At 40.4% G+C, this 243,793-nt stretch overlaps 4 protein-coding genes and 2 non-coding genes across 11 annotated transcripts in view; 4 read left to right on the forward strand and 2 right to left on the reverse strand.

Moving 5' to 3' along the window:
- The window catches only part of LRBA (LPS responsive beige-like anchor protein), a 526,673-nt gene extending 484,251 nt beyond the window's left edge, over positions 1-42,422 (reverse strand). The window contains exons 1-2 of the mRNA XM_037141420.2: positions 42,286-42,422; positions 41,524-41,951 (exon numbers count right to left, since the gene is read on the reverse strand). Of these exons, the coding sequence (XP_036997315.2) occupies positions 41,524-41,742 (219 nt within the window). The 5' untranslated portion in view covers positions 41,743-41,951; positions 42,286-42,422. The remainder of the gene's footprint in view (positions 1-41,523; positions 41,952-42,285) is intronic.
- Positions 42,423-87,264: 44,842 nt separating this feature from the next.
- On the forward strand, positions 87,265-91,593 carry RPS3A (ribosomal protein S3A). Its single transcript, XM_037141425.2, has 6 exons — positions 87,265-87,374; positions 88,069-88,172; positions 88,440-88,627; positions 90,449-90,657; positions 91,189-91,298; positions 91,427-91,593. Exons 1-6 carry the CDS (start codon positions 87,313-87,315, stop codon positions 91,546-91,548), a joined length of 795 nt encoding a protein of 264 aa, XP_036997320.1. The 5' UTR covers positions 87,265-87,312; the 3' UTR covers positions 91,549-91,593.
- Positions 89,346-89,418, forward strand: LOC119046378 (small nucleolar RNA SNORD73). Its single transcript, XR_005081972.1, has one exon. It is a non-coding gene; the product is annotated as a small nucleolar RNA SNORD73 (small nucleolar RNA).
- On the forward strand, positions 90,911-90,980 carry LOC119046377 (small nucleolar RNA SNORD73). The gene has a single exon (XR_005081971.1). It is a non-coding gene; the product is annotated as a small nucleolar RNA SNORD73 (small nucleolar RNA).
- A 5,446-nt stretch (positions 91,594-97,039) lies between the features above and the next one.
- On the reverse strand, positions 97,040-242,192 carry SH3D19 (SH3 domain containing 19). Of its 6 annotated transcripts, none has more exons than XM_037141426.2 (22): positions 199,432-199,542; positions 179,436-179,475; positions 145,795-145,835; positions 141,707-141,747; positions 139,975-140,017; positions 138,093-138,231; positions 137,801-137,963; positions 135,516-136,520; positions 126,134-126,241; positions 123,755-123,867; positions 119,328-119,389; positions 118,011-118,275; positions 115,777-115,845; positions 115,478-115,618; positions 111,094-111,166; positions 109,922-110,052; positions 108,087-108,148; positions 106,210-106,412; positions 105,733-105,785; positions 103,214-103,415; positions 102,651-102,751; positions 97,040-99,570 (listed from the first exon to the last, which is right to left on the reverse strand). In XM_037141426.2, exons 4-22 carry the CDS (start codon positions 141,720-141,722, stop codon positions 99,454-99,456), a joined length of 3,066 nt encoding a protein of 1,021 aa, XP_036997321.2. In that variant the 5' UTR covers positions 141,723-141,747; positions 145,795-145,835; positions 179,436-179,475; positions 199,432-199,542; the 3' UTR covers positions 97,040-99,453. The 6 variants fall into 6 exon arrangements, with proteins under 6 accessions (XP_036997321.2, XP_053514186.1, XP_053514185.1 ...); XM_053658211.1 differs by having other exon boundaries at positions 137,810-137,963; positions 199,432-199,541; XM_053658210.1 differs by lacking the exon at positions 199,432-199,542 and adding an exon at positions 184,760-184,869.
- Positions 216,135-224,390, forward strand: PRSS48 (serine protease 48). Its single transcript, XM_037141428.2, is given in 9 exon segments — positions 216,135-216,203; positions 216,927-217,124; positions 217,711-217,909; positions 219,036-219,198; positions 220,757-221,022; positions 221,731-221,900; positions 223,961-224,113; positions 224,116-224,241; positions 224,244-224,390. Coding segments are annotated over 9 exon segments (1,491 nt in total).
- Positions 242,193-243,793: the final 1,601 nt, after the last annotated feature.

Here is a 243,793-nt window from a genome sequence, read left to right on the forward strand (position 1 = left end):
GGCAGCACTGTTCCCTCTCAGACCCCTCCCATACATATGGCACCACAACGCATTGAAGTGCTTTGCCCTGCCTTGACTAACATCTAAGGCTCCACCCCTTACTATGCAACAGCTGTGCCAAGACAAAAAAAATATGGCCCAAATGAAAGAACAGATCAAAGTTCTAGAAAAAGAACAAAGTGACAAGGAGATAACCAACCTATCAGACGACAAGTTCAAAATACTGGTAATCAGGATGCTCACAGAAATGACTGAGTACAGACACAAAATAGAGGAGGAAGTGAAGGCTATGCAAAGTAAAGAAAAATATACAGAGAACCAACAGTAAAGGGAAGGAAACCAGAATTAAAATCAACGATGTGGAACAGAAGGAAGAAATAAACATTCAAACACAACAGAATGAAGAAACAAGAATTCAGAAAATTGAGGAGAGGCTTTGGAACCTCTGAGACAACTTCAAACATTCCAACATCTGAATCACAGAAATGCCAGAAGGAGAGGAGGAAGAGCAAGAAATTGGACATTTCTTTGAAAAAAATAATGAAAGAAAACTCTCCCAATCTGGCAAAAGAAATAAACATGCAATTCCAAAGAAGTTGGACCCAAAGACCAACACTCCAAGACACATCATGATTAAATTACCCAAGATTAAAAATAAAGAAAGAAACTTAAAAGCAAAAAGAGGAAAGGAGAGAGTACAAAGGTGTACTCATAAGACTGTTAGCTGATTTCTCAAAAGAAACCTTACAGGGAAGAAGGGGCTGGAAAGAAGTACTCAAAATCATGAAAGGCAAGGACCTACAGCCAAGATTGCTCTATCCAGCAAAGCTATCATTTAGAATGGAAGGGCAGATAAAGTGCTTCCCAGGTAAGGTTAAGTTAAAGAAGTTCATCATCACCAAGCCTTACTATATGAAATGTTAAAGGAACTTACCTAAGAAAAAGATAAAAAATATGAACAGTAAAAAGACAACAAATGCACATCAACCAACCAACCCTAAAAAAAAAACCTAAGCAAAGAACTACAACAGGAACAGAATCACAGAAATGGAGATCACATGGAGGGTTATCAATGGGGGAGGGGAGGGGAGGGGAGGGGAGGGGAGGGGAGGGGAGGGGAGGGGAGGGGAGGGGAGGGGAGGGGAGGGGAGGGAGGGGAGGGGAGGGGAGGGAGGGGAGGGGAGGGGAGGGGAGGGGAGGGGAGGGAGGGGAGGGGAGGGGAAAGGTACACAGAATAAGCATTAATGGTAGGTACAAAATGGACAGGGGGGTCAAGAATAGTATAGGAAAAGAAGCCAACGTACTTCTATATAGGCCCATGGACATGAACTGAGAGGGGGTAAATGCCAGATGGAATAGGGGTATCAAGAGGAGGGGAATAAAGGGCAGAAATATTCTGACAACTGCAATAGTATAATCGATAAAATACACTTTTTTTTAAAAAGTGGATCTGCCAACAGTAATCAAGGCTCAACTACAAAAGGAGGGTGTACTCAGCCTACATGAAGGGCGCACCTCAAGTACCCAGCTTGAGTGATAGAGGAGGCTGTGACACTGGACCCTACAGGACACCTACTACTTTAGGCCACACTACCAAGACACGGAGTCACAGCAGCTCTACCTAATGCATAGAGACAAACACAGGAAGGCTGCCAAATTGAGGAGTCAAAGAAACATGGCCCAAAGGAAAGAACAGATATAAATGCCAGAAAAGAAGCTAAACGAAATGGAGATAAGCCATCTATCAAATGCAGAGTTCAAAATACTGGTAATAAAGATGCTAAAAGAACTTAGTGAGGACCTCAGCAGCATAAAAAAGACCCAGTCAGAAGCGAAGGTTACACTAACTGTAATAAAGAACAATTCTCAGGGAAACAACAGTAGAGTGGATGAAGCTGAGAATCACATCAATGATTTGGAACATAAGGAAGCAAAAAACAGTAACAACAAACTAAAACAAAAAAAAAAATCAGAAGAAGATAGAAAGAAAGAATCCAAAAAACTGAGAATAGTAAAAGCAGCCTCTGGGACAACTTCAAGAGGTCCAACATTCATATCACAATGGTACCAGAAGAGGAAGAGAAAGAGCAAGAAATCGGAGACCTGTTTGAAAAAACAGTGAAAGAAAAATTCCCTAATGTGGTGAAGGAGAAGGACATGGAAGCCCAGGAAGCACACAGAGTCCCGAAGAAGACGGATGCAGAGGCCCGCTGGAAGACACATCATAATTAAAATGCCTAATGTTACAGAGAAAACCTTACAAGCAATGAGAAAGAAAGTTACCTACAGAGGAGTTCCCATAAGACTGTCAGCTTATTTCTCAAGAGAAACTTTGCAGGCTGGTAAAGATTGGCGAGAAATATTCAACGTCATGAAAAGCAGCACCTACAGCCAAGATTGCTCTACCCAGGAAAGCTACCATTTAGAATCAAAGGACAGCTAAAAAGCTTCCCAGACCAGAAAAAATTAAAGGAGTTCATCATCACGAATCCATTATTATATGACATGTTAAAGGGACTTCTTAAGAAAAAGACCAAAACTATGAACAATAAAATAGGGTGGGGGAAACAACCCACACCAACAATTGAATCTAAAAAATAAATTAAGCATCAAGAACAGAGACAGAACCATAGATATGGAGAGTGTTTTGATGGTTGCCAGATGAGAGGGGGCATCGATGAATGGATGAAGTGGTGAGAGGATTAAGAAGTACAAATACAGGTAGTTACGGAATAGCCCTGGGGATGTAAAGTACAGTATGGGAAACGAAGTAGCCAAAGAATTTACACACATGACTCACAGACATGAATAATGGTGTGGGGATTGCTGAGAAAGTGAGGTTGCTGAGTGGAAGTGGGCAAAGGGGAAAAAATTGAGACTTAAGTAGTCTCAATTCAATCAATCTACTAATCAATCTTAAGTAGATTATACTTAAGTAGTATAATCAATAAAATATAATTTAAAAAATAGTATAAAGACTTGAAAAGATTTATCTCCAAAGAAGATATACAAATGGTCAACAGTTACAGGAAAAGATGATTAAGTCATTAACTATCAGGGAAATGTAAGTGAAAACCACAAAGAGGTATCACCTCACACTTATAAGAACACTACTGTCCAGCCCTGACTGGTGTAGCTCAATGGACTGAGCATGGGCTGCAAACCAAAGGGTTGACAGTTCAATTCCCAGTCAGGGCACACTCCTGGGTTGCGAGCCAGGCCCCCCATGGGGGCCATGTAAGAGGCAACCACACATTGATGTTTCTCTCCCTCTTCCCTTCCCCTCTCTCTGAATAAAAATAAATAGATAAAAACCTTTAAAAATATTTACTTAAAAAAATACTACTGTCCAAAAAAAAAGACAGTAAGTATTGGCAAGGATGGAAAAACTGGAACCCTGTGCTCTGAAGATGGAAATATAAAATTTTGCAGCCACTATGGAAAATGATACAGAAGTTTCCTACAAATACAAATAGCCCTGACCAGTGTGGTCCAGTTAGATGGGCACCATCCTGCAAAGCACAAGGTCTCTGGTTCAATCCCAGTCAGGGTGCATATCCATACCTGGGTTGCAGGTTCAGCCCCTAATCCGGGGCACATGAGAGGCATCCAATCAATGTTTCTCTCTCACATCAATGTTTCTCTCTTTCTTCCTCTCTTCCCTTCCCTCTAAACAATAAATTAAATCTTTAAAATCATTTTGTAATTAAAAATAGAACTACCGTATTATCTCTCAATTGGACTTATGAGTATTTATCCAGAAGAACTGTAATCGGATTCTAGCAAGGCTACAAGTAGGGATTGTAGTAGAGAAGTCCCCCTTCCTCACCGCGTATGTTCCATGACACCCACGGACGCCTGAAGCAACAGACAGCACCGAACCCTGTGTGTTTTTTCCTATACACACTTACGAAAAAGTTTAAGTCACAAATTAGGCACGGCGAGAGATTCACAACCATAACTAGTGATAAAATAAAACAAGTATATCAATACGCTGTAATAAAGTTATGCGAATGTGGTTTCTCTCAAAATATCTTACTGCGCTGTAGTCGCCCTTCTCCGTGCGATGATGTGAGACGATACAAGGCCTACGCGGTGAGATGAAGTGGGTGGACGCCACGCAGCTCTGGGCTACTCTGAGGGCTACTTGCAGACGAGCGCTGGACCACCCCCAGTTAATCTGATGACCAAGATGGCTAATAACAGACAGGCCGCGTATACAACATGGGTTTGCTGGACAAGGGCATGATACACATCCCAGGTGAGAAGGCCACAAGATCTCACAACACTGAGAATGGCATGCAATTTGAAACTTATACGCTGTTTATTTCTAAAACTTTCCATTTAATGTTTTCAGTACCCACTTGCCCACAGGTAACTGAAACTGTGGAAAGCAATACTATGAGTGACAGGAGACTACTGTATTGGCACTCCAATGTTCATGTCAGTTCTACTCAAACAGTCAAGATGTGTGGAAACAATCTAAATGTCCATTAGTAGAAGAAGAGATAAAAAAAAATGTCTTATAGAAGTACAATGGAATATAATTCAGCCATAAAAAAGACAACAATCCTGTAATACCTGACAACATGAAGGACACTTGAAGACACTAGCCTAAGTGAAGTAAGACAGTCACCGAAGACAAACAGTGCGTGATTAAGTCATACAATGGCAGAGAACAGTGGCTGCCAAGGACCAGAGGGAGGGGGAAATGGTGGTTGCTAATGAATGGACTTAAAGCTCAATTATGCAAAGTAAGTTCTGGAGATCTGCTGTATTTTACACTGTATTTTACACTGAAAAAAAAAAAAGAGGCAGGTAGATCTCATATTAAGTGTTCTTATCACAATAAAGTAGATTTTAAAAGAAATAAAAATGAAAAATAACCATACGTGGGTTGAACATTAAAACATTCCTGAGACCACTTTTTCCAATTCTGCACATGTAAACTTGAAAAATATGCATTTAAAAAGAGGTGAAATGTACAAATATTTTATATTTGTTTATAACAACCTAAGGAAAATCCAAAGCTATGGAAGAGGCTAAGAATACTTATTTTCCAGGTTCTCTTTAGCAGTGACTGAGTTAGTTTTGGGTGGGAGGCCATTTGTCAGGGGTACGATGTGCTGAAGGCAGGGGAGGCAGAGCTGGGAGCCTCCTATCATCGTTTCATCCTTATTTTCAAAATGCTAATGTATTACCTATAGAAAATAGTAAACAACTACAAACGAGTCAGACATCTGACAGCCCAGAAAATTCTGAAAAGATACCACCCCACTGATCACTAACACTGGATCAGGTACTGCAGCCAACTAACACGTCAGTAACAGTGAAGATGGTCTTCAATACACGATCCCTCTTAATGTTCTGTTTTGTCTGGGCATCACGCGGAGTGTTTGGCCCCCGAAGACAGAGAAAAGCATTGTTGTAACAGATGGGTAAGGAAAGAGAATTTAATAAACCAGCTCTTACAAAATAAGCACATTAAAGGTAAAATATCCAAATGGTATTTTTGTAGCTTATTCTCAGAAGTACTAATCCTTTCCTTGCTCTTATGTTGACATTTCAGTCTCAACTGTTCAAACTGGCTAACCAGCAAACCAAGTTTCCTCTAGATAGTTTGACATAATTCAGAACCAGGACAGTAAACAGTGCTGGAAGTTGAAGTATTTAGCAGAGGTAAATTCTACATTTTCCCAGAAGAGCACATTAAAGTCCAAGAACCTGTATTTCCCAAAACATTGATTACTGTGAGCTGTCTATCAGCATGAACAAATGGAGGCACAAAAACTAGGGTTAAAATGAGACAGCTTTGGTAAGAATTAATATTAAATGACTCCCTCAGTATCTTGCCATCAGAAATCCCAGGCTGGGGCCAGAGACAAGCTAGTGGCCTTGAAAGCTAAACAACGTAGAAACATAAGCCTTCACCTAGCTCCTATTAGTTATTTGAGATCCAATATTCACTTAGTAAAACTAAAATATCTACTACATAACTATTTTTAATAAAAGCATAATTTAATTTGGATGAATAGAACTTAAAATAGGTAATACACTAAAAACAAAAATTTTTCTCACTGAAAAATAATTCCAATTGGTTAAGAATATCATGTCAATACCACCATATCGAGCTTCCCAAGAGCATTTTAACCATGTGTAACCCCACTACGAAACCCATCACAGCTCCTAGCTACCACAGAGTAAACTCCTGGGCCGACCCCAGCAAAACCCGAAAAGCCTCGCCTCCTGCCTTGTCCCCGGTCCAACCTTTCTTACCTGTCCAATTACACTAGGAAGAAGCTTTAAAATTCTACTTCCTTGTCTTTGTTCTCTTTTCCTAAAATTCAAAGTTTAGCTCAACTCTCCTCCACAAAAAACGTATTTCCACATAAAACCAAAAAGGAAGTAAATGCTCCCCCCACTCTGAATTATTAAAGCTGTGTGTTCTGCATATACAGCTGCCTTGGACTGCGAGCTATCGTTCCCTCACGCTTGTCTCCATCAGACTGTAAACTCATGAGAAAGAAAACTGCAGAAGGAACTACTGTACATATGCACTAGACTTCATTTTCACAGATTCTAACAACCCTCTGAGGTTGGTACTATTAGCCCCATTTTACAAATACGAGAACTAGATCAGAAAGATTATATAGCTTGCCTGAACTCACAACCCTAAGGAGTGACTGAGGAGTCAAAATGAAGGTTACCCGATTCTGATGTCACACAAGATACTCTCAAAACACATACACAAGTGTTTACTATATAAAGCTCTACAACACAGAGCATGTTTTCATCTTTATAGCAACACATAAAAGTGATGTGTTAATTATAGTTATGACCACCTTTCTCAGGGAAGCATCGCTTTCATATTTCCTTCCTCAATTCTTTCGGAGAACTCTCCCCTTACTTCATATAGCCCTTGTAGGAGACTTCGGTCATGGTGCCCCGTTTCACAGAGGGGCACGAGACCCGGGTTGTGCCACCAGAATATCACATACTGTCAGCGACAGTGACTGCTTCTGTGGCAGAGCTGCAACGTAAGTCAGGCCAATCAGAGCACTTCAGGCGTCTGGGCCTCTTAATGATGTTATTGCTGAACAAGTCTTTCTACCTCATCTAGGCTATATGCACTGGTCCCATCTCAATAAAAAACAAACTTATAAAAGTTCAGTAATTACAAAAGGGATAGTTGGCACACGGCGGCAACAATCCAGAAAAACAATAGGTTCCTCATGTTTTACTAGAATCTATATCCAAAAAACAAAAGTCAGAACTAGTAGAATGCTTTCGGTGAGTACCAAGACAACAAAATACCATTCTCTTTCTAATAAGATATACTCTAACCCCAGCAAGTAAAAAATTCAGAGCTCTAAAGTTCATCTATTTTACAAGCATTACTGGCTTGACCCAAAGGAAAGGAAAATTATGAAAAACATTATAAAAAACTGAAATGCAATCTGAGGTTTATCTTAAAGAAGGGCAAAGTTGAGATACGTTTAAGGTACCATTTATTTGAAGACATAGCAAATCAATGACTTTATGTTAGCCACCACCAGATTAGGGAAGAAATACACTGGGTTGGCCAAAAGGTTCGTTTGATTTTTTCCATCGATGGTTCTAGTAGTACTTAGTGGACTTTAACTTCATTGTAAATGAATTTGTTAGACTGTATTGTGACAGCTGTCACATCAGTGTGCATTTAAAAGAAAACATATTTAAACTGGTAAATTTTTGTATAGCCATTTTAATATTGACGATGAATATAAGCAACATTTTTGGTATATTATGCTTTATTATTTCAAGAAAGGTAAAACTACAACTGAAACGCCAAAAAAAAAGATCTGTGCAGTGTATGGAGAAGGTGCCATGACTGATGGAATGTGTCAGAAGTGGTTTACACAGTTTCTTGGTACTACTGACATTTTGGCCAAATAACTCTCTGCTGTGGGGCTGTCTCATGCACTGGAAGATGTTTGGCAGCACCCCTGGCCTCTACCCACCAGAAACCAATAGCAGGAGACAGCCAAAATACTCAAAATACTCAAATCAATCAAGTTATTGGTGAAAATGAAAAACGTGTTTATAGACTTTTTGGCCAACCCAACATAAATGTGATTCGACTAAGATGAAAAACAGATTTACATCATACTGGCATAATGTACCTCCTAACTATTGTAACTACTGAGAAAACAATCGGACATTGACAGCATAACCTATTTCTAGACTCTCTTATGAGCACCTTACAAAACATCAACATTACAAAAGTGATACAGATGAGCGCCACCTCATGGGCATCTAGAGTAATATGTAGAGAAACCATCTTGGTAATAACTTTTTTAATTTTTTAATATTTTTTATTGTTGTTCAAGTACAGGTGTATCCATTTAAAAGCAAGCCTACTCAGTAAAGACTTGATTACAAAACTTGCTTTTAAAATTTCAAATGTATATGTATCCTAAAAAAAAGCTAGCAAATGCTTGAAATAAACATAAATAACATTTAAGTATTCAAATAGTTTCAACAAAAATCAAGGTAAGAGCTAAACAATGATTCGCAATGACAACTATGAACTAAACATTGTAGAAGAGTTAAACAGAAGCAAAGTCTCAAACAGGGCAGGTAGGGAGGGGGAACAAAACCATCCGTCAGTATGATTAAGAAGATGAGCCAGCGCTTAGATTCGGCAACTCTGGAAGCAACATAAGCTGACCCCTTCTTGTAGTCACTTACAGATTTCCTATTTATTAAAAAAAAGTGAAAAAAGAAAAGTTTCACATTTTCTCTAATATTATACATTAAAAAGGAAAAGGCATTTCCTATTCAAAGAAAAGCAAGTGCTTCCAGACTAAAGCAATTTTTTGCTAGCTTCTCTGCCTCCTGTATAAAAGTTCATTTTCTGAAAGCAATCAGGTGGTTTATGCTCACATGACTACCTGATACCCGACAATGCAGTTATTTCCTACCTGAAATTTCATCCAATGGCAATGTGCTCTCACTGAAGCACTTCAGTGTCACAATGTCTCTCAGTTCCGATTACACGGACTCACTGACTGTAAGTTAATAGCTGGATCAAGTGTCTTCTTACAGTGTTAGGAGTGGCAAACTTAGAGGCCAAAAACTGTAATTTTAAAAAATGTATCAGGTCAAAACTTTTTATTCTACATTAGTATCTCAAAAGAACCAAAATGTATAAAATCAATACTTTGTATGATGTAGAGTAAAAATCTCTAATAATTCTATTCTTGGAACTTTGCAGTGAAACATAAGATAAAAAGATGTCTGAATGAAAATTTGTGTAAATTTTGCCAAGCAAGCTATTACTCAATTTCCTTTAGGAAACCAATTCGTTATTATGAAAAATGGAAAACAAGAGCGAGAATCCAGCCTTTACCCTGTGTTTTCCTATAAGTAACCAAATTGTTGATCTTACAAAGTTCTAATAAAAAAATAAATTTTCGCACACAAAAAAGCTCTTCATATGAGAAAATTCCAGTTAATGAATGCAGAGAAGGACAGACTTAAAACCAAAGTTCGAAGCCCCTGGTGATAATGGATTTAAGTAAATGACTGCTTAATGACTGCTAACACCATTTGGTAAAAAGTAAAAGTTTCAAGGCAGCTTAAAAATGCATGGATCAAGCTAACAATGCCTAAAGGTAATGGATTAGTAATCTCACACCCAAGGATCCTACCGCCACAGGAGGAGACACCCTGGTTTCCCTGCTTTCTGATGGGGTGCAAAGCAAGTACACGGCCTGCCTACAAGGGCTCCTCACGACAAAAACTTCAATCGGAATCTAATTAAGCCTTGATCACTTTACAGAAAATAATCCAGACCATGAGAAGGTCTACAGAAAAAAAATGACTCAGTCCTATGTATGGTGGGAGAAGATGATCTGACTTTGGGTGCTGGGCCCCCAGGGCAATATACAGATCTCACATCATAGGCATCTACGCTCGAAACCTGTATGACCCTATTAACCAACATCACCCCAATAAACTTAGTAAGATTTTAAAAATCTCACAGCTCACAGGGCTGGGAAAAGCATGAATTCTATCCCAAGTAGATCTTGAACATTCAAGATTTTGAGGAGAGACACAAAGGATCGAGTCTTAGTAGTCTTATTTAACTAACTTTAAAGGCTACGTTATGTCCACCACAGCAACGTTCAAACGCAAGCTTCGCCCTGGCCAGGTAGCTCAGTGGGTTTGAGCAGCGCTCCCCTACCCTTTAGCACCAGGGACCAGTCTCATGGAAGACAGTTTCTCCTCAGACATGGGGGACGAGGCAGGGGATGGTGGAGACAGGAGGTGGAGGTCAGCTCAGCTCCTGCTGTGTGGCCCAGGCCAGGGACTGGTGTCAGTCCCCCACCCCAGTGGGTTAGGGACCCCTGAGTTAGAGCATAGGCCCAATATGCTAAGGTTGCAGGTTGGGTCCCTGGGTCAGGGCACATACAAGAAGTAACCGACGAATGCATCAGTAAGGGGAACAACAAATCAATGTCTGTCCAGCCATGTCTGTGTCTCTGTCTCTCTGTCTCTCTCTCTCTCCCCTCCCTCGCCCCATCACTCATCTCTCCTTTCCTCTCTCTCTAAAATCACTTGTTTTAAACCAGCAAGCCTGGACTCTGCCTTGAGGGAGCTACACAGCAGGGCAATGAAAGCAGCAGCTAAAACACCAATAGAAACCCCATCCTTTAAGCCAAACGAATCACAACAGGGTACAGACTATTTCAGAGGTCATGGAGAGAACGCTCTCTGTGAACACACAGGAGTCTCAGACTCATCCCTGAACCAGGCACATGCCAGATTCAAACCAGCTAAACTGAAGCTTTGTTTACTGACCAAATCTCGGACTAACCCCTGAACGGCACATGCACAGGACAGAAGGACAGAAGCAGGACAGCCCTGGCCAGGTGGCTCCATTCGTTGGCATATCATCCTGTACATCAAAAGGTTGAGGGTTCAATCCCTGATCAGGGCATATAGTGAGGCTGTGGGTTTGGTCCCTGATCGGGGTACTGGAGGCCACTGATTGATGTTTCTCTCTCACATTGATTGTTTTTCTCTCCCTCTCCCTTCCTCTAAATCAATAAACGTATCCCCAGGTGAGGATCCAAAAATGGAATAGAGCCCTGGCTAGTGTGGCTCAGTGGATTGAGCACAGGCCTGTGAAGCAAAGGGTCGCTGGTTCGATTCCTGGTCAGGGCACATGCCTGGGTTGCGGGCCAGGTCTCCAGTAGGGGACACATGGGAGACAAACACACACTGATGTTTCTCTCCCTCTCTTTCTCCTTCTCTTCCCCTCACTCTGAAGATAAATAAATAAAATGTTTTTAAAAAATGGAATAGAAAACTTCTGCTCCTGTGTTTTTCTAGCGTTATTCAAAATGTAACCATTTCTATAAGTGGCACATTCTTTTCAGCCACAAAATCAGAAAATAATGTAAATGTTTCCAACCATTCATTTCCACAAGACACATTTCATTTAAAAAAAGTTGGTTTCTCACTCACAGCTAGAATGCTACCTTTAACGACAAAGGACAGGCTGGTCATATTTACAAAAATGCCACTGATTGTTATTTAAAAAGATAAGTTTAGACCCTGGCTGGTGTAGCTCAGTGGATTGAGCACAGGCCTGCAAACCAGAAGATCGCGGTTCAATTCCCAGTCAGGGCACATGTCTGGGTTGCAGGCCAGTTCCCTGCAGGCCAGTTCCCAGCAGGGGACACACGAAAGGCAACCATACATTGATGTTTCTCTCCCTCTCTCCTTCTCCTCTAAAGATAGATAAATAAATAAATTTTTTTAAAAAAGATAAGTTTAGATCTCTCTGTAGTAGAAAAAGTGTCCAACTCATCTTTAAATTTAATCTATCATGCCATACATAACTAGTGAACCTTTGATTATTTTAAAAAATGTATGCCCTGGTCATGGTGGCTCAATGGTCAGAGCATCACCCCACAGAGCAGACTAAAAGGTTGGGGGTTTGATTCCCAGTCAGGGCACATAGCTAGGTTTCAGGTTCAATTCCTGGTTAGGGCATATAAGGGAAGCAACCAACCAATCTTTCTCTTTCTCTCCCCACTCCCTCTTCTTAAATTTTATAATCATTCATCTTATCACGAGATAGTGTTAAAAGTTTATTTTAAGTATCTTTAAAGCCACTTCCCCAGGCACAAGTAAACACACTGCTGAGTTTTACCCTCACCGCTCTAGGCTTCCCCAGGACGCCACGGGTACTAATCCAAATGACGAGCTGCCAGAGAATGGGGGCACCACTGGAAAGCTAAACTTTTCCTTAGTTCTTATTGTATTGCTCACTAAGAAAATAAAGACATATTCTAATACTTTCTTTGTGCACTTTAATGAGTCATCTTAAGCATCCCACTTTGGAGACTATGGTTGCTACCGTATTTTATTACAAAATGATTATTTCTGAGTTTGCAGTTACCATCTAAGTTTCACCAAATCTTAGTCTTCCAAGAGAAAATTATACAGATAGCTTGGATACCTTTTTCAAAATCAAGGATAAAGTTAAATTGTATGTTTGTCTATGTAAAAGAAGAATGGCATTTATATGAACTTCTGAATAAACAAACAGTGTGTATCACTTACTGACAGCATTTAAATAAATGTTAACTTACCTGAAAAGTAGACACTAACATCTTTTTTTCATTTTAGAGATAGAAAAAGGACACTTCCTAATTTTATTTGCCCTTTTTTATTTTCAATATTTTGCCTATATGCTTTCTAACAAGAAATGCAGAATTGCCTGGCCTTTTTTTTTTTTAATATTTTATTTATTTATCTTTAGAGGGGATGGGAAGGAGAGAAGGAGAGAAACATCAATGTATGGTTGCCTTTCGTGCATCCCCTGCTGGGAACTGGCCTGCAGGGAACCTGCCTGCAGCCCTGGCATGTGCCCTGACTGGGAATCGAACCACGATTGTCTGGTTCGCAGGCCTGCGCTCAATCCACTGAGCTACACCAGCCAGGGCTTGCCTGGCCTTTTAAAAAAATAACTACATAAGCTCTGGCCAGTGTGGCTCAGTGAATGCTGGCCTGCGGCCCAAAGTGTCACAGGTTCAATTCTGGGTCAGGGCACACGCTGGGTGAAAGGCAACCACATATCCATGTCTCTCTCTCTCCCTCCTGTCCCCTCTCTCTAAAAATAAATAAAATCTTTTAAAAATAAATAACTAAACATAACTTTTCCTTAATGACAGATTCATTCATTAGTCATATCGTTACTGTTCTGTCGGGGTTTTCTTGTTTTTGTTGGTTTTTTATTCTGGATCCTCCGTACCATTACATTCTCAGCTGTTACTTCTGCTACCATTAAATGAGTGCAAATCACTCGCAAGATCTCTCCAGTATATTATCCCACATGCGCTAAGGAAAGAAAAACAGACAACCAAGTTTAAAAATTAAACGTTAAATATGAGTTAATAATAGAGTAGATTACTGGTTGCCAAAGGCTAAAGGAAAGATGGAACAAGAAGTAACTATTAATGGGTACAAATTAAAACTATGCTGAAATACCATTTCTCACCCATCAGACTAGCGAAAGCTTCAAAAGCTTAACAATACACACTGCGAGTAAACAGACACTTTCATATCATGCTAGCAGGAATGTGAAATGGTTCGACCCACACGCGGGTGGGCATCTTCCAATAGCGAACAGAACTACAACAGCATTTCCACTTCCACCTAACTATTCTACTTTTATGAATGTAACCTGGAGAAACACCTCCAGCCATAGAAAAACAAATTTGAATGATGCTGTTTATTACGGAGTTATTTTGAAACATTGGCAACTATCTAAATGTCCAAGTATAACAGATTGGGTGAACAAACGATGGCACATGCACACACCGAAAAAAAAGCTGAGTGAAATAAGCCAGTTGGTGAAAGGCAAAAACCTTATGACCTCACTTATAAGAGGAATCTAATGAACAAGATAAACTAACAAGCAAAACAAAACGAGAGCCCTGGCTGGTGTAGCTCAGTGGATTGAGCACGGGCCTGTGAAGCAAAGGGTTGCCGGTTCGATTCCCAGTCAGGGAACATGCCTGGGTTGCAGGCCAGGTCCCCAGGTAGAGGCACATGATGGGCAACTGCACATCGATGTTTCTCTCCCACTGTATCTCCTTCCCTTCCCCTCTCTCTAAAAATAAATAAATAAAATATTTTTGTAAGAAAAACAGAACCAGAGACATGGAAACATGGAACACACTGACAGCGGCCAGAGGGGAGGAGGGTGGGGAATAATGGTGCAAAGAAGGGGAAGGAACTACTAGTCCAAGAACGTACACAGACGACCCATGGACGCAGACAACACTGTGGGGACTGAGGCGGGAGTGGTGGGTGGGGTGGGTGGAGGCAGGGACAACTGTCATAGAATAACAACAAAGAAATCCTAAAAAAAAAACACCTATGCAGCTGTAGAAAATGAGGAAGATCTCAAAGAAACGATACAATGTGATTTCCATGAGAAACTACTAAATGAAAATAGTAAAGTTCAAAAGAACGCACACTGGTACTGAGACCATTCAAAGGGAAAGGCAGTCTTTTCAACAAATGGTGCTTGGAAAGGTGGATATCCACAGGCAAAAACAAAAAAATGAACATAGTTCCTTACCTTACACCGTATACAAAAATTAACTCAAAATGGATCGAAGATCCACATGGCAGACCGAAAATCGTAAAACTCAGAAGAAAACACAGGGCGGAAGCTTCACGAGACTGGCTTTGGCAATGACTTCTTAACTGTGACACCAAAGACACCAGCAACAAAAGGAAAAATAGACAAACTAGACTTTGAAAATTTTTAAATTGTGTGCATCAAAAGACACTATGAGCAGAGTAAAATACACTATTAAACAGAGCAACCCACAGAATGGGACAAAATATTTGAGAATCATATGTCTAACAGAGAATTAATAGCTAGAATTTATAGAGAACTTTTAAAAGTAAACGACAAACAACCCAATTCAAAAACAGGCAAAGAATGTGAATAAACATTTCTCCAAATAATATACAGATGGCCAACAAGTACATGAACGGTGTTCGACATGACTAATCACTAGGGAAATGCAAATCAAAAGCATTAGGATGTATCAGCTCACACCCAGTAGGATGGCTACTATCCCCCCCAAAAAAGGAAGAGAAGAGAAGAGAAGAGAAGAGAAGAGAAGAGAAGAGGAGAGAAGAGAAGAGAAGAGAAGAGAAGAGAAGAGAAGAGAAGAGAAGAGAAGAGAAGAGAAGAGAAGAGAAAGAAGGGGAGGGGAAGGGAGGGCAGGGCAGGGCAGGGCAGAGCAGGGCAGGGGAGGGCAGGGGAGGAAAAGTGTTGGAGAGAATGTGGAGAAACTGGAACCCCTGTCCCCTGCTGGGGAGAATGGAGAATGGCACAGCTGACTATAGAAACCTGTGTCATAGTTACTCAAAAAACTGAAACTAGAGTTACTACATGATCCAGCAAATCCATTTCTGGGTATGTATCCAAAAGAATTAAAAGCAAGGTCTCAAAGAGATATTTGTACTCCACGTCCATAGCAGCATTACTCACAAGAGCTATAATGTAGAAACAACCTAAGAGTTGTATCAATGGATGAATGGATAAGCAAAATGTATATACATGCCATGCTTATTATTCAGCTTTAAAAAGGAAGAAGCCCTGGCTGGCATGGCTCCATGGATTGAGCACGGGCCTGCGAACTAAGGGATCGCGGTTCGATTCCCAGTCAGGGTACATGCCTGGATTGCAGGCCAGTTCCAAGCAGGGGACACATGAGAGGCAACCATACATTGATATTTCTTTCTCCCTCCTTCCCTTCCCCCCTAAAAATAAATGAATTTTAAAAACTTAAAAAAATCAATAAAAAGGAAGAAAATCCTACGATATAACAATAAGGATGAGCCTTGAGGACATTATGCTGAGTGAAACAAGCCAGTCACAGAAAGGCAAGTACTATGTGATTCAGTGAGGTACTTAGAGCAGCCCAAGTCAGAGAGACAGAAAGTAGGGTGGTGGCTGCCAGGGGCCGCCAGAGGGGAGGGGGTGTGCAGCTCTCCCTCAGTGAGGACAGAGTTTCAGTTCTGCAAAATGAAGACTTCTAGAGATGGAAGGTGGCGATGGTTGCACAATATAAATGTACTTCATAGTCACTGAACTGTACACTTAAAAATACGGCAAATTTTATGTTGTATATATTTCACCAGAATAAAAAAATGATAGGGGAAAATCATACGCTACCTTTTGTGTAAGAAAGAGAAGATTATAAAACATACATGTATCTGCTTTGCTTAACAAAAGTAAACGTGAAAGACAAATCAGAAAACAGCGAGGCAGATTACCTATAACTGAAAAAAAGTTTCAATTATTCAAGAAATCTTATATTAAATCAAGAAAGATAGCAAAGGAGGAAACTAAAATCAAAACTATGAATTAAACTGCAGTTCACGTTAATACCATAATCATACAAACAGAAGAGAAAAGAGCTCATCTGAGTAATCTATGAACACAGAGTTTGACTGGACAGTTGACCCTTGCACAACATGGGTGTGAACCGTGTGGGTCCACTTACAAGCAGATTTTTTCAATAAATATATTAGAAAATATTTCAGAGATTTGCAACAATTTGACAAAGTTCACAGATGAACTGCATAGCCTAGAAATACTAAAAAAATAAAGAATAAGCTAGGTATGTTATCAAAGCATAAAATGTATGTAGTTACTGGTGTATTTTATCATTTACTACCATAAAATATACATAAATCTATTATGAAAAGTTCAAATAATCAAAACAAGTGCACACAAACACAGCACGTGGTGCCATTCATGGTGTTTTGGTTGTACACCAAGGTGGAGAACAATGAGAGCCCTTTTTCTGGATCGGTTCCATCAATGCTGTGTCCCTGAAAATAGGAAGTACCTTGCCAGTAAGGACCACCTTTTACAGTTGTTTTGATACTGGACAATGCACCTGCCCACCCAGAACCCCGTGAGTTCAACAAAGAAGGTGTCGAAGTGGTCGACTTGCCCCCAGACACATCTCTAATTCAGACTCTAGATCAGAGGCGCATCAGAAACTTTAAGGCTCATCACACACAATAATTTAAGGGAAGGCTTGTGACTCTACAAAGAGTTCCCCCACGGAGAGAACATCATGAAAGTCTGGAAGGATCACACTGCTGAAGGTGCCATCGCTGACACAGAAAAAGCCAGGAAAGCCATCAGGCCCGAACAAACACCTGTGGGAGAACACTGTGTGCAGGTGCTGTGTGTGACTTCACAGGATTCACAACAGAAGCAATCAAGGGAATCATAAAAGAGACTGCGGATATGACGATAAAGGTCGGGGGTGAAGGGTTTCAAGATAGGACCATGGGGAAATGTACTAGCTAACAGACCCCTCACCAGAGGGACTAACAGAAGATGAGCTGATGGACACGAGTGCTTCGGGGCCACTGCCAGACCATAAGGAAGAAGACCCCACCTAAGCTGTGCCAGAAAACAAAAGGCAGAGGCGTCTGATTTTTCCAGACGGCTTTTGACTTCTTTTATGACACGGACCCTTCTGTGTTACAAGCACTAAACTAAACAGTGGCATGAGGATTGGTGCCATATAGCAACACTGTCAGAGAAGTGAAAAAACAAAAAGACACATTTCTATGTGTTTTCATCAAGTTACACCAAGTGTGCCTGCCTCTCCCCCAACCCTTTCAATTCCCTCCACCTCCCCCCACTTCTGTTGCCCCTGAGAGACGGGGACCAGCCCCTCTTCTCCCCCTACGCCAACATGGTGATGACAAAGATGAAGACCTTTATGACAACCCACTTCCACTCTATGAACAGTAAATAACCATCACAGTGCGCAGATAATCAATTTAATCTAGTGTGTATGTGTGTGAACCTCTGGATGTGAGAACCTAGTACCTGCACAGCAAGAACTGTGTGAGACGTTTTCATGTCATCGTCACCATCACTGTCGCCTAAGCAGTCATCATGCAGAACGTCCTGTGCAAGGCCGGTGTGGGAGTGGAGAGACTATCCCTACATAGGCCTACCGCGAGTGATACTTAACCTAAGTTTAACAGTTAGTTTCCGTACTGTGTTGTAACTTTGCTTTCAAAGAATTACATGAATGTACAGAATGCCTTTCTCTCATAATTGCAGAAGCTGCCTATCATCACAGGTGGTTTTTTAATGTAACAATGTTTATAATACTACATTATGAATATGACTATATTATTGTATGCCATAAAAATTTTTATAACTATTCATTCCTTAATGTGTAGGCTAGGCTACCATGACGCAACTGTATTGATTACATTGGGCTACCATAAAGCAATCATATTGCTGCTTCTTCCTTATCAATGCATGAATCGTTATACCCATAAAGAAATATAAATTTTTCACGTTACTCTTTCATTTGATGTCTACTGTTAATAGCACATATAACATATGGAGTGTTTTGTATCCTATAAGACAAAATATACTGATGTAGGTACTGACTGACAGAGGATTCATCTTGTAAACAGATGACAAACTTATGGTAATACCATAAGTAAAAACAGTACCGTACTATAAATGTATTTTCTCCTATGGTTTTTCTTTTTTAATATTTTATTTATTTATTTTTAGAGAGAGGGGAAGGAGAAAGAGAGGGTGAGAAACATTGATATGTGGTTGCCTCTAGAGCGCCCCTCACCAGGGACCTGGCCCACAACCCCAGGCATGTGCTCTGACTGGGAATCGAACCAGTGACCCTTTGGTTCACAGCCTGCGCTCAATCTACTGAGCTACACCAGCCAGGGCTCTCCTATAGTTTTCTTAACATTTTCTTTTATCTAGCTTAATAAGAATATATTATATAATACACATAATACAAAATATGTATTGATAGGCTAGCTTAGTGAGAATACATTACGTAACACACGTAACACACAAAATATGCACTGATAGACTTTATGTTATAGGTTAAGTCTTCCTGTCAACAGCAGCCTATTAGTAAATATTTCAAGAGACAAAAGTTTTACATGAATTTTCAACTTCATGGTGAGTCAGCGCCCCAACCCTGGGCTGTTCAAGGGTCAACTGTAAATACATACCTTCATCACTGATGGACTAAGGGGCTGAACTGCAAACAAATTAATTCTTTTTTTTAGATGGGCTTTTCATGTGTGTGGCAGTATGTGTAAAGCAATTCTAAAATTATTTTAGAAGTACTTTAGAACCGAGTACATGAGATAGAGAGATCATTTTAGAAGCAGAGTTCTCGTGGTAGAGAAGACATACAAATAAGGAATACAGGACACAGGCAAGAATCCTATCAGGATGGACCAGATTCGGAGATATCAGTGTGAATTCGTAAATTCTAAAATGTGTATATGTCCATGTGTGCACACATGTAATTTATATATGTAAGTATATATAAAGTTTAATATGAATGTGTACATGTAAGTACACAGAATTATTCCTTTTATACATATAGATACATGTGTTTCTTCCTTTGTCAATTTAAGGACCACAGAAGCAAAGATACTTCTGGAATAATGAGAACATGCAGCACCCAAATCCTGGTCTCTAAGACCATGCCCCACCAAGGAACCTAAGTTCCTCAGAAAACTGGCTCCTTCCAAGATAAGTATAAGATTAGCCCAGAATATTTAATTACATCAGAATGTACACAAGTACATCAAAATTTGAGCATCAAAATAATTAAGGACAATAAGCCCTGGCTGGTGTGGTTCAGTGGTCTGAGCACTGGCCTGCGAACCAAAGGGTTGCTTGTTTGACTCCCAGCCAGCACATGCCTGGGTTTTCGGGCCGGGCCAGGTCAGGTCACCAGTAGGAGGAGCATGAGAGGCAACTACCCACTGATGTTTCTCTCCTCTGCCTCTCCCCCTCCCTTACCCTCTCTAAAAATAATAAGTAAATAAAATCTTTTAAAAAGACACTAAGTAAACACAACAGGTAAATTCCATACCTGACCCTAGATTGGATCCTAGTAGAAAGGGAGGGTAAAACTATAGGATGTTATGAGATCGAATGACAAAATGTGATATATGAGTGGTACATTAAAAAAACTATCAAAGTTAAATCTGTTAAATAATTAAAGCTGGCCCTGGCTGGTGTGCCTCAGTGGACTGAGTGCTGGCCTGTGAACTAAAGGGTTGATGGTTCAATTCCCAGTCAGGGCACATGCCTGGGTTGCAGGCCAAGTCCCCAGTTGGGGGCATACAAGAGGCAACCACACATTGATGTTTCTCTCTCTTGCTTCCTCCCTTCCCCTCTGAAAATAAAATATTTTTTAATAAATAAAAAATAAAACATAATAATTAAAGCTTTGTATTTTGATTATGTAAGAGACATCTCTCTTCTTAAACATACACTGTGGCATTTAGGGGTATGTTCAACTTCCAAATGTGAGGAAAAAAACTGTCAAACTTTACATATATAAAAAGAGAAGCAAACCATGACAAAACAGATGGGACAGACTGTGAATACATGAATCTAAATAAAATGATATGCAGATGTTCTTGAAACTTTTAAGTTTGCAATTATCAATAAAGTTTTCCAAAAGTCTATGAGATACGAAAGCATTGTTTTAGAGTTTAATAAATAATGTTTTCTCTTTCTCAGTGGTGCATAAAATAATGATTCATCTTACCGTTAACAGAACCTTCGTGTCAATGAAAACTGGTAAGTGAATAGGTAATAAACAACTCAGTAAATTCTCTTGATCCAACTAATAAGCTTTTAGTGAAAAACGCAGAAGACCACCCACCATGTACACTAAATTAAGACTGCTTAGAAGTACAGGAAACTTGGTAGTATCAACTTGTTCTTCAACCAATTGGAACTTTGAGTATTAATTGTTCCTTAGGTCTCATTCTATAATGTGTTTAATTACAACTGTAAATGTATATATACATTGCATATATCGTGTGTCTAATCACAATTGTAAAAGTGTACATAAGTTGTATATATACTATATATATTGTAATGTATATGTACATTGTATGTATAAAAGTATATATACACTGTGTGTATGTATATAGTATATGCATACTACATACATTGGAAGGAAACCACAGCTACTTATAATATGTAATATGCTTTAAATGTTCAAAAAATAAAATGCCCCTTGCAAACTACACTTAGAGGGAACTGAAAAATATTACATTGCTTATTAATTAATAGGTGACTGTCCAATACTAAATACTGATAAAGGACAAACTAAAAAGTAGGAAAAAATATACGACTGCAGTAAATCTGGGATTTAAATATAATAATTAGTATAATAATATAATTATTAGTATAGTAATTAGTAATATAATTATTAGTACTATAATTAGTATAATAATATAAAAAGCATAATTCAACTATCAGAGAAATCCCCGTAAAAATACGATAAATGCTAGAAGTACTGGAGATTTTTACTTTAATCTGCATTTCACGATAAACCTGACAAAAAAAAAAAGCCCACAGAACTAAAATAATGGGTTTCTTCTGTAATCTCCCTGCTCTGTACCACTGCATTTCTATTCTGCGAGGAACAAAGGTAAGATCCCACGAAGGGTCAAACAAATGACTATGAGCACAAATACACATGAACACAGAACCGCAGAATGCAGGGCAGGGCTTCTCGGTACCACCAGGTGAATCAGGAAATGCTGAATGCACTAGAAGCAGCTTAAGCAATTCACTGGACTGGGAAAACAATCTGAAAACCCACACTGTGACCTGTGTATTTACACAAGTGACAGGTGCAGAATGGAAAGTGGAAGGAAAATAACTGTGTACTAATTTCAGTTATTATCCGGTCTCATGATTTTTCTACTTTCCTTAAAAATTTTGCATTCCAACCTGCACCCACCAAATGTGAATTCAGTGAAAATCCTTTCTCTGATGTATATATGTTAAACTATCAAACATAGAAAGGGACTCACATAATGTTGTCATATATAGTACCTTCAATTGGTCACAGATCAATCACCATACGCTGGTCTGGCACTATGACATATTTCATCTAAATTTCTTCTAAGAGGTCAAAAACTGAAATCTGTACTAATGTAAAAATATTTTACTCCACTCTGTGATTGTTAGTATAAAAATTACCATTGACGAGGGAATACTACTTGATCATAAATCTTATCCTTTTCAACACACAGATGGACCTCGAGAGCATGATACTAAGTGAAATAAGCCAGAAAAAGACAATTACCATATGAGCTCACTCCTGTGTAATATCTAATGAACGAAGGAAATAACAAAATAGACTTTAGATAGAGATCAGGCTAACAGCTGGGGGCGTGAGAGTATCTGGGTGTGGAGCAATGACATGTTAAAGGGACTTTTTAAGAAAAAAATGATCAAAACTATGAACAATAAAATGGCAAAAAATACACGTCTATCAACTAAAAACAAAAAACAACTAAGCAAACAAGAAGAGAGACAGAATCATGGATATGGAGAGGGCTTCGATGGTTGCCAGATGGGAGGGGTGTAGGGGAATGGGAGACGAGGGGAGGGGATTAAGAAGTACTGACAGGTGGTTACAGAACAGCCATGGGGATGTAAAGTACAGTGTAGGAAATGGAGCAGCCGAAGAACTTATATGCATGACCCACGTACATGAACAAAGGGATGGGGGGATTGCCTGAGGGAGTGGGGGGTACTAGGTGGAGGAGGAGCAAAGGGGGAAAACTGGGACAGCTGTAATAGCATAATCAATAAAATAGAATTTAAAAAATAAGAATCAACCAATGAATGCATAAAGAAGTCACTCGATGAATGTTTCTCTTTCTAAAAAATCATTTTTTAAAAAATCCAATGAGAGATAACTGTTGTGATCTAAATGACATGTTATGACTTACTATTATAGCTAATATTCCACAACAAATATGCAATTTCTTAACTGATATGCCTTCAACTTAAAAACTAAAACTATCACCTGCTACAAATCTTCACCCTAAACGCTAACCTTCCTTCATGTGCATATTTTCTTCTTTATTGTGCCTTGACTTCCCAAAGAAAGTCCAAACTGTGTGTGGGTAAGTGTGAGGGGGAGAGTTGTAACTGAGTGTTTTCATTCGGCATCTTAGCCAAGACAAAATTTTAATGAATACATGTTGAAATTGAGAATTCCACATCATTTTAATAAACACATGTGCACGTTCTTATTGAGTAAGGAAACAAGATACTCTAGAATGACAGCTAAAGTTCAAATGGCTCTTCACTAACTCCTAAACCAACATCAAATTCTTTCCAGTATATTAAATACATAAACGTTATAAGTAACTATATTTTGAATGCATAAAAGTGCACCTGCCCTGGCCAGGAAGCTGGGTTGGTCAGAGCAACATCCCGACCTGCCACAGTTCCGGGCTGGACCTCGGTCAGAGCCCCCACAGGAAGCACCCAGTGAATGTGCACCAGTAAGGGCAGCAACTAATCGATGCTTCTCTCTCTCTCCTGCTGCCTTCCTCCCTCCCCACCCCTTCCTCTCTCTAAAATCGATAGTACGTATTTTTTTAAAAGAAAAGCACACGTTTTACAATCCATAGACATGAGTACCTATTTATGATGTGAAACTCAACATAATCTGTTAATAGCACTTTCAGGTAGCCAGAATCTAAAAGTCATACTTTAAAAAAGAACTATACCAGGTTATATTTAATATGAAAGATATCAAAGAAAATATTCCACTTCTTCAAATTTGCTTCAAAAGTAACTACAAAAGCAGTGAGGAGAAAAACATTTTTTTGGTTTTGTTTTTGTTTATTAACTAGAAAACAAGATGCAGCTCTAAAGGAAATTTCGAAATCATATTTGCAGTTACTCTTAAAAACACCAAATAACACTGCATACTTCGAAAACACCACACCTCCATCTAGACTGAGCCTCAGACTCTAAAGACTACAACTCATTTCATGGACTTGCAACACCATGCAAAAAAGATCAACTTCACCACCTCATGGTTGATTAAATTTTCCTAACACTGCCCCTAACAGGCCAAGAAAAACATAAGAACGTTGGTTTTGCAATCTTTGACTCTTAGTCAAAGACAAGCATTTTCAAAACTGCAAGACCTGGATTAGAAACCGGTAGTTCTCGAATTTTCACTGAAGCTCCTTGAATATAAAAATCAACCTCTCAACGTCAACTTATTAGATACAAATCGAACTAGATAAGAGAAAAATTCTTTCCAAAGCAGTGTTTTTTTCCTAAGTAGCTTGCATGCTATACACTATACATAGAATTACAAATCTAACTCAGTAATTTATTCTTTTTTAATTTTTAAAAAATTTATTGGTTAGGGCCCTGGCTGGTGTAGCTCAGTGGATTGAGCACAGGCCTGCGAACTAAGGGACTGCAGTTCAATTCCCAGTCAGGGCACATGCCTGGGTTGCAGGCCAGTTCCCAACAGGGGACGCACAAGTGGCAACCATACATTGATATTTCTCTCCCTCTCTTTCCATTCCCCTCTAAAGATAAATAAAATCTTTAAAAATTAGTAATAATAAAATAAAATAAAATTTATTGATTAGAGAGAGAGAAACTTGTTGTTCCACTTACTTATGCATTCATTGCTTGAATCTTGTACATGCCCTGACTAGGGATCAAACCACAACTTTGACATAGAGGGACGATGCTCTAATCAACTGAGCTACCCAGCCAAGGGCCCAGTAATTTATTCTTTTATTTTCTAACCTATGACATTTTCCATGACTAAGACCAAGACTAACATGTACATTGACCTGAGGTATTGTAGACATGTTAAAGGACATGTAGACTTTTTAAGAAAGAAAAAGCTTCCTTCTTAACCAGCGAAGAATGCTCAGACATGATCTACAACAGAAGGTGAGGAGACCTGGTAAATCAGTAGGATGATTAAAACAGGGGAGGGTAGGCCAGCATAGCAATTGTTTCCCGACCAATTGGTGAAAGTCGCCAATGTCATCATGCTACTTTTTTTACTCCACTGAGGATACCAAACATATTTTTTAAAAAAATAGAAATCTACTCACCTTGTAGTGACAAAAAAAGATTTTTACAAGCTTTTTACTTAAGCTAGAATGTTTTTTTTTTTGCTTTTAAATTTTTTTATTTATTGATTTTATTTTTTTTAATTTATTTTTTTAAATTGATTATGCAGTTACAGTTGTTCTATTCCCCCCTTCATTCCCCTCCACCCTGCTCCCCCATCCCCACCATTACCCCCCTTTAGTTTATGACCATGTGTCTCAAGTCCTTTAGGTTCTATATTTCCCATGCTATTCTTGCTCCCCCCATCTATTTTCTATCTACTGTCTATGCTACTTATTTTCTGTACCTTCTCCCCCCTTCTCCTCCTCCCACTCCCCTGTTGCTAACCCTCCTTGAGATCTTCATTTCTATGTTTCCACTCCTGATCTAGCTGTTCTTTTAGTTTGCTTTCGTTTTAGGTGTGGTTGTTAATAACTGTGAGCTTGTTGTTCTTTCACTGTTCATGTTTCTTTAACTTCTTTTTCTTAGATAAGTCCCTTTAACATTTCATATAATAAGGGCTTGGTGATGATGAACTCCTTGAATTTGATCTTATCTGAGAAGCACCTTATCTGTCCTTCCATTCTAAATGAAAGTTTTGCTGGATAGAGTAATCTTGGTTGTAGGTCTTTAGATTTCATGACTTGGAATATTTCTTTCCAGCCCCTTCTTGCCTGTAAGGTCTCTTTTGAGAAATCTGCTGACAGTCTGATGGGGACTCCTTTGTAGGTGATTGTCCCCTTAGCTCTTGCTGCTTCTAGGATTCTCTCCTTCATTTTAATCTTGGCTAATGTAATTATGATGTGCCTTGGTGTGTTTCTTCTTGGGTCCCACTTTTTTGGTACTCTCTGAGCTTCTTGGATTTCCTGGAAGTCTATTTCCTTTGCCAGATTGGGGAAATTTTCTTTTATTATTTGTTCAAATAGTTTTTCCACTGGTGGTTGTGTCTTTCCCCTCTGGTACCCCTATAATTCGGATATTGGAGCGTTTAAAGATGTCCTGGAGGTTCCTAAGACTCTCCTCATTTCTCTGAATTCTTGCTCCTTGACTCTTTTCTGTTTGGCCATTATTTGCTTTCTTCTGGTCCACTCCATTGATTTGAGTCCCAGTTTCCTTTTCATCTCTATGGGTTTCCTGTGGAATTCCATTCATTTCCCTTAATTTAGCCTTCATATGTTTCTCTAATTTGTGGCTATAATCAACCAGATCTGTGAGGATCCTGATGACCAGTGTTTTAAACTGTGCGTCTGAGAGTTTTGCTATTTCTTCGTCGCTTAGATTTATCTCTGGGGCTTTGAGGTCTTCCTGCGACATTTTTGGTCTGTTCTGGCCCTTTAAATGTGAGAAGCGGCGCCTTGGACTCCCAGGTCGCTGGGTTGTGACGCTGTATGTGGGGGCGTGGTCAGAGCGGGGAAATGGCGGTGCCCTCTATCGCCGCTGCGGCCGGTCCAACCGCCCACTCCCTCGCTCGCCCGCAATTAGGCAACCGCAGTCAACTCGCTGCAACGCCTCCCCACTGTCTCCTCTGCAGTCGCTCACCCGGTGGGTTGCTTGGTCGCTCACTAGGTCCAATCCTGGGTTTGGAACCCGTGCGTCTGGGTTCCGCGCCCGGGTCCGACCCAGTCCTCCTGTGCAACCCCTCACGAGACGCCGGTTTCGCCCCTTACCAGTCGGGCTGAAGAATTTGTTGTTAATGGACTTCCGAAAAGTTCAATTTTCCTTGTTCTGGTTGTGTTTTCTGATGCTAATATTTAGTTGTCCCTAAACTTGGTTGTGTGAGAAGGCACGGCACATCCACCTATACCTCCATCTTGGCGGAAGTCCTGTTCATAGGGAAAAGCAATCGGGGCTTAGTGACCACTTCACTAAGCCAGAATGTTAAGGAAACTTTCAATTTAAAAAGAACAAAATACAGATTTCAAGAACAAAAAAGAGGCAGTCCAAGAGAGGTGAGGAGAGACAGATAATTCTACTCGCCACAGGTAGAAGGAGAGAAAACGTACCTTTGTGGAAATTTCCACCTTCCTCTAAAGGACAGAAAAAAATAATAGATGTACCAATCAATTAACAATATACCCTGTGGGGCCAGAGAGCAGAGAAGCTGGCTAAAAACATTCCCTCTGCCTCAGGCAAAAATATTCTTTTTTTTCCTTCTATTTCTTTTTTTAAATTTTATGGATTATGCCATTACATTTGTTCTATTTCCCTCCTCCATTCCCCTCCCCCACCATTCCCCCCCTTTAGTTCATGAACACGTGTCTCAAGTTCTTTAGAGTCTGTATTTCCCCTACTATTCTCACCCTCCCCCTATCTATTTTCTACCTACCATCTATGCTACTTATTCTCTGTACCTTCTCCCCCCTTCTCCTTCTCCCACTCCCCTGTTGCTAACCCTCCATGTGGTCTTCATTTCTATGGTTCCACTCCTGATCTAGCTATCCTCTTAGTTTGCTTTTGTTTTAGGTGTGGTTGTTGATAACTGAGTTTGCTGTCCTTTTACTGTTCATCTTTTTTATCTTCTTTTTCTTAGGTAAGTCCCTTTAACATTTCATATAATAAGGGCTTGATGATGATGAACTCCTTGAATTTGACCTTATCTGAGAAGCACTTTATCTGCCCTTCCATTCTAAATGAAAGTTTTGCTGAATAGAGCAATCTTGGTTGTAGGTCTTTGGTTTTCATGACTTGGAATACCTCTTTCCAGCCCCTTCTTGCCTGTAAGGTGTCTTTTGAGAAATCCGCTGACAGTCTAATGGGAACTCCTTTGTAGGTGACAGTCCCCTTATCTCTTGCTGCTTCTAGGATTCTCTCCTTCATTTTAATCTTGGCTAATGTAATGATGATGTGCCTTGGTGTGTTCCTTCTTGGGTCCAACTTCTTTGGGACTCTGAGCTTTCTGGACTTCCTGGAAGTCTATTTCCTTTGCCAGAATGGGGAAATTCTCTTTTATTATTTGTTCAAATAAGGTTTCCACTGGTGGCTGTTCCTCTTCCCCTTCTGATACCTCTGTAATTTGGATGTTGGAGCGTTCAAAGATGTCCTGGAGGTTCCTAAGCCTCTCCTCATTTTTTTGAATCCTTGTTTCTTCATCCTTTACTATTTGGTCATTTTTTCCTTCCTTCTGGTCTGCTCCCTTGATTTGAGTCCCAGTTTCCTTTCCATTACTATTGGTTTCCTCTGCATTTCCCTTCATTTCAATTAGTTTAGCTTCCATATGTTCCTCTAATTTGTGACTAAAATCAACCAGTTCTGTGAGCACCCTGATCACCAGTGTTTTGAACTGTGCATCTGAAAGTTTGGCTATTTCTTCATCGCTTAGATTTATCGGCTCTGGGGCTCTGAGTTATTCTTGAGCCAAGTTTTGATCTGTTCGTGCCTGTTACGTACGAGGAGGTGTTCACCAGGATGGGGCCACCCAGGTCGCTGGCTTGTGATGCTGTATGTGGGGGTGGGGTCAGAGAGGGAGCAATGGCGGTCCTCTCCGCTTGCCCAGTCCGCCTCACCGCTCACCCCCACCAGTTTATCTGAGCGCAAATGTGTGAGCCTGCCTCCCTGCACCACAGTCTCAGTGCTCACCTCTTCACTGGTTTATCTGTGCGCAAATACCGCCCGCAGACAGCCAGCTGAGCCTCTTCCCTGTGTCCACCCGTTGCTAGCTGGCACCTGGGATCCGTGCCTTCAGCTGCCTGTGCACTGCCCAGGTCGGGATCTTTTTTGCCTAACCCGCTCCGCTGCTGGCTTCACCCCTCTCACCAGTTTAGCTGAGCGGTTCGTTGTTTTCGGACTCTGTATTGTCAATTTTCTGTGTGGTTTGGTTGTGTTTATAATTGTTAAAACTTTGATGTTTTTAGATTTGGTTGTGCAAGGAAGCAAAGTGTTTCCACCTACGCCTCCATCTTGGCGGAAGTCAGCAAAAATATTCTTAAAATTTCATTCCGCCACAAGTTTTCCCATCTTCAGATTAATACAGAAATGACCCATTCCATGCCAATGAACTGACATTTCTAGATAGTAATAAATGATGCAACCGTCCCAATAATTAGGGTCTCCTTCAACTACAATTTTTACCCCATTCCAATAATAACAACAGCCAAAAGAGAAATGCACCAGCACAGGCATCAGAGAAACTGTGCTGCTGTGTCTGTCAGGTGACTGAAGGTGGGCACTTGCAGGAGTGTGCATGTCAACCTCTATCATCAGGATGAAAGCCAATTCAACATGGTCACTCACCTTATTGAAAACTGTCCCAATTGTATCAAACCCAAATCAGTATATTATCTTACATTAGATTAGACTTCTATTTCCAATACTAAAGAAAATATATAGTCAGACCCTATGTATAAACACAATTTAAATTCAAGATCATTAGAAGACACAGATGAAGCAAAACGCCACTGCTCTCAAACAGAACAGTTGTACAGCACACACTGGACCCTGTTACTGAGCTTAGCACTGCTACATTCAACACACACCGCAGACATGACCTCGTCAATCCCACACAAACTTTGACAGCGGACTTCAAGTTCCTAGAAAATTGCTCCCCAAATGTTAGTAATCTTAAAGTATATAGTTCTAAGAAACAAATCAGACAGCTAAAGAAAACAAACATATAGAAGGCACATGACATTAGTTAAAATGACATATAAAGAACAAAAGAATGTTGATAATAAAGTCGATTGATGGGAATGTAAGAGTTCTCTCATGCTTTTGTGTATGTTTGAAATTTTCCATAACAAACTATTTTTTAAATTAATTTATTTTTACTGACTAATAATAGGTCAAATTTTGCATTCCAGAAATTGAGTTTTTGTTAAATATTTATAAACTGTGGGGAGAAAAAACAAAGTAACTAGCAATAAGTGCCTATTAGGTATTTTAATATATAACCCTTAGGGAATAGACAGAATCAACCCTATTTTACATTCTAAAAAATTAAACATCTAAAGGGTTAACTTTCCCAAGATGATAAAGGAGCTTAAGTGAAATTCACAACCAAGGAAGGGAGGGGAAAAAAAGAGAGAGGAGGAAACAAGGAAGGCAAGCAACAGAGGATGGTTAACAACAACCAGAACAACAAAAAACCACACCGTTACCCTAATACACAACAGATAAAATTGGACAAATACACTTCCTAGGAAACTCCCCAAGTTAAAACTCTTGTAAAGTTACTCAATGACAAATATTCAAGAAAGAAGAATACAAAAATATAATTATATTTAAAAACCTGTAATTATTCCATTTCTGTGCCTACTTTACTATCAACATACCAAATCCTAAAGAGATCCCATTTCTTAACCAGTTAAATACATGCTATTAACCAGTTAAATACATACACACCAAAATTACCCCAAACTTTAATATAGTTATCTAACCACAAGTTTGAACAAATTAAGAAAAGACTTTGAAAAAGTGTCATAACATACTGACAGTGATACTTGATATTTGTAATCCAGCAGACGTTAGTAGATCCTCCTTACACAAGGTGGGCAAAAGTATACAGTTGTGAGTACGTGAAACACAGAGTTTATTCTTTATTTACTAATGTGTTATTTTCCATACAAACAACTGTAAACCTACTTTTGGCAACCCCTGTATTTCAATTTACTGTGCAAATGCATTGCTCCCATACTCCAGTGTTTCTATACATGTGAGAATTCTTTTATATACATGCACCTTGCCCTGACTGGTGTGGGTCAGTGGGTTGGGGGTCATCCTGCAGACAGAGAAGTCGTGGGTTTGATTCCCAGTCTCGACACATGCCTGGGTGGAGGGCTGGTCCCTGGTTGGGGAAATACGAGAGGCAACCGATCCTGTCTCTCTCGCACATCTTATGTTTCTCTCCCACTCTTTCTTGCTCCCTTACCCTCTAAAAATAATAAAATCTTTTCAAAAATAATATTTTATTTTTAGTAAAGCAAAAAGAATGCTGCTCTCCTTCCTTATATCGTAACTCACAAAATCCTAGTTCCACAATTTGTCTATATAAAGTTAGAGTAGAAAAACACGAACTGTAGTATGACCACTGATCATCAAGAAAAAAAATCAACTGAAAACTATACATAGACAATAATATATGTTAGGTTTGTGCAGTAAATCTATCACAGAAGCAAATCAATTTCAATGACAGGCCACTTGCATACCAGAGGTCCAGTGCCACGCCTTGGAAAATACTAAAGGCGACATCTGTTCTCTTGCCTCTTCCACAACTGTTTAATAAAAGCATCACCCTTTCCTGTTGATGTGCTCAATGAGGTCACTAAATAAAGGTCACAAAAGAGATTATTAAATTCCACTTCCTTACAGGTTCAACAGACAAGGTCATTTTAGTCTTGGAAGGTAGGCCAACTAAATCTTGACTGTGAGAGTAAAGAAGCAAACTCCAGCACCCTGCATAATGATTAACTATGTCATTAACTCCATTCAAGTTGAATATCACATTCATGAAAGTTTCCCTCCTCCTGGTACACATTTTAGGTTGTGTAATGTGGGAGAAAATCCATCTTTCATAAGGCAAATCTTGATTATGTTTATGCAAGTTGAAAACACTCCAGATACCTTCCCATCGTCAATGACATGGCTGAAAGATGCCATCAGCCGCTACAGTCGACCCTTAAACAACATGGGTGTGAACTGCATGAGTCCACTTATACCTTGATTTTCTTTCAATAAATATGGTAAATGTATATTATCTTCCTTATGATTTTCTTAACATTTTCTCTCTCTAGCTTATTGTAAGAATACAGTATATAATATATATAGCATACAAAATATGTGTTAATCAACACATATTTATGTGTCGATAACTGTCTATATTATCAGGAAGACTTCGGGTCAACAGCAGGGTATTAGTTAAGTTTTGGGGTGTCAAAAGTTATACATGGATTTTCAACTACAAGGGGGTTTTGGCATCTTGTTCAAGGGTTGACTGTATTTCACACTTAAGGTTCTCTGCAATTATATACCATATATGGCTCAGTGGTTAAGAGCTTAAGCTGAAAAATAAAAAAGAAGCTTAGGCTGCATGATCCCTAATTTAAATCTCAGCAATATTACTTGTTATCCTGTGTGTCAGCTTCATCATTTACAAAGTGAATATTATACTAGTAAAGTCTGTTCTGCTATAACTTATCTTTGCCTTCAATTACCTCCTACAGAATTATTCAAGAGGAGAATAATGTAGGAAAATAGCGTGGAAATTATGTTGGTTCAAATGTAATTTATTCCAACAGAATTAAAGAGAAATACTTAGCAACAGATAAAGATCTTTTAAAAAACCTAAATATTTACAGAAATGTTTTCCTTAAATGCAAATAGTGCCTGGTCTAATGGGTACAAGAACTACGCTTTCCCACGATGTCAAGTGTCTGACAGTCTGCGAGGACAGATGAAGGAACTGCAAAGACATTTCCCCTGTATGAACACAATGACGTAATGAAGAAAGCCACACCTGGATCAGATTTTTAGTACTGAGACAAATGTCTGCCTCCATCCAACGAAGGAAGAAGCAGAAGCTCCAGGGTTAGTATCACAAAAGTGACTGATGCTAATGTGAAAATAATAATAGACATTTGACATTGCTGGTATTTTCATTATGGTTATTACTGACTCATTTAGTATTCTGGTTATAAAATTCCACAGGTTTTGAATGGCCCACCCCAATCGTATTTTTTCCCAGTAAGCCCTGTTATTTTTAGCCCTATTATTTTTTTGCAAAACAGAGGGCATTTTGGCAGAAGACCTATACCTACCTAGTAATTGTTAAGAATTGTGAGAGTTAAATTGGCTTAATATACACATCAAACAGAATCTGGCTATTGCTAGCAATCTTAGCTATTGCTAGTATATATTGTAACTCAAAATAATGAATTAATTTCAATTCAAACGCATATAAATAATCGATCTATTTTCCCCACCTCAAGAGCCATAGATATCACCATCACTGAATATAAAAACTAATCCCCCACAAAAAAAGAGCCTGAAAATAGATTAGGAACCTGTTCCCTGCAGCTCCTAGGCTACAAACCAGCATAGCATGTTACTGTAAGGCATATGGCACTCAACTCTAAGAAAAGGAAAGCATTTGTATAACGCATTGTTCTACGACTTTAAGACGGCTATGAGGTCACTAGAGGGGACAGTAATTTTTCAGCTCCACTGTAATCTTATGAGACCGCCATCTTATATATGGTCCACTGTCAACCAAAACATTATGTAGCATATGCCTGTACTATAGTTTATAAATAAAAATATCACTCCAATGAAGTCATTATTCATTGAACAAAAATCTTATTAGGCCAGGAGAAAACCTTTTTTGGTTCTCAAGCAATAGATTTGTCTCTAACAAATGTAGCTAATCAAAATTTCAACAGTTTTTCATCTTTCTATAAGAATATATATAGAAAAGTCATCCACACATCTCTCTCTAAAACTGCGATTTTTACAGAATATAAGTTACTAAAAGACTAATGGGATAAGTAATGAATAGAACTCTGAGAAACAAATACGAAGACCCAGGAGCAATAGAGACAATAAAACTTAGAGCAGGGACATCGGATGGTTAGATAATCCTTTATTAATAATAAAATAATAACAATAATAATAATAATGTCATATGGTGTCCAATTTCCTACCCAAAGTAAAAATTCACTCTATAAAATCCCCAATACGCAAGCCTCTAAAATCTCCAGCAATTCTCTACTTCACAAAGCACATTTCAATCACATATATTAATCCTGGATAACCTAATTAAATCTTTGAGAAACCAAAAAGGACACGCAAGCCCTGGCTGGTGCGGCTCAGTAGACAGAAAGGTAGATAGTTCGATTCCTGGTAAGGACACAGGCCCGGGTTGCGGGCCACATGGCAATCAATCAACGTACCTCTTGCTTGCGCACTGATGTTTCTCTTGCTCTTTTTCTCCCTCCCCCTATCTAAAAATAATTTTTAAAGACACATAACTACACACAAAAGTCTTTAAAAAAATCAAAAACCAATGTTTTATAAAAACCAATCAATTAGAATGAATCTGTATACTCTTAACAACTTAAAAAAATTTTTTTACTGTTTGCTTTTTTACTTTGTATTTTGTCCCCACAGCTTTTAAACCAAAGATGAACTAGGAATCTACTACACTTGGGTTTCTGAATACATATTCCGTTACATAAGTACCAATGAAGTAATATTATTGGGTTGGCCAAAAATTTTTCCAGACAATGGCTCTAGTAGTACTTGTCTTTAACTTCATTCTAAACAATTTTGTTAGATTGTATTGTGATGTATGTCACATCTGCATGCATTTTTTTAAAAAACAGCAAAATTGGTGAATTTTTGTGCAGCCCTTTTAATATTTAAGATGGAAGAAAATACATAACAATATTTTCAGCATATTTTACTTTATTATTACAAGAAAGGTAAAAACACCACTGAAACTCAAGAAAAGACTTGTGCTGTGTAGGGAAGAGGTTCTGTGACTGATGGAATGTGTCAAGAGTGGTTTCCAAGCTTCTTGGTACTATTGACACTTTGGCCAAATAACTTTGCTGTGAGACTGTCTTGTGCACTGGAAGATGTTTAGCAGCAGCCCTGGCCTCTGCCCACTGGCGGCCTATAGCAGGAGACAGCCGACGTACTCAAAATATCCAAATCAAAAACTAAAATGAAAAATGTGTCTTATTTTACGGAAAAAAAACTAAATGGGCTTTTTGGCCAACCAAATAAATGCGGGGAGAAAAACGACTTTAAGAAACTTAAGCCATGGCTGGTGTAGCTCGGTGGACTGAGCGCAGGCCTGGGAACCAAAGGGTTGCCAGTTCCATTCCCAGTCAGGGCACATGCCTGGGTTGCAGGCCAGGTCTCCAGTTAGAGGCGTGTGAGAGACAACCAATCAATGTTTCTCTCGCACATCAATGTACACATCAGTGTTTCTCTTCCATTCTCCCTTCCCCGCTCTCAAAAAATAAATAAATCTTAAAATAAATAAACAAAAACAAAAATGTGTCCTAGACTTTTCAAGTACACAAAAACTATTTAAAATATTGTAAGAAGTGTATTAAAAAGAAATAGTTCATAATATAAAAATACACTACTATATTAGTTCAGATAGGTCAGTATAAGAAACAAAAAGCTTAGTTTACTTGTGTAGTCATTCACAGACAGAAAAAATTTGTTTTTTCAACTCCCAAATGATTTCTCTGTTTAAAATTAACCAATTCAAATGGAAACAAGACTGTATATCCACAGGAGCCTAAACGATCAATTCTATTCTAAGAAATTATAAGTGGTGGTTAAAATTTGGTGGTTTCCAAAATTAAAATTTGGTGGTTTCCAAAATCCACCAATTCACCCAAATTTCTTCTAATTATCAACATTAATAAATAATCCTATAATATCTACTCACAATCTATATAAATATTCATATACTTTGAAATATGCATTCCTCTTCTGGAAATTTTAATGTACAAAATGCCAAAGAAGCACTTTAACAGAAAAAAATTACTCAAAAATAATCATCTCATACACTGAAAACTACAGAACTGTGATGAAAGATATTAAGGAACACCTCCCCATTAAAATCCCAGCCTGTTGGGATTTTTTTGACAGAAATTGACAAACTAATCCTACAATTCACATGGAAATGCAAAGCCCCTAGAATAGAAAAGACAACTTTGAAAAAGAACATGGAGTACATAAATCCCTATTTCGAAACTTACTACAAAGCTACAGTAATCAAGGCAGCTTGGTAGTGGTGTAAGAATAGACAAGACATATAGATCAACAGAAAAGAAGAAAGAGTCCAGATAAAGCCCTACACTTATGGTCAAATGATTTGAGACAAAGGTGCCAAGGAAAGAACCCTTGGTAACACACAGCAGCCAGACAACCAGAGATACCTACACACAAAGGTGATGAATTCAGACCCTTAACCGAGCATTCACTCACGGCATATAAAAATTAACTCAAAATGGACCATAGGTTTAAATGTAAGAGCTGAAACTGTAAAAAAATCTTTAACACAGGATGTAAATGTTCTAAAATTAGATTGTGGTAATGCCTGCATAACTCTATTAACTTATGAAAAATCACTGAATTGTAAACTTAAAATAAGTTATGCTATGTTTTAACTCCATAAAGATGTTTAAAAACAAGTCACTTGTAAAAAATCACAATGGCTGTTAAATAAATTCCAAAAACCACACACTATATTGCAGAGCCAATAAGGCTAGTAATACCTATATAGAAACAAACAAAAAAATCACAAGGTTGAAATATAATGAATCCACTACCTAAAACAGCCAATAGTTATAACAGCATTTAATGTCCCACACTTTTTAATTGATAAGGAGGAGGGTAGAAAGGGGAAAAAGAGAAAGAAAGCGACAGGCAGACATCAATTTGTTGTCCCACTTATTTACACATTCACTGGTTGATTCTTGTATGTGCCCTGACCAGGAATCCAACCCACAACCTTAGCACGTAGGGACAACACTCTAACCATCCAGGCTGTCTGGCCAGGGCCTGCCACACATTGCTTTAAGTGCTTTACAAGTATTTATTCCTTTAATCCTCGCTAAGATGTGGTTTCCCCCATTGTACAGATGGGGAAACTAAGACACAAAGAAGTTTAAAAAAAAAAGTGTTCAATATCACAAGAGTTTTGAGGTAATGAATCTTTTTTCCTCTTTACACAAATACCATTAGCCTATTACATTGTTATGCAACTGAAAAGAAAACTAGTGGACATCCTGGTTGCCTATCCAGAATCCACTCACCCCTTCCATGTCTCGCCCAGGTTTTCATCAATGTCTCCACCCCTCCCCACAGAGCCCGGGTACTTCAGAGGAAACTGACCCTTCCTTAGGTATAGCAGCTGGCTCAGGTTTGCTTAAGCCAATGAGCACATTTCAATGGCCACAGTCTTGTCCCAAGGTACAGTCAGGACTCTGGTTTGGAATGTTCAGACAGAGAGGCTCTCTCGCCCAACTGTCACTGGCAGCCATTCTGCAACCACGAGAGGAACGTTAACAGATCGAAGCTGACATCAAAGAAAGCAGAACAGAATGGAAAGAAACTGGTCTTTAATATTATTTGTTTCTGTAAGTCTTGCCCTACCTTGGACGCCTAGATAAATAAGCCTATAAATCTTTTTTACTGTGCTTAAAACCAGTTTCAAGTTTTCTACTACTTACAACATGAAGTACAAATTGATTTGGGGGAACTCATGAAGTATATTTCTAGAAGGGATTCATTGTAACCCCTGATGGCACACATCAGAATAAAAACATGTTCAATGATTATTTTTTAAATTAAGGTTCATATAAAAGCCTGAAAAGTCGTTACATGTGATTTTATGGCCCACATAATTAATATTATTTTAACATGACATTTAAAAATTTTTTAATCTAGATTTCTCATTCCTGAGAAATCAAAAGGCATCACACCATCAGGTCCTGTTACTACAGGATAGCAATCAGCTGGACTGGAATAGCAGCTGCCCCTTTAAGTTGACAAGACACCCGCTGCACAGGCAACACTAGCAGAGGCCTTGTGTGATGGGCTCCACACCTACAGGTATTAAGATGCTGCACCATTGATATTTAGCAGGACCTATCTCAAATGCCACACAATGAGTACGCTGTTCCCCTTTATCCACCGGGGAGTATGTTCCAAGGCCTCCAAGAGATGAATGAAACCAGTAATAGCACTGAACTCTATATATACTATGGTTTTTCCTATACTGCTTTTTCTCTTAAAACTATTTGTGCACTTTAGGACCATTATTAAGTAAAAGAAGGGTTACTTGAACACAAGCACTGCCGTACTGCGACATAACTGAGACAGCTAGTAAGTGACTAATGGGTAGGAGGTTGAAGCTTATGAATTGTTTATTTCTGGAATTTTCCATTTATTATTTTCAGGCCATGACTGACTGCAGTTAAGTAAAACTACAAAAAGTGAAAATGAATAAGGAGGGGACTACTGTAATGAAAAAATTATATTCTATCTTCTAAGCTTCAACATTTTAATTAAAATCTTATACTCTTCAAACAAAAAAACCCCACAAAAACATGTATTTGTCACCAGACCATAGAAATTACTATTCTTGAATTAAATAGAATAGAGTAATACTCTTCAATACCTGAGGGAAGACTTAAACTCAGCATCAAGTTCCTGAAAATGTCACTACATTAATTATTCTGGGTCCTAAAAGTTTGACATACAGATATGTATGTCAAGTTTGATAACTTGAGCGTACAGATGAAGACAAAACTAAAGTGGTTTTGAAGTGCAACCAGCAAAATGTAAAAGTTGACCAGAAGTTTGAAATACTTGAACACACAGGTGTACTATTAATCAAAATTTATCTGTAAAAGACTTGCAAAAGAAATTATTACAGGAAGCGTAGTAAATTTCAAAGGAATTTATGGCACAGTAAATTTAAGCCACATTAACAAAACTGGGAGGCAGAACTCTATAAAAGAGAAAGAACTCTCAAGTTATATGTCTCTACCACTAAATTAGACAATTTTGGGGAATGGGAAGTTGCTTAATTTCAACAGTACAACTTTATTGTTTCAAGTAGCTAATATGTAATCAGGAAAAGACAATCAGTAAAACATCTATTTTAATAAAAATGCCTAAAAATAGAAAAGAGTTGTGACAGCTATAAATAATAGTGTGAATTCACCAGTGAAAATCCCAGGGAAGAGAGGATAACAGAGAAGCACAGAGGCAGACTCGACGATATCAGCAATGCACTGTTAGGTCAGGTGGACGGTCCACAGGCTTATATTTTTGAAGCACTTCATTACTTAGCCATGTGACATATTCTTTTGTCTGTACCTTATTATCCCTAATTTTAGAAATTTTTATCCAATGTACTGACTGTAAAAAGTTAATGACTACCTTTCTGCATCCACATTGAGTGAAAACAAATGACCAAATGGTTTCTTACTTTGAAAGTCTTCTTAAAGCTTTTTTCCAAAGCCGTTTGAACATTAAATAAGAAATTAAATGTATTGATGGATGTTTCACTATTAATAGTTAGCAGAACTAATGATTTTTGTGTCCTTACACTGGGGGAAGGCTACACCTAAACTATAAATACCTGCTTAGAGGAGCCAACAATTCTCCATCAACTCAAGAGACAGATGTGTTCCTAGAAAGGCTGCCATTCTCAGAACCATCAAATTGTAGGCAATCTACTTAACCTTCCAGTGTCTCAGTTGTATCTGTAACATGAGACACGGGCATACCTGGGTAACATCACAAAATCCAGACCACCACAATAAAGCCACCATCACAACAGACCCTCCAGAGCATTTTGCTGGTGGAGGGTCTTGCCTTCAATTTGTTTAAAAAAAAAACAGCGCAACACCTGTGAGGCACAATATAGCAAAGCACAATTAACACGAGGTACGCCTGTGTATGTTGGGGGAAGAATTAAAAATCATGTAAAGCACCTGGCCCACTGCCTGGTAAATAGTAACTTTTTAAAAAATTACTGTTACTTCATGCATTCTCTTCCTTGAGTAGAATTAAGGCCAAGGCTGGCAACTATCAATTAGGAAATATTTAGGTGCACCTGTATTAACAACACTGTAATGAACTACGTGGCCAGATTCCCAGCGGTTCCGCTCCCCACATTTTCTAAAGACTAGCCAAGACCCTATATATCCACGAAGGAGCATGAAAAGTACAAGGGAGAATGGAAAGGAACTAAGCTAATTCTCTCAACTTTCTCTACACAAGAGAATGATGGTGATGAGTGAGTTAAACGGAACAGATTTTCCCTCTCCCTCTACTGGGACATCTATTGTCCTGCAACATATAGATGTGAAAAGACTTAACCAATAACTTTCAAATCTCTACCAGGCCTACAGTGGTGGACAGCATATAAGCAAACTATTGCTACAGAATTTGGATTTTCCTTAATGATAAAATGCAAGAGACTCGAAGTCCATGAGGACTTCAAAACCTCCTTCTGCCAGGGAATGTTGCATTTCACACACAAACAACTAATTATGGACTGTGTCACTACCACAGATTTGTATTTATCATTCAAGTGACAAGATGTTTAGAAGAAAAAAGTTTTCAAGTGTCTCTATTTTGAAGTAGAAGAATACATTAATCTACCATTTACCTTCTTGAGACTCACAAACTTAAGTACCCACGTACACAAGATCCAAAAACATACTGGTAATTGAAGCAGAATGACAGATAACAGGGTTCTTTATATTATTCTATTTTGTGTGTATCTGAACATTTCTGCAATGTACAGTTAAAAATATATGGGTGTACATTGTGTGTCTTATAGGTGCTTATATACAAGCTCCCAGTACAACAAGCTGAACAATAGGACATTTCTCTAGCAAAGTTTTCTTATTCCAAAAGTAAGTGGATTTCATCAAGCTACTTACAAATTCAAGAAGTTGTATTGCAGGTGACCGGACTATTAGTAGAGGTCTAATGAAGGAAATAATTAACTGCCCTGGAATAAAAGGAGTCTAACCTTGAAAACATGCAGGCAACAAGGTGCTAAGCAATCGTTAACAACCACTGCACATTCATTTTGTTCCCATGTGTTATGTCCTAACACAGGTGAGTATGTGGAAGAGGAGGAAGTACTTAAAAAATAAAAAGTAAGTTTGGCCTTAAAGTTGATGGGCAACAGAGTTTGGAATAAGGAAATCTAAAAAGCCCCCATTAGAAATAACCATTTCTAAGAACAGAAAAGAGCTAAAGGAAAATACTGCATTTCCATCTTTTAAAAATAACATTCATAGCTCATAGTAGTATAACCAGCAAATTCCGATGACCACATATGTTTAACTGCTAGACATGAATTTACAAAAGAAACAAAGATTATGCTATACCTGCCAAAACCCTCTCTTCAAACTGCCATTTTTCACAACATAACCTTAAATTCAGTGCAAAATTTAATATTTGTTAGTTATGCCTAAAATAACACTAGTCAAAATTTAAAATGCTAACTTTTCAGTAATCTTCAGCCTTATGAACAAAAGTTATGTTCAAAACTTATATAGCAAGCTATAACTTAGGCAGACTCAAGAGAGTAGTTTAGGCAGCCTTCGGTCTACATTATCTCTCAAGTGCAAAAAAAAGGTCACAAGAACTTAATTAAAATGTCAAAGAGAAATACAAACTTACACATTCCTCCCCCCCAAAATTTACAGAATAAAAGTCCTCCACTGGAACCCCGCGAAATATTTCCATTAGTAACATTTATTTTCTTAGCACAAAAGTGATCCGTTCATTTTCACAAAAGCTGGAGCATCTTAGTTTTACATAATTTCCCTGAAACTAACAAACACAGAAAATTGTTTCACGTAAGTAAGTAGAATTTTGCGTTTCTACCCGTGGAAAAAGCCATCATCAATCTACTAAGGCACATGGCTCCTCCTTTAACGTCTTGTTCCTCAACCCACTGAAAAGAATATATGCTTTTAAAATAGGCATTTACTTACCAGGTTAAAGACAGTTTCCACAATATCCCTATTGGATACTTCTCCAACTTCAACCAGTCCCGTCAAAACGGCAAATTTCATTCTGATGCCCCTGATGGGAAGCCCTGGTTTCAGGGACAATGCTCCCTCTTCAGCTGAGGGTTCTTCTCCTTTCCCTCCACCTCCCCCGTCATCACCTGTTGGTGGCGGGGAAGGGACATTACTGTCCTCACTAGCCATTTCTAGTTCACGGAAAACTCGAGTCACTATGGGACACCAATCGCTGCACTAGTAATAAGCACACGCAACGCAAAAGGAAAAAGGTCACTCTTCCAAGTTGTGGAGAACCCCCAAAAGCAGTTGAAGTGGAAAGTCCTTGGCGTCGCCCTCCTCCTCTTGGAGAATACTTGTCCAATCTCTCTGCCCGAGGCTGACAACAACGCCAAACCCTATTGGAAGATTAGATAAACGTTAAATAGGCTAGGTTTTGTTTTAGGGTGCTTTAGGGAGAGAGGGGTAATAGTTACGGTGCGTCGACTAAGTTACTGAAGGGACCCCACCACCAGCCCCCGCTCCTCCCCACCTCCAGGAGCTAGGTTCAGAGTGAAGGTGGGCGCAAGAGGCTCCAGAGCAGGTTCACTCCTCCCCCACTCTCGCAGGTTCTTGGCGCAGGGCAACCTCTCCTCACAGGTGCACGGAAAGAGAAACTGTCGCTGGGAGAGGAGGGGTCGCAGGGAAGGAGGGGGCCCCAAGCTGCCATAGAGATAGAAAGTTACTCCTCACCCAGATATGCCGGATCGTCCTCACCCCGCGCCAGGGAGCCGCGAGACGGAGGTAGCTGCGAAGATCCGGGGCAGGAAAAGGCGGGGGAAGGGGGCGGTGATTATTCTCAGCGCTCGGCCCAGGGGGAGGAGTGGAGCACCTCGCGGGCACCTGAGGTTCATCAGGGAGAGGAGGGCAGGTGTGTTGTGGCCCGAAGGGCGGTGAGGCCTGGAGGAGACGGCTAGGAGAGAAGGGGATTGAGAGGTCAGTGCACCTGGTCGCAGCCTCCAAGTTTCCCTAGTCTGCTCCCCGGGAGTCCGCGGCTGCACAGAACTCCATGGCTTCCTGGTCCGCCCCACCCCTGCGATCAGCCCTTGCAAAAACAACCGCGGCTGGGGCTACGGACGCCTGGGCTGAGGCTGCTGGTGGGGGTGAGGATGCTACTGGCCCAGCTCGCCCCGCCAGGGTTCCCGCGGTTGTCCCGGTGCCCACTGAGGGTGCTCCGCGCCGCCATGACAGCGCCGAAAGCTGCCCGGCGCGGCGTGCGCGTGCGCAAGCGAAGGCGGAGGCAACCGCGCGGCGAGGTGGGGACGCGCGGGCGGCCCGGGGGTCCGGCTGGGGCGGGGACGCTGAGCTGGGACTACCTGGCCAGACCTCCTGAGAGGCACCAGAGTGGGCGCGGTGCTCAAGTAGTACCAGGTGTGTTCCCCGCCCGGCGAGGAAACACCTTTCCCTACTAAAGCCGGCTCCTCCCCCAACCTGGGAAGGTGCTTCGCCTGTGTAGAGCCGGTGATTCTGACGCTCAGAACACACGTTGTCACCGTAGGGTCTCCAGGCGCCGAGGGAACCCGCCCCACGTTGCCATGGTGTTTGTTAGACTTGGAGAAGGACACCTGAGGGACCACTAGGAGCCACAGAGGTGGCAGCCCTGGAACCAGCTAGGCTGCTGCCTTCGCCTAAGGGGAACGGAGTCCCCACCGTTGACTGCTTTCAGCTGTTGCCCGCCCGCTGCGTTCGGCGAAGGCTTGGAAAGAGATTTCCACTGTGATGTCCAGCAGCTGCCACCATTTGGGAGGGGGTGGGCGGGGGTCGCGTCCACGAGCAATGGGACAGATTCCTTGCTTTGCAGCTGCTTTCCCCACCAAACCTTTCCCACATTCTAAGGACCGGAGGATTCCTGAGACAGCTGCTCCGAACTGCGTGGAGGGAGGGTTAATTTTGCCTGCATCTCTCCAAAGGGTTATTGGGTTTTTTACCCCCCTGTCGTGATTTTCCAGTGTTAAATTTAGGTTCACCTCCTCGGTTTAGTTTAAAAGATAAATTATGTTAGGAATGAAACCAGCTCAGATCATTATCTGTGACCTTCCCCTCCACCCCCACAATTCACAGTAAAGCATTCTTCCTGATGCGTTAGTGAAAACCAAACAAATACCATGGTGGTTTTTCACCCGTATGACTCTTTGAAATCATAAGGCCTTTAAAAAAATAATATTTAAAATACTGGTAATTCCCTAATATGAAAGAGAAGCAAGTGGGAGTCAAAAGTTATGAAGTACTATGGAGGAGTTAGAAGAAAAATAAATTACCATATATTGGTTTTAAACCATATACTGGTGTTAAGGATGAATAGTTTCCTAGAGAAAAGATTATTTGGGATGGGTTTGAAAATTAAACTGAATTTTAACTATCACATGGACCTTTGGGACGAAGACAACATGAAAAAAAAGACAAGCACGAAGTATCTTTAGAAAAGTGTTACCTTTTTAAAATACTAAAATGAATTCAGCTGCACCAAAACTCATGTGATTGTAAATGTGTGTTAAAGATTTGGTTCCCATACGTGGGTTTAAATACTCCAAAGATGAGGCAAACATTTTTCTCATGACTTGAGTTAGTGATTGGCCCATTGCCAGGGTAAGAGGCAACATCAGTAACTTACCATTCTTAAATCGCTGGAAAAAACTAAACACCTCAGGTTTATAGTTCAAATGGTTAAATGGCTTAAGTCTGGAATAGGGAGTGTGGCGTGCCTGCAGGGGAGAGGCAATTTTCACTTGATTTTTAACACATCTGTAGAGAGGGAGGAAAAGAAGCATTAAACAAAGGGAGTCTTCTTTTAAACCAAAAAAAAAAAAAGATTTTGTTTACTTATTTTTAGAGATAGGGAAGGGAGGTAGAAAGAGGGAGAGATACATGTATTGGTTGCCTTCTGCACGCCCCCACTGGGGACCTGGGCTGCAACCCAGGCATGTGCCCTGACTGGGAATCAAATTGGTGACCTTTAGTCTATGGGATGATGCCCAGCCCTCTGAGCCACACCAGTCAGGGCAATGGGAGGCTTCTAACAGCATTTTGCTCTCTCAGATTTGAGTAAATAGTCTAATCTTGAGTATGTTAATATACCTGCCATGTAAGTGCTAATAAAGTATTTGTTAAATAAATAAACGCCCTCCATTAAGAAGGAGCAGATGACAGTGAGAATGCCTTAAACACAGTGTAGTCACAACTACTCAGTCCAAATGATCTAGGGCCAAGGCTTGTGTCTCTCATGGATTTGCCAACTCACTATTAACAATGTCCTAGTGAAACAAAAGGGGACAGAAGACAGTTACACAAAAAACACTGTCAACCGTATTTTACAATTTTTCAGAATTATTCAGCATCATGCTTTACTTTGCCCTTGGTTACAGTAAGATAGTGGGCAAAAATCAAAGGTTCACTGCAGAAGGAAGCATAAAGTGGTGGGGAAATTTTACTTGTAGCCACGACACAGTTAAAATGTAATGGTTGTATATTCCTGTTTAAGTGTAAAGAATAGGACCATGAAAGTGCTTCAAGATCAACAGTCTTAACAAATACTAAGCTCCTTCATGGAACAATACTTTTAACATTGTACATACTCGATACATATTGAGTATGGATTGAGTTAAAATTCTAAAGATAACTTGCTTTTATTTTTCTGGCCTGAAAACCTTTATTGAGTCTATACAATTACTATCAGTTAGAGGAAGATCTTGGTATATATGGCAATCTTAAAGTGGATATATATATCACATATAATAGAAACACACACTTGAAACCTATATGATCTTATTAAGCAATGTTACCCCAATAAATTTAATTTTAAAATTTGTTTATGTTTCTTGGTACTACAATGGAAGTTTTCTAGTCAAAGGCCTTCATATGAACTATCAGTAGATGTGTTTATAAGGCTGCCTTATTTGTATCTATCATACACTCAAGTATGTTTTTAGAGAGAGGGGAAGGGAGGAATAAAGAGATGGGAGAGAAACAGATCAGTTGCTGAACCTGCAACCCAGGCATGTGCCTTGATGGGAAATTGAACTGGTGCCCTTTTGCTTTGCAGGATGACACCCAAACAACTGAGCCACACTGGTCAGGGCCAGGCTCAAGTCTTTTATCACTGTCTAATTTGTATCTTTCTAATATTACCATCTTCACAGAATTAAGGACTAGACAGCTTTTAAAATGCTAGGACTTGACTTCAGCATACATTGAAACCACAGAAGGAAAAAAAATTGGATTCAGAACAAGAAGACTTAAGCATAACTCAGAGGAACTCAAGCAAAGAGAATGTAATTTCATGATGAAATCAAGATTATTGATCTACAAACCCTTACCTATACACAACGAAAAGAAAATTTTTTTAAATTTTTATTTAGTTATTTTTCAAGTACATTTTTTGTCTATTTCTCCCATCCCAGCCTCCCCCCCGCCCGGTCTCCCCCATCCCTCCCATTCCCCCCCCCCCAGTCCTCATCCCTGTGTCTTTCATACTTGTTCCTCAAAATCCCTCCCCATTTTTCCCCTTAAATTCCCTTCTCCCCTCTGGTTGCTGCCCACTTGTTCTCTATTTCAGTGTCTTTGTTTTTATTCTGTTTGCTTGTTTGTTTTATTGTTTAGCTTCCTGTCAAAGGTGAGATCTCACCTTTGACAAGAAAATTTTGATAACAAAGCTGGGACAGGCACTCTGACTGGTATGACTCAGTGGGGTGGGTGTCATCCCCCCAAAAGAGTTCACTGGTTCTCATTCTTGGTTAGGGCCCATGCGTGGGCTGTGGGCCAGGTCCCCAGTTGGGGGCATGCAAGAGGCAACTAATCGATGTTTTTCTTCCTCTCTTCCTCCCTTTGCTTCTCTCTAAAAATAAATGAAATATTTAAACAAAGGTGGGCTAGGATTTTCTACTAGAAGGAACACCCAACACATTGAATTATAACTTCTTGACATTCTGCCCAGGTATAAGTTAAATGATTACACCTACACAATTTGCTATGCATCTAGATATATATCCCTGAATGGGGAGTTTTCTTCAAGTTGTCACCATAATTTGCCATGTGTAATGCACACAGTTTTGCCCAGATTTTGAAGGGAAAAATAAGGGTGTGCATTATACATGGGTAGTACTAATCCCATAGTTTTAATTACTTTATGATTATGCATTAAACATATAACTCCAGAAAGCAATAAAAATATCCATATGTTCAAAAGCACATGCCAAAATTCCTTTGTAATACAAAAAACAAGTATCCTTTGTAACAAGAAAAACAAGTATCTAAAAACAAAGTATCTAAATATAAATAAATTAAAAATTGAATTAAAAAATTAAAATGAAATATTTTTTCCCGAAAGTTTGAGCCAAAAACGTGGATATGCATCATACATGGCAAAATACATTACTCAGCAGAGCTTATGATATCACAGGCTGGAAAGCTGTGGCCTTGGCTAGCAGCACCCTCCTTGTTAGGAAGTCAAACATTGTATTTACTACCCATTAAAGTTTAGTAATGTTAAATGAAATTGCAAATGTTAGTAACTTTTATTAATAACATTTTATTGGGCATTAGACTCAGAATAATTAGAATTTAAGAGGAAAAGACATTGCCTACTCTTTCAGTTGGAAACTCAAAAGTTTAAGATTAAAAGTTCATGTGATTGTTCAATATGTAGACATTCAAAATGATCCTTATTAATTTTATTACATTTTAGGCACTTCTAAATTCTTTTTTTTTTTTTATGTCACACAAGGTGTAGAGACTGAAAAGGGCAGTCTCTCCACTTTCAGCAATATGCTAGCTAGCCACGGCATACCTTTGAAGACCTAAAATGTTAATGCAGTATTTCCTGTAGTCGACATAGATACAGACTAGCCTCGTTGATTTGTCTTTTCTGTTTTCCCATCTCTATTTTGTTCTTAAGTGGTATGTAAATAGGTGGCCCATATGCAGCATCCTCTTATGAGAGTAAAATAATAACTATCATGAGACTTTGATGAAATGTACCACCACCTCATCCCACCTTTGCAATCTATATAATATGTGCATATTCCCACAATGACTGTAAATATAGTCAGCTAAATTCTGAATTATTTGGCCAGGTGTGGCCTATGAAAAGTCAGAGTGTCCCCCGAAAATGGTACTTATCGAGAGAGTAGTGGGACTTCACATGAGAAATGAGATTGCAGGGAGTGAATGGAAGATGGTGAAGGGATCAACCACAGAACATTTATGTGCAACCCATGGACACCGTTAACAATATGGGGATTGACTTGGGAGGGGGAGATGGTGGGACTGGGTGGAGGTGGGGAAAGGGAGAAAAAGTGGGAACAACTGTAACAGCATAAACACAGAAAATAAATATAAATTTTTAGAAATTTTTCCAAAAAAATGAGACACCAGGAGATTGACTTCAAGTAGGAGAAGAAATTACTTTTTATAGCCCTCATTTTCTGGGGTCTGAACTTTGCATTGTTTTCTAGCACTCCGAGCAGAGAAAGAAAGATGACTTGTGTAATGTCGGGGCTGGGACGCGGGGGTGGAAGAATTGAGGAGTTGTGGCGTAAGGGTCCAAACTTGCAACTAGCAGATAAACAAATCCTGGAGAGCTAATGCACAGCATAGTAATTACAATTGACAATACTGTATTATAAACTTCAAAGTTCTAACCACAAAAAAAGAATGATAATTATGTGACTTGATAGAGGTGGTAATCATATTGCAATATGTAAATGCATCAGATTAACAGTTTGTACACCTTAAACTTACACAATGTTCTATGTCAATTATATCTCAATATTTTTAAAAAGAAAAAATACTTCATGGAGAAAGGAGTGCCTTCAATCTGAAAGGACAAGGAACACAGTATGGCTTGAAAAAAGGAGAAAAGAGTAGTGTTTAAGCCAAGATATCAGTGTGCAGAGACCTAAAGGTGAACAACATGGGTTCCAGAGCCTGTGGGACCTCAAAGGGGAAACGTGCCATGAACAGTCACAGCTGGAATTAGAGATACAAATGTGGTGTCACCCACCATAATGAGAAAGATCACCAGGGCAAGGGGCGAGTTAGGAGAGGGAAAGAACTATAGACTGCGGGGCTTGTGGTAGGAAACAGCACCCCACCCTCCCCGGCCCCAGAGATATCCACATCCTGATTCCTGGAACCTATGGCTGTATGACCTCACATGGAAAAACGACTTTGCAGATGATAAATTGAAGATTTTGAGATTGGAGACTACCCTGGATTACCTAGGAAGTCCCAATATAAGTAATCGCAGGAGCCTTATAAATGAAAGAAAAAAGCAGAAAGGTTAGAGTCAAAGAGAGATTTGAAGGTGCCACACTGATGACTTTGAAGATAAAGGAAGAGGCCGCAGGCCAAGGAGTTCACACGGCCTCTAAAAAGTGGAATAGGTAGAAAAACAGATGCTCAGCTATAGCTCCGGAAAGAGCGTAGCCCTGCCAACACCTTCATTTTAGCCCAGTGGAACCCATTTTGGACTTCTGACCCCAGAACTGTGAGAGGATACATATGTGTTTTAAACACACACAAACACACACACAGGAAAATATATTGCCACCTTTTCATACATGCAGCTAATCTCAAATATAGAAAATGACATCTTGATGGTGCAATTGCCTAATTCTGTGGATCCTAGCTTTGGCCTTGCTTTAAAATAACTTGGAACCTTTTATAAATCTCAAAGCCCAGGCCAATTAAATCAGAATCTTGAGTAGGACTCAGGCATCAGTATTTTTTTACAGCTTCCCAGGTAATTCCAATGTAGGGGCAGGATTCATAACCACTGAACTAACTTATTTCCCTTTAATTCCAGAATACTCCTTTGATGACACATATATAACAGTAAGTTAATGTTAATAAAAATAACTTGTATAAAGATTGTAGTGTCAGTCATTTAGATTATTGGAAACAACCTGGAGTGTCCCTGCATGTTGACAATCTGGACTATATTTCTATTCCAAACACAACAGTCTTCTAAATCAGAGAGAGAGAAATGGGAGCTCCTCGTAAAGAAAAGAAAATAACAGACAGTTGCTAGATTTCATGTAAAGGTAACACAGAAATAGTGTCAACTTCAAAATGGCTTATTTCTAAGGTAAAATGTGGTTAGTAAACAAGAAATTACCATCTAGAAAAGTGTACTCTGATTTCCAAGATCTAAATGAGATTACTGGAAGTTCTATAATAAGCAACTAAGAGAGAAATAATGGAAAAATTATTTTATGCTATACAGTGAAATTAGAAAAGCTTTACTCTTCTGCTAAATCCAATTTCTCTTAATGGGAAATTGTTAGACAGTTTAACTTTGTGTTTAAGCTTCAGAAAAACAAAATGTCTTTTGCTAATGTCATTTTAACCCGTTGAGAAAAACCCAATATAGAAAGTAACACATGGCAGAACTGATCTAGTTCTAGTCCTGTGAGTCATAATCGTACAAGCTTCGAAGACAAAGAAAAAAAGAGAATGAAAGAAAAACGTACTGAATTGAAGTCCTGGAAAAACGAGGTAAGACTAACTTAGGTGGAAAGAAGTATAGTAAGCCACCCCCAACAGTATAATGCACATTTATTTCAGTCTTTCTGTTTTGTTCTTTACAGGTAGATGAGAATTAAGAATAGAATATAGTTTTCTTTTTCATCAATTCTCCATCCACCATTATTAACCAAGGTGGTAGTGTACAAAGTGAACAGAACAAATAAGCAAACAAACTTTGTTTGTTTGTTTTTTTAAGTTCTCAAATATTTGATAGGAAACCAAAGTGAATTCACTTTTTTTTTAGTACTACTCAATTAATTCTGAATTGTGACAATTCAGACAAGGCAGGTAAATTTTACCTTTGCACAACAGGAGGAATGGAAAAAGACAAGAGCCATATCTAGGTTTTTCATTCCAAATCCAAAGACTCATACAACTGGCTGTGTGAAGAATGAATGAAAGCAAAGAGACCATTTAGGGTAAACCTGAAATAACCTAGGCAGGATGAAGGCTGAAAGGGAAAAGAAGGATTTTGTTTTAAATGCATGTGTGTAGATATTTTGTTAAGATATATTTTTAAATTAGAACCAGCAGGACTTGATGCTGTATTTATTAGATGTGAAGAGGTCAAGATGAGGAAAAGGGAGCAATAAAAGGTGGCTTCTAGGTTTTTGATTTGGGCAGGCGGTAGATATGCTGTCTACTCAGGTGGAGATGACTAGCAGGGAGCTGGAGGAACCGTGGACTCACGGGATTGCTTCACTAGCTTGTTCATGGCCTGGCTCCTAAAGGCATTTTAATTTTTTTTCAATCTGAGGTAGATGGTGAGAAGACTCAAGACCAAGACTGGGGCTCTTTGAAATGTAAAAGGAGGTGAGGGGAGCAGAAGGAACTATCAAAGGAGATTAAGAAAGGGGAGGCCAATAACTTGACTTGGATGGAAAATAGTAGGGAGTCACAGAAGCCAAGGGAGGAAAGAGACTCAAGAAGGAGGAAAATGATCCGGATATGACTGTGCTTACTCATAACCCTGGTTAATAAGATATCAGCTAATGGAAAATTATGAGGCATATCTGCACTGGTGGCTGCACCTGTGAAAGAAACTGCATTTGTGTCACAGTGACATTCACATGCTCAGTTCTCCCTACCCTGTTTTCCCACAGAATTTTCGTCATCTGTCACAAAGTTAATGATGATACATTTGTTATTCCTTACTGCATTTCTTTCTTCTACTTTAAATAACACCGAAAGGTCTTACATAATTAGAAATGGAATGCAGATAAATTGTAGGAAGTTTGGAAAATATGGAAAGTTCAAAAATGAAAAAATAACTAATACATCCATAATTGCAACACCCAGAGACACCATCGCTAACATTAGGTGTATATACCCATGTATTCCCACTAAGTAAATGTGTACTACAAAATGGAGAGCATGCTCAACAAACTGCTTGTAGCCTGCTTTTTTTGCTTAGAAATAATGCATTAACATTTTCCATGTCAATAAATAGGCTTCTTTAAATTACATTTATTGGGATAGCACTGGTGAATAAAATGATATAGGTTTCACGTGTACAATTCTATGATACCCCTTCTGTATATTGCATGTATGTCCACCGCCCACCATCAAATCTCCTTCTGCCACCATATATCTGACGCCCTTTACCCTTTACTTACCCACCCACTCCCTTTCCCTCTGGTAACCACCATACTTTTGGTCTGTCTCAATAGGCTTTTAAACGTGGCCTTAATGACTGTATGTGATCACAGTACTGACTAGACTATCATTTATCCAATCTTTTCTTGTTTCCAACGTTTTGCTATTATAAACATAATGAAATTGTGTACTAGTTAAGGGCAAAGGCTTTGACACATAACACATATGGCTTAAATTCTATATTCATGACTTACTGGCCATGTACCCTTGAGAAATTATCAATTTCTTGACAATTTCTTGAAGTTTCAGTTTCCTTATCCATAAAATGACTATAATAGTACTTTGTAAGGATTACAGATGAAGCACTTAGCATGGCATCCAAAAGCACTTAGTGCTTAAATTTTTAAAGTCATTATTGCAATAATTAAAGCATATGTTATTAAACGACTATATTTTAATTTTTGAAAAAAAATTATAAAAGCTTTTCTGATCAACTTAGTTATTTACTGTTCTCTTTACCAGCTAAGCCTGGTCAGCATTTGGGACATCCATATAATCTTTGATCCAGTCACAAATTTCATTAGTTTCTTGGACTAAAAAGGCAATTCTTTGACAACGAGTTCCTTGCTCACTCAAACCAACAGGAATCCATCAAGCAAAACAATTCAACTGCATATTTCAGAGTCAGAATCTCAGATGCAATTCTTCCAGATCACATACAAAAGTACTAATCTGTTAAAATATATCCGAAAGAATCTAAAACTCAACACTACAGACTGGTACAAACGCCTGCTCTGCCTGCTCTGCTCCTCTCTGCCCCTTTTCTATAGGTGGTGAAAGGAGAGAAGGCTAAACAAAGTTCATTGGGCACCTAGGAAGCTGAAGAATTGAGTTACTACATTCCATCTTGCCTAACACATGTCCTAGACCTCCTCTGGCCCACCCCAGCTGCTCACAGACTGCACTCGGTTTCCAACCCTGCCAAATCCTCTTCCTCCTGTGTCAACAAAGAATTATTCTGACTTTCTTTGTAATAAGATGAGTTCTCACTTATGTCTTGGTTACCTTTTTATCGCTGAAAATTCCTTCGGTGTTCCTACCTGTAAGCTATTTGAATCAAAAGTTTTGGCCAGAAGTAGTTCTGGACAAAAGCCGAAGCAGCCAGACACACTCTCCCCTCTATCTCCACTCCCCAGAAAACCTCTATTTTATGGATTGTGGGTTTCTACTGTAATCTTTCTGCTGGGTTTCTAGCGTGCAATGTAAAGTAGAGAAAGTGGAGGTACTGTGTTTACACAGCCCTTATTTCTATTTACAAAATTTCTTAGTGCCGTTTGCAAAGTTGTCTTTTCTTTCTTTTTTCCTTCACCGCTGCACCTGCTGACCCAACTCTAAGTAAGCATCAGCCAAAGAGCAATAAGGAGTGGAGCCAGTTTCTGATGGGGGAAGTGGGAGGGGTACCCATCAAACTGGTTTGACTGCCTGAAGATGACTGAATGACTGATTACCCCAGTTTTAGGGAAGAAAAAGGAACATACAAAATGACATCAATCTCTGGGTTTCCAAACACTGAAATGGAACTTGAAGGCTTGCAAACAACTACAAATACACTCTCCACTTTTTAACCATTTTAGGATTACCAGGGAGACGCAGCTTTAGGGAGCTGCATCGTTCTCACCAACATCACAGAGTCTATCGTACCCTCTTGGATTGAAAAAATTATTATGTCTCCAAACACCTAAACCAATTGCTGGGTCATTGTGACAAGGAAGAAAATGAGTCTCCTGGGTTAAATAAAAGGTACTGAATCTGGGGCCTGTGCGTCTATACAATTTAAGTGCTGGCATTTTGCTTCCCAATTTAGTAAAAACCAGAACAAAAAGGCATACTTAAATAAACATTATTCCTGCAGTTTCCTAAAGAAGTCATTTTCAATAATGAAAAAAGGGAGAGAGTTTAATCCTATTTGAGATCAGTTTCCTATACTCATTTAATGCTTCTAAGTTTCAATTTCATCATAAAACAGAGCTAATAATACCTACCACATAGGCTTGTTCTAAGGATCAAGTGAGAAAAGGATTACACTAGATTTGATCATCACTTTAAAAAGAAACTTATAATATTTATAATGAACCTATAATAGAAGAGAAAAATAATAATTTTTCTTTAAGAATCACACAAACTTAGTGTTTTTCTTAACCATTGGAGCATTAGAAATAAATGCCCTCATACTCTGGAAAGATACAAATGATTCCTATCTTCAGAGTCACTTTAAACTGTCCCTCCTTTTCACATCCAAATGTTCTCTGTAAATGAAAAGGAGATCGGAGCAGGGAGTATAGATAGGTGCACCATCAGAATGAGCTGGAGAGGAAAGGGTCCTAAAAAGGAAGAAGCTGACATTGTTGAATGCCAAAGGTAGCTTGGGAAGGATGAGGACTGATCAAAGCCTACTGGTTTTTCCACTGGTTCAGGGGAAACTTCAACAGAACTGCCTCAATTAAGTGATAAGGAAAGCCAGATTCCTGTAGGTTTGGAAATGAGTGGGTAATGACAAATAGCTGGAAGAGGATAGACCCTATTTCTGGGAAACGCATTCCTTCAGGGTTGACCTCCAGCCCAGCAGGACACGTCAGTGTCTTCCAGTCAGTGCTCCTGCCGAGACTTACACCAGTGATTTCCCATTTGCAGGACATTGTTCTTGGTCTTCCCATTATGACCTGAGAGTACAATGTCGATTACTCTGTAATCCCACTGTTTCTTCCCATTTGCTCCAGCTTAATGTGTTCTGTGTTGCCTCGAAGCCAGTAGCATGTAAGCTGTAATTTTCTGGCAGCACTTACCACGTTTAGCCCACTATTAAAGTTAGGTAGATGTAGGATTTCCTTTATGAGTTTGTAAGGAATAAAGCAACTTTAACAAATACTAAAGGCTACTTTTCATATTAAGATACTACCTATTCAAATGGGTAATAGGTGTGTAGATACAGACAAGAAATTTTAAGTCAAGAAAATCAATCAAGAGACTTTAGAGTTTCAATTTAATCCAAAAAAACATGGTGGGAGAACAAAGGGGGGAATTTAAGGCCTCAAGGAATTGTGAGCATCTGCAAAGTACGCTCACAAGGAGACCTAACCATACACTCCTAGCTGGGCAGCCATGGCGGGTAGCCATGCCCCAGGCCCAAAGGAAGCCCTGCCCATTGCTGCTGTGCATTGAGGTTAACACACCTTTAGAACATCCCCTTTCAGGGGACCACCCTGAAGACAGCACGTAATCTTAACTATAACGTAGTCTGATCCCTGCCTTGCTTTCTCCCACCTTTGTGTCAACTTTCTTACTTTCATAAAGGAAACTGCAAAACTGTTATTCTGCAGAACATCTGAGATCTTGCTCCACAGGATATATTGCCAGTCTGGCTCAAATAAACTCATAAAAATTCTCTACAGGTTTGCATGTTTCCTACCTGGATAGCACTTACTGAAAGCCTTCTATGTGCAAAACACTGTGCCCTCAAGGAATTTCAGGCCTAATGTGGGGAGTTAGCAAATGTTTTCTATAAATAATCAGATAGCAAATATTTCTGACTTTTGCCCTGGCCAGCGTGGCTCCGTTGGTTTAGCGTCATGCCACATGTATATGTCACCAACCTCTGTTGGCGAAGGGTCGCCAACTCGATTCCCAGTCAGGGCATGTGCCAAGGTTACAGGTTCAGACCTTGGTCAGGGTGCATGAGAGAGGAAACCAATGGATGCTTTTCTCCCTTGCTCCCTCCTTTCCCCTCTCTCTAAAAAATAAATAAACAAATATTTTTTTAAATACATTTTTGCCCTGGCTGGTGCAGCTCAGTGGATTGAGCATCGGCCTGAGAACCAAAGGGTAGCAGCTTCGATTCCCCACACATGCCTGGGTTGTAGGCCAGGTTCCCAGTAAGGGGTGCACAAGAGGAAACCACACACCAATGTTTCTCTCCCTCTCTCTTTCTCCCTTCCCCTCTCTCTAAAAATAAATAAAGAAAACCTTTTAACAAATTTAAAACTCCATGTATTTTTGACTTTTTGGCCCATGTCACACTACTAAACTGCCATTACAGCAGGAAAGTAGCATGGACACACCTAAACCAATCAGGGTGGTTGTTTTCCAATAAAACATTACCTATGAACACTGAAATTTGAATTGCACATAATTTTCACATGTCATAAAACATTTTTCTTCTTTTGGTTATTTTTCAAAAATGTAGATAAACCTTTAACCCTCCGTATGTGTAGGTTTTACATCTGCAGATTTAACCAACCTCAGATCAAAAACATTTTTTGAAACAACAAAAACGCCCTGGCTGGGGTGGCTCAGTGGACTGGGGGCCGGCCTGCGAGTGGAAGGGTCACGGGACTGACTCCGGTCAGGGCGACGCCTGGGTTGTGGGCCTCTCTTCTGTAACAAGAGAGGCAACCAGACAGTGTTTCTCTCTTCTCCCTCCCTTCCCCTCTCCCTGAAATAAATAAATAAAAATCTTTAAAAATACGTGTAAAAAGTTTGTTTTGTTGACATATACTACGTAGTTAGGCCTAATGTGGCCATGTCTATACTGAACATACAAAGACTTTTTTCCTTGTCATTATTTCCTAAACAACACAGCATAACTATTTACATAGCATTTACATAGTGCTAGGTATTATAAGTAATCTAGAGATGATTTAAAGTAGACAGGAGGATGTCCATAGGTTTAGAATGATTTATAACACTACATAACACCATTTTACATGAGGGACTTGAGAATCCTCAGATTTTGACATTTGAGGGGGTTCTGGAACTAATCCTGCACGGATACTGAGGGCCAACTGTACATACATGAAGAGAGAAGCTAAGCAAATGTGATAAACGATTAACAACTGAAGACTAGGTGAAGGGTATATGGATGTTCACTATACTATTTTTTTAACTGTTCTGTAGGTTTGAAATTTTTCAATATAAATTTTGGAAAAATTTTAAAGTAAGGAGACTTAAAACAAACAAAACCCACGCATCAGTGATAACCATACATTCTGTAAATTTTATACAATTTACATTTTTGGAGTCATGAAATCAGTGTCCCAATATATGGGGTAGGTAAAAAGTAGGTTAATAATAATAATAAATAATACAAGAATAAACTGTTTTGTGTACTTGCAACTGCAAATCTATTTTTGCCCACCCCTCTATATTCAATAAGGTTTATAATCAATTCTAAATATCATTGATCTAAAATACTCCAAGATAGTTCCACCCAATCAGGGAATTGTTTGTGGGTGACTTTAATTTTATTTTGGTATACCTTGCCGTATTTTTTAACTTTGCTGTAAATTAACTGTATTACTTCTATAATCAGAGCAAGTGGCTCTTTTAAGTCCTTGAAATATCCATCTCTTCTATACTATAAGTAAAAATGAAGAAAAGCAATTAAGATCATTAACTTTTAAATTTTTTTATTTATTTATTTTTAGAGAGAGGGGAAGGGAAGGAGAAAGAGTGGGAGAGAAACATCAATGTGTGGTTGCCTCTCATGTGCCCCCACTGGGGACCTGGCTTGCAACCCAGGCATGTGCGAGAATCAAACTGGTGACCCTTTGGTTCACAGTCCGAGCTCAATCCACTGAGCTACACCAGCCAGGGCAAGAGCATTAAGTTTTAAAAAATGAGTACACATAATCCAAGAATGATTACTGCCCAAATTTCATTCTCTGCAAAGCACTCTTGCTCACCCAACTGAGCCAGTCACTCATTCATTTGTTTATTCATCAGTAAAACACTATCAGGCCTGAGCTGCTATTTACACAATTCCAGTGACTGCCATTCACACAGAGTGTTCACATAGACCAGCCATCCCTGGAGTGTGCGAGGCAGGCAATAAGCAGGTATCAGTCCAGGCACTTTGTAAGCCCAGAGGTTAAAAAACAAGTTCTTACACTGTATTCTAATTGCACATTTCATTATTTCTCTCAGTCCAATGTAACCCCGTGAGGCCAGGAACCACATTCAGGGGTGTCCAACCCCCTGGCCTGCAGGCCTCATGCGGCCCAGATGGCTATGAATACGGCCCAACACAAAATCATAAATTTTCTTAAAGCCTTTTTTTTTGTTTTCATTAGTGTTTGTGTATTTAATGTATGGCCCAAAACAATTCTTCTTCCAGTGTGACCCAGAGATGCCAAAAGGTTGGACACCCCAATAGATGGTAAGTTCGATTTCCAAAGGAGGTGATAACTAATGAGTTTACCAAGTAGAATCAGAGAGGATTTTGCCAGAAAAATAAAAATAAGTGGGAAGGCAAAAGAGGTCTGTGTATGAATGAAAAGTTCTGTTTGTCTGGGAAAGAGAATAAGAGTAAAGGAATGGAGACAGACCCATCTTAAAGGGATTTGTGAGTCACAATAAAGAATTTTTTTTAATTTTTATTGTATTTTTTGCCATTACCTTTTAGTCCCCTTACACTCCCTCTCCCCAGCAATCACCACACTGTCATCCAAGTCCATGAGTCCTTTTTTCCTTTTTGCTCAGTCCCTCCACCCCATAGCCTCTTCCCACGCCTAACCAGCTGTCATCCTGGTCTCCATCTCAGTCTGTCCAGAAAAAGAGTTTTAAGGATAGGAATGGCCTGATCAGATTTCGTATTCCCAAACCCAGGACACTGGCCAAAAGGCAAGATCTTACTGAAGACAGGGAACCTTGTTTACAAGCTAAAGGCTAAAATCAAGGGTATATAACTTGACTCTGTAGTAGACTAAATTTAGATGGGAGGACAAATCTTCATTTTTTCTAATCTAATTGAAATTTAGGAATTCCTCCAGCTATAAAAGAGGGCAATAAACCACAGTACTGCTAACAATATCTGTGACTTTACAACCAACAGAAATCAGGTATTTTCATAATACCTTCCAGTTATTGTAGACATCTCAAATATTATTTTCATCACAGTGAAATAATAGTAGTTATCACACCTGCTGCTAGACCTTATTATTAACAGATTAATAAAGAAATACCTAAACTGCAGTCGTATTGTAAATATCCTAATAACTGCCCTGCAATTACTGTTTCCTGCTTTATACAGGTGAAAACATCCCTCCCTGGAAGGGTTCATTGGTGTCACCGGTGGACAGACAGGTCTGTGGCGCAGCAAAGGCTTCAGACCCCCGCACAGGCTCAAGTTCTGCTGGAATACCTGACTCCTCTAAAGCACCAGGCTCCTCTCACTGACCCCCACCTACTTTCTCAGTCTCTTCTGCTTCAAATGCCAGTTCTTTTCTCCACCCCCAGCCCAGCAACTTCAGGCTTCACCTCAGGATTCCCTGCACCCGCCCCACTCCCCACGCAGGGTGTCCTTTCTCTGTACTGTCATGACAACCTGCTTTTACCCCCAACGTAGTATTTACCACATGGACCTGCATCCCACAATTTAGCATTGGAAGTCTTAAATGTCACAAGTGGCCTTGAAACTCCAGGACATGTGGTAGTTTGTCAGTTCGCTCAGGCATGAAGAAGGATTGTTTCTGCTGAGAGGGAGTCACTGACCCAGTCAGGAGATTGACCACCCAGGGTCCACATTGCTACATGATGTTATTGACCACCCAAAACAATGCTATAAATAAGGTTATATGATCCCCATTTTACAGAGGGAGAATTTGATGAAATCACAGATTAGAGTAGAATTTGAGGATCTGGAGATGCTTAAAGGTCTTTAGTCACATCTGTGACTGTTTCTAAATCAACCATAAGGAAGTGAGCCCCCTGAAGGTAAGAACTAATCCCTCATCAAAGGCACACACCGGGCCTGACAATAAGTGTGTGCTCACTGAATGGTCTCTGATCCAGGAGAGGAGGAGTCCTAAGCATTCAGTCTTCCCGCACTGAAAGGGGATTTCCTGCCGGCCATAGTCTCTAACTTGATCCCCACGAATTCCCAGCTCCTGGAAAAGTACCTGGCTCATAAAAAGTGAGAGTATTTATTAATTCACTGTCTGACTGTACTGACTTGTGCTTGACACTTAACACACATTTTCTTTTATTAAGGGCTGTCTATAAATGTCTTTGAACAGTAATGTACAAAAGTATAAATAAGACCAATTTTATAGATAATGAATAATTATTTTCAGTTTTAAAATTTTCTATCCTTTGGAATAACTTGAACATCACTTTTGTTGATTATTAGAGGAAGTTTTTCCTTAAAAATGAGGGGAAAGAAATCTACATTTTGATTTGGCTCTTAATCATTTATAAAAATACAACTGGCACATAGAGGTAAGTGTGCTTTCCTATAATCATATTTTTCCTTAGGTCCAAATATAATAAAAATAAAATAATATTTTATTTATTCATTTCTCAGGCTAATACATTACCTTACAGAATAAAAACAACTGGGGCAGAAATAAATATAATCAAGGGAAACTCTTCATGAAAACTTTTATTAAACTATAGAATTGACTTAGCCTTAAAATTTGATTTTGAGAGGGATGAAATTTTATGGTAGTATTACATCAAAGAAAGAAGAGTACATCTTTTTTTCATGTCTAAAGTGCGTTAAGTATAAAAAGTGTCCTATCTCAAACTGCTTTCCTTCCTGAAGGCTCCAGAAATAGGCACTTGAGATTCAAACAGGAAATGTACAAATTTCCACTTTAAAGCCCCTTGCCCTTTTCCCTCATTAGCTTCAGTTGAACTGAGCTGCTCAGAGAGTCACTAATAACTATGTGTCCCATGTATATTTAGAAGCCACCTTGCAGAGGCATTTGTCTTTGTCACTAAGTGTGGAGTTTCGATAGCATTTTAGCATTTCAGTTACTGTGTCTGACTTCTGGGCTTTACAGAAGCCCAGCTTTGTGAAATTAATCACTTTCACTTTTCAAAAATAATGAATTTTCATGTTATTACAGACAACAAAAGCATTTGGCACTATTTCTTTTTATATGCTATGCAATGAAAAGAAATTTACTAATGCTTTTTAAAACAAATTTTATAAATGTATAGATAAAATGTAATAAAAGAAAAGCAGCTTCAGTTCTTTGTAAATTTGGTGATACGTTGACACACAGGACCACTTTATTGAACCCTAACACACACTGAGCCTACATATAAGTGGGGTGATATAAGGCATCACAATAATCTCCTGTCAATGTTCTACCACACCTAAAGAGTCAACAATGAGAACAGCCATTAAAAATTTTCTTTTTCTCACTTTTTTATTTATTCCTGTATTTTTATTTTTAAGGAAAGGGAGGGAGAAAGAGAGGAAGAGAAATATCAATGTGTGAGACATGTATTAATGATTTCCTGTTGTACACCCCCAGCCAGGGACCCAACCCACAACCCAGGCATGTGCCCAGACTGGGAACTGACCTTTTAGTTCACAGGCCAGCACTCAATCCACTGAGTCACACCAGCCAGGGCTAAAAAATTTTCTTAGCATACGAACATTTTCACTGTGGTAAGTCACTCTGTTAATTTCATCTAGGACTTCACTACTACCTGTCATCTAGAGGAAACCATGGCCCTGAAGAAATGGCACACAAGACAGGTAAGTTTTTATGGAGAAAAAGTTCTGCTACAGAAAAAGGCCCACATCTTGATGTCCCAAAGTAGGGACCCAGCATAACCAGGGATGACTGCCTCATCATCTCTCTCTACAACAAGTTCCAATCTCAAGGAACTTCCCTTGAGTTGGGAAAGAGGTAAAGAAATTTAGCAGTGTTAGTCAAACCTCATACATATGTCTTGCTAAGTGATGACTCTAAAAGACAAATTCCCAAAATTTCTACCCACAGCACAACAGAGGCAAAGATTTTGTTCACATCTAAAGAATATCATGATCTTACGACTAAACGGCATGAAGTAAATAAAGAAAACATTTCCTACGTGTTTCAGTTAGGATGACATGAAACAGAGACATTCATTTGACTCTCCCTCCAACACCACAAAAACTAAAGAAGCACAGGGATAACAGACAGCAGCGTCAGAACTGGGGAAGCTGAAAACAAATGAGACCAATGGTAACTGACCTAGTTCCAAAAAACCTGAATGCCCAGACAATTGAAAAACTAAAAACCAACTCAATTTATTATGCAGGATCTTCAAGAGACATTGCAAGTGGCAGCAGCAGGAACTTCTGGAACTTGCAGTTAGAGAGACTAGGACAAAAGCAGTTTGATCTCCCTGTTCAAATGGGGAGCAACCGCTCTTTCCCGAGGCTGGTGATAGAGCAGACATTCGTGCTCAGAAGAAAGTAAAACTTAGGTCACTAGACTATGAAAGTGCATGGCACGGTTGAGGGGGACAGGTGTTGTACCCCAAACAGTGAATTTATCACCTTTATAAATAGTGAATACTTATTGCAGAGAACCCCAGCTCCCTTGCCTCACTGAGTGCTGAGAAAGCTGGCAACCGGGCTCTTACCCACCCGGCAGGAGATTAGTTGTCTCTTTCCTGGTGAATCTAACTCAGCAGCTAAACTTGCCCACCCAACTTCCCCCACAATGAAGTATAAGTCACTAAGCACCATATTCAGTACATTCTATGAGTTTTTTAGTCCATCATGCTTAATCATGGGGTTAAGTCTTCATGCTTAATTGTAGGGTTACAGAATCAAGAATTACCAGTTATCGAGGGAATCTTCTAAAGTGAAAGATACAGACAAATACAAACAGGAAAAAAAAAGCAACTTAGAAGAATCAAAGACTATCCAGGGAGAAAAAAATGCTTTAAAAAGAAAAAATGTCATTAGTATCTTTAGAGTTAATTTTTTTTAAAGCATCCATGAAACAAGAACAGGATGCCATAAAACAGTAATTCTCAGAAAACACTCTTTCTCTCTCTCCTCCACTCGACCCCTCCAGAGCGTGCCTGCTTGAATCTTTTTTTCTTTTGCCTCTGTGACTTGTTTCCTTAGCCCAGGCTTTTATGGCTCACTCTTAGTACCTCTGTAACTCTCTAAATAAACTTTCTCTTATAATTTTAGAAAAAAAAAAAGAACCCACCAAGAGCTGGGGAAAGCCAGTGAAGATGGATTCTTAATAAGTGACCCATTGTGAAGCTTCAGAACACAGAGAAGTCACTCTACTAGCTTTCATGGGGAAAGTCAACAGGCTGGTTGCGCCCAAAGGACAAAGGAACAACGGTTTCTGGCTTCCCAACTGCAGCACTACAAGTAAGAAGATAGGCTTTCAAGAAGCAAGAGAAATTCATTAAAAATTCTGAACAAAATGCTCTCCAACATAGAACACTCTCCCCAGAAATTATCAATCACAAAAGGACTGAGCCCTGACCAGTGTGGCTCAGTTGCTTGGCCGTCATCCTGCAGAGCTAAAGGGTACCAGTTTGATTTCCTATGGAGGCACACGCCCAGGTTTCACGTCCAGTTCCCCAGTTGGGGGGTGTATAAGAGGCAACCAACCAATGTGATGTTACTCTCTCACATGGATGATTTCTCTTCCTCTCTTCCTCCCTTCCCTTCTCTCTAAAAAATAATAAATTTTTTAAAAAATACTGCACTTACTAGCAAAAGAAACTTTTTTAAAAAATGAGGATCGAACAAAGATTTTTTCAGACTTCCAAGGTCTCAATTTATTTTCCTTGTATCTTTTCTTAAGAAGTGACTAGAGGATGTGCTTCACCAGTAAGAGAGATTAAACCAAGAAAGAGAAAGATCTGCAGCACAGGGAGGTAGAGCTCCAACAGAGAGGGAGGGAAACCCCACATGTCGACTGTGCCCCACACATTAGGGCAACAGTCCAGACGGGGCAGTAGGACTGGAGAATCAGGCATGGACAGGACTGTCATCACCAAGATCCTCTCTGCATTACACCGTCGTTTAGCCTGAAGACAGAGTGCCTGGGTGAGCCTGACCCAGGTACTCATGTGTGTGTGGCCTGTCTTGACCACGCTTTGAAGTTCTGCTCTCCTCTTCATCTGACGACAGTCATTTCACCCAAAATATTCTGGCCTGACTTACTTCTAAAACCTAGAGATGGGCCATAGGAGATAAAACCAGAAACTAAATAGCTGCACTCTCTGGCTAATGAAACTGCAGCTGTGTAACCGGTACCTGAGCCACACTACACCCATGTCAGATGCGTGGATTCTAATGAGCTCTCTGCTTCCCAGGAATGACTATAGACAGAGAAAACCTCTTGTAAACGCTCAGAGGTGCTGAAGCCAGACTCTGTTCAGCATATGTTTTCCTGGTGGCCTTCAACAATGACAATATTGCCTTTTCCTTAGACAACCAGGTTTGTGATTGCTACGCTAGTGTTCAAAACTAAGTAATATATTCTTTAGGGATATGTGCACAGATAGTGGGGTTTGGGGGAAAGCAAATGAATGGAGGACACAAAACCGAAACAGATGCCTCTTGGGAGAAAGGATGTGACGGAGAGGGCACAGAGCACCAGCACCAGTGAGGATGCGATTCCCTCACCCAGGTGGTGGGGACACGAGTCTATTGTGAGCACTTAAAACTATAGATACGTGGTTTATGCACTTCATTTAAATTATTTAACTGCATCTTATTAAAAGACACTTCTATCTTACAACCAACTTTGATTTCAGATCTTAATCAAATCTGAAGTGCTTATTAAAATTCATCTCTCCTGGTGTAACTATTTATTTCAAATAAAAGAAACTAAAAGAGAAAGAAAAACCTATTTCTCCTATACTCATGGAACATTCCATCCAAAAGGAAATCAAATGATACAATATTCCTGCTATGTAGGAGACAGAAAACAATTTTCTCCCAAATAAGTACAATGAAACATGAGTTGCACTAAGTTTTCCTTTGACTGGCAATATACTCAGTTACACTGCAAACATAACAATTTAGGAGTATTTGCTCAGTATTTGTGATAAATCTATAAGCAGCTCTATAATCTATTCCAATAAATTAACATTATTTAATTATGTAATTTAATAATAGTATATTAAAATTAGAAGATTTTAATGTTGCCACTAACTTACTGATCTCAGAATGATTTACCCTTTTTGAAATACTGAAGTATGTACTCAGAGTTACTTTTTAAATTGATTGGGGCAATCTTAAGTGAGCCTGCTTACCTTTAGTTTTGAGACTAGCTGATGAAATAGAGATATTTTTGATATCCCTGTTTGGGATTTTGGTTTGTTTTATTCTTAATTCCCAAATTATTGCCGAGGTCAAGTGAAGGACTTTTACAAAGGTTCAAAATAACATGCAGATATTTTTCTAGCATGACTAAATATAAGCTATAGTTAAGAAAATTTTAATATTCCTCTGAACACATTGCTTCAGGCAAATATCTACTTTTACCTATGTCCAGGGTAAAAGGGTTTCTGATTCAGCACTCATGAAAACTGCAATTTGCCTTATACCTGAAAAATTATAATTATATCTACTTTTTCTAACATGTACTACAACTGCAAAGCAAATGTCCATCGAAAACTAAAAATAACTTGATTGTTCTAGTTATCAATAGCCTAGGTGCTTTCCATATAAAATTCCCTATTGTAAGAAGTGAGGTCTTGCCCTGGCTGGGTGCAGCTAGTTAAAGCATCATCCCTTGTATCAAAAGGTTGTAGATTTGATTATCAGTCAGGGCACATACTTAAACTGAGGGTTCAATCCCTGGTTGGGACATGTATGGGAAGCAACAGACTGATGTTTCTCTCCCCCCCCCAACTCGTTCTCATCAATAAACATATCCTCAGGTGAGGATTAAAAAATAATAATAAAAGTGAGTTCTTCCTAATTAACTAATTAAACAGAAGTTTATTGAGTACCCATATGTGCCAAGCACTGTACAAAATAGTATTGATAGTGCATAAAACAGACAAAATGCCTGACCTCACAGAGCTTATATTCTAATGGGGAACAGATAATAAAAATACAGGTACATTATATAGCAAGTAAGACAGTAAGAGGAAATGTTAAGGAAAATGTAGTAGGCAAAAAACGTGTATGTCATGAAAGTTGGAATCTTAACAGAGGAAGGCGTCACTGAGAAAGTGGTATTTGAGCAAAGAGTTAGGTAATAAGGACCTGAGACTCCACAACATCTGGGAGAAGAGCATTTTCGGTCCAGGAACCAGCAGGCACAGAGGCCCTGAGATGGGAGTGTGCCTGGTGTGTTTGTGAAGAGGACCAGCGTTGACTGGAATGGAAGGAGCGAAGGTAGCTGTAGATGAGATCAGAAAATTAAGGGGCCAGATCGTGGCTGGCTTTGTAGGCCAGTGTGAGGCGTGCGATGGAAAGCCATTGAAGGGTCTTGAGCAGAGGGACAGACATAGTTGGCACCAATGTTTAAAGAGTCTCTCTGGCACTGGATGGAGAACAGGCTGAAGGCAGGGTGAAAGCCCAAGTTAAGAGACGATGACAGCTTTGACCATGGTGGTGGCAGTGGTGCTGAGAAGCGCTCAGATTCTGAATGTAGTAGATTTTGAAGACAGAACTGCTGGGTTTTAGGTGTGGAACAAAAAAAGAGAGAGGGGTTGAGGATACTTCTAAAGTGAGCTACTGGAAGAATTCACTTGCTATTACTGAAAAGGGGAAGGTCCTGGGTTTATAAATGTTGTGAATTTATTTCTAAATACTGTTCCTCTTACTTATCAAGTAAGGGAAACAGTGAAAATTTTATGGTGAAAAATAATTATTTATAACTGAAAAGCAACTTAATTTGGGTGACTTTTTTATTGCAGAGTATCTGGCAAATGAAAAAAAATTCACAATTATTCTTTTAAAAAGCACTTCTATAATATTGATAAATGTGACTTGCAATCTTTGCTCTGAGCTGCTTAAGTCCTTGTTTCTCATTGTGGTTGTTAAAGTGCTGGTGATACACGCTGGTATTGTCTCTACAGCACTTTAATTGTAGGTATTGCCTCTTAGCCTCTCCATCTTCTGACTTTTAATTATACTTATAGAGAATCATACATAACATTTCCACAGTGACTACTCATGGCCCTATACTGGTAACTCCTCAACCTGTTTATTACGATGTAGACAGGGCAACAATATGTACCTCTACTTCACAGGGTATATCTCACTATAGTGTCTTTTTCCATTATACAAATAATCAAAATCTAAAAATATATGCTCTTCTCTTCCTTTTTTTTTTCTTGAAAAGTAAAATTCTTTGTTTTGAGGGCTTTGCTCTTATTTCAACAATGGTTACTGTGCCTGCATTTTATTCTGGTATTTTTTAATATAAATATATTGTTTATTTCTATTAACTGGTTCTTGTTTTTAAGATTCTAGAATTCTGTGTTTACTGCCATGGTGCGTACTGGTCTGTTTTATATTTTTTTAACCTTAAAATTAATACAGAATCACATGTTAGAGCTGGTTGAAAGCTTGGAGTGATCTGATTGGACTTAAGGTCTAAATAAGCAGGCACGCAGGCCATTTATTTTAGCCATTTCCAGTATCAGGGAGCCTACTACACCACGTAGCTGTCCATGTATTTTTGAAGAGCTCTAATTGCTGAAGTTCTTTCTCACAAATAATTAAAGCTGGCCTTACTATAGCTTCTATCAATAAATCCTGGGAGCTACAAAATGCACAACTGCCTTTAATTCCGATATCCAGAGTTATATTCACAGATCAACCAGTCAGTAACTAGTTATGTGATGTTAGGTTAGAATCATAAACACTATTGCAGAGTTCCTACAATAATTGTAGGAGGCAATTAAGGCAATGAAGCCTAAGCCTCATTTTTTTGATCTATAAAATGAGGATGTTGGACCCCTGAATGCACCTTCTATCTCTTAGGTTCCAGGTTTCTTGTGACTCTTCCATAGGATTTTATGATACGTGCGAGGAGATATCAAATTTCTCCCTAAATTTACCTTTTCCCTACCCTAATGCCCTGAATTCCCTCAATGATTCCTTGTGTAACAGTTGCTAGCTCCTCCACAATCCTTATCACCCTTCCCCAGATATACTCTAGACAGTCAATATGCATAAAGACAGCACCCAGAACTGATGAAAATAAATGATCTAGATGTAGTCTGGGTACTGAGTTCCATGCTACTAGTACTCCATTGTCCTTGTATTAGTTATCTATCATGCATAACAAATTACTCCTAAGTTTAACAGTTTAAAACAGCATCAAATACTTATGAACTCACAATTCCATGAGTCAAGAATTCAGAAAAGATTTCGCTGAATGATTCTGGCTTGGGGTCTTTTGTGAAGTTGCAATAAAGTCATCAACCAGGGCTGTAGTCATCTCGAGATTCAGCTGGGGCTGAAGAATCTCTTTTAAACTAATTCATGTGGTTGCTGGCAGGCTTAACTTTCTCGTGGGATATTGAATAGGGCCTTAGTTCCTCATCACACCACGTGGGCCTCCCCACATAAGACTGTTTCCATCATGATGCATCGTGACAGCTTGCTCACTCTAGAGGAAGTAATCTCAGGGAGGGAGGGAGGGAAGCCACAATTTTTTTAATGATATTGTACAGTCTCAAAAGAAGTATCCCATCACTTCTGCCATGTTCTGTTTGCTAGAATTGAGTTACCAGGTTTAGCCCACAGGATTACACATAGACACTAAACATCACAAGGCAGGAGGCATTGGGGGGCTACCTTAGAAGCTGCCTACTTCAGTTGTGAACCCCATCTTTCTATAAATGCAGCCTAAGATTGAGTGATGGTTTTATGCCAATGGTTCATGTTGAGCTTCTAGTCAGCTAAAACACAAAAAGTTTGTTTTACAAGACCATTGTTTTTATATTTAATCATTTGAACCCTGGGGCAGAAATTATCTCAGATATTTTCTTTCACTTGCCTCTAATCCATTTTTTAAAAATTACCTCCTTTATCTTATAATTTAAACACCTATTGAGATAATGAGTCTGTTAAAATGTTTCAGATATTGACCAATTTACTTTCAGTAACTTCCTCTATATCTCCTAAGAACTTAGGGGGTTGAAAGCAGTACCATGAGTACATGCAAGACCTTGTTAAGCCTTAGAGATCTCCTATAAAACTTGATAAACGTTCTTTATTAAATTAATTGATGATAACCGTAAATGAACTTGTATTTGTGTTGGTCTCTTAAGGGCTTTTTTCTTTTTTAAAACATTGCTTATTGATAGAGAGAGAGAAGAAGGGAGAGACAGAGAGACATTGATTTGTTGTTCCAGTTGTTTACCCATTCAGTGGTTGATAACTATGTCCCTGAACAGGAATGGAACTCACAACCTTGGTGCATCAGGATGATGTTCTAACCAACTGAGCTACCCGGCCTGGGCTTTAACGGCCCTTTCAATCTGAGTACCCAAGTTTTGCAGTTAACATCCTTAAATTTATGTATATAAATTCTATTTATTTTTAGAGAGCGAGAAGGGAGGGAAAAGGAAAGAGAGAGAAACACTGATGAGCAAGAGAAACATAGACTGGTTGCCTCTTGCACACCTCCAACCAGGGAACTGGCCCAAGACCCAGGCATGTGCCCTGACTGGGAATTGAACTGGCAACCTTTCACTTTGCTGGACACCCAACCCACTGAGCCATACCAGTCAGGGCTACTTTCTATTCATTTGAGTTACTTAAAGACACTGTTATTTGTGACCAAAAAAATCTCATTTTTCTAATCCAGATGAAATAAAGTTACTGTATTTTTCAGACTGTAAGATGCATCTAGGGTTTAAAGGAGGAAAATGAGGAGCCCTGGCTGGCATAGCTTGGTGAATTGAGCGCGGGCCTGCGAACTAGAGTATCCTGGTTCGATTCCCAGTCAGGGCACAGGCCTGGGTTGCAGGCCAGTTCCCAACAGGGGATGCATGAGAGGCAACCATACATTGATATTTCTCTCCCACTCTTTTTCCTTCCCTTCCCCTCTCTCAAAAAATAAATTAAATTTAAAAAAAAAAAGGAGGAAAATGGGGGGGGGAATTCTAAGCAAAAAATGTGGTAAAAATATTTAATAACATAAATAACATAATATTTCACCAATGTAAATGCAAACAACTCAACAGCAGCATTAATGACCCTTATTCCTCCCAAACTTGGGGGGTGGGGTACCTTATAGTCTGAAAACTATGGTAATATTAGATACAGTCTTCACTTAGAGATTTATCCCACACTTGGCTGCTCTCTAATTAAAGTGTCAGTACACAAAGAGAATATACAAATTTCGAAAAATGACACAATCAATAATTTTTAGGCTAAAGAGAGACAGACAATTCATTATATTTTAAAAACCAACGATATAAAATTGTATTTAGTGCTATAAATTTTGTCTATTTTAGTTTCTAAATAATTTCTTTTCCTTTTATGGAGAAAAGAAAATCTAAAAAAATAAATATGAATAAAATGCCATTTTTAAATGTTGTAGCTGTGCTGTACTTGGTTTTGCAAAATATGAAATGAATATCTTTTGAATGATATCTTTAGCAGCATAGATGTGTACTACAAATTAAGGAAGTGTATTTCAAGTTAGGAACCAGTGAGTTGACTCGATGTATTCAAAATAAAATTGTATAGGTTTTTGATAAGTGGGAGAGAAAGCGGTTTCACATTCTTCTTGCCCCTTTCAACAGGAAGAATCATTTTATGCAGAGTGAAAAGACCTGGGCTCTGGCACTGCCTGGATGGTGTGACCTAGAGGAGTCGTTGATTCCTCCGTACCTTGGTTACCGGTCTGCAAAAGGAAGTGCTTGAACCAGGGATTCTTTCAGACATCACTCTCTTCCCCGATAATTTCAGTCCAACATTCTAAGGAATTGCAGAGAAGGAAAACATAGGCCAAACTAGACGTGCATCTGGGTCCTGGCCCATTGCTATACTTGGGGATCTTCAGTTCTCTTTTTCCTCAAAGAATTTATTTTTTAGAACAGTTTTAGATTTATAATAAAATTGAAAGGAAAGTACAGAGACTTCTATATACCCCCTTCCCTCACAATACATAGCCTCCCCCATTATAAACATCACTCACCAAAATAGTACTTTTTAAAAACTAAGTATTAATGTACATTTATACAGCATAATAATCCAAAGTCCATAGATTACTCTAGTCTTCATATTGTATATTCTATGATTTTGAACAAAAGTATAATGACATATGTCCACCATATAGTATATTTTTACTACCCTAAGATCATTAATCTTTCTAGAAAGAACAAATATTTTTAAATTATGAAATGCATACTTTTTATAAGAATCTCAAATATTTCAGAATAATACAATTTAGAAAAGCAAAGTCTAGCATAACCATTCTCAGAAGTAATCTCTGATAGTTTTTTGCATAAAACTCTAAATTTTAAATGTGCATTTAAACTTTTTAAAATTTATTTTTAAAGGGGGGGGGAGAAGAAAGAGAGTGTGAGAGAAACATCAATGTGTGGTTGTCTCCCGTGCTCCCTACTGGGGACCTGGCCCGCAACCCAGGCATGTGTCCTGATTGGAAATCAAACCGGTGACCCTTTGTTTCACAGGCCAGCACTCAATTCGCTGAGCTACACCAGCCAGGGCTAAATGTGCATTTTAACTTATGTGTTTAGATATAACCTAACCTAAATATTTAAGGAGTACCTATTATGCACCTAGATTACATAAAATCACATGAGTATTAATTTGACAAAAGTGTAACCATATCATTTATCCAATACATCCTAATGAAACCACTTTCTTTTCTCATTTAATGAGGAATGTTGGAATGCTTCATGGCATTCTCTTGCTCCATTACTGGACTATTCATTTGTTTCCAATTTTCATTATAAATACACCTTCAGTGGCTATTCTTGTGCTTTTATCTTCACACACTTGTGAAAATTTTTCTCAAAAATCAATTTTTTGAAATGAACTTGATGAATCAAAGGATACACATATTTAAAATGAATCAACAATGAAAATTACTATCCAAACCAGTACGATGTGAGTGCTTATTTCTAAACACTCTTTTCCACACTGGATATTATCTATCTTTTAAATTTTTCCTAATCTGGAAGGAGTAAAATGTTCTCTTGTTGTTATATTAATGCACATTTCCTTGCTGGTGAGGCTAAGCATCTTTTCACAGATTCGTTTGTACTTCTTCCATGACTCACCATCTGTGGAATTCTCATCTACACTTACTAAGGAATGGTGACAAATTTTGTAATTTATTTAATTGGAATGAAAGCTCCTAAAATCTCACCCTTTTTAAAGTCTTAAGAGACAGAGACTGTAGTCTTTGGTTGATAAGTTACACTTGGTTTCATTTTGAAATCTTTTTGATGGTCTGGAAACATATCGGTTGCAGCAATAAAGATGAGTGCTAATTTTGACTCTGCCCCCAGTCGGTGGCAAGAGATGAGCTATTACTTTAATTGTTTCCTTCACTTCCTCAAGACATTTAAAGAGCTCTCTGGAGGTAGTTGTTATGTCCATACAGAGAACAGTACTTTGGGGGGAAAATATGTGCATAAATCACAGGGTAAATATTTGAAAAAGTAAAATGTGCATTTGGATATGATTCATCATTGTTAACCATTGACATTTTCCTATGTACTTCTACCTTGATTCTGAATATATTTGTAGAATTAAGAGTTTTGTGAAATAACAGGACCTAAGTAGATAGAAAATTAAATTGCTTTCATATTGAGATACTATATAATTTACATAGTATTCAATTTACCCTTTAAAGCATAAGTTCAGTAATTTTTAATATGGTTAGAGTTATATACCATTATCTAATTTTAATACATTTTGACCACCCCAGAAAGAAATCCTACACTTATTTGTAGTCATTCCTCATTCTTCTGTCTTCCCCCAGCCCCTGGCAAGATCAAGGTGCTGGCAGATTTGGTTCTTGGTGAGGGCCTTCTTCCTGGCTTACAGCTTTCCACCTTCTCACTGTGTTCTTCCATGGCAGAGAGAGGAAGCTCTGGTGTCCCTTCCTTTTCTTGTAAGGGCACTAATCCCATCATGGGGGCTCCACTCTCATGTCCTCACCTAAACCTGTCTACCTCTCAAAGGCCCCACCTTCTAATATCATCACACTAGAAGCAAGGGCTTCAACACATAACTTTTAGGGAACGTTCAGTCCATAACAGGACCCAATAGTAACATTCCATTACATGGATATACCATGTTTTGTTTATCCATTCATTAGTTGACAAGTATTTTGGCTGTTTCCACTTTTTTTCACTATTATAAACACTGGTGTACAAGTTTTGTGTGGACACGTTTTCCATTCCCCTGGGGTTGCAATTAGGAATGGCATTATTAGCTCATACAACAACTCTCTGTGTAACTACTCGACAAACTGTCAATCTGATTTTTCACGTGGCTGCACCATTTTACAATCCTACCAGTAATACATGAGTGTTTCAGTTTCTCCAAATCCTCACCTACACTTGTTACTGTCTGTCTTTTCCATTATAATCATCCATGCTAGTGGATATCTCACTGTGGTTTTAGTCTGTATTTCTTTAATGACTAATGATACCGAGGATCTTTTTGTATGCTTATTGGTTGTTTGTATATCTTCTTTGGAGAAATGTCTCTTTAAGTCTTTTGCCCACTTTTACTTGGGTTATCTGTCTTTTTACTATTGAAAGTAAGACCTCTTTATAAATTCTGGATACAAGTCCCTCATCAGACATATGATTTACACCTATTTTCCCATTCTTTTGAGTTGCCTTTTTACTTTCTTAATAGTGTCACTTAAAGCACAAAGGATTTAAATTTTTGATGATAAATTGCTTTTTGAACAAGCCTTTGGAGATCTGTATCAAGAATACTATTTTTCTGAACACAAAATGAATACTTTCATAGAATTTTATAGCAGATAGAAAAGTAATTCAGGAATATATTAAAATATGAACAAGAGAAACTAATTGATAATTAAAAGAAAAATATTTTGATGGGCAGGAAATTAAATTTCACATAGTTAATATATAAGAATAAAGGTGCTCTAATGTATATTGACTTTTTTCATATGTGTAAATGCATAAAAAGCAGATTGCAAGAAACTATTTTATAAACACAAGCCATAGAAAAATCTGTAGTTACCCTTAAACCTGACTAAATAAAACTGAAGGGAAACAGAGTTGATTGTGCAGGTTAGTAGGGTGGTGTCTATAAATGACAAATGGCTGTATTAAAGAAGTTATTACCTTTATATACTGAACTACTGCTAATGATATTTTAATTAAATAAAAGTTGCTCTTGAAATAAATCTTTCTGGTAAATTTCTCCTCTCTCTTTGGAATCTTCGGTAGTTAAACAAAAAACTAAATTCAATATGCATCTGAAACTTTTACAGCAGTTCATGCAGAGCAAACAAAGGTAACAGCTTATAAATTCTCCTTACCTCTGGAAAGAAAACAGGCATATGAAATATGAACCACTGTTGTGGTCACTCCTGTTAAAATACTTCTCCAGTGTACTCTGGGCTAGTCACTTCCTTCTTGGAAATACTTTTTATCATGCTGTAAATAAAGATGAAGACAGGAAAAGTCAGAGAAGGGAAGGACCAAGAATTCAGGCAGGTAGGTGAGGATGAAACAATGAAAGAGCTCTTGAAAGGAGGATTGGAAGTAGTCCCTTCAGTTTGTCAGTAACACAAGCGAGGAGAGGGCAATATGGAGTCAGAAACCTGCCCATGCACTTCAGTCGGGAGAGTGCAGAACTGAAGCAGAGCTTAAGTAACAGATATAAGCACCAGTGGCAAGTGGGATCTTCACACCTTGGAATGTTTTATGCTTCTTGTTAAGAAAAGAATTAGAATTTCTGACCTGGCCTGAATCTGCAATGGGGGGATCAGTGGCTAAAAGGAACAGAGTGGCAGCTTTTGACATAAACTAGTCCTGACAAGATATTGAGGGCTGGGTATGTGGGAGAGTTTTTTAAATTTTGGATCCATGTATATTCTCCAGAGGGTTCTCTAATTACACTGGAAAATACAGGAGTTACAGAGGCATTTTAGCGGCATCTGGGGAAAATCAGTGTTACCAAGTGGCACTAACATTCAGTAGATCAGTTTGAATGATTTGGCTGTAAACAATTAATATAACAATAATACTCAAACAATAAGGAAATTTATTAAGTCATGTGACAAGGAAGTTCAGAGGCAGGGCAGGATGGATAGATGCATTTGCATTATAATGTCACGCAGGGTCCAGAGTTCTGCCATCTCATCACTCTGTCATTCTACACCCTTCAGGTAACAACTTCATCCTCAGGCAACAGAAGGATGACAGCGGAAATTCCTGATGTCATAACTCACACATGTCAACATCCAGAGATGAAGACCACTCTCAGGAGTGAGGAAGCACTTCTAAGAACCCTGGCACAACTGGTCACATGACTAATTTGGAACCAATTACTGGCAATCGTAATAGAATAATCATGACTAGTCATCAAAAGTGGATTAAATGTCAGTCAATTTTTTATACCCAGAAGGATTTTGCTTTTGCTGGGATTTCCTGAAATTATCCCTTAAAGTACCTATAAATTATTGTGTTGTAATTATCAACTGATATCACTAAAGGGACATCCCTAAAGAGGTATCAGTTAATCTTCTGGCCAATCTGTTTTGGTGAAGAACTTCCCCACCCTCCTCCCCCAAGCCATGAATCCCTAACTGAGGTGGTATTATCCATTTATGATAAGTGGGTATATCTGAGTACCTGCCTTGTAAACCGAACTTACAAAGCGATGCAAAGTGTCTGGGAGATAAATTCATATTAACTATGGCACACATGTATGAAGCAGTTTAATTACATATAATTCATAGGATCGAGGTTCAGAATTAACGATACAGAAACTTATGCTTGAACTCAGGGGAGCAGGGAGTGTGAGAGGAAGCACTGCGACACTGACACTGTGCGATGACACCGGAGCTGATCTAGCGTTGCAACGAAGACTGCAGGGACGGAGCAGTAAGGGGTGATGAGCAGCAGGGCACTGCCCCCAGAGCCCACACGTAGTCTTTCGGGTGCACAGCCATGTGTGCCATCAGCAGGAGCGGGTGGGTCCTGACCTGACCGTGACAGGGAAGGCCTAAACCTCTCACTTCTGGACGAAGAGGTTAAACAAGTCCCACCTAAGATCACTATTTCCAGGTACCTAAACTCACCAGCAGGTTCGTCTTCATTCCCAGCCGGCCTAATAAAGGTGCTGACAGAGCTGAGAACTACTAAGTAGTGCAAAATTCCTGAATGAAAACACCCAGAAGAACTTTTTTAAAGGGATGTTATTTTTCATGTGTTAAAGGGAAAAAATCCCTGAGTATACAAGTTATAAGTGAAACCCACAAACACACACAAGCACACACACCAGGAACTGTAAGGATTTTTCCCCTTGATAACTCTGATTTCATTAGATATATACAGTAACAGTGGTTTTTGAACTTTCTGATCATAACCCACAGTAAGAAATGCATTCACATGGAGACCCAACACACACACCGTCTTTAAAATGTTCATAAAAGAAACTCGCTAGGTACATGATAGTTTCTGTTCCACTTCATTTAAAAACACATGCTCATTGACACCCACTAAATTGATTTCATGACCTCCCATTGGGTCTGACCTGCACATTGCAAAACATTGTTCTGAGGGAAATGGGTAAGGGGGCCCTGGCTCCCTTAACATAAATCACCCTTCTGTTCCTCTTCAACAGGCAGCGGATGGAAGACCTTCCCATGGTGGACAATGGTGCAAAGCGGCTGGGCTGCTTAAGCCCAACTTTAATGTCCCGAGTTCCACCTTCCTTCTGGAAGCTCACAATTAGTGCCGCCACCACTGAGCTGGGCTCAAGGGGACCTACTCCCATCTTTTAGCCTCTGGTGTAAGTTGGATACAGCCCCCGCCCCCACCTTTTTTTCTTTTAACTGTGGCCTAGTTAAATCCATCTGAAGCATTTAAATAAGACTTTACCAAAGGCCTAGGGATAACAACAAGAGGGAAATGAACAAAAAGAGTAACATGAACCTAGATAATCTTTTGTTAAGCAAGATAAGGCTCATTCATCTTCATCTTTGGTACCACAGACTGCAGAGGTCAGCTTTTTTTTTTCCTCTAGGAGGGCCTTAAAATGAATTCTCAAGAAAACAAAAGTGACTCCCAGCCAAACACCTGCAGTTCCCTCTCCTGGCCCTGTAGTTCGTGGTTTCTTGTTTCAGTTCCCACCTCTTCTCTGATAGTAGCACAATAAACGTTCAAGTCCTTGGCGAAGGCCCTCCCCCTCCCCCTCAAGAGCACGGCCTTGCTCAGTGGCTTTATCCTTCTCAGGCTATATTGTAACAACTCTTAGAAGGGATGTACACAAAGAAGTCTTTTTGTGAGTCCCAAAGGACTGATTAAAATAAGTATGTTCAAACTTCCAGAATACATTTACCATAGCCCTTCTGAAAGGAAACTATGATAAGCTCAACTGGAATAGAGACATGATTAGAGCAGCAAAAAATCATGCTTCTCAATTTTAACGTTTTTTTCCCTCCTTTTTCCTTAAGAGCACAGGCTGTGGAATCAGGTGTGAAGTCCAACTCTCCTTCCCTTAAAGGGCAAGTTTATCCTCTCTGAACCCGTTTACTCATCCATAGACGGACCTAAGTAGTACTCAACTCACAGGGTAGTAAAAAAGGATTAAGTGAGCTCCTCACAAAATATGGGTAATCTATTTAGCAAATGATACCTGCTACTTATTAGTCAGCTGGATATAGAATAAGAAAGCAAATATAAATTTCTTCCTTAGCAAAAAGTGTTTTAGGCTGCCCAGTATTTCCTGGTCTGATGTTTTCCCTGGGGAAGCTCTAGATACTACCATACCTAGAAGGATACTGCTATATGTCTTCTAGTCTGCTAACTCCTGCTACAACAGAAAACCGCAGGTGCAGTGGACAGAAAAAGCAAAAGGGCAAATAAAGTTCTTCATGTTTCTTTCTATTCCTACTAATTTAGGGTCTTCAAGGGCTTAGAATATTATAAAAGGTCTTGGCCTCCAGTTCATCTCCCTCTAAGTAAATTTGTGATGCCAGATGGATTTCCTAAAGCGGAGTTTTAGGAAATCCTGACATCCAACACTTCCCTGCTCAACACATCACCATGGCTCCCTACCACCTACCAAAATAACTGTGAATTGTGTATTTTGGTATCTGGCATACCATATGAAATAAGAGATTCTAACCTGCTTTTTAAAAAAAAATTTAATCCACTTTTATTGTTGAAATCAGTTTGCTTTTTGTATTTGAAAAATTTTATTTCTTAAACTGGATAATAGGTACATGGGGCTTTTGTTGTTGCTGTTATTATGGTAAAATACAAATAACATTTACCATTGGCGTCACTTAGTACACTCACAATGTTGTGCGACCATCACCACTTTCTAGTCCTTGAACATACTCGTCACCCCAGCAGGAAATCCTGCCATTACAGTTTCTCCTCTTTTCCCTCTCCCCTCAGCTGTGGGGTACCACTGACCTGGCTCCTGTCATTAAGGATCTGGCAACTCTGATTTTTCAGTAAGTAAAATCACACAATATATGGTCTTTTACGTCTGGATTTTTTTGCTTAGCATCATGTCTACAAGGTTTGCCTATGTTGTATCCTGCCACTCTTTTTTATGGCTGAATAATATTATGCTTATTTATGATTCGTTCATTCATTCCTGTGCATGTCCTGACCATGGATCGGACCCACGGTCTTGGTGTGTCAGACGATGCTCTAACCCACTGAGCACCCGGCCAGAGCCCGCACTTCCCATTTTAATTTTTGTTTTCTATGCCTTATGTGTTTTTGTTCCTTTAATTTTTTTATCCTTACCTAAGGATATGTTTATTGATTTTAGAGAGAGAAGGGTGAGAGAAAGAGATATTGATATGAGAGAGAAACACTGATTGGTTGCTTCACATATGCGCCCCAGCTGGGGATCAATCCCACAACCTAGAAATGCGTCCAGAATGGGAATCCAACCCACAGCCTTCTGGTGCACAGGATGATGCTCCAACCAAGTGAGCCATTTGGCCAGCACTAATTTATTTTTTTAGTGCACAAAAAGGAGTATGTATGTGTCAAGAGTGGTAACCTGAATTGTTCCCTAGCCAATATATTCTGGGCTTCCAACCTGATGTTTAATACACTATTACAGACACCAGATGACAAATACAGCAGAGTCTTGCCCAGTGGTTCTTAAAACGTGGATCCCAGACCAGCAGAATCAACATCACCTGGGAATTTTAGGAAAAAAGTCAATCTGTGCAATCAAACTTGGACTTGAATTCCAGCTCTACACTTACTGCTGTGTGATCTGGCACAAACCGCTGCACCACGGAGTCTTGTTGCTTCATTAGCTTATCCAAGCCTGCAGCTCTGTTGTGAGGACTAAAGGAGACTCAGTGAAATAATGTAAGTAATTCTACTCCTGGGTCAGGACTTCCGTAACATTACTTTTCTTTCCCACTGCCATAGCATAATAAACACTTCTACATTTTTTCCTCAGTATTTTCAGTGTAACTTCCAGGGGTTTAAACACTTAAACCACTTCTCATTTCAACAATTACTAGGAAGAAAAAATGCAGAAACAGGCACAGAAATAGAAAAGCATAAGGTTGTTTGGTAGTTTAGCAGAGAAAGACAGAAATTCAGTCCGAGCTCATCTTTCAAGGTGCTCAGAAAAATTAGGTGGCAATTTAAATGTTATCCTGGATGCTGGTGGATGCTCTATATTTAATTTTCATAAAAACCTCACAATTAAGGCAGACAGAGAGTAGTTTTTCCTAAACACCCATTCTTCCATTCTTGGAAAGCAACAGAAATTTTGGTGGGAACACAGCTGTACAACTAAGGTTTACATTCCCCAGTCTCTCTTACAGCTAGAGACAACAAGGTGGTATGAACAGAATGGAGGGGTGGAATTTGTGGCTGATGCTCCGCAAGGCAAGAAACACGCCCTCCTCTTTGCTTTCCCTCTCTCTGTTGGATTAAATGTTGACGTTTCATCTTGGACCCCATGGATATGAGAAACACATCATAGATGGTAATGACTGGTGAAATCATTAAAATCTAACTCTCTAACACCAAGGTGCCTATACACCAGCCCTGGACTGTATACACTTAGTCACATAAGTAAATAATTTCTACCTTGTTTATGCCACTATTATTTAGGTCTTTGTTACCATTTCTGAGCAAAGTTATTTAACTCCCTGGGCTGTCTGTGTGTCCTCCCTAGATTTGGGCAACATGTCAACCTTGAACTGAACTTCCAACTAGTAAAGGAGAAACAAATTCAGGAAGATTCAAAACATTTCTTAAGTCTAACTACTCTATAATAAGGTGAAACTGCACCAATCTACACGATACCAAGAGTGACAACAGCAGATTGTAGCCCTCCACGTTCACTCTGAGATGTCGTTGATTAAAAGGAAAGTTCCATAACTTGTACTTTTATAGTATAAGGAACGTGGTTTCAATTCCCACCTCAAAACAGCAACAAAGGCAACAACAAAGAAAGCATCTCCCGAGCGTGTGCCGTTCTCAGTGACAGCAATGGTAACAGGGAATCTCATTTGACTGCACCACTGCGCTGCTGTAACGGCACTAATATCACTGTGCACGGATTCAGTCTCAGTGTTCCTTCTCAGTTCCCTGGCTCTGCCTCCTGGAACAAGTTCCTTCTTCCTATCTGCTATCCACAACAAACCAGTCAGGGAGGGTAGGCGGGGGAAATGGCTCCAATAAGAGCAACACTCGACATTTTATAAGGTTATGAATAGAGAGATGGCAACCTGAGTGTAAGTGAGAAGCTGATATTTATTTTGGAGAGAGAGAGAAAAGGAAAGTAAATAGTTACCTCGTGCCTTCTAAAATGTTACACCCTGTTCTAGGTTTCTAACATATACTATTGTCAATTAAACCTTAAAATAACCACAAGGAATAGGTATTAAAAAAGGAGACAACAGACCCAAAATGGAGTAACTTGTGCTAGGTCCTGCTTCAGCAAACCAAGATTTAAAACTTAAGTGCAGTTTCAGTTTCCCAGGAATGCAGACTTTCAACAGTCAACATGGATCACCTGGTCCGCCCTGATGAGACAGTCTGCCCGATGGACCCCTTCAGTTCCCCTCAGAAGGATGACCTTCCTTGAAACAATGCCTTTGTTGCTAACATTTTCCTTTTTATACACCCCTCTTTGCACCTTTAAAAACTTTTTCTTCGCTATAGCTCTGCAGAAGTCCTTTCTATTTGCCAGATGGGATGCTGCCTGATTCATGAATTGCTCAATAAAGATAATTGGATCTTTAAAATGTATTTGGTTGAATTTTTGTTATTTAACAGTCTTATTCTCACTTACTGGTGAGGGGAAAAAAGACAATATAAAGTCACATAGCAGGTGACAGAGCAGTGATTTGAAACTAAGTCTGACTACAAAGTCCTTGTTCTTCTTACTTCACCTTATTGCCTTTAAACTTTTTCAAAAACTTCATTTTCTCATTTTCAAATGCATCATCTCCTCTATATAACTCTGAGGATTATCTTGGAACTTTAAGATATTTACTAGGCCTTTAATGTGTTTGGCAGTCCCAATAAAATATTTGGCAGCCCTGACTGGCATGGCTCAGTGGGTTGGGCATGGGCCCCACAAACCAAAAGGCTGCTGGTTCGATCCCCGATTAGGGTCAGGGCACATGCCTGGGTTGGGGGCCAGGTCCCCCGGTTGGGGGTGTGCAAGAGGCAACCAAGCGATGCTTCTCTCACACATTTATGTTTCTCTCCCTCTCTTACCCTCTTTCTAAAAATAAACAAATAAATGAATTAAATCTTCTTAAAATTTTTTTAAAAACATTCAGCAGCAGTTAGGGAACCCAGCTGATCCCTGGTTCTACAAAAAAAGGTGCAACTTGGAAAGAAAAGAAGGAGCTTATGCCAAAACGCAAACGGGTGTACTGTTTCCTTGACAGCCAAAGTTTTACTATAAAGGAAAAAGTCAGCTGAACTGAACATGTTTAGTGACACAGTTGGTTTCATTCTGTCAAAAGCTCCTTAGCTCACTGCCCACTGATGATACCGTATTTTGCCACGTATAATGCACTCCCATGTACTAAGCACACTGACATTTTTGGCCCAAACTTTCAGGAAAAACATTTTGCATTTTACTTTTTTAACTCAATTATTTATTTATTTATATTTAGAAACAAAATCAATGATCATATTCCAGGGTATTATTTTGCATACAATATCATTATTGCTTTCTAAAGAGTTACTTTTTTAAAAGTTACTCTTTTTAAAAGAGTTACTTTTAATACATATGCATAAATAATTGGAAACATTTACATAGATATGGAATTAGTGCTCTCCATGTATAATGTGCATCCTTATTTTCCTCGCAAAAATTTGGGCAAAAAAGTGCCCCCTACTCATGGCTGAACATTGTTGACCTGTAACTACAGTGACAACTGTGCTTGGGAAGTGCCCATGCAGGGCTCCTTTCAGTGACCCCATATGTAACACCTCTGCAATGAGAACTCATTATTACACACTATTTTCACTTTGTAAACAGAAAAGCAAGGAGGGAAGCTATATTCCCAAAGGAAATGGGCAATTTGCTATACGGTAATAATATTAATCAGGATTCACCCTTTAATTGATTGAGTCATACATCAAGAGTAGTGTACAAAGAAAGATATTTTGGACAGAGTCTGCCTTCTACCCAGAGGGTATCTTCCCTTACCCCCAAATCATTGGAAACAATGTGATTAACCTTGATTCCTCTACTTCCTTTCCACATAAGAATTCATCAGCCCTGGCTGGTGTAGCTCAGTGGATTGAGTGTGGGCCTGCGAACCAGAGAATCGTGGTTCGATTCCCAGTCAGGGCACATGCCTGGGTTGCAGGCCAGTTCCTGGCAGAAGATGCACAAGAGGCAACCATACATTGATATTTCTCTCCCTCTCTCCTTCCCTTCCCCTCTAAAGATAAATAAATAAATAATTTCAAAATATTTTTAAAAAGAATTCATCAGCACATTCTATTGGTTCGTATCTTCAAAATGTAACCAGAATTTTCACTGCATCCCTTCACCCAGGGCAACTGCATTTCACAGCTCCAGAGAATGTCATCTGCGTCTTAGTCTCCATGAATGGTGTCCTGTTTCCACCATGCTCCACCCTTAGCTCTTCCTCCTCTACCTCCCTAACCAAGCTCCCACATCTCTTCTTGATTCGACCCTCGCTTTACCACATTGTTTTCCCCACATAGCAGGTGCAGGGTCACTCTGATGCTCAAAATCCTCCAATGGCTTCTCATTCCACACAGAGAAATGTCAACTCTACTGTAGCCTGCAAGCCTCCACATTATTTGAAGGAGTCAACAAGGTCACTTTCTAAACATGATAGGGGATAGGACTGAGGTGGGGACAGGAGGAACATGTGAGGGATTGGAATAGCCAGACACTGAGAGGCAGAGGAAGGGTACCTGACAGGGAAAAGGACTGATAAGGACCCCAAAGACCCAACTGTGAGATATGATACCATTAATTTCTGATAGTTCAAGTCTGAAATGTGTAGTGATCATGCCATGAGGGTAAGATAAACAGAGAAAAATGTTATGTTTTTTGCTGCAAAACAATTCCTTCCAACACTTAATGACTTGAAGCAATAAGCATTATTTCTCTGCATGTCAGCTGGGTAGTTCTGTTCTGGGCTGATTAAGTTGGATTAAATGGTCTAGGATGGGTTTATTCACATCCCCAATGGTTGGTAGACTGGTTGTTCTGGAGAGACCTCAGCTGGGTTACTTATTCAGCTTCAAATGATCTCTCATTCTCCAGCAGGCTAGCTCAGGTTTCTTAAATTAGTGAGCTCAAGTGTTCTGAAGAGCAGAAAGACAGCAAGCCCTGTACATGCCAGCATTTTTTCTAAGCCATTGCCCAAGTCACAGTTGTTAATGTCCCTTGACCAAAGCAATTTTCATGAATGAGCCCAGAGTCAGTGTGGGAGGCAACTGCACACGGTCACAGACACAAAGGGGAATGAAATAACTGGGGGCAACAGTACCATGGAAGGTAGACTGCATACTGATCAAGGTTGGGGTTTTCAGGGCAGGGCCTGAGAAGGATACGGCTGCAAGTAAATACAGAGTTTTGGTGAGAAAACCCTGGGCTGCAGCGGGGAAGGAAAAGAAATAAGACCAGGCAGTATTTACACACTGGGACAAAATGATGTTATTTTGAAACCCATGATAATTGTATAGAAGGAGTTCCCAAACCAACAAGCAATCCGGACACTATGTACCAGCAAGTCATGTCAGTTCCCACAGGTTAAGGGCTCAGTTCTAGGAGACTGCTGCTCGCCTTCAGATGCCAGTCTCAAGTCCTGGTTAGCACCTGTGCTTCTGGTGGACCAACTTTAGGTCAGAGGTCCCAACAACTCCCCTCTCCTTGGGTTCATCTAATTTACTAGAGCCATTCACAGAACTCAGAGAAACATTTCACTTACCAGGTTACTGGCTTATTATAAAAGGACAGGATTCAGGAATAGCCAGACGGAAGAGACACACAGCAGCTGATACAGAAGGGGCATGGAGCTTCTGAGCTCCGAGAGCACTGCTCTCCCCACACCTCCATGTGTCCACCAACCCAGAATTACAGCACATTGGGCCTCCTGGGCTGTCCAGGAAGGCTAAAGCCAGAAGCTCAATTAAAAAAAAAATCAAATTAAAAAAAAAGAAAGAAACCACACACAAAAGAAACAAAAGCTCAATTAAAGCCTGCAGGACTCTGGCAGTATGTGCAAATTCTTTCTAGAAGAGGATATCTTCATCCATACTCCAATTCAATGACCAGTATACAAATATAACTAGGAACTCAAGGAAACTAATCTTTCATGCGGGAGAACCAGCACAAAAATGGACAATAGACGCAGTCTGGCAGAGACTTCAGACACTGGAACTACCACACAGTGATTGTAAAACAATTACACTTACTGGGTTTAAATCTATATTGAATATGCCTGCCAAGAATAAGAAGCAACAGTAATATAAATGGGAAAAAACTAAACAGAACTTTTAGAAATAAAAAACTCAGTAATAAAATTTTTTAAAACGTTGGTGGGTGTAATAGATGACTCACAAATGAAAAAGAAAATTAATGAAATACTGACACCTTACTAGGTTTGATATATTCTGACATTTTTCTACACCATGGCATTCTATCTTAATTTTGAAATCCTCAGATGGTTGAGACCCAATAAACTGATTTTACATCCCCATGCTGTCTTTTTTTCAATATAATTTAAACCGATGGCTGCTCCATTTAATGGAACAGTGTCACAGACATGTATTTTTCGAAGCTTTTATTACAAAACAAAGCTGAGGATTGCCATACACACCACTGACAAATTCCTTATGTGCTAGTGTTGCTAGAACAAACTAAACGGAGCTGACTTCATTAATCCCTCCCCTGCGGCTCTTTCACTTTTGGGCAGAAAGAGGAATCAGATGGGGAAGAAGGTGACTTTGGTTTTTATTCTGGGGCATGTAACCTTGGGGCCTATAACATTTTCCATTGGGGAAGTTTTCAACTAGTGAACTGCCACCTATAACACAAACTTAGTCAAGGTTACTGTGAGTACAGAATAGAGTTTATCGGACTCAATATTATATTTGGAAGAACTTACTGATTTCTACTGGTTACTAGTTTTCACCAGACTGCAATTAGACAAGAAAAATAATGTCTATGGGGTTTTTCACAAAGCTGATTTATTTAAAAGGATTGACCCTTTTGCGGCACAGAAAAATAAAAAATAAAAGGGTCGACCTTTTAGAAGATATGTTCTACATTTTTATTCTGGGGGTCAAAATAATTTAAAAAGGAAATAATGCTGATAGTAAATGGCAGCTGTATTTTGGTTTTTTTTTAATAATCTGGTTAAATTTTAAAATTATAGTCCTATTGGTTCCCATAATTATTTTGAAAATCTGGATTGATCCATAAAGTTCAAAAACTAGGACCAGCACTGATATCATCTACCTCTTATTTGTTCATCCAAGAAATATTCTGAGGACCTACTACGTGCTCAAAAATGGCGCACAAATAGGAAGACTGCCCTGTGTGCCTTTCCACTCACAGTGAGCAACAGACACCTTTAATCAAGTTACTAAGAAGTTAAGCAGTGCTGGGTTTCCTAGAAGCCTATTTGGGAGAATCAATCACTTACTGAAAGAAGAAATAAAGCTGAGTTGTCTTGACAATGCACAGGTATCTGCCTGCTGCTGAGGGAAAAGGAATGAGGGCAAGAGAAAACCGTTTTGTTCAGAGAATCTGAAACAGTTCTAGGTGACTGGAGTTGGAGCACCTGGTGAATGCTAAGATGTGGTGAGGGTGAAAAGAGATTAAGTGATTGATTGGGGCTTGATAACGGTTTCGGTAGGCTTGGCTAAGGACTTTGATATTTTTTTTTAATTGTGGTATAAAAAGAAAACAAAACCACCTAACAGAAAAATGTGCCATCTTAACCACTTTAAGTGTACAGTTCAGGATTAAGAAAATTCATATTGTTGTAAAATAAGGACCTGGACACTATCCTATAAGCAACTGAGATTAATGGAATTATTGGAAGATTTTAGGATAGGACTGGAGATTTAGAAAGATTGTTTTAGAAGGTGGGGGTGGTAGGAGGTAGGGGATGGAGGCTAGAAGGGGCCACGGGACGCTTCGAGGGGAGTGTAGCTTGGTCACAGGGTTTTTTGCACAGGGGAAGTTAGAGAAGGAACTCGGCATACCCATGGCTGAGGTCCAAGCCTACATGGGCCAGCTTTCCAGAAGCTGGTGGGCCACATCCAGCCAGGATATATTTTATTAAACCCCTACAAGTAAAGAAAAAATGGGGGGGGGTGAGTTGCAAAAATTGAACAATTTGATCTCATACAAAATAATTTCCAGCTTTTCTTGAAAAAAAAATCCAAGTATCTGGGAACACTGGACCCATAGTACCTCAAGGGAACAATGAGCAGAGTTCGCTTAACAAAAAAACCCCACTATATACGAATGTACGAGAAATATGTAAGAGTACACAAATCAGTGTACAGCTTGATGGATGTTCACGAAGCTAACATACCCCACTAACCAGCACCCATATCAACAAGCAGAATATTACCAGCACCTCCGATGCCATATTTATTTAATCTTACTAACAATCTTATAAGATAGGTTATATATTACTATTGCCACTTTAAGCACGGAGACACTGAAGCATAGACAGGTCACAAGGCTTAATATCGTTGACAGTAGCTTTTGAACCTGGATCTGCTGATTCCAAATCCTGGAGAAGAAATAGGTTTCCAGGTGAGTCAGTGACTTCAGCTTTGAAAGACGTTGAGTAGGCACCTCCTTCCACGGAAACTTGCTTCCGTGTCTCAGAGCTTGGAAACCACAGGTAACCCGAAGCTTGCACCTCAAGTCCGCACCGCTCGCGCGGGCGGGGAGCACAGTTTCTCAGCGACAAGTCCCCCTACACTTGAGGGCGCTGTCGCTGCAGCAGCTGGGGGAGTGCCTTCCTGTTGTCGCGACATTCTGGAGGAGGGAGAAACGCAGGTCAAAGGTCACGTCGCTGGCGAGTTCCGCCCCGTACGCCTAAGTTCTCGCGCGAGTTCCACTTCCGCCCTTTTGGCTCCCTGAGCAGCACCATGGCGGTGGGCAAGAATAAGCGCCTGACGAAAGGTGGCAAAAAGGGAGCAAAGAAGAAAGTGTAAGTGGCGATTTTCCTGGCTCTCTGCTTTTCGGGGTCCTGTTAGGATCGGCGGGATGGTCGTGGGTCTTGGTGTGGGCCGGATGGCGAGGATGCCAGTTGGATGGAGCTGGCCGTGCCGGATTGGTAAACCTCCAACTGCGCTCTGCCGGATCTGGGTGCTGCGTCGCAGCGGGCCGGCTGTCTTCCCTTTGGCTGTCTGGGCCTGTGCGCACCGCTTTGAGCTGGATTGCTGCCTCGGAGTCGGCGTTGGCGTGTTGCGTATTGTGGGCTCACGGGCTTTTTAAATGCCGCAGATAATGTAATGGATGCTTCAAAGCTGGAGTTGAGGAAGGCACTCTCGTCCATTCGGGACCCCGCACCGCTCCTCTACTTGGGCCGGGTGGAACTGGGGAGCTCCAAGTAGGCTCGTGTGAAGAAGCCCTGTAAAAGCCTGGGTTCCCAGGACGTGCCCTCCTGTACCAGGAAATTCAAGAGACCTGCATGTTATTGGGAGGCAGTGCTGCCTGCGTGCTGGGGAGTCCGCACGTTTGTGGCTTAACTGTGAGACGGACGGACACTGGGAAGAGCTCGAGCTACATACGTGCCCTTGAGAGGTCTGCTTGCTAGTTAGCCTTGTAAAGTCATTAGAAGAGGCAAGTAAAAACATGTGATCTGCGGTAAAAGTGAAGCTTTTTTTTTGTTTTTAATCCAGGGTTGATCCATTTTCTAAGAAAGATTGGTATGATGTGAAAGCACCAGCTATGTTCAACATAAGAAATATTGGAAAAACACTAGTCACGAGAACTCAAGGAACCAGTGAGTATCCTATTCTTGGTTTGTATATATTTTAAATTGAGACTGTATGTATCTTGGTCTGCTGTTGTTCCTGTGGCAGGAGAAAGGAAATGTCAGCTCTTGGTTGCAGCTCTGGCCCCTGTGGTGCGTATTTTGAGGACACTGGTGGAAGCAAGGTGGCACTTTAACATTCTAAGGTCAACTTCATGCATGAACAGTTACCTTCATTGGCTTGACTCTGCTCATGTGGTTCCTAATGTTAATAAGACAACTGATCTTGTTTTATAGAAATCGCGTCGGATGGTCTGAAGGGCCGTGTATTTGAAGTGAGCCTAGCTGATCTGCAGAATGATGAAGTTGCATTTAGAAAGTTCAAGCTAATTACTGAGGATGTTCAAGGCAAAAACTGCCTGACTAATTTCCACGGCATGGATCTTACCCGTGACAAAATGTGCTCCATGGTCAAAAAATGGCAGGTGAGAATGAAAGCTCTTAGCGTCACGGTGCTATGGCGTGCATGGTCAGAGTGATGTCACATCAGGGTGTAATGTCAGCAAGGGGCATGTCATACAGTTCAGGTTTAGGTGATCATTTTAAAACCTTGATGTTTTCTTGATAACTATTGAGTGCTTACGCTGGAATTGACCATTGAACTTGAGCAACAACATGGAGCAGACCATGATCCTCCTTTTTACTTAAATAGAGTTCAAAATTTATTACTGGGTTAGTTGGTGTTGCATAGATCAGTGGCTGATTGAGAAACATCTAGGTTCAGGTTTGTAATTTTGCTTGTCTTCAGACTCTTTGGACCTCAAAAGCTAATGGATTTTATTTTATTATATTTTTGCTAATGGATTTTAAACTGAACAGGTGGTTTGGGCTGGTCTTAATTACTTCTGGCAATATAGAGTATTATATAGAACACAGTAAAGTTCTGGTGTAAAGTGGAAGTCTTGACTTCTGTTTCCCAATTGTATTCTCTTTGGCAAGAAACTTCAAATTTGCTAAGCCATGATTTCTTTGTCTTTAAAACGTGGGGAAGAGTGTCATTTTATGGAGTTAGGATGAAATACATGTTTAGCACAGAGCTTGACACAGAAAGCATCTAGTAAACATTAGTACGAGGTAGGAAATAATTGTCTTGGTTCAGATATGTCTGGGTAACCATCCAGTCTACGATACTTTGTATGTGGGAGTGAATGATGGCAGAACATTACAGTTCCAGATGATACATACTGAGTATATAATTTTGTTTATTTCTGACATTCCCCTAAGGTTCTGTGGTTGCATTTCTGGGAATATTTTAAGGTCCTTTTGCTATAATTATATTCATTTTTTGAACCGAGATATGAAACTTATAAAATGCATAGGAAGAAATTCAGTTTTTATTGCTACCTGAGAGTTTTTTGTGTGTTTTGGCTGTGAAATTGAATATTTGTCAGCATGGCCTTAGTTGGAACATAAATGACACTTAAAAGCATATGTATTCAGTGATAATAACATTTCACCTATCCAGAACACTTTTTTTAAAGATTTTATTTATTTATCTTTAGAGGGGAAGGGAAGGAGAGAGGGGGAGAATATCAGTGTATGGTTGCCTCTCATGGGTCCCCTGCTGGGAACTGGCCTGCAACCCAGGCACATTCCCAACTAGGAATCAAACCGCGATCCTTTGGTGCGCAGGCCCGCGCTCCAATCCACTGAGCTATACCAGCCAGGGCCAGAACACTTTTTATTAAAAGATGAAATAAGTGTTGACATCCATATTGTAGTCTCATAGAATCTATTTTCTTGTGTTGCTGATTGAGGGGAAGAATGTTAAAGGGTTGTCGTGTATTTGTAAAAAGTTGGGGGGTGGGCGCTATTGCCAGTGATGGTGGGGATAGAGGGGAGGAGGGAGGATCGTTGAGAGGACCTCTTTAATTGGATGTGAAGGATAGTAAGAATTTGGTAAGTTCATTTCAAGGAAGTTAATTCTGGAAATTTGATAATGTAATTTGTTATACTTTATGCATGATGAATACTTGACCTTTCCCTTTTTTATATTACAATTTGAGGGATAAAAATTGATAGTATTAAAACCTGTTATATCTGCCCTGGCTCAGTTGGTTGCTTCTGTACACCAAAAGGTTGCAGGTTCGATTCCTGGTCAGGTCATGTACAGATTAGATGCCTGTCAGTCTCTCCCTCTCCCTCAAATCAGTCAAAAAAAAAAAGAAAAATCCTTGGATAAGGATTTTTTAAAAAAACACCCTGGTATAACTGACAGTATCTTTTTTTTTTACCCCACCCCCCAGACCATGATCGAAGCTCATGTTGATGTCAAGACTACCGATGGGTATTTGCTTCGTTTATTCTGTGTTGGTTTTACTAAAAAACGCAACAATCAGATTCGGAAGACCTCGTACGCTCAGCATCAACAGGTCCGCCAAATCCGGAAGAAAATGATGGAAATCATGACCCGAGAGGTGCAGACAAATGACTTGAAAGAAGTGGTCAATAAATTGTAAGCATTTCTTTTCTCTATCACCACAAAACCCTGAATCTGATTAACCCTCAGGTGAGGGAAAGCATCTGAGATAAGGTGGAATCAGACCTGTGTTTAAATTCTGTCGTGAAACCATCTAGCTACCTTTCTTGAAATGAAAGCATGCTAATGGCTCAGTAAATCAGATTTGGTTCTTGTCCTTGTTTGGCTGAAATTATCTCATGGCAGTGAGGTTGAATAGAAAAACCCTCCACAATCAGTAATGCATGGGAATAAGTGATGACAAAATGTTTCGGTCCCAAATGATGTCCAGTGATAAAATTTAACATTTTTCTGATGTTCCCATGCAGCCAGCTGACTAAGGGGGTGTAATGGAATAGCCAGAAGGCTCGGATGCTAACTCTGCTCTATAGCAGCTGTACAGTTCAAATCATTTCACCTTCACCTGTAAAGGGGCAGTAGTAGGCTAAGGCACTTAAGGAGTCAGTGGATTAAAGGTAGGGGAGTTTCCGTGTATATTTACTCCAATTTATTGTTACTGGTTTGCAGGATCCCAGATAGCATTGGGAAAGACATAGAAAAGGCTTGCCAATCTATTTATCCACTTCATGATGTCTTTGTCAGAAAAGTCAAAATGCTGAAGAAGCCCAAGTTTGAATGTAAGTAAAAAAATCACTGGATTCCGGTGGCAGAGGGTGTGTGTTTCCTGTCAAGCTTACACAGTATTGAAGGACCATTGTTCAAGATATGGTACACCGTAACTAACAGAATTTTATTCTTCTTTCAGTGGGAAAACTCATGGAGCTTCATGGTGAAGGTAGCAGTTCTGGAAAAGCAACTGGGGATGAGACAGGTGCTAAAGTTGAACGAGCTGATGGATATGAGCCCCCAGTCCAAGAATCTGTTTAAATACAGACATTTAATGGCAGCAAATAAAAGGGCCTATTTGTGATATTTTCTCTAATCATTCTTTTAAAACAATCTTATAGGTTGGTGAATGACATGCTCTGAATTGACAGCAACATGAACTTTTCTGGATTTTATCTCTTGTTCTATATAGCTGAGAGAGGGTAGTGATTATTTTAAGCTGTAGTGATCTGGAGGTGTTAAGAGGTGGCTAATAAAAGGAAATCCTTTTTTAACATGGCTTAAAGTTTTGCTGGTTTTTAAGCCATTTGGAAGGCTTGTTGCAATGTTGCAGGCAGTATCCCCGGAGTTTCTGAAGTTGAATGTGATGCCGATGCCCAGGGACCTAGTCTGAGAACTACTGTGGTAGACTGACCAGTGGGAAGGACCCATTGCCTTTTAGTTTTTTGTTTTTAAATACAAGTGCTCTTTCCTGTAGTTGTAAAATGCCCCGCTGTGCATCTGAACTTGGTTAAAGAAACTGGTTTCTCGTCTTAATAGACGGGCATTTAATGCAGCCCGATACCCAGTATTTACTCTTCCACCCAGTCTGTTCTGCGCCCTTCCCCTCTTCAACCCTTTCTTACTCACACTCTGCTGATTCCCATTCCTTTCGCCCTGCCATCTGTGCAGGGGTTCACATTTTCTGCCTTGTCATTGGGTGATAGGACATCTTTGAACCCAGGACTAACTTCCTTATGCCTAATCCAGGAGTGGCTCTGGCATTTCTTACCTACCTCAAACCCCTTGCGGCAAAGTTGAGCGTTAACTACACTATATTTACTTTGTCGAATCTGCTGCAGTTGTGGCTCCCGTCTCCCATGTCCACAGCCCTCTAAGGAGGCTGTTGCTGTCAGGATTACAGTTGGCCTTTGTTGCTAAATCCAATGGTTCTGTTCTTGGCCTTCATTTTACTTGACCTGTATTCGTGACATTTGACTGTTGATATCCTCCTGTTCTTAACTGTCCTTCAAAGTCCCACAGATGTTTCCTCCCACATCACTTGTTATTCCTTTCCTAGTTTATCCTGAGACCTTGGTTTTGGAGAGCCCTAGGCTCAGTCCTTGGCCATTACCAGTACTCCCCAGAAAGTGACCTGTGCCCTTTTGAGGTAATATGTCTGTATGTGGGGGAAAATGGGTCATGAGATGCCTCCATTTCAAACAGGTTTTGGGTCCATCTATTGTGACAGTAACACCAAGGATTAGAAGATCAGTTTAAACACAGGCTGTGATGACTAATGGTTTGCTCTTAGAATATATCAGGGTGGTGCAGAGCTAGTGCTCCCCCCACCCCTTGGCTTACTCAGTGCTGGAACCTGGAGAGGATGAGTGAGGTCAACACCACAGGTTGGCCTCATCTACTGAGCCCTATGGATAACAGTCTTCATTATGAGGTTCTAACCTTCTGTGTTAATCAGTGCCTGAGGGAGGACCATATTCACGGTCCAATTCCAATTTTTACATATTCATGCAAAAATTCTAGCTTGTCCAAGAACGTGTCGTGCAGAGTGAATTGAGGCAATTGGCTGTGGATTCTGAGTGTTCCTGCCTGCTTTTGGGTGTGCCATGAATATGATTCTCTGCTCTTTATCTGGGCCATTTCTCAGGGTTGTATTTGTGTCGTGGGAAACCTTGAGGGATGAGGTAATGTATCCCCCAGAAAAAGAGCAGGCTTGCTTCCACTTAGGTGTCCTATGTAATACAACCCACTGCATAATGGGCCTTTTGCATCACCTTATGGGACTGGGGGAGGAGGGATGGGAAACAAATGAGCAGGAAGCTCTGACCATTAGCTTTTGCAGTAAGAGTCCTTTGACCCAGCAGTCTCATGTCCTGCCTGTGTCCAATGAAACAAGCAGGCTAACTTTGGTAAAATGTCTATAGACCGCAGATTCTGGCATTCCCTTTCCAGTTGTTTTGAGGCAATATTTCAACATGTATCTCTAAAATGACTTCTTTAAACAATCATTAACACCTCTAAACTTCTTATAATTCATATAATTCCAGTCACACCACTTACTGGGTAATTCTTAATTGGATATAATGTAATAGGCAGACCACTTACTCGGTAATTCTTAATTGGATACAATGTAATAGGCAATAGATGTGTGGAAACTAGGAAGGGTAGTTAATATTCACTAAGACTGTGAAGTGAATTTTAGAAATAACTAGGTGTAATTAGCTTAGTCTGCAGTACTGTAATTGTTTTGTGTCAAAATACAACCTCAGTGACTGAAACTGATAATACAAATAGAAAACTGTTCATAGGCTGTGGAGTAACTAAGACTCAACAGTGGAGAGTAAAATGGTACAACTATTTTGGAAGATGGGTGGCTTTTTTTTTTTAATCACATATTTATCTCAATTCTAGGATTTCTATATATGAAATTCTGTATGCACAAAGACTTGTCTAAGAATGTTCATACCAGTCAATAATAGTAAAAGTGGGAAAAAATTGTTCACACTGGCTTTATTCATAATGGTTAAAAACTGGATAAGACCCCAAAAGACAACAGATAAATTAGTCCTGACCCAAGGAGCTCAGTTACAGCATCGTCCTGATAGGCCAAGGTTGGTCGACCCACATACAAGCAGCAACCAATGAATGCATAAAATAAATGAAACAACAAATCAATGATTTTTTTCTCCCTCTAAAATCAAATACAGTGAACAAATTGTGGTATTTTTCTATGATGAAGTACCACTGAGTAATAAAGGGAATGAACTGCTGCACACATATTGGATAAATCTCAAATTATATTTGAGCAAGGAAAGAGCAGATGCTACATTGTTTCTAATAAGTTCCTAAACAGGTAAAATGAATCTGGTGCTAGAAATCAAAACAGTGATTGCTCTGTAGGAGGTGGGGTAGGAGAGGAGGATGTAACTGCAGAGATGAGCAGCTTTCTAGGGTGATGAAAATGTTTTATATATTACATAACTACAGACTATTCTCAAAACTCAGAATTGTGTACTTAGTTATCGGCATTTTATGCAAGTCATTCCTCAATTTTTAAAAAAATGTGGATCTGACCAGCTAGGGTATTGACTTGCTGCATTGTTGTTTCTCTCCTAATCAGGGATATGCTTTCCACATGATGAACTTGCCCATTCATACCTATCCAAATTTGGACCAAACCTAGATACACTTTTTCTGTTGTGGGCTTCCTCATTTTCATGGTATTCAGGACCTGGGCTCTGCAGATAGTTTTGCATGGTGGTCTGGGCATCACCTGCAGGAATTACATGGCCAAATCTGAATATGATGTCCAGTAATAGAGGTCAGGGTCTCTATTACTGCCATTTAAGGTCTGATGATAGTGATCCTCATTGCCAAATCCTAAAGAAGAAAATCTCACTTTCTGAAGGTTGAGTGATTTGGCTGCTGACTCTGTGGGGAACATCAGTGTGCAGCCCTCTGCTCAGCAGGGATCCGGATTCTCATCTTCCCTGAGGTACTCAGCTATGGCTACATCATTACCCTTACTCTCTTCATAAAGCAGTCCCTCCCTGTGTCCATCAGATACAGGGTCCAGCACAAGTAACACCCCTTTTATTACAACATTATAAGTAAGCATGTAATTCTGTAGCATAACAATGTCATACTCAAGCACTCTGTGTGACACTTTAGGTTAAATGTTCAAATTAAAACTAAATTTTTACCCGCATATTATTACCCTACCAACCACACTCAAGCAGGCCTTACTTCTGCCGGACCCTGTAGCCCATGATGCAGAGGCCAGCCATTCCCATGCACCAGGAACAGCCCAACAAACCTGGTAATTAGTCTTACAGACGCAGTGTCTTCGTGTCCTATTTTCTTTTTCTCTCCGACCTTGACTCCAACTTCCTCATTGCAGTGGACAACTACAGGTTTTCTCATAGCCCAACAAGGCCCCTCGGACCAACAAAGATGCAGACCTCTGCCTGCTCCCCCACGTTCATCCCCCCTCTGTATATACAGGTGAATTGGATAATAGTTTCAATCGATTTGATATTTTGTATGTTTAAAGAGAAGACAACACTGTCTCCCTAGAACAGTCTCAGGTATAGTCCTGCGCTGGAGGGTTAGCCACAGGCTCTGAGGAAGTAACAACTCTGCTCCAGCTGTTGGCCAATTGGGGGCCTGGGGAACAATGTGGTGGGCATGAGTGATCCCTTGAATCAGGGCTCTATCCAATAAAAAACTTGGATATGATTGGGGAAATAAATGTAGTTGTTTCATTTTAATTATAAAGAAGAACTAAATATGGGCCAATATTTTGGTATGAAGATTGTCAGTTAATTTCTGTTAAGACAGGATAGACAACTGGTAGATAATTGTCCTTTCTGAATTATGAATTTGAACATTTATCCTGACAAAATTTTCACTGAGTTATTGCCTAGTTCGCAGAATTTAAAGATAAACAGTCTATGGTGTGCATGTAATTATGGTTCATTTTTTAAAACCCAGAATGTGTCCCAGACTCGAATAAAAATTCATTAGCTTAACAGTGCTTGAGCTGATGTATTACACTCCAAAATGCTAGCAGTGTTTTGTGCTGCAGGTGTATCCAAACCTAGGTTTAGGATTGCTCTGCCATTACTAAGAGCGGAGCCCTACAAGACACACCTCCTCAAGATCTGATGTTCCAAGAATTCAAATGTTCCCTATTAAACAGAAAAAGAAATCCCTATTAATAGATCACTTCATATTTGAGTTTCTAGGTAACATCAATATAAACTGTCTACATAAAACTGAGAAGCTGAATAGGCTTGTTCTTGGAAGAAATTCAAGGCTTTAATTTATTCATTGTAACTTGTTCTATTTCTATCATATGTAAGAAGTTACAACTTATACAGGCCAATAAAACAGATCAAGTATATTTGTTTAACTGCTAGAGCAATGTACCACTTCAGCACAACAGATGGAAAAACTGCTGAATTGGGAATCAGTAGAACTAGGTTTTGCTTTAGGTTCTGCCATACCTGTATGGCCTTAGGCAAATCATTTAACTTCTGCAGGTCAAGCTGTGGTCTGCAGACTCCTCTGTGGCTGTAACAGGATGAACTTGCCATTAGGTGAGAGGCCCCTAGATGGTGCTGTTGTTCTGAGATAGGCTTTGTATTTTTTTTTTCTCCCCTCTATGATAACAGTGAAGTAAAAAAGCTTAGGTTAGAAAATGATTTCCTGTTAGTTCTGGAAAATTTCACTGTTAAGAGTTCATTCAGTGGCATTCGAAATGGCATTGAATTATGAGTCATATGTATGGCCCATATGCATTTGACATTAATTAAAAGGAATAAACCATTAATGATTATAACAAATATCTTCTTATAATACATCCATATATTATTCATCAGTATTTCCCTAGGTATATTTACCTAAACTTAAGAAACTGAATAAAAACTAAGCAATTATTGTTAAGAATATCTGTATTAAAAACCCTTTGAAAAAGGATGTATATATTATAAATATCAGTTTTAACAACACATTTTGAGAAATGCACTGATATATCATTTGGAATGTTTCAGACTGTATTCAAAACCTGTGTTTTCCATGAGCACAATGAAAAATATATTGTTATCCCTCCAACCATGTAAACATGATCATCTTTTAATGAAATCTTGCTGTTTTTTAGTGTTCAAAGGGGGTAATCAAAAGGGTAAGAATAATATACTGACTTAATCTAGTTTCAGTTAAAACAAAGAAAAAAAGGATTAGGAGATTCTACTTTGAGGAGGTTTGGCTGAACAATCCAGGCTTTCTCCTAAAACTCCTGAAAAGATACATTCCAATTTTTACCCTATAAAATTCACAGACTCTAAAAAGTATGCTCAGTCAACACACAAAACAGGAAAGTCCCTATGAAAACCCATACTGAGCTACATTTTGTCTTATCAGTGAGTAGGTAATAAATGACAACCAAAAAATGTAGCATGATAAAGTGAAATGACATAAAAACTTCAAATTCTGTTTCAATAAAGACTTCTGTCAACAAATTAAAGAAGAAAGCTACTAGATCTCAGTGGACCCAAGACATATATGTAAGTCATCCATCCATCCATGCAACCAACCTTTACTGAGGCTATACGGAGCAAAGGGCTGGAGTTAAAAGATACCATTTCCATCCTCAAAAAATTCAGTCTGGTATGAGAAGAGGACTGAGAAGTTCAGTTCAGTTTATTATAATGTCAAATAGATGTACAAGTATTGCACTTATCATTCTGCTGACAGAAGGCTAAAATTTAAGAGGATATTTTTCTCCAATAAAGCTAAGTTTTCATGATCTTTAATATGTTAAGATTACACAGGCAAAGAAATATACATCATGTCCTATTCCAGACACACACCCTACTTCCTATTATACGACTTGCTGCAAATGGGAATTTAATTGGGATAGGGCTTTAAGTCATCCATTTCTTATGAAATTGAGTAAAATTTGACAAGAGTTTTCTTTATATTGTCTTCTTTACCGAAAACCTATAGGGAAAACAGCCCTGTTATCAATTATAACCATATAGCTGGGAGATGACTTTCAACCAAAGATAAATTTAAAAAAAAAAAAAAGATGAAGTAAATAACTCCCCGCACTCGTATTCACATAATGGTTTGACCGTTGTCTGCCTACCTCTTGGACAACGAGAAACAGTAACAAATACTAAAAAGTGGCCCCGTTTATGAAACTCTTCTGAAAAATAGAAGAAAGCCATGAACATTGTTGGGAAAAAGTTGTACATTTCCAGTGAAATTCTGTTTGGAAGATTGTCTTCAACCTATTTGGCTTTAGCCCATAAACTGTAATTGATTTAGTCCTAAAAGAACCACTTTTTTCTTATGCCTGGTATGCATAACAATGGATACAGCAGGGACGTGTGTTTTTTTATTTAATATAGGGATGAGCTGGGAAAAATCAAAAGAATATTAGCCTTTAGTCTTCTCAAATTGTTTTTCATTCTGATTATATTGGGAAGAAATGAGCTGTGGGGGCTTGGCACTGTTTTCCATCTTGACAGTTGCTCTGTGTTCTGAGATGTATGTGATTCATAATGTACCACTATAACAAGACACAGCTTTTCTGTATTACTGGGGTAACACAAAGAAAATGAATTTTTCTTTGGGTACCAGTAATTGTCAAAAGAATGATTGCAGAATCAGAAAATGTGCTTTATAACAACTCTGTTAACATAAAGTATAAATGGAGGAAAGAAGTAAGTAGGGCAGGTACGTAGAAGGGTTAGTCATATTAGCAAGGTATCTCGGGACGGTTTTGGTTCTTTTGACTAAGATGCATCGAATTTTAACCCCCTTGAAATCCTTGGACAAAGGGGGAAACACTTACTAACACAAGTAGCATTTGGTGACTATGAGCTGACTCACCACATTCTTACAAAGGCTCCAACTAGTGAATAAACTACCTGCTTCTCAAACAAGGATTTGCCCTGGTAAATAAGGAGAATGCACTCAAGCTGTTAGAACCAATTTGAATATCAGAAATGAAATGTATCAAATGTCCTGTTTTTAAACGAAAGTAAAAAAATAAAGAAGCATGGTTAATTGACTCTTGCTGATGAAAACAGATGTCCAAACGCAACTTTTGCTTGTAAGCCTCCCTGTGCAGTATGTCACCGGGCACTTTCCTGGGGGAAGTGTTCGTCTGCCTTGCTAATCTTGCTTACAAGCAAGATGTTTTCCTCGGTAGAACGCTTTCTCGTGGGTTTTCACATGCATGTTTCTACTCTGAGTGAAAGCTAACTACAAAATCTCTGCTTTCAGAAAATTCTACTGTACCATATACAGCATAGATACTTCTTTCAGTTTAAAAAAATAGTGCAAAAACAAAAACAGACAACAAAACACCGCATCTGATAGTCAAAGTGATAGTTCAAGTGAGTTCTTGTGCTAAGGAACAGTCAAGCTTCACCTTCAGCTGACTTGTAAAACCTGAACATAGTTTTTGGGAAATATTCCAGATTTTCCCATTAGTTCTCCACTCATCCAGTCATCATCTACAGATTCCAGCTCTGTTATTATATCTCCAGCCTGTAAGAAGCCAGAATTGGAAATAACTGTTAGTTTCTGTCGAGTATAAACATGGTGGGCAGCCCGTCTGGAGAGGCCTGAATAGTCTTCTCTTAGTTTAACTTGTTTCTCATGCTCTGTGGAGAGGATCACATGATACACCCCAAAGATAACCTGCACCCAACGATGCCATTTGTGCACCTTTCCCCTCAGAGCCATTTTGTTGCCAGTGTCACCCCTGTTGCACTTTCATTTTCCTGCTTGTGTTTTGTGCCCCCCAATTCATTTCTAATGTAAATTCTTCTTAAATAAATAATGACGGCTACCATGTATGTGTGTGTATATATACATAAATAATGCCATCTATCATATATATGTATGTATATGTATACACACACACACACACACACACTCCCCCCACCCCATCTCACAACAATTTCTTGAGCACCTGCTACGTCCCAGACGCTGTTGTTCTGAACAGCAATGACTGAAGGGCCCATTCTGGGGTGGGGAGACAAACAAACAAACCGGCAGAGGAGGAAGGTGTGGGCTTGGTGGCCACCTCACTAGGGCAGCCGGGGAAGGCCCCACTGGAAGGGACATTTAAGCAAAGAGCTGGCAATGAGTGAGCCGCGTGCTTACTGTATGCCTTGTCCCATTTTATGGACCTTTAGGTCTTAACTCATGTAAACAACACTGCAGTCCTAAAAGTAGATGCTATTATGATCCCCACTTTAGAGAGATATTTGTACAGATTTCCTTACTTTAAAGAAAAGGAAATTTAAGCTCAGAGAGACCAAAAAATCTGCTCAGTGTTGCATGTGTAGCAGTGTGCAGAGACAGGATCCCAACCCAGTGTGATTTCTGGGCCCATGTGGCTAACCATTGGAACACACGGCCATCACGTGTTCTAGCAGACCTCTTCAGTGAGAAAGGCTTTTACTGTAACTGCCTTCTCGAATTACCTTGAGCATTTTGTACTGCACATTTATTCTTCCACATAATGGTATTCTCTACCATTTGCTTTATTCCATCCTCCCTGGCCTCATCAAATCTGCATTCTGTCTGAAAGAGCTTCACCCTGACTCAGAACACACTGGTTTGTCCTCATCCAGACAGTTCAAGGGACTGTGTATCTATTTATGTGTGAATTATAACTGCCTAACAGATGATATGACTTTTGAAATTATCTCCTGAAACTATTTTGTTCTTTATTGTTTCTAACTATTTCTCAGAATCTGGGTTTAAGATCCTATAATGGTCCAAAACTACCCTGGCTACTTTAAAAAATATCTTTATCAGGCTGAATGAATTTATTTCAGCCCTGGTACACAGCCTTTTGGAAAAATGATTTGATTTAAGGCCTTTCTTTATGGAAAATGAGCAAGAAAAATGCTTACTATCGAATGTCATGGATTTACTTTGCTAAAGTCTGTAAAACTTCTGGCTATTCAAAGTTTCTGTTATAAATAAGTTCCGTCTGGTTCCTAAATTATAGCGTAATGGCTGACTGAACTATTTCCCTTAGCTCTGTTCCACACGTACATGGTATGTCAGTTTTCTGACAGCTAGAACAATAAAAAAGTTTTATCTACTAATATTCTGTGCGTATTTAATAAAATATTAGTGATCAGCGACACTGAAGGCAGTAAAGAACCCATTACCTAAAAGCTCTAGAACTATATCTTGCTCACAGTTAGCCATTTGTAAAATGATGACCACCTAATTTTCTAAAAGATAATGTGAGTTGTTACTTATAAGCAAACACTCTATATAAAAATAAAAAGAATAAATTATGAGCTACTGACTGTAAAGACTAAAAAGGACTGGGGCAACAGTTTCCAAATACCTGGATTTTAAGAACCAAGAAATTTTAGAAAAAAAGGAAGGAAGGAAGGAAGGAAGGAAGGAAGGAAGGAAGGAAGGGAGGGAGGGAGGGAGGGAGGGAGGGAGGGAGGGAGGGAGGGAGGGAGGGAGGGAGGGAGGGAGGGAGGAAGGGGTAGGAAAGAGATACAGGATTACCAATTTATAATTTTGCATAGGAAAATCTATCATTTACTAACAGCATTTTGTAATAGAAATTACACTTTAATATGAAAAAGATAAAAGAAATTCTTGGAAGAAAGGAAAAGCCCATCACAAAGGAGGAAAGCTGGCAGCCTTGTAATGGACATTACTTCAGCACGCCCCTCTGACCCTGGCACTGCCCAGCCTGCACACACCCAGGACTGCCCCGGCTTCCTTATTTTGTTGTAGACGGGCAGGTTGTAGAAACCTTGTTTGGGCTCCCACTGTTTTAAGACTCATCTTGTCCTGTCATTCCTTGATGCTTTCATTCTTATGGCATCTTGGCTCTGACTGAGCATGTCCAATGATGGAGAATTTACCGCTGTCTGACACAGGCTCTTCTGAGAGCAATGATGACCTAACCTACCTTCCTTGCTCTGGCCCAGTCCCAAAGTACTACCAAGGGGGCTTTCCTCTGACTACGGTCCAACTATAGACTGGGGAAACAGGATCATGAAAATATTTTGTTTTTACTGAAAAAAAAAAAAAAAAAAAGGGGGGGGGGGGGGGCACTTTTTGATGAAGACAGATTAAGTAGCTTAAACTTTTGGGATGACTTCCCAGTCAGTGTTTTTCTGAAGAAGACTTCAGCGTCTTATGAGGCCTACAGTTGGTACCTACAGCGTCTGCAGTAGGTACCAACTGATTTCTCCATTGATTTCGCAGACATGACAACAGCAGGCTACAAGGACCATGTGGAAAATCATCCTTTACTAGGGCTACAAGTGAAAACTCCAATATTACTGAGATCTGATGTTACAAGACCTAGGCATCAGGAATTGGTTTGGGGATTGTGGCGCTATCGAGCCAATGAGGTTTTCTTTGTGTACCTGAACACCTTGCTGATAATTTATACCTGCCCTACTGTCTCTAATCCTGTTCTTTAGATTTAGGGTATGGGACCTGTTCATTCCTAGCAAATGGTCAATAAGCCACCTACATGTTTCACCTCTCAGTGAAAAACATTTCATAATTTATAGCTGCTAAATACAGGTACCAAACCAAACCAAACCAAACCAAAGCCACGTTCTTACCTTGAAGGAAAGCTCATCTTCATTCTCCCCATGGAAATCATACAAGGCTTTGGCCTTCCTCCCGGCCTTCAGTGCTAAAGGAGACATGCTTTTTGTCTCAGCTGTGAAAACACACGAAAAAATAGAAAGACACAGGACTGAAACACAAACATCTTATGAAGCCCTCCTGTCATTCCCAGGACAGAATATTTCTTTCTTTTCTTTGTTATTTTTTCCATTTAGTTCCTTTATATCCTCCTTATCCCCTCCCAGGACAGAATACTTTCAATTAATTTTGAATTTATTTAACTTGCAAAAATGTTAAGGATGTTTTTTAAGCAGGAAAAAAAATTAGAGAAAATATATTTAGTAGACAAAATTGGCCATTACCAAGTGAAGACACTTTTATCTTTCTTTCCTGTAACTCTTAACAAAGTATACGAGTATAAAGAAGAGAGTCTACAAAACTTGATGTATCCACCCTTTGAAATGTAGGCGAACAATTTAAACCAAGCATGGACAGAGGGAAAAGAAGTATGCATCGGTGTGGAAGCTCGGGGCTCCCGTCAGAGGGCAGGAGTCACCTGCTGTCGTGGCACTGGGGCAGGGCCGCACGAAGACTGCTGGGAAGATCCCCTCCCTGTCACGCAGCCTGCCCTTGTACCAGTCGCGGTCCAGATGCTCGAGGATCAGGATCCGGTCTCCCCGCCTGAAGGGTAAGTCGTCACTGGTCTCCGCCGTGAAACTGTAAAGAGCTTCACACCATTCTCCAGAAAGACCGTTACCCTGTCACAAGTCAGAAGTTCGATAAGAAATGTGAGATTTTATTTGAAATTCATTTCTACAAAGCTTAAAAAATGGTGGGAAAAAAGCTAAATAAGGGGTCGTAAGATTTCACAGCCCAAAGCCTTCTTAAAATCATCCAACAATTTATATTGCTATCAATATTCAGAAGTAAAAATTTCCAATAACTTTTTATCATCAAATATGATAATTTTTTATGATGTAAAACAATGTGTAGGTTTTCTGCTCTTAAGGATATATGATACTTAAGCAAAAACTTTTTTTCTAGCCCTGACCTGTGTGGCTCAGTGGGTTGGGCATCAGTCTGCAAACTGAAAGGTCACCAATTCGATTCCCAGTCAGGGCACATGCCTGGGTTGCTCATCAGGTCACTGGCTGGGGACATTTGAGAGGCAACCGATCAGTGTTTCTCTCACACACTGCTTCCTTCCCTGTCCTCTTCCCTCCCTTCCCATCTCTTTAATAAATAAATAAGTCTTAAAAAAATATATATGTTAAAAAAAACTTTTTTCTAATTAGGAACAATGACATTAGTTATATGTTAACAATTAGGTAAAAGCATACAATATTTATGTATAGTATTTATGACACTATGAAAAATTCTAGTAAGGCATATCATTTCCAGTGAAATTCTTCTAAATTGTGAAGGATCAGAATGGGCAGTTGGTCTTTACTTGATTCAGAAGCTACCAGATTCCATGACGTTGGACTTCATTCACTCACACTTCGGATTTTACGAGGCACAGTGAGCCCCCGGGCTGGCAGAATAACCACCTGAGCGTTCTGGGCTAGCCGACGGATTGCGCCGACAAGAGGGAGCATTAGAGGGAGGCTGTGCATTACCCCAAATGCACTAGAGGGAGGCTCTGCCCGTGAAGGGGCATCTCTGTCGGGAGGGGAGCCCTCTGTTAAGAAGCCCAAGCAGGGAGAAGAGAAGGCCTGAGCTCCAGACCCCGCTCCGCCTCTTCTGAGCGACACCGGGCAGGATGCTTCCTTTCTCTGGGCTTCAGCTTCGCCTTAGTGTTGCCGTGGGGATTAAATCAGGACTCACGTAGAACACTGAGCACAGTGCCGGGCACAACTAAGTTCTCGACAACTGATGGCTTATAAAACAAAGGAAAAAACATGCAAACAAACCCCCTAACCTGGGCCCTCTCGCTCCTGCAGTACCACAGCCAACCCTACATCTCTTGGCACTCGTCACTCCCCCAAAATGTAGGCAACCAGGTGCGCATTCCCTTCAGGAGACTTCTGTCACTTTCTCTCCTCTTTGACCTCATCCGTAGGTGGGGACGAAAGAACTGAGAGACACACAGTCCAATTACCAGTGACACTCTGGCAAACAATGATCCCATCAGGCCTCACACTTAACACATCACAAAAAACACTGGAAGTCACCCACATTCTTGTAATTGGTTTTATTTGTGCATTCACTGGTTGATTCTTGTATGTGCCCTTATGGGGATTGAACCCACAATCCTGACGTGTTAGGATGACACTCTAACTGAGCTTACAAACTGAATATTAACAATTTAAATACATTTACTTCTAGTCTTTTAATGCTGTATATTCAATTTCCTATAACATTTTATTCCCATTACATTTATTTTATAAGTCTAGTTTTTCACGGCCTCAGAAGTTTCTACCAATAGTGATCATATTTAGGTGTTTTCCATTTTTCCCTATTATATAATAACATGACTATGTCTGTGGCTTAAACCTTTTTTTCTACCCTACTTGTAGGGTTAAAAAAAAATCATTTGTACTTTCTAGTTTTTAACACTCATATAATTACTTGTTTAGTGTTGAGTTGCACTGAATATTTGTTAATTAGATTAGGTTAAACGACATTTTATTGTTGCTTTACAAGGCATTTTGATGACTACTAAGGTTAAATATTTTTTTAATATCAGCCACTTACACTATCTCTTTATCTCTTTTATTTTGCAGTCACGTCTCTTTCCTTGTTTTCTATCAGGGTTTGTTTGTCTTTCTAATCTAATTATATGAGCTCTAGATGCAATAAAGTTATTAACCCTCTAAGTACAGGGATATACTTAGGTTTACAGTTGTAATACAAGTAAATAATACACTAATTAATAAATAATACAAGAATAAACTGTTTTCACGTACTCACAACTGTAAACCTATATTTGCTCACCCCTGTATTCATTTCCAACATTTACTATATGAATTGAAAAATGACTTCATAACAGTGTCTCTTGATAATTACGATTTTAATATTCCTCCCAGAGTTGAAACCTGGCTTTCCTTACAGTTGACTATTTAAGCAGCCTACCTGACAATCTGCTCCAGAATCTTCTTTTCTGATCTTCTGTGGTACCTTTGTGCCTGCATTTAAAAAAAAGTCAAAACTTCAGATCGAAAGACCGTATAGCATCGGAGAAAAACTGCAGGAGAGACTGAAGAGTCTGCCCCTCTAACTCTGACCCAGCACCGCCCTCTCTGGGCCCTTTTCCTTCACCGTAAAGTGGAGGAGGACACAGTTAATTGTACTGTACAGCCCATCTCTGTTCAAAGTCTATGATTCTTCATCGGCCATTTCTGATATCAAGCTATTGCTAACTACCTAAAACACCCACACCAGGTCTCTGAGAGATTACCACAGTAGTAACTATGCCACACAAGTGACCGTTCAAAAATACCTTTTATAATAAGGCGATATGGATTACTATGCAGTTTAAGTGTTATATTATTATTTGGTTTATCTGAATTAGGACAGAACACAATCAAAAACAATGTTCTCTGCACTTACTGAGAACATCTGTACCAGAGGTGGGGCGGTCCTCAAGGAGTTCCACGAAGTTCAGGGGGAAGATCCCGGTTCTGTCTCGAAGCTCTCCTCTGGCCCATTCTTCACTCACATACTCTTTAAGAATAATAATTTCTCCCTCCGAGAAACTTAACTCATCCTTCTGGTCTCCAATATACTCAAACCGAGCAACACATCTTGGACCTCTGAATAGAGATTACATTTATGGGTTAAACAAGAGAGTACTGATTTCTAAAATGCTTTAAAGCCTTCTTTCATTCTGTCTTTCAATAAATAGTCTGTGTTTATTATGAGACAAGGTATACTAGGCATAATTTAAACTTTTCCATGAGAAAAAAGAAGCTACATTTCTAAATGACAGGCCTTACTTTTTAGATATGAACCTGTGTTCGCTCAGGAAGGCTAAAGGCAATGTTGCAGAGACAACATCGAAGTCCCTAAGCTGGTGGTCAGGTTACACTGCCATGGCTCGTGATCACTTTTGCTGCATCATGGAGTCTCCCCAGTCATCATGTCTTTGTATTCTTGGACCATGGCAAATCCATGGCTCTGCCTGAACCCTGAGTTTAGGAGGGCTAACCCTGAGAACCTCAGGGCAAGACATCAGACTTTTGTGACAGAATGCAATGGCCATCAGCTGGGCAGAGTCGATGCTCTGTATATTTTGAATCAATCATCTCACTACAGATGAATGGTCTTCAGAACTAGAAGGTTTGAAGAAAACAGAAACTTATCACACTTAATCTCATGCCTAACACTGTTGTTTTTAAAATAATCTTTTTACTAGCTTTAAAAAGCCTTCATTTCTGAGCATTACAATTGAACAATCCTTAAATGAGCTGTAATTTTGATTTAAAAGAAGATAAAGGCAGACATAAAACTGTGTCTCTGGAAGGCATGATTTAATACCAAACCTTCCATTTGAGGCTTTAGAAAGGAAATTTCAATGGCAACAGGCCAAGGAGATGTAACCACCTAAGGAGGAAAGGTTGGTACCGGCTCCAGTGAAATAGTGATTTAGGTCGGAATCTAAGACAGATTTAAGAATGGACGCACGGCTATGAAAGCCCACTTCAACTTCAACCCGCTGACACATTAAACACAGCTTAGAAACAGGAGAAAAACTGAAGCTGAAATAGAATTGACTACTGTGGCATCAGAAGTTTTCTTGTTTGTGGTAACCTTTGCATTTATTTCCTAAAGTCCTCAGGGAGCATCTCCTTATGTCTGACCTATTCAAAGACAGGTTTACAGTCTTCAGCAGGTAGTGAATTCTATTACGTTGCTTATTTCACTGGAAGATAAAGTTGCACTGTGGTTGTGTTTTAATCACAGAGGAGTTACAATGATGCATAAAAGGATAGATAAATGCATGAAAAGGTCTTCAGACATAAAGGGAGACCCCTCCAACTTAACTCTTCCTTCGTTTTCTTCTCGTTTCTCTTAAGAACAAAACAATACAAAATGTCCAGCAGTTTTTGTAGCGTTCATATTTTCAGACAAAAGTTTTGAACCTTCGAAAAATGCGTTGACAGATAAATACCAGAAGCCCCAAATACAATACACAGGATGCCAACATGGGCTTTGCTGAAACTGAGGCCAGGCAGCGGGGAGCAGCGAGGCCGCCTCGCCGCCTCCGTTCTGCGTCGACAGAGGACTGGCTTAGCTCAGCCTGTGCCTGCACATCCAACTTTCAAGGGCATTTTAATCCACTACGACTTTCAAATGAGTTTTCCTCATAATTAAAAAGAAACGCTGGGAATCAATAATCATGCATCTGAAGTACTTAGGCTCAGTATTATGATAGAAATGCTCACTTCCTTTGCAGTTTTGTACCAAAGAATGCAAACAAAACTTACTTATTAACACAATGAGATGAAACTGATTCTCTTTTCCTATTTCCTCCTTCTGGAACATCAACCTAGTGAAGACGAAGCAAGACAACACTTGCATTTTTTTTTCAGATTTTAGTAAGGTGAATATAAGGCTAGGTAATTAGGAAATAATGATCAAAATTAACAAGTTTAGATAGGTGTTTAACTGATTAAGTAGTACCATAGGTGCTAAAGGTAAGAAATTCAGAATTTGGGTTTTGAAAACTATATATATATCTCCTATGATGCAGCCTTCTTTGAATAGCCAGTCAATCATTTTCTTATTTGCTTGAATAAGCACATTAATATCCCTACGGCTGACTGAGTTTTCTCTTTCCCGTGTCCTCCAAGTTAAGAACGTCAGATGGGGAGGACTGGAGAAGGGACTAGGCATCAGCCGTCTGCGCACCCCTGCCACACCTACTCAAAGAGTAGGCAGAGTTCTGCAATACTTTCCTGAGCCCAAAATAAAACATCTTAACCAAACTTGTGGATTCTCTCCATTTTCATAACTCTGGAATATTTTCCCCCCATCAGTGCCAACAGGGAAGGGAAAAAGGAATTGGTACTCAGTGAGCACCTACTAAGTGGCCAACACTTTACTTAGTACCTCATTTACCAGGCTGGGTGACGCTAGGCTGTAACAAAATATTTGACTGTAATGTATTCAGTCTGAAAACTACTGAAGGCTTTGAGGTCTCTATTAAATAAGTCAGTGCCCTTCTGGATGAATTTTAGAAGCTCAAAGTTTCACAATAAATTTTTTAACTCACAGGCTTAGAAATAATACTTAAACCAATAATGTGGCAGATTCGGGGTAATTGATTTCAGTGAGGTAATTGTGCTTTTAAAGTACTGCTACAGTGGGCAGAAAAAAAATGAGGAAACGTGCTAAAACTAACATTATCCTTAATATTAATTTGGGGAATGTGGTTGGATTTTTCCCAAGAATTGGGGAATGTATATACTAGACAATGTTTAAGGCCCACAGTTTTAATTCAAGAGACTCAAACTCATTTATATTGGAAAAATACAGGTTGTGTGTTATATTTGTTTTCTAAGTCTCTGTAATGAAATATTAGTTGCTTCCCCCGCCCCAAGAGCTATTAATGCTCAACCACTTAAATAAGCTACTTTTATCGGTAGTTCCCAACACCAATAAGCTACGTCTGAGACTGAGTCACACTCGTCCTGTTGTCACACAGTCTGAGTTTATCCCCACGTTTCACAGCCACTGGGTTCAGCCATACAGGTCAGGCTGCGAAGGTGCATAAAAATCTGACAATTAAATATAACTTTTCCCAATCAGACTTTAAATTATCATGTAAAAAACCATTAACGAACCACCAGCTCCAACAAAAGTACTTTAGTATCCACAAATCTCATTTTCTAAGAGGTGGAAATATAATCCATGGAACAGAAAGAATGAAAGAAACCAAAAGTAAAATGTACTTAAAAGAATAGGAAAGTGGTTATTCTTCCAAGACAATTTTGTACTTCTCCAGTATTGTCTACTAAATTTTTCAAAGAATTAACATATGTTCCTAAGTGCTTACCAACCCTCCAAGATTAGCTGACTCACCAGTTGACTTGAAGAGTTTTTTCACTTTAGGATTTCAGATAGCATTTAGGAATTAGGTTCTATACCCCATAATATATTACCAATTAACCATTAACCAAGTTGAACAAACCTTCATTTATCAAATTTTTTAAACACCAAATGAATCAATGGAAGACCGAAAACTACATCTCAAGAATCTAGGCATCTGGTTACTTTTTTCAGAACATAAGACCAATTAAACCAAGCACGATCCACTTACGATTACTTTGACATAGTTGGCAGGAAATACCCCAGTCTGGTTTCTACACGTCCCTCTGTACCAATCTGTATCTATTTTTTCCAGAAGATAAACAATTTCTCCAGAAGTGAGATTCAAATCATCAACTTGCTCTGCAAAATAGAATTATAATTATGTATGATAAATTATTCTGGTTGCAGATTTGATTAAAGCAGAGCACGAAGTATTATTTAGTCTGTCCACCGAGGCAGTATGTTGTACAGATTCTGTGAACAAATTATACTAATCAAATCAACGTAAAATGTATTTTTTAAAAAACATTGCTGTTATGAGCTTCCTATTTTTAAAATTTATTTGTTTGTTTGTTTGTTTGTTTGTTTTTTAGAGAGAGGGGAAAGGAGGGACAAAGAGTGGGAGAGAAACATCATTGTGTGAGAAAGACATCAATTGGTCACCTCTCACATGCTCCCAACTGGGAGCCTGGCCTGCAACCTAGGCATATGCCCTGACTGGGAATTGAACCGGCAATCTTCTGGTTCCCAGGCCAGCACACAACCCATTGAGCCATACCAGCCAGGGAATGAGGTTCAGATCAAATTAGATACATTTAGCCCTGACTAGTGTGGCTGAGTGAGCTGGGTGTGGTCCCACAAAGTGAAAGATCATAGGTTTGGTTACTGGTCAGAGCACAAGCCTGGGTTGTAGGCCCAGTCCCCAGTTGGGGGCATGAGAGAGGCAAGGGATCAATGTTTCTCTCCCTCTTTCTCCCTCCCTTCCCCTTTCTCTAAAAATAAATAAATAAAGTTATAAATAAATCAAAAGTTTATCTGTAGCTTCGGATATAAAAAGTATTTAAAACTTGATTTTAAAAATCTGTATTTTCATCTCACAGTTGGTACTCACTGTTTTGAAAGCATTAAAATGTTTGTGACTGCTAGGTTTGTTCTTATATATGGGAAATACCCGCTTTCTCTCTCATGGGGAGTTTCAAAAGAAAGGGTATACGGCTAAGCTCTCTAGAACTCCTGGGAGCAATCGATGACTGCTGAAGGCAGGTGACTGATAAGACGACCTCTCCAGTCTAGGACTCTGCTGCACAGACACTGAAGAAAGACATCCTCAGAGATTAACCGAAGGAGGCCATCTGCTCCTGGATCCTGGGGGCTCCTCCACTTCACTACTTCTGCACTCACCTGCTGGGAAGTCATGAAGAACGACAGCATGAGGAGCGCTGCTGTTAATAGGCTTCTGAGGGTGGCTCGCATCCTTAGGGGGAAAACAGGGCTGTGAATGATGTGCAGGATGGATGCGCGATTTACATTCACGCTTGGGCCCATTTTTTCCCCCTCACTACAGTCCTCTTGACATTATGGGTACAAGATGCAAAACACAGAGTTGAGCCAAATAAAAAAATCAACATCAAGTTGAAAAGGCATGTGTCCTCGCCAAGGGAGGCTAAAAATAACTCTCAATTATAATATCCTCCAGCATTTTTTAACAGAGTAAAACAAAAGGGAATTACTGAAATTTCTTTTTTCCACCAGAATCTATTTTATCCCCGAGCGGTGGTTTTTGACCTCTTTACCCATCAAGAGTAGCTTTCTCCTATAACTGTGAGGAGGAATAAATCTTAAGAACAGAGCCTTAAAAGTCGCATCTTCATTAAGACGGGAAAAGAAGAAAGTTCTATAATTGATGCTCTTGCCTTTCATAATGAAATGAGCTAATGACTTCCACAAAAGTATAATTCACAAAAGTAAAATCCATTTCATTTATTACCACTTAACTGAATATTTTCTCTAATTGAAAAGCCAACACTACCTCCTATGCCCGGCCTGAATTTTCTATTTAATCTGACTGGTTTATTCAATGGCAATTCTAAGTAAATTAGCAAAGAGAATTCAATATTCTCTAACCATCTAGCCAACTGCCATACATCGACTGGAGAGATGGGACACTTGAAGAGTGACCTTTTCTTATTAACAAGCAGCTGCTATTCTTAGTTTCTTTACATAAACAGAGGCTAAGATTCCATATCATCATCACCATCATCATCAAATCTGACTGAAGGATATCATTTGGAGTTACAATGTTAAAACTCTTCAGCACTGGCAAACCAGTGAAGTAAAGGCAGGCGGATTTCTGTGTGCCATCTCATCTCCCCACCTCTTTCAATGACTCTGTCCCCTCAGGGGTGTCCCCACCTTCTGTTCCTCTGCCCCTGGTCACGATGTGCTGGGTTGATCAGATGGCACTGTGGACAATGGCCCACGGTCTCCATTCCTATTCTGTGGCTTCTCTGCTCAGACTTTTTCTGGATCTGAACAGCTTTTTCAACCAAAATGCACCTGTGGAGGCGTGCTGCCCTCTCTCAAGTTAGGGAAACTGAAATACCAATTTAGGTCAGGAGAGTAATGGCTAATGGCAGTTTATTAAATGAGCTTACCAAAGTAACACTGACGTTGTCTTAGGGACTGCTCAGCACTTTCCCCAAATGCATGAACATCATGGGAATTTCAGGGATTGTAGAAAAGAATTATACGATATTTTAAGTCTGAAGGGGCTTTTAAAAATTATTATTTACATAATTTATTATATGTACACGTGTGGATTTCATTTTTTTCTGATGTACATGTGTGGAAAAGGACTGACTATTCAATACATTGTGTTAGGCTAACATCCAGTCAAAAGAGTGGTGTAGGTAAACTCAGCACTCACATCCTCCCACAACCACATCAAAATTACAACTAAACTACAGAACAACCATCATTCAGAACCACCAGAAATCTAGCTGAACAGAAGTCCTACAACTAAGGGTACAAAGAAGTCATATTTAGGCTGGTAGGAAGGACGGAGGCAGGGAACAGGAGGATCTCACACCCATGTGTGGCGAAATCAGGAAGGGTATCTAGGTCACTGAGGTCCCGCTGAGGAATGAGGAGTTCCAGACCCACAACAGGCCCCCTAGCCCAAGGTCCCAGTGCAAGAAGAGAAATCCCCATAACATCTGGATGTGAAAACCAGCAGGGATTTAGGCTGAGGGAGACAGAGAGCTGCTGGAGTCTCGGGCAGTTCCTCTTAAAGGGCCCACACATTGACTTCCTTGGACCCAGTCTCACTGTGAGCTCCAGTGCTGGGGCGGCAGCTTGAAAGGCACCAGGAATACACAGGGAGAAACTGAATAGTCTGGCATCAGGGCAACAGCTGGAGGGGTAGCTTGCTCTCAGACAGAAATGCTGGCGGAGGCCATTGTTCTTTTGCTGAGCCCTCTCCCACAGAGCAGGCAGGTGGATACCACGTCTGAGTCTCTATCAATATGGCTCATGCTGTTTGCCCCACCCTGGTGATTCCCTGAGGCCCTGCCCCACCCAACATCTGGACCTACCCAAGCTGTTTCCAGTGGCTTTTCCACACAAATGGCCTCTATTCAGACTTTCCTAAAATCTCCTGAACAAACCTGGGAACGTAGAAGAGGTGGGATAATACCTTGGGCCTCCCAATGAGCTCCCCTCTCTGCATGCATTACCCTGGCGATGCTGCTCACCAACCTGGCCTGGGAGGTGAGGGGCAACAAGAAAACGCCAAACAGAGTTGGCTGCAAGGGGTCAGTGCAGTTCGGACCACACCGTTGGGGTGGATATCTGGTGGGTAAATCTAATATATTCAAAACTTTTTAATACTACTCTAAGTTCTAAAACAAGTTGGTAATTAGAATAGCTAATATTCATTGTTCACTCACCATGCTAATCGCTGTGTTAAACACCCTATGTGCATTAATTAGCTCACTTAATCTTTTAAACATCTTTTGATACATAATTCACATATCTCATAAAATGCACCCATTTACAGTATACACAGTTTTACTAATTCACAGGATTGTGCAAGCATCCCCACAATCTGTTTAAAACATTTTTTATCACTTCCCACAGAAACCCACCCATTAGCAGTCACTCTCCATTTACCACCATTCTCCCTGCCCACTCCCCCAGCCCTAGGCCGCCACTAATCTGCTTTCTAGATTTACCTGTGCTGGACTTTCATATAAATGGAACACACAACATGTCAATTCTTTAAACTCTGTGAGGAATTATCATACCTATTTCACACATTAAAAAATGCAGTTTAGAGATAACTACCTACCTGAGGTGGTGGAAGGAGAACCGAAAACCATCTCCCTGAAGCCAAAACCCACGCTCGACCCAGGTAACCATCTCCCACTTCCCCCAAAATATGCAGATTCAACCTCAACTGACAGCATTTTATATTTGGTTTCCTAAGATAGGGGCAAGTATAACACATTTTTAGAAATCTTTACCTTAACACCAGGAAAGATTTACCTTTCAAACAGGGAAGAAAATCTTTACCTTTCAAACAGGGAAGATTTATTATCGAAAAACTGTACGGCTGGCCACGCACCCAGAAGCCCAACAAGGGCTTTGTTTTAGTGCCACCTATAGTTGGCCATTGGAGGCAACTGCAAATCTATGGTATGAGATGAGTACATCGTTTTTAATGTGGAAAGAAAACTGGACTGCTTAAAGAAAACTTCTCATCTTTTTAGCTTCTATTTTTCACGAAGAAAAGCTTTATGGCAGCCAAAGTTCCACAATTACCCCTCAGTGTGTTGAGAGAGGAAGGGCCGCTGTGACCGATGGGTAAGGCTGCATCAAAACGAAGAGGGAAGGAGTGACGGAAGAACTTCCCCCACGTGACTTAAATGGAGGGTTTTCCCAGCAGCCCAGCTGCAACTAGCTTATCATGTACCTTCTCTGCTCTCTAATATACTCATTTTAATTTCTCAGCAAACATCAAAAGATAAGGTGCCTTCTAAAAAGAAAGATTCGGACTAGATTATGAAAACCCAGATGAACGGGGAGCCAAATACTTTACTTGGATTACGTGTTTGCTGGGTATTATTTTTCATGTTTGCTACATTAACAGTGAAAATTTAACTGGCTAACTAAAAACTCTTTTAAAAATATACCTCTAAACATATTTCAATGGCATTTTCTGTTGATAAACAAATAACCTTCAATGGTCATTGTATTCTCCCTGGATCCACAAATTTGTTGGGCCTAAATTGAAACTTCAGGTTGTTGGGTTACATTTCATTATTTTAGGAGCTATAATCAGAAAAAGCAGGTTTACACAAAGCTTAAATCATAAAGGGAAGTGCTTTTTTTTATCTCAGACTGAGCATCTATAAGGGCCCCTTTAAAATAATTATCCATTCTGCTAGGAAACTAATCTCTGGCACTTCAGTAAACATCTTTACAGTATTTTTAAAATAAATGTCCCTCGCAGTTGAAAATGAATGACCTAGTGCTCTGGCTGCTGTAAGTCAGCATGACGTGAAGAAGGCAGAGCACGTGGTCGTCGCTGTGTATCAAGGTGATTAGTAAGGCAGTGGGCGAGTCTCTTAGAAGTAATTTATTCTTAAAATGAAATAAAATGCTACCATAATTTTCACTCCGGTTAAGAAATTCTAATACAAACCTGAGGATGAGATGTAATTAATAGTTCTATGAAATGAGCTGCCAGGGGTGAGAGGAGGGCCATACAATATTAATTCCTTACGTTGGGTCTGCTCCTAAGATGTTCATCAAGTGGGGTGATAATCTTCATCCGAGACAGGTGAACTCTGCCAGTGTCTTCTCCCTTTTGGCATTCGAAGTAATTATTTTCCGCCTGCTTCAGCATCACAAGCACATCCCCGCGCTGTAAGGTAAAACACCACTTCTGAAGCAATTATTATTTAATAAAACATTATTACTTTTCCCACATTTTAATCTTTGGAGCCTAAGGCATTTAATAATGCAGTAACAGAGGCTGATGACTTTTCTACATTTGTCAGTAAAGAAAGGACTCTACTTTACCTTACAAGAGAGTTCTCCGGGGCTCTGCGGGACGATGTCTTCACTGGCAATTCCATGAGGCACAGACAGCTTAAATGTAAACCAATAAAAGGATTACTCGCAATCAAATCACCTCCTCATAAATCGCTGGTCATCTGGGGATTTGACAGGTGTGCCTGAAGAAGTACAACTTCTGCAGGAAAATCTTTGCGTGGCTTCCTCGTGCTCTAGGTCTAGTGGGGACTGAGTCCTCAGGGTTGTGGCGCTGAGCCCGCAGCCGCCGCCGCCGAGTGTAGCCTGAAGTTCTCTTTAGTCACCAGAACCAGGAAGCCCTATTCTACAGGAGAAGGTCCACCAAGCCCCCTGGGTATCTGAAGGATAGTCAGCACCAACCTCACAGCCTGTCGACGGCCACCTTGGAGTTGAGGTTCTCAATGACAGTTGTCTTCTGAAGGCTGACGGAGGACTGGCCCCTCCACTATAGTGCTTGGCTGACCGCTTCCATTTGCCTTGAATCTCACCTTCTAGAGAGTCTCTGCCACCAAGCATCTACTTCAGCCCAAGTCACTGCCTGACCCCAGTCACTTTCCTAGTCCACAAGGCCCTGTCTGATCTTGGAATGGTTTTTACATCTGTACCCCACCCCGGCCAGGGGACTCTGTTCCTTGCCTTGGCTAATTCTGGCTGACGAGTATAGGTCAAAGAGCCTTTTTAATATAAAGACATATCCAAGAAGATGCAATTGCATAAGCTCACTCAACAAGGCAAGAGAACCTGCTTCGGCCCTTCTATCACTCAGGAGCCAACACACAGAGAGCGAGGGCTGGGTGGTGGTGCTTCCTGCCAGAGTCTAGGGCTCCCAATGTACCCAGGTCCCTGGTTAGCCATTTAATCATGGGACAGCTTTGGAAAAATGGGACTTTAAAAAATTATTTCATAATGAAACATAGTACTGCAATATGCCATTATTTTAGATTTACTGAGTTCCTCAAATGTTTTATTGACATTGCACAGCTATCCTGAGGACCATGAGCAAAATTTGGTTTCTCCTGAGTATAGCTCTTCCTGGAATGGTCAATGCGAGCACAGACTTCACAACTAGTAACACTGTTTTCTTTTCTTTTTTTTAGTAACACTATTTTCATAGGATGGCTTAACGGTTAAGAGCATGGGCTCAGAGTCAGTTGATCTGTGTTCAAAAGTTGGCCCCACCATTAACCAACTCCGTGACCCTGGACGCAGGTCACAAAGCTAGATACTGAATGGCTCTGTGTATTATTTCCTTCATCTGTGTAATAAACACAGTGACAGTTATCTACCTCACAGGGCTGGTGTGAGGAATAAATGATATTTGGCCCATAATTAGTACTCAACACATCAGCTACTATTGTTATTTACTCTCTGTGTTTAAGTAACCTAACCCAAAAATTATCCCTGGGTTTTAGCAATTAAAACTTTCATCAGTTTAAATGAATTTGATTATATATAAATACACTATCTCTTTCTTATCTGTCTATGGAGGATTTTGAAAAATCCCAATGGCTTAAACCAAAAACAATGTCTGGCTCAATGATGGAAATGTAGCAAATATAAAATTATTAGCTGCTGTCTTTGGCCAAACCTACTGTCATACATTTGTTTAAAAAGTACAGATGGTTCTGCTATCCTTATCTTTATTTGTTCTAGACTTTACCAGGTTAACCCGACCATGGTGAAGAGAGGACGCCAACTTTGTTTTTAAGTATGGGAAATGACTTTAAGGTCCTATGATGAGAACGAGTGTTCAGAGGAGAATAAAATTAATAACTCCACTATCTCAATTACTGATGAAAACTTCGAACTGGTAACTATCAAATGGACCATGATAATTAGGTTTATAAAAGGGGAAAAGCAGGGAAAACCCATCCATCTAAAGAAGACATTTCTATTTTAAGTTTAACTCTGTGGGCAAGGGATATTTAAAATCTGCTGGAGTTACTCTCCTCAGTCTCATCTATTGGGTCGGGTGTTTCAGAGCTTCTGTTTGGTCCATCCCTGTCTGCACTACTTCCTCTTCCTATACTTCTCCTAATAATGAAACCTCGCTTTAAAGACCTCAGTTAATTAAGACCTAAGTAGGCCTATGACTACTTATTTAAAACACTCTTAGGTTGAAGGGTTAAGTCCACCTTTGCCTCTTTTAAGGAATACTGGATCTTATACATTACTTTAGGATAAACCTCTTGACCACAAACATTTTTAAAAGCAAAATTTACCATGTATTTCCTGTAGAGAGGGTGTCCTGGTTTAGGGCGAGGGGGGAGCACTGGATCTTGACTTTTAAAAACTTGACTCTTGGCTTTTGATAGTCTGGACACCAAGTGATTTTGTTTCTTCTGAAGATCCATGTCAGAAGAAGACCGATTAAAAGGCAGTTTTTTATTTGATGTTCTGGTTGCAGAAAGTCTGGGGGGAGGTGGTCGTTCAGGGGGTGCCTTGGGGGGAGGTTGCCGAGCTGGTGTGACTTTTCCATTTACGGGTCTGAAAGGCAATGTGGGAGCTGTGAGTCAGTGTTTGATCAGTATTAGGTTCTGCTTTGTCCTCTCTCAACACACACGCACACACATGCACACGCGCACACACACGGAGCTTTCTACTAGGGTAATACAATTACCTAAACATGCAGGGCATGCTATTTCTGAGCACATGGCTGCTGCATTAAACATTATATTACTGGAGGAAATGCCATGATGTTCCAGCTCCCTCTTATCTTGCACTAGAGATTCATTAGTTCAAGACAAACAAGCATTTACTATCATGAGCTCTCCAAGGCCCCATTTGCTCTTAACCATGCCATGACTGTTTTAGTACACTAAGCACTTTCCACCAAAGTCTGAGATGAAAAGCTTGCAATGATATATCAGTTTTGTGTGATGTGGTCAAGTCCATGATTAGAAAAGGAACTTTACACCCCCCCCAATATTCATGTTATAAGAATTATCATTCCAACTCCGGTTGAGATAAAGATAAAGAAAGTTGTTTTGAAAACGAGATAGGATAATCATCCTTTACTTTGAAAGCCTTTCTCTAGCCCCAATGACAAATATAATAATTTCCAACATACACCTTCTGACAGCATCACAGTTCTTTGTTCAAACAGCCCTGGAACTCAGGAAGGCAGGTCAACACTGAGCTCACTGAGCCTGTCTCCCTTCGGAAATGCCCAAACCAGGCTGGTTTCTCATACCAGCGTGGAGTGTGTGCAGGTGTGACAGTGTATGAGTATGTGAGTGTGTGTTCATTCCAGAAGTGGAGTTGTTTTAGGTTCAGAAAGGAGTCTTGTTCATTTGAAGAAAAGTAACAGAGATCCGTGTTTGAGTTCTGTGAGTTTTCAGACTATGTTAAAAGAAAGACAGTTCCTACGACCTGCTGTCAGAAGCAGACGGTGGCCTGGGTGAATTCACGAGTTTAATGTATCTCTAAAAGATCTAAGGCCAACAGTACTCAGCTGTGATGGGAGAAAGGAGGAGAGTCCAGTCTCTGAGCCATTCATTGTTGTCCCGCTAACTTTTTAAAAGCTTTCCCACACTCACCTTGGGGGCAGCCTTGGGGGTCCTCGCACAGAACCTCCGGTTTGCCCCGCCTGGTCGGATTCCTGCAAGTATCAGAATGTTTTTTTAGTTATAGTTCCCCTGAAATAAGACCTTGTCAAGAGGAACTGTGGACAACTTCTTGGCTGGATCTATAAATGAAAATGTAGCTGAGTTAGAGAAAGTAAAACAAGTTAGAAACAAAGTAGGGTCAGTTTTTAGTCTTGAGCAATATTAACTCATCCTGAGTTCCCACCTAAATTGTCCAAAGCCTAATGCACGGAAAAAACAGACAGGAGGAGACCGGGGATACTGCCCCACCAATTGCCTGCGTGGTTACACACCCAGCCCATCCATCAGGTACCAAGGATGATGTTTTAAATCATGACAAGTTAACATAGCAGCAATGTAACCAGGAATTGTAGGGAATTAAAAAAAATCAAAAACACATACAACAGCCCTGGCTGGTGTAGCTCAGTGGAGTGATTGGGGGTCTATAAACCAAGGGATCTCAGGTTCAATTCCCAGTCAGGGCATGTGCCTGGGTTGCAGGCCAGGTCCCCAGTGCATGGCGTGTGAGAGGCAGCCACACATTGATGTTTCTCTCCCTCTCTCCTTCCTTTCCTCTCTCTAAAAATAAATAAATAAAAATATTTTTAAAAACGCACATGCACACAACATATGGCCTTTATTTATCCCATAAGACATGCCCTGCTGCTGGTAAGTAAAGCGGTGACTGCTGTGCTTAGAACAGGCAGCTCCCTCATCACTGGGTGAGTGACGCGGTGGGTCCTGAACTTGAGGGAGGTGGTAGCAATAAAAGAAGCTCAAGGGACAGCCTGAAAGAAAGGCATGTGTAGAGGAACAGAAAAGGCCCCCAAAAAGCAGAATAACCACTACAGCAGAGGAGTGGGGTGTGCTGGGAAGACTTTTGTAGGAAAGAATATAGGGAATAATTCAAAAAAACAAAAGACAGCTTGGGATGTTTTAGCTTGACAGCAGATGAGAGAAACTGGAAGTGTGCAGATCGACAGAAATGTTTCCTGTGTGTGGGGAGGGGTTCCAACTGGGCTATTTAAATAGCTTTCCTGGACATGTTCTAGCCCAAGGATTGGGAAATGAGTATAATACGTGGAAAGTATTTTCAGATGTTATGCTGAATGAGAAGTTAAAGGATTTCAAAGCCAAAACTTCTGTTTCTGTAGGGCAAAGTCCTCACCAAATTCTTCAAATTCTGATTAAATCTCTCTCTCTCTCAACCTTTTCTTCTTTCTAAGCCCCTAACTCGGATATCCAGAAAATGATATTTCTCCAAGACCTCATAAGGGGGGGGAAATACCAGCCTTTTAAAATTACACTGCCTTTTTAAAATAAAACTATACCTTGGGAGACCTTTAAGCTAATTCAAACTGTTTCCCTCTTTCACTTACATATACATAAGTACATTAAAAACTCACTTCCATGGTTTTTAATTCAAACAGCATGTTTATCATTTTTCCTTAAATACCAAATGATTAATTGCCAATAACTGCGACCACTGAAATATGTTTCAATGTTTTAAAATCCCATTTTTAAAAACAAATTAAGCTTGCCCTTAAAACTTGGCTGCACTAACGAGTTCGGTTAATGTAGTGGAGTGTCAGCGGCTCATAAACCTGCAGCGTCCCAGACTATATTCCACGCCTTATAAGTACGCGGCTGCCTATATGTCCCCTGACAATTACTGCTCTGGCACTTGAAAAACTCATTTACTTCTTTGCCCACTTTTAAAATGAAAACAAGCAGAATAGGCAGGTAGGCGGGATCTTTTCTTGCTTTTCCTCATCATTACAGTTGTTAGATACGTTCATAATTAAAAACCAAAATTTTAAAAATACAGATGTATAAATTTGACATAGAAAGTTACAGATGTACTGTAATATATACATATATACATATCATATAGTCCTAATCCAGTACCAAACACTAGATACACTTTTCTCCAGATGGTGTTATTTTGTGACAGTCTTAAATATCTCTTTCTCGATTTTCTACAATGAACAAACTCTAAATCAGAAAACAAAGCAGTACATTCACATCCCCAAGGAATGTCGGGCACCTTTGGAAAGGCACTGCTACATCTGACACACTGAGGATAGGGGACTGGTTCCTGCAGAAGCCCTTGCCTTAGTATTTAGTCAAATTCAAGTTTATGCACAGGTTCTGCCAACAGTCTTTGAAACACTTCTGTTGATCGAGGCTCTCCTCCTCCTCTCCAGTACTCCGCACTCAAACGGAGCGTCTCGGCGTATGCTTTTCATAGTATTTCTCTATTCTGACATCCCTGCATTCTGGCTTTTGATGTGTTTAGATAGGTATTTTAGTTCCTGGAAAAGTTGTTTTTTCTGGTGTACTGTCCCTATAGACATTGTTGTTTATCTGCTTTGGAATTCTTCCTTACCTTCTAATTTCAAAATAATTTCCTTTCTTTCTTTTCTTTTCTCTCTCTTTTTTTTTTTTTTTTGCTGTATTTTCAAATGACAGACACTTCCCCCAAGACCACACTCGTGTCTGTTGGAATCACTGAACAGTCTTGGGAATGCTGCTTCTCTACCTTCTCCAGGAACTGGCGCCACGCCTATGTCCTGAATTCATGGTGCAGATTCTGTGCTTTCGCTGCGATTCTCTCCGGCCCCAGCTGGCAGCCTCCTTGAGAAAGAAGGCTCTGGGCACCTTGGGTTCCCGTGGTGGGCATCAGGGAACACAGAGACACCTGGCCCTGCTCACAGAAGGACTCCAGTGGCTCCCGGGGCTACTCACCCTGGAGTCCCTTATCATTGAAGTGAAGCAAGTGAGTTTTTGCAATGACGGCCATTTGTCCTGAGATGGAAAGTTCCCCAGCACTCAAGGCAGGAAAAGCAGTAGAGGCTTTTTCCTGTGCCTTATGGGAAGACACAGCTCGCAGAAGAGCAAGCCTATCCTCGTGGGTCATTACACTGGAGAAATGGTTTCTCCAGAGATCTTCACCCATACCTGACGTCTTGATGGCCTCTGGTGTAAATTCCATTAACTGTAATACTCAGATAAAAGGAATTTCTCACAGAGGTGACTTTCTGGACCTGGAACCTAGTTGTGTGACATCAGCCAAATCATTTCATCTGTGGTCTGTTTCTCATCTTTCCTTCCTTCAGACCCAGTGTGTCTAGTATGGTACGTATTTATTACGGTCCCGCACAGAGTGCTTTGACTCCCCTCTGTAACCAGTGCAGGACAGGATTTTCCTTATGTTGTTCGTGTGAGGTACGAACAATTATGAATACAGCTTATTCTAACGATATAAACTAATGGCTTAGTTCATTCTAACTTCCTTTTCTTGTTTTTCTAAAACGTGGGTTGCTTTGTGGACTGCTTAACACCAACTGTAGTTATACCTAATATTTTAATAAAGTTTTATGATTTACAAAGCCCGTGACTTGATGAATGACATGTAGGCCTACTCATCACTCTCTCACTCTTTTAGAGCCCTGCAGAGTAGATGCCAGTGACCTTCTCCACTATGAAAACTGGGGATCTTCCTATTCAACAACAGTATGGGAAGGGCCCGATCCTCTTCCTCTGGGATTTCTTGGCCCAGTTTTAATAAAAATTTATTACTGAGCACTTTGAAAATGCAAGTGATTGCTAAATTTTAATTCAGCCTACAGGAAAATCTCATTAACTTGACATTGGCTAATTCAATTTAATGCATTCTTCAAAGAAATTTCTCTTCAACTAGAAGATTAGATGGTTTGCATGTAAAAATAAGCATAGTTAATGCACAATGTAAAACTATTATGAAATTTGAACTGAAAATTTGGTCCACAGATTTTAAGACTCGGTTCCTTTTGAAAGAAACCTTAAAGATGGTCACATGTGAACTTCAAAAAGTACGAAGAAATGGTATCAGGTTGAAAAAATACATGTTTAAAACTGTCCGCCATCTGTTAACAAGTACATAGTAAAGCACTCTTTTTTAAATTCAAAAATAATTTTTTCCTAAATTTCAGATTAACAAATTCTTATGGTAATTATCTTAAAATTATGCCATTAATTGACATTTTAAATAAAAACTGATAAAATAAATTTCCACAAATACTATAGGTTTTTAGAAATTTTTTTCATGACTTTCTCATTATCAGTGCCATTTAAAAGACACTGCCATTATATTGGTGTAAGACAAATTATTTTTTGATGAAATACAATGAATTGGCCTACTTCTTTTTTTTAATAGGAATTTTTTAAATACAAAAAACAATCACATTACATAATTACATGGGCTTGGAAACTGAATTGTAATAAGGGCATTTAAAAAAAATCTGACCAGCCGTAAAATAATCTGGACATCAGCTGAGCTCTTAAAATCAGCTCATCGATTGGTCCTCAACCTGCAACAGTTTACAATGACCACTCACCGCACTTCCTGTTCTGTCAGCGTTACTGGGTTTTCCAGAACCTGTGCTGGACGTGTTCCCAATGGGCTTTTCAGTTGGGAGAGGAGGTGGGCTCTGTGGATCTTCATGTAAACCTGGAAGAATAGTAACTCATCAATAACCTCTGTTCTTTGGGGGTTTCAAAGGATGAAATAATTGCAGTTTGGTTCCTGAGGAAAAGGGGCTTCCATAAAAGATCCACACAAAGAATGGATAGCTAGGCAAATGAGAAAGAGCTCCCAGGAAACCTCAGAAAACTGAGGCGTTAGTAGACATCAGTTATGAAATAGTTTATAGAGTAAAAATAATGCTAAATAATTACGATGGCAACAGCATTTCTGAGAACCTTCTACGTGCCAGGCATTCCATTAAGGCACTTTATTCATACACAGTCCAACCAACATCTACCCATGTGCTAGATCTGCACGGTCCACTAACTGGTAGTCGTATTGAAACTTAAGTCTTAATTATTTAAAACCAAAGTTAAAATTTCAGTCCCTCAGTTGCACTGGCCATCTTTCAAGTGCTCAACAGGCACATGTGGCTAGTGGGTACCATACTTACTGTATAGCACAGATATGGAATATTTCCATCTTTGAAGAAAGTCCTATTGGACAGCACTACACTAGATAATATCCTACCCATTTCACAGATGAAGAAACGGAAACTTAGAAGAAAATACATGAGCCATCTGAGGTCTTCATGCTGTAATTGTCAGAACGAGGGTTTTGAATTCAAAAGGCTGTGTAATTGTATAATAAGCAGGCTGCTGCTTAATAGGTGGTGTACCCAACCCTCCCCCATCCAAATACTTAAATGTGTTTTGTGATTCATTAGCTCCAGATTAAGGATCTCAATTACCCCCTCAATTCAATGAACAATATCTTTAAATCAAAACTACATCCTTAACTCAGCAATTGTGCACCCCAACTTATTTTACAAAGAAAACAAAAGTGACCAGATTTAATCAGTGACAGCTGATTAACGTTCATGAAAACGCTTGGAGAGAGAATGACTTGTAAACCACTAAAGGAAGCTAAAACCAGCTTCTATACACAGGCTTAGTCATTTACTGGAGAAGAGAGGTTTCTCCCCTCTTTCAAAAGAACAATATCTGCCTCCATTTCACATTAAAAACCCTTTAACAAGAGGATGATAAAACAGGTTCCTGTTTTATCCATAGACAGAAAAACACTCAAAAGCAGGAAGATACCCATGCCAACGACTAAGGAAAACAAGGATTCAGAGAGAGACAAGTGTTCCTAGTGAGGGGCTGCTCTGGGAAGTAAGACACATGGGAACGTTCCAACTCAGACACCATCTGGAAGCCTTGCTCTGTGCTGCGGCTTCCTTATTAACAAGGAAGTGATGAATCATTTAGGATACACTATGGTTGTGACAAACCATTAAGGGCACAACGCCGTAGCAATATGAAAACAGCAAGGAGGTGGCTGACTGACAGGAAAGGACATGGGAATTATATGCTGTAGGTGTGTGGGGAGTCAGAGATTTTCAATTTTAAATAACATGGTCAGCAGGTCCCAATGACAGAAGTTGCACCTGAGCAAAGAGCTGAGGATAGTGATGGAGGGAGCCTCCCAGGTTGTCTGGGAAAAGGACATCCCTGTCAGAAGGAACAGGTGCCCAGGGGAGCTGCCAGAAACTTGGCACCACAAAGCTGTTCCTTCTTCACTACTCCATGCCAAGTTCTGCAGGCACCGAAAGTCTTACTTTTTCTCCTCCACAGAATATATGCAGCACTTGATCATTGTAATAGTAAAATTCTAGGGATCTGGGTTTTTGACATAAATAGAAATAACTCTTAGAGACTGATGCTTCAGTTCCCACACACAGAGCAGTATAGGAGTCAACTTTCTCATAGTTCCCAGAGCTTGGTCAGGAGGGTAAATGAAGCTGCTTCCCCAGTACCCTTGTCAGGATTTCAGGACTCTTAGTACAATTTATAAGAGTGCAGAAGAGAGGTCAGGTTATGCTGATTGGAATAATGTATTTCTTATATATATTAGAATAATATGATAGACATATATAATTCTATTTGCTATCAGTTTAACTTCTTTCCTACCATATCTCTACACGAGGCACTAAGATATTATAATGATTGAGTTTGTCTCCTTCTAGTCTCTCCTAAAGACAATGTTAAAGAGAAATGAAATCCAAATTTACTGCACTAATTGTTTAAAGAATTATTTAAAAGACCCCGACTTGCTTTTAAATATCCTTGACTATGAGTAGTAATAAATGGCTGATTACACATCGTTTCAAAAGCAGACATTGATAAAATAGCATGTATTTCTCCCAGGCTCTTGGAGGAGCAAATAAAGGAGGTGGAGAAGTGCTTACATTTTCCTGGTTTGGCTGGAATTCGAATCACAGTGGGCTTCCTGGCGGGTGCTGGTTGGACTGCTCGTTCTTTTGTCGGTTCTGTTTTTGTGGGGAGCTGAAAGGGATCTAATGAAAAACACAGTTTACTTTGCATGTTTTAGTTAACACGGACTCAGACAAAAAACCTCATTCATAATTAAAGAGTCATATTTTTCATGCCCCAGGGAAAACTATTCATGGATAAACAAAATCTCAGTTTGCAGAGACAAAAACAAAGTCGGAGCTCATGAAGGGACATAACTTGATGCTCTGTAAATAATTCATATGGCTTTTCTTCCTCCGTGATGAGAGAGATCCAGAACAATCCTGAATTATGTAGGAGCTGTGTGTTAGGGGGAGTGCAATCACTTCATAAACACCCACCCGAAAATGAGGGCCAATTGAACCGAGGAGCCCATTTCCCCCCGATCGTGAAGCCACCCAGATTCCCCAGGAAGAGCGGCCTCGCTCCCTGTGTGTGTGGAAACTTACCCACAGGGGTCACCAAGGCCACCACCCCACCCGGCCCCGTGCCTGGCACATAGTGGGTACGCAGCAGAATCCTGCATTTCATACTTTAGTAAAACTACACCTCTGTAACATGAAAATGGAAACAGTGTGATCCTGGAAATAAAACAAGACATCTCCTTTTAAATATTTAATTTTGGGACAACGATACATGACTTGGTGTTTGTCCATTACCCTCCACAGGTGTCACTCACTAGCCCTTTGCATACATGTGCATGTCTACCGGGTGCCCGCAACAGTGCTGGGTGGGGAGATAGGACAGCTAAGCACGATCCCATTTTAACTTCATTACCTACCACCTAAGAAGGGCCCCCCAGGTGGTATGCTAGGTAAAATTATCATTAGGTTACTGGGAAAAAAAACCTAAATGACCCCTCTATGGAACACTATCAGCTCACAAATGAGGCAAGTCTCATCTAAATTCGAAAACCAACTCAGGATTAACAATCAAACTTTTAAAGAAGGCTCTTGTAATAATATGATGTTCTTTCACTGTAACCTATGTCCTCACAAACAAACAAAGCTCCTTCTTTTAGGTCTATACAAATTCTTTAATCCTTATTTTGTTACAGTATTATTTTTACTTCAAAGTAACTTTTATTGCAAAGATGGGAAACATTAAGAAACATGACGGAAGCTCTTCTGTGACCCAACCCGGCCAGCAATAATTATTATCTGAAACATGATGTATCTGTCTACAGTTTTTTGCTAAAGTACATGTATTATTATGTAAGTATTTTGCCAAACAAAAACAGGACCATTTCATATCCATTTGTTTGTGACCTGCTTTTCCACTTCCGTTACTGAATGTCGGCCAGGTGCCTGCCGCACATCGGACACTACTCGAGGTGCTGGGGACGCTTGCGCAAACAAAGCAAAGTACTCCGCCCTCGTGGCACTCACACTGCAGCAGCAAGAAGACGGAGACAACAACTGTTAAGTGTAATAGCTAAGTAATTCACGTGGCACATCGGAAGGTGAGAGGCACTACCGAAAAAGGGGAAAAGGAGAGCAAGGTGAGCCGCGGGAGGGCCGGGCGAAGGGAAGCCGGGTGCGGCACGGAACAGGAAGGCCAGGTTGGGAGGGTGCCTGGGCCGCCCTCCAACAACTGGATTTTACACATTCTAATAGTTCTTCCCACTTGAGTAATATACCTCTGGTCTTTAGGAAACAGCAGTACGAATGGATGACAAGGGGCAGTACAAGGGGTATGCCCACTATTGAAAAGATGACCCAAATCTGAACTCCCCAACTAGTTCATTTATTCTGAATAACCCTAGCTGATAGAAAAGAATTGGAAAACCCTTGACGTACATTTTATTCAAATACAGATTATAGTATCTTTCCTCTGTGTGTATCTTTCCTTTCTGTTCTTCTCTCTCCCTTTCCATGGCCTCTGCTTGGCCTTTGTGGCCTTTGTTGGCACCCAGTGACCTCCCAGAAGCCACCTTCCCCCACAGCTGCTGCAGAAACTTGATGTTCAGGAACTTGTCCATCCTCCCGCCCCCCGGTCTAGGCTGAAATATCCCATTCTCTCAGGGTTCTGTTCTCTGTTAGGAAAAGGACCAAAAGCTCAAGAAAAGGATAAGGCTATTAATTAATTGTTCATTGTGTTCTACCTTTCAAGTGGCATTTCTGCTTTAAAGGATGTTTTGGGTACCTGTAATCTGCTGGTGGTTAGCATAGGTTTTTAGTTGATGATTTGGGAGAGAGGGGTGGAGGGAAAAGAAGATCCTGAGCATGGAATGACTTCAACTGTTTCCCGACTCATACTCAGTTCTGGGCCGGTAACCACCTACACATTCCCCAGGAGTGAGGGCACTGAACAAGGGAGGCCAGGAAAGCAGAAAGGAAGGCACTCGGAGCCCTTGCAGGGCTGCACACAGGGCACCCAAACGTGCTTACTTCTGGAGGACTGGCCTCAGGGGGCCTCGCCCGGATCCCACACACTGTGCGGCAGGTCTCACCTCTTGCCTTACAGGGTCCGGGCTTTTTTATTAAACCTAAAGGATTTAAATGGAAGTAGCATAGATACAACTTCAATACAAAGTATTCAAAGAGGCCTAGCTACTCACTCTTACTCTTTTTTTGGTATTTATTTTTAATATCATTAGCTGCTCTTTAATAATTAGCATTCAGATCATTAGTAAGTATCCTACTATACATGAATCTAGGAAAAACTTTCTTTCAATACAGTGGAGCAAGAAGGTCTGAGCGCTCCGGCACTGCGGGCCGTTTGGCAGGGCTCTGTTTGATGACCCACCCCAGCTGTGCTCACTGAGTTAGTGAGTCAGCACACGCCTCTCTGCCTGTGTGCTGTCCTGGGCTGCAATCCAGACCAGGTGTGCAGATTAGTGGGGAGGACGAGCAGCTCCCTTCAGCGAGAAGGGAGAGTCAGCGGCCTATTTTTTCACTGGATGATGGTATGCAAGTGTCTCTCTAGTTACCCAGTATGAAGTTTACGTTTATGTCTTTTCATGAGGGGGTATCTTTTTTCCAAAAGAAATGTAAGTGGACAACATATAGAGCAAGGATAGCACTTCACGTTGGGGAACTTCAGGCATTGCCAGGTGGGAAACTGGATCACTGACACTATTGAAGTTTAAAGTTCAAAACTTGGAGGTATCACACTACATGGTATCAAACTATACGACAAGGCAATAGTAATCAAAACAGCATGACACTGGCATAAAAATAGACACAAAATTCAATGGAACAGAATAGAGAGCCCAGAAATAAACCCATATCTATAAGGTGAATTAATCTATAATAAAGGAGGCAAAAATATATAATGGAGTAAAGACAGTCTCTTTAATAAATAGTAAAAAAAACTGGGCAAATACATGCAAAAAATAAAACAAGGCCACTTTCTTACACTACATACAAGAATAAACTTAAGATGCATTAAAGACTTAAATGTAAGACATGAAACCATAAAACTCCCAGAAGAAAGCATAGGTGGTAAACTCTGACATTTCTTAGTATTATTTTTTGATATATCTCTGTCAAGAAAAACAAAAGAAAAATAAACAAATGGCACTACATCAAAATAAAAAGGTTTTGCAGAGCAAAGGAAACCATCAACAAAACAAAAAAGCAACCTACTAAAATGGAGAAATTCATCAATGATACATCTGATAAAGGGTTAAGGAGTTAACATCCAAAATTTATAAAGAACTCTACAACTAAACACCAAAACCAAACAAACAACAACCCCCCCCACACACACAATCTGATTAAAATATAGACAGAAGACCCAGATAGATGTTTCTCCAGAGAGGACGTACAGATGGCCAACAGACATACGAAAAGATGCTCAATGTCACTAATCATCAGAGAAATGCAAACTAAAACCTCAATGATACCTCACACCTATCAGAATGGCTATTGTCAATAAATCAACAAACAATAAGTGTTGATGAGAATGTGGAGCAAAGTGAACTCTCATGCACTGTTGGTGGGAATGCAGACTGGTGCAGCCACTATGGAGAACAGTGTAGAGGTTCCTCAAAAAATTAAAAATGGATTTACCATATGACCCAGCAATCCCATTTCTGGGTATTTATCTGAAGAAATCCGAAACACTATTTTCAAAAAGATATATGCATCCCTATTTTCTTCGCAACATTATTTACAATAGCCAAGATATGAAAGCAATCTAAGTGTCCACTGATATACCAATGGATAAAGATGTGGTATATATACACAATGGAAAAAAGAATGAAATAAAAAAGAGTGAGCCCTGGCTGTTGTGGCTTAGTGGACTGAGCTGAGAACTGGTCTGAAAACTGAAAGGTCACTGGTTCAATTCCCAGTCAGGGCACATACCTGGGTTGCGGGCCAGGTCCCCAGTAGGGGGCATGTGAGAGGCAACCACACATTGATGTTTCTCTTCCTCTTTCTCACACCCTTCCTCTCTCTCTCAAAATAAATAAATAAACAAATAAATAGATCTTTAAAAAAAAGAAAAAAAAATTTTAATGTTTAAAGTTCACAATATTTTACCCATAGTCCACTTTTAGAAATTTATTCTTCAGAAACAAAAGCACTAGTACAAGTAAAAATGTTTTTTAAAGTGTTTACTGCAGCATTTTTTGTAGTGGGAAAAAAATATCCAGAACATTAAAAACAAACAAAACACCCTGAATGCTGAACCAGCTACGATGCACTCGGGCAGGTAGAAGGAGACGAGGGGCTGGACTTCCACCCACTGGTCTGAAGAGGAGTCCATAAATCTCATTGTTAAGTGAAAAAAACCAAGCTGGTGAGTGATGGGTACAGTATGTTAACATTTTTTGGTAAAAAGCAGGAAAAAATATAGATATGCATGCCTTGCTTTGGAATTGTCCAAAGGCCCAGACAGCCATACACAACATCGTTCACAGTGGGTACACTCTGGGGATTTGGGTCAACTGAACAGAGAGTAATCTGTTTATTTCACTAAATGCTTGTACTGTTTGAGTTGTTGCAGCAAATATATGTTACTTTATAACTAAAAATAATCAATTCAATAATAAGAAAAAAGTTGTAAGAGGAAGCTGAAATTAATACTCCTATCAAATGAACCAAAATGAGAACCATTTAAAAATAAGGGGAAAGCCCTGGCTGGTGTAGCTCAGTGGATTGAGCACTGGCCTGTGAACAGAAAGGGTGGCCGGTTTGACTCCCAGTCAGGGCACGTGCCTGGGTTGCAGGCGGGCCGAGTCCCCACGTGTGAGAGGGAACTGATGGGCGTCTTTCTTGCTCTCTTTCTCCCTTTCTTCCCCTTTCTCTAAAAGTAAATGAATAAAATGTTTTTAAAAGTGAGAGGAAAAGGGAAAATTCTTGTCTGTTTTGTTGTTTTTTCAAGGCAATAAAGGCCATAAAATTTTCCACAAAGTAACTGGAAAAATAAAAACTCTCATTTTGATACTATTCCTCAGTGGTTCTATTTAATAGGAAGTAATGTAGATTTCTATTTTTGAATCTGTCTAATTTAGACAGATCTAGTTTATAATCATTAGCTTTTATTTGTAACCATGAATAATACAACTTTAGAAAAGTATTATTTTTAAAATCTCTACTTATCACAAGGCTGATGATCAGTGCGGGAGGCAGCTGTCTTTCCGTGGCAAAAATGACTGGAGGTAACCCTTCCACTGTCCTTCATCTTCATTCTGCTTTGTGTTCAGCTTTTTGGAAGCCAGATTCCCACCTCCTTTCCTGCCTACCCAGTTTCCCCATAAAAGACAGCCTTTGTTGCCAACTTTTTATACATTTTCCCCAGCACACCGCATATTTGTGTGTGTATGTGTGTGTGTTTTAACACCAACAGCAGCTAAAATACCATGAATACTATCGGTACATTGCATTTTTCACATAATAATGTCTTGGAGGTTGGTCCATGGCAGGAGGTAATAGGTGGTCTGCCTCCTTTTTAATCACTACACAATACTCTATTGTATGGATGTGCCATAATTTATTTTAACAGTCCACTGAAAGTTCTTTCTAACATTCTGTGGTCAAAGTCCTCAATCTGGGGTCCAAGAACAGGCCCTTGAAGCTCTGGAAATCATACCTCCAACTGTGCATATATGAGCTAAAAACTCTGTTCAAGGGAGAGAAGAGATTCACAAGCTAATCCAATTCTCAGAAAGGGTTAAGAATCGCAGTGCCATAGTCTCTCCATCATAGATTGTTTGTTCTTGCTTCTACAGAAAAAAACACAAAGCATCTCCAAAAAAATCTCCCACCTACATCTCAAGAAAGTCAATGGCATTTTTCTCTACTTTTATTCGCAGTGCTTATTCTGCCCTCCTTCTAGCCCCTCACGCACATAACCGATCATTCTCCACCTGCTGCAAAACTGGCTGGCCCCTTTTCACCTTCATCCACATGCTCTTCATCACCAGGTTGAGGAAAACATTGATGATAATGTAGCTTTCTGCCCATTACCTATCTCCAGTAATGTGCTTATCATCATAATTAGTTTCACCATCTTTGGCTTGCTTCTCTGTCATTTCTTTCCCTTGAGTTCTGTTAATGGCAGAAATTGGCTGCTAAACTATTATTCTGGTCTGTGTAATGGGGCTGACAGCAGAAGTATTCTGCTTTTTTTGACAACTGGATATGATTTATAAAGGTGTGAAGAGGAATTACTAATACTTCTCAACTCCATTACATTAACCTGGAAGGCATTCTACCCATAAAATGAATCCAATATTAAATTGCCTGTTTTATGAGTTTCCCTTTAATAAATTTTGTAATCTTTACAATGTTTTCATAGCTTCAGTATTTTCTGATCTCTACTTCCTGAGATGAATATGGCAACTTCATTTTATGAAAACTATTCTTACTCAATTTTCTTTATTTTTCGGGAAAGAGAAAGAGAAGGGAAGATGCATTTGTGAGGTGCTCCCCTTTCTCCTGTGCTCCTCTCCCAGTTTCTGGCCGCTGCCAGGATGAGTGAGCAGGTTTTCACCAAAAGACCACAACCCTTTATTTACAAACACAGAATCAAAAGTTCACAAAGCCCAAAGCAATAAAGAAACAAAAACCCCTCTACATGTTGACGAATTCCGAGACGATCCTGAAGGCCCTGGATGGCAATAAACAAAGCAACAAGGTCCAATGTACACTCTATAAAAATCCGTTTGGTCGCCATAATACGGAGGATGATGCATTGGAGGAAGAAGGAGGGACTCCATTTAGGAGGCTTCCGTAGTAATCTGGGCATAAAGGCCTCAAGTGGGGCTGAAGCAAGAGGGATGAAATGCGAGGAAGATTCAAGAACTATTCAGGAGGTAAACCAGCAAGAGTTGGTAACTAATTGGATATGAAGAGCAAGAAGTAACAAGAACTACTACTTAATGAGCACTTAACATGTTTCAGACCATGTGATAGGGCTTTCCTTCCTGATCACATGTAATCCTTGCAATACCCCCATGAAATGTATTATTATCATGTCTTATACATTAGGAAACCAAAGCACTGTGGGGTTAGGTAAATCACCCAAGGTCATATGCCAATTAAGTGGCAGGCGCAGGCTGGTCTGAATTCAAGTCCAACAACTAGCCACTGTGGGACAGGAAAACCGGAGGATGATCTCTAGGATTCCCCAGGGAAGGCTGGGTGTGTGACTATCACCAACTGAGGTGCAGAATACAGGGAGAGGAGCAGGCTTAGAAAGAACATAAAGTGTTCAGTTCAGCGTGACTTCAAAGTCAACAGCAATGGTTAAGGTTACATAGGCCAAGCAGGTTGCACATTTTGCTAACATGCTGCCTCAATAATTAAATGTGGAATGAAGTGGTAGAAGTCAAGAAACAGAAAAGGCGGATGATGAAGCATGAGACTGTATTCATGTTGAATGTATACTGTTGACCTTTTCCCTTTTTGAAGATGACTGTAATTATCTGCTTAATGACACGGAATATAGTCTCAGCAATTACTAAGTGCCATCCCCACAGAACCTAGGAGGTTCTGCAAAAGGTGGTCTTTCTTGGGCCCCTACAGTTTCCACTCTTACACGACTTGCTGCTGTTGGATTTACTCATTCCTGTCCTACCTTGAATCTTGTAACACCAAAAAGGGTTAAATGAGAAAATGATATTGCCAAGACTTGAAAAGCTTTTAATGTGTTCCCTGGTTTAAGGCTTCATGAAAATGTCGGTTAGCAACATGATACAGTGAAAAATAAACTAGACTTAGAATAAAAAGACTGAGTTTGAACTCTGCCTTGGAAAAGCATAGTTCTATGACACCGGGCAAGTTACCCACTGATCTCTCTCAGCCTCATTTTCTTCATTTGCAAGTTGAACCTCATAGTACCCAGCAGAGGGTTACTGTGAGTATCCATCCAGTTAAATAATGGATGGCAGGTTATCTGGCAGAAACTCAGGGTATTCTAACATCTGTCCTTCCACTCTGTATGGAAAGAAGGCATGGTGCAGCCAGCTACCACATGTCGTGTGCGTGATAAATATTTAAGAAATGTGTATTTGTTGTCACTTAAAATACACCTATGCTGTGCAGAATCTGGTTTTAAATCAAGGATTATACCATTTTGATGCGTGTTAAACAGTTTTAAGCTGACAGCTATATATTAAGCTTATGTGTTCAAAAATTCTACCCAAATAAGTAAAGAGCAGTAAAAGAAATCTTACTAATGACAAGGAGAGAAGCTTAGTTTGATACATCAAAGATAAGCTTCACCGTCACAAGCTCCAGATGAAATGTGAGGGAAAAAACTCATACTCTTTGCTTCTTGGAAAATTTAATTGTCCTGATCTTGGCAAGAAACTTACAACTGTTATATTTGTTTACAAAACTTTGCATTCCCAAAGGAAGAGGTTATATAAAGATTAGGGGGAAATTTGCAACATGTGGCTGGTTCCTCGCTCCTCGCCTTGGGCCAGTGCAATTGAGGAGACTTCTGGGGCCAGGTTACACATTTTGCTAAATCCCATCCAGGCTTCCCACCTGGGAGAAGATTCCCCTGTTTCCTTCTGATGCTTCAATCTCCACCTACCCGAGCAAGGGCGCCAGCCTCACTTTTTATCTAATTTTTCCCTCATCCCTGTCTGCTCATTCCTGGCTCAAATAACAGTAATCTACGTGGGTGTCTCTCTCTTTCTCTGTCTCCATCGATCCATCCCTATTTTCCCCTTTGCTTCCCTGTTGGTTTCCAGCCCCCACTCAGCTCCGTGTTTCTCAGTCCGTGTTTCGCCTCTATACACACATGTGCACTGACACATCACAAGAACTCATGTACTGCAAACTGAAACAGCAAGTACCATTCACGCTCTCCTATGACGAGCTGATTCCCCCCGACCCACTCCTGACATTTACTTACCCAGAACCACCTCCGAACCAACGGAGTCTTCAACCACGTTCCCAGGTGGGGTGGGTAAGACGTCATCATCAAAACTGATGAGGTCGAAGTCCCCTGGAGGCTTGCTTTGCAGGCCCGGAACAGGGGGGTTGGCCGAGGGTCCTTCGCCCAGGGACCTGAATGCTTTGGCTTGTGATGCCACTGAGAGGCGGGGAGGAACAGTGACCGGTTTCAGCAGAGCTGCCGAGTAGGTGGGGTTTTCTGAGGAACCTGATTTCTTCGGCAGCACAGGCCGAGGAGCAGGAGTCGGGACTCTCTTGCTGCCGTCAGGGCTCTCAGCCGCGGGCCCTCCTCCCAGAATTTCATGATTGACACCTCGTGTAAGGCCAGGATTTGGTTTCTTTGGCAATTCGGGTTTGGTTACCGGGAGGCTCCCTACTTCCTGCGGTGGAGACTGTGGGGCGAGCCCTTCCCTAGAGGCCGCCTTGAGTCTGTTTTCGTGCCAGGAGTCCAGTTCTCCAGAAGTTCTGTTAGCAGCTGGTTTGGGAGCCACGGAGGGCTTCCCTGAGGCAACGGCAGGCCTGGGGGGGAGTGTGCGGGGCGCGATCTCTGGTTTCCTGGGCAGTCCAGAGGTCTCGGTGTTTGTCTGACTGTCAAATGCTTTGATCCTTGAAACAATACTGTTTTGGCTTTGTTCTGTGTTCATAATGTTCATCGCAGCCTGGCTCTCCACGTCGTTGGGATTGTCCAACAGAGACTGGGGTCGGCCTGGGGATGGAGCCGCCTCCGTGGCCACGGGGCTGGTTTGCTGGGGATTCTGCTCTTTAATGTGAGGATCTCTGGCCACTGGCCTGAGGTTGCTTTTTGATCTTGGTCTTGGCACTGGACATCTTGCGGCACTGGGGGTTTCTGGACAATTCTGTTCTTCAGAAATGTCAAAGACTATCAAAGGCGCCACATTTGCTGGAGCATCACGGGCGGAGACTGCCCGGGAAGGCTGAAGAGGCTGGAGGGGCGCCGGCAGTGCTGATGAGACCGAAGCGAGCAAAGAGAAGTTGCAACATTATAATTTGAAAGAAAAAAATAATAGAAAATACACGTATTTTAAAAGATATACATGTAAAGTATCAAACGAATTTGGTTTCCTTAATTAGTAAAAAGTAATTCCAGAATCAATGGGAAAGTGTTTATACTCAGCTTCCTGCAGGAGTGTTCAAATTACACTTATTCGTAAGAAATATTCAATATGTAATATTTCAAAACACTGTTAATTTTTTAATTGTCTTTTATTCTGAGATTTTTAAAAGATTTTTTAAAATTTATTTATCTTCAGAGGGGAAGGGAAGGAGAGAGGAGAGAAATATCAATGTGTGGTTGCCTCTTGTGCGTCCCCTGCTGGGAACTGGCCTGCAACCCAGGCATGTGCCCTGACTGGGAATCAAACCACCATACTCTGGTTCGCAGGCCTGCACTCAATCCACTGAGCCACACCAGCCAGGGCAAAACACTGTTAATTTTTTTTTTAATTTTTAATTTATGCTTTGATTTAATCTTTTTAAAAATATTATTTATTTATTTATTTTTAGAGAGAGAAGGGAGGGAGATAAACACAGGTGTACAAGAGAATCCACCAGTTGCCTGTCTCACAGCCCTAACTGGGGGCCTGGCCCACAACCGAGGTATATGCTTTGACTGGGAATTGAACCAGCAACCTCTTGGTTCACAGGCTGGCACTCAGTCCACTGAGCCACACCAGCAAGGCCTGATTAACGCTTCATTGTATTTTTTTCCATTATCATTTAGTCCCCTTGCACCCCTCTCCCCATAAAAACACTGTTAAATTTCTGATTCTCAGTAGACTTATCACATGAACCATTTCTCTTTTGCTGCCAAAATCCCAACAATTCTTGCTTTACTTTTCCAAAGACACGTGCTTTCATATGTTATCCAAATACAATGCTTTTAAAAAGCCTCACAGGACAACCACCTTTAGCATCCTATCGAGTTGAAGTTGCTAAATATAACATCCTTCTTGATGAAAATATGGCATAGCGATAACACCAACCATGAGTTAAAAGGATGATATTTTTGTGACATGAACCAGGGTGAGCTCAAGAGACTGGGGCCTCGGTTCCTGAGAATGAGCTATTACAATCACAGCAAACCCAAATAAAGCAAGCACACGTGATCACATTGGCTGGGAAGCGGAGCTCAGTAAATGATGTACAAATGGAAAATTATTTTAAAGGCTAGAGCCTACTGATTACGTTCCTAGAACTAGGTCAGAATTAGGGAAGACAAATTACTTGCATTACTTTGAGGCAGATGGTTGTCTATTTCTTCTGCAAAGTCTGTCTGAGTTGCAGAAGTAATAGTGTGCCTTGGAGAGGCAGCAGCATTATTATTATTTGTCGTATTAACTTGAACTTGGTTGATTTCTTTTATGACTTGTTCATAAGACGGTGGGAGCTGTAAAATAAAGAATGAAGATTTTAGACATCTCCGGGCAATAGCCAACATGTTAATAGTCTCACTGTTCTAATCTTTGAACTTTATTTTGAAAATAAAATGGAAAGAGATAACGTGGTATTTATTCACCTCAGCAGGAACCAGCTCACTGGGCCTCCAAGGGCCTGCTGCGGAGGCCGGGGAGAATCCCAGTCCTGGGGGTGGGGCTCCTGGGAACCATGAGGCCTGCCTCAGCGGCTCAGCTGCCACAATGGTGATCTCCGGGCGCCTGGCAAACAGAAGCCACAGTGAAGTTTAGCAAGTTGGTAACAAGCTATTGTCTGTTTGCAAATGCTCAGAGATTCATGAAAACAACTACTATCCAAAAAAGTTGCATATGAACCACCAAAGTCACAGAAATGACCTGTCTGGCCTGGGCTGTCTCTAGCAGTACACCCAGGTAGCCTTCAAGGAATCCAAGGGCAGTCATCCTCTGCGATTTTGGCCTCAAAAAGTTAGAGATGTACCCTAAGTGCATCTGCCTTGGTGGGTAAGAAAATGGACTAAGTAAGGCCCCTACGAGCTCTTCATTCCAGGTCCTACAGCACAACACAAATATACTGTAAAGTAGAAAAGTGCACTGGTCAAACAGAATTGTTATGTTGTTGTTATAAAGTATATACTAAAAAAAGATAACATATAAGTAGAATATGCTTTTCCTCCTTATCCCACCTCTGTCCCAATTTCAAGTTACACTGAAGTGCTCACAGCTCATACGTTCACTTCTAGACCCTGACGTGTGTGTCTGTGTTCCCGGTCCACTGTGTATACGAATTTGATGATTAACTGTTAATGCTGAGGAGCCGCAGTGATTTAGGCGTGACTTCCTTCATTGTCTTAACCTCAATCTATAGTTTCATGGTTAAATATTTTCTTCCTCAACGCGATTTCCTAACAAACACGAACTGTGTGACTCTGAGCAAATCAATAAACCTCTCCGAGCCTCAATTTTCTGTTCTAACAAATAGGGACGATACCTGCCCTTCCTTTCTCTGGCACTCTATGGAAAATAAAAACAAAAAACACTGTCATTATTAAATCCGTGCATAGACACACTCTCATGCTAGTTTGTCAAACAGCAGAACCTGCTCAGTAAGTTTGAATGGTGTTACCTAAGAACCTCCACTTATAGCTTGTCTAAATAATGAGTGACTAAATAATAAACGTTAACCACTCTACATGCATTAGTCCTTATGACAACCTCATGAGGTAGGTCTACTTTGTAACTAATGATGGGGATAGCAAAGCTGAGAAGAGTTAAGTAGCATGCCCAAGGTCACATGGTGAGAAAGTGGAGTCAGGATTTGAACTTGGGTGATGTCTCACTCTCAAGTCCTTGCTCCTCCTTCCCTGATAGTATACGGTGAGAAATGTGAAAGCAAGGGGAGTATCTTATAAAAATCCATCCATTTACCCACCCATTCACCTTTCTATCCATTCAGCCTGTCCTTCCTTCTATGTATCCCGTGACTCAGTCCTCCTTCCCCTACTCCTCCCCTCTCTCTGGCCAGTCATCTAGCCACTAATTCATTCATCCATCTATCCATCTATCTATCTATCTATCCAGCCTGCCTGCCTCTTTTCATTTCTTTATTCTCCCATCTAATCCCCCATCCTGTCATCCACCCATTTTATCTGTGCAACATTTACTGAGTAGCTATGAGGTACACAGCATTTCTTTGAAGCAGTTCCAATGATGCGTTACATGTAGCAGCTGCTTAATAAACATTTTCAAATTGATGTCAGTAAATAATTACTGTCAAAAAGAACACTTTCAGGCTTGTATTGCTTCATCTCTTAAGCAAGCTCTTCATCACTCAAACTTAACAGATTAGTTCAAGAAATGGTTTGAAGAGGCAGAATGCTATAATACAGTTCTTATGAAATAGAAATATTTAACTTGCTAACTGATAACATACTTGTATTTCACGATTAGCAGAATATATGCTCCCCTTTATAAATATAAGCGTACCTCCTATCTCGATGAAGCTCGCTCTGAATAGAAGTCCGAGAAGCTATAAAAGAAAGAATACATTGATATAGCATAAAATTATTATATTCAATAAAGATTTAAATTTTTACAGGGAGTATTACTGAAAAAAATTAACTTACACTTGACATCATATAGAATAGATTTTTTTTTAAAGATTTTATTTATTTATCTTTAGAGAAAAAAGGGAGAAATTCCACCGCCAGGGCCATATAGAATAGATTTTAACATCCATAGTAGAAAAGCAAATCAAAACAATCTTTTCATATGGTATAAAGTTAATTATAGTTATATATATATGCGAAATCAATTCATAAGAAAGCATAGATTTGGAAAGCTCTCTAAAGCACATTTTGTAGTTCTGAAAATAATTTAAAGAAAGGAGAAAATAAGACTGCTAAAAATAGAAATTGCAGAAGAGCATTTATAATGACATGAAATAACAATGGGGAGGAAAATTTGTTAAATATCTATTCTGATCCAGGACTATACTTTTGTAATATTTGTTTATATTCTACTGTAAAGAGGGTGAAGGCGGTCAAATTTTCATCTATTTTCTAACTTTCCTGGAGTTTTACAATCTTCGAGTTATTTTAGTACTTGAACTAAGAGATAAGAAATGCAAAAATGTTCAAATCATTTTTATGAACCTGTTTATAGCACACGTTACTGCATATGCAGCTCTGACTTTTCCCTGAAGCCTCTACCTCGAAAAGCTAGATCATTAAATTTTTTCCAAATTTTATTTTTAAATTAAGTTAATCTTAATCAGATGATCTGGCAAATATTCACATACAGGGTCACATAATACACATATGTGCAATAGAAAATAATATCCCTATTTTCAAGAAGTGCATTCTAACCATATCTTTTAAAAGAAAATCTTCAGCCCTGGCTGGTGTGGCTCAGTGGGTTGAGTGCCCACCTGCAAACCAAAAGGTCTCGGGTTCGATTCCTGGTCAGGGCATGTGCCTGGGTTGTGGGCCAGGTCCCCAGCTGGGAACAAGTGAGAGGCAGCCGATTGATGTGTCTCTCACACTTCGATGCTTCACTTCCTCTCTTTCTCCCTCCCTACCCCTCTCTCTTCAAAATAAATAAAACCATTTAAAAAATGAAAAGTCTCCAAATACTACACTGAAATGATTTGTTGTACAAACAGGAATTTGTTTCCGATATTAACTATTTCTACTAGTTGTCCTCATATCTCTCCAATACTCTAATTTTTCAATACTTCTGATTTATAAAAGTTGATGGGGTGAACATTTTCTTTCTTCTTCCTGTTAACTTCAGATTCTCTCTGAACAAGGAGGTTGACAAAGCTGGGGAGGCAGGGGTAGAGGTGGGAGGTGGGAATGAAATTCTGGCTGACGATTCAATCTGTTCTGGGTTGGCCAACATTTGAAAGCAGACCCAACATTTGAAACCCAAACCCTTAGATCTCAAGTTGGAGAATAATGCCCTGTATTAGTATCGTCAACTGGTTTGACTTACTTTTCTACTGAGAGTTAAACCAAGCTGAAGTGCATTCTGCCTACTGGAATAAAAGGACAGGGAAACAAAAGCTCTGAGTGGTGTGTCTGATTAGGAAGAATGGTTTCATCAAGTCAGAGGCTCATTGAGTGAGCTGCAATCACATCACCATCATCACTAACGCCAAGATCAGCAGATACAGCACTTGTACAAGACATCGTGTTATTTATTGTCACAAACATACCTCTTCCACGGGGCATTTTTGCTGTGCACTATTCATGAGTGCTACGGGGAAAAAAGAAGGGGTTACAGAAGAGGAAAGGGAGAAAAAAGAGTGAGCCCAGTTGCCTATGCTCCGAAAGGAACCGGAGAGCACGACTGTCCGGTCATGCCACTCTGCGGACTTCTGTGGAAAGGGCAAGTCGGTGAGCCACTGTTCCAGGGGGCAAAGAAGTCTGGAGTGGCGAAGACGTGTCTGTACAGACCAGATATATACACACACACAACCACAGGAAAAAAATTCTACCTATAGTTTTAACAACAGCACAAAAAGCATCAAAAAACCATTTTGTTAAAAAAAAAATCACTCTGCTACTTCAATAGGAATCGATATTCAAGTATAAGTAATACTTAAAAGGAAATTCAGTAGTCAATTTACATCCTTCTACATTAGCCCTTTTCACTTGATCCTGCCCTTTCTCACCGGAGGACACTGGTACCAGGTGCCCCCTGGGCAGCAGAGCGACACTCCTACTCCGGACACAGCTGAACCAGGAGCGAGAAAGTCTCCCGATCACACTCACAGGCTCCACATCCTTCCATCCTTCCCCATGCAGTGCTTTTCCCCGCCCTGCTCCGATTCTGTTTTTCACATTCACTCATGTATGAAATCTCTTTTTTGTCCTGATCTTCATGGAATGACTGGCACTTTTTGTCAGCGTTGAACAGGTTTAGCTTCTGGAAACACTTCGGATGTCCATGGGAGGTTTTTTGTGCAGTGTCTTACACTCCACTTGCTAATTTCTTAACTACCCGCTTAATCCATTCTTACTTTCCCTGATTAAACAAACTTAATGTAGTTGTTGCCAGGAAAACTGAATTTGCCACCAAGGCCCATATAGACCAACAAGCTCTTTTTAGCCCTTGCCAAAGGCTGCTTGTCTTTCATGCATTTTGGATTAAGGCCACACAATAAAGGCAGTATTTTCGGTTGAAGTTTTCATATCATTTTGCGGTTTATTATGTGGAAACTATTCTAGCTCATACAGTTAAATTCTAACTACAAAATAAATTAATATCCAGCTGTTTATGAAAGACTGAGATCTAGAATTGCAATATTAGTACTAACAACAACTCTTCCTACGCTCCAAGAAGATCGTGAGCATGACAGGAACCTCGGTGACCATCCTATTCCAACCATATGGGTGGGGGGCTGGAGACACAGAGAGGTTGAATGAGTCACCCCAGGGCACGCACCCCTCGACCGGGAGGGCTGGGGGCAGTCTGTTCCTTGAAGCAGTGCAACTCCCTGTGGAGCCAGGAGAGCTGGATGCTCGGCCTCATTCTAAATAATTCAAAAATATCAACTAAATGATGGTCAGAAGAAATAAACACAGAGAAGGATCATTATAGTTATAATAAGCATCCTTGCTCTAATCCTTACCAATGTAAACCACAGTAATAAAAAACAACTAACTGTATTAGCTGGAGACAAGGTGTGAGCCAGATGCGTGTGACGTGATGACAAGAACATCCATCTGTGCAATGGGAAGCTCACGGCCTCCGAATCCGGAGGTCTAGGTTCACGGCTGAGCTCTACCTTATGAAGCCACGCAGCCTCTGGGAGACTCAGTGTCCTGGCCATCTGCAAAATGAGGTCAACCTACCACACAGACCATTATTTTGTAATGTATGTGAACAGTGCCTGACTTAAGTAGGCAATTAATATTAGCTATTTCTGAATTTCAGAGAATAACTCTTTTAAAAAGTTAACGAAAAGAAAAGCATAAAATTCTGGACATATCTAGTCAGAACACTTTAAATATTTAGGGCTTGCAAGAATAAATGAAAAAAGACCTCAAGGCTTGACTGAAACCATACTCATTATGAATGAATTTAAAATATAATACAGTTAAGGAACATTGCCTTAAAATGTGATAAGGCCTTTCTCTTTGTTAGGGTTAGATGATTAAGTCTGGGACAGTAAAGCAAACATCTCGGGGATAGTGGGCTAGGTGAGACAACGGTTGTTTACAGCTTTTTCTTATATTAATAGGATGGGCACAAGGGCCCTGCTCTCTAGCAGGGACGCCACAGTGACTCTCCACACTAGTTACACAGCATCCCATGAGCATCTGTTCGGCCGACTTCCCTGCACGTCAAAGCAAGAGTTTTCCCATTGTTCCACCTCCTTCCTCTGCTGGGGCTGCTTCACCAATTCCCTCTTCTTTCTGGCTCTAGTCCGATCTCTCCACTGATTCCTTCCCTGCTACCTACAGAGACCTCCAAGATTCCTCTTCCTAAAGAGTCTGTGAACGTGTTCACATCTCCTCTCTGCCAGACCCTCATCCCTTCTCAAGCTACAATCTTTTCTTCTCCTATTTACCACCAAATTTCCTAAAAGAGTAGCCTACCCCAGCTGTCCTAGCTTCTACATACCCCATTCATTATTCAAACTGAAGTGTGCCTCCCAACCTCAATGTTCTACTTAAACTGCTCTCGCAGAGGTCAGCGCTGACCTAAGTGCCATGTACAATGACCTGTTCTCGGCTGCCTTGTGCCTGACCTTGCTGCAGCACTAAAGCTGTTTGTGCTTCACTCATTCTTTTCCAAAACCTCCCTTCCCTTGACCTCTAACACCCAGCAGTCTCCTAGTTTTCCTATTACGCTGATCATTCTTTTTCAGCCTCTCCTGCCCGCTCCTCCTTAATATTTGCATGACGTGGGCCTCAGGGTAACAAGCAAGATCCATCCTGAAGGATCTGTGGGAAGTCAGACAAATATTACAATCCCCATCAAAGAAGTCCTGAAACCCAAGAGAGAGGAAAGGTAAGAAGTCAGAGAACACAGGCAGGGGCCAGCAGATGGGACTCAGTGAATGGAGGACTCATCTCAGCAGGGCTGGGGTTTCAGATCATGTGGATTTCTCCCTACAGCACCTTAAAGGCATACCTTGGTCCTAGACACCTAGAATCCAAAGATTCTGTCCTCTGTCATCTTCTCATCTTTCTCCCTACATGGTTAGCTATTCCCAGGATTTTGTCTACAACCTTGATGACCCCCAAATTGTATCTTCAGGAAGAAATTCTTGCCTAAATTCCAGACCTTCATTTCCTATTTAAATGACCCCTTCTCTCTCTCCCCCACTCTCACCCCCAGGGCTCTAAGGCATGTAAAGTTGTCATGAATTTTTTACTTTCATATCTGAATTCTTCAACATAAACTGTGGCATCCCCACATTTTTAAAATTCACCACTCCCAACAACAACAAAAATTAAATGTGGGCAAACATGGAGAACTGTGGAATATCTTTCTGTATTGCCACCTTAAAAATTGTTCACTGCAATAAGTTCAAATACATGCTCCTCAAAACCTGTGGATATCCTAAATGCATACTATCACAAATTATATTTCTAAAAATAGTATACATCCTCCTTAGGGTGGCGATCTCAGCTCAAATAATGTGAAGAACATCTAAAATCCTTGCCTTATCTTTTTTTATAACAGGTAATTCATGTGCCATTTGGAAAATGGCTCTTTTAAGAGCCTTTTATTAAAAAGGATGTTAAAATCCTTCACACCAAGAGTACATTTTAAAGCTTTAACGCAGAGGTAAGGTTGGTAGGTATGCATCTACTATTCTGGAGAGAATTTTATCAGGCACTTCTATCTCATATGTGGAAGTGTGACCCAAACTCCACAGACATTTTCACAGTTAAATATAAACACGGTGGAAGCAAATGAATCAAAAAGGACAGGGCTTGTTTGATATTTTTTCAAACCCATTGGATGTCTCTTATCTATAAAAATGGTTCCATAAAACTTACAATTAGATCACAGAAACTGACTAGATAATCCAGATTTATTTTAACAGCTTAGTTCTATAAGATAAAAATTTTGTTCTGAAGAACTGGCTTATCAATAAATGAAAGTTGAAAACAAAGCTGAAACACAGGCAGCATGTTCGAAATGGCTTATTGCTCCTTAGGAGAAGCTCCTCTTGTTGGATTCTTTGTAAGATTCATGAAATTCAATGACTGACTGACTAGAAATCTAAACCATCATTTAAAGTTATTACAGAAGAAAACGCAGAGCAGGAAAAAACAAACTTACATCTCTTGATTACCGCTCTAATGGATGACAAGGGTCCTTGGCTAGAAAAAGAAAGAAAGAAAACTTATTACACATTCATTAATCCTTTTGAAGAAGAACCATTCATCACACCAGGTCATTTCTGGGACTCTGTACGGCGCCATGCAGCAAGTCGGACACATTAATTACTGGTCTATCCTCTTTACAAAACACAAATTAAAAAACATTTAACAACTGCCTTTGATATTTAAGATGTTTTATGGGAGGTGAAGAGGCTGGAGAAGTATATCTGCAGTATAAATAAAATTTTGCCTTGAAGTTGCTTTCATAGCTACCTACATACTGTGTCTTCCAGGGAATTGCTTGAAGTCAGGTAGCAATTACGTGGGTGCTCAAAGGATTTTGAACCCCACCCCGCTCTTTGGTTTGACTTTGGAATTTCTATCTTCTCAGGTCAAAACAGACCATGTTTACAGTCAATTTGACCTGAGGACAAACAGCATTTCCCCCTAGGATCAGAATTAAAACATCACCACCTAAAAATAAAAGTCTTCCGCTGGGATTTCTGTTCAATAGCTGGTTAGTCTTGACCGCCTCCCTGAGTGACCAGGGGCAAGTCACAGAACTCTTCCCAGCCTCCATTTAGTCCCTGCCCAAACCACCTAGAACTGCAAAGGTTTATGCTATTAGTTTCTCGGGTTGTTTGTTTGTTTGTGTTTTGTCTTTATTCATACCAGCTGAACTGTGTTTTTTTGGAATCATTTAGAAAAAAAACATACAACCACGAAAGTTAAATAATATGATTTAGAAAAAAAATTCTTGTTTACAAAATTCTTCAGTTTTTTTCAGAATGGTATTTTAAAATTTATACTTTTTTTTGAATTTATGCTCATTTAAAATTTGTGACTGTGGTAACCTGCACAAATCCTCTTGCTGTTTCTTAGATAGGTAAGACAGGAAGATACCAACAACATACCAGTCCATTTTATGGGAGGGGTACTTTAAAAATATACCGTTCAGTCACGTCAGAAGGAAAAAGGCACTAGGAGGTCTTCAATACAAAGAACCTAGGACCATAATATAAAAACACGCGTTTTCGGCAATACTAATTTTTAAAAAATATCTTGAAGGCTTTCTACTTGAAAGTCAATGCTATGAAGTAATATAGAAGAGGTTAACAGCACTAACACACACACAGATTGACTAAAGGTTTTAGGAGAAACTTCTTGGTGTAAAACTGGAATGAATCTGCACGTTAATATCATGCCTGTTGATGCAGGCACAGTAAGTATAAGATCAAAATCAGTGTTTAGAAAAAAGGACAAAAATCCAAAGTTCTCTGTGTTGCCCACAAGATATAGGGATGTTACTGAATGTCGACATCTCAATTCCCTTGCTCATTAACACTGATTTGGTGGGATGTCATTCCTACTTAAAAACACCCTCTGTCCCCTGTTACCTTTGTGGAGGGAAAGGTATTCAGACTGAGGTGCAACACGACAGTACTTAGGTCACACTATACCCCCAACCCACACACAAATATGGTGAAATCCTAACCTCCAGTACCTCGGAATGTGCACTTACTTGGAAATAAGGTCACTACAGGTGTAATTAGTTAGGATGAGGTCATACTGCAGTAGGGGGGGGCCCTAATCTAATCTAACTGGCTTCTGGAGAAAAAGGCCACATGAAGACAGAGACACACAGGGAAGGTGTCATATGACAACAACGGCACAGTCTGGAGTGACGGAGCATCAGGCCAAGCACACCAGGCCAGGAACGCCAAAGAGTGCCAGCAAACCCCCAGGAACTAGGAAGGGGTGCGGCAGGATGTGAGGGTGAATTTCAGAGGGAGCCTGGCCCTGCCAACGCCTTGATTTCAGACGTTTAGCCTGCAGAACTGCGAGGACCCCATTTCTGGTGTGTGTGCACCTGTTACGACAGCCCTAAGAAATTAATACAGGGGGAAACAGGGCTCCTGGGGTGCTGAGCAGATGTGACAGTCCATTGAGCTGTACACTTCATGCAATTTTCTGTGTGTTTCTTCAATAAAAAGTTAGGGGACGGTGGAAATTTTAACACAAAATAGAGTTCTGACTGAGGTCAACCCAGGCTCTACGGTTCTCAAGATTTGCAGTATCACGTTTAGACTAGATCAACCAACCAACCAACCAGAATTTTGTGTCTAAAACTGCACTGTCCAAATTCTCAAGAGTTTAAAGTTTTCTCGTAGAGGTTAACAGGTATCCTGGGAGGGAAAATTAAAAAGAAAAAAAAAGCCCGTGGTCCAGTACCTCTCCAAGGGAAGTGGTATGGAGAGATGCTAGCTACGCATGCAAACACTGAGGTTAGAAGACATTCTGCAGAGTAAGGGCTAGAGGTGAGGTTTCCACTCCACAGTGTGAAGAGAAAACCTTACCGGAGTCCTCCCTGGCATGAGCTCAGGCTCCTGTCTCAGGGGGGAGCCTCCAGGAAGGGTGGCCACCATGGAGGCAGACATGGCCCCAGGACCACTGGTCAAAGGAGGGGGACAGCAGAGCCTGCTGGTTCGGAGAGCTAGTTCCGGCTTCCACCTAACTGTCCATATCCCCTCCTGGTGCCTACCCTTGCTGGCTGCTGTGACTGTGCAAATTACTTTCTCTAAGGCCCTTTGTTTCCTCATGTGTAGAACCAAGGATAACCCAACTTCCCTATGAGGTTGTTATAAAGAGTAAGAGGGAGAACCCATTAAAGCACTGTATACAGTGCCTGGAACAAAGTGTGTGTTTAATAAATTTGAGATGCTATTGTCATTATTATTTGTTCACCATCTTTGGGGCACCACAAAACATCCGACCCTACAACAACCATTGGTAGGGCCTCCCTCTGAGGTCTGATGGCATACAGAGAACAGACCTAACTAACAGTTTCTGTTTTTAAAAGAGTTGTTTCTTTGAGATTTCTCTCCTTGAGAGAAGAAAATAGTACACAGTTTCTTTCCTGTGTACTATTGACATTTGTGAAGGGGGGGGGCTGTCTTGAATATCGAAGGATAATTAGCAGCATCCCTTGCCTCTCTCCCTATTAGATGCCAAAGACACTTCCCCCAGCCCCCTGCCAGATGTGCCCTCCAAAAATGTCTGCAGACACTGTCAAGGGTACCCAGTGGGGGAGGGGAGGGGGGAGAGGTGGGGGGCGGAGACTGCCCTCAGGTGAGAAACACTGAACTACGAGCAACAAAAAGGAGCAACTGGATCTATCTATACGGACAGGAAAGAAGCTGGCTCTGCCATTTCTGATTGCCAGGTTGATGGCGGTAGTAGTGGGATACAACTGGGGGCAAAGGCAGTGATGGGGACAGAAGAAAGAAGTGAAAGAAATTCCTGGCACCAAGAACAGTTTTGGAAAAATGGTACTACGCTACACCAGGTGGAAAAATGAGTCCTCCTATGAAGCAACATAGAAAAATCAGTCATTCTATGAAAAGAATCTTTATGAAGTCAGGCATTTATCAATCAAGGATTACCTGCACTTTAAAAAAACGGTACTTATTTTAGGACTACACTGAACAAAAGTCCTTGACTTGCTGCATCTCAGAAAAAAATCATTACACGTATTTTTATAAACAAAGCCTTGGACAAACATGGATTTGCTTCTGAAAACAGAAGGCAATAATTCGATATTCTTATAGAATATAATGCCCAGGTATTTTCATCTTGAGCGTGTATCAGTCCAACTTTTATCACCCAATATTACCTGCTAAAATAGGCAATATCACGTAATAGAACATATGAGTTAGTAAATAATATTTGTCACTGAGATAAATATAGAGCTATGATGCCATTTTAATAGTGTCTAAATTAATATCATCATCACAATATGTAGGACCAGATCTAACAAACCACGGGGAATAGAAAAGAGTAACTGGAGTTGCTTGAAACTAATGAAAATAAATTATTTTTTACTTCTAAATTTCTGATGAACCGCCATGGTTTAAAATTTGGGTACGGTTAGAGGGTGGATTCCTTCTTTAAAATTACAGAGCAACAAACATTAATAAAGAGGCCCTGGCTGGGCAGGTCAGTTTGTCAGAGTGTCTTCCCGATTATGCCAAGGTTGCGGGTTCAATCCTTTGTCAGGGCACATACAAGAATCGACCAATGAATGCATAAACAGGTAGAACAAAAAATCGTTGTTCCACTTTCCCTTTCTCTCTCTCAAAAAATCAGTAAATTGCCCTGGCTGGTGTAGCTTAGTGGATTGAGCGTGGGCTGTGAATCAAAGAGTTGCCAGTTAGATTCCTGGTCAGGGCACATGCCTAGAGTGTGGGCCTGGTCCCCAGTAGGAGCCATGTGAGAGGTAATGACACACTGATGTTTCTCCCTCTCTACCCTCTCTCTAAAAATAAATACAATCTTTTAAAAAAGATTGCTTTAAAATATCAATAATTTGTTTAAAAATTATCTCAAAATATTAGTAAAGAAAAATAATTGAGTGTTCACTCTAGTAGCACATGTACTAAAATTGGAATGATACAGAGAAGATTAGCATGAGCAAGTGATACAGGGTGCAGCCAAGGGGGGACCCCCCCAAAAAAAAAGATTTGGAATGGTGTCCAGAATTCAAAGTGTATAGGAATATTGGAGAGACATATAAGATGTCCTCACCACCCCCCAAGGGGGAAGGGACCAATAGAGCAAGGGCCATTGAGAGCTGTTTTGCATAGCAACAGTTTTGCAGCTAACCTCTAGAATGGTTATTTAACATATCTATAACCCTTTAACTGGTTTCATAGATATGTTAAATAGCTGTGGCCAAGTTTTGAGGGGGGGGAGAGAAGGGAGGGGCTTCGGACCCAGGATGTAACTAGGGGCTGCACCCCTGAGTGAGGGTGCCTGTGTGAGAGCTTGGAAAAGATTGGCTCCAGAACATGAGGGGATAACTGCCCAGGTGAGGAGAGGGCCACGCGGTTTGGGGCAGAATCGAGATGTGACAGCCATTGAAGGGAGAGCCACGCCATTTGGGGCAGAGTGAGGATCCCTGCAGTCATTAGGGGAGAGCCACACGGTTTCAGCAGAGTGAGGACCCGTCTTGCTGAGGTGAAAAAGGCAGCCACGTGGTTTTGGCAGAGTGCGGACCCCCTCCTTCCCAGTTGAAAAGGAAAACCACACAGCTTTGCCAGAATGGAGATCCCTGCAGCCAGGTGAAGAAGAAAGCCACATGCTTTTGGTGGAGTGCGAACCCCTGCAGCTTTGGTAGAAGAGGCCCACGCGGCTTTGGGGTGCCCCATTTGGCCGCGTGGCCTGGAAAGCAGGAGAGACTTTGACTAGAACCTGAGTACAAAGGACTCTTTCCAGTGGACCTTGAGAAGGTGTCACAGTACTTTGGATTAACTCGAGATCCTGCACAGTGACACAGCTGATGGTGCCAGCGACCTGCAACACAGACGTGTGCTCTTTTCCTGATTTACGGTACCCAGATTTGGGACAGTGGGAGAAGGGAGCTGTGTGGGTGTAGGAGTATACCCTAAAGGACTTTGATATTTTAGTGGAGGCGTTAGGCCTGAATAGCATTAAATAAACATTTTGTTTCCTTTTCACAAATCTCTGGCATTGAGAGATGTCTTTCCAATTGGCAGTGGACAGAAGAGCCCAGTAGATATTAGTATTCTGTCCTTGGGAGGGGCCCTGTTCTTTAGCAGTTACTGGCATCCCTAGGTGGGATGCCAAATATTGCCCCCCTCAGACCACTTACTAGGTAACACAAGCCCCCTGAGCAAGGATGACATGCAAATTTGTCAAGCGTTCCATATATTTTTGCAGCAGTTGCAAAAAAAAAGAGTTGTGATTTGATTGAAATAAAATGAAATGTGTTGTCCTCCTCTAAAAAAAATGATGGAGATACAAAATACACTTAACAATACTCTGAAAGGTATATGAGTTCTGAGTTCACTTTATCATCACCATGACAGGCCAATCATGATAATTAAGATTTATAATAGAACATCCTTCAAGTTCTATCAGGTACTTTTCTACTTAATCTCTTTCATGGACAGGCAAACCATATGTGCAACCTTTATTTGCATATTTAATTTCAGGACAGATAAAGCTAATACACGTTTAAATGAGTTCCATTAACACATTCTACCTATTACGAAATTTGTAAAGTGAATTCTATTGCTAGTTATACCTGTGAGCATAACAGCTATGGGGGAAAAGCAAATAGGATGCGTGATCTACCTCCTGGGGCATCAAAACTTGGTGCCAAGAGCAAAGAATTTGAAGCCAGCCAGAGACTGCCTATTTGTATGAGCTCAGCCAATTTACATACTTACTGGAGTTGTTTCCTTACCTGTAATATGAGGACACTGATGACTATCTTTTGTTACTAAAACCAAATAAAAAACTACATAAAATATATAGCACAGTACTTGGCTCAAAAAATGTTCGTTACATTTACTACCCTTATTTTCCCATAGGCGCCTTTCTATAGTTCATACATAAGCACATGAAATTTTTGGAGCTACAGTGCCCACACCAGTTGCCTCATAGTTATCATGACTACCTTACAAATTCAAACAGTTGACCATTTGCATTTCAGTTGTAATTATTATTCACTACTTTTAGCCATTCTGAGTTTCACAATGCATGCTTCTCACATACCTAATCCTTTGTACTTTATCTCCTACAAAGCCTAAACTGCAGGAATAACAAAGCCGAGAGAACAAAACAGACGAGGCTTTTCTGAGCACTGTATTATCCCACTGAGGACCCAGAGCCAGGTTCCTGCAGGTCATCCTTCCCACGACGTTTTTCACAAATCGGGCGCGGAAATCAGCAGCTCTGCTAAGCAAGAAACCCTCAAAAGTGTTCAAAGATCTTGGAAGAGGCTTTTGACTCTGTTAATAACTACACAGTACATTTAAAATTAGAATATGTGGCTCAATCCTTCCCATTTCTCTAAGTTGTTTTTCTTTTTTCTTTTCTTCACACATGCATGTCTTGACTTCCTGATTAGACTGCAAACTTCTCAAGGAGCGACTGTGTCACGTTCTCACTGAACTAATGTGAACTGTCTCACTCAGAGAGAAATAAATACAATTTGCATAAGCACATACGATTCTACCCACAATCTATTTAATAAGCAAATCCCCGGGAATATTTTGTGCTGGTTTTCTTCTGGAATTGGAATGGTTTCAGCTCCCAGTTATATCTTGTATCCACATCTTGCCAAAAGTGCCTGGCTCTAACGTCTTAAAAATAGGTATTTTTCATACGAAATGTCACCTTGATGACCATCTGATGCTCAATGAAGAACAGTACTATCTTCTGATAGTAGGTGGAAAACAGGCCAGAATCAGCGTCAGATACTGTGCATTAGACTCCAACACAGCACCTCATTTGGCAACAAACACCGTACTTTGTGTCAATTAATGGTGTTTCCGGGGTAATTCTGCCTGTTCACAGTTTTTCATTGTAGACTATCTTTAGAATCTGTCTCTCCATAAGTTAAGCCTGTGGTAATTCCCAGTAAACAAGGAGCATAAACTCTTTACTGATATGCTGCTAGATCTCGCACCATGTATATAACAACATACAATGATACACAGCGATCTCAATCAGCTAGAACTTCTGCTGGGGGTTATATGTTGCAGAGCGGGAATAACTTATTTCAAGAAGCAGCTTGGGACATGATGTCAATTCAGTGTCTAAATAGGTGGCATTTACTGCAGCATGTGAAAACAGGATCTCTTCATGTGTGAACACACATGTCTGATGTGTAACTGTTCAGAGCACCTAATGAATGAATCCAGGAATTCACAGCCTGAATACATATTTTCTGGGATTATATCTTAACAAAATAGTCACGCTAAACCAATCTACAGAAAGTTTACAAAGAAAACCCAGAAAGACAAAAAGAGCTAAAATCCAACCCTCTTTTCTGAATCCATAGCAATACAGAATGTGATTTTATGATCAGAAGTTACTTGTGGGTAAAATGCATCAAAGAATAGCATAGGAAAGAAACTGCCAGAAAAAAGTGAGGGAATGATAAAATGTTAGACAATGTAGGGCAGTTTCAGTGTCAAGCATCCATAACATCCGATTTTTCAAATTTTATCTTATTAGCTGATGAATTCTGTATTTTTGACCAAAAGGCAAGCATGTATTTATCCGTTAAGAGTAAATTTTAATTCTCAACCAAGAAATTTAATGCTTATGCTATCCCAGCATTCCGCACGGTACCAAAGAGAGAAGGCCGGGCAGGCCACGGTCCCCGTCCTAAGGGCTGGGTCATTAGTCAGAAGCTGACGACGAGAAGAGCCTAAATCTGTGTTTCAGCTTTTGTTAAAAATGAGGACTTCCATATACTTTTTACCTGTATTCTGGTGTATTATTGCCTCTATTCGACTATAAACTGCTTTTTAGGCAATGTATATACTGGAATGGTGTTGCATGTAAAACAAATTTAAAAATAATTAGGACAAATTAGAAAAAAGTTAAGCCAATGTTTAAAGTCCTCTTAGCATGTTCCAATTCTGTACAATAAAATATTTTAGATCATATGTAAAGAACAAGTGTCCCCAAAACAACTGACCCATCTGTTATACACTATTTAACAATCACTTTTAAAGGATGTAAAGAGAAATTCTTTTTTTTTTTTTAAGGTTTTATTCATTTGCCCTGGCTGGTGTAGCTCTATAGACTGAGCGCGGGTCTGCGAACCAGAGGATCGCGGTTCAATTCCCAGTCAGGGCACATACCTGGGTTGCAGGCCAGTTCCCTGCAGGCCAATTCCCAGCAGGGCATGCACGAAAGGCAACCATACACTGATATTTCTCTTCTTCGCTCCTTCCCCTCTAAAGATAAATAAATAAAATCTTTAAGATTTTATTTATTTATCTTTAGAGGGGAAGGAGAGAGGGAGAGAGACATCACCGTGTGGTTGCCTCTCATATGTCCCCTGCTGGGAACTGGCCTGTAACCCAGGCATGTGCCCTGACCGGGAATCGAACCACAATCGGCTGGTTCGCAGACCCGCGCTCAGTCTATAGAGCTACACCAGCCAGGGCTAAAGAGAAATTCTTAAGAAAAAAAACTTTAAAAAGGAATAGGCCACACACACCCTTCCCTAAAACCTGTCTCCCTGGTGCCAACGACCATAGTCAGCAGAGTTTTGACCAGAAAAGGCTGGCACACCCCTTTGGACAGGTCCTGGTTTGGGGAGAACCCCTGCAGAAGACATGGGACTACCGGGCCCTCCACCCGCAGGAGAAATCAGGACACGAGGCTCAGTGGAAATCCACAGGGTCGCTTGCTCCTATGACAGAAAGAAAAATTAAAGACAAATATTTCCTTCATCACAGTCCATAGACAGAGTCCTAACACCAATATAATAAGAAGCAAACAGCAAGTAAAAGCCCTCTGCTCTGTCCTAGAGAAAAATATATATATATTCGGGGAGAAAAGAGGAAAAAAATTTCTTATAACATACTAGTTTATCACCTTACTGAAAAACGTCTGCCTTATGCTATTAGTTTGGCTTTTATTAAACATTTACTAAGTACTCCAATATGTGTGTTCTCATGAGATCATATGATGCATTTTCTTTCCCTTGCTCCTATTATTGCAAAAGGCCAGAAGCCAGGGTGGGGATGTGGAGAGCAGTAAGGAGGTGATGACGTCACCTCTTACACTTTTTGCTGTAAACTCAGAGGCACACCTGGTAACCTTTTTGAGGTCAGAGTTAGGGTAAACAGCTCTTAACCCTAACATTTCTGGCTACGGCTTTTAGTTATCTCTTTTTACTTTGTTACTGCACAAACAAACCTCACATTTAAAAATAACCTAAAATTAACTCTTTTTTAAAAATAAGTAACAATATCTGTTATTTGAATTTTAGGTCACATTAAGGATACAGGAGGAGAGGGTAGGAAGGATGAAAGGAGGAAAAGAAGAACTAGGTTCCATATGAAATCGGGTAAGTCTATTTAGTGGAGGTACAAGTAGTATAGTCCAGTATTTTGGGGGTTTGTTTTGACGTCATTCCTTACTCACTTTGAACCATTTAGTATTAAAACCTACAAGAAATAACCGCATAGCATAGGTGCTTGGTGCCTCCTGGTGACGTGGCAGTCAAAACCAGAACCCAAATTGAAAAAGAGTCAGAAGCAGCTGATATTTGGAGCTGGGCCAGCGAAAAAAAATCTTACTTATTAATATAAATGGGTGTGTGTGCCATATTTGAGAAGATGTCTTTGCCTGAGCATGTGATAGTTTTCAAATGAGACAAAATTCATCTCAATTAACCACTACAATGTTCTCTTGTAAAAAATAAAACCTTTCTGTTAATAAAAACATGAAAAATCAGGTTTGGTAGAAAGCAGCAGGGAAAGAAAAAAGGTGAGTAACATGATTTCATGTTTCTCTATTCTCTATGAGATTAACATAAAACTGTGGTGAGGGATGACAGTTTGCTATATTTCATTGCAAAAATAAATACATATTTTAAGCAACTGTTACTGATTAGAGTATTAATTTAGTGACATTTCCAACAAGTTATAAATAAATTCAGTCAGTTTCAAACTGACTTTAAAAATCTAATATGTTTAATTGATAGAATGTTAGCTCCTTTTTTATTTGAAATAGTGAGGCAGATAATTCGGTTTAAATAAAAATGCCCAAATTATTAAGTTGTCATGAGAAACTAAGATTTCCCTATACCAGTAAGTAAAAAAAAATAAATAACTGAAAGGGAATAACACAGCCACACATTTTTTAGCTGTGTAATCACTTGATGGAAGGTTTCGGGTTGGTCAAAGGCCTTCCTTTTGCCCTGTTAGCACTTCCTAAAGCACCATGTTTCCACCTTGTCAGCAAATCTCACCGACGTCTAAGCTACAGCTCAACAGGCTCTACCTGTGGTATGGAAAATAACAAGGAACTAATAAAATACAAAACAGCGAAATCTAACCAATGTAACTACATGAAAGGTCTTTATTTTATTAATAAAAACAAATCCCATTTTAAACATTCATTTAACCAAGTCTTTCAACAACGAGCCATTCCTAATGTGATCCTGCGACAAAGCCAAAGGCTTGACCAAGAATGGGAAGCAGAACACAGAGATGGCTGAGCCCATTCGAACCATACATGGCTTTATCTGTTCTTCTCTGGGGACTGGAAAACGAACTTCAACCGTGCGCAGGCACGAAAGCTTCTACCGCAAGTACTTAATAACCCCTCCGATTTCTCCATTACAGAAGGAGTAGAAGCAGCTTGCCCACCAGGTACCATCTATTTTTTTGCAAGGTCGCTGGAAAACTTTTCCATTAGATTCCAAGAACCTATCTGGTAGCCCAAGGAATTGTAAAATGATGACCCCAATACTTATGTGAAATTACCTAAGCTATGAAATTTCTACTTTATGGAACCCGAAAAAAGGGAAGTTTTAGGATACATATGATATATTTGAGGATATCTTCCTTTAAGTGTATGGGTGTTCATAAAGCTGTAGACACTGAGTACAACTGCCCCCAAACAAGTAATTTTATTTTTTTGTACAGATTTTATTTATTTATTTTTAGAGAGAAGGAAAAGGAGGGAGAAAGAGAGAGAAACATCAATGTGTGGTTGTCTCTCACACGCCCCCTACTGGGAACCTGGCCTTCAACCCAGGCATGTGCCCTGACTGAGACTCAAACCAGCAACCCTTCAGTTCGTAGGCCTGCATGCACTCTGTCCACTGAGCTACACCAGCCAGGGCATATTTTTTCAGGATATTTACAAAGATTCACAGAGAGTAAATTTGCCTTCTAAAAGCATCTAGAAGAAGCATTAATGAAGAAAGCAAGAAGACAGGGAAGAGCGTGTGGGAGAGAATGGTACACAGGAGTCCAGGTGGGCAGTGAATAGAGCACTCCACTGCGGACGACAGGAGCCAGGCTGCAGAACACTCTCAGGTGCAAGGCTGCCTGCGGGGCGATGAAGTTCATACCGGCACCGCTCCTTACAACAACCAGCCTGCTACACGGACCTTACGCTGCCCCTGTTCCCATCCAGACTCTTCTCTCCCCTTGATACTGAAGACAGGAGGCATTTATTCAACCATTCTCGCCTCGTCTCCCATGCAACCAGCTATAGCTGTGAAGGGGCCTGAAGCACACACAGTCTGGCAAAGCAGCAGAGCCTGATGACCTGATATCAGAATTTCTTCCTGTGAGGTCGATAAACAGGTACCCAGGCTGAATATTCACTAGGATCCCAATCTTATTTTTTAAAAGATTTTATTTATTTATCTCTAGAGGGGAAGGGAAGGAGAGAAGGAGAGAAATATCAATGTATGGTTGCCTCTGGTGTGTCCCCTGATGGAAACTGGCCTCCAACCCAGGCATGTGCCCTGACTGGGAATCAAACTGTCATCCTTTGGTTCGTAGGCCCACCACGCTCAATCCACTGAGCTACACTAGCCAGGACTCCAATCTTATTTATAAAATCTTACTTAAAAATATATACACACCACACAAATTATAAGTAAAACATGTATATTTATATTTTATATTTATACAAGAGAAGTGAGAACAAACCTATTCAGCGATGTGCTTGAGTCAGTTCATACTGGCTCAAGAGAGCTAACAATTACATCTTCAGAAATTTGGCAAGCTAGTTCTTAAATATAGCCATTATTTAAAATTACTATAACTTATTTAAAACTTACATAAATTATATACTTATAATTAAGTAAATCACAGGAAAACAAAGGCAATAAGGACTCCCAACTCATCCTTTCCTAATCGTTTCAGCCCCTTTCCTGTGCTCTCTGCTCCCAAGAGCCTTTGTGTCTGTCACGCCTTCAGGCTGGAGTACGACCCAGGGAAGTGGTGCCGTGACTCTTCCCAGTGCTGCCGTGTGGGTAGCTTGAGATGGGCCACAACAGGTGTATTCCCACAAAGAATGGCAAGCCAGAGCCTAACATAGCATTTTACTGACTGCCTAGACTTTAAAAAGTGATGGAGAAAATGTTAATAATGCAGATTCAACTTAGAAGTTTGTTTGTAGCTGTTACATTATGAATGGCACAAAAAATTGAGGAAACATTCTTCCAATATTTGAAAACTATTATACAAATAAGTAAAGAAGTTGTTCAATGTCACTGACAAAAAGAGTAGAAATTCTGACATATGACTTACTCATTAGTACCAATAAAAATATCAACCGACACTCATGTCAGAATTACACTAAGGGAGCTGGCTGTTAAACACTTATCGGCACATCACTGCAGACGCCCAAAATGTTAACCAACAGTAGTTGGCTCTGAGAGGTACAGATATATGATTCATTATCTACCTATGCCTCTGTACTTTCCAAGTTTCATGAAATAAACATTCATTTTATAACTTTACGGTTTCTAAAAAAGATTTGCTATGGCAACAACAAAAATGAAGTGTTTGGTTCATGTTAAATTCATGACCTTTGAATAATTAAAATTGCATTCAAGCCATCAGCTAATCACATCACTCTCTGGAAAAGACTGAGGTCAAGTCTTACGTGCCACTACAGGGGTAAAACCCCAGAGGTCCACTGTAGTGTGAACAGCAGCATGCAGACCACTTCAAAACAGCTTACATATGTTTCACAAACCTATGGTGCTTAAACACAAAATAAAAAATAAGGACTTAATGATCAAATTAAATGAACACAAACACTTCAAATTAAAAGACCATTAATGTAACTATTATTTCCTTAGCGTCTTCTATGTTCCAGGGATTCCCCTAGGTGCTCGGACGAGAATGAAAAAGAGAAGCACCTGTATTAAGAGCTTATGGCTGGTCAGGTGGAGAAGACAGAAAAGGAAACACACAAGCTTTTAGTTGTGATTTTTCCTTTTTTTTTTAGGCTCACAATTTTAATACAGATTAGGAAATGTGGAACCACCTACGGATATCTAGAATCTTTCAAAAATACCACATAGAACTAATCCTGGATGTCAATTCAAATTAAATACACCTGAGAGGTTAAAGTATAACCCAACTTGAAAAAGTAATAAAATATACTCTCATTGGCAAGACTGTGCAGATACGAATAGTAACATTTACCTTCCTGCAGCAGCCACAGCCACAGTCACTCCTCAAAGTCCCGGTGCTGGCGTTTTTCGAACTGGCTTGGCAGGACAGTCCAGTCCCAACTCAGACTTCTGGTGGCACTCAGGATCACCATGCTCACACCTTTAACCAATGGCTCTGTCACCTTACTGATGTCTATAAGATACACTCATTGTTTCTAAGGCCATGGCTCTTTCTGTTACAAGAATTTATAATAATTGAAATCAATATATGGATGAATAGAAGAAAGAACAGGTAGGCAGACAGGCAGATGTACAGACAGACAGTCTTTTTTCTTAACAGCCTACTGCAGAAAAGATACATTATCTAGCAACTCCCTCTACCTGTAGGTCCACCTGTCTAGGTAACAAATACCATTCCAGTTTCCATGGAGTGACGAAGAGAATGCCTTTCTGAACACCCAAAGCTGGTGTAGTAAAGTTACACATTTTGCCTCCAGACAAATACTCTGACTGCTGAAACTGTGGCCACAGCTGTTGCATGCTGAGTTGAGCCCACTCAGCGGACATTTGGAATTCATCCTGGAACTTCAGGAAAAGGAGAATGAGGAGATGGAGACAAAAGTGCACAGAGAATTGTAACTGTTGGTGGGGGGGTTACAATCGGAGACATGCTCGCAGGCTCTACTCCTGATTCCACCTCCTTCCCACAAGCCACTGCATCCTTACAACTCTGGCACCAAGAGTCTAAGGACTGGATGGAATTCTCATGACGGGACAATCAACAACAGCAGCCACAATTCCCCCTGAAAAGTCAGCTGATATGGAACAGTCCTTGGTAGTAGGGCAGCAGGACTATCGTGGGTGATTTTTAGCTGCCTATGAAGACCACAGCCTGCAAAGAAAACCAACCCACAAATATTGATTTGTAAACCTTTTCTTTACCTCACTTATTTACTTTTGCAAGCAGCCTCAAAAAGAAATATATTTCTTGAGGTAATCAGATTTCTAGTTGTCTCTAGTTCACTTGAAAGTATCTCTTCCCAAATTAAGAAACATTAATGGATCATCTGTTATGTACCAAGCCCGAGACACAGAGATGAACAACTGCTTTTGGATGAGGAGCCAGACTCATGAACTTATAATTATCAACCATAATAAAGTTGATTTGTGCTCCAGATACAAGTGTGCCGAAGTCATTAGGAGGCAGCCTTTAGTATGTTCATTTTTGTCCCCAGGATCAAGATCTTTCAAACTTCAGGCCACGTCTTAAAATTTAAACACAACAACTCTATAGTCACGCATTGCTTAACAGCAGGATACATGTGACAAATGCGTCATGAGGGGATTTTGTCACTGTGCGAACATCATAGCGTGAACTTACACAAACCTAGGTGGTGTGGCTCACTGCACACCTGGGCTGTATTGTCCCTTGGCTACAAACTGTACGACGTGTTACCGTACTGGCTGCTACAGGTCATTGTAACACAACGGCATCTGCCTATCTAAACACACAAAAGGCACAGTAGAAATCTGGTAAAGAGATAAAACATGGCACACCTGCACAGGGCATCATAAATGGGAGCCTGCAGGACTGGAAGATGCTCTGGGAAAGTCAGTGGGAGGTGAGTGGCTGTGAAGGCCCGGGACATCACGGTGCACTGCTACAGACTTTAGAGACACTCACACTAAGGCTACACTAAATTTATACAAACTGTTTCTTCAATACTAAATTAACCTTAGCTTACTGTAACAGCTTTCCTTTGTAAACTTTTTATTTAACGTTTTGACCTTGTGTAGGAACTCTTAGCTGAAAATGCAAACACACTGTAGGACATTACAGTGGCTATGACATCAGTAGATGACAAAATTTTCAGCTTTACTATAATCCCATGGGACCACCATCATAAACAAAGTCCACTGTTGAACAAAATATCATCGTGTGGCACATGACTGTACTTGCGTTCCCTTTTAACTCTAAAATCTCATCAGCAGTGTTTGTCTGGGGCTGTGACTTCATGAGAGACGCTGAGTCCAAACCACCCACCTAAGCTGCTCCCAGATTCCTGACACTCGGAAACAGTAAGAGTGCTGGTTGCCTGTTAAGACGGCAGCATAAACGTAAATGTAGTACTTGAATCCTCTCACAACCACATAAAATTACAACTAAAATACTGAACAACCATCATTCAGAACTGCCTGAAATCTAGCTGAACAGAAGTCCTACAGCTAAGGATATAAAGGAGAAGCCAGATCAAGACAGGTAAAGTAAATGTCTCGGAATAAAGGGGGAATCTTCCAGCCACTGGAGCCTACAGGCGCACACACAGCCTCTTGCACAGGTGGAGCTGGACTGTCTGCGCCCCATGCTCTGCACAGCTGCAGTGCCAGGCTCCGCTTGTGCCTCTGCAGGGGCCTGAGTGCGCTGGGGAAACCGTGTGAAAGCCAGAAATTGGATTTCCTCTCTGCATGTAACTCCTGTAGGTTTTAGGTTTGCCTTCATGAGATTTTAGGTGGGAATCAGTGTTTATTTTTTTCTTAGCAGCATGAAGTGACCAAGTCAGACGACTCGTAGAAGAGTGACAGAACATTTGCCTATGTAAATCTCTAAGTCCTGCTGACCAGTTCTGGATGCTTCCAGCTCACTGCAGCCCATGGCGGCCCCAGGCCCGCACTGTGTCTCTCAGGGGGATGCCATCCTTCGGGAAACACCCATATGTGACTCAGGCAGCACACGTGAGCATCAGCCCCAAATGAGTGGATAACGGGTAAGAACAATCCTTCCCATCTCTGTGGGGTCTTATCTCCCACACCTCCTCTCTTTAGGAAGGGTGGAGAAGCATCCTGAAAGGAAAGGAATAGACCAGGTCCCTGTCTCTGACCCCACCTTGAACTTCCGTTCTTGTTACTGGGTTAGTGCTGAGCTGGAACCCCCCCTGAATAAAGATGCAGCTTATCAAAGCCAAAAAACAAAACAAAACAAAAATATCCTTTGTTCTCAAATTATGACTTCCTATAAGAGCAATGACCTTTCTCTTACTGAATAATTTGGTCTTGATCATTTTATCATATATTATTTGGTGAAGCAGAATAAAAGCTCCTCACCACGCTAATACTGAATTGCTGCAATTACTCTGTCATAGTAATTTTGTAGGTATGTTTTGTGAGGGGAATCTTTTTCTTAAATAAAGTTAAAATTTTTCTAATTGTAAAGATAGTAAAGAGTTTCCAGAAACCCCACACACCCAGTTTCCCCTATTTTTCACATCTCACATTACTGTTACACTTGTCACAATTATGCATGAATATGTTTAAACATAATATACAAACCCCACTTTTCCGTGTTTCATCTGTAAGATATTACAGAAGGTACTAGAAAAGAGCCCCTACAGGCTTTTGGGTAACACTGAGCTGAATGACAGCACCGTTCAACGCCACTTCAAAGTGCCATTCAAGCTGAGGAGGGAGGTCAAGTGGGCCTTTTTGTGGGGCTTCCCCCAGAAAGACAGACTGTTTAGGGTGGTGCTTTACCGAGAAGAAATGTACTAGTAAAAGGAAGAACAGTTCAGAAGACAGGAAGACTGCTAACCTTAACAGAGTTTAAAGTAAATCAGGGTAGGGCAAAATTTCTGCAGATTTATTCTTTAGGGTTTCAACTACCTGAGTTTCACATGCCTAGCAAAGTGCTTATCACACACAAAAACCATTTGCTGTATATAAGTAAATTCTAGTTGCAAATATAACCTTGTACAGAAACTCCATCTGTTTGATATCAAATATGCATCTATCAGTGTTTCATTCACGGAGGTATTATTTAAATTGTCATTCTTCCAACAACAGACCTGCCATACATGCAAGCTGTGGTTTTGCCTCAGTCTTACCAGAACAGATCTATGAGAGATTTAAAGGCTATATTCTCAGCAACTACTATTTAAAGAAACAAAAGGGTACTACTTTATTTAAATACCTAGATCAAGTTGCTTCTTTACGCAAGTAGAGGGTCAAAGAGAAGAGAGGAGAGGTGACCCACAAAGCACCTGCTTGCATTAAATCTGCAACTGAATCCTGGAGACACAGGGCACGCAGGGCTCAGGACCAGGACTCCTTCTGGGACTTTTCTGGCTGAGAGGGTGAGCTGTGTGAGGGGACTGAGGTTCAGGTTCAGCCTTGTCTCTCTGTGAGCATAACTGTATAACTTAATGTCAGTTTCCTCCCCTATAATATAACATTATTAGAAATGTTGGGATGATCTCTATTCTACCTACTACTCTAATTTTTTAATATGAAACTTAAACTCCAAGATCCCAATTTAAATCTCACTTAAGAATCAATTGTTTAATCCACCAGAAGAGAAGGTGACCTAATAACTAATCCACTCCAACAACAATAGCTAACCTAACTGAACACCGTTCTAATACCTCACACCTTTTAACTCACTTAACTCACACATGCACCCTTAAAAGAGGGTACTGTTACTATCCCAATTTTGCAGTGAGAAAAGTTTTTGTAATTGAATGTCCAAGGTCTTACAGCTTTAATAATGAAGTCAGGATTTGAACTTGAACAGTAAGGTTCCAAAGACTGAGGTCTTAGTTCCTGCCTCACAAAAAGTTCACTTGCAGCTGAATGTTGAAAGGAAAACACAAAAAAAATCACTTAAAAGTGATGACTGTGAATTAATTACCAAGGAACCTTGAGAACTTGTCTTCTCCCCCTGGGCCAGGGCTTGAAAGATTTAAATCAGAGGCAATGGTGGAGCAAAGGGGAAGGCATTTTAAAGAGCATTAGAAAATGATTTAAGACTTTCATCACTTCTGGTATTTCTTTATCATATATAACATGTCAAAGAGTGTATACAAATAAATATTTGGAAAATTCATGGGTCTGTCTGTATTTTGTGTTGTTTTAGGAGATCCTACACAAAGAGGTTTTTTTGGTTGTTTTTTTAGTTATTTTTTTGTTTTGCTTTTTGTTGGTGGAAGAAGATAAAACAATAAGGCTTCTATTATTCACTAAGGCGCAGATCTGATGTCTGTGCTCATACACAAGCAATACATTTCTTTCTTCACACAACATATATGACAGGGATTTGGCTTGTATAAATACTATAAAGTACTACTCTGCTCTGTTTTTTTTCAGTATGTTCATGGTTCCCTAACTTAGGTGTAAATAAATCTTGAAACAAGGCTATAGTCTGGGTTAGTCTACTAAAGTAAGTATGTAAGTAACAATGTAATATGTTAAGTATGTAATTTTCATTTCTAAATTACAATATCATGGTTATTTCTTCTAATGGCATGTTATCTTGTGAGGGTAAAAGCAACTGAAACCCCTTTAAACTCAAATTTTAAGAAAAGGTTTTAATTATGAGCACACAAGGATACCTTGGGAATTCCCACAAACGGGAAGTGCAGGTGAACTTCATGCAGCGCTGGGAACCAACAGGCTTCTTGCACAAGCCCTCACTCCTCACTTTCTCTGGGACCACTCTCTCTCTGCTTCTCCCTTCAAATCTCCTGCTACGATGGACTCTCCCTGCTGGTTCGCCAGCCTACCGGGCCAGTGTCATCGGTACATATGCCCCACCAAACCCAAATCTAAACAATCATCAAGCTGCGGGAACCACAGCTCTCAGCTGTGTCCTTAGTTTAAACTTTCAAGAGAAAGAACTTGATCATCACGGCTTATAGGTCAGAAGTCTATCCGATATGGCCAAATGGGGTAAGGCCGTGTGACAACCTGGTTACAGGAAGGAGTCTATTCTTCCGCTGGGAGGCAGTTCTCAGAGGAGCAGGCAGGGGATACTTCTGCACAAGGTCTGATTCAGTGGGACTGCAAACAAACCAGACACTGAAACACAGGCCTAGAGAAGCCACAAGAGGATTAAAGAGGGGCATTGTTTCCAGAGCTACTGCTAAAGGCTTTGAAATCCAAGACCACAAGGAAGTAATGCTAACAATGTTTACTGAGCTTTTCCCACTAGCTGTTTTACTTCTGAGTGGCCTATCTTTTCCTACTTTGAGTGAGGGAGAACAAAGAGAGCCTCCTGTATTTAGATGGAGTGGAGATTAGGGTTTATTATGCTCAAAGAAATAAAGTTAACTTCCCCAAAGGAGGTTCATCTGCTATGGAGGATTGGTTATGAAAAACCAGCACTAGTAAAGAGAGAACCAAATCTACATCTTCTCTGTAAGTAGCCAAAGCCAGTATCTTGTCAGGAGCCTGTGGGACCCCTCGACAGTCCCTGACGATCCCAGACTTCACCAGCCCACACAAAGCAAACTTGTGTATCTAAGCATGAAGGGGTAACACAAATGTGGTAAGAGCAGATACCAGCAGGTGTGCTTATGCAGATGCCTGCCTCAGATACCAGTTTAGGTGCCCGCATGGAATCCTGCCCTGATCAGACACCCTGGCTCCAGCAGACAGAACCTTTAGGGTCACGGACAATGCAACAGGACAGTAATTTATGACAAAACTAACAGGTATCTGTCAGATCTGTCAGAAAGAACTGAGGTATAGACAGTTAAACAGCTTGCAAAGCAGAGGTAAAATGCAATTCATTACCAAGTGGGTTTAGTCTGCTTCACTGAGGTCCAAAGCTACTGTGATGATCAATTTTATATGTCAGCTTGGCTGGGCTACAGTCTGCAGTTATTCAGACACAACTTTAGGTAGTTAAAGTTCATGACGATTTGACTTTAAAATATGGGAGATAATCCTGGATAATCTGAGTGGGCCTCATTCAATGAGCTGAAAGGCCATACGAGCAAAGGTGACGCTACTGTGGAACTCCACTCAGTTCCCGCCTGTCCTTCCTGCTGCTCTGTCCTATGGATTTCTGACTCGCCTAGACAGCTCCATAATCAATCACTCAAGCCAATTAACCACAACAAATCTCTTCATATACTTCTCCAACTGGTCCTATCTCTCTGGTTGAACCCTAAATGATACAGCAACTAAATAATCATCATAATAACCCTAAGAGGTATTATTATTAGCCCCATTTATAGATGAGTAAACTGAAGTACAGAAAGATTAAGAAATTGCCTAAAATACCCAGCTCCTAAGTGTGAAAGCTGGATTCTAATTCAGACAGCCTGAAGTCCAAACCCGAGCACTGTACCTTCTGTTCCACTGCCTTTCTGAGTGATTTAACAATGTGAGCAGAGCCAAAACAGCTGAGACAGTACTTTTCAAAATCCATTTTGGATTGCCAAAAAAAGGTCTCCAATCTTGGACATGGACTAGGAGTATTTCTGGTATTCACTTTGGGTCCCCTAAGAGGTTCCCCAAACGTAGGCACGGACAGTCCTGGTTTCAAACACAGGCACAAGGGAGAGGCGGTCCCACTCCTAAGTGCCCTGGACAAGGGCTCTCTCTGGGCAACAGCGTTTCCAGGGGCTGTGGGTTAGCACAAGTGTCGGTTACGGGCCTGAACTAAAAATTACAGAAATGGGTCATGGTTAACAAATCTGAGCATTCTAACGTAAAAATATGAGTTAAGTTGAAAGAAACAAAGTTCCTAGTGGTTATTTTCATCCATAAGCAACAAAGGGTAAGGGAAGAGCTTTAAATAAAGTTACAGGGGTAAGAATGAAACCTGTCACTGAGGCATTTTGGTAGTACAAATAAAAAGTCTGAAAAAAATTTTGATCCATTAACTTTGATCTATTTAATCCACTGCTAGGGATTTATCATAAGGAGGTATCAGTGATGGTTCATTAAAATGCAGGTTTAAGAATTTTACCACGGCACTGTTTATAATAGGAAAAAACTGTAAATAACCTAAATGTCTGACAATAGCAAAATAAAGTTTGGTGTACCACCTTGATAGAATACCATCAAATATCATACCTTAGGAAAATGTTCACAAACTCTCGTTTTGTGAAAAAAGCAGGTAATGTACAATATTATGCACAGTATGCCCAATTATGTTTTAGAAAATACACCAAGTATGCACAGAAGAGAGGCTGAGCAACCAACACACCAACAGAAGTTATTAGTCAGTGCTTGGCCCGTAAGTGATTTTAATTTTGGTTTTTTCTTTTTAGTAAATTCTCTATAATAAAAATGTATTACTTCATAGTAAAAGATTTAACCATAATTTATAAAACTACTGAAATGGGAAAATGTTCACAATATAAAGTTAAATGAAAACAATTTAAAAACAGTATATTCATGAGTCTCTGTGTTAAAATTATAGTACCATAGGAAAAGTTAAAGACCAGAAATGCATCAAAATATAATACTAATTAACTATGAGAAAGTGGAATTATAGATGACATTTTTCTTTTATATACTTACTTTTTCCAAATATCCTATCATGAAAATTGTTTCCAAATTTTCTATCTGTATTCTGCTTTATAATCAGAACCAGTGAATGCAATTTCATTTAAAACAAAAAAGAGCCATGGTGTTAAAGACAGGAATTTACCATAGAGATAAGTTCTGAACAGTGTAGTTCAGCTTATTAGGGCTTCCGCTTGGAGCTTCTCTTTAGATTCCAGAACCAAAAGAGAAACTACTGAGGCAAATAGGTGGCGCTACACTATCCGGTTTGTCATCCACGGGTGGCATCCCAGACTGAGGGACAATGCAGGGTGCCAGGAACAATATTATCTCCAGGAAACAGGTATGCAATGGAGGGGATGTTCATACAGGGTGAGGCAAAAATAGGTTTACAGTTGTTTGCATGGAAAATAATACAATAACTGATAAGTAATAACAAGAATAAACTCTGTGTTTCATGCACTCACAACAGCAAATCTCCTCTTGTCCCACCCTGTATTCTAGACATAATATTACTCTAAAGCAATCATGCAAGCGATACTTTCCTTCTATTCTTTCATTTTCTTAATCACCAAGTACTGATTCTCAATCCGCCTTTGTGGAAAAAAAAAGGAGGGTCGCATGCAAATGGAGAGTCACATGCAAATCATTCTTTGGCCTGCCTGCCTTAGTTTTGTTGCATTTAATAGTGTTGTGCCCTGGCTGGTGTAGCTCAGTGGATTGAGCGCAGGCCTGCAAACCAAAGGGTTGCAGGTTCAACTCCCAGAGAGGGAACATGCCTGGGTTTCCGGCCAGGTCCCCAGCAGGGGGCGATTGAAAAACAAACACACACTGATGTTTGACTCCCTCTATTTCTCCTTCCTTTACCCTCTCTCTAAAAATAAATAAATACAGTCTTTTTAAAAAAAAAAAAAAAAAAAGTGTTGCACAAGGTGGGCAGGTTCATTTCTGGAAAGCTGCTCTCCAGCTGGAACAAGACTGGAAGTGACAAAACCTTGTCACTAGGACAAAACCGAATGCTGACTTGAACAGCAATTTCCGACCTTTTTAATCTCATGGCACATATAAACTAATAACTAAATCTGCAGCACACCAAAAAATATATTTTTCACTCAGCTGACAAGAAAGCAGAAAGGTACAATTTTGACTCATTCACACCTGACGACTATTGTCATTTTTTTTGACAATCTAAGAGAGGGTTGTCATTTTTTAATTTAACAATCTCAGAGAAAAGAAGTCAGTGTCCCCGACTAAATAGCAATTGTGTGTTTTAAAACTTCCGGCAGCTCACTGGCTGCAAATTGCTGACCTAGAGGAGCACCTGATTAAAAGGAGGCCCAAACCCTGGAATTGTATTTTTTGCACCAGGCCTAATTTCTGGTTTTGAGAAGGGTCTTATGTACAACATTAAGACTAAAAAAAAATTTTTTAATCCTCACCCTAGGATATGTTTATTGACAAGAGAGAGATAAAGACAGAGATAGAGAAAGAGAAACATCGGCTTAAGAAACATCCATCAGTTGCCTTCTGTACACACCCCAACAGGGAATCCAGCCATAACCTTGGCACATGACCTGACCAGAAACCAAACCCATAACCTTCTGCCGTATGGGACGACCCAACCAGGGCAGAACAAAACTAAATTTGGATCAACAGCAGTTTACTGTTCATAAGACAGGAGGTGACCAGGCTACTGAATGGCTGTTTAGCAATCCTGACCATACTAAGATTCTTCTAGGAATTACTTAGTACACTTCTATGGTTCATAGTCCCAATCAATGCATTTGAAAAATGTGATATATGCTATGCCAGGAAGAGAAAATATTTTTAAAAATTAAAGTCCAGTTGTACAAGGATATTTATTAGGTGTGGTAAGGCCATACCCTAGCGATAGATTGAGATCCACACAGATGTATACTAAGTTTACTCAACTAAAAGCTATTTAATACAAATTATGTAGAACTGTGTAGATGACTGCTTCTCAATAATACTGGAGAAAAGTAATAAACTAATATAAAATATAACTAACCCAAGGGAAAGAGAGGAAAGTTTTAGAATGAAGAAATTTAGGGGCCAGGCGTTCCACGTGCTCCCTGGACTGCTGAGAAATAGTTGGCTACACATGCCCATCTCGACAACAAGTAATAAAACAGGAGCAGCTGCTATTCCAGAGTTAACTCCTGCTGGTAGTTTAATTTGAAACAACTTCAGAGAAGCCTCCACACTAGGTACTAAATGATACAGGAAGCTGGTGGTGGTAGGCCAGCTGATAAAACTGTTCAATTTCCCAACCGACACACCATATAAATGCTTCATTTTCATTCCCATAGCACTAGGGGAAAATGCTAAAGTGACATTTCTTAAAACAACAATAAAACGACATAACATACATAGTCTCTGTAGAATGACACAGAATGTCAATAATCCTCTCACATCTCCCAGTGCAAAAGGACTCCCCCCCCCGCCACAAAACATGCATACACTTTAATTTTTCACCTTATTTACAGCAATGCAGATGCTAGAGCAAAAGTGATGTTTCTCTTATAGCTTAGAAAACAGAATACCAGGAAGTAATTACACACGAGCTATAGTTCATAGAGGTAGAGGAATCAAAACACATGCGCAGGGAAATGCCACTGAATTACAGTAGTTAAACTAAGCCCAGCAGAGCATGACATTTTCATGGACATATTTAGAAAGAAGAAAAGCAAAAGCAAGTTAAATCTTTTACTTTTAGCTAAGCTATTTAAGCCATAATGTGATGATGATAAAATGTCAAAATAAAATCCTCCAAATCTTTATAAAATCCACATCAGGGTACCAATGCAGGGTACCAAGACCCCTTCAGATTTTAATGACACAGTGAGTTTTAACATCATTGACCATTAATTCTGAGTGTACTGAACTATGTACACTCAGCTGCAGACACTTTGCGCGTGCTGAGTTTGAGTGCCCCCCCGTGTGGGGTGACATTTCGGGCTGTACTTAGTGGGGCGTGTGTGACAGAGAGCTGGACTCTACTAAAACTGCCAGGAAGCCACCTCAGATTTGCAAATAGAAAAAAGCAGGGCGTGGAAACATTTAAAGCTTAAAATAATTATGAATGAGAATAGGTGTTCAATAGAAACTTAAGAAAAAAATCAATTTTGGAAGGAGAAATAGAGGTTTTCTTCCACATGTATTCACAGATATAAACATGAAGATGTTTATTGCAGCATCGTTTCTGTTATGAAATGGAAATGACCCAAATGCTATCAATAAAGGACTGATTAAATAAATAATACAAAATTCTATGTAGTAGTTTAAAAAGTAATGAAGTAGAAAGTAACATGGTAAAACGTTCTTAAATATAAGTGAAAAGGGCAAGGTGGTATAAACCTACATGAATATACATGCAACCACATATATACCTACATGCTACACACGCACATATACCCATTCATTCTACAATATATATACACTATATATATGCATAGAAGGCAGACTCAGACAGGCATTGAACCACCAGATTCTTATTCACTGTTGCCTATAGAATAAAGGCAGATACCACACATTTTTATACTATTAAAAGATGTTTTCCTCTGTTACTTGTATAACTCAAGTGACAGAATGGGATAAACACCCACGGAGCAGTGAATGGCACTGTGAGTGAAGGGAACCACAGGAGCAGGGCTATGAGTAAAGGTGAAACGAAAAGTATTTAACTCTGCCTTCTTCTGAGCAATCTTTACTAGTCCCTTCTTTTTATTTTCCTCTTTCAGAAATAAGCAAAGAAAATTTCACTCAATTTTACGTTTATGCCCTTATAAAAACATCCATTGGTGCCACAAGATTCAAGGTGTTCTTAAAGGCCTTTTTAATTAATTATGAAAAATTTCAGGATGTTTTGAAAAATATAGATAATTTTACAAAGCCCACTAATCAGCTTAAGAAATAACGAATAGATACACCTGAAGCTCCCTGTGGATCCTTCTCTGACCTGTTCCTTTGACGATCAACATCCTAAATTTACTATCTATCGCTTCCACACATCTTTTTATACTTTTATAAAAATATGTAAAAATACATATACACAGTATATATGTAACCATAAAATATGCAATAAACAACATATTGTTTGTTTAACCTATGATCACAAGTTTTTGTGGGGGTTTTTTTTGGTATCTGGAGTTTGTAAACTTTCAGGTCAGATAGTAAACGCGTTTGGCTTTGAGGGCCACATGGTTTCTGTTGCAGACGGTCACCTGCTGCTGTGATGTGAAAGCAGACAGACACACGCAAACACATGGGCACGGCCAAGCTCCTATAAAACTTCATCTACACAAACAGGTGGCAGGCCAGATTTGGCCCACTGGCTAACCTCTGCCTAATATAAATGACAGATTGTACCTATCCTTCTACAACTTGCTTTCTATCATCCATAGTTATATTTCTAAAATTTATCTATGTTTTCATGTGTATCCATAGTTCTTTTACTTCAAACAGTACTACTCTCAACATTCTAATACATGGTTCCTTTGGCACATGTGAAAGAATTTCTCTAGGGTGTATAAACACCTCCTGGGTTCTATGTTATGGGCATTTTCAGCTTTACCAGATATTGCTCAAGCTGCTCTCTACATATGACGTAACGAATTATTCTCATAGAGGCTTGTCAATCACTGAGGTTTCGGTGCCAACCTGATGGAGGTAAAAGGGTCTTTCGTTACCATGTTACTACACATCTTCTGAATGATAGCAAGGTACAGAATCTTTTCAAATACTAGTTGGCCACTTGGGTCTCATCTTCTGTGAGTTCCCTCTCCCTGTTTTACTGGGCTATTTGTCTTTTCCATTCTGATGTGTGTTTTTTAATGGTGTACACTAATTTTTATCATCTATTACATTGCACAATCATAACTTGTCTTTTCTAATGATTCTGAAGTCTTCACATACATAAATTTTAGATTTTTTTTCACATGGTCAAATCTTTTTCTCTGCGGTCTGTACTTGCTGAGGCTTTAGAACTCTTTCTGACTGCAATCACAAAGATAGTCTCATATATTTCTTCAAGGTATTTCAGTTTTAGTCCTGGCCAGTGTGGTTCAGTTGGTCGGAGCTCATCCTGTAACCCAAAGGTTGCAGGTTCAATCCCCAGTTGGAGTGCCTACAGCATCAACCAATCAATGTTTCTCTCTCACCCTTCCTTTTTCCATTCCTCTCTCTCTAAAAGCAATAAAAAAGTCCTCTGGGGAGGATAAAAAAAATGCTTCAGTTTTACTTCTGTACTTTTAACCTGTTTGGAGTCTACCTCACATGATGAAATAAAACAAACTGCATCTGAATTTTTATAAATATGGGTAATCAATTGTTTCTGCACCATTTGTTGACGTGTCCACTTTCCCCACTGATCTGTAATACCACCTCTTATCATAACACATACTACAGAATTGTAGATGTCCATCTTTGCCTATTATGATATCTTCTTTGTTCCATTGACTGGTTCCTCATTGCTGATAAAACACTGTCTTAATTACTTGCAAGAGTCTGCCTCCCTCTCTTGATCTTCAGAAATGATTGGTTATTCATGCTCTTCCTTAGAATCTTAGAACAACTGTAGTGAGTTCAAAAATTTATATTGTGATGCCCTGGCCAGGTGGTTCAGTGGTGGAACATCATCCCAAACACCAAAAAGGCAGCGGGTCCAATCATCAGTCAGGGCACATAGCTAGGTTGTGGGTTTGATACCCAGTTGGGGCACATGCAGGAGGCAACCAATCCACGTTTCTCTTTGTTACTATTTCTGTCTCTCTCCCTTCTTCTCTCTTTAAATCAATGAACACATCCTTGGGTGAGGATTTTTAAATTTTTTATTTTGTAATTTTTATTGAAATTTCATTGAATTTTATGAATAGTTATCAAAGAGGATTATAATAGGTATTTTCCAGAAAGCTTTAGAAAGAGTTAAGATACAAAGCAGCAGAAAGAAAGAAGGAGCTCCTACCCTTTCGTGACAGCATGGATGGAACTGGAGAGCATTATGCTAATGAAATAAGCCAGGCAGTGAGGGACAAATACCATATGATCTCACCTTTAACTAGAACCTAATCAACAAAACAAGCGAGCAAGCAAAATATAACCAGAGACACTGAAATTAAGAACAATCTGACAGTAACTAGAGGGGAAGAGAGATAACAGGGGAAAGAAAGGGAACAGTTGTCAAGGAACATGTATATAGGATCCAGAGACAAAGCCAAAGGTAAGAAGAATTGAGGGTGGGAGGTGGGTGTGGGGGAAAGTGGTGGCGGGAAAATGGTGACAACTGTACTTGAACATAAAAAAAAAGACTATGATTGAAATGATAATTTCTGAGATAGATTTAGAATGATCTCTTTTGCTGCCTTCTTTTGTTGCTGCTATAAATTATTTTCTTGTAGTAGGTAAAACATTTAAGACAAAGTAACAGGTTTTTGTGGCCTGCTTAAAGTCACTAGGATCTATTATATTATTCAGAGCTAGTGGGGTGGTAAAAAAAAAAAAGCTCCTAATTTTCCATAATGACAGCAATTGCCACGGGGCTTAACTTTTTCTATTATCTTTTGCACTTACTTCCCTCAATTAGTTTATCAAACTACCATTCCATAGAATGTTTTCCTAACAGTAATTGCTTGTCTGGGAAAGGAAGTTACAAATTCAAACAAAAAATTTTAAATCCTGTATAGTAAATCTCTCACTTGTAGTTTTAAAATGCACTTTAGCATAGCAAACATTCTTAGTGGAATTACAGTAAAGAAGTATCTCTAATTTAGTTTTAATTTACCATTTCACAAACTTTCTTATGAGTGAATGTTTATTTCTTGCATACTGATTAATTTCTTACAAAAGAATGTTCCATGGACATCAATTTGGGAAATGGTACATTTAAACAGATAAGAAAAAAGCAAGCATTTAGAATTTCACACTGGTCGATCAGCAATAAGAAAAAATTAAGATGGCAGTATCAAAACAAAAAGCATCCAGCAAGACTTATAACAATGCTTAAGCACTGTATTTTAGATTGGAGTCTTGGTGTGGCCCTGTACCTGATAAAACTTTCCTTTTAACTTGGCAAGAGTGATGTTTTCCTTCTTATTTCAACACCAAAATGAAAGAACAGGCAGACGTCTCAAACTTATTGATCTCTCACTTCGGTCTTATAAAAAAGACAAGCAAAAGAAATGCGTTTCTCTTATCCTTGCTGGGTTTTTGCCGCTGAGCAGCCTGAAGAGAACCAACACACATACCAAAATTAAATGATGTTTTGTTTATATTTTCTCCTTTCCACTCTGTTTATGCGGCAGGCCTGGTGGGGCGGCCAGCCCAGCTGAGGGAGGCGGGAAAGAAGGATGACCTCCCCCAGAAAGACACTTCTTCCCCCTTCCTAGCGGGCATTCCTGCTTGTTGTTGCTGTAACAAGCATTGCATAATAGTCAGGGGCAAGCTTCTGAGAGTCAGGTTCTTTCCGATTTTCAAGGGGAAAATATTGGCATTTCCCTTCCTCTTTTCAAACTACATTTAGCATTTATTCAACAAACATGCATTTATTACTAAGACTAATTGCACAGTCCTCGATACCTAACCATACAAATTAGAGATTCAAGAATGAAGGGTTTTCAGGGACACGTATAAAGGACACAAGAACAAAACCAAAGGGGGGCAGGATCAAGGGTGGGATGTAGAAATAGCTGGGGTAGGGGGGAGTGGTGGGGAAATGGAGACGACTGTACTTGAACAACAAAAAAGTGTGGAAAAATATTTTTAAAACCCTAATAAAGTATTTTCTGAATACTCCTGAGTACCAAAACATTGCCTGAGGTACAACTAGGAAACAATGGATGCTCCATGTTCATGAAGCTGGAGACTTTCCTTGTTTTTCCTTGTGTCCTGAGCATGGTTTAGGGCTTCTCAACATATATTTATTGGCTACTGAATGTGCAAAGGACTGCAGCCATGTGTGAATCTTTTCTCTTTTGTTCCCACCATCAGCTTGTCTAGCTTCTTCCTGATGAGTGTTCCCTCACAGGCGGTCCCTTCCAGCTACATCATGACCGGCTACATCATGAAAGCCTTCCTCCTGTTGTGCAGAAGTCCACCCCCACCTCGACAGACTCGCATTTGCCCTGTGGGGCTCCATGGAGCACACAGAAGTCTCCCCACCACCACCTTTGATTTAGAAAATTTCAAGTCTACAGAAAAGTTGAAGAACAGAGCAATTAACACACATATGCTTTTCATCTAATCACCAATTATTAATATTTCCCCATATTTGCTCCATTTTATTCTTGCTGTTTCCTTTTTTAAAAAATGAATCATTTGAAAGCATTTTGTGAATGTAAAACTATATCACATCTAATACTTTGGCATACATCTCCTAAGACTAAGGACATTCTCTCACCTAACAGCATTCCTACTATACATCTAAAGCAAGTAATATTAATAAACTACTAACTAAATGGAAACTCACATGAAAAGTTTCCTAATTATCCCCAAAGTGTTCTGTTTAAAATCTGAACTTCAAAATTCCAGTTTAAAAACAAATTCAGTCTCTTTTAATCTAGAATCTTTTTCTAGCTTTTTTGTATGCTGCACTTCATAACTTGGACTGCTGCTACGTAAGTACTACCTACAGGTACCGCTAATCCATCCTCTGGAGGCGAATACTGTCCTGCTGTCTCACTAATGATGATATGTAAGTTGACCACCTGATTTAGAATGTGATCACCACATCTCTTTATTGAAAAAGTATATTTCCCCCTTTGTAATTAAAAACTTTGAGGCAGTGAATATATATTCCTCCAACTACTTTTTGCCCAAGTTTTAGGAGCCACTGTGATCCTTGTCTGAATCAACTATTACACAGAAAACTATAAAATTATGATCATCTAATTCTACGATTTCTTCTACTGGATTTTAAAAAGCCAATGTGTTAGAATCCGTTATCACCTAAATATTATTGCTACGCAAATTTGGCCAGTGGAAGCCTACTGAAGCCTTCGACAGGACTCCATTAGTTGAGCATCCCCCATATTTTTGTCAGACTAGAAGTCCAGAGGTACTTCCCCAGACCTGGAATTAGCCCCTCCTCCAAAGACCCGTGTTTCTTCTTACGAGGAATAGCATTTATGAGGAATAATGTTGCTAGTTTCTTCTACATGCCAGCCCACCAAATGTTTGAAGCCCGTTATTTCTATCCCATACACCTCTCTAAACTTTCACTTCTAGGCTAAACTCACCGAGATCCTTACATAGTCTTCCTGTCACTTGGCTCTGATTTCCACCCCACTTTCCTATTACCTGTCCCAACTCAGCTGCTGTTTTCTATTCCAGTGGTTCCCCACCTGGCTACACATCAGACTCACTAGGGGACTTCTTTCCTGTACAGACACCCAGGATCTACTCACTCCATACTTACTGAATGAGAATCTCGGGGAGCATGGGACCGAGATTGTTTTTTAAGCTCCCCAAGTGATATCAACGACATTTGATTTTCAAGGCCCTATGGACCTAGAATTGGATATAACATAAAAAATACGGTCTAGCACTATTACATTTTTTATATTAAACACTAAAATTCTTTCAGTGTAATTAAATCAATGCTGGCATTTTGGGGGGGAAGTGGAGGCAATGACATGAAAATTTGACCCATGATGAATTTGTGAAGAATTAAATCCTCAAGACTTTCTCAAATATACTGTTAAGTCACATCTCCCACATCTCACATTCAATTGGCCTTCCAGAACCAAATGTAAGAATTTACATTTGTTCCAACTAAAGCTCATGTGCTTGATTAAGTCTTCAGTGTGTCCGTGGTATTATGGATTCTGATTGCATCATCCCACGTATTTCCAACTTTACGTTGCTCGTAGTTAAGTGTGCTATTGAAGTTCTCTCTCTTACATTGCCTTCTTTTCTATTATTATATCTTTTAAGTATTAAAAATACCAATCTTACAAACTTTCCTGATTGTAGTGGTGGTCACATAATGGCATGTTTCCTAAAACTCACAGAATAGTGCACCAAAAAGAGTGTTTTAATGTACGTAAATTATACCTGAAAAATATCAGCCTTATATTTCAAATACTCAGCTATATTTTTATCCCAGGTCTCACTGATTTATTTTTGATTGACAATTTTCTGCAAAATGTATTGCTATTCTAACTAATGGCATTTTCATGGATTTATATTTTTATTCATTTGAGGTCAACACATTCTAGGTTTTGACACCTTGCAAAAGCATCAGGGTTTGGTTTACCAAGACAGTCAACTCAGTGTCTGCATCATTTCCATTTTATCTGTTCCCACAACACAAAATGCAAAGAAAAGTGATGGAATGTGGGATAAGGAAAAAACACTATTAGAAAAATTACAACTCTTCACAGAACTGGTTCAAAAAATTGAATTCTTGCCTAGAAGTGGAAGTTAAACAATTTTCTTTTTTAAGTCATTTTTAAAAGATTTTTATGTATTTATTTTTAGAGAGAGGGGAAGGGAAAAAGAAAGAGAGGGAGAGAAACATCAATGTGTGGTTGCCTCTTGTGCACCCCGTACTGGAGACCTGGCCCACAACCCAAGCATGTGCCCTGATTGGGAATTGAACCAGTGACCCTTTGGTTTGCAGACCAGCACTCAAACCAACTAGCCAGGGCAGAAGTTAAACAATTTTCTACCTATAAGTTTGACAAGGATTTAAAAAAATATTCTTCAGGGTTGGTGAAGATCTTGTGAAACACACTCTCCCAAGAGTGAGTTAGAGGCTTAAGTAATACAACTTTCCTGGTCATCTGAAACTAACAAGAACTTAAAGAATTCAATTGAAACACACATATACTAATAAGAAAAATAAAGAAGAAACTATACCAAATTTTTAGCAGTAGCCAGCCAGCCATCTCTAGCTGATGAAAGATTGTTGTGCTTTGTTTTTCAATGTTTTTACTTTTTATAATATTTTAAAGACTTCTACATGATGATCCTGTTAGTTTGTAATTAGAAAAAAAATACACACTTAGAAAAACACCAGTTAAGAAAAGGAAAATAAATCACACAAAAAAAGAAAGAGAAATGAAATAATTTTTGTAAGAATTTACTTATCATTGACAGGAATTCTCAAAATAAAATGTCTTTCAAGTAGAGTAGTCAATAATTTTATTAAAAATTTTGTTAAGAATAAACAATATTTTTTTGTAGAGCTTCTTCAAATGCCACAGAAAATTCAAATGAACAGTAAGTCTAAAAGGGATATTTGCATTGCCTTCAAACAATATTTTTCAAGTGAGAAGCTTTATGCAAAATTATTAAATATTGTAAGTTCATACCTTGAAGAACGATGCTCCGGTTTATTTCGTTCGTTGCGATCTGTAAAGAGAGAAGATGGTTACATGTCAAAATGTTTTCTAGAAGCCCTGGAAAAGTCCTTAGTTACGAGCTTCCAGACGATTAGATTTCACAAGAACTCTTCAAAGGTAGCAGTGTCTTTTCCTGTACAAGGCTCTTCATCAGAGTGGAGAGGGTTTGGCTGACGGAGGAGGTAGAAAGGATTCAGAAAAAGACAGGCATATACAGTTTTCATGGCTGGTTAAAATCATCTACTTGGAAAATATATCACTATGTGTATTATTTCATTCCAAAGATCTTTGCTGTTTTAAACACTTCGCTAAAACAAAAAACAAATTTAGCTAAGGACAGAAAGTAAGGAAATTGAAAAGCCACAAATTACTCAGCTCCAAAAAAATTATTCCATGAATCATGGTTGGCAAAAACTTCTAACAGGATGAGGAAGGGGAAAAAATGAGCAGTCAGCTACAGCAACATCTGCAAATACACTAAGGCCAGTACAACCTCATCCTTAACTCTCTAATACCCAGAGCACTTCAGAAGATGTATTTTCACTGTTTGAAAGGTCATTAGGTCTAACGTGCTGTTGAGCAATGGTTTTCCCAGGGGGCGATTTCACAACCCCTCATCCAGAGAGCACCTGGCCCCGTGTCAGGAGACACTTTTGTATTGTGTGACCGGCATCTAGTGGGTCAGACCAGGGATGCTGCTAAACATCTCACAATGTGCCCTACAACAAAAGCATCTTGCCAAAATGTCAACTGTGCAAAGGTTGAGAAGCCCTGCTATAGGGTCAGAGCCAAGAGATGACTGCTTGAAATTTTCAAAAAGTGTCTCTCGGGAATGCTGTAAAATGCTATTAACCGACTTGAAGACTACTATATACAAGAGAAAAGAACGGCAAGACCCCCAAGGTTGCCTTTCTGAACCCTGAATAACATGGGTTTTTTTCCCCAATACATGCTTCAAAATAAGTAAGACAAAGTAAAAAGGCCTCAGTGTTATGGAAAAAGTAAAAATAGAAAGCAATGTGTACGCCACAATAAAGTCCTGTGCAATGACTTTTTTAAAAAAAATCCTATGCACTGTTGTCTAAATCCTGTTTTCAAAAGTATCTTCTGAATGATAGCTAACCTAGTAAAATTAAACCTCCAAACTAAGACTAGACAGGATTCTCTTTTCCCCTTAACTCCATTGCTGGTGGAGTAGCACAAAGATAATGAAAATGTAGAACTTTTGGAGAGAACTGTGGAAGAAAAGGAGTTAGATTTACATAGTTAAATGTATATATCAATTCTTTCTGAATGGGTTCATAATGATAAAGAAACATTTAAACCAAAGAGTGAGTATACACAAAGACAGTGTTTTATGAAAGACTAACAAAGAGGAAGATTCACAATAAAACATGTTTGTCCAGATATGCCTTCCCAAATGCACTCTGTTAATATGTGTCTGGTTCCAATTTCTCTCCACAGTGACTTACTGTCATTGCCGCTTTTAAAACTTTTGTTTTAATTTGGCTTGGTTTTACCCTGCCCTTAAATAAAAATATCACGGTTTTCCCGCTTGTTAAATACCAAAAATGTAGTCATAGCAATATAGCATATATTTTAACTATATTTTTAATTGTTCCTCTTCAGCTTTTAGCCTGCTAGTTTTGCTAACTAAAGTATAAGGTTTCAAAGTAAAGCTGGGAACTCTGCACATCAGCCTTCCTACAGAAATAAAGCACCAACTCTTCTTACCTGAGCCTACAGATGAGCTCAAAGTCTGACCATAATACCATCTGCTGTGGCTGGGGTCCAAGTTTCGTACAGATTATCAAGGCATGGAATCTCAAACTCCCCCACAAATCTTTCTAGTGGTACAACACACAGGAGGAGGAGAGAAACAGAGTCACAATGAGTGTAAACAAGACTCAGCATCTGAGGGCTTCCCTCCAGGGCCTGTTCTGATTGGCAGATGTGCTAGGACCAGTCTGCACAGCTGGAATGTGGCCACTCAGGAAGCGAATGGCTCATAGCTCTCATTAATTCTTGGTTAAAACAGAAAAATTTATAGTCATTTTTATGCTTTCTGTTCTAAGAAAATACAAATGCCTCCCCAAATTACTTATAGAGCTAAGAAAAATCTAAGAAAATTTAAATCTAAGAAAATAATTTGATAATCTGTTGAAGGGCATTTTAAACATTTCCTCCCAAATTCACTCAGTGTTATATGTGTTACATTTCTATGTAAATATACATAGACACTGTTTGTAACATGTTACTCCTAAATACCATATATTTGATCATTTGAAGGCATGAGTAAACTATCCATTACTCGCAATATTCTCCTCCCCTACCTCTTGAAATAGAAAACAAATTAAAACACAGGTTCTTAGTGTGATCTTTTTTCCTCAAAGTATACAAATAATTAGACTTCAAATTTTGCCACAAGCCATCTTTTAGCTTGAATACACATACATATGTAATGTGTGTATACTGCCCACACATATTTTTATATTCTAATTTTAAGAAAAGTAATTTTCATGACAGCCAAGAATATTGTGCAATTGTCAAGAAATACATTAGTAGCAATGTAGAATTTCTGGCAAAATAACACGTGGTTATTATTTTGGTCCAAAACCAAGACTGAACAAAACAAAGTACCGAGGGAAGATTCAAGATCTGGATCGTGCCAACAGTAATAAAACATTTGGATAAAATCCCCTTAAGAAAAATGAGAACTGATCTATAGCAAGCATGGAAATTTCATCTTGCAATATACAGTGCTATAAACGTATTGGTTTTATTTATTTCAAATCAAATAAATTTTAGCACATCCCCATTTTTTTAGTTTCTAATTTTTAAATAATTAGAATATACTTGCAAAGCCTTCCTGAACTTTTATATAGTTAGAAATCATATAAATAACTTACTAGCCCAACTCACCATTTCTACAAAAAAAAATGCTCTAATTCTAAAATTTAATAGCCAAATGCTGCACATTTATTGTGGAAATAGGCCTACCACACTGAGAGTCATGATTTAGGTCAAAGATCAGCAGGGCACCCTCAGTGTGAAGGTCAGCATGGCTGGACGGCTCTGGAAATGTCAGCTGGTTTTGCCAGTGTGCGTCACTCACACACACTCACACAGCATGAGCACCTGCATTCCCTGTCCCTACTCATCCATGTCTCCTGGTTAATAAAGCTAATTGGGGAAATGAAAGAATACCATGCAAAGCAAAGCAAAGGCAGAAAACAAAGCAAAACAGGTACGAAGGGTGTTGTTGATAGTGGCGTGTGTATGAATGTCATGAAGAGAGAAAGGAGGCAAAAGGGGAGCCCTCACCATAACAGGACCAAGGAGCAGGAGAGTGGCAGGAAGCTGCACTGAGTCAGGGACCCTATGTAAGAACTCCAGACCACCCACATTTTTCTGCCTTGATGAATTCTGGTTCTAAGTATTCTGGACATACAAGATTCTACCGTTTATGTATTTGGGAGGAACACCATTTAATATAGAAATGGGACCCTGTTCTTTTGGGGAATGGCTACACAGATTCTAATGATGTGTAACCAATCAGGTGACTCTGAAGCTAGTAATGTGAAAAAAAACTCAGAAATGGAGATGACAAAAATGCAAACGTCATCTTTTGCTGTAATTAAAAATAAGAATGGCCAACTCAGAATTTATGGGAATCTCCTGTAGACATGCAGGCTTTAGGGATTTTGCTTTAATCACTTAACTGAAGAGAAAAATCAAATTCCATTGGGTAGGAACTTAACCTTGCTAGTTCAAGATGGCAGTGAAAGGTCCTAAATCGCTGTTTCAAATTAGAGGGAAGACTCAGTCTACGTGAATGAATACACCCAGACACACTTGCGGTAGAGTATGAAGCAGTAAAAAGGAATCTGTTGTACCTCATACTGGAGAACTAAAATCTTTCTTTAGAATGAGTATTATCTTTAAAGGGATTCTGTATAACACTTTCAAGAATTACTGTCCAATTTCAGCTTAGGTGTAAACAAAGCGTTATTTTTAAAGAACGGATCAATCCTACATAAAAGTTTTGCACCATTCAGTATTAACTAAAGGACCACACATTCTGAAAAATAACTCTTTGTAACAAAAATATCATTACCTTTTCTTATAATAAACAGAATAAATAAAACAATCAATCCATCCATTCATTAGAAGACAAAAAATATTCAGGTCTTGCAATTCTTATTTTGATGGCTCTAAAAGATAGCAAAATTGGTTCCACTCAAATTGGACATGGATGGAATTTTAAATATCTGAGATTAGAGTTTCAGAGACTTTTCTAAAATCTTTAGATGGTGCTTATATTTACACAGAGAAAACTGCAAATCTACATCTCTTTGAAAAGAAGTCAATGTTCATTCTACAACGTTACTGATCCTGAGCAATAACTATTCAACCCCCTTTTTATCTAATTCCGTTTCATCACCCTTGTTCAGGTGTGCTTCCAAATTGATTTTCTTTTTAATTTTATGTACGGAGTTCAGAGAGAGAGAGCACTGATATGTTGTTCTACTTATTGATGCATTCATTGGTTGCTTCTTGTATGTGCCCTGGCCAGGATAGAACCTGTGAGCTTGGCATATGGGGATCGCACTGTAACAAACTGAGCCACCCGTCCAGGGTCTCCAACTGATTTTTAGTCACTTTTGAGCCTCCCAAGGTGACTAGTATATTGCTTTTAAGTGGCAGGTTATCCATAAATATATCTGTTGCTGTTAGAACTTCAATGAGGAAGTTGCCATCTCTTTTGGTTTAAAACACGGAGACACTGAAGACAGCTTCTGTGAGTCACCATGGCAGGAGAGAAGGGAGGCCCTTCACAGAGACGCTTCCATGACCTCCGCCCACGCTTCTGTGGGCAAGTGGAAAAGTCTGATCTACAGCACTGTCAATACGGACACCTTTCATTAATTCTAATTGTAAAGGGCCTAAACTCATTAAAATGCAGCACTCTAATCACACAGGGAGGAGGTATCGGAGGTGGAAGTGAAGTGTTTTCAATATGGGAGTAATGTTTCCACAAAAAAGCAGGTTGTCTGTAGAGTCCATTTCCTCCTTCCCATGCCCACCATCTTTACCTGCATTTTAGGTTCTGATCAGCTCTTGTCTGGACCATTGTGCCTGAACTGGACTTTCTGGTTCCAGTCCCCTTCCCTCCAATTCAGCCATATATTTATATATTATAAATATTCAGTTTGACAATTAGGTAGAGGTTAAGAGCAAGAACTCTAAGCCAGACAAGCCTTGTTTTGAGTTCTTGCTTTACTTTTTATTACCTGGATGACCTCAGCCAGACATTTCACCTCCGTAAGCTTCAGTACCCACATCTGAAAAGGGGGTACCCATCTCATCAAGGCGAATGAGGGTTAAGTGACCACGTGCACAGGAAGGAGTGTAAAGTTGCTGACTATGATAATCGCTCAATAATTGTTTACTGTTATCACAATAATACCTGGAACACAGAATATTTGTAGAATTCATAAGACTGTGAGTAGAATTAGCTAAAAGATGAATTATCCCTTGTCCAATATGGAGTTTTTAATTCTGTGAGGGTTTTTTCCTTGCTTATCACTGGTTAAGACAGGAGCAGACTCATAAATAACTTCCAAAGCCCCCTTATCCCATGACTCCAGCCTCTTTCCCTTTCTGGCCCCTTTGTACCCAAGGCTACTGTGAAAACTCTTCCCAGTGCGACTTCTGACAAGTGATAAATAAGCCCTAAAAGTAAGCCGCAGAAGGGAGAAAGAAAATTAAAAGGCAGGCACAGGCAGTTCCTTCAGGATGAAAAACTCTTGCCAGGCAAGGCCTGCCATCCCTTCTACTCCTTGAGTCCCTCCCCTTGAAGTCTTTCCCATCCCACTCCTGCTGGGCGTATTAGGCCCTCACAGTCATTTTCTTGAGACTCAAGAAGCCTAAATAAAATGAATTTCCTTAGTAAAATGAATGAGTGAAAATACTGAAATCCGCCTCCATATTTTGGGATAGTATGGATTTCTTTCACAAGAATCCAAAAGACAAAGATTTCACTATTTCTGGTGCCAAAACAGGTAATGTTTAACCACAGGTTGCTTTTTCAGCTGTTAGGTTAGAAAGATTTTTTTTTCCTTAAGGAGCAAAAAGCCCATTTTTACTGTCCCTTCTTCCTTTATTTCTGATTAATTCACAGACCTCATAACAAAGTTTTACCTTGTACAGCTGCCTCTACAAAACGAGCAAATGTCAGAAACCACTGAAACCAAGAGACTCCACCAAGAGTGGGGAAGCGGGAAACAAAGGGACAGCCACATCATCTCAAATACCAGGCACCTCACTCTGATGGAAAGCCGTGCAAACCTTTGCTACTACATGGATGCAGACTTTTTATTCTGGATTTTCAAACTGAGATTTTTATCCACAGTGGGGCAGTCTTGGTCTCTAACAAAAAGTGATAAATTTCTTTTCTTTTAATCAACAAGGCAAAGCCCTATCTAGCCCTTGCTGCATCACCTTACCTAGGTAGGGATACGAGAATGTATTCTCTGGCCAACACCACATTGCTTCTTGCAAATTCAAACCCACCCACCTTCTTCCTTTCCGTTTTGTTAACAAACTTCCATCCACACAACCACCTTCAAAATGCTACTGAACACAAACAAGGAGAATGCCAACCGTCTCATCATATTTTTCAACTATGTAGGATGCCTCGGAATGCTTCATTCTAATTTTGTACAGTTCTAAAGATGCACAGGATGTTTGAGTGAGAGGAGACTGAGGGGCATTGCCATTTCTGCTTTGAAGCCTTATCTGATTTCTCACAAGGAGAAATAACGCTTCTATCCACCCTTCCCATGGGCACACACACACACAGTGCCTAGTACTTGTTGGCACTTATCACATTTTGCATCCCATTATAGTTCTCCTCATCTATGTCTTACTGCTTCAGTGATTATTAAGTTCCTTCAAGACAGGGCCTGTATGTATCTCATAATGCTTGGCACAGTACCTCACACACAGCAGATACAATAGAGTATCTGTCACTGAATACACTGGTGTGGATCCTCTCCAACGCCTCTGCAAACTGGAAGTCAGTTGAACTAAAAGTCTTTGTGTTAAGGACATGGAGGACTTATATACTGAAAACTACAAAGCATTATTAAGAGATACTGCACCCTGGCTGGTGTGGCTCAGTCTGAGCACTGGCCTGTGAACCAAAAGGTTCCCAATTCAATTCCCAGTCAGGGCACATGCCTGGGTTGCGGGCCAGGTTCACGGCTGAGGCCAGGTGAGAGGCAACCAACGGATGTTTCTCTTGCACATCGATGTTTTTCTCCCTACCTTTCTCCTTCCTTTTCCCTCTCTCTGAAAATAAATAAAGTCTTAAAAAAAGAGAAAGATGGAAATGATACAATGATATTGAAAGTTATTCCATGTTCATGGGTTGGAAGAATGAACAGAGTTAAAGTGGCCATAACACCCAAAGCAATACACAGATTTAATCCAATCCCTACCAAAACTCCAATGTCATTTTTTTTGAAGAACAAGAACAAAAAAATCATCAGATTTATACAGAACCACAAAAGACCCTAACTAGCCAAAGCAATGCTGAGAAGAATGAAGTAGCAGGTATCATACTTCCTGGATTCAAATTATACTACAGAGCTACAATAATCAAAACAGCATGGTACTGGCAGAAAAACAGACACACAGGCCAATAGAACAGAGCTGAGTGCCTAGGGAAAAAAATCCACATGTATATGGGCAAATAATTTTTGACAAAGGGGCCAAAACACACAATAGAGTAAAGAAAATCTCTTCAATACATGGTGCTTGGAAATTGGAAAGTCACATGCAAAAGAATGAAACTAGATTACAGTTTTTCTCCATGTACAAAAATTAATTCAAAACAGATCAAAGACCTAAATATAAGATTTGAAATAATAAATTACATAGAAGAAAACACAGGTACTAAACTTATCAACCTTGGTTGTAGAGAACATCTTATGAACCTGACCCCAATAACAAAAGAAGCAAAGACAAAAATAAATGAATGGGGATATCTATATCAATCTAAAAAGCTTCTGCACAACAAAAGAAACTGACAACAAAACAAAAAAGCAACCACAGAATGAGAGATGGCATTTGCAAACACAGCTTTGACAAAGGGTTAATATCCAAAATATATAAAGAACTCACACAACTCAACATCAAATAAACAATCCAATTAAAATATGGGCAGAGGACCTGAACAGACACTTCTCCCAAGAAGATATACAAATGGCCAACAGATATACAAAAAGATGTTAAACTTACTAGCTATTAGCAAAATGCAAATCAAAATTACAGTGACATACCCACCTCACACTGTTAGAATGGCTGTTAGTAACAAGACAGGTAGTAATAAGAAGAGCTGGAGAGGTTGCAGAGAAAAAGGAACCCTCATTCACTGCTGCTGGGAATGTAGACTGGTACAGCCACTACGGAAAACAGTCTGGAAGTTCCTCAGAAAATTAAGAAGAGAGTTTTACCACATGACCCAGCAATCCCTCCCAATCTATCTGAGAAACTCGAAAACATTTATTCACAAAGACATATGCACGCCTATGTTAATTGCAGCATTATTTACAGTGGCCAAGACCTGGATGGAGACAACCAAAGTGTCCTTTCAACAGAGGACTGGATAAGAAGAGGTGGTTGGTACATGTATACTATGAAATACTACTCAGCCATAAGAAAAGATGAAAGACTGGCATTTGCAACAACATGGATGGGCCTTGAGAATATTATGCTAAGCACAGTAAGTCTATCAGAAAAAGCTAGTCTATATTCACTCATATATGGGATATAAAACAGAACCTCAGACACAGACCAAGGAAACTGGGTGGGGGGTAAGAGGAGATAAAGGGGGCCAAACATATGGTGACAAAAGATTATTTCACTTTGGCTGGTAGACACAGAATGCTATATACAGATCATGTATCAGAAAGATATACTTTATCAGAGAGATGCAAATTAAAACCACAATGAGATACCACTTTACGCCGGTCAGGACGGCTATCATAAAAAAGGCAACAAACAACAAATGTTGGAGAGGTTGTGGGGAAAAGGGGACCTTAGTTCACTGTTGGTGGGATTGCAGACTGGTACAACCATTATGGAAAAACGGTATGGAATTTTCTCAGAAAAATAAAAATCGACCTGCCTTTTGACCCAGCAATTCCACTGCTAGGATTATATCCTAAGAACCCCAAAACATCAATTTCAAAGAACCTATGCACCACAATGTTCATAGCAGCACAATTTACAATAGCCAAGAGTTGGAAGCAACCTAGGTGCCCATCAGTAAATGAATGGATCAAAAAATTGTGGTACATATACACAATGGAATTCTATGCAGCAGAGAGAAAGAAGGAACTATTACCCTTTGCAACAACATGGATGGAACTGGAAAACATGCTGAGTTAAATAAACCAGGTGTTGAATGACAAATACCATATGATCTCACCTTTAACAGGAAGCTAAACAACAAAACAAACAAGCAAGCAAAATAAAGACAAAGACACTGAAATAGAGAACAAGGGGACAGTGACCAGAGAGGAGAGGGGAGGGAATTTCAGGGGAAAAATTGGGAGGGATTTAGAGGAACAAGTATAAAGGACACAGGGACAATAACTAAGGGGGGTGGAAATGGAAGGGAGGTGGGGAGTATGGGGCAGGGTGGGCTGGGATGGGAGAAATAAACAGAAAACTGTACTTGAAAAATAACTAAATAAAAAATATATATACTTTAAACCTATATAATCCTATTAAACAATGTCGCCCCAATAAATTTAATTTAAAAAAGGGCTTTATGGTGTTTGTGTGTTTTTTTAGAAGTAGCAGGGTGGGGTATGGTTTTTATTAATTCATAGAGAGATTGGGCATTATTATGCAAGGCTTCATATAATTTCAATTTGGAGTGAAGTCATTTTGAAGTGCTACTTCAGAGTTGCAAAATTAATAAAAACATTATATTCATGCAATGAAAAACGCACTGTTTGGGAGAGCAGTCATTACAAAGTATAGGGAGCTACACAAGGGATTCACTTCTGTGGCTCCCAGGTCACAGACAACAGCTGAGATGAATTCAAGACTTGGCTGTCAGCATAACAACTACAATGACGGCTATTATTCACAGGAGTGTTCACTATGTTAGAGGCATTCTTAATACATTCCCATTTAATCTTCACGGAAGTCCCATGATGCAAGTCTTCTCCACTTTATTGACAAGAAAGTAAAGTCTCAGAGCAGCTAGGGAAATGAAAAGGGAGTATGAATTTGCAATCCTGGATGTGAAGAATCCCAAAGTCGCTGTTCTTTCCACTACATCAGCAGGCTGAGGTCTCACTCATTTGATGAACTACTGGGTAAATGTATAGGAATTCTGTTCACCACAAAGACACACTTATATTTCAGTATCAGACAGTGTGTTGTTCAGGGACTGAATCCAGGGCTTCACAGATTCTTTGCCAATGTCTCTGTGGTTTTCTTCAGCTCCGTAAAACATACAAACACCCTCTCATCAGTACTAAGAGTACAGAGGATTTTGACTCGGGTGTTTTATGACAAAGTATCTGAGCTGGGAGAAAAGCTCCAATTCACTACCTAGTGCTATCAGTAATCTTAGGCTACCGACTTCAAATTTATGGGCCTAGCAGAGTATGGATATAGGTACTTGATGATATGGACAATTCATTATAAAATTAACAGACTGTGAGGCAAGTTTAAATTTTGTTGCAATATTGTTTGCTGTTAATTCCTGTACTCTCAGAGTGAAATTTTTTAAAATGTTTTTTTGGCTATATGGCATAATCGTTTGGCAATTATATAATTTGCAGAGTGATCCATCTGATATTTCTAGTACCCACCTGGCATCATACATAGTCATTACAGTACTTCTGACTATATTCGATGTTATATTTCACATCCACATGATTATTTTTTAAAAGATTTTATTTATTTATCTTTAGAGGGGAAGGGAAGGAGAGAGGGAGAGAAACATTAATATATGGTTGCCTCTCATGGGTCTCCTGCTGGGAACTGGCCTGCAACCCAGGGATGTACCCTGACTGGGAATTGAACCGCGATCCCCTGATTCGCAGGCCCATGCTCAATCCATTGAGCCCAGTCAGGGCCATATGATTATTTTTTAACTCCTTACTTCCTTCACCTTTTTCAACAATCCTAATATTTCCCATCTGATAACCCTATTTGTCCACTACATCTTTGACTCTGTGTTTCTGTTTGGCTTGTTCATTTATTTTGTTCCTTAGATCCCAGACATAAGTGAGATCACATGGTATTTGTCTTTCTCTGTCTGACCTATTTCACTTAGCATCATACCTTCTAGATCAATCCATGATGTCTCAAACGGTAAGATTTCATTCTTTTCTTTATAGCTAAGCAACAGCCCACTGTACCACGTACCACATTTCCTTTATCCAGTTGTCTACTGATTGGCACTTGCGTTGCATCTGTAGCTTGGCTATTACAAATAACATAGGGGTGTGTACAGCTTTTCAAATTGATGTTTTGAATTTCTTGAGATATATTCCCAGAAACGGGATCCCTAGGTCACAACACAGACCCATTTTAAATTTTTTGAGGTATCTCCATACTGCTTTCCACAGCAGCTACACAAATCTACATTCCCACCAACAGTGTACAAGAGTTCCCTCTCCTCCTCATCCTTGCCAGCACTTGCTATTTGTTGATTTATGGATGATGGCCATTCTGACAGGAGTGAGGTGATATCTCTTTGTGGATTTAATTTGCATTTCTCTGATGGTTAGTGACGCTGCGCATCTTTCCATATGTCTGTCGGCCATCTGTATGTCTTCTTTGAGGAAATATCTACGCAGGTCTTCTGTCCATTTTTTCATTGGATTCTTTGGTTTTTTGGTGCTGCAGAGCAAAATTTTTTGAGGAAAAAAGTGAACTGAGAAAATTATTGTATTTTTATAGGACACCAACATGATGTGTTGATTTTCTTTTCAAATACAATGAGCCATCTTTTATTGAAACACAAAGTCCACTCAATACTGATAGTTAAAACACATGAGAGTTAAAACACACAAACATTGGGCGATGAGGAGGAAGAATGATGAATTATAAGATATATTAGCCACACACCAGAAATTGGCTCTGGGGTAGCTTACGCATCACTTATGCAAACCAGACTTTCAGCAATCTTCAGTCTGCCTGTCATTACTATGTAAGATTTCCATACAACGCCACACCCAGAATCATTAACACATGTTGAAATGTGTCTGCATCAGTCACAGATTAACCCATGTATCACAAGCGATTAAAAAATAGGTCTGAACAACAGAACGATCATTTGGTTAGGGGACACCTCCAGCAACGCAGAGATGAAATACAATACAAAACATACTCTACTTTGTTAGAAACCCAAGTGAGGTGTGGTGTGCTTTTTTTCTTTCCACAGAGCTATGGATGAAACACCTGCAAATGCAGGTGAGTGAGACAGATCTTAGTCACCTTCTGTTTGCTCAGGCTGGGATCTCTTTGATCTACCCAGCTCTGGCCCAGAGAAAAAAGGGGCACATTGTCTTGGAGGATATAAGATTGAAGAATACAGTGGAAATACAACAAAATCTACTTTCGATAAACAGACTAAGAAATCTTCAAAGCTTCCCAGAATACAGAGCATGTGATTTGAATCTAATTTTAGGTTGACAAATTTGAGAGGTAAATATGGGGCAAAGGGCACCTAAGTGTTGGAGAACCATGTACTGTACAAAAGTGTAAAAGTGCATGGAACTGAGGAAAAGTGTTGAGTAATCCAGTTGTAGGCAGAGTCAGGATGTAAGGAAAATATATGAGGAGATGATACTACAAAGCTAATTCAGCATTATCTGGGGGCAATTCATGAATGTTATGCTTTAGCATTTGTACTATGCTGTAGGTAGTGGAGAAAGGGTAATCTGTGGGATGGACTGGGGTGGAGGGGTAGAAAAGGGAAACAAAGACCACTAACTACACCAGGACAAAAAGTCTGGCGTGAGAAGAGAGTAACAGGAAGTGTAGTGAGAGGGTTGAATGGAAGCAGGATTAGGAATGGACAACATGTGTTGAGGAAGGAAGCAGGAATAATGACATGGTACATGGTGGTACAGGTTACCATTAACTGAGGTCAGGAGCAAAGAAAGCAAGATGAGGAAGCAGGATGAGGGAACGGGCAGGAATATATATAATGATTAGGATATATTCAGTTTGAGGCTTCTAAGTGAAAAATCACACGGCAATGTTTTACTTCACTCACTCAAGATGGCCCAGTAAGTAATTACATCCAAGTTGCCTCTCTCTGAATGTGAAATGACAATAAAAATCTGAATGGAACCATAACAACACTTAAAAAAAAGCACCCCCCCAGGAAAAAACAAACAAACAACAACCCAAAAGTGAAAGTCATCAATGGAGCAGATCAGACCTCCTAAAAAATTTGAAGCCAGGGTCCAAGATATGAGAGGTTAAACATGTACACTCCCTAGGAAGCACCTTGTTAGTGAAAAAAATAAAACGTGGGCCCTTGGGCAACCACGGGAGACAGGTAATTAAACAGCTGCATTCAGATGACCAGATCCAGCTCCTAAGCACAGCTCAGCCCACCCCACTACTAATTACAACTCGTAACCAGTCATCTAAGAGCGTATTACAAGATTGTTTTCAGTTTTATGAGCTACGGGCAGAAAACTGGCATCCATATAATGGTGATCTGCCTGAAGCGATTCCCAGTAGAGGACTTTGGGCTTCAGAGGTACAGAGTTGAGTTTAAGGTAATTTAGAATTTAAGGTAACTTCGGACCCTTACAGAGAGGAATGACAGGAACGGGAGGTAAATTCAGTGCAATACTTCCTTTCTGGATACATCTCACCCCTAGAATGACAATTTCCTTACTTTGGCAATGTGGGGGGTTGAAGCTTTCCTTCCTCCTCCCTTAAAGGAAAGCCGACCTATTGGTGTGCCCCAATAGGGGGTTTATTGGTTAATAAACCCACTGACACAGTCAGTTATATCATTCAGAAGAAAGCATTATTACAGCAAAAGCCCCACAACTTATGTCAATTTAGTCTTTTATTCATAGACAGGTACCTACACTCAATGATAAACAAACATCTGAGAAAAATCAATAGTGTAAAAGAGAAAGACCAAAATGTATGGTCACATCTTGATCCAAGAAAAGGAGAATTCAGGGAATAGCAAAGAATATTTAAGATATTCTAATCCTCACAGCCCTGCAATTATTCCCATTTTAAAAGGTGGCAAGTGAAGTTCCCTCACAGGATCATAAGACCAGCAAAGGGCTGATCAAGGCCTGCAGCTGACCTGGGAATGGAATGCAGCTCGGTCTGACTTTGATCCCTTCCTCAAGATGGCATTTCACAATAGTACATTCCTGATGTATCTTTTAAAATAAACGGTGAGAGGAAGTAAAAACATCACATTTCTATTAACAAGTCAGAGTATGCTTATAAAGAGGAAAATCTGCAATGGAACAGAAAGAAGACAGTGTATTTAGGATAGGTTTTATATAAATTTATATGGTTCCTTAGACCCTTGGGTGACGGCTGACTGGGAAATTAATGACAATGTTCTAAGACATAAAACCTCTGGTATGAGGGCTTCAATAGCAAAAAAAAGGTTGTGTTTAACTAGGGCTATAGGATTCTCAATCTCTAAATATAATACGCAGGTAATAAAAAAGATAAATGCTCTTTTGAAAAAAGCTGTAAGAAAGTCTCCCAGGTACAGATAAGAAGCTGAACACAGATCTGACCTTGATAGTACAACTAACGAAGCTGCAGGAACCAAGAGGGAAAACAGAGTCAGCATAAGGAATTTTCCAATAATAATTCCAGGTGACAGACACACTGATAACTCCTGGGGAGTAATGCTGATTATTAGACAAACTGCAAAAGGAGTTAGAGGTGATGGAGTATCTCCAAACTTCTCTTCCACTTCCCCAGAAACGAACAGCGTTGGACAGAGGAAAGGCCTCTCACTGGGTCTGTGGCCTCTATCTTCATGATGCTAGGAAGAGGAAATAAAGGTGCAATCCAGAATTTGTACACCTCCTGAGTAATCTGTGTCCAAATGTTTGTAAGAAAAATCATTTACTAGCTGGGAGAGAACTCTGTGATGATTAAATAAAAAGCATAATAAATAGCAAATAAAAATGTAAGCCTTTATAAACGGGAAAAAGAAATGGGAAAAAGCAAAAAAATAAAAGTCTCTTGCTTTCTATTTCCCTCCATAAATATCATTAAGATGCGGGAGTCAAGCTGTATACACTGGTTCCACAGACCCTGCGAACAAACACGAGGGGAAGTGAAGCAATTCCTGGGTCTGGTAAGGACGTCACGTTCTTAACTGTTTTAGGTGTTCATATTATGTTGCCTACCGGCAGAAATTAAGTCATATAAAGAAACTTATTGCACCGTTCTTTACAATAGCAAATCTAAATGGTCAATAATAGAGGAATGTCAAATTCTGACATATTGATAAGTTTTAATGGACTATGAGGTTATCACACTTAACATTTATTGTCAAACACTTACCTAAGTGCTTTATTCACTGGGGCTTTCCAACAACCTTATAAAGTAAGTTGTCTTACTTACCAGTCCCACTTTACTGATGAGAAAAGAAAGCAGCTTAGTCACTTTGCTCCGGTCACGGAGCTAGGAGGTGATGGTACTAGGGTTCCAAACCAGGCCAGCTCCAGAGACCCGACTGGTCAGCACTAGACTAAATTGCTGTTCTGTGTGTCATTTTTCAAATGTGATCATGGATTCTGTTTTATAATTTTTCTTTCAAGGACTGTTTCAATATTCAAAAGCAAAATTAATCTCTGGGTGCTTTTTTTTTTCTAGGAGAAATATCTTTTCCTTGTTTCAATATCAATGTTATTATTTGCCCTTCAAAAAATGGAATTAGGAAACAAGAATCTTCATTTGCTGTCTTCTGAGACAGTTTAAAATAACATTGGAATAATTTGTTTCTTAAAGTTGTGGTAGAATACCCTTATAAACCTGAAGGGCAGGGAAGGGCAGTAGATCTTTAACAACTCTATTTCATCAATAATGTGTTCTTTCATATTTTCTATATCTTCTGGGATTACCTATGGTGATATTGTTTTCATTCCATTTTTTAAAATTATAGCAGCTTGCCCTGGCTGGTGTGGATTGAGCGTGGGCCTGGGAATCAAAGGATCATGGTTTGGTTCCCAGTCAGGGCACATGCCTGGGTTGCAGGCCAGTTCCCAACAGGGGATGCATGAGAGGCAGCCATACATTGATGTTTCTCTCCCTCTCTCCTTCCCTTCCCCTCTAAAGATAAATAAATAAAATCTTTAAAAAAAAATTTAGCAGCTTTATTGAGGTATAACTTCACGCATACCTGTTTGAAGTGTGCAATTCAATGATTTTTAGTAAATTTACAGAGTTCTACAAAATCATCATCACCACTATTTTAGAACATGATCATCACCTTAAAAAGATCCCTTACGCCTGTCTAGAATCAATCCCTGCTGCTATCTCCAGCCCTCCCCTTGTTTAAATAGTACAATGTCACAACCTTAATGAACATAAACAGATGCATTCATTTAATATGGATTAAATAAAATAGCAGGGTCAAATCTCGGATATACTGCATATAACATGATTATATTCTATTAAATTATTTACTTTCAAGAAATTAATGTTGCGCTATACACAAGTGGTATGATTTTCTTATAAGTCATTAAAGCTCCCTGGTATTTATGGAAAAAACAAAACAGTGTGATTGTTCTCATGCTACCATGTTCAGTACTGAGAGGTCCATTAACATCTATGGTTACTAGCCCCGTGTAAGAAGTGGTTACTAGCACCACTTCTTAAGTGACAAGCCCCATCATCGACAAGCAACAGAATGCAAATAATAAAATACGACCACAAGAACTACCCTGCTTCCAGACATAAGACAAATTACTATTTTTCTTTATTTCCCATTTACCATATTTTCTTCAAGTAACATAGTTTTAAAAGATTTTATTTTTCTTATTTTTAAATTTTTCCAATGAGAGTCTGGAAAAAGTCTAGCTATTTTTAAACTGGACAAAGTGTTTCACCCATAATGTTCAGGAATTTAGTGATGAGAATTAAGCCCAGCTGACTAGAAGTTCAGCCAATATATTTTTAGTTAGCATTGAATAGAAATTCCTTTAATTAGGGAGTATTAGTATCATTTCATTTCTTAGCCTTGCTCCAAAGTTCTCCCTTTACAACAGGGAACATTAAGTATAAGATTAAACTTAATTTAACAAGAAAATATTTGTACATGTTCAAACATGCATAATCCAGGCAGTAGCATTATTAGATCTAAGATTAGGAAACCTTGCTCTGAGCATTGAAAAGTTCTGCCAACGATAAAAGGTCGACAGAAAACAGACTCGGCGAAGCAGAAAAGAGCACTGACTTTGGAGCTGCAAACACGGGTCCAAATCCTTCTCCCCTCTCTTTTCCCCTCCGCCCTGCCTGACGGCCAGCCCCCTTGCAAAAACAAAACAAAACAAAATTCAGAGAAAAGACTTCAGTGAAAACATACTCTCAAGATTTTTCTTAAGTGAATTCATACTGATATAAATTTTTTCTCGTTCAGGAACTCAAGTTACTAAATTAAGTTGCTTCCTTGTCAGCTTAATACCCTTGTTGGCCATCTGTTACTTTTTTTCTATCATCTTCTCAAAGGCATAAAATGAGCCTCAAAAACATCTAAGAGCGTATTACAAGACTGTTTTGCGTTTTAAGCAGATGCATAGTTACACAAAAGCCTGACTATAAAGCACTCGAGGGGATGTAAGTCTTGTGCTGACAAGTATGGATTGGCAATGAAGGAATCCGAAACACATATATATTCACACACACACACATTCAGAGTTGGTATACACCCTCTGTTCTAGGTTTATACTCAGTATATCCATAAAGTGTAAAACTATTTCCTTAATTAAGTAAAAGGAATTCTATACCTAAGACCTGGTTTCAAGTATTTCTCTAAAAACACTATCGGAAAGTTATCAGGTCATCAATAATAAATATGACTTTTAATTGGAGGGAAACCATAAATATAAGATTCTATATACTCATAGAACAAACAGGAGAAAATTAAAAAGTAGTGCTAAATCTGTACTCCTGCATTTTAAATATGTACTATTATGGGTCTCTCCTTCCAAAATGTACTGACATAAAATTTCTTTCCAATTTAGTCACCACACACTCAAAATTAAACTCAGATAAAATCTGAAATCAATACCATATTAGGGTTTATCAAAGAACTTGAAATCTTTGCAAACCTGCTGTAAAAAATGGATTTGGAAACATTTTCGGCAGCAGAAAAACAACGATCAGGTCTATCCTTTTATTTTGATGACTTTCATCGCTGTCCAGCCCTTCCTCTGATCATTTTTCTCTTTAAGGAATGAACTGAGGCCCTTTCTGTTTAAGCTAGGTCTTAGAAGTTGGAGAAGCATTAAGGTACCATCTCTTGCAGAAGGAATAAGAATGAAATACCTTCCTATTTTTCTTATTCCCTCCCAAAATTAGTGCAGCATTGTTTATTTAAAATATTCTCCCCTAATAGTCCTATCCGAGTAACTAAAATGGAAAAGGTGGAAAGATAAATAACGAGTATGACTGAGGAGGTGGGAAAAGAGAAGTTCCCAGTCTCTATGAATGGGTGCCATCTTTGTGAAGGTGATGTGGCAATGGAGATTCCAGTTTAAAACACAGATCTTTTCTTTACTACTTCTATGTCAGAGCAATTCACAGCAAAGCAATTGCACAAATACACTAGAAGAATGGAAAAGAATATCTATATTCTTTAGCATAATTGGTAAGAGCAAAACTAAAACCTAAGCATCCATCCACATAGGCCTGGTTTTGAAGTTATGGTGAGGTGCTTCTGTCTTGTGTACTATATGATAAAACCGTTACAAGGAAAAGTCATCAGGTTAGTACGTACTGGCATGAAAAGACTCTGAGTGAATAAAGTTAAGTTGCACCTAGAATGGTTCCACTTTTTTTCTGTGATACACACACACACAAATATTTGTACACACAGATATACATGTACAGGCAGAAAGAGAGGGAAAGACAAGGAAAGGTCTGGAGTGATGCCCCCAGAACAACCCATAAGGTGCTAGAAATACAGAGGGTGAGGAAGGAAACTTTCTATTTTACTTCACACATTTCTCCACAGTGTAAATGTTTTCATTAACTGCAGAGAAAAACAATCATATACCATGCCCAGCAAGCAAGCAGCACCCTCTCTCTCTCTCCCTGATCTCAATTTTAAGCAATCTCACCCTCCCAGCACATTATCTGTCTTTGTCTCCATCACTTTCAGCCCCATTAGCATTTATAATCCACTGATTTTTATCTTGCTTTACTAACTACAGCCCCCTCATTTCTTACCGCCCTCCTTTCCACTTAAATTCATGATTCAGTATTATGATCGTTCCCTTGCAACCTGCCACTGCATCACACCCATTTCTGAAAGCCTCAGCCTCGTTACAGCGAACCCTCTGCCCTCTCTGCACGCTGCCTGTGAACACTGCTGGGAACACACAACCATGCCAACTTCACTTCAAATTCAAGTGGATACTTCCTGCTGCCCAGCAGCCGCACTTACTTCTCTGGTCCATTCGGCTCCCACACTTATACAAGACTAGCAGTTCACTCCTTCTTCTTAAGTCCTCAATGCTTCCCTTCCCATACCCACCCTTGGGAGATGATTTCTATTCCTCTGAGGAAATGGAAACAACCAGTAGAGAACTTCTACCACCACATCTCCCACCAACGGCATCTGTGTCCACATACTTGCTTTTGCTCCCGTTGCATGAAAGATGGGTCAGTGCTCCAATATGAGCACCCTCACCTCTCGACTGATGAGTTAGGTTCAGTCCCCTCCCGTCTGCCCAAGGACACCACGGCAGCAATTCTCCTGCTTTCTCTTCTGCATCATCGATTTATCCCTCTTTGCTGGATAATTCCATTAGCACAGAGACCTGATGTAATTTCTCCCATCTTAAAACAAACCAGAACAACCCACCCCACCCCACCCCCCGCCCCTGCACCACCCAGGCGCTTCTGCCAGCTATTTCTCAACTTCCCTTAACAGTAAAACTACTTAAAAAAAAACTGCTTATATTTGCTGTCTCTAGAGTTACTCCCTTCTTTTTCTTGAGTCCATTCCACGAAGCTAAATCCAATGGTAGTTGGTCTTCTGCAGCAGTTGGCAGCTGATCACTTCTTCCTCCTTGAAACACTCCCCATCTGGCTTCCACAATACTCCTCCTATGAGACTCTGCCTACCTCACTGCTAGGCTCTCAGTGTCTTATTGTTTCCTGTTTATCTCCTTTCAGGTTTGGTGTGGTCAATCCTTAAAACTCACAGTGGGCTTTGTTTATAGTCACAACCTAAGTGACCTTATCTCATCTCGTTGTTTTAAATAGTTATGACGGGCTGGTGACACCCTAATCTGCTCCTTCAGTTGGTGGTCATCTCCTTGAGTCCAGAGTCATATACTCAGCTGCCTACTGGACGTCTCCAGTTGAACATCTATCAAGCCTCTTAAGCTTAACACGACTATAAATGATCTTCTCACCTCCCCCACCCCAGACCTCTCCTCCCACAGTGTGCCCCATCGACAAACGGTGCCCACACTGTCACTGTCAGTGGCTCGGGCCAACAACCTTGAAGTCAGTATTGACTCCTCTCACTTTCTCATCCCCCCAGGCAACCCATCAGCAAGTCCCATTGGCTCAACCTTCAAACTGCCTCCAGACCTGCCTCTTCTCACTACTTCTGCCTGTACAGCGCTGGTCCAAAGCCACATCAGCTCCTGCCCAAATTATTGCAATCACTTTCTGATCGGTCTCCCTGCTTTTACCCCTGACCATTCTCAAACCTTGTAGCCAATGTGACCCATTTAAAACTTCAAGTCAGATAAAAATCTTCCCATTCTACTAAAAATGAAAACCAAAAGTCTTCACAATAGCCCAAGATGGGCTCCCTGGTATGACCCCCGTCCCATCTGACCTCATGTCCTGTCGCTGAAGCCCCTCACACACTCTGGCTGCTCCGGCTTCAAAGTTGCTCACAGGCCCAGACACACCCTGGCCTCACGGGCTTTGTGCTGCCACCCTCGGTGCTTGAACCCCCCTGCCGTTCACGACCTGGCTCATCACCTCTCTTCCTCAGATGCCTGCTCAGCGATGGAAACTGCACTAACCTCCTCCCAGGACTAAACTGGGATTGCAGCTAAATTTTAGAAAAATCGTCCTGAATAACCAACTGAACACTAGCTGGAGGGAAGCCTTATAACCAAGGACTCACAGAAGAAAACACATCACCATGAGGAAACCGGTAGGAAACGTGGAATCAGGAGAGGGCTGTCCAGGCTCCCATGGGTCGAAGCTGGAGTTCTGGAGGGATATCGCAGCAACTGAGGAGGTTCCCCATGAGAAGTGTGGGGTCTAGACCCCAAGCTGGGCTCCCCAGCCTAGAGCACTAAATGAAACTGGATAAGAAACTCAAATAACAAACAGCTGTGAAAAACAGGGCTTTCTGTCTGCCAAGGAGATGGCTAGAGACACAGAGCCTCTTAAAGGGCCAAGAACAAAATTTTGCTTGCAGCCACTCACCCTGGGCTCCAGCAGAGGGTGGGCAGAGCAGACTAGAAACACAGGAGAAGGTGAAGTTGATGGCTCTGGGGATAAAGCTGACTGAGGGGTCAGCTGCCAAGAACCCTGCGCTGAGTCGTCCCCCAGATGCAGAGGCTGTCTCTCAGACAGAGCACTCCCCTCCAGGCGGCCTGGGTAGCAGGGAGGGGAGCAATAGCCCCACCCTACTGAGCTTTGGTCTGGCTGCAGAGGAATACAGCTGGAGGCAATTTCATTGTTTAAGCTTATCAGAAAGCCTGCAGGCAAAGGCAGATATCTAAGAGCTCTGATACTTCAGCTGACCCTCTTCTAGGACACTGCTGGTAAAACCCAGCCTTGGTGAACAGCCTGATTCTATGTGCACATACCCAGGCCCAGCAGAGGGAGCCACAAGCAGTGAATCACTGATAGCTCCAAACAGGTTGCCCGGGCACCAGTCACAGGCAGCGTCTGACAAAGCTTTGCACTATAGTCTCTCCAAATCTGGAGGAGGAGGTGGAGGAGGGGAAGGGAAAGGGGGAGGAGAGGGAGGGGAAGGAAGAAGGGGGTAGGGGGAGTTAGAGGGGGAAAGGGGAGGGAGGGGGAGGAACAACAAATGGTACAAACATCTGCAAATCAATAAATGTGATACACCACATAAACAAAATGAAGGATAAACCTCATATCAAATCAATAGATGCAGAAAAAGCATTTAATAAAATCTAGTACCTCTTAATGATTAAAAAAACTCTTAGCAAAGTGGGAATAAAGGGAACATACCTCAGCATAATAAAGGCCTTACATGACAAACCCACAGCCAACATCATACTCAATGGCAAAAACTACAAGTGTTCCCCTTAAGATCAAGAACAAGACAGGAATGTCCACTTTCACCTCTCTTGTTCAACATAGTGCTGGAATTCTTAGCCACAACAATCAGACAAGAAGAGGAAATAAAAAGTATCCAGACTGGAAAGAAAGAAGTACAACTGTCATAATTTGCAGATGACGTCATACTGTACATAGAGAACCCTAAAGATTCCACCAAGAAACTACTAGAATTGATGAATGAATTCAGTGAAGAAGCCGAATACAAAATTAATATCCAGAAATAAGTTGTACTTTTAGATGCCAAAAATTAACTATCAGAAAGAAAAATTAAAAAACAATTGTATTCACAATTGCTTCAAAAAGAACAAAATACCTGGGAATAAATTTAACCAAGGATGTAAAGACCTGTACTCGGAAAACTATAAGACACTGAAGAAAGAAACTGAAGAAGATACAAATAAGTGGAAGCACATGCCGTGTTCATGGATAGGAAGACTTAATATCATGAAAATGTCCATACTACCCAAAGCAATCTATAGAGTCAACACAACTCATATCAAGGTATCAATGACATACATCACTGAACTAGAACAAATATTTCAAAAATGTACTTGGAACCACACAAAAAAATCCCAAATAGCAACAGAGATCTTGAGAAAGAACAACAAAGTTGAAGGAATCACATTACCTAATCTCAAAATATACTATAAGGCCATAGTAATCAAAACAGCATGGTACTGGCATAACAGAATAAAGATCAATAGACAGAATAGAGAGCCCAGAAATAAACCCATGCCTTTATAGTCAATTAATATTTGACAGAGGAAGTGAGCACAATTTATTCAATTTATTTATTGAATAAAGACAATTTATTCAATAAACGGTGTTGGGAAAAGTGGACAGATACGTGCAGAAAAATGAAACTACACCATCTTCTTTTACCACAAACAATAAATTCAAAATGGATTAAAGACTTAAGTTATTAGACTCAAATTCATAAAAATTCTAGAGTAAAACATAGTCAGTAAAATATTGGACACAGTTTGTAGCAATATTTTTCTGATATATATCCCCAGGTAAGGAATACAAAAACAATGGGACTACATCAAACTGAAAAGTGTTGGCACAGCAAAGGAAACCATCAACAAAATAAAAAGATAATCCACTGAATGGGACAACATAGTCACTGATACATCTGATAAGAATTAATAGCCAAAATTTATAAAGAATTTATAAAACTCACTTGGCTGGTACAGCTCAGTGGATTGAGCATGGGCCTGCGAACCAAAGGATTGAGGTTCGATTCCCAGTCAGGGCACATGTCTGGGCTGCAGGCCAGTTCCCAGCAGGGGACACATGAGAGGCAACCATACATTGATGTTTCTCTTTCTCTCTCCTTCCCTTCCCCTCTAAAGATAAATAAATAAAGTCTTTAAAAAAAGAATTTATACAACTCAACATCAAAAAAAACCCAAAAATGACCCAATTAAAAAAATGGGCAAAGGACCTGAATAGACACCTCTCCAAAGAGGAGATACAGATGGCCAATAAACATATGAAAAGATTCTTAAATGTCACTAATTATCAGAGAAATGCAAATTAAAACCACAATGTGGTCTTATCTCACACCTGTTAGAATGGCTATTAGCAATAAATGAAAAAACAGCAAGTGCCGGCAAGGATGTGAAAACAAAGGGGTCCTTTTGCACTGTTGGTGGAAATCATTACGGAGATGCCTCAAAAAACTAAAAATGGATCTGCCTTCTGACCCAGGAATCCCACTGCTGGAAATATATACGAAGCAACCCAAAACACTAATCCGAAAGGATATATGCACCCCTATATTCACTGCAGCATTATTTACAACGGCCAAGATTTGGCAGCAGCCTGAGTGTCCATCAGGAGATGAGTGTGTGAAACAACTATGGGACATTTACACAATGGGATACCACTTGGCTGTAAAAAAGAACAAAATTTTATCATTTGTGACAGCATGGATGGACCTGAAGAACACTGGACTAAGTGAAATAAGCCAGTCATGGAAAGACAAATACCATGTGATTTCACTCACTGCGGAATCTAATGAACCAACTGAACTAACAAGCAAAACAGAGAGAGACTCAGGCATAGAGAGCAGGCTGACAGCTCTGGTAGAGAGCAGGGGCAGGGTTCCGGGGTGGAAAGAGAAAAAAAGGACTTGTGGACAGGAACAGCAGTGTGGTGATTGCTGGGGAGAAAGTGGGTAGAGGGGGGAGAGGATGTAAGAAGAATGAACGATGATGAGAAGAAAATACAGTAATGAGGAAAAAATCATGGCTCACCCCAGCAACCCTAGGCTGTTTCATTTTGCTCCTAAACACTGGTCATGATCTAACCTAAAACTAGAATATACGCTCGATGAGGACAGGGGATTTTCCTGTGCTGTCACTGCTCTGTTCTAGAAGAGTGGCTGGCATGGGCACTGAGAAAATGGTTACTGAATAAATAAATGATGTCTCTTGAACTTGGGAGGTTGCATGGAGGAAAAGATTACCCTCAATAATAAATCAGGAGATCTGGATTTGAATCTGATTACTAGACTAGGAAATAGAAGCACCTCCCATCTTTGCTAGTGCATAGTATTAAAACTCGTTAAGACATTTAACCTCCAAGATCCTCAGTTTTCTCACCTATAAAATGGGAATGAAACATTCTTCCCTCGCAGAGCTGTGTGGGTGAAAAGGTTATGCAAATATAAATACTGTCAAGCTTCTGTAACTGATTACATGTAAATTATCAAGAATCAACATATTTTAGACAAGTTTATTCTCTTGTAAATCACAGGACAACTTGAATTATAACAGATTTTAAACTGTCTTTTCTCTAGAGTTTGTAATGATCTATATTATTAATTATACACAATAGTATCCTATAAGCTTTAACTTCTGGGCATTATAGTTAAAGTTATTTTTGCTTTCTATTCTGAGACTGTATTCTTTCTTAATGGAGGAGACAAGACTTCATGAATTGCAATCTTTGGTACTTTATTTGACTCTGGAATTGCCCTCCCCAAGGACCTTTCTGCAGCCCAAATCAAGCAAAACTGAGATGATCTCAGTAGAGGCAGAAATACAAGCCAAGTTCTTTAGTCAAGGAAATAAAACGTCAAGACAGTCCAAAGAGCGCTACAGAATACAGACCTCACCAAAGCACCACTGCAAACAGTGGAATTTGGAAAAGAGGCATCTTCTCTAAATTCTACTCTTGTTCCAAGTTACATAACAAATATAAATACTTCATTTAAGTTACTTTAATTTTTCAAAGAAATGCCTTAATTGGGCTCTGGCTGGTGAGACTCAGTGGACTGAGTGCCGGCCAGTGAACCGAAGGGCCCAGCTTGATTCCCAGTCAGGGCACATGCCTGGGTTGCAAGCCAGGTCCCTAGTAGGGGGCACGTGAGAGGCAAGCACACTTTGATGTTTCTCTCCTTCTCTTTCTCCCCACCCTCCCCCTCTTTCTAAAAATAAATAAATAAAATAAAATAAAATAAATGAAGTGCCTTAATCAGGATTCAAAAGGATGGCATCAGTGGCATCAGTATTTATTGAGAGACAATACAAAAAAAAAAAAGGTATTTTTTCAGTCCCCTACAAAACTGCTTATTATGTTAACCAATGTGCCTTTTACAATATTGTAACAAACTTGTTGAATTTATTGCCAAGGGTTAAAGTTATCTCCTGACTTAAGACTACACTTCTTATCATCAGAAGATACGAGCTACGTATTGTAGTTTGTTGTTGTTTTTTTGCCTTGGTCTTCAGAAAGCTCCAAGTTAAATTAATTCTCAATTTCAATAATTATTAGATATAATCCCATTCTTGACTTTTGCAAAGTCCAATCTCCCCTTCATTTCTACAGGCCTTCTAATCCTATATTCATTTTTTCATTTTTATTATACCCATCAGTCCTCCTAGGCCAAGCACTGGGCCTGGAGTATTAAAGACTTTCTAACTATTTGATCATAATCACCATCATTAGGTCTTTAGAAACAGCATCCAACATTTGCTCGGCCTTGTCTAAGCTCAGAAGTTCTCCAGACCAATCAGTGGGCAAGGCAGGAACAAGGCTTTCAGAGCTCCCTGCACTCTCCCTCTTATGAACAGGGCATCAGTGAAAAATAAAATCTCCTGAGTTACTTCCTTCTTCTTCTACCTTTCTCTAACTAACCTGTCAGTCCCTTGAAGGCAGGCGGCCCCATGATTCACGTGCCTCTATAGATCCGGCTCTGCACTTAGCAGGATACCTTATACACAATAAAGACAGAGTAAACACGTGCTTACTTAGAAAGGCAAAGAACAAATAACATCAGGCAGAGATTGAAGCAGAACAGGGTGAGAGAACGCAGAAAATATTGGTCAGCTACCCAAGTGGTTTATTTCCTCTTTTTTCTTTTGTCAGTCCTGTAGCAAACCGTTCCAAACTCAGGGATCTGCCCTGGGTTGCTTTACCACTGGTCAAGGAGGAATAACATGGGAGCAACTAGGGCAGATCCCTGACTGGGCAGAGGGAGGTCTGCGCGTCTGGCCTTACCCCATACCAGGGTCCCTGTGCACTGAGTGAGCCCTGCTCCTTCCAGTGCCCACACTCAACCTCCCCTGCTTCCCACTGACCCTCCCCCACCCACAGGCAGGACCCCACACCCTGCTCTACCTATGGGGGGGGGGGTGTGACTCAAGCCCCAGCTACTCCCCCTGGGTCCTGTGGCTGCACTTCTAAAGTCTAGTGCTGGGCCCTGACTTTCAGTGCTGGGCCCTGAGTGAAAATCAAAGAAGAGAAAGGGGTGAAGTAGGAGAAGCTGTTCCTGCCCCACCCCCTACAGCTGCTCCCCAGCTGGCCTCTGCCTGGGAGTCTGAGTGCCCGAAGCAGAAAGTGCGAATTCCAGCAGAAAGTGCGAATTCCGAGGATAGGGACATGGGCACTGCTAGCTGTTGTCTTCCTGCTGTCCCCTGTGCTGGGGAACTCAGGTGAGTTCCTTGGGTGAGGACAGTCCTAGGTGGGGGTAGGAGCTTCCCAGAGCAACGAGAACCCCTCACGGCTGTCTCACACATTCCTCCTTTTCTCTCCCTAGGCATGGTCAGAAGGAAGCAGAGAATCTCTTAAAGTCGAGTAAGGCACCCCAGCCAGGGACGGCATGCCTAGGTGAACCAAGCGAAGGGAACCTGTGCCAAGGAGGAGAGAAGACTTTAGTTTGGGAAACGAGCAAAGACAGGTGGGGGCAGAGGGGGGACTGGATTCTGGAGAGGGTCTCCAGAGCCTTCCTCCTCTTTGTCCACAGTCTGTGAGTGGTCTACAGTCGTAGCCCACATTGCCTCAGGCAGGGAGGCCAACGCAGGGCAGTGGCCCTGGCAGGTCAGTGTCCACCAGGGCTGGCTCCATGTCCGTTCAGCCACCCTCATCCCAGCACAGTGGGTACTGACAGCTGTGTGCTGTGCCCTGCTCTCGGTGAGTGTGAGACTTGCTTCTGGGGAGATTCATCAGGGAACTAACTCAGGTGACTGAAGCTCCTGGGCTAAGGGCAAAAGGAAGTTTGTCTTTTCTTTTTAATGTATTAATTGATGAGGGGTGAGGGAGATACATTGGTTTGTTTATTTTGCATGCCCTGATTCGGTATGTTGTACCTTAGAAGTGGGCCCAAGTATTTCCTGCCCTAGCTCTCAGTTCAGTGCAACCACTCCTTCAGGTTTGAAGTGCAAACACTTCAGGTTTCTGCATATTGGATAATCATCTCATTTGAAATGAGTACCTAAAAAAGTCACACTCACACAGACACACACACTACCTAAGTCTCTACCCAAGGAGACATTCCCTAGGAACGGAATATTAAATCAGAGCTACCCCTGAAAATCAGAGGCACAAAATTTATCTCCTAGCTGTAAGTTGCTTTCAAATTTTTTAGGACAGCTTTGACTCTTTTTGACCTTACAGCTAGGAAGCCATCTTATACACTGAAGGCACTCAAAAGTGCCCCTCATTTGGCCTCCAGACATGCAGCAACTACTATCAGAAAGAAAGCTTGCTGCATGGAGCCATGATCCGTGAAGCCATGATCTGCTCCAAGTGCCCAGTGGGGCAGACGCATATCCGTGTATAGGATCCACCCTATTGGCATCTTTCAGAACCCTCCCCCACACATTGTCCCCATTGTGCTTCCATGTCTCATACCTTCTGAGCCCCTGGGTGAGCCCAGGAGGAGTGACTAGACAGGCCCTAACTCCACAGTTCTTGGCTAAACTGCTGGACAGTCTCTGCCTCTGCCCTCTATGTGGCTAAGCCATCTTTCTTCCCTCCCCCAGGGCAGTAGAGGAGATCCCCTGGTATGTAAAGTGGAGGATTTCTGGATCCTGTGGCAGGAGTGGTGAGCTGGGAATCAAAACTGCAGCCAAACCAACGAGCCCGGCTAGAATCTGTACAAACAACAGTTTCTACAAATCTTGGATTGCGAAGGCAGCCGTCTCTCATACTGACTTTTCTCCCAGCCTCAGTCTGGACTTCTCTGGGCTCCTCCCTGTTATGCTTCTACTGCTCACTTTCCGGGGGCCACCCTAACTGGCTGACGTCAGTATCCCAGGGTGAAGTGGCAATGAAGAACAAGAGAGAAGGGGCAATTCTGGAAGCTGAGGATTTCGAAACAAGACAGATGCAGTTCTGCTACCTCTAAGCATAGCCCCCATTAGTCTAATCTGCTTCTTGCCTTTTTCTCCCCAGGCCAACCTAGAAAACAACATCCTCAGAGTGAATAAAGTTTGGTTGATTGTAACTATTATTTTGCACATTCATTTTTTTAATGAAACTGGGAACAGCCTGGGGAAATAGAGAAGCACAGAAACTTTGGGCTGAAAGGGATCTAGAATTCACTTGGCCCATGCCCTCCATTCTGTGGACAAAAGATCAGGGGTCCAGATAAATTAATTAGTTTGTCCTTAGCTGATTTCAAGGTGAAAACAATCCAATCTGGGACTGAACTGGAGAAAAAGCAAGGACTCAGAAGATTAGAATGCTTTAATGAAGCACACCAGGCAAGAGGAGCCTCCAGCAGTATTTGGTATCTATTGCTGAAAACAACAAATATATATTATCTCAAAGTTTTGGTAGGTCAGTAATCAAATAGTTCTGGCTCAGGGTCTTTCAGAAGGCTGCTGCTGTATCAACCCCAGCTGCAGTCAGCTCTCGGCTCAGCTGGAACAGAATCTGCCTCCAGCTCATTCACGACAAGTGGCAGGCCTCTGAGGACCAGTGAGCGTCTAGGCTCACTCACAAGGCCTCTCTGCAGGGCAGCTTCATGGCAAATGGCTTCTTCCAGAGTGAGTGGTCCAAGATAAAGTGAGAGGGAACTCCCAAGATGGGAGGCGCAGTCCTTTATAACCTGATTTCAAAACTGACACCTCATTACTTCCGTTGTGTTCCGTTCTTTATAAGTGACTCAACAAGGTGTGAATATCAAGGTGAGGATCATTCCCCAATGGTCTTAAAGGCTGCCCTCCCTCACGTGGTGTAAGGAAAGGGTCTGGATTAAGAAATTGGGAGAAGGGGGCAAAGACAGACCATGTTTAGTAGTCATGGATTAAATGGAGGCATGGAAGAATTTAAGGACATATTCAGGGAAGAATGCCTTCTGAGTCCCCGTTAACCCCACCCACTGAAGCACCTCAGGGTGGTGTTCACATGTCCTGGAGTTAGAGAAGGTGTTGGTCAAAGAGATTCCCAACCCGCGTTATCCTGTGACCAGAGAGTAGTCTGAGTGCTTTATCCCCATCCTTGTCCTAGGCCTCTGGTACACACAGAGGGGTTAAGAACAAGGGATGTGACACTGGCCAATGCCAGAATAATTCATGGATTTCGTAAGATACTGATCAAAATACTAACTGCTCTGTACCACCTAACAATAGTAAAAAATAATTAGAAGGAGTTCGGGCAAGGCAGTGGAATGAGCAGCAAAGTGAACATCCCTTGCTCAAATTTCATTAAATACTATTAAAATCATTGTTTAAAAATAAAAGTTTTCATTAATAACTATAAGGATAAGGTAATTACATAACAATAAGTAAATTCAATCTGGGCCATTAAAAAGCTTTTCACATATAGGAAGAAAATAGTAAGAACTCTGAAAAAACATTCATTCCCCCAAATGCAAAATCATACAAAGTATGAGCGGGATTCAAAGGACGTTTACCATTTATTTTCAAAGGGACACTGTTCATGTTAATAAGATTTCACGTTTTTAGATGGCAACACTACAGAATCGCGAGCAAGGTATGACTGATGCTGTGAAAAATGCTTCAGCAAGAGAAGATAAACTCACTAAAAGTGAGACTCGGAATAAGCAAAAAGATAATAGAATGTGAGAGAAGATGGATCTAGATAATAGAGCCAAGAAATTCAACAAGGAAATAAAAGAAGGTTTCAGAATCATAAAATAAAAGAGTTGAAAGGCACCTTACAAGTTTATACAATAGAATTCTCAGCTCAAGGCATAGGTTTGCTTGTTTAATAGATCTTTTACTTCTTAATACAGTAGCATTGGGAGACTGTCTATCATCTATCTTAGCTTTTGGAAATGGGAGAGTGGACACCATCTTCACTACACAGTAGTGTCCCACCCCTTGCCCACCAGAATCCGCTAAAACTGAAACTTAGCAAATAAAATATACACATAATGGGTTAGATGAAATGAGGTAGCTTCCACAGAAAGAACTCCCTAAAATTCAGTTAATATATGCCTTGTATGTTTTAGAAATAAGCTAAACTTGGAGACTTGGGTATAACCCCAAAGCAAAATACCAGGAATAAGAGTATACCTGAGAAAGTTCAAGTCCAATCAACACTATTATACAGCGATTGAATAAAAAACAGTATTAGCAAGGGGAATGGTCAGCATGGAATCTAAGAAAGCAAAAGCCAGTGTGTTTATCAGACCTTAGGTTGTTAAGGAAGAAAGACTCTTTGAGTGTGATGAATATAAACTTCACATTTATTTAGAAAAGCGTCCTGTTAGGGAGAAGTGCTTTCACCTCACTTCCATAAACAGGGAGTATTTCCTCCCTAGTGAGTGAAATGCCTGTGGAGATTTACCATTTCCATTTGCTCTGATCTAAAGCCTCTTCAAACCACCACCCAGGATTCCCTACTCATATCAAGGTGTGCCCTGGTTGGGAAAAACGAACATTTTAAATAATAAAAATGAGTAGCTCTCTTTGCAAATAAACATTCTGGTTCACACACAAGTCTATTAAAATTTAGTAAGTCAGTCTCTTGAATTTGATCTATTCTAGGCGCTCTGACAAACGTTGAATTTCAAAAGCTAAAAAGCTAAGGGCCCAGACTGAGCTAACCTGAGCCAAGTCATGCTGCCTACGCAAGACCTGCCTAAGTGGATGCTCTGGGTGACCCCCAGCCTTGTCTCATCTCTAACTGTGGCAGGAACTTACATTTTCTTTACCTGCAACAGTTAACATGCTGGTCACTTTAAATATCCCATTTAGTCCTAACGCTTTAAGAATGTATTATTTATCCCCCTTTTACAAATAAAAGTACACACCCATACACACAAAACAACTTAGGTTCAGAGAGTTTAAGTAACCTGCCTAAGATCACACAACTAATATCTGGTCAAACAGATTTATCCAGGACTGACTGAAAAGATTTGGCTCTTTCCACTGGACCAAATTACCTCCATTCTTTGTTCGAAAGCAAGGCTCTCCCTTACACTTCGCCAAAGTAACCCAAAGTAACGTCTGCCCTTTGGCTTGAGTTATCTATACCTCTTATCCTCCTAGTCTCCTTCTGTAATGATCTGGGTGCACACAGTTTTATTTTCCTGATGAATAGATAAAAACATCCTTGAAAAACTGCCGTCCTATTCATCTTCTTGATCTTCTAGCATCTAGTATAGTGTCTTGTAAACAAAAAATACCAAGTCTTATTTTCTGAATAACAAAATGTAGCTACAGACTACAGAAAGCCAGCTGTCAAAATCATAAGGAAGAATTCCTTTAGTATGAGTAAAGCAAATAAACATGAAAAGGGAATTTTTTTTCTTCCAGTAATTAAAAGAACAAACCAACTCCTTTAAAGGGGGACTGGTTAGTGAGCAGTAGGGCCCTGGGCAAACTGGATGGAGCTCCACGCAAAATCAGTCCCAGTGGAGAAGGTGAGTGCAGGTGAGAGAAACAAACGACAGGCTGGCCAGTAACGCAATGAGCTGGGAAGATGAAGAACATTGTCTCTATAGGGCTGTGCAGACTTTGTGGCCCTGACATAATGGATGCTGAGCATATGGCCTAGCTCAAGGACATTTTGGTTAGTGGAACTAAAAGATGGGCTGAAGTTTCTTGTCCAAGTTCAAGAAGTAAGACCAGACTGGATCTGTAAATAGAGAGCATAGGTGTCTACTGCTGCAAGGTGACAGAACAGGCCAAAGCCGGAGACTCCTACAAATGTGCTTGAGAAATCAATTACTCCTTAGAAGACTGTTTCATAAGGCGATTTAATCATTTTCCAATATAACAGATTAATCTGATGGGTTAGGTTTTAAAAAGAGACAATGAAATTCATTTGCCCTTCCTGCAAATACAGATAGAAAGCTACAAGACTTACAAAACTAATGTTTTATTCTCAGGGTGTCCAAGAGAGAACTGCCTCCTTGAAGGGGCATCCCTGCTTCCCAGCTGTGGCTCTCAGGCAGGGGACATTGACAATGTCTGGACACATTTTTGGTTGTCACAACTGGGGATGGGTGGCAGTACTGGTATTTAGTAGATAAAGGCCAGAGATGTTGCTTAACATCCTACAATGCACAGGACAGCCCCACAACAAGCAATCATCTGGCCCAAAATGTCAACAGTGCCAAGACTGAGAAACCCTGGTTTCAATGCACCACCATCAATCAAAGTTATCACCAATATTGCCTGTTTGCCCAGAATCAGAGAAATTCAAGTACTGTATGATTTCAATCATATGTGGTGTCTAATGAACAAAATATACTAACAAACAAAATAGGAACAGAGTCATAGATGAAGGGATTAGGCAAAAAAGAAAAAACTCGTAAACACAGACAATAGTATGGTGATTTACTAGAGGGGAAGAGGGGTGGGGGAAGGAAGAAGAGGGTACAGGAGGGATAAATGGTGATGGGAGTAGTCTTGACTCGGAAGGATGAACACACAATACGCTAAGCGGATGAGGTAGTTGAGAATTGTACACCTGAAGTCTTTATAATTTTATTAACCAATGTCACTCCTATATATTCAATAAAGAAGTAAAATAAATCAATAAAAATAAAACTGGAATATTAGTTCAACAACAACAGTAACAAAAACAGCAGCTACTATTTATTATTACATGTTTAAATAAGCCAAATCCAAGGTAAGAACTTGCCCTAGATTTCATTTAATGCTTACAAAAATCCTCGGTGGTATTATTATTCCCATTTTACAAAGATGAAAAGGTTGTAACTTAGCCAGAGCCACATGGCAAATACGAAAGCTCTTACCACCAACACCATATTGCCACTTCCCAAACCAACAGTTATTGTGTACGGAGAGGTACGTATCTACAGACAACTGTAATGATAACAAGGTAATGATCTGAGGACGAAGATCTAAGTGAGCCCAGAGGGAGGCAGACAGCTGTCTTCAGGAAAGGCATTGGACGGGCCGTTACGCACCCGCTCTCTTGCTTCCAACTCCTTGGCCTGTCCTTACCTTAGAAGAAGCAAGGGAGCCGTAAAGTGGCAGACCCCACAAGTTTCATGATTGCTAAACCAAATGTAAGAAAAAATCTGCAGAGGAATAATGGAGGCAAAAAATAAATAAATAAAGATAAATAAACAAGCAATGCATAATTTAATGTTACATCTATAAAGAATCTTTGAGATCAACAACTAATTATACTTCCTTCCTGTTACAACAGTAAAACACAGGGCTTGGGGGAAAGGTTACTTGTGGAAGGTCATAAAAATGACAGAGTAGCGCTGTGGGCTGAAAACCACAGGAGAGCTCTCCGATATGACAAAAGAGGTTAGCGTGGACTGAGAAAGGACGTACAGGTTCCAACTCTCTGTAAAAATGGACATTTTCTTACATAACTCGATGCCATTATCACACCTATCAAGATGAACAAAAATTCCTCCATACCATCTAATATCCAGTTCATTACCAAATTTCCGTGTTTGTATCAGAACCTCTATTAGAGTTGGTTTGATATATCACGATCCAAATGAGGGACACACACACTTGTCTCTTTGGTTTCTTTTCACCTACAGGTGTTTTCCTCCCTTTTTACTCTCCCATCACTGACTTATATAGAAACCGGGTCAGTTGTTTTATATAATATCCCATATTCTGGTTTGACTGTTAACTTCCTTGTGTTGTCATTTAACTTACCCTTTATCCCTGTATTTGCTGCATGTAAGAGAAACTTGAGAAGGTCAGGTTTTACCTTTTTTGACAAGAATACTCCACTGGATATCGTCCCATACTATGTATGTGACGTCAGGAGACACATGTCTGCCTTATCCTACTTTTCATGGTGCTAAGACTGACCACAGGGTTCAAACACCTTTCATCTGCTCTCAACTACTGATAAACACCCCCCGAAATCAATCTAATGAGGGGCTGCAAGAGATGATTTTCAAATTTCTATCAGTCCAACCACATTTATTACCTGGAATTCTTCCCTCACCAACTAAACCATTCTGTGACTTTGAACTGTAGTTTGGAGAGGGAGAGGAAGATAACTAATTCTCTCCTTTTACTTTCAATGTCAGAGTAAAGAGCTGGTGTCTTAGTTACTTCCAATAAAGTTTATTTCCAAGTAAATTGGAACCAAATCCAAAAGTGTATTTTTATGAAACAGTTAAACAAAATGAAAAAAGATACTATGAACAATCCAACTAACATGTAAAGAGAACTGATCAGTGACCAGATCTATCCAGAGAAAGAGAGTTCCATCCAAAGATCTAGAACAACCACAGACCCTCAGAGGGAAAAGAGTTCGCAGTGAAAATTTGTTTCCTTTGATAAATCAATACAAAGATCTGTTCAGAACTTCGATGTCTTTGCAAAATGATTACCTTTACTCCAAACATGACTTGAAGATAAATTTCAAACTGAGATTTGACTTTTTAAAACTATACCTAAATAAGTTGACTAAACAGATAAAATGGCCTGTGAATACTATTAGTTAATAGAAATACCCACTTAGATGGTTGTGATACCAATAAATCTTTTTCTTCAATTAAATGAAGACAAAAATCACAGGTTGCAATATTAATTTCAGAAAAAATTAAGGTGAAAAGTACTAAGAATAATTATATACGATAAAAAGCTCCGTGAATGACAGATGCATAACCAGAATAGAATATATAAACCACACACACAAAATAGGTTGTGCTTCAAAGAAGAACCATTAAAAAAATCTATGAAGGAACTAAAATAAATGTAATATAGTAGTAGATTCTCATCCCCACCAAGACACAAATAAAGACAAATATATCTGGAAAATGTAAATTAGGTAAAAATTCATAGTTGTGGCGGTCGGTAAAAAGTAAATGGGTCTACAGATTTTAGATGAGGGGATAAAAATATGCGGTGTATTTACACAACAGAGTACTATGAGGCTGCAAAAAAGAAGGAACTCTTCCCTTCTGCAACAAACGGACCTGGGGCACACTATACGCTGAGCGAAATAAGCCAGAGAAAGACCAACACCACATGATTTCACTCATATGTGGAATCTAAGGAACAAAAGACACTGACAAACAAAATAAAACCAGAGGCATGGATACACGGAACAGACTGCCAGATCTCAGAGGGGAGCGTGGTGGGAGTCCTGGAGGAGATTAGCCGAAGAACATGTCTGCATGGCCCGTAAACCCAGACAGCAATGTGGTTAAGGCGCGTGGTATGGGGGGGAACTGCCTGGAGGAAGGCAAAGGCCAGGTGAGGAATTGGGGGACATCTGCAATAATGTCAACAATTAAAAAGGTAAATGGAAAAAGTATTTTTTCAAGTGTTCACTTCTCAAGTCTGAAAGATGTATTCAAAGAGGTAAACCCCTCACTGTGCGGAGATGGCACCTGCCCCCCCAGTCTTTGCCACGTCGCTGACCCTCCTGCACCCTCACATCCCTGCTTCAGGCGTGAGGGCACTCACTCCTGAGACGACACAGACCTTTGTCCTCACTGCTCTGGTCTCCTACTGGGTCATCAGGTCTTCCTAGGATAGCTCCAGATGTCCTTGTTACTCTGCTCTCCTTATTGTTCACAGAAACCTGCATTTCTTTCCAGGGGATGCCAGAGTACCATAGACGGGCTGCTCAAACAGCAAAATGTATTTCCTCACAGTCCTAGAGGTGCGAGGTCTGAGAGGGTGTCAGGAGGGCTAGTTCCTCCCGAGAAACATGTGGGAAGATATGCCAGCCCCCCTTAGTCTGTGGACAGCCCATTTTTGCCTGTGTATGAGTTTACATCCAAATTTCCTCCTCTTATAAGGACAACATGGATGTCAGATTAAGGCCCACCCTAATGACCTTATTTTACTTTAATCGCCTCTTTAAAGACAACCTCAAAATATGGTCACATTCTGAGGTTAGGACTTCAACATACGAATTTTGGGGGAGACGCATCTCAGCCCTTAACAGTATTCTTAAAATAATCCTCTCTTTGATTAAGCTGGATTAAGTGAGTGTCTATTGCTTGTAATAGAAAAAAAAAACCTTACCAAAACAGTTACACTTTCTGGGCTTCTATTATTTTTTAATTATTCATGCGTATCTTTCATAACTCCCAATATTTTAATCTACATGAGAACAATAATATGCTAATAATATGCTTTAAAAGTTCACTGAATTTTGCCTCTACAGACCCATTATCCTACAAACAATGGGTACAGAAAACATAAAAGGCACGGAGTAGAATACTGTGGCCAGCGCCGCGTGGCACCACCCAGACCCACCTTCCGGACTCAAACATCCATTCTCCTAGCAACCAGGAGTGTCGGGGGCTGGCAGTTCACAGTGAAATTCCATCCCAAGAACTGCCGACAGAGCCTCCTCACCAAGGTAATGCCCCATTCTTGGAGGCGGCCTACATCTGATCATGCAGAAGTCCAAGTGCCCGGCCTTCTTGACCCCGTTCAGGACACCTTTGAAGGCCATCCCAGCTTCAGAGAAACTTGCGGGGTGCCTTGAGGCCCCCATCACAACTGCATTAGTGTGACTTTCCCTCTGCCTAATCCTACTTCCAGCCCATCTTGGTGTTGATCCTGATTCACTACCCAATAAACTTCTTGCACACAAATATCTCTTCACTAAAGTCTATTTTCTAGATAATCTGATGTGCAGTACATTCTCCGGCTAATAACCGTAATGAAAATGGAAGGAAAAAAAAAGGAAAAATTAGCCAGATGCTGGGTTACTTTCCTCGTTTCCATTTCTTGCTTTTGAAGACACTTCTGCCCATCTTCCGCTTCCTTGCTAGAGAAAAGGGTCCCTTTCTTCCCAGCCATGCCCTCTAACCTGTCTGCGGAGGGCGCTACTGCAGCCACCCCTCCCCCACCGAGCAGGCGCCGCCCCCCACCTGGCTACACGGCCAGGGGCACCTCAAGCCCCAGCTTCTCCCCCTGGGTCCTGCCGCTGCACTTTAAAGTCTGGTGGCTCGGCCCCAAGTGAAAATCAAAGGGGAGAAAGGGGCGAAGCAGAGGAAGGTAAAGCCGTCCAGGAAGAGGTGGTCCTGCCCCTCTTCTGGCGCCTGCCTGGGAGCCTGCGTCCAGGAAGCAGAAGTGCTCATTCTGAATACAGGGGCATGGGCCATGTTGGCTGTGTCTGCCTGCTGTCCCTTTTGCTGGGTGAGCCTCCAGGTGGGCTGGGGAGGGGAGGAGAGGGTTTTTTTTTTTTTGGCTCAACAAGTTACTGTTTATAATAAGATCACACTCTGCCCAGGTGATTTGACTTATAACAATGTGCCCCAAGAAAATCCTGAGGATACTATATGCCAGTCACCTTTCCAAGTATCTTACATACAGTAGTAAACAAAACAGAGATTCCTGCCTTCATGGGGCTTATAATCAATGCACATTTGAATATGTACGTTACCTAGCTCGTTAGGAAGTAATACATACTGACAGGAACGGGGCTCTGGAGTGCAGGGACAGAGGAGTGTTGTAATTTTAAAGGGCAGGCAAGGAAGGGTTCGTTAAGACAGAGTCATTTGAGCAAAGGCTTGAAGCAGATGAGTGATTTGGCTAAGAGGGTCTAGGAAAAGAATTTCCAGCAGAGGGAATGGGAAGTGCAAACACTATTCAGCGATTTCAGGCATAAGCTTGCTGGTTTATTTTTCTGGCCACTGGTGATTCAAAAGCAGGGTAGGCTGAGAGTAGCCAAAAGATAACAGGTGGCAAAGAGGAAAGATACACAAATATTGCAAAATGCCAATTCAGTTAAAGAAAACAGGACAAAAATAAACAACTTATAAACCTTGACAGCATCAGAAGGCATCATTGTATTTACAACCAAACATCTTGATATTACTGTTGACAACCTTGATTCACCAAGTAAAAATTAAATTATATTCTATGTATACTCTAAAGAAGGCAGGTAGGTATGTAATAATTACCAAGATTTCCCACTAATGGGTAAACAGTTATAAAAATTTTGCCTTTAATACCAACTTGAGAGATTTAAATGTGTGGAAAGCCTCTCTGTTCACTGAATTTAGATATTGTGTTATTATATATTAATGATACGGTGTGTCTTGTCTTAGGGTCTTGCACATGCTCTTCTTCCAAAGAGAAAGATCCACAGCCAGGTGAGTGGTCTCCATTTGGGCCCAAAACTGCTGGGTTTGGAACTGGAATAGGATGGCGTGTGGAGCTAGGCAGGAGGCAGGTCCTAGAAATGGGATTTGGGGGATGATAAGAAAATGGGGACAATGGGACCCTCAGACTCCCATTTCCCTCTCTCTTCTTTCTCTAGTGTGTGGACAACTTGCATCCTCAGGCCGCATCATGGGTGGGCGGGATGCTGCTAAGGGGCGCTGGCCTTGGCAGGTCGGCCTGCACTTTGGCCTGACTCCGGTCTGTGGAGGTTGCCTCATCAGTGACAGATGGATCCTGACTGCAGCACACTGCATACAAATGTGAGTTCTAGCCGATGGCTACAACACAGGGAGGGTCTCAGGCAATATTTGAATGATTTCATGAATGGACCCACAGACGAATGAAAGTGGTAAGATGGGTAAGCGGAAACCCTAGTCACCTTGGACTAGGGACAGGACACAGAGGTAGAAAAAGAAAGAAATCATGAAAATAGGCACTGTGTTAGAAACTTCTTTTTGCCAAATTAATTCCTCAACACCAGTCAGGGAGATCGGTCTTAAGCTTTTTTTGGGGGGGGCGTAAACTCACAACCTGAGCTTTTTCTCAGAAATGCTAACAAAAGCAAGGTGCCATATGGTGAGCAGTCTAGGAAGAAGCCTGTGGAAAGCTAATGTTCTTGGCCATAGCTAGTGAAGACACAAAGTCCACCAACATAAAAGAGCTGAGAAACATCCTCCCTGAGCAAAAGCTCGGATGACTGCAGCCTACCTGACTGCAGTCTCATGGAAGACCTTCAGCCAGAGGCGCCCAGCTAAGTCACGCCTGATTCCTGGCTCCCAGAGACCGGGAGATAAGTGTATGTTTTAAGCCTTTAAGCTTGCATGGTAACTTGTTATTCAACAATAGATAACTAACATATACAGAAACAAAAATGGTGGGATTTTTCAGTAATAGCACTGAAAGCCCCCCCCCAAATATAGAGAAATAACTTTAAAATACTAAGAGAAGATTATTTCCAACGTAGAATTTTACCTGTATACAAACTATCGCTTAAGTGTGGGATAGAAATAAGATATTATCAAATATACAAAATAGCAAAAATATTGCCTCTCATGCACATTTTCTCAGGAAGCCACAGGAAAATGTGCTTCAACAAAATAAAGAGGGAAAAACAGGGAAACATGGGATCCAGAAAAAAGGGGGATACAACATAAAAGGGAATCCCAGGAAAATGACTTTAAAAACTGCCAAGGTTGGGCCCTGGCTGGTGTAGCTCAGTGGATTGAGCGCCAGCCTATGAACCAAACGATCGGGGTTCGATTCCCAGTCAGGGCACATGCCTGGGTTGCAGGCCAGTTCCCAGCAGGGGACACAGGAGAGGCAACCACACATTGATATTTCTCTCCCTCTCTCCTTCCCTTCCCCTCTAAAGAAATAAAATCTTTTTTAAAGAATAAGTAAAAAATAAAAAGAAGTAAGTAGTATATATATAAAAAACTTTGGTGATTATACTTCATTTTGCATTGTTATTTAGAAATAAAGCTCTAGCATTCAGAAATCAAAACTGGCAATAAAAAAGACCAATGACTATTAAGCATATAGGCAATGGCTGAAACCATGGAGAATGGGAGAGGTGAACAAGAGAGAACAGGACCAAAAAAAGGCTGGCCATAAGCATGTAAGAGGATATCACAGAAACAGTGAGGAAAGGCAGGAAGGAGAAAAGGCAGACAAACCAACCCTAGTCCAAGCTGGAAGCAGCCTGGTTAATTCCCAGTGTAGTACGTGCCTTTCTTACAGTCTTACCGCTTGCTACCCCCAAGCAGCTTGTTCTGACCCAACTGTAACAGATAATGCTCTGCTTTCCCTTCCCCTTAGGAACTGGATGCCTTGGTTTTATACTGTGTCACTGGGATCACTCAAAGTAAGCTCTGCAAATTACGTTACAAAGCATCATGTGTCCAAAATCATTTTCCATCCCAAATCCTACGATACAACCGCAGACATCGCCTTATTGAAGCTGGTCAATAAAGTTACCTTCACTTCTTCCATCCTGCCCATTTGCCTGCCCAATATCACAAAGCAACTGAATACTCCTGGCTCTTGCTGGGTGACTGGATGGGGAAAAGTTAACGAAAATGAAGGTAAGACTGGGTAGAGAAAAGGGATGTTTTATGGGACTCTCTTGTACCCACCCATTTCAGATGGTTCAGATTTGGGATACAGCATTACTAAGGCAAATATTTTTTGACAGAACCAGATCAACCTATTGGTATTATCTGTACATCTCCAAAGGAAATGTATTTTTTGACATTTTTATGTTTATTTACTCTTAGATCATCACTATAGAGTCTAGCTGTAACTGCAAGAGCAGATACTAACAATTTAAACACATAATTACCTCTCTGAAACAGAAGTTAACAAACCTGACTTAATGTTTGGAGGAGTGTAGTGTTTCCTTAACATTTTTAAAGCGAATGTGTCACCTGTTTCCCAAGATGGAGTAAAGACAAAACAGAAAATGATCTGGGAGCAGAGAAGTAGTAACGGAAAAAGTTTTGGAATACTCACATCTTTTCTTAATCACAACATATCTGAATTTCTCTTTATTTGCAATGCCAGGAATACTCCACATTGGCGCATTTTAAAAACCTCAGACAAACAAATAATTTTGAATTGTCCATTGTTTTAGATTTCAGTGTACCAAAAACATTCTTCCACTACCACATACAGTTAGAAAGTGAGCATATTCTGCTTTGAGATTTTATTCAGAAATTTTGCACGTCGTGACTGAATGCTGCCTATGTACCTTTCCAGATTGCTTTTCCTTTCATTTCTCTCTATCTCTACAGATACTGATTATTCTCCCACCCTCCAGGAAGTAGAAGTACCCATCATCGACCGCCAAACTTGTGAATCTATGTACGGCTCAATCAGCTTATTATTGCCAAACTTAGAGCCGATAGTTAAGAAAGACATGCTGTGTGCTGGCGATGTTCATAAAAAGCTGGATACCTGCAAGGTTAGGTTTGCTGTTGAAATTCTTTAACACAAGTTCTTAATGGGAATCCAGGTATTCCTATGTATAAACAGTGGATTAGGAAATCAGGATACAAGGGTTCTGACAATGATTCTCGTGTTACCCTAGACAAGTCACTTAACTTTTAGCTATGAATTTAATCTCTTCAACCGCGGATCTAGAGCAGTGATAAACCAACCATTGGTCACTGGGTATTTACAAACTCCTAAATTTTTCTAAATATATTAGGAGGCTGATGTAGAATTGCCAACTCTTTTATTTTTTCAAGTAATAACATTTCATTCTACATATAAAAGATGGCATCCCACTGTCTCCTGACCATAATTGTCTGATGTAAAAACAGCCATCATTTGTGTCATCCTCCATTGAGTATGACAAGTTGTTTTGGTTTGGCTGCTATCAATTTTCCTTCATATTTGACTGTCAGAAGTTTGACTGTGATGTGCTAGGGATGATTTTCTTTGTATTTATTCTATTTGGGATTTGTTGAGTTTCTGGCTTTTAGATTTTAATCTATCCTTTTATCTTTCATCAAAACTTGAGATTTTTAAATTCATTATTTCTTCAAATATTATTCTGCCTCATTTCTCCATTTTCCTCTTCTCATTAAAACCACAAATGTGTAAGTTACACTTTTTTATATTTTCACACAGGTCTGAATGTGTTCATTTTACTTTTATCTTTTTCTCTTCTTCAAGATACTCGAAATTAATCCATATTCTCTTTAAAGATCATTATCTCTTTCTCCTGTCATCTATTTTTCTGTTAAGTTCATCTAGTGAAATTTTTCATTTCTAGTACGATCAATTTTATTTCTTCTCTTTCTCTCTCTCTCACACACACACACATACTTTTCTGTATCTCTACCAAGTTTTCCTATCTGTATATTTGTTTGCATATCAAACAATGAGATATGGCTTCACATTCAGTAGGATGGCTACAATCAACATAGATAATGACAAGAGTTGGCAAGGATGTGGGAAAATTGGAATTTTCAAACACCTAGTGGCCATGTAAAGTGGTGCAGCTGCTTTGGAAAATTGTCTGTTAGTTCCTCAAAAGGTTAAATATAGAGTTTACCATAGGACCCAGGAATTCCACTCCTAGTTATCGCACTAAAGAAATAACAACATATGTCTATATAAAAACTTGGGCACAAAAAGTTCATAACAGCTTTATTCATAATAGCCAAAAAGTGAAACAACCCAAAATGTCCACCAACTGATGACTAGATAAACAAAATCTGGTATGCCCACATAATGGTATGTTATTCAGCCATTAAAAGAAATGGGGTAGTAATACATACTGCAACATAGATGCACCTTGAAAAGAGTATGCTTAATGAGAAGCCTGACACAAAAGATCACATATATTATTCCATCCATACTAAATGTCCAGATTATACAAATTCATAAGGCAGAAGGTAGACCATTGGTTGGCCTAGGACTGGGGTGGTGGGAGGAAATGAGGGTGACTGCTAATGCGCATGCGGTTTCCACTGGAGGTGATGAGTGTTCTAAAATGCAATGTGGGGATGGCTAAACAACATTGTGAATGTACTAAACAACTGGTACCCTTTGAATGCATGAATTGTAATGCATGTGAATTATATCAATAAGGCTGTTACAAAAAGGAAAAAATAAGAATGAAAGACACACCACCAACTACTCATCATTTATATAACAGATTATTTGAACACTAAAAAAGGCTATAAGAAGCAAAGAACATAAAATTAAGGGCATTTCATTCAATTGAATAACTTTAGTGAAAAAAACACATCACGTTAATTTCTCTTACCACAAATGAGTATTTTGAAACTACGGATATACAGATTTAGCTAAGATCTCTGCCAATTTCAAATTCTATGATTCTGTAGTTCCCATAATCTCCCCCTAGTACAGTGGAAAGTCCAGCTCCCTCTAGAGTCCTGTAGCTCCACAGGCTCCCCCATCCCATTCTAGGGCACTCTCTCCACCACTTGTAATGGGCTCTGATATCCATGGTCTTTTTCACTATGCTCATGACCTTTATCTCTTCCTTAGGGGGATTCTGGAGGGCCTCTGTCATGTTATATTGATGGTTCATGGACCGTGATAGGACTGGTGAGCTGGGGATTCCGATGTGGTGAATCTCTTCCCGGAGTCTACACCAACGTGACCTACTATCAAAAATGGATTGAAGCCATTATTTCAAGAGCTGATGTTTGGGGGCCAACAATCTGGACTTACCTGACTTTCTGTCCCCTATTTTACTGTTCTCTCTGGCTCTTCTAGGACCCTCCTGGGCCTTGGGTCTAACATCTTACCAGGAAACTAGGCAGGCAAAGCTGAAGCCACCAGCCAAGTACAGGGCTAGGGAGGGAATGCATGGAGAATAAACCTCAGGGCCAGAGAACTCACAGGAGAGTCCCTGGAAACTCTGGATAACTTCATTAAAACGACTAGAAGTAATTCTGGGTCCTTGATTTTATAAGTATATTTTAGGGGCTGGAATGTAAGCAGCTGAGAAATAAGGCTGCCACTTCTAAGCACGGCATTCTTTATCCCTAACTATGCATCTTGCTTGCAAGGCAAGAAAGATGACTTCTGTGAGTAAGTATTTATGAAAACAAAGTAAATGGCTACTGGAGAAGCAGGCAAGAAAAAAGTATCTGCGAAGTCGAAAGGGAAGGACGTCAAGGAAATAAATTAAGGGTTTACCACAGGCTGCATTATAGTCTTCTTCCCTGGTCTCTATCTCTTATGTCCTCTCCCATCACACGCTTTCCCTCTGTAGCAAGAGGTCTAGTAAGAAATGAATTTATGTCGTTCAGCTCTGCAACTTCCAGAAATTTGTACTCTTTGAAATATCAGTGTAACCTATGGCCAAAAATGGATTAATGCGGTGATCACAAGAACGGAAGTCTTGGCTTTTTATAATCTGGACCACTCCAGGTTGTTTAATACCAATTCTATAGCAAAGTATAAATGTTTATAAGGAAGAGATTATATTCCCTACTCAAATAGATGCTTCTTTTGGGTAAACAATCAGATGATCTATAGTATTCCTTCAGCTCAGAGCTAAGTTTTAAACCTGAGCTCAGTTGTCATTCTTATCTTAGATTATGTATAGTTCTATCATAACCCCTTTTTTAAAAAATATTTTATTTATTTATTTTTAGAGAGGGGAAGGGAAGGAGAAAGAGAGAGAGAGAAACATCAGTGTGTAGTTGCCTCTCGCATTCCCCAAACCAGGAACCCGGCCTGCAACCCAGGCATGTGCCCTGACTGGGAATCAAACCACGACCCTTTGGTTCACAGGCCCATGCTCAATCCACTGAGTTATACCAGCCAGGGCTCATAACCCCTTTTTATTTAAATCATCCATTTCTCATCTGAATGAACTTAAGTTTTATCACATCTGTTGAGTCAACGTTCAAAAACAATTCTGGAGTTATATAAATACATTTAATACGAAGTGAGGGTAGGTTTGGAAACTTAAAATCCTTGCTAACCCCACCTTCCCCTCTCTTCTAGACTACTTCAACAGCCTCTTCACTGGTCCTCCCCCATCCTTCCCCTCACTTACACCTATGCTAAACTCCACTTATTCTCCACAGTATTCAGACTGTGGAGGTTTTAAAAATAAAACTATTTGCTTTACACTTGTCTTTCCCTTGCCCTTGCTTACAGCACTTCAGTTGGATCCATTCCATTGCTCATAGAATAAGGACCAAAGTCCTTAACAGGGCCCACCAAACCCTGCCAGGTTTGGCCCAGCCTGTCCTTGCAGCCTCATCAGCTTCACTCCATCCTGCTCCATAAGCTTGCTCTTCCTCAAATACTCCCCGCCCCCTCTCAGCATGAGACTCATCCCTCTTTCCTGCTGCCTTCACTTACTTAATCCTTGTGCCTTAAGATCTCAGTTCACCTTTCACTTCCTCAAGGAGGCTGCCCCAGCTCTACTGGTGAGAACAAATCCCTCTAATTATGTATTCTCACAGCGCTATGGAGTCCCCCTTCATAGGACTCAACACAGCTATCATTTAACATTGGTTTGTACAATCTTTTACTTAACGTAAGTCTTACGGAAATGTGTGGTCCACAAGAGAAAGAATTTCTGTTTTTCCCAAGCCCTGTATTCCAGTCTGAAATACTTGCTGAGTGAATGAATGCATGTGTGTGAGAGAGTAACGCTCAGCCGCTCTGTCCCCACAGCTGACAACCTGGGGTTTTCTTTACTGAGGTAGCCCAGGACCTGGCACAGTGTCTTGCTCCAGGAGGTTTCAAATACTGGTTAAGTAAATGATGAGGAATGAACAGAATGTTTCAGCCCATTCTCTCCAACCGTACGGAACAAAGGAGAGAAAAGAGTACGCAAAGCAGTTGAAAGGTTTCTCAAGGCAAGAATTCAAACAAAGCAAGCTCTAGAATGACCCAGAGGGCAAAGTAAAATGGCAGCTAAAAGAAAAGAACAAGAGAAAGAAAGGAGGGGCAACGAGAGAGGAAAAGACTAAAATAAAGAACTAAAGACCAACAAATAAGAGGAGAAAGTCCACAAATACATGAATCAGAAGGACTCAGCAAGAGGACATAAACAAGGTCAAGAGCTCTGGCTGGTGTGGCTCAGTGGATTCAGCATCAGCCTGAGAACCAAAGGGAGAGGTCACCAGTTTGATTCCCAGTCAGGCCATATGCCTGGGTTGCAGACTGGTCCCCAGTAAGGGGTGTGTGAGAGACAACCCACACTGGTATTTTTCTCTCCCTCTCTCTCTCCCTCTCCTTTCCTCTCTCTAAAAATAAATAAATAAAGTCTTTTTTAAAATGTTACAGAAATACTAACACAGACAGTTCAAATCCCCATGTAACTGTCTTATCACTCTTACTCTATACAGTCCTCATGCTTAAGGACGTGTCAATATGCCTGACTCCTTTTTAAATGTTTATACAAGATGTACACTTTTTTTTAAACTTGCCTTTTAAAATCGAGCTTACTTTTTAAAATTAGTTTATAATAACAGAAAATTGTGTTTACAACTGCAAAGCTTCAAAGTTGAGAGACATTTGATTCAGTTTATTAGAAATTCCATATAACTAGGCTAGAAAAAGAAAAAAGATAGCAGTTGATTGATCAAAGAAAGTTTGTGTCAATGAATTTTAAATAATGAAGAGATTTTGGCCTTAAACATTTAAATTCCTAGAGCATTTCCAAAGGCAAGAAGTAACAGTCCACTTAACATCCAGAGCGGGCATCCTGTTGTTGGACCACGGTCAATGCCGCACACGGTCAGCTTTGCACAGTATGTTTCATCAAGTGTCTGAGTGTCTAGGAATGAAATACATCTACCAAATACCACGTCAGTTCAAAAAATTTGCTCTAGAAGAAAACTTTCTAGAAGATTATATTCTTATAGCCATGAAATTAAACTAAGCATAACAGGATAAACTTGGGAATTAACAGGAAAAAAAGGTGAAAGGCCATGTTAGAAAATGTGAGCTTTAAGGTTTGAATGTAGGGGACTAACACAATCAGTGTGCATTTTAGAAAATCGCTTTGGTGACTGTGCGGGAAATGGATTACAGAGAAGCAAGTCAAGAGGTAGAAAGGCTAGTTCGGAAGCTGTTGCAATGAGGAGAGATGACTGGACCAGAAGGGTAACAGCAAAGATGAAGAGAAGAGGACAGAATCAAGAGCCACAAAGGAAACAGATTCAATAACTGACTGGCCAGTTGTAAGTATTCATGGTGAAGGAGAAAGTTAAGAACTCCACCCAGGTTTCCGACTTAGGCAACCTGACGTATGTCACTCAGTGAGATGTGGAACCTTGGAGAAGATGGCTTAAGAATGAGAAATCTAAGTTAAAGACATCACAAGACTATGAAAAAGAAACCCAGACACATTATAGTCTTACACTGTACATTCATTAAATAAGCAAGTTGAGAGAATTAGGATATATTCCTAAAGCTCAAAGGACCAATTCCTAGTTATTCATGAGTTATACAAAGTTTATAAAAATTAGCAAACATCAGTTTCAGTCTGCTCCCACCAGCAAACCTTTCAAGGAAGCTGTTAGATCTCGTCCCCAGTGATTCACTGCCCTCCAGGTGGAAGGACTATCCACCCACAGGAGGTACCAGGCGATTTGCAGGACCTCCTGCAAAAGGATTACACTTCCCGGAATCACATAAAGCTGACCAAAGAAATGAGCAGAAGTGATATATGCCACTCTGGGGCACAAGTCTTAAAGCTGGCACGTGGTTTGTCCATTGCTCTTCTTCCCAGACAGTGTGAATGCTGAGAAAAAAGACATCTACTAAGAAGGGCTCCTGGTAGATGAGTAGGCTCAAACTGAAAAAACAAAACAAAGAGCCCAGCAACCCTTTCTACACAGGGGCCTCCCGCACAAACCTTACTTTGGGGAGAAGAGGCCTGCACTGAACTACCTACCTCTGCATTGACCCCTGCACAACGTTCCTGTCCTCTGAGCCTGCCCTTACTCCTGGAATCCTATTTTAACCACTAAGACTAAGGCTTTCCCCATCTGATTAGAGACACATAGCTCCAACCAACCAGAGTAGCTGACCAATTAAGACAGTGCCTTTTAGGCCAGTCAAACTGTATTGATTTGCAGCCCTCATCTGCATGAGGACATACCAATCAGGGACCAGGGGCAGGTACTTCTTCTGACACAGCCAGCTCTGGGCTCTCCTCTGGCCCCGAGAGCGCACTTTCCTTTTCCACCAGACTGAAGACTGCGTTCCCCGGGCCAAGCTGAAACAGAGATGTCTCACCAGAGCAGACTAGAGCAGCGCCAAGCAGACCAGCAAAGAGAAAAGCAGAGCAGAGCGGAACGGTCTAGCCAAAGAGGGGCCCAGCGCCAGGGCTGCCCCATAGCTGTGCTGTTTTCACAGCCTGTGCTGTATCACAATTCGGCTGTTTTGTACTAAATAAAGTTTCCTCTTCTCCACACCCCAAACTGGGGGTCCATGACTGTCACCAATGAGGTATTGCTCCTTCAGCCAGGATCCCAGAATGACACAGACGAGTGAGCCAGAGCCGAGGCCCATCAATTGAATGCAACTGTTAAAAGATACTGGGCTCTCCGGGTTGTTTGTTACCACAGCACTAACAACAAAATGTGAGGGCTACTGGTGTCTAACAATTAACAATGTTTATTAGTTTCCCCTCTTCGAGTCAAATTTCCTGGTGATCTGCTAAGCAGTAATTTGATGGGAAAAATAAAAATGTTGTCCCAAGGATCTCAAAACTAAAACAAAGAATGTTAAACCTGACAGGAACGGGATATTCTGGAGTCAGCAAACTTTTTCTGTACAGGGCTGTTTGGTAAATACTTTAGGCTTGTGAGCCACACAGATGTGGCACAAAAGCAGCCGTATACAATATACAAATAAGGAGCACACCTGTGCTCTGATAAAACTTTGTTTACCAACACAGGGAGTGAGCCAGATTTGGCCGGCGGGTCTGTAGTTTCCAGAGCCCTGATCTAAATCCTATATACTGTCAGCGAGGAGTATGAGATGCAAACAGAGTAAACTAAGGTCACACAGCTGGCTAATGACAGGCTGAGCATTAGCATGAAGTGCTCCCGAGTCTACTCCTCTAGACAAGGTTCAGATGGGTCACGGGATAGAGATGAAAGAAAAAATAAGGCAGAGAATCATATTAAGGTGAGTTTTGATTACGTTAAACAGCTTTTAACAATTTGATTATGAATGAAGATTTGCTTTTCAAGAGATTATGGTTGTCATAAGAACAAGTGGATGTCTTAAAACCGAACAGGCGAACAAATGATAAATTAGCCAGTGTTTGAAAAATGATTTTCATAGGAAACAATTATATACCTCCTTCCTACTATCATTTCCTTGGACACTTTATCAATCATTTGTTTTATCAACAGGACAGCATTTGCTATGATCATTGCAATAACCTATCTTGAGGCAAAACAGGTTTTTAAAAAATACCATAACATGAGCAATAAATACACTAGACCAGCAGCAGGCAATTATTTCTCATGGTACTTTAAATTTATTTTTCTTTAATTTTCAAAGTAATACTCATTGGAGAACGCGCAAACAATACATAAGTATATAAACTGACACACTCCAGCTCTCCTCAATTTCATTCCCCTGAGTGTTAACACATGACTTACTTATATCAGAACAGTGTAATAAAGCTTTCTCTGAGCCAACTCCCCAAAACAAAGAGGAATATGGAGTTCCTCTGGCCAGACAGCCCTTTCCAAATCATGTTTTAAAAAGCAACAGAGAAGTCAGAGGTTGTCTGTGGCCTGCAAATGAGAAAAGCAATCCTCCCCATGCACTCTTAACCAAACAAGTGAGGCCCCTGACATACTTGATAATACTACTGTAGAAGGCGAGAACACTTCAAAAATGAGTAAGAATATCCATTTCCTCTCTTTGGATATTTTATTGGGAAAGCAGGTCAATTCGCTCATAAAAAGACCAACAATCTTTAATCAGTTTTGAAATCCAGACTTGAGTGATCAGTAAAATCAGCAACGTAAGAAACTCCAAAAGTCTGCTCTCCATAAAAGCAATTTAAAAAACTGCCAGAATCAACTTTTTTGGAACTCTGGAAGCCAACCATAAGCTTGCAGAAACTACTCGCTGCCCTTAAGTATAGTAAAACACTTAAAAACTAGCCAGGTTTTGGTTGAGTAGGGAGCTTGGTGGCATTTCCCCATTCTCCAGCTCAGCAGTGGCCTTGAAATAACAGCCTGCCTTCCTGGTACCGGTACCGGTACCAGTACCAAAGATGGCAGAACTGACCTCATTCACAAAGAACAGTAATAATTTCTTTTGACCTGTCTGGTGGTGCGCACTGGACGGCTGGCACAAAAGACGACTTTCTCTTCTCACCGAACTCAGAACTCTCCAAGTGCTAAACAGTGGCTAGCTGGAGGGAGTTGGTTGAAAACATTTACAAGCAAAAAACAGTTGGTGCTGCACCAGGCAATGAATAATAATAGTCGGGGCAAACAAGAGACTAACCAAAGAGGTTGGGAGGGAAGGCCAGAGAATCGGAAGCTTTGGAGAATAAGGGCTTTGAAAAGCTCCCACATAATCTTGGGAATCAAGAAGACCACGTGCATTCCAGGGTGGGTGACTGCTCAGAAAAGACCTGAGAAGGCCCTGATCTGGGTGAAGATGGTGTGGGTGACCTTCAGGTCCTGCACAAGCAGGAAGAGAGGGCTAAGGGAAGCTCTGGGGCGATATACAGGGCCCATTTGCAGAGACCAAGAGATTCTGCCTTGGCTGGGTGGCTCCACTGGTTGGACCGTGGCCCCCTACACCAAAAGGTGTGGGTTCAATTCCGGATCAGGGCACGGATTCAGATCGCAGGTTCCATCCCTGGTCAGGGTGTGTACAGGAAGCAACTGATGGATGTTTCTTAAAAGCATCCGTTCTTTGTTAGAGGAATTACTTAAGTTCCTGGAATACATGAAGCACTAAATAAGGCTGATAATTTTTTTCAGACATGCTAAACAGTTGCTACTTTTATTAAATTAAAAGAATATGTTCATTGAGATAGTTTCCCACTTTTAAAAAATTCTATGCATTTTAGACAGAGAGAAGAAGGGCGTGGGGGAAAGAGAGGAAGAAAATCCACGTGAAGAGAGAAACCACCAGTGGCCTCCCCGAGCCCAGACGGGGGATGGAACCTGCAACCCTGGTCTGCGCTTACCGGGACGAACCGCACCCTCTCCATGTGCGGGCAACAGTCCAACCACCTGGGCCACCTGGCTGGCCCAGAAGTCGGTACTTCTGAAAAAAGTACTACAGCATTAAGAAATCTAGTTTCCAATTAAAAGGCAAAGAATGAAAGAATACTGCAATTAAACCACCTAATTCTTCATCATCTTTACGAAACACTCATTGTTGACCTGTGAGGTGATCATCCCAAATTACGTTTCACAAGGTCTACTACAAAATCCTGACCCTCAGGGGGGTCCTGAGCGGTTCACGTGCTACATAAGTACTTGTCATCATATTTAACACTCACAACAAATGTGCTCTAATTAAAGGTTAGTACTAAATGTCCGGTATCATTGTCCCTCTCCGGGAAAGACTGTCAACCTTCTTTTCCCAAGTCTAGGATCCTTAGCAACCTTAGACTTGTCGCTCGCTTTGCCCCTGCATCCTGTGTCACTAACCGGTCAATCCTTCCTCAAAAAGTATCTTCCAACACCCACTGTGCACACTGTTCCACACACAGGTGGGGTTTAGGGTGTTAAGAGCAAGCAGCGGCCACAACTAACAGCAACTTCTTTCTTCCCAGGGTCCCCCTCTCCCCACCTGAAAATTGGCCTCCTTTTCTCGCCCCAATCACCAAGGCCACGTGTGAACCGCCGCCCCAGCCAGCAAGCGCTCGCGTGCAGAACCGCCGGCAGTTGCAGGAGCGTGTGCGAGACGCGTGTGCGCAGGCGCCCAGGGGCAACAGGGGAAGGGTAGGGGCGCTCAGGCTGCACCACTGCCGACTAGGAAGCGTGAGGAAGGACTTGAGCGCTGGACCTGACGTCTATTTGCTCAGCTCAAAGCCTGGCGCCAGCGGTACTGGTGGCACCAAGCAGTAAACGTCTTAAGTGCTTCTAAAAAAAGGGAAGAGGAATATGTGCAAGTTCTTGCATGTCAAAACATATTGCTTCTTCTCAAAGGGGTAAGCCGTGTGCAGCAGCGGAATTCACTTTCCATCATTGTGTACGGAAGGATTTGGGTTAGGTAATCAAACTAACAAAAAATATAAAGGTTACATTAGATCATTTTTTAAAAATTCTATTCTACTTGATAGGTATGTCTTCAACAGAAGTGCCAGGCACTGTTGTGAGTCATAGGGCTATAACAGTGATTTTCAACCGGTGTGCCACAAGGTTTCTTAAAAGATGCAATACCTGGGATTGGACAGGGATACAGACCTCTTTTCCCTTAACCTGTCAAATAAAAAAATAACAAAAGCCAACACAATAGCCATCTGGTGTGAATGAATCAAAATTATAATTTGGGGGGGGTCAGACTGGCAAAAAATATATTTTTGGGTTTGCTGCAAATTTTAGTGCATAATTAGTTTGCGTGTGCCATGAGATCAAAAAAAAGTCTGAAGATTGCTGGGCTTCTTCAAACAAGTGTTTTCTTCTTCAAACAAAGAACAAAACAAGTGTCTTACTTCACAGAACTCATTACTGAAAGCCAGACTGTTGGCTCATGCATGGAATCCAGCAATTTTATTCTCTTCATTCTAGGGAGAGAGAGTAACCTCGAACAGCTCCAGGCCCAAGATCTCACTCACAGAAGCAGCTGCTGGCGATTCTCAGTCCTGGAATACAGCCAGCCAGGTGAGCACCCAGGCAAAGGAACCAGGCAGGGGTGAGTCTGAAAAGGTAAGCCATCATAGGCCTCTAAGGTAAACTGGCATGAATACCTTATCCAAAAGGGACACTCTGTACAGGATGGTGGTTGCCCGTCCTACTTAGGGCCTGGTCCTTGGGGAGGCTGACTGTTGGAGAAACAAAGAGGGCCACTTTCTTCAGTAACTTCAGAAGCCCTGGGCACAGAGGTAAACTGAGTCACAAAAACGGTGGTGTTACTGACACAGGGAATTAACTGTCATCCCAATTTACAAAGGCATGTTTTCTGGAGTAGTTATTTGCTGCCACTTTCTAGGGCTACTCTTGTTTCCAGGTGACTTTTGAAGCAACTTCTTGTGTGTGCAAACTTACCTGCGCATCCTGATAATAAGCCTGCATCAGCTAGCCCAGATGACCAGAATCTGGCCCCTATTTCTTGCAATCAGATAATATTAACTATCACATACCTTACTTTCCAGTTATTTCAATGATAGCTACTTACGTCATTCTTCCTGTGGAACCTTATCTTCCACTTAAGCTAATAGAAGGACTGAATAAAATTCATGTATAAAATGCATGGCGGGTTTATTTTGTTTGACTGAAAGTCAGACCAACTTATGATGGAAGAACAGAATAGTCCAAATCACAAGAAATCACACTGAAACCACTAAACATCCCATTTTTAAATAGGAGCCTACGCTGACTCTCACCTCACACAGAACTGCAAAACTCCAGCTCCCCAGCAACCACTCCATAAGTAACTAAGCAGGAAATCGGAGGGGGGGCCATAAGCATGTCCTCTTCAGGGCTCCCCAGTAGATCCTGCTGCCCAGCCAGCATCCAGAACCCCTGCAGAGGTAACTGGGGGTCTGCAGCAGCAGGGTCACCTGGAGTTCGTCTGAAATGCAGAATCTCAGGCTCCACCCCAACCTGCTCAATCAGGACCTGCGTTTTCTCAAGCTCTCCAGGTGGATTTGCAGGCATATTAAAGTTGAAAAGTACTGTTTAGGGGTGCCATTGCTACAGAAGTGTGACAAATTCCAAACCATGTTATAAAGTTGAATGCCTCAAGAAATTTTCTATGAAAAAGAAACAGGAAGAGAACAGCATGAGAAAAGACATGTTTGTGCTATTAGGCATTTCACATTATTAAGCCTCTAATTAATAGGAACATTCAAATGCAAGTCCACACATTTTAAAACTTGCAATACCACTCACTCCCAATGAATCCCACTTACTAACTGCATCCTCCACCGAGTTCTGCCTCAGCTCAGTGACACCAGTCTACCTCGTCACCCCCAGAGAGCTCCAGTTGTCTCCACTAAGCTAGTAGTGTGTATGTTGAAGGGGAGTCCTTGTGAGGAAATACACAGGGGTGTGTCGACAAGGCAAGAAGGGACCATTTACATGGGTGACCCCATGCTTGGGGGCCTGCCCTTTTGGTGTGTGAACACCTCTGTCCTCGTTTCAAAGGACTGTTTGGAAATGGCAACATTATATGCCAGAAAAACTAATTATCCATATGCCACGCAAACATTTTCTCCTGTGCCCCATTTCTGGCCACCTCTCAGAGAAAAAGCCTTTAGCTGTCCTCCTAAAGCGATTCCTTGATTAATGTCGCTTCAGGGAATAACACTCCAGTACAGGGAAGGCAGCCATAATGAAAGTAAATGAACTCTGAATCCTAAGCAGCGGCCCTGGCTTGCATTATAGGGCTGGTCAGCAACTGCGCTTGTTCATCTCATACGCATCAGAGTAGAGGCAAAATCTCCTCCCTTCACAGCTTCTATTTATTTAGTCCCTGGGAAGTATTCAAACCTAGAACTAAGTAAAATGACAAACACAGAAAACTGTTTTCAGATTCTATAGGCTTCCTTTTTAGTACATCACGCATGAGAACTTGACATTTACAACCATGTTCCCCATGAAGTTATAGAGTAGTTAAAGAATAATTCCCATTCAAAAGATGCAAATAAAGGTGGGAGGCGGGGGAGAGAGAGCTCTAAGTGATTTGCCCAAGGTGACATGACAATAAAATACAAAGTAACAACAAGAATCTAGGTGTCCTAAGGGAAACTCATGTGACCAAAATGCATTATAGCCTGGTGTAAGAGGAGAGAAAGGTGATCAGGTCAGAATTCATATCAGTTAGAAAGTGCATTCAGGGCCTAGTTATAGAGACCTAAGATAACTATGGCTTAAACAAGACAAGAAGTTTTTTTCTTTCTTTTTTTCTCAAATAAAGGAGGAGGCAAGCAGTCAAAATTTCAGATGATGCCCTGGCTGGTGTAGCTCAGTGGATTGAGCGCAGGCTGCGAACTAAAGGGTTACCGATTCAATTCCCAGTCAGGGCACATGCCTGGGTTGTAGGCCAGGTTCCCAGTGACAGCCACATGAGAGGCAACCGTACAGTGATGTTTTTCTCCCTCTCCCTCCCTTCCCCTCTCTCTAAAAACAAATAAATAAAATACTTTTTAAAAAATAAGTAAAAATAAAAGGGAAAAACAAAGCTCAGATGATGACTTCTAACACTGGGGAACTGAGATTCTACCTACTTTTCTGCTCCACCATGCTCAGTGCATGGATTCCATCTTCAAGGGAACCTCATGGCCCAGAGGGGCTGCTGTGAACTACACATCCTTGTTCCCAGTAGGAGGGGAAGGAAGATGATAAAGGCAAAAGGATATTCTGTGCAGCTGAGTCCTCTTTAAAGAACTTTCCTAGAAACCCTACCCAATAACTTTGACTTGCATCCCCTCAGCAGGCTGGCAGAAGGACTTTTCTAGGTGGGCAAACTGCCACCGTCAACAACAAAAGGCTCAGGAAGATGAAGGGCTTGAATACTGGGTAGGCAACTAGAAGTCTCTGCCACAGAATCCTACTATGTGTCACTTGCTGGCTATGACCCCAAATACACTATTTACTCCCTCTAGGCTTTAGGTTGTAGAAATGAAGGATATCATCACATGGAATGAGGGCTGAGAAAAATAGATGTAAAACAATTAGAATTTACGTATTATGCACTCAGTGCACAATAAACATTAAATCACAATTATATGATTATCCTAGTCCAATGCTTTTCCAAATTCTTCTATTTTTACCTCCCTCTCTATTTCGAAAATTAGAAAAGAGTTCATATGAGCCTTTTGTACCTACTGATACTCGAGTATGAATGAGTTTTAGTCAAGGTCACCTCCACTGGACATGCATGTGAAAATGATGTCGTCAGAGCTGCCGTCCCAGAGGAAATACCTTGCATGTCTCACTCCTCAAACCTCTGAACTATTTAAACTCGGCTGAAGAATCTCCAAACTGAGCCAAAGCGATAGTGTGTCCCAAAGAAGTGGTTGCAACGCTGACAGGAGACCTGACATTCTGGCTATCAGATTAAAAATTAAAGACATTCTTTAGAATTAGCACCACGTATAGCTAAAGCATAACTTAGCTCATTTGCACCTACAGAAATTCTACCTCTGACTTAAGGCCAATAGAAATCCTTTCCTGCTATTCATGTAATTATCCCCCTTCTCTTTCACATAACATCCCTTGCCTTTACTTCATAATAAGAACACTATTTGGGTTTCTGCCTCAATTCACACTTCACGGATAGCTGCCGTATTTTGCAGGGATCTACACTATTGCCTCTGAAGTTTGGCCTTTTATCTTTAGGTTAACAACATAAATAAGTGCTAATAATTTTACAGGCATTTACTATGTACCTAGTCATGTTCTAAGGGTATTACATACACTAGCTGGACCTTCAAATCCTACATAACAGGTTTTATTAATATCCTCAATTGATAAATAAAGAATGGATGCACAGAGAGGTTGGGTAATTTGTCCAAGGTCACACAGTAAGAGATGGTCCAAGAAATGAACCAAGGAAGTCTGGTTCTTTCATACTAAACTCCAGGTGACAGTCACCATGGACTACGTTATATACTTTTCTCCTCTATTTTATTTAAAGATTTAATTTATTTATTCTCACATAGAGAAGGGAGGGAGAGAGGGAGAGAAACACTGATGTGTGAGAGAAACTTTGATCAGTTGCCTCTTTTTCACCCCTAAATGAGGACCTGGCTCGAAACCCAGGCATGTGCCCTGACAGAGAATCAAACCCTTGACTTTTTGTTTCACAGGCTGGTGCTCAATCCACTGAGCCACACCAGCCAGGGCTTTATGCTTATCTCCTTTAAAATGTATTAGTCTACCTTCCCTAATTCCGTTACGTGTTCCTTAAAAGCAGGAACACTATTCCATATGTCCCTCGTATTCCCCATATTTTCTACACCATTTGCATTCATTATATTGATGGGAATAAAAGAACTCAGTGAGTACACGATTTTTAAACAATGTGTAAATATATTTATAGTTTTCATGGGACTTATAATAACTTTCTCAAAATAAATGAGACAACTCTGGAATTCTAATAAAATCAGGAAGATGGTGGCCCAGAATAATTAATGCAGTTCCCCAAAACTAACTTTTTAAAAAATATTTATTTACTTATTTATTTTTATAGAGGGGAAGGGAGAAAGAGAAGGAGAGAAACATCAGTGTGTGGTTGCCTCCTGCACACCCCCTACTGGGGACCTGGCCTGCAGCCCAGGCATGTGCCCTGACTGGGAATCAAACTGGTGACCCTTTGGTTTGAAGGCTGGCACTCAATCCACTAGGCCATGCCAGCCAGGGCTAAAAAGTAACTTCTTAGAGCCACAAACTCTGAGCCATATGTTATATGAATCAACTCAAAGAAACTGTAGTTTATGACTCAAAACACACAACGGAGGCAACTGAGGTGCAGTTATACCTAACAGTGGTATTTTAGATTAAGCCTTCAATATTTCTGAGTCTTAATTTACTTATCTTTAATATGGGAATGATAAAATTTACCCTCTTTCCTTTCACGGTCTTTAAGAATCAAGTTAAAGCCCCAACTAGTGTAGCTTAGTGGATTGAATGCGGGCCTGAGAACCAAAGGATCGAGGTCTGATTCCCAGTTGGGGCACATGCCTGGGTTGCAGGCCCCTGGCAGGGGATGCACGAGAGGCAACCATACATTGGTATTTCTCTCCCTCTCTCCTTCCCTTCCCCTCTAAAGATAAATAAATAAATAATATTAGTAAAAAATTTTTTTAAATAATCAAGTTAAATTAGGCTGTGAAAGCCCTTCCCAAGCAAGGGGGGAAAAACAGATGTAAAGTATTTCTAAATATATAACAAGGAACATGCAAGTATAATCACGTAAGGCATTAATAGCAACTGACTGTTATTAACAGCCAGTAGGATAGTTTGGAAAAACATGAACTTTCAGGTCAGAAAGACCAGAATTCAAGTTCCCATTCCACCAATTACTAGCTGATGGACCTTGGACAAGTTTCTCACATGTTTCTGAGCCTCAATCCTTTCAAGTATAAAATGGAGAAATAGTACCTACTTAACAGGGTTCAACATGTAACAGGCACCTGGTTCATAGTGAACACAACCAATTTTATTCTGTGCCCTTATGCTGACAATATTGATTAATTTACTCAAAACATATCAGAGAACTTACATCAGTTCTTCCAGAGTTTCCCATAAACACATCAACATATAAAAAGAACAGTCTTTTTAATATTTACTAAACCCTATTTAATGCCTGCCATTCTCCTGGGCAAGGAGGAGAGGACCTAGAATGCTGTGTCCCAGGTTCCACAGATCAGTTACAGATTCTCAGACCCAGGTGAGGGTCTGATAAAAGCTATACCACCTCTCTCCAGAGAAGGTTACAAAACTTTTAGGAGACAACACAGGAGATAAAGGCGAGTATGTTCATGACCTCAGGGAAGGGGACAGTGAGGGGAGGAGGGACACTATAAAGAAAAAGATTCTTAAGTATGCCTACATTAAAATTAAGAATTTCCACATCAAAAGAGACCTTAAAGAAAATGTCAAAAAGAAGCCAGAGTGGAAGATATTTGCAATATACGCAATCCCAAAAAGTTGAGATTCTTGTGTAAAGAACACCAACAGATCAGTAAAATATGACAGACAAAAAGTGTGACACATATATTTATACAATGAAAATAATCTACAGCTGCATGTAACAATATGCATAAATCTTACCAACTTACTATTGGGTGAAAAAAGCATGACATTAAAGAATACATACAGGGTGATGCTACTCACAGACCTGGTAAAACAGGTAAAATGAAACCATACTGTGTAGGCCTGCATACGTTACGCATACGCATGCAGGAAAAACTGTACAGAAGAATAAGGACTTAATAATCACAAAAGTAAAAAAAAAAAAAGTGGAATTGAGAGGGATCAGAGTCTGCTTCCGGGTTACTGACATTATTCTTTCTTGACTTTGGACACCGGTTACAAGAATTTTACAGGCCTACTGTTCTACTGAGCTTCCTTCACTTTATTGTGCCTCACAGCACCTGCATTCAAGGGAAGACCCTCCTCCACCAGTGAGAAGATAACTCACTTTATTGCGGTGGTCTGCAACCGAACCTGCAATATCTCTGAGGTATGCCTGCATTTTATAATTTACAGCTTTTTGTATGCTATTCTGAATGTACCTTGCAAAAACAAACTAATCCACTTCCACCACTACACCTAAAGTTAGCAGGGAGAAGGGGAGTTCAGATTCCCAGTCCCTAAACCCCCCCAAATGCATGGTGTCAAGCTACAGGGAGACCAAAGAAAAAGAAAATCTCTAGATTGGAAAGTGGCAAGGGAAGGAGGAAGTGATGAGAACAGGAAAGGTGAGAGAGACTGGAAAGAAACACGAAGCAGAAGAAAGATGAGGCCTCGGGGTCAGTTCATGCTTTCACTTGGAGAAAGAACAACATGGTTACAGACAGAAGGAACAAATGCCCAAGCTTGGTAAGGAATGCGACGGTGTCTGAAAAACACAGTAACTAATGAGGGGACGGAGGAGTAGAGCTTTCAAAGACATGTAAACTTAAATAATGAATCCCAAAAGAAAGAAGACCAGTGATGGCAAGTTTAACCATCTACCCACTCTTTAACATCTCTGCCTCTCGCCCGTTCATGGAGACGGGATATGTTAAATGGTTAGAAACTGCAAACATCAATTTCTGAGTGAAATACACCATGTCACATCTCAGCAAAATAACTATCTGAGAGGAAAAATCCTCTCTGCCTGCCTTGGGGAATTAAGGAACCAGTGAAAACACCACTTCCACCAGCCTCAGTATTCCTACTGCTGAAGCAAGCACTCCACTAGCCTTGGAATACATGTACTGCACCTAAATGAGAAACATACACCTGGATCATGTCTAGTCTGACCGCCAGTACGGAGAGCTCTTCACAGCGCAGTCCTCCATACAGAAAGTAAAGCTTTTTGCTTAAAGTACTAGGACTCCGCGATAGCCTACACTGTTTAAATCAGTAAGTGAATGGAGATACATCTTTGTAAAGTTTTCTTTCTTTGTATTCTTGCAAAAAAAATATTCCCTCGTTTCATACTATACCATGAGGTCTGGATTTGTACTGAACAAAACTATCATGTTCAAAACAGATGGTGTCCGATGTGTTATTCTGATGAGAAGTCCTAGTGATGGGCATACGGAATTATTTTTAAGGTTCTGCGATTCTACCAATGGCATCGAGTTGACCATTTCTTCATACTACACTCAAATTCTATCCTTTCTTACTATTTTCTTCCTTCCACTTGTTCCCCACAGACCCATTAACTCCTCTTCATTCTCCAACTTTCTCTTAGGTTAAAGGAGACACATGGAAAAGCTTGTCCATCACTTGATAGAATATTCACTATATTTCACTTTCTAAAGAGGCTATAACGAATCCTCATCTCTCTCTCATTTCTCCATCTCCCTTTTGTAGTCAATTCCCCAGGTTCTTCTGTCTATCGTATAAGGCTATCCAGTTGGAACCAAAGGCCAAAGAATTCCTATTATGTTTGAAAAGCTGCTGGGAAGAGAGAAAGGGAATCTGTATGTATTCGCTGTTACACTTATGCGCCAAACTATTGATCTTTGCCGCCTTAGTGACTCCCAAAACACATAAAAGTGATTTTAGGCCCATAATTGACTCTCAGTCCAAATGAATTGCCTTTGGAATGTTACATTCTGGACTGGGGGGGGCTCACAAATTAACTCTAGAACAACTCCTGTAGAAAACTGGTGAGCTCCAGCGGTGTGGGGGGCAGGGAACAAAGTCACGGGTCCAAACTTGGGAGACACCGAAACCAGACTAGACTATTAGCACGTGGGTCTACTTGGCAGCCACAGCCCAGACAAACCTCTGCGGAGGGGTGTCGTCTTCCCCGGGTCTCTGACTCAGCCAGAGATAAGTAATCACCTGGGCCACAAGGACCGAGGCAGCAGCTCCTGGATTCAGTGAGCGCACGGAAAATTCGTACTTTGGCCCCTCGGCCCTAGCAGGGAAATCCACCACTGTGGATTTCCTCCGGCTCCGCCCAAAAGTGAGGACGGGGATGGATGAGCCAGTCTCCGAAAGGTGCTGGTTCCTTCGGGGCGGGTGAGGAAGCCGCTGCCTTCCAGGGCAGGACCTGCGGCCCCGGGGCGCCCGGCCCTCGGTCCCGCTTCCCCCCTCACGCTCCCCTAGCCCCTCACCTGCGGCCGAGTGGCCCGGGAGCGCACGGCCCCGAGCGCGGCGCGAGCCCCCGAGCTCCCGCAGCTCTTCCTCCTCCTCGTCCCACCGCCGGCCCTCAGCCATGGGCGAGGCGCGGAGGCGCAGCAGCGGGACGGCGGATCAGCACCGGGTACCCCCACGCCAGCACCCTCGGGGCCTGGAGGGCGGCCCCGGGGAAGAAGCTGCAGCGGCGGCGCCGGCGGCGGGCGGAATCGGCTACCTCTGCGGGCTCCACCTGCAGCTGGTGGGGGAGCGGCCTGGCGCAGGCCGAGCCGGTTTCCCCGCCTCCGCCTCCTCCTCCTCCTCCAAGCGTACCGGCCTCCTTCTCCCGGCTTTCGCTCTCCCACTCTCTTCCCCCTTCCTCCTTCCCTTCCCCGCCCCGCGGACTTGGAGCCGGGACCCTGTGGGTTCGGCTGCGCCTCCTCGGGGAGGGGTTACCAGCCACCGAGCACACCCCCCCCCCCCCGCGCGCGTGCACACACACAGTCACACACGCTGGAACCGCAGGCTCGCTCCACCAAAATTAACGTACACAAAATAAACAAACTGGGCTGGGGGGAGGTGGCCTGGCCTCTTCCTGCCCTTTAACAGTATTCCGGTGTCAACAGGAAACCCATTTGCTTGACACTTAAACAAAAGGAGGCGAAAGGAAGAACCTGCCCCTAGCGGGACTGGGAGAGACGGGACAGCTGGGAGCCGCTGAACTTGGGAACAAACTCCGCTTGGAGTTTGGTCGAGACACTGCGCAATTTTTTAAAAAATTCCACTTTTCGCCCTTTAAAATCGAGCTTCGCCAAAGCACAGAGGGTTTTTAGGACAGTGAAGCTACGGGTAGAATGTACAAGGTCGAGAATGAACCCCTATGTAAACTGGACCTTGGGCGATTTTGTGTGTGGCGGGCGGGGGGGGGGCGGTGTTGTTAAGGGGTGAGACTCTGCCCTGCCTGTGTGGGGCGGTGGTTATAAGGGAAATCTCAGTCTTAAGCTCACTTTTGCTGTGAGCCTAACACTTCTAAAATATCAAGTCTATATTTTACAATGTTTTTAAAAATATTTTATTATTTATCTTTAGAGGGGAAGGGAAGGAGATAGGGAGAGAAATATCAATGTATGGTTGCCTCTTGTGTGTCCCCTGATGGGAACTGGCCTGCAACCCAGGCATGTGCCCTGACTGGGAATCTAACCTCGATACTCTGGTTTGCAGGCCGGCTCAATCCACTGAGCTATACCAGCCAGGGCCTATATTTTAAAATGTTTTAATTTAGAAAATGATTTAAATGAAAGGGATGGGCTGGGATGGGATTAAAAGACAGAAAACTGTACTTGAACAACAATTAATATAAATAAATAATAAATAAATAAAATTAATTTAGAAATTAAAAAAAGAAAAAATGATTTAAAAATATGACCACCACCCCTACAAGGAAATGTACTTGAGAGCCCCAACCCTAATTACCAGAGGCGACTAGGTAACCGCCTGGTGCAGGGGCAGAAGCACTGGCTGTGGAGTCAGACACTGCAATTTGAGGCACTTTGCTGAGAGACCGGCCCCTGGGACAGGTTTTTTGGTGCTGAAGAACGTTTCAAGAAAGTCCTTGTGTGTCTGTGCCGCACACATTTTAGGTTCAGCACTTGCACACAGCAGGGGGAAGATTCTGGAATCTCAAAAAGAGATATCCAAGCAGCAGACAGGACACTCGCTGGAGGCATGAACAAGCCATGTGTCTTCACCCTCTTGCTCTATCTCTGAGAGCTTGTGAGAGGTCCTAACGTTCAGTGTGCCAGAGAAAAAGAGGGGGAGGAAAGGGTCACTGAAAATAGAATTGCCTGCCGTCCCTGAGTCCTCTTTCTTTGCTTTTCAATAGTGGTTGTTGCCGCCTCAA

Source organism: Artibeus jamaicensis, unplaced genomic scaffold, assembly GCF_021234435.1.
Source record: "Artibeus jamaicensis isolate MK-2021 breed Jamaican fruit bat unplaced genomic scaffold, CSHL_Jam_final scaffold_537, whole genome shotgun sequence".
Classification (NCBI taxonomy): Eukaryota; Metazoa; Chordata; class Mammalia; order Chiroptera; family Phyllostomidae; genus Artibeus; species Artibeus jamaicensis.

Excerpts from the sequence above, each read along its gene's own strand:
- SH3D19 (XM_053658209.1), bottom strand. The coding sequence starts at position 241,995 with ATGGCTGAGGGCCGGCGGTGGGACGAGGAGGAGGAAGAGCTGCGGGAG. Across the intron at positions 123,868-126,133 it reads TCCAGCCAAACCAGGAAAAT|GTTTACATGAAGATCCACAG; the intron begins GTAAGCACTTCT and ends CTATTCTTCCAG. Across the intron at positions 115,846-118,010 it reads CTCTCTACAGGAAATACATG|CTGTCTGTGCCTCATGGAAT; the intron begins GTAAATTTTGCT and ends TTTACATTTAAG.
- RPS3A (XM_037141425.2), top strand. The coding sequence starts at position 87,313 with ATGGCGGTGGGCAAGAATAAGCGCCTGACGAAAGGTGGCAAAAAGGGA. Across the intron at positions 88,173-88,439 it reads CACGAGAACTCAAGGAACCA|AAATCGCGTCGGATGGTCTG; the intron begins GTGAGTATCCTA and ends CTTGTTTTATAG. Across the intron at positions 90,658-91,188 it reads AAAGAAGTGGTCAATAAATT|GATCCCAGATAGCATTGGGA; the intron begins GTAAGCATTTCT and ends ACTGGTTTGCAG.